We start from the raw sequence: 220,466 nt of genomic DNA on the forward strand, positions 1-220,466 counted from the left end.
TGTTAATTTTGTATGTTATGAATAACTTTCTTGAAAATGTTATTTGGGGAAAGGGGAGAAAGGAATGTGCTGCATGATCAAACTATGAGTGGTAGAAATGAAACGTTTCCACTTCAGAATTCCAACACTGAACAACTACTCTAGAGATCAGTCAATTCAGGCCAAGTTATTGCAAAGGATGGTTCATCTGCCAGAATCCATGTGGGCTTTTTGAGATGTGTGCATTCTGGGTAGCCCAGCTATCAAGAAGAGGAAATTGAAAAGAGAAGTCATGTTGGATCAGGCCAACGACCCATCCAGTCCAACACTCTGTATCACACAGTGGCCAATCATTTATATATATAAATATACATATATACACACACTGTGGCTAATAGCCACTGATGGACCTCTGCTCCATATTTTTATCTAAAACCCTCTTGAAGCTGGCTGTGCCTGTAGCCGCCGCCATCTCCTGTGGCAGTGAATTCCACATGTTAATCACCCTTTGGGTGAAGAAGTACCTCCTTTTATCCGTTCTAACCCGACTGCTCAGCAATTTCATTGAATGCCCACGAGTTCTTGTATTGTGAGAAAGGGAGAAAAGTACTTCTTTCTCTACCTTCTCCATCCCATGCATAATCTTGTAAACCTCTATCATGTCACCCCGTAGTTGACGTTTCTCCAAGCTAAAGAGCCCCAAGCGTTTTAACCTTTCTTCATAGGGAAAGTGTTCCAAGCCTGTAATCATTCTAGTAATCATTCAGTTTTTGATCCACAAGAGGACCTGTCCTTTTATTCCATGACTCTCGAGCTTACTAAGGAGCCTTTGATGAGGAACTTTATCAAAAGCTTTCTGGAAGTCAAGCATAACTTTTATGGCAGTGGACTCAACCTAAGGTTGCCAGTGTGAGTGAAGGGTTGAAAAAGCCATAAGTCCGGCACCAAGGAAAAATGACTGAATAGATTCTGTATTGTATTTAATGTCATTTTTGCCCTGTAGGTTTAGTTACCGGACTGTAATAGGAACTTTGTCTGGCAGCCAGATTATTTTTGGTATTTCTTAGGATCTGTGAACAATGAGAATTCCAGCAATTAGAGAAGACGACTGCAGATTTATACCCCACCCTTCTCTCTAAATCAGTCTGAGTGGCTTACAGTCTCCTTTATCTCCTTCCCCCACAACAGATACCCTGTGAGATGGGTGGGACAGAGAGAGCTCTCACGGTAGCTGCCCTTTCAAGAACAACCTCTGCAAGAGCTATGGCTGACTCAAGGCCATTCCAGCAGCTGCAAGTGGAGGAATGGGGAATCAAACCCAGTTCTCCCAGATAAGAAGCTGCGCACTTAACCACTACACCAAACTGACTCATGTAATAACAAGCTAAATTTAATGTACTCTACAATGTCCAAGGAAATGCCATGACATTAAATGCAAAAAAAAAAATGGGAAAAATAACTTTATTTGAGGTAGCTGATCTATATTCATGTGGGAAGATTTCTGGATCATGCTGAAGGAGAACAGGGCAGCATATGAAAGTATAAACACTAATTGCTTGACAGTTTGGAAATTAAGATTCACAGAGTTACGTTTCTGAGGAAGGAATTGAAGTTGAGGGGCTCATACGTGGTCCTGGCATACCATGTAACAAACTGCCAAATGAAAGGCATACTTGTTGGTATTGAGGTGGCTTCTAATTTGACCTGTAAACATCTTTGTGTAACAGAAAGCAGCCTTAAGTTGATTCACTAAAAGAGATACTTGAGAAGATTTCAGGAAATACCTATATTTACAAGGATAACCAAGGTAGCAGCACTTGCCTCTGGAAGATGTTCGGCCCGAAACCACTGTGTTTTGTGATTAGCTTTACCTCTGTATAGTATAGTTGCTATTTTATAGGTGCACCTGCTACTACTTTTTAAAAATGCTTGCAGACTTAAGATTGGGAGCATCCAGCAACAAAATGTGAGAGCCACCTGGTAAATAGTCTTAAGTCTGCAAAAGATTCAGCATTTTTTTACTGTTTTCCAGCTTTCCCAAAGAGCTGGCTTTTACTGATATATATTCACATTTTGTGTGCAAGCTATGTGGCTATGCCACTTGAAAAGGGCAAGAGTAACATTCATCCCCTGAAAGCTGTGGACATGGAAACAACACATCCCAACCCAGAATCTGATATTGTGTTCTGACTCCATATTTATTATTGTCAGTTAGAATCCTAACTATTAAGGACTACAGAAACATTTTTCTAGGGTTTTTTTTTCTCACTACATGTTCTCTACAAGTAAAGGGATTTCAATTATAGAGTTAATTCCATTTGCTCACATCAGAAGACAAGACTCCCTGGAAATGACTAATGCTAGGAAACGAGGAAGACGCAACAGTAGCTATGGTCTTCAGTTTGTAAAATCAGGCTGTTAATAATAGGATGTTTTGAAGGTCATTAATTCACAGGGTCCTGGAAAGAGCGTTGAAGACACATAGCACACACAGTCCCTACAATGTGTGAGAAGGCAAGATGGTTGTTATATCACTGTGGGTCCCTATTGAGGAGCAAAGTGGGTATGTATCAATAAAACTGCTTGCTTGCTCTTTGGAGGGTTTCACAGGAGTGGGATTCATTGGTCCTTGGTTCTAGAGAGTGTAGGAAGAAAAGCTGATGTAATTCAGATTTACTGGACTGTTAAATACTGAGTCTGAACAAATTACTTTAAAAGTGGTACAGCAACTGATATTAATTTAAGAAGTGAAGGCAGTCTACATGACTACTGCTTTAAAGTGCAAACTATTTTAAAGTGCATGTTAACTGTCTTGTACTTAGGGAAACAAAACATTGGACTCACCTGAAAGTTTCTTCTCTTCATTGGGGCAAAGTCATTCAAGCTGGTCAGTTCACTCCTCTTACTCCAGGCAGGGCTATGTGAATTTTCATACAGCTGTCCTGGGGCAGAGTGAGACCACCTCTCCAGTCATCCCATAACCTAGCTCCTTGTGTGCTTTTAGTCCTTTATTAACGGCCATAGTCTACTTTGCCTTTGGGGGAGGGGGGAGTGGATAACTTTGCCGCACTGGAGAGAAGAAACTAGGTAAGTCCAATGTTTTGTTCTCCTTCAGTAGGGGATGTCATCCAAGCTGGTTAAATGCCAAAGCTAGCCGACAGGGTAGAATGTATTTGCTGCAGCATACTTTGCTCCTGTATCATCCTAGTACTTGCTGTAACACTCTTCTCCCAAAGGCCACCCCAATAAAGTCCTGTTGGTCAATCCTATAATGCTTGACAAAGTTAGAAAAGGATGTTGCTGCCAGGGAGCATGAGGGTCGAGAGGGAACAGGGCACCGTGCTGAGGATAAGGGGAATGCGCCATCAGAAGGGACCTCTTCTTCAGCTGGTGAGCGGGTATCCTTTCGCACCAAGGAACCATCCCTGGGCAGTTGGAGAGAGGGGGTCTTGGTAGTTGGTGATTCGATCCTTAAGCAAGTAGACAGGTGGGTGGCAAAACCGCATACTGACTGTATGGTGACTTGTTTGCCTGGTGCGAAGGTAGTGGACGTTACGCATGTTGTAGATAGGCTGATAGACAGTGCTGGGGAGGAGCCAGTGGTTGTGGTGCATGTTGGCACCCACAATGTGGGGAAACACAGTCGTGAGATCCTGGAGGAAAAATTTAGGCTGCTAGACAGGAGACTTAAGGCAGGACCTCCAAAATAGCCTTCTCAGAAGTGCTACTTGTTCCACGTGCAGGGCTGGAGAGACAGGCATAAATTAGAAGTGTGAATGAGATGATGGTGTTAGGGAGGAAGGGTTTAAGTTTGTTATGCACTGGGATACTTTCTGGAACAAGCGGGAGCTGTACAAAAGAGACTGTCTCCACTTGTCCCCAGATGGAACCAGGCTGCTGGGTGACATGATAGGGGTTTATAAGATTATGCATGGGATGGAGAAGGTAGAGAAAGGAGTACTTTTCTCCCTTTCTCACAATACAAGAACTCGTGGGCTTTCAATGAAATTGCTGAGCAGTCAGGTTAAAACGGATAAAAGTACTTCTTCACTCAAAGGGTGATTAACATGTGGAATTCACTGCCACAGGAGGTGGTGGCAGCTACAAGCATAGCCAGCTTCAAGAGGGGATTGGATAAAAATATGGAGCAGAGGTCCATTAGTGACTATTAGCCACAGTATGTATGTGTGTATACATGTATATATATTTTGGCCACTGTGTGACAGAGTGTTGGACTGGATAGGCCATTGGCCCGATCCAACATGGCTTCTCTTATGTTCTTATGATGACCAGGTGACTGCCCTACAGATCTCATCTTAGGATGCTCTGGTGGAGAAAGCTGCTGAAGTGACTGCCACCCTGATGGAATGGGAGATAACATCCTGTAGTGTTTGTCAGCCCATGATCTCATAGACTTTTGGGTTACAGAGTTTTACCCAAAGAGCAATGGTGGCTTTTGAAACTTTCCCAGGTTGGTTGTGCTGTATGATACAAATAAACTGTAAGTCTCAATCGGGCTGAGTTCTCTTTTGGAGCCATGGATGGGTCTGTTTTGAGCACCACAGAATGCTTGTGGAACACACACAGTTCCCTTCTAACTGATAACACCCTCCGATATTCTAGAGAAGTCACTGCCACTCGAAATGTAATCTTCCTTGACAAAATCTTTAATTCCATGGATTTTAGTAGCTTGAAAGGCATTTTGTTGGGACTTTTGTTAGACTCAAGGTAGGGAATGTATGTCTCACTGGGGATGCTAACTTGACTGTTGCCTTATGGAATCCCCTAATGTACTTACTGTTGGTTGATAACTTGCCAGCAATGTTCCCTCTAAGTTGCAGAGTCCTGTGAGCAAAAATTCTACTTTGTGAGCTACTGGCCTTAAAGTTGTGAGCTACTGCATAAATTAATGTGCTCTGGGGTCATCCTTCCTGAGCTAAGACAAAGATGTGTGAGCTAGAGGCTAAAACTCTGTGAGCTAGCTCACGCTAATTCAGCTTAGAGGGAACACAGCTTGTCAAAGCAGCTACCTGTCTCTTTAGCATAATCAGTCTTAGTTCTTGCTTCCAACCCTGCTGCAAGAAGAGAACATTCTTGTAAAACAACTTTAAAGGATCTTTGTTTTGTCACTGGCTCACTTATTGAATAGCAGCCCCGTGGCGCAGAGTGGTAAAGCAGCAGTACTGCAGTACTGTGGTCTGAACTCTCTGCTCATGACCTGAGTTCGATTCTGGCAGAAGCTGGATTCAGGTAGCCGGCCCAAGGTTAACTCAGTCTTCCATCCTTCCGAGGTCGGTAAAATGAGTACCCAGCTTTTTTTGGGGGGGGGGAGTGTAAAAGACTGGAGAAGGCAATGGCAAACCACCCCGTAAAAAGTCTGCCATGAAAACATTGTGAAACAACGTCACCCCAGAGTCAGAAACGACTGGTGCTTGCACAGGGGACCTTTCCTTTTCCTTTCCACTTATTGAATGAGGGCCAAGTATATAAATCCGTCTCATTGCTGGCCTCCTTGCCTGGACCATGACATCCACCACCTCCATTGGGAACCCTTTCTGCCGGCCCTTGACGGGGTGCCACTGATACCGGTCCCCAAGGTCAAGAGCTTAGGCGTGCTCCTTGAGTCCTCCCTTACAATGGAGGCTCAGGTGGCAGCCACTGTTAGATCTGCCTTTTTCCATCTTCAGCAAGCACGGCAGCTGGCCCCTTACCTGGAGCGCAGCGACCTAGCGACGGTAATCCATGCTACGGTCACCTCAAGAATAGATCACTGTAATGCTCTCTACATGGGGCTACCCCTGATGCTAACCCGGAGACTACAACTAGTGCAGAACGCTGCGGCACGGCTGTTAATGGGGCTACCACGACGGGAGCACATTCAGCCAGTGCTGAGAGAGCTGCACTGGTTGCCTGTTGTGTTCCGAGTTCGCTTCAAGGTGTTGGTACTAACCTTTAAAGCCCTTTATGGTCAGGGACCTGCCTATCTACGGGACCGCCTTTCCCCATATATCCCCCAGAGAGCACTGCGACCAGGGACAAAAAATCTGCTGTCTGCCCCTGGCCCAAAAGAAGCCAGGCTATGCGCAACAAGATCTAGGGCTTTTTCAGTGGCAGCACCAGAACTTTGGAACACCCTCCCAGAAGCTATAAAGGCCTGCGGGATTTGTCGGCGTTCCGCAGGGCCTGTAAGACCGAACTGTTTAGACAGGCTTTTCTGGTTGATTGAAAATGGGCTGCCACCGGACATCCTACAGAAGCTGGCGATCATAGTCAGAACCCAATACCGCCAGACTGGATTGAGACAGCGCAAATAGTTTTAAACTGATAAGTGTATTATGGTTTTATATGTTTTATGGAATTGATTGTTTTTATGATATTGTAAGCCGCCCTGAGTCCGCTTGCGGAAAGGGCGGGATATAAATGTAAGTAATAAATAAATAAATAAAAATAAATAGTTCCTACCACTCAAGCTTCATGCCATTAGCCACAGCCAAGCTGGGTCTGGATGTAGGACAGGTCCCTGTGACAGATCTCCCCTCTCTGGGAGGTGCCACAGAGCATCCAATGGACATCTTGACTGTGGGTGCCTTGGTCAAAAAAGATTTATGAAGGTCACCTTCACTCCCACTCATTTAGAACCTTGCTGATCATGGGGGTTGGGGGGCATACAGTAAGCTTTTTGACCACTGATGTAGCATTATATCCTCACCCTCTGCTTGTAGATCCAGGAATCTTGATAGGAACTGGGAACCTGGCAGTTGTGCTGCAATGCTAGCAGGTCCATTATTGGGGTCCTGAACTGGGCAGAGATCTGTTGAGGTTTAGCACCCCTTCTTCTGGGTCCAGATCCTCTCTACTCAGCCAGTCTGCTTGCACATTTTACAAGCTGTGCTGGGCCTTCAGACCTGTTAAGTGTTTTTTTGCCCATAGGAAGCGGAGCTCTGCTTGGGTTGCAAGTGCAGTGAATTCTGCTGCCTTCTTAATCTTTAGAAGCGATCTCTTAAATGTCAGTGGATCAGGTTCCATATTCTGAAGCAGCTTGTTGGCCCAGATAATTATAGTTCTGGTAGAGTTTGACAAGACGGCTGATGCCGATTGTAAGGGAGGATGCCTCATCCAAGTACTTGAGTGACATCTCATTTTTCCTGTCCACTGAGTTTTTCCTGGCATTGTCTCTGTCATTTGAAAGGACAGCACTCAAATGGAGAGCAACTAATGGAACATTCACTAGGGGAACCTGCAGGTCCTCCATGTTTGCCTCCACCATGGCATAGAATTGTTAACAAAGAACAATATCTGAGGCAGCCCATTCTGCCTTAAGTCTTTGTCAAAAAAAACCCTCCACAAATGGGTAGACAGATGTCCTCTTCATTGATCTCTTAAATCCTCTCCCCCCCTCCCCCATCAAGCTTGGCCAATGCAGATGATCTGGGTTTTTCTGGGCAGTCCATCTGGTAATTCAGAGTGAATATGACTTTCTTCAGGAGTATCTGAAAATGCTTGGCTTGGAACAACCTAGTTCTAGATGAACTATCTTGGATCTCAGATTCCTTTTGTAACCGCTCTCCTCCCTCTCTGCTGGACACTATACTTTTGCAGAGTGGCACTCCTTGATTTCAGAGTCCGATTCCCTCTCACATCTGGGCTGGTGCCTCCTTTTATGAGTGGTAGGCATCAACACCCCACCCCACTCCACCTGCGATGACTGTTGTGCCTGTTCTTTCTAGGGTATTTGTGCTAATGGGAGGGAGGGCTCGCTCTCCATTAGAGGATCTGGGAGAGGGGGACCTCCTTCTGCATTCTCACCTCCATGGATGTTTCTCAGCTGCCTGTTCCTGTGCCATCCCCCGGCCTGGGTGGCTGCTTCCTGAGGAGCCCTGATGATGGGAGAGTGGGCTGTAAGGAGGGCACCCAGGCCGATCTCCAGGACTGCATGTGCAACTCTGCTGAGGTCAGATTTTAAAATGTGGGTATAAATGGTGCAGCTGCCATGTTGAGGTTTCTTGTGCTTGCCAGTGGACCCAGGTAGGCCTGGGGAAGCTCCCACCATTGCCCCTCACATCTGGGCTGATTCTTAAGGGGACCTCCCTCCTGGATGAGCGTGCTGCCTGCCAACCTGGAAGCCTTCGGGTTCCATTGGACATGGCCTGTTCCACATGGGCCACAGTTCATTTGGAGTCCTTCTGTGGTCTGCTCTGTGGCAGGACAGGGCAATCCAAAGATTTGGAACATCCTGCCCATAGTAATGGCTGCTAGCGCTGGCTCTCTTTCCCATTTCTCTTCCATGCCCAGAGCTAAGGGCTGAAGCTTTTCCCTCATCGCAGTCTGCATTGGGGGTCCTTTTGGAGGTTCTTTTTTCTTCCATGGTTGTATCTCCACTAGTGTAATGGCAGGAGGTTTTTTTGTTTGTTTTAGGCGTGGAACCTAGGCTGACACATCCTGCTTGGAGCTGCAGGGCTATCAAAACCAGAAAGGTGGTCTCACTCTGCCCCAGGACAGTTGTATGAAAACTTGCACAGCCATCCCTGGAGCAAGAGGGGGTGTGACCTACCAGCTTGGATGACTCCCCCACCCCGAGAAGCAAAGATTATACATTTCAATTTTAAAACTAAATATAAATCAGTACCTGAGCAAGCTCACCATTTTGTTTTAAACTTTAGTTCTCTAACTAAGTTGAATATGTTGGCAAAAGGATAGGTGAAAGTAATTTGAAAATTAGACTGTTCCTGTGCAGGCAAAATACATGCCTTCAGTGTGGGCTATAACCAGGGCTTCTCAAGCACAGGACCTTGGGAAGGTTCCAAGTCCAGCAGTCTGCATAGGAGGCAGCTTCTTCCAAATGTGTGCTCCCTGCGGACACAAAGACAATGCTTCCTAGGTTCTTTTAAGGAACCTCCTGTCCCATAGAGGTAGAGAAAAGCCAGCATCAGAATTCTCTGCCTTGGGAAAGAAATACTCTGTTGTTCCCAGAGAAAAGCACAAAGCCAGATGGAAAAAAGTTGTAACATATGAAAGCTTGTACAGCCAATGCCACATAGCTCTGACACCCTTGCAGAATAGTTTAGTCAGTCCTGTAGGGAATGACCCAAGGTTTCCTACTTTTATTTTCCTGTTTTATTCCAGGTGCTTTTGATTTTATCCTCAAGTAGTGGGTAGGTTACTAGTATAGCAATAGAGCAGGGTTGGTCAAACTGGCTCAGGAGCCACATATGGCCCTTTCACACATACTGTGCGGCTCTCGAAGCTCCTGTCGGCCAGTTTGGAGAATGCATTTAAAATTGTTTTCTTTTCCATTATTCCTCCATCTATTTGCCTTCCTTCCAGGTCTCAGTCATCTGATGTTCATGTCTTGTGGCTCTCAAACATCTGTTTATTCTGTGTGGCTCTTATATTAAGCAAGTTTGGCCACTCATGCAATAGAGTCAACAGTTCCAGAAATCTGCTATCTCCCATTCAAGGTAAAGGTAGTCCTGTGTGCAAGCACGTCGTTTCCAACTCTAGGGTGACGCTGCTTTCACGACATTTTCACAGCAGACTTTTTTTTACAGGGTGGTTTGCCATTGCCTTCCCCAGTCCTCTACACTTTTCCCCCAGCAAGCTGGGTACTCATTTTACTGACCTCGGAAGGATGAAAGGCTGAGTTGACCTGGCGCTGGCTACCTGAACCCAGCTTCTGCCGGGATCAAACTCAGGTTGTGAGCAGAGAGTTTGACTGCAGTACTGCAGCTTTACCACTCTGCACCACACGGCTCTCCCATTACAGCACCCTGAAAGCAAAGTCTCACCCAGTGTATTGTTCTTGTTGCAGCTACAATGCCATCTCACCCACCTGGCTGAAGGGGGTCCCCCATCTTTTTAAATAAATTATGCACAGGCTGGTGCTTAAACCTCAAAGATTGGAAAGATGAGCACAAACCCAAATAGTAACTACTACTTATATGGATCTGTATTTCCAATGAACACCAAATTCATGGGTGGGGGTGTGTGAGATGAAATTCTCGCTACTTGATTAATCATTACAGCCAATTCACTTATGAAGTGCTCAAGCAACAACTGCACTGCTAAATTAGACATAAAATCCATTGAATCTAGCATTCTGTTCTTCAGTGGACAAAGATATTGCATGAAAGCTACACTCCTCTACTCCCCAGATCAGTGTAGCGCCTTACTGCCTCTAACACATTCCCCCTGCAAGACATCCTCTAATACATGGGTGGCCAAACTTGCTTAACATAAAGCCATATAGAATAAATGTCTGAGACACGCAAAACAAGGTAGGAAGGAAGGAGAGGTGGAAATAAAGCAACTTTAAATCCATTTCCCAAGCTACCAGCTGGCTTGAAGAAGTGATTTAAAGAGAGAGATGCCTTCTCCAAGCTGGCCAATAGGGTGGTGGGGGCTTCGAGAGCCACACAATGTGTGAAAGAGCCATATGTGGCTCCTGAGCCACAGCTTGTTCACCCCTGCTCTAATAAATAGTGGTCCATTCAATGCTACTATGAACTGCACCATATAAAGACACGTACAGATGTCCAGGATTGTGTGTATTCATTATACCAGATCAAAGCTAATTTAAAGAAACTCCCCTTTTTTAGGTTCTATGTTAGTTCTACAGGCACTTCCAAATAATGGATCAAAAAATGTGTAGAGATTTCAAAAATTACACATCCAAAAGCATCAATTCAAATTCAGTTAGCAAATTTGAGAGGGGGAAGAGAAGTAATTTAAGTGCTAAGGAAGAAGTCCTGTACCACAGTACAAAAGGCCCTTATTGTCAAAATTGCCTGTGTATAATTAGTGGTCATATATGAAATGTATACAAAAACATTTGTTTAATCAGGAAAAAAGTAGCAGGTAAGATAGCAGAATTTTATATACAAAGATGCTACTTGCAGGTTCTATCCAAAACATCAGCGTCAACATTTACCAGACTCCAAAACAGCAGTCTAAAAAAAATCAAAATAAAAAACCCCCACCAAGGATACTGGTTGGTTCCAACATTTTTTTTCATTGACATGGACCTTCCAGCGATGGACTGCACATTTGGCAGTACAGGCCCGTATTTCCCCCTGCCACAGAAGCAGATGTGCATCTAACTGAGATTATAAAGTTCTGAAGATGAGCATTGGTGAAAAGCAGAGTCAGAAGCAGTCCTCCAGCACTGTAGACTAATACATCATTAATAGGAGGACCTTCTCTCTTCTGCTGGCATTCAGTCCATCTTGTTTCTTCAAATAAGATCAGCAACTAGACAGAGAAACAGAAGGCAGTTATGGCTACAACGTCCATCTTCCACTAGACATTAAAACAAGATGGGCCCTTTTCCTCACAGGACTTATAATTAATCTGTTCTCTCATGCAAATAATAAAAAGGATAAAACCCTAAATTACTATTAGTGTACATTTTACACATTTGCTGGAAAGTCACACAGGTGTAGTATATACAGTTTTGAGAACAGAACATCGAGGCCTAGGCACAAATCACTGAGAATGAAGCTTGATGCCTCCACCTTAAGCCTGTCATGTGCTCTTGGCTTAACCTAGCTCACAAGATTGTTGTGAGGATAAAGACAGTGGGACAAAGGTCAACTTTCATTTTAAAAATACACCCACCCCCAGAGCTGCAGAAATATGAAGTACTGGGGAAATTTCAGAAGTTAAATGGGGACTTTTCAGGACTTCCAAGCACTGTGTATAGTTCTGTGTTCTATCATGTAGCAGAAGTAAAACATTTCTATCTCTGCAGGATTTGAATGTTAAACAAACATAGAAGATCCAGAGCTGGATCAATGCAATGCTCTGGGGTAAAGTGCAATCAGCTCTGCCTCATTCTACCCTCTCACAAATTATTCTGTCCCATCTCAAAGAGCCCCACCCATCTACCATAAACAGGATTCCACCAGCCAGCTGACATATCCAAGTTAACAAGTCTATACAGCAGAACAACATTCACCACCGTGAGCGTCTTGAAGGAAGAGTAGGATAAAAGTGTAGTAACTAAACAGATCGATCAGTCCTGCAATCCTATAACCGGCTGTGAACTGCCATTCTCATCTAGAAAATATAGCTGCCCAGTGATCAATTTTACCAGCTGTCTTCTTTTGACTACCAGGCAAAGAATTACATATTTACCATTCATGGGCATTTCATCAATCTGGGTAGAATAGTACTGTTCAATGTCTCGCAGAATACGAATGTCGTCGTTCTTTACAAAGTTGATGGCAACACCTTTCCGGCCATAGCGACCTGATCTACCAATCCTGGAGAGACAAAAGAACAACACAGGGTCTGTGAGCACAGCAGAAATCAACACTGAAGGCACTCAGTCATACAAAGCTGAATTCTTCCACTCTCTTCTGTAACAGTGGCAGCACCAGCTATTGATAAGGCACATTATATACTTTTTAAAAACTAAAACACTGCATTTTAAGTGCTCAAAGTCTGACCTAAACAATGGCTTAACACCCACTCACCCCCCTTGCACTATTAAATATTTCTCACCAGGTGTTCAGGTTTGGGATGGATTTCTTTCTTTTCATCACAGGTGAAAAATACATCTCAGGAAAAAATATTTTCAGTATTTCCCTTTCCCACTCACTTTCTAATCTTACCTGTGTATATACAATTCTCTGTTGTTGGGTAGATCATAGTTAATAATTAAGGACACCTGAGGTACATCCAAGCCTCTGGCCCAAACATCTGTAGAAATAAGGACTCGGCTGCAAAAAGAAAAAAATGAAACCTTGTGCTAAATTGCAGTAAGACTGAAATCTCCTGGAGTTAAGTGAGAAGTTGTGCGGCTATGCAAGGCTTCCCTTTATATGACACAGAAACAGGACAGACACCATAGTTTCACATTTTTGTCTGCATAAGTTTATCACAGGCATAGGGCTTGAAATACAGGTGAACTGAGCATTTTGGTGATGGTGCTTAACCTTTCCAGTCTAAACAGCACAACCCACACTATACATGATTCTGAAACAGCAACAATTTGTTTCATGAAATTATGGACTTGAAGGATGAGGGGGTCACACAGCTTCTGGATTACAATGCCCTAAAAAAGACTGTCTCAAAAGCACAAGATTTACCAGCCTCAGGCCTACCCATGAGAAATTTTTATGGGCTTAATATGATCTCAAAAACATTCCAGCCTCTTCTTCACCTCTTACATAATGCCAGAATAAGCTGCATGATGCAACAAAAATATGGTGGTGTGTTTTGAACAAGACCAGGAGACCTGCCTTTTGTGCAGCACTGTGCTCCAATGCAGACAACTGTCCACTGAGGAGTGTGTACCTCTAGTGCAGGGATGGCCAAACTGTGGCTCAGGGAGCCACATATGGCTCTTTCACACATATTGTGTGGCTCTCGAAGCCCCCACAGCCCCATTGGCTGACTTGGAGAAGGCATTTAAAGTTGCTTTCTTTTCACTACTCCCTCCCCCCCAATCTATTTTCTGTCCCTCCTTCCTGTCTGACATTTATTGTGTGGCTCTTGCATTAAGCAAGTTTGGCCACCCCTGCTCTAGTGTGAGGCATTTTTCACACAAACAAAACTAGAAGACCACATAAATAAAAAGTGCCTGTTGCCAGAGGAATGCACTCCAATGAAAGACTGCTTCCGCAGCAGAAGATGGTACTGTGCCAGTGGAAGGAAGGTACAGGATCTAAAGCCCTGGTCAGTACTTCCTCTGTCATGACTCACAAGAAGACCAAACCACAAATGCAGTATCAGAGGGAAAAAAGCAGTGACTTACCTAGCCCCTGATCTGAATTCTTTCATAATGGATTCCCTCTCCTTTTGAGGCATGTCACCATGCATTGATGAAACAGTGAAGTTAGCTTCTCTCATCTTCTCAGTTAGCCAGTCAACCTGAGCCAAAAAGAAGCCAGGCTTAGTTTTATACAGCAACTAAAGCAATGCAGAAAAACTTAATGCTTTTTTCTAATGAGCCTGGCATCTAATGCTACCCTCTTTAGCTCTGGAAATGATTCACAGCTTTACAGGACTACATACTGCAACTTGCTGACATACCTTCCTTTTGGTGTTACAGAAGATGACTGCCTGTGTGATAGTGAGGGTGTCATATAGGTCACACAAGGTATCAAATTTCCATTCCTCTCTTTCCACAGCCACAAAAAACTGTTTGATCCCTTCAAGAGTCAACTCATCACTGAAAAGGGAAGGGCAAAAATCACATTTTGAAGCAGACTTTTCTGTTATTTGTAAAATAGTGCTTTTGTAGCTATTTATTATTGAAGAGGTTTTTCTCCACAACTGTCTATTCAGATTTAACATTTAAACCAACACAGTTGACCATTTAAACCAAAGTGTTTCATTTGAAAATTCTAACATGAAAGAAGACTATGACCAGTGAATCAGGAAACTGCTGGGTAAAATCCCACCTTGAACTCATTTAGCTATCTCTGGAAAGCCAGTGTTCTCTGTCCCCATCTGCAAAATGGGGATAATAATAATCTATTTTACAATGAGAGAATGGTATTACTGAGAAAACTATATTAGTAGGTCAAAGAAAGTAAATGAGACAAGAATGCAGACATGCTTTGTTTTAACTCAGGTAAGCCATAACAACAGATGCCACTGAAGTTGAAACTCTAGAAATCACTAACCGTTTCACCAGGATGCGGATGGGGTCAGTCATGAATTTGTTGGTCATCTCTAAGATCTCATGTGGCAGAGTGGCACTGATCAGAACCACCTGTGTTGCTGGAGGAAGGTATCTGTACACATCATAGATCTGTTCTTTAAAACCTAGCCAAAGCAAAGAAACAGCATCATAGGATGAGCCTCTACAGAACAGAACCAATCTTGTATCTTGCTGATTTGAAATCACAGAAAGATGTCATACAAAGAACTCACTACAAAAACTGTTCCAAATTTGTGTCAACCATGTTTAAAGCAATTTGTACTGAAAATTTAACAATGCTTCATGCCAGTCTGAGGCATCTGGAGATGCAGCTGGCCTGCCCAGTCTGCTCTTATAACTGGCAACACATTTGGGCATAGTACATCTTACAGAAAACCATACTGGTTTTAGAAACTGCAGGCTTTCCCACTTCAGAATGTGAGTATAGAAAGTTAAAAGGGGTCAATTATCACCTGTGATCATCTCTTCTCACCAATGTACCCAAATCCATTATTAATTTATTTATTTTATTTTAGTATATTTCTATTCTGCCCATTCCCTGTAGGGCTCAGGGCGGAGTACAACATATGATAAAACAATAAAATACAATAAAATCATTCAATAAACAGACAACTCAACAGCACTCAGATTACCATGTCATTACATATTGCCCAGCCTAGTTGTCTCACATCATGATATCTCATAGAGATGGCAGTTTTTATTCCATTAAAAACTTTCAGCATGGAGCTTCACAGGGTGAGTGGGACTACAGCTGAAGATAACTCTTACCTTCTTGAAACACTTCCAGCATCCCCACTGAATATGTATTTGCGACCCTGTCCAGTCCTCATAACTAAAAAGTCACTTGGACTGCCATACTACATTCATCATGCAATCTATTTTACAATTTTGTGTAAATTAGTCCTCATCCAACACTCTAGATGCACTCTGGAGAAGTTTCCAGGTATTTTGCAGGAGTACAGATGTCTATGTACACATGTACATACAATGTCCACTTTTGGAAAGCACATTTCTGTAAATCCAAATTATGAGGGAAGCTGACCAACATGCCTACATTTATCTGCAGATCACAACATAACTTGAACAGAGAATTGGACAAGTTATTGAAGCAAAAGGAATGGTCCATTTGCCCTGGACAGGTGTTTAAATGCAGAAGTGACATATACTGCTTCAGCAACTAAACAACGTATTTTAGAGGCTCCTCATTATAAATAAAGTCTTAACTGGCAACATAGTATGATAAAGTATGTGGGTAAAAACATTTACCTTTATTCAACATCTCATCAGCTTCATCCAGAACTAACATTTTGATAGCACGAGTTCTTAGACTTCTCCGACGAATCATATCTGAAAGATTTTTAGGTTTTGTCAAGAAACAGAAACATAAAAGAATGGCTGAAAGTCTCTTCTTGATTTCCATGATGGTCCAAAAGAACAAGAGTTACATCTCAAAATGGGACCACACCAGAAAGACTGGGGATGCTGACTGGTTTCCCAGACACAAAAATGACAGCAGTCTGACTGTTTAATATTTATTTTCCAAAGGCTTGTTCAACATCATCTGTTTTATGGCACAAGTACAGAAATATAAAGATCTGGGTAAAATACTGATGAGTCTTCATGTCAGAATTTTTTTGCAAAAGACAAATATGTAACATTGATTCATATAATTTTTCAAAAAGATAGCTGAAAAGGGAAAGGAACTGCACATTTTCTTCACTTTTCCTGGGAATGTACTCAGAATAACTTTTTTTAAAAAACACACATGGATTTCCCTCCCTCTGAAGCAAAATGATTAGACACCTAAGAGGTCTACTTGATATTAACAAAGACCACACAGGCATCCTCTCTTTTGTATGGGGTGTCTATCTGACAAGAAGCAGTAAGTTATACACTTCAAGCCTCTGTACAAGGAGTCACCTTGGACCTGCTAAGCTCCCTGAATGAAAAGTGTTCACTGGGTCAGAAACAGAACCCCAAGGAAAGAGTGAGACAACAGAGAGGTTTTTAGGGCATCTTATTATAACAGAGTATACTGAAAAGTACAGGTGGCTGGTAGGGGACTAGCTGGGAGGGAAGCTAAGACCAGTGCTGGAAAGGCCAAAAGCAATGACATTGTTAAGCTCTTTTCTTAGCTGGATGGCATGTGAGATACAGAAAACTATGTGGCTTCTAGACTATCAGTTGTTCATCTCCATAAAAGAAATGGTCTTCCAACATGTAATTTTAAACTACCAACAAATGCAGAATAAAAGAAGAGATGACTGAAGTAAAAGGACTGTTGCTGTAGTTCCCTGTCTAGCAGCAAAACTGAGGATAAAATGTATCTTAAATATGAAGCAGACAGAATCCTAAACTAATTGTCAAAACGAATTATATGTAATAGGTTATTTTGCATAACAGTCTTCTTACCAAATACTCGCCCAGGTGTGCCAGCAACTACATGCTGTCCATAATCCAGTTTTCGGATGTCCTCACCAACATTTGTTCCCCCAATACAAGCATGACACTGGACATTCATGTAGTCACCAAGAGCAAGAAGCCCCTGCAAGAATAAGTGAGCAACTTAAAATATAACCATACCAGGATGTTTAACAGAACTGTCAACCTTCAACATGTCTGAAGGTGTGTGAGACAGCAGAGACAGACCCCACTGTGTGCAAATATATCCTTCCTCCTCCGTCTGATACAGCTGCCTCTATACCTTTGACACAATGACAACTAGTTATGTACTGGATTGTTGTATAGGCAGGCAATGAACTGTCAGAGTTAAAGTCAGAGAAAACCACTGGCACTGCCCTAAATATGCTTACACACAAACCACTTTGTTGGAATTAATGCATGACACATCTGCAATAGCCTTATAGGATCCCTAGGACACAAAAGCCTTACTTTTAATTATGTAGCTTGGGAGCTAGACAACAGCCTGATTTGACTGAGCTGCTGCTTTCATGCAAATCAAGATGAAAACTCTTGTCACAGGGAATCTGTGTACTATACCACCCCACTTCTACAAAGAAGAGCTTTGTAGTTCAAATTTCTAGGTGCTGCAACAAATATCCTATATTCTTTCACACCTCATAAGGTTTGTCTTTGATGAGAGAAAATCAAGCATGGTATCGGGTAGAATGAGGCATCAACAGTTCTAGAAATACAGAAGCATCAAGAAAATGGCAAGATGGCAAATCATTTCATAAACACAGCTGTTTCACTTTTTGGAACAGGAAAGGAAGCTAGACACCTACCTTCTGAATTTGTACTGCCAATTCCCTAGTAGGTGCCAAAATCAATGCTTGGGTTTCACGAACCTGATTAAAATAACAAGGTACAGTGAACAGGCCATTCATCATTCTCTCCATATGGATTCTAAACCTAAAGTGTTCAGGATTAACAACAGCTTGGTCCCCAGATATTTGGAAAGAAATCAAGTATCTGAAGAACAGGGTTCATAAAGAAAATATCTGGTATTTATATTCAAAAGTTACCTGAATGTCCAGACACTGTAGAACAGATATGGAAAATGTTGCTGTTTTGCCTGTTCCAGACTGTGATCTAGAAAGAAAACACAATATTTTAAGAACTGTACCTGAATAAACAGCTGAGCACACAATACATATCATCTAAGCAGGGCAGAAGTTCATGCAGAAAGGTTTGATCTCTAGTGTCTCAGGTGTTACCAAACACAGATGGCAACTACAAACAAGACAGATCAACAGTTTGACTTGGTATAAGCAGAGATGTGGCACAGAGCTTTTTTTGGGTCTGCTAAAATTAGTTTGTCAACAACTTTTTTTCTTAAGTACAGACTACATTATGTTTAGTTTTTAAAATATCCCAATAGTTTCCTCCTAAAGATTTGAACATAATGTTGAAACCATGTTTAATTTTATACTCTAAAATATCGTAGAAATGAAATATTTGATTAGGAAAAAACATAGAATGCTTAAAAATTACTAATGTGTCAATATAAATATACTAAGTTAGATCATGATCTATTTAGAGCACTAAATCATTTTCCAGACATTTTTCCAAATCCAAAGTTTTCCAGAAAACCCTGGTAATTTGACATAAGGCAGTATAATGTGCCCATATTGACAGGAATAAGACTGTATAATGTAATGGTATTTATTCTAAAGACAATAAAATTGTCAATGTATCCTGTTTTCATTTACTGACAAGTGTACACCACTGACCTCTAACATTTTCAAACAGTGTTCAAAAATAATTTAAGCTTAAGATCACATATGGATAGTGTACATCATTCTGCTTCCCGGGTGTCAGTGTGCGCTTACTTAACGTCCCTCCAATTTATCTCAAAGCACATTTTCACTTACTGTGCAATCACATCTCTCCCTTTAATGATCTGTTTGATTGCTCTTTGCTGGATAGCTGAAGGCTTCTCAAAACCTGGAATATTAATACAAATACAGATTTGTTACAGGTACTGCAACATATCAAAAACTTAAAAACAGAAGCCGTTGTTGATTAATAAGCAGGTACTCTACTACACAGGAAGTACTCTGAGGTAGAAAGCAGCGTACCACCCACCCTTGGTTAGATAATCCCACATGACCTCCCCACATGCAGCTCATGTAGCGCTTCTCCCCTCCCTCACCCAGCCCACAACCGCGCCGTACCGTAGGCGTAGATGCCCCGTAGCAGGTCCTCGCGCAGGCCCATAGTGTCGAAGGTGGGGGTGACGTCCACCTCTTCGCTCGTCTCGAACTCCACCTTGGTCATGTCCTCCTCCTTCAGTAGCCGTTTTCGGGCTGAACCCGTCGCGCCTCCCGTAGCCCCCGACATCCTGCTAAACCGACCCTCGACTTCGCCACCGGACCACCCGAATCCCACCTCTCCTCAAGATAGTCCCTGCTCAAACGTGCTGAAAAGACAAGGGCCTGCAACACGCTCCGCGCCCGGCGACGAACGGAGTACGCATGCGCATTAGTCCTAGTCCCGACGATTCTCCGTGACGTATCTGCTGACGCATCAACGTGCAACGTTAGTTCCTTCTCCCATAGGGCGGTGCCGTGATGGAAGGACGCGTGTGCGCTGTTGTCAGCGCGCTCGGTTCTTCATCTGTTTGGGGTGGTTTAGGGTCGTTAGGCTGCGTGATGCGCCTGTTATAATTATTAGGCCGATGGTGGGGAAATTAGGGATTCCAGCCTCCAGGTGGGACCTGGGAATCACACAAACTACAGAGATCAGTTCCCCTGGAGAAAATGGATGCTTTGGACTCAGGATGGACGTTATGGCATGTACCCTAGTGACGCTCCTCCTGCCCAGGCTCCATCCTTAAATTGCCAAGAGTTTCCTAACCAGCAGCCCTACCGCCCGTTCTGCCGGTAGCCAAGGGGGACCTGGCAACGCTAGGTGGGTTGGAGTTTAGCTGCTAAGCCTGTTGACCGGGAAGGCTGTAACTCTGTTTAAGGTAGCACTGCCAATGGCATAGCATCACAGAGAAAAAGGGCCGGCCTTGCCACTAGGCAATTGGCTAGGGTGCCAGCCTTCTGAAGGCACTGAATTAGGTGCCCACTGTATGACTCGGTGAAGTTTTCAGTGCAGGGAGAGTGCCAGAAGTTAGCCTTGCATAGGGTGCCAGACGGTCTAGGGCCTGCCCTGCAGAGAAAAATTGGAAAAGCGTTCCCACATAGTTTTATTGTATGACCCACCTCACTTAAACAATGTTTGTAAAGCCTTCGTCTTGGAAGCTTCCTCAGGAGAAATGAGATCTGCAGGTGTTAACCTCAATAGACATTTTCTTGAGAGCACATTCACTAAACTAAGTGTAGCCCTTTCAGACTGCAATCCTAAAACCTGCTAGTGTCAGGCTTAACTGCCACAATCCAATACATGCCCAACTTACTCTCAGGTACCTTAACTTGGAAATGGATTTCATTTTTGTTAAGGGAGCATTTCATAAATAAACATATACCGGATTGTAGAAAATGGTGGGATTTATTTATGATAGGGCCGAGATTTGTAAGTTTACAATAAGGTGAAGGAATGTTTGCAGATATTCTGGTAGGAATTTGTACTGCCTTGTGCATAACATGTACATTGGGGTTCTGTATTCAAAAGTCATTCCTGTTTGTTTTAAAAATTCATTCAGGAATAGGGAAGCAGATTGCGATTTTACAGCCCTGCTTGTGTGCAGAGGCAGGCATGCCTAAACCAATTGAAATCAGTGGGATGAAACATCCTGAATAGGATTGTGCTATTATTTGAAATAAGAGTACATTGAAATCAAAGTGTTTTGATAGCTGTTTTAAAACCTGATCTTATGCAATGTTAGCTATATCTATTTTTGTGGAAGGTTGCAGCTGTAGAAACTTGGATCAGCTTTTATTTAGGATATTGGTTTTATGCTAAAGATGTTTCTCACCCACAATCTTTTCCTCAGTGTGATAATATCCCATCCACTGCTGCATTTGGGATTGTGTGAATATAATATGTGAACAGGTATTACGATTATACCTGTTGCAATTTTCTGTCATTGTATTTTAATTTTTTTAGAGTTGTTGGGGGATAATGGAAATTGCCTTAGGTAGCTCTATCAAACAGCAGGAAAATCTTTCCTATGAGGAAATGTTAATGTATGTGGTACTGTTAGTTGTTATAGTGCCAGACTCCTTTTGCCACAACAGACTAATAAAGCTAACTTTGTAACTGAGGACTAAATAGTTTAATGAATGCTGCTGTGGAGCCCTTACTGGAGTTGGAAGAGATGTTTGTGTGAGCAGGAAATGGGAAGGTGAAGCTGTGCATGGGATATAGGAGCCAGATTGGTATATCCAAAGAGAAGATTATCTGTCTGAACACTTCAAGGGATTGGATAGTCTTCCATAAGAAGAAAAGCTAAGATTTATGGGGTCTGATTTATGAATTATTAAAATGCTTGCTATGTTAAAGCTTCCCCACAGAGAGCAAACAAGCACAACAGGCAAAGAGAGGTGGCAGAGGTCTTCTCCCTGTTGAACTAGCATTACTAGCATTCTGTCTGCATTCAAGATGTAATCCATCCTCTGCAATATTATTCTACTACATAATACTGACAAGGCAAAAAGCTTTGCTTTGGAACTTATCAGATCTTGTTTAAACTGTTCAACCTGTGGAAAGCAGCAACACATGCTTAATTTGCATGCCAGAGCTCTGTAGGTCTTGTGAATACTGTGCCTCTGGGCATGCAGTTTGCCCAGGTTGCAGCATAGTTTAAATGAGACCTCTGAGTCCTTTGAATTGAATCACATTTTGATTTGTCCATTCTTTGTAACATTCCCCCATTTTCTGTTGTGTGTATTGTTTACCTGATGGATGTACACTCCTGTGCATCTAGAGAGGTGAGCACTTGCTCAGGAAAACTTATACTGGAATAAATTTTGCAAGTGTTTTAAGGTACCTTTGGAATCCTGCCTTCTTATGTTGAACAAAGCAGGAGCCAAGTTGCACCTTTAAGACCAACCAATTTTTATTTAGAACGTAAGTTTTCGTGTGCTGTTAAACACACGTCATCAGAAAAGGGATCCGGCACAGTGAGCAAAGCCATACATAGCTGAGCAGAGCCATACATAGCTGGTAGGCAGTGGCCCAGAATGCAAAATGGTACAGATTTAAGAACCAATGACAGTGAAGTAAAATTATCTGGTAGACAGTGGTTTAGAATGTAAAATGGTACAATGACAGAACAGTAAAATTAACAAATTGAGCAAACCTTTGATCTGAGTAGCATGAGCATGCCATTTTGCATTCTGGGCCACTGCCTACCAGCTATGTATGGCTCTGCTCAGCTATGTATGGCTTTGCTCACTGTGCCGGATCCCTTGTCTGATGAAGTGTGCTTAAGAGCATATGAAAGCTTACGTTCTAAATAAAAATTGGTTGGCCTTAAAGGTGCAACTTGACTCCTGCTTCAGACCAACATGGCTGCCCACTTGGAGCTTTCTTATGTTGAGACACTTTCGCTTTGCCAGTTTCTCATTTATTGTTGATGTGGAACTGGGTTTGATATTCTTTCAAACTTAGGTATACATGGTCATATATGGTCTCATAGACTGGACTCAAAGGTTTGCTATTGGAATTCAGTTAAGGTATTCTACAAGGTACAATTGTATCACTCATGGTTTTCAATATCTATGTAAAGCCCTGGGGACAAATCATTTGGGACTGGTTGTCATCCATATGCAGGTGATACTCTGTGCTATATATCCTTATCCAAATCTCCTGGTGATGTGGTAGTGGTCCTCAATCACTGCTTGGCTGTTGTGGCAAATTGGCTGAGTGAATAAATCAAAACTAAACCTTGAAAAGACAGAGGTCATGCTGGTTGGGAAGTGGAAATCTTGAAGGCCATTGTACTCCCTACTGTTGATGAAGTTCAGCTGATCCTTGCTGACTCAGTTAATAGTTTTGGGGTTATACTGGACCCAGCATTATTGCTGGGGAAGCAAGTTAATGGAGCTGCAAAAAAAGGCTTTCTCCCAGCTTTCATATGCATGCATACTTCTTCAGATGATGGTACGGTCCAGTGGGCTGAAATATGTGTAGTTGGTGGGTTAAGAGTGTAAACTGATACAAAGGATCAAATGGCAAAATAGTGTAATAACTTGGAAGACCTTTGATCTGGATAGCAATAAAAAGTAATAAAAGTTGCCTGTTAATTGCTGTTGCTAAAAGTGTAAGTAAAACAAAAGGACATGTATTTTCTAGTTTTTGTCCACCTAGTTTAATTTTTAACATCATTCTATAGATTATAAACATCATTCTAGTTTGCGATTAGAAAAAAAGAATACATAAAATGAAAATGGGTTAAGTATATGTAATGAGATAAACAGCCAATATCTCTTATTTGAGTATGCCAATACAAAAAATTATTCTGATACACTATTATTAAAGAGACATACATTGGAATACCGTGGATGTATTGCCATACTCAGTGAGAGTGGGTTTAGCATATGTAATGAGATAAAAAACCAATATCCCTGTTCAGTCCTGGGGAGGTGTTTGTTCCAAGTTTCATAATAATTTGTAATTCAGCAATTTCCCTCTCCATTCTGTTCTTGAAGTTCCTTTGCAGTAAAACAGCTACTTTGAGGTCACCCATTGAATGCTCTGGAAGATTAAAGTGTTCTCACACAGGTTTCTCTGTTCTGTAATTCCTTGTCAGATTTGTGTCCATTTATCCTCTGGCGGAAGATTTGTCCTGTTTGCCCTATGTAGAGAACTGAATGGCATTGTTGGCATTTAATGGCTTATATAATGTTGGAAGATGAACAAATGAATGAGCCTGAGATGGTGCAACTTGCCTCCTACTTCCTTTCCATATGTTTAGGATGTCACTGCACAATGCCAAAAGGCAGCTGTGCTTATTAGGCGGTGTTCGATTCAGCCAGAGTTTTTTGTTTGGTCTCTCTTTCCCTACCCTGCAGGCACCTGGCTGCGATCCCGCTGACTCCTCCAAACCAGCAGAGGATGCCAGCAGCCGCCGGAGACGGACTTGAAAGGAGCCACGGAGGAGAGAGAGCCGTGCGATGAGCTCAGCTCGCCCCTTGTGGTGCAGTCCCGCCGAGAGCGAGGTGCCTAACTGGGCGGGGAGGGGGGGGCGGCGGACTCGTCTGCTCCTGGAGCGGGAAAGGGGAAGCCGGGCGAGGGGTTGCAAGGCAGAGCCGTCTGCGAGTCTGATTGCGCGGAGCTCGTCCGGGGGGGAAGCAGCCGCCGCTGGAGAGGAGAATCCGGGCACGCGGGTATTGGCTGGGGGGGCACAAAGGGAGTTCAGGACGGGAGGAAAGTTTTCCCAGAGGTGCCTTCGAAGGAAAGATGCGGCTGCGGCTGTTCTGGGAGCAGAAGAAACACCAGTAGAAACAGGCGAGAGGAGAGAAAGAAAGAGAGGTGGGTCCTGCTGAGGTTGGGTTTAGCGCTTCCGAAGGGGCCCTTTAATGTAGCTCTCTTTAGTTACCTATGTAGCGTTTTCAGGAACAGCAGACTTGATGGGCGTTTGGTTTTGGTGCTAGTGTAGGAATCCTCTCTCTCTGCAGCCGCAGGGTGACCGAAACCTGCGTTTGTCTTTTTAAGTAGGAAAACTGCTCTTGTTTATCTTTGTTTCGGCTTAAATCAAACAAAACCTTGCATTGCCTTCACACCTGGTTCTTCATGTCTTCTATCAAAGCTTAATTGGCCTAGTAGACCTCAACTCTAGTTTCTTATTTTATTTTGCTTGCGGCATTAACTTTTTCCTTTTCAGCTTTCCAAACTGGCTGTATCTTTTCTTACACATTGTATTATTTCCCATCTATCTTTGTAGCGTTGTGATATTTGGATGCCTGTTCTTAGAAACAACCAGACAAAGGCAGTGCTTATCGGTTCTATAAATCTTTTGAAACACATGTACTACCAATTAATGTGTTTGCAGTGCAGGAAGTGCTGGTAGTTGCCTGTCCAGTTTCTTTTGTTGAAAAAAGTTCACCTCTCACATCAGTTCTAATTTAAAATTGGATTGGTCTGCCTACCCCCATAGGGCCCAAACTTAACAAACTCTAACCCATAAACCTTTTACTTTGGAGTTCTTGAAACTTAAGTATCTGTTTAGTCCTTTAAAAAAACACCCTGAGTTCCTACCTAAAGATGCATATTTAGCTTCCACACCCATTTTTCAAAGATGGAAAGAGATTACTCTAAGAGATCTAAGAGACAGCTGCTAACTATTAATATTGATGAATATATGCTATTTCTTTACTTATCCAGTCTGCCCCATTAATTGGGAATGAAGTAATTTCTTTGCTACGTTTATGTCTTATTGTTCCTCCAAAAAGCTTTTAGTAGGACTTTAGCCTTGCAATTGAAGTTAAGAAACAAATGGTCACAATCTCCTTAAATGTAATATTAAAAATGAAAGGTAAAGTGAGTGGTAGAGCCCAACCTTGTCTGAGGCAGAAAGCCAGGCTTGTTACTCAAGATATAAGAGAATAATGGAAAGCTTAATGTTTTAAGATTTTTTAGAAAGACAACTGGAATACCAGAAAAGCTTGAGGAGACAGTAACTAGGTGCCCTACAATCATGCTTTGAGGAGATGTTACTCTTTCTTTCAGCATCTTTTAAAATTATACTGCAGTTGATGATGTTTGCATGCTTAGCTTTCACAATCATCTTCGTTTGCATTTTCAAAATCATTCAAGCATCTTTGAGACTTTTATTTGTTGAGAAACAGGATAAAAATGCATTAAACATAGGACTTGAGAACATTCTATCAGGACAGGTATGGAGCTGGCTGAGTTTGTTAATGAGATAGGACAGCTGCATTTGAAACCTAATGTGGAGGTTCAGCAGGAAGTTAGTGCTTTCCTTGCTCTTTTGTAAGGAGGCTTGTACAGTTTTAGCATCCACTTCTAAAATTTTGTGATCATCAAAATCCGTGGGAAGCAGCTAGCAAGGAGGTATCACAGTGCTTCTTATCATCGTGGTCTGCCAATCCTGGAGGGCATGCAGAACATTGGGGAGTTTAGGCAGCACTCTTCCCTTGATTGTAGTGGCTTCTGACAACCAATGAAAAAGATTTGTTTCATACTGCTTACCCTACCCTGAGGGCAAAATCCCAGGTTCCAGATTTCACTATCAGGCCCTTAAAATGGCACACAACAAGTAATCAAACCTAACATTGAGCAGTCAAGGGTCCTCAGATGCAAGGGCCTAATTGAATGTATGCTTGAAATCTGTGCTTTGAATTATTAGCAAATTTTTATGTGGGAGCTAATTTTTTTCTCTTATTAATTGTGGTGGTTGGGAAGTTTGCTAAGTCTTCAGCTGGTCAATGACTATATTAATAAAGATTGTAAACTTTGATCTGTGTATCATATGCGTGTAATAAATATACCAATATGATTAAATACAGCTGCCTTTTTTCAGAGTGTTGTTTTATAAGCTTTTAAAAAAATTGCTATGAGCTTGTTTGCCACCTGTGATCCTCCTAGTCAAATTTTTTGTCCAGCCATAGCATGGATGTAAGGGCATTCTTTTTTAGATAGGTGTTTTGTGGCTAATTCATCTGGAAGGGGGCATTTTGTGGGAAAATGGTATAGCTGTATGCTTTTTGTATGTTGTCATGGTTTACAGAGCCCCATGGCACAGAGTGTTAAAGTTGCAGTACTGCGGTCCTAAGTTCTGCTCATGACCTGAGTTTGATCCTCGGCGGTAGCTGGGTTTTCAGGTAGCCGGCTCGAGGTTGACTCAGCCTTCCATCCTTCCGAGGTTGGTAAAATGATTACCCAGCTGGAAGGGGGAAAAGTGTAGATGACTGGGGAAGGCAATGGCAAACCACCCTGTAAAAAGTCTGCCGTGAAAACGTGAAAGCAACATCACCCCAGAGTCGGAAACAACTGGTGCTTGCACAGGGGACCTTTCTTTTCCATGGTTTTTTGAAAGCAGCCTTGAGCCACCATGTTCAGTTGAAAAGGTGTGTAACATTTTTGCTTTTTTCCTGTGAGACTCCTTTATGTGTAATCGATGTCAAGGCACATCTCTATAGTGTTCTGAGGTGGCTTGTGTTATGTTGCTTCCTTACCTTCCTTATTTTTGCTGCCACCAAAGACAATTCTTGGCTGGACTCAAAGAACAGGGTGGCTTAGTTGTATATGGTAGAATGACAGAATGGTCAGTGCATGGGGGTAGCTCTGAGATAAAAGAGGATCTTATTCTCTAAAATAAACATAGATTCAGGTGGGTAGCCATGTAGGTCTGAAGCAATAGAATATAGTTTGAATCCAGGGGCATCTTTAACACCAATATAGTTTAATTCTGGGTATAAACTTTCATGTGCATGCAGACTTCATCAGATACTTGAAAACTTATAACCAGAATTAAACTTTGCTGGTCTTAAAGGTGCCACTGGACTCAGACTTTGTTCTAAAATATGGTTGTTTTTATTAAATCTAAATAGTTTATTTATAGGTAAAACAGTGTAACAGTTTCTGTATGGTTAATAAGCATAATGGTTTCAGATAGAAACATAAGTGTAATGTTTCCTTAAATAGACCTAGCCACACAAGCTTATTTTTTCACTATGCATTTAGGCCAATAACTTCCACAAAACTTAACTTCCCAACTTGCCACCTAGCTCTTTGTTTGGTCAGATTATAAATGCTGGTTCATTTTGTAATAGTGTTGTCTTTTCAGAGTGTACAGAAGCTTGTGGGAGAACTGATAATGCTTGCTAATATCCTAATTCCTCTTACTGTGACTGAAACAAAGCAGGATAAAGTGGTATTTTGCAAGGCAACTGAATCTCTCTGCAAGGAGGAATTGACCCTTCCTGATAAAACAGATCTGGGTAAAAGTCTCTCAGGAGCAGCACAGAAGCTTTTGTACAAGATGAACTAATATGTCAAGATAGTTATTGTTGCTGACCTCTTAAATGTGGCTGTCTGTAATACAAAGATAATAAACAACTGAGTATTAAAACTGCACTCTATATACTTACTAAGAAGCAAGCTTTGTTAAACTTGGACTTGTCAAGGAAGCAGGTTGTAAAATTCACGTAGTATATCCCACACTCTTATCCATAAAACTAATTATTTAGATTGTGACTGTTTGCAGGCTGAAATTTAGCTGGAAAAAAAGGATGCGAGTTGCACAGAACCCATGGGATGCAGGGAGACGTCAATGTAATTAAGTATAGAAGCCCTGAAATATGTAGTGTTTTGATGGAGCATAACACTCTTATGTTGTCATAAATTATAACCGTTTTGTGATAAGTTCTTTTGGACTGGGCCCTACTTTATCACCTCAGTGGGTTTAGAAAAAAAAATAGTTGAAGCAGTAGGGCCAAAGAGAGTGGTACTGACCTTTTGTATGCAAAGCTGATAGGTGTAAAAATAAGTACAACCATTCACGACAATGGTTATCAACAATAATACAATAGTTCTAGTTTTACTGTGTTAACACCTATCAAGAGACAGAATTCATGGTCCCAAAAGAGTAACGCAGGGTGAGAGAGTTAAATTTTATAATTTATTTCACAAGAATAAAGTAAAAATGTAGTTAATAAACAGTGTAAAAATTATAAATGAAAAAGCTGTGTATTTGAGAGCATTTAATTGTTGAATGCTTTTACACAACGTATTTAACAAATGTTTAAACCAAAGTGGCAATTATCTCCATTGGTGAGAAAATGTAGTAGTGCCAAATTACAGGCAAAAAAAAAGTTTAGCGCAAAGCTGGAGAAGTAGCCCAAATTCCTCAGCACCAGCATCTAATTTCAGTACATCAGGGCAGGTAGACATCTGCATTGTTCTAGCCCTGCCTGTGCGTCAGCAGTGAGATTTTTTTGGAAAATCCCTAGGGATAACACAAACACTCTGTTTACTTTTGAATTCAGATAAAAAATGAGTATGCCAACAAATTTGCATAGCTCTTCTTTGGCAAACAACTTAATTTTTGAAGCTTAGAGTTTTTACATCTTTATAGGCCCTGCTTTGTCCCTTGTGACAAGAGAGCCTGCAGTCAGAAGCAGGGCCTTTTTAGTTGTGATGCCTCAGTTCAGGACTGGTTCCAGGATTCAGGGGGCCCTGGGCAGAGAGTGTCTTGGGCCATGTCTTCTGCTCTGACCCCCACCAGGACCCCCATTCATGTATTACTTCCTGCCTATCCACATTCCCCCACCTACCTGTGTGTCCTTCCTTCCTTCACCCATTTATGAGCATTTCTACTGATTATGTGTCATTTCCCGAATGGTGTTGCATGGTGTGTGCAGACAGGAACACCAACACAGTGCCTGTCAAAAGTTCTTCCTTGCAGTGTGTGCTTGTAGGATTGCCAGCTCCAGGTTGGGTAAATGTGCCTGAAAGCAGTGTATTTTTTAATTTGGATTCTCCATACTGCAGTTCATTGTTTTGACTACCATCTGGAGGCTGAGGAAACAAAAAGCCCCACGTGAACCAGCTTCTATATCCAATTACATAACAAGAAAAGCCATTCAAATATAAATAATTGTATTTAACCCACATATATTGCTTTCATCAAAACAACCATAATACTCAGTCCTTTGAACAAAAGGAAGCATTTACACCAAGAGTTCTTTTCCTTTATATGGCAAAATTGTCCAGCTTTTCCATGTAATCCTGGTGTAATATTCCAAATGATGAATGTCTCTCAGTGGATGCAGCCAAATTTTCAAAGAGGAAAGGACAAGGTTGTACCCTTGTTTTGCAAAAGCTTTTTCAAGCTGTAACAGATCTCTTAGCAGATACGGTACTTCTTCAAGCTGCAATACACCTCTTAGCAAAGGTGTTCAGTTAGAAAACATTTGGGCTATGATTGCCTTTGCTTTAAGAATTTGCTAAGAGGTGTATTGCAGCTTGAAGAATATCTTTGCTAAGATGTCTATTACAGCTTGAATATGCTCTCTACCAAGAGGTTTATTGCAGCTTGAAGAAGTCTCTGCTAAGAGGTCTTTAATAACTTTAAAAAGCTTTTGCAAAACAAGGGTATTAGTACAACCTTGTCCTTTCCTCTTTGAAAATTTGGCTGCATCCATTGAGAGACATTCATCATTTGGAATATCACACCAGGATTACATGGAAAAGCTGGACAATTTTGCCATATAAAGGAAAAGAACTCTTGGTGTAAATGCTTCCTTTTGTTCAAAGGACTGAGTATTATGGTTGTTTTGATGAAAGCAATATATGTGGGTTAAATACAATTATTTATATTTGAATGGCTTTTCTTGTTATGTAATTGGATATAGAAGCTGGTTCACGTGGGGCTTTTTGTTTCCTTGTTCTTTTTTGCCGTGATACTTTGTATATTGTACTACCATCTGGAGGTTGGCAACCCTAGCTTGGGCCTCTGCAGCAACGGGCCTTGCCAAAAACCCTGGGCCCTGGCAACTGCCCTACCTCAGGGTATGCTGATGTCAGCCCTGCCCCAGTTAGGCAGAGGCCCCCCCCCACTATTTTTGTAATGCCAAGTTTCTTGAATTTTCAGCATCCTAACAAGACCTAGGCTTGCCAGCCCCCAGATTTGGACAGGGAATCCTCAGTTTTGCAGGCTCCTCCCCACCACTGGCCAGCTGGCTGGTAAGGGAAAACCTCACCCCAACAGACCTGATGTGTCTTTAAATTTTGGTAGAACATTTTAGAAGAAGCTTGCAAACTTTCTGTTTGGGAATATGTGTGTGTGCCTTTAAATCTCTGCAGACAAAAGCTGCATGGGGGGGGCAAGCAGGCAGAGCCAGGTGGCTCTTCCTGGTGAGTGTGTGAAGTGTGTGAGAGAGGAAGAAAGCACAGTCTCTTTGTTCTGCATTTGTTTCAGAAGTTGTATGTATCGTAAAAGATGGATAGTAAAGAGTTAACTGGAACCTGATTATGGGATGCAGGAAAACCCTAGATTGCTATCTTTCTTACATTAGTTTTCCTGTATTAGTCTGAAGAAGTTGGTTGAAATAAAGATGATTGTTACATTCAGCAACTCCCGTGAGTAAAGTGATTTATACCTTTGCCCCAGTGAGATCACAGAAGTGTGGGCTTGCAAACTGTTTTTATTTTGGCTTCTACCAAAGCCTGACAAGGGATTTGTGGGGGTATGACAAGTTACACTTTCATGCAGTGGAAGTGCAGCTGCTGAGGAACCTTTGAAGGCAAAAAAGAGAATTAGGAAATGAAGACTGTATTCAGGGGAACTGCACTGCTGTATTTTTAGTTAATGAATGGGAAAGTCTCCAGGCTCCATCTCCAAAGTCTCCAGGTATTTCCCTAGTTGGACCTGGCAACCCTAGCAAGACCTGTTTATTATCTGAAGCAATTTTCTGATATGTGTTTCAGGATTTTGCTGGTTTTTATGTTGCCAATATGAATTAATATTTGCTTTTGTTACTCATTTTAAGGAGCATTGTGCTGTTCTACATTCTGTTGTCCTTTGAATGCTTTTTTATAGCTTATGTTGGTTCAAAGTTCAAAAACTTCATTGAAAGTATTTATAAGTTGCTGCTTTATTATTATGTATTTAGTCTAAGCTGTTTGTGAACTAGTTGCTTGGGAGCTGCCAATTAAATATTTCAAATATCTTAATCTAGATCTAGGGGAAAACAGGGCAGTGAAAGGGGCAGCTATAATGATCAAGAGTAGGGTTGCCAAGTCTAACTCAGAAAATATTTGGAGACTTTGGGGGTGGAGCCAGGAGACTTTTACGTCCCCTAAAATAAATAAAAACATAGCAGTGCAGTTCCCCTGAATACAGTCTTCATTCCTCATTCCCCAGCAGCTGCAGGTTATCGCTCTGTCCCTCTCCCAAAACAAAGAGTTCGTAAGTACACACTTTTGTAATCTTACTAGGGCAATTTACTCAGAGTTGTTGAATGTAACATTTGCTGTATATTCAATCAAGTTCTTCAGACTAACACAGGGAAACCAAAGGTTCTAGTTTACTCTTTACTCTCTATTTTACTGTGCAAATGACTTCTGAATGTAATGTAAAACAAACCCTCTGTTGTGCTGGTTTCCCTTCCTTTCTTGTACTTCACTGGGAGCAGCCATGTTGTTCTGTCGGGTTGCCCCACCTCCATTCAGCCTGGCTCCTACAGATTTAAAGGCGCACACACACCTTCTGAAAAAGCAAGCCATTTCTAAGTTTCTTCTGGCCTAAAGTGGAAAGACACATGGTGGCTGTTGGGGCAGGGCTTCCCCATGCTAGCCAACTGACTGGGGGCAGGAAGGAGCCTGAAAACTGGGGGATCCCTTGCTGGGACCTGGGGATTGGGAAGCCTAAAGTGACTGAAATAGCTAATTATTTTGTTATGATAATATATTATTATGTTAATATATTTGGACCAAACTATTCTTACATAATATTTGTACATTGAATAAGAATTATCCTCAGTATTCATGTTATGCCCATAGATTATATGTTTTTCCCCATTCCCCTCCTTCCTTCTGTATCCCTAATTGAAAATTCATAATAAAAAATTTAGTAACTAAAGAGAGAGAGAGAGAGAGAGAGAGAGAGAGAGAGAGAGAGAGAGAGAGACTGAAATAGCTGGCTTGTGAGTGAAGCTATATTTGGCTTTTGAGGTTTAGAAAAAAGTCAAGAGAAAAGGGACCTAATGAAAGTTCATCAAACTACACACAGTGGTGAGAGAGCAGCAAGAGACTTCCATACTTTTCTTTAATGTTTTGGTTTGGGGCTCTCCTATTAAACTGATGACATTAGGTTCAGGACACACAAGAGAGAACATCTTTTTACTCAATGTTATATATGCAGTTCACTGCTAACAGTTGTAGAGATGATCAGTGGCTTGGATAGCTCTAGGGTGACTGAGTACATTCATAGCCCAGCCATGATGGCTAAATGGAATTCCTCAGAGGCACTATGAGTTGCCTGGGAGACAGCAGTAGTGGAGGACTATTGCTAGCTGCACATCCTATTACTGGGCTTCCTAAAGACTCTGGCTGGCCTTTGCATGAAACTGGATTCTGGTCTAGATTGACTCAGGCGTGATCCAATTGGGCTTTTCTTGCATTCTCTTGTCTTTTACCTTTTGGACTATAGCTTAACCAAAGAGCCTTAAGTTTTCCAAATTTGTGGAATCTGTTTCATTGATTTCTTTAAAATGGAGACCTGTTCTAGCAGAATCAAATCTCTCAAAAGTTTTGTTCCCTAGGTGTGTGTAAGAGTTTTTAAAAACCCTTTTAAAATTATTTTATTGCACCAGTATAACATTGTATTTCATTCTAGAGTACTGTGTCTAGTTTTAGTTACCAGACTTCAAGAAAAATGAAGACAAATTAAAATAAGTTCAGAGAAAAGCCACAAAGACCATCAGAGGTGTGGAAAACAAGTTATGAGGAAAGTTTGAAAGAACTGCATATATTTTGCCTAGAGAAAGGGAGAGGGAGACATGATCCTGTTCTTCAGATTCCTGAAGGGCTGTCACATGGAAGTGGGCAGGCATTCTTCTGCTCTAGAAAGCAAGACTGGATCCAAAGAAGGTTAGATTTCAGTTAAACATCAGGAAAGTTCATAAAGGTGAGGTTTGAAATTCTGAACCAGTTAACTAAAGGGGGGGCTGTTTCACTTGGGGGTTCAAGTTGACACAGTCATTGTTGGATGTTCTACCTTTTGGATTTCCTGTATTGTGTAGGAGTTTGACTAGGTATCCCTATAAGGCCCCTTCTCACTCCGGGTTCAGATGTAGTGATTTAAGTTACTGGCATCACCCAAGTTCATATTGGGATGAGAGGAAGACAAATTTGTAAAGCTGGATCATCTGGCAGGGAGATGACTTAAACCTTTACATCTGTTTGTAGAAAGGCTATGTACTAACTAGGAATCAGTCTTCAGTACATTCTGACTATGTATTTCAAGATTTGTAAGTGAAAAATATGAAGCAGTAATCAACTGTCCCATGTAATGCTAACGAAAATGACATTTCTCAGTGTTCTGGGCTAAGTGGCGTGGCAACTGAAATTATAAGTAGAATCAAAGAATCATAGAGTTGGAAGGGGCCTCTAGGGTCATCTAGTCCAACCCCCTGCACAATGCAGGAAACTCACAAACACCTCCCCCTAATTTCACAGGATCTTCATTGCCATCTAGCCTTTGTTTAAAAACCTCCAAGGAAGGAGAGCCCATCACCTCCCGAGAAAGCCTGTTCCACTGAGGAATTGCTCTAACAGTCAGGAAGTTCTTCCTAATGTTGAGCCGGAAACTCTTTTGATTTAATTTCAACCCACTGGTTCTGGTCCTACCTTCTGGGGCCACAGAAAACAATTCTGCAACATCCTCTATATGACAGCCCTTCATATCATATCACCTCTTAGCCACCTCCTCTCCAGGCTAAACATCCTCAGCTTCTTCAACCTTTCGTCATAGAACTTGATCTCCAGACCCCTCACCATCTTCGTCACCCTTCTCTAGACCCATTCCAGCTTGTCTATATTCTTCTTAAATTGTGGTGCCCAAAACTGAACACAATACTCCAGATGAGGTCTTACCAGAGCAGAGTAAAGTGATACCATCACATCATGTGATCTGGACACTATACTTCTGTTGATACAGCACAAAATTGCATTTGCCTTTTTAGCCACCGCATCACACTGTTGACTCATGTTCAGCATATGATCCACTAAGACCCCTAGATCCTTTTCACGCATACTACTGCTAAGACAAGTCTCCCATTCTATAACCATGCATTGGATTTTTCATACCTAAATGCACAGCTTTACATTTATCCCTGTTAAACTTCATTTTATTGGTTTTAGCCCAGTTTTCCAACTTGTCAAGGTCATCCTGTATCCTGTTTCTGTCGTCTTCTGCAAACTTAATAAGCATTCCCTCTATTCCTTCATCCAAATCATTGATAAAGATGTTGAACAAAACAGGTCCCTGGACAGATCCCTGAGGCACTCCACTTGTCACTGAATGAGGAACCATTCACAAACACTCTTTGGGTGCGATCTGTAAACCAGTTACAGATCCACCTAACGGTAACAGAATCCAAACCTTATTAAAAGCCTTACTGAAATCAAGATAAACGATGTCTACAGCATTCCCCTGATCCAGCAAGGTAGTGATTTTCTCAAAAAAAGAGATCAGGTTACTCTGACATGACTTGTTCTTGAGAAAACCATGCTGGCTCTTAGTAATCACATCCATTCTTTCTAAATGTTCCAGGACCGACTGTTTAATGTTTTGTTCTAAAACTTTTCCAGGTATAGATGTCAAGCTGACGGGTCGGTAGTTACCCGGATTGTCTTTTTCCCCCTTCTTGAAGATGGGTACAACATTTGCCTGCCTCCAGTCTTCTGGCACCTCTCCTGTTCTCCAAGAATTTTCAAAAATAATAGCCAGAGGCTCAGAAATTATATCCGCAAACTCTTTTAGAATCCTTGGATGCAATTCATCTGGCCCTGAGGTCTTAGTTTCATTTAAAGAAACTAGGTGTTTATGTACTACCCCTACGCTGATCCTAGGTTGGAACTTCATACCTTCCTTTTATGTTCTGTTTTTGCCATTTTGAGCACCGTTCCCCTCAGATGAGAAGACTGAGGAAAAGTAGGAACTGGGCAGTTCCGCCCTCTCTTCATTACCTGTTACAATTTCATTTTCTTGCCCTCGCAATGGGCCTACAGTGTCCTTGCTCTTTTTCTTACATAAGAAAATAACCCTTTTTTGTTGTTTTTAGCATCTTTGGCCAGCCTAAGCTCATACTGAGCTTTAGCTTTCCTAACTTTTTCTCTACAAGCACTGGTGATTTGTTTATATTCATCCTTGGTTATAAGGCCCTCCTTCCAATTCCAAAAGGAATCTTTTTTATTACTCAAGTCTTTAGAGAGCTGTTTATGGAGCCACTTTGACTTCTTTAGGCTTTTTCCATTTTTTCTTCTCATAGGAATCGTCTGTGATTGCGCTTTCAGTATTTCGCTTTTAAGAAACTCCCACCCCTCCTGAACCCTCTTCCTCCTAAGTATTTCTGACCATGGGATTTTACCCAGCATAGTTCTAAGTTTATCAAAGTTTGCCTTTCTGAAGTCCAACCTATAAGTCTGACTATGTATAGCTTTTCCCTTCCCTAAGACTGTAAATTCCAAAATCACATGGTCACTACTGCCCAGGCTGCCCACTATTTCTACTTCTTCAATCAATTCTTCCTTGTTGGTGAGAATCAGATCCAAGATAGCAGATCCCCTTGTTTCCTTCTTCACTTTCTGGGAAAAGAAGTCAGGAATCTATTTGACTTTTCATTTTTAGCAGAGTTGGACTTCCAACAGATGTCTCCCATGATCACTGTATCCCTCCTCTTGGAGAACTTTGCAGTCTGCTGTAGAAGTATCTCATCCAAGTTATCTGCCTGACTTGGTGGTCTATAGCAGACCCCCACAATAATATCACTGTTGTTTCTTACTCCTTTTATTTTTACCCAGAGACTCTCAATTGAGCTGCCATGCTCCGATTCACATATTTCCTCACAAGTATATACCTCCTTCACATATACTGCTATGCCTCCGCCCTTTCTCATCTGCCTGTCTCTTTTAAATAAGTTGTACCCCTGAATCCTAATATTCCAGTTGTGAGTGTTATCCCACCATGTTTCAGTAAGGCCTATTATGTCATAGTCTCCTTCCTTTATTAGGACTTTCAGTTCCTCCCGTTTGTTTCCCATACTCTGTGCATTAGTGTAGAGACATTGGAATCCACGTTTTATGCATCCCGAGGGTTTGGTTTTCATACAAGCCTGCAAGTTAACATTACCTAGCATATGCGCCACTCTCTACAGATCTTTAACATTCTTATCCCCAGTTTCTGGCATCATACGAGGCTTTGAATTATTGTCTCGCTCCCCCATACAATTTAGTTTAAAGCCCTCCTTATTAGGTTAGCAAGGCTGTTACCAAACACCCTTTTCCCTACTGCCGTAAGGTGCAAACCATCTCCCGATAGAAGACCACCATCTCGAGAGCGTAAGCCATGGTCCAAAAACCCGAATCTTTCCTGACGACACCATCGACATAGCCAGTCGTTTATTTGAAGTATTCTTCTTTCTCGTCCTAAGCCACGGCCTTCAACAGGAAGCACTGATGAGAACACAACCTTGTACACCCAGCTCCTTCACCTTCTGACCCAGAGCCACATAGTCTTTTCTAATACGTTCAGGGTTATGTTGGGCAGTATCATTCGTTCCCACGTACTGCCTGAGTAGTCAGCCTTTGGCGGGGGAGGGCGGGATATAAGAATAAATTTATTATTATTATTATTATTATTATTATTATTATTATTATTATTATTATGCTATTTGCATGTAGTATAACTGAAATGGTTTTTGTTATGTTGATACCTACTTTTCCCCCACTGGAGGTTTTTAAAAAAATATTCTAGTTGTGAGGAATGTTCGCTTTAAAATGCAAGTGAGTGAGAAGGGGCTTGTCTAAAATCCCCATTGCCCCTAAAATTTGTAGACTATAGTAAGCTGTCCTCGGGGTTACCGGTCACTGGGTAATGGTAGACATAGGCACAAGACAGAGCTATAAAACAACAATGTGGGGAGGGAAACTGGCTCTCCTGGCAGGCAGGGCTTTTTTTGAGCAGGAAGCACAGGGATGCAGTTCTGGCTGGCTTGGTGTCAGGGAGTGTGGCCTAATATGCAAATGAATTCCAGTTGGGCTTTTTCTGTAAAAAAAAAAAAAAAAAAGCACTGACAGAGAACATTCCAAAATGGGCAGATGGGTTATACCCAGGGATTTTTTTTGAGCAGGAACTCACAGGAACGCAATTCCGGCTGGTTTAACAGCAGGGGGTGTGGCCTGATATTCAAATATGTTCCTGCTGGGCTTTTTCTAAAAAAAAAAAAAAAGAAGCCCTGCTGGCAGGTAATTCCCCAAACTACTAGTTGGTGGCAGTGTACCAAAGAAGAGGTGACTCAGAACTGTTTCTGTGCACTAGGCATCTTGGAGAGCCAAGCCGAGCAGCACTCATGGATTAGCAGGGCTGTTCCAACACAGGTGATCTTAAGTGGGATGCACTGGGAAGAAGAGAGAAAGTTCTGTCCTGCAAAAGTTGTTCTGCTCATAGAATTTTGGGTCCAACCTGCATCTTTAAAGTAGTGAATAGCTGACTGGCGGTTATTTAAAATTTAAATCTGTATGTAGTGTTATACAGATCAAATGGTACAAAGCAGGGCTATTTGGGTAGGAAAAGCCCAACAGGAACTTATTTGCATATTAGACCACACCTCCTGACACCAAGCCAGCTGGAACTGTGTTCCTGTGCATTCCTGCTCAAGAAAAGCCCTGGTACAAGGAGACATTAAAGCTGCTGGATCTCATCATGTGCTTGGTTGTGGTGGCTTTGATCTGTTTTAATACTTGGGTTGTTTAAAAAATCAACTCAAGCCACTTTGAAAATTACATAGTGACAGTGGGCGGTAAATTGCTTAAATAATTATAAATGACAGTTGAGAGACTGAGAACACTTGATAGCAGGTTGCTGTGCTCTGGCCATGTAGAAAGGAAAGATGACAAGCATGGGTGCGGTCAGACGTCCAAAAAACCCCGCTACGGGCATGAGTTGAGCCCGCAAGCATGTCGGATTTTACCCTGACGTTCACACATCCACATCTGTGAAGCGTGCTTAGCCCGTGCCCGTTCCACGCTGATGCGCCTTGCTCGCGGATTAATTTGCTACTGCATTTAATCCGGAACAAGACGCTTCCTGAGCGCTTCCTGAGCGCTTCCTGAGCGCTCTGGAGCATCTGAACGGGCAATCGTTGCTGAGTCGCAGCAGCGCTTCCCGCTTCCAGCTTCCCACCACAAACAAAATGCATATCACTGCGCCATCGAGGGAAGGAACTCGAAAAAATTGCTTATTAGCGGCTGTATTCCTAAACTTAATAAGGGGGGGGGCCTTCCGAAACGTGCGTGCCCTGCCTTTTTTTTTTAATATTTTAGTTTATTGCGTAATAGCGATATATTGAAATCTCGATATGTGAGCATCGAGATTTCCAGTATGTGAGGCGATCTTTTCCGAAAAGTAGTGCAAACGGAGAAACACATCTCTAGTCTCCGCTGCTGCATTTGTAAGGCGACAGAATTGGGCTTTAAGGAGCTCGGATGGGAAGGAGAGGAACGGATCCATCGCAGCAGCGCAGCAGCTAACAGCAGCTAACCCCCCCCCCGCCGCCACGAGAAAGGACGGGGCGCACGCAGAACTCTCTCCCTCCCCGCTTTCTCGAGGATTCGCCATCCCCAATGCGCCACCTAAAAAAAACCCCCAGACAAGCGGAATCCCCGACGGCAAAAAAACCCCTCAAGTTGACATCCTATGGACCGGATCGGGATGGAGCGGGGGGGGGGGGTAAAGACAAACAAAGCCTCTTCTCTCCCCCCCCCTCAAATCACACACACAAACACCTCAAGCACCAAAGCGAAACCACGCTAATGTGACAAGGCTATCAGATTCCATTTCGACACAACGATATATCGATATATCGATAGAGCAGCGGGGGAAACAAAAAAAAAAGGTTTAAATAGCCGGAAACCCCTCTACTGCAAACGCGCATGCGCTCAGCAGAAACACACCCTCTGCAGCACGCAAACCCTCCTGTTAGCACCCAGCACTGCGCCTGCGCTAATGCAGATTGCCGCCATCTGAAAGAAGTTCCGGCGGGCACTGTGTGATCGAGCAGGGGACGGGATCAACACGGCATGCCATAGGAACAGCATCTGTCTGATCGGGAAACAGGATGCGGCGGATTATCTGACATACGAAATAACGGCGCTTTAAAGATGGGTTGCTGATGGATTTAATGTAAGTGTGACCGCACCCCATGTGTTTAAAAAGTAGAATTCAAAGAGGGCAAACTGTAGCTTAAAAAGACAGATAGGACTGGGAGCAGGCAAAGCCCAATGAACTGGGGCATAACCAAAGAGCTTACAAGAAAGACTGGTGGAAAACAACAGGAAAGACTGATTTGGTCACCAAGGGATGAAGCCTAAGAAGAGAAGATCCTCTTAGTCTCTACTAAAGGCCATACAACTGAGAAAGCCTCTCTGCTTCCTTTTCCCCATCTCCCAATTCATCTTGTACCAATTAGAGTGTACTTTGTTGGTTTCCTTATTATGGAGTGGCATATGTCTTGGGGTTGCTTCACCATATGTTGCGTTCACTGTATCATCTTGCTAAATAAACAGTTTTTAATACTTCCCAAAATATTTGATATGGGTACATACTCCACGGAGTCCCAACTGATCGTGGTTCCCTTCAACATGTACCTGCATTGGGATTCAAGCTGTACTGTAGGAAATGGCCTTCAAGTTTTATTTTCTGAAAGAGTGTACATAACCTAATATGCCATCCTACTGTCGTTGGGTGTCTTGATCTTGCTGGCTTAAGCATGTGAAAATCACATTGAACCAATGTACTTGGAGAGGTGGAACATCAGTTTTCCAAGAAATACTGGACTGATGCACATCTGAGAATACAGGAGGTGCCATCAAAGAAAGAACAGTGCTGGGTCTTCATGGCTCTGTTGCTTCTTTTTGTGGGAGGTGCAGTCTCCAGGGTGCCCGGGTGGCATGCTAAATAAAGGGCGGGGGGAGGATGTGTGCGTGTGTATATGTTTTAAAACAGCCTTAAAGAACCTCAATGGTGAAACTTCCCCCTTAAAGATATTATACACTCAAAGAATTATTAAACATTATTGTAACTTGTATGCAAATGACCCCTTCTTTTTAGGATGGGAAAACTTAGTCTTGCATTTTAATAAATATTGTTTCTACCATCCCATGCACTTATTGTTTTTTACATTGTATATTTAGTTTCTAAAAAACTACTAGGGTTTCTTTGTATGTAAATATCTAATTTCATGCTGTTTTCTTGGTTAACTCTTTGTCCTGCTCATAATACTAATACGTTGTCCCCTCCCAACCCAACTGACTTGTAGCAAGAGTGAAAGATTCACAAGAGCAGGTGGCTGCATGCTTGGCTGCTGGAGGATAGTACAGCAGCAGCTGCTGCAAAATTTTGCATATAAATAGTGCTGTAGTGCTAAATGCAGGATATATGTCTCTTTGATAACTTTTATAAGGCACCCCAAAACATTCTTTGTCTTTAAGATGGGAAGAAAGCTCTGGATGCTTTGTTGTCTGGATAATATTGCATGAACTACTGTCAGAAATAAATGAATTTTTGTGTTATAGAAATGTTGAAGCCAAGGACAATTGTACTTAGTCAGGCCAGTGATCTATCCACCCTGGTCCTGTGTCTTAAACAGAAGATGAACTCAAGTGTTTCCAAAGATGCTTGATGGTATGGATGCTACTAGTAGCATACCTTCCTTTTCCTTCTGTCTATTCCAAAGCAAGGGTTTACTAGACTCTTTTTTTTGGGGGGGGGGGGGCGGGGCTCAAGTCACAGCTGACTTACGGTGACACCTGGTCAGGTTTTCAAGGCAAGAGACATTCAGAGGTGGTTTGCCATTGCCTGCCTTTGCCATGTGACTCTGGTATTCGTTGGTAGTCTCCCATCCAAATACTGACCAAAGCCAGCCCTGCTTAGCTTTTGAGATCTGATGAGATCAGGCTAATCCAGGATATCCAGGTCAGGGCAGTAAACTAAGTGCATGCAATTTGCTTTTGTTTTGTGTGCGTCTTATTTGGCTCTGTCTATTTCTCAAAGAACATGTACAACCCACAAGCAAAGGGCATGATGAAGGAGTAAGAAACAAGTCAAAATAATGTAGCCACGTTACATGTCTAATTTGCTACTTCAACTGGCAGACTGGCATATCTACTTAAAAGTAAATCTATTTGCAAAAAAAAAAGTCCTTTAGTGTGTCTTATTGAGCAGCAAACAATGTCTGGCCAGATCTTGCAGAAAAAAATAGTAGGAAAGTTGGTATTCCTTTTAGCTAGGACTCGTCTTTCAGAAAATATTTTATCAGTGAAAATAATAGATATGTGAGTTGTTGTTCTATTTCCTTTTAGTTATCTGGGGAGGTGAAAGCTTATGCCAAAATTATTTTAGAGCAGGAGAGGGGATATAGTATGTGGTCATCAGCCATTGGGATTGAACATAAGAACATAAGAGAAGCCATGTTGGATCAGGCCAACGGCCCATCAAGTCCAACACTCTGTGTCACACAGTGGCAAAAAATGTTATATACACACATACACTGTGGCTAATAGCCACTGGTGGACCTGTGCTCCATACACTGTGGCTAATAGCCACTGATGGACCTGTGCTCCATATTTTTATCTAAACCCCTCTTGAAGGTGGCTATACTTGTGGCCGCCACCACCTCCTGTGGCAGTGAATTCCACATGTTAATCACCCTTTGGGTGAAGAAGTACTTCCTTTTATCCGTCTTAACCTGTCTGCTCAGCAATTTCATCGAATGCCCACGAGTTCTTGTATTGTGAGAAAGGGAGAAAAGTACTTCTTTCTCTACTTTCTCCATTCCATGCATTATCTTGTAAACCTCTATCATGTCACCCCGCAGTCGACGTTTCTCCAAGCTAAAGAGTCCCAAGCGTTTCAACCTTTCTTCATAGGGAAAGTGCTCCAGCCCTTTAATCATTCTAGTTGCCCTTCTCTGCACCTTCTCTAAAGCTATAATATCCTTTTTGAGGTGCGGCGACCAGAACTGCACACAGTACTCCAAATGAGACCGCACCATCGATTTATACAGGGGCATTATGATACTGGCTGATTTGTTTTCAATTCCCTTCCTAATAATTCCCAGCATGGCATTGGCCTTTTTTATTGCAAACGCACACTGTCTTGACACTTTCAGTGAGTTATCTATCATGACCCCAAGATCTCTCTCTTGATCAGTCTCTGCCAGTTCACACCCCATCAACTTGTATTTGTAGCTGGGATTCTTAGCCCCAATGTGCATTACTTTGCACTTGGCCACATTGAACCGCATCTGCCACGTTGACGCCCACTCACCCAGCCTCAACAGATCCCTTTGGAGTTCCTCACAATCCTCTCTGGTTCTCACCACCCTGAACAATTTAGTGTCATCCGCAAACTTGGCCACTTCACTGCTCACTCCGAACTCTAAATCATTTATGAACAAGTTAAAAAGCATGGGACCCAGTACCGAGCCCTGCGGCACCCCACTGCTTACCGTCCTCCACTGCGAAGACTGCCCATTTATACTCACTCTCTGCTTCCTATTACTCAGCCAGTTTTTGATCCACAAGAGGACCTGTCCTTTTACTCCATGATTCTCAAGCTTTCTAAGGAGCCTTTGATGAGGAACTTTATCAAAAGCTTTCTGGAAGTCAAGGTAAACAACATCTATCGGGTCTCCTTTGTCCACATGTTTGTTCACCCCCTCAAAGAAATGCAACAGGTTAGTGAGGCAAGATCTTCCCTTGCAGAACCCATGCTGAGTCTTCCTCAATAACCCGTGTTCATCAATGTGCCTACTCATTCTGTCCTTGATAATGGTTTCTACCAACTTTCCCGGTATTGAAGTCAGACTGACTGGCCTGTAGTTTCCCGGATCTCCTCTGGAACCTTTTTTAAAGATGGGGGTGACATTTGCTACCTTCCAGTCCTCAGGAATGGAGGCAGATTTCAATGAAAGATTACAGATTTTTGTTAGAAGATCCACAAGTTCAACTTTGAGTTCCTTCAGAACTCTCGGATGTATGCCATCCGGACCCGGTGACTTATTAGTTTTTAATTTGTCTATCAGTTGTAGGACCTCCTCATTTGTCACCTCAATCTGACTCAGGTCTTTCAACACCCCTTCCAAAATTAGTGGTTCTGGGGCGGGCAAAAAGTTCTCGTCTTCTACAGTGAAGACGGAGGCAAAAAATTCATTTAGCTTTTCAGCCATTTCCCTATCCTCCTTCAGTAATCCTTTTACCCCATGGTCATCCAAGGGCCCCACTGCCTCCCTGGCTGGTTTCCTACTTCTAATATATTTGAAGAAAGTTTTATTGTTGGTCTTTATGTTTTTTGCAATATGCTCCTCATAGTCCCTTTTTGCCTGCCTGATCACAGTCTTGCATTTGATTTGCCACAGCCTGTGTTCCCTTTTACTAATCTCACTTGGACTGGTTTTCCACCGCTTAAAGGAGTCCTTCTTACCTTTTACAGCTTCCATTGCCAGCTCTGGGTTGGGAAACACTTGGAGACTTTGGGGGTGGAGGCTGAGGAGACCAGGTTTGAGAAGGGGCTTCAATGAGTCCACCTTCCACAGTGGCTGTTTTCTCCCATTCTCTGCCTCTTGGGATCATGTTGCAGATACAAGACCTCAGCATAGGAGAATTCTTGCATAGCAATCAGGTAGCTTTCAATTATCCCAAATGTTAGAGAAGGGACCCTATTTTCCCATGCACTGTCATTCAGTTTTATTAGATTGCAGTTATAGGTACTGAAAGTTGCTTATGTCTGTATGTCTATTTATTGGCTTCTGCTTGAAGGTCTGTTTACCATGGCAGCCCAGTATGAGGCATGTTGGTTGCTTGCAGGGCTTTTTTTGAGCAGGTATGCACAGGAACGCAGTTCCGACTGCCTTGGTGCCAAGGGGTGTGGCATAATATGCAAATTAGTTCCTGCTGGTCGTCTCCTACAAAAAAACTCCTGTGTGAAACAATGGTGATGTCAGGGGTTGTGGCTTAATATGCAAATGAGTTCCTGCTGGGCTTCTACAAAAAAAAAACTCTGGTTGCTTGATATGCAAGAGGATCTGAGAGTAAGATGGCGGTTGGTCATAAGTTGTAACACTGTCATAAGCTCTGATGACTTCCATAAATCAGGAGACAGAAGTATTTGTGACACTTCTTTTTTGGATGCAAGTTTATAAATTTATTCTCTTTCCCTCAGCTTTCCAATAGTGCCGTATTTGCCTGCCTGTATCAAATCAGAACAGACCTACTTACTTATCTTGCTATTCTTTTGACTCAAAGGTCTTCAACAGATATTGGGGTAGAACTAGAAGCACTGGTCAGATTAGTTTGTACAGTTTTGAAAAGGGCTATGGCTCAGAGGTTTCTTTTCTCAGATTTCTTTACTAATTTTTTTGCTGACACTCAAGGCAGATTATAACAAAAAAAATGCAATAAACAAACTTGTACTTCTCATCATACTTTCCTTTTCAGCCTCCCAAAGCAAAGGGCCTCTCATCCACCACTTCTAATTACTCCCATGCTGAAAAAGTTCACTGATTCTTTTCTATTTTTGTTGTTTTGGGTGCTTGTTTCAATAGCCCCATATGTTCCTGTTTCACAGTGAAGCACAAATCATTACATATCTCAAGGCAGATTTTAAAATATAAAAATGATGCAATAAAAACTCTGTAAGACATAAAAATAAAACATATGCTTTGTGTTCAGAAAGTTCCAGCTTCAGTCCGTGACATTTCTAGCTACAGTTTCTCCAGTAGCTGAAATTGCAAAAGACATTTATTTGCTTGATATCCTGGGAAGCTGCTGCTAAGTTTAGTGGTCTGACTCCAGTATAAGGCTGTTTCATGAACTCAATATGAAAACACTTTAGAAATAGTTAATATTATTGTTTAAATGACAGGACAACTGATGCAGGTTAAACTTTAGAGAAAGCTTAACTGCAGGAGGGGCTTAACATTAGCTAAAGCTGTATATGGAGATTTTAGTTTGTCTTCTCAAAATATGCTAAGTTTATAACTAAAATGTGTCAAAACCTTGCTCACAGCTTAGAACTTGGTTAAGTTCTTCTTACATAGGTCATACTAAGTTTGCTGTTTTCATCATGCTTTGGGCTACTGAGTCCCTAAGGATTGTCTGATATGCATTTTTGGCATAGACGAGCACCCTGTTGGTTAGTTTAAAGGCAGAATTAATCCTCATCTTCTCAAATTAGTGCCAGCTGTTGTATAGACAGGAATACTTGCGGGAAGGAAATTCTTGGCTATACCACACTAAAACATGTCTTGGCTGTGCTTCAGGGAGTTCAGTGACTGTGGAAAAATGATTTCCATTTTGTAACTAGCTTTTCCAGTTACCATTCTGAACAGTAATAGCCATATCATGCTTGACTCCTTAGAAGAACTGGGGTGGGGGGGAGAGAAGTAGGTAGTCATGTTCATAGCAAAGCCTGAAACCACAAGATATGCAATAACTTTGAATCCAGTTTTAGAAGAACTAAGAAGCTTGTTTGGTAAAATGAAGGAGAATTGAAGGGGATAAAATAACATCCCCAAACTTGGAAAAATTTGCTCTTTAGCTGCATTCCACTCTTATGTAATGATTTGTGCCTCACTGTGAAACAGGAACATGCAGAGCTATTGAAACAAGCACCTAAAACAACACAAATAGAAAAGAATCAGCAAACTTTTTAACCGTGGGAGGAATTAGGAGTGGTGGATGAGAGGCCCTTTGCTTTTGGAGCCTGAAAAGGAAAATATGATGAAGAGTACAAGGTTGTTTATATAAATGATGGAGTTTTACTTCTCCCTACTCTTCTTCTCTTATCTGTGGCTTTCTTTCATATCCTCAAAATACTAATATAAATTCAAGATGACTTCTTAAAATTATACTGTTGTATCTAGTCAAAAACATTTGCTTGGTTCACGTGCTGCAAGTAGCTTTATTTCAAGGGGAAAGAGGAAGAACTGATGAAGAAGTATAGATTCTAGAACAGGGGAGGCCAAACTGAGGCTTAGGAGCTACATGTGGCTTTTCCACATATATTCTGTGGCTCTCAAAGTCCCCACTGCCCCCTCGGCCAGCTTGGAGAAGGCATTTCTTTCTTTAAATCGCTTCTCCAAGTCAAGCCAGCCAGCAGCTTGGAGAATGCATTTTAAACTAAAGTTGCTTTCTTTCCACCTCTCTCTCCCTATCTATTAGCCTCCCTCCCTCCTTTCTCTCAAACATCTGACATTCATGTCTTGTGGCTCTCAAACATTTATTCTATGTGGCTCTTACATTAAGCAAGTTTGACCACCCCTGTTCTAGAAAGTTCATCAATAAGAAAATTAAGTTGTGTTCCTGGGCTTGCTAGTCCCCAGGACCTGGCGGATGATACCCCAGTTTTGTAGGCTCCTCTCTGCTGTCAGCTGGCTGGCCAGTGGAGGGAAGCCCTACCCCAACAGCCAGGATGTGCCTTTCCACCTTGGAAGGCTTAGAAGAAGCTTGGAAACTTGGAAGGTGTGTGTGCAAGGCTGAATGGGGGTGGGGTGAGTCAGCAGAGCCATGTGGTTGTTTACATGGAGTTTGTGAAGCTGTGAGAAAGAAAGAGAAGCCAGCACAAGTCCCTCAGTTTGTTTTACATTCCTTTCGGAAGGTGTTTGCATAGTAAAGAGTACACTAGAACCTTTCATTTCCTGTGTTAATCTGAAGATGTTGGTGGAAATACTGCAGATGGTTACATTCAGCAGCTCCTGTGAGTAAATTGCCCTGGTGAGATCACAAAAGAGTGTGCTTGCAAATTGCATTTATTTTGGCTGCTTTGTGAGTGTGTGTGGGTTCACTTTCATTGTGTGGAAGCGCAGCCAGCTGCTGGAGGATGAGGAAATGAAAACTGCATCCAGGGGAACTGCACTGCTATATTTTATTTATTTTAGGGAATGAGAAGGTCTCCTGGCTCCACCTCCAAAGTCTCTAGGTATTTTGTGAATTGGACCTGGCAACCCTATTTGTTCCATACCGTGTTTATCTTGGTTGGATGAAATTTCTTCACAGCTCATTCACAGCTTCACATTTCTTCACAGCTCATTCATTTTAAAACTGACAGCAGTGTGCTTTTTCTAGTAAATGTGGGCAGAAGATGAACTGAAATCCATCAGTGGTACGGTATCAGTTAATTTCTGGCAGGCTACCTAGTATGTGAGGGTGGTTGAATTTCAAAGATTACTGGATTATATAGACCTTGGTATGATTCAGCAAGTACTATTTATGTTCTTTTACAGTTTATGCTCCAGATCACTTGACTCACTAAAGAGTTTTAGTAATAATGATGCAACTCCACAAGATTCTAACAAGGAAGTCTTGCTAAACAGAGGTGGGCTGACTTCAGTTGTTGCTTTTTAAAGGGCTGATTTCTCCCTTAGAGTGCATTTTAACTTGTGTGCAAATAAGTACTTATCTTGTGCTCATTTTTGGTAGTGCACACTATTTAAAAGAACCCATGGCTGCTTTTCTCTGTTCTGTTAGTCAGAATTGGGTTCTTTAGCTATTAGTTTATGTACATAAAACAAAACCCTTAACTTTGTCATGTCTGAAACTGCCCTTAGTTATGATTGAAAAGGCTCAGAGCATTGTAGTTTCTAGAACCATGCACAATAAATGTTAAACTGTAGAAATGTTGTATGTAAGGTTCATAAAGAAAAACAAGTGGTGGAACAAAAAGGAAAATTGGACTGTGCTACCATTTCTGTGATCTGAAATGGGCACTGGGAATCTGATTCTTTCCTCTGAGGAACAACATTTTCTGAGAAAGACCAACCTGGCCAGAGAAAGAACAGGAAGCTTGCTCATGGCAGAAAGAACACTCTATTTAAGTGCAGATGCCCGTATATCTGCAGTCCCTGGGCAGAGACAGTCTGGCTTCTTCCACAGGCTCATTACAGGATGAATTTTTAAAAGTTGATTGTGTAAGCCATCTTGAGAATTATATGATTGATAGGCAGGGCATGGATCTTTCAAATACATACATTGAAGGGGGTTTTTTCCCTCATTTCACTGTTCATGAAAAATTAATGGATGTAATCATTGGTGTTGAAAAGAATAAATTGGGTTTATTCTTGAAATAATTATTGATTACAGATAGAGCCAAGGCTGAGAGGCTTGCCTTAAGTGGAGAAAATTCACAACTGAGGTGAGATATGAACCAATGATTTTCTGGTTCATGCTTGTTATCACTATGCTATAGCAGCTATTTGTCTTTGACTTTAGGAGAACTCTTACATTAACACCACATTTTAAGGAATGCTGTTATTTTTAGAAATATCTCATTCAGAGAGAGAATAGATGTGTATGGGAGCTGATCGTGTTGAAAATAGGGTTGAAGTAGATTAAATTTGAAAGAGCATTAGGGCAGAAGATTTTTATAAAGGTTATTTTTAATGCAAATACTTTATGAAACTGCAGATGGCAAGCCCAGTTCCTCTTTTAATCTCTGATGCAGAAGGGAATACTTCTGAGATGCTTGCTATGCTGCAGGGCACACCATTGGTCACCATTGATCCATTGGAAACAAGTGTGGTTTTTGTTTCAAAATTGAGGTTTTTATGCATGTACAAATTAATTGACAATGTGGCCCCCAGTGCAGTGAGCTTTGGGTTGCACTCATGCAGTCAGGCATAATTATGTGACAGCCTTATCTGGATGATGTCTTTTCCCCTTCTCTTAGGCTGAGTTCTGTATAATATGGGATGGAAGAGGAAGAGAACAAATATGAGTCCCAACTCAAGGATATGTATAACAGCTGTGATACCACAGGCACTGGGTATTTGGATAAAGAGGAGCTGACAGAGCTGTGTCATAAACTGCATCTGGAGAGACAGCTACCCTTGCTCTTGGAAACACTCTTAGGAAATAACCACTTGACTAGAGTAAGTAGCATCAATGCTTCTGCACATGAATGCTGGGAGAAATATTTCTGTAAATCATTGTAACGCCATCTTCCTCCCCTTCCATTCATGAAATAGTTCAGCAGCCCCTCCTCATCCTCCCTTTAGCTCTGTCAAACATTCAGATATTTTGAACCAAATCAGTTGACACTTTTGAATTGTCAGTTGTTAATGCATAATTCAGAAATCAGTGCAAGCAACTTAAATTTAATCTGTCTAATATTCCCAGCATCTCTGGGTGTTTTTTTTAAAGGCAGTTATTTGGGCAAAGTTAAAATGGTGGGATATTGTCAACTGTGAAATCTTGCTTGCCTTCAGATGACTTCTGTTTTGAATTACCGCAGTCTATCCTGCTTGTTTTGAAAGCAAGAATTATAAATTGTTTGAATGGGTATTAGAAGACAGGTTTGAATGTTTGTGGGATGTACTACAAACAAATTTTGTTAAAATACAACTTTCCTTCATATTCTAACTTGTTACAGTAAGACCCCTCCCCACTTTTTATTTGAAGAGAAAACAAAATGGCATTGCACAGAGATCCTGTCAATCATAGATATAATAAAAACCTTACAGGTGGCTTGATCCTCAATTTTTATTGGAAGTTGTGTCTACCACAGGAGTGGCCTTGCGCTCTGTCTGTCACCACTCCTCCTGTCATTAGGTAGCCTTGCTATGACCCTCCTACTGCCAGCCCTGTCAGGCCAGAACCCCATCAGAGGGCCACTGACCTTTGAAAGAGACAGTTCTCTGCTGACAGGTTCTCTTGGAGCCTTAATGATTTCTCCTGCCTCTCCTCAGTCCATCTCTTCCCCCCCCCAAAAAAAACCCCACTGCCACCGTTTTGCTGCCTCCAACTAACACTCCCCATCAAAGTTGCACTCACCCTCTACCGTTCAAGGGGTGGGGGGAGTTCAGCCGCAGCCATCACAAGGGGAGGGGGAGTTCAGCCGCAGCAGAATCAGACTATATACTGACTCTGTATCACCTTTCCACGTGCAAATAGTATAGGGTTGCCAAGTCCAATTCAAGAAATATCTGGGGACTTTGGGGGTGGAGCCAGGAGACTTTGGAGGTGGAGCCAGGAGACATTGGGGGTGGAGCCAAGAGCAAGGGTGTGACAAGCATAATTGAACTCCAAGGGCGTTCTGGCCATCACATTTAAAGGGACTGCACATCTTTTTAAATGCCTTCCTTCCATAGGAAATAATGCTGGATAGGGGCACCTTCTTTTGGGGCTCATAGAATTGGATCCCCCGGTCCAATCTTTTTGAAACTTGGGAGGTATTTTGGGGAGAGGCACTAGATGCTATACTGAAAATTTGGTGCCTCTATCTAAAAAAAAAAACAGCCCCCCCAGAGCCCCCGATACCCGCAGATCAATTCCCCATCATTCCCTATGGGAATTGTTCATGGAGGTGCATGATGGCTGTGGGGGCAGGGCTTCCCCCGCCGGCCAGCTGGCTAGGAGAGGGGGGAAGCCTGTAAAACTGGGGGATCCCCCTCTGGGACCTGGGGATTGGGAAGCCTAAAATAGTATTAACTCTTTCTAATCAGATTAGACTACAGTGGGCTGCTTGCTTTAAGAGGCAGGAAGCCATTTGAAGGCTCCCTTTCGCGCCCCCCTGCCATTTGCAAGTGGGAGGGGGTGAAAGGCAGGCTTCTAATGACTGCCTGCCTGCCTGTCATTTCTCAGTCTCTCCGTCTTCCTTCTCCTTCCTTTCCCTTTATTTTATTTCTTTCTCCCGAACTTTAACATAACTCTCACTTCATTCATTCCTCTCATTCTGTCTTTGGCTTTTTCTTTCATTCTGTCTATCTTCCTTCTTCTTTTTATTTCTCTCGCAAGGCCTTATTTTGGGCAGAAGCTAACAGGAGTGGAGTTCCAGAGCCTCTAAATTTTATTGCACTCTTTCTTTCTTAACCCCCACCTCTCAGTACTTGCTTCTGAGCTCCATTGTTCAAACCCCCTGTGAGAATTTTGCTGAACTCTTAAGGTTTGACAACCTTTCTAATATTTTCCCACACAAAAAATGGGGAAATCACCAAAACATATGAAGGAGACAGATGGAAATCTTCATCATGCTACCGTGGCCACATAGGAGAAAGTAATTTTAAAAGTATGGTGGGAGTAAGATGACAATTATAATTCAAGAAACATGTTAAAGTAGATGCTTTAAGATGTTTAATTTAGTACACCTTCTGGTATAATTTAGTACACCTTCTGGTGATGTCAGGGGGGTGTAGCATATGCAAAGAGTTATGCAAATAACTTGTGCTAATGAGCTCTGGAACCTCTCCTTCTACAAAATTACCCCTGCTCTCACTGCTTCCCCTCACATTTTTCTACCTCCCTTCTGTTCTTTCTCTCATTCTTTCTTTGTAGGTCTGTCTTTCTGTCTTTTTATTTCATTCTGGCTGTGATCACACTAAATAATGCACTTTCATTTAGGGTTGCCAGGTCCAATTCAAGAAATATCTAGTGACTTTGGCCATGGAGCCAGGAGATTTTGGAGGTGGAGCCAGAAGGCATTGGAAATAATGTGCTCAGTAGATTTGGAGCAAAGCTGAATGGAGAAAGAGCCTTTATCTCATTCTTTTCTCCCTATCTTTTCCATACCATTCTTTCTCTGTCTCACCATTTCATTCTGTTTGTCTGTCTTCCTTCCTGCCAACTACACATTCATCACACCCCTCCTGAATATTATGTCTAGGTCCTATTGTATTTCTTCCTGCAATGGGTTTTACTGCTAGTTTAATTAATATTTAGTGAGAAGAAATGAACTGATTCCACCATTGCAGTTCTGCATTTACAGTAATTATGCTGAGGTTCTAAAAGATATAAGGAAGACTTCATTGTGCTTCAGTTATTGGAGGCTAAAGTTACTGCTGTGTTCCACATCCTTCTTAATGGGGGAGAGGACAAAGAGGCTTCCCTTACCTATCCTCAGAAGATCTTTTTTTGAAACCAGGTGTCTGAGGCTGTGTACATATGTACTTGCCATAATCCCCAAAAGCCAATGAGTATCTAACCAGTTCCCATCAAGTGAATGAAATTGGTCCTTACGAGATCTCACTACATATTAGCAAAATATTGAGAACCTGACTTGGATCTCCAGGCAGCACATATAATTTTAACTGGATTGGATGAGTTCTAATACACACCAGCTATTCTCCTTTCTCTGTTGCCTTCCATTTTTCACTCACAAGAAGTGTAAATGGGCTCTTCCATGTTTCCTACTTACGGTAATTTTCTAAGTATTTTTGGAGTGACAGACTGAAAGGGGGATTCTGCCAGGGGATGTGGCATCATCCTGTTTCCTGTCTGCCCATTTTAGTTTTTCCTGCAGGAAGGAAAAGGATAGCTGAGGTTTCATCCCACACTGAAACAAACTTGTTATGGTACTTTTCACTGCCTATCATCCTCCCAGGTTAACTTTGAAGAATTTAAGGAAGGCTTTGTGACCATATTGTCTTCAAGCATCGATCTTGGTGTTTCTGATGATGAGAGCAGCTACCTGGAGCCAGGTAGGTTTTTTAAAGGGTGAGGTGGTAGAAGTTACTTTGTTGGGTTGCCTGTTTAAGACCTTTAATTAAGATGTGGGTTGACCACTAAGCTAAAAATGTTATGGAATGGGGCCACTGTTCAACTGGTGCTTCAATGTGAAATTGTCAATATTTACCTGCCCTTCCCTTCCCATTTAGGAATATCACTGCTGTTCCTTCAGATGGCCCATGGCAGCCATGTTCCCACATGCAAAGCAATCTGGAATGTTGGGTGATCTTTCCAGTACTATCTCGGCCTTGTATAGATAGGTGCACAATTTATGTTAAGTGAATAAAACAATCTGATAAGGATTGGTGGCATGCCCTGTCAAAATGGCATTAATATCAAAATGCCCCCCTTTTTTTACTTAAGAGGCAGTGGGCTTGAATGTTTGACCAAGACACAGAGGAGAGAACTTCCCTGGGTTACTTGGAGGTAGTATGGGACAAAAAATGTAACAGATAGAATGGGTACTCCTTTGTTGTGCCTTCTGTAGCTCCTGCTCTAGTGCAGGAGATATCAGAGAAGAATGTTAGGGTATCTTGGAAAAACCAAGGAAGATGCAGCATAGGAATCAACCTAATGTCATTGCCAGCACTAAGTCTTGAGTATCCTGTGATAGCAATGTGGGGGGGGGGGGTGAGGAGAAGTCGTGCCATGTACATACGTGCTATTTTCTGTAACTTTTATTGTTCCTTTTCCCCTGAGGAGAGTAGGGTGGTATGCAGTTCCCCCCTCCATTTTGCCTTAACTTCAAGGTAGGTTAGGCTAGGCTGAAAGTGATTAGCCCTGCCAAACTTCATGGCTGGATGGGAATTTGAGCCTAGCTCTCCCCACTCCTAGTCTTCTACATTAATTGCTTTGCCACACTGGTTCCCAGTGGATTTCCTCGTACTGTGAACCAGATTGCACCACACTTAGTGGTCTTGCAACTTAGAAGTTAGCTAAGATTATTAAATGGTGGGTCCAGGCTTATCAGTTGATTGTGGATGGCATGTTGGGCTGATGACTGAAGGTCTTTGAGGTCATCGGGATCAGATGCTGATATGATACAAGAAACTATTGACCTTCAATTAAATAAGATTAATGTAAAAATACTATGCAGGTTCTGAAGTTCTCTTTGTATGTTAACTTTGATATAAAAATAAGCAGTATAGATAGCCCTTGATTTATTCATGGTTTAAGATAGCTTGTTAGCTGGTTAAAAACAACAACAGAATGCACTGGGAATGGGAAGAGAGAAACAACATAACATGTTCAATCCCTGTATCAATTGTAGAAACTTTTTTAAACTTAGCTGTTCCAGAAGAAGTGAAGCCCAAGTATATCAATGGAGCCAAGTGCTATGGCCGCCGAACAAGACCGGAATTCCAGGGCACCAAGTTGGAACCCTCCAAGTATTTACAAAAACAGCAAGCAAAAGCAAATATTAGAAGCCAGTTGAGACGCTCAGCATCCTTGGAGAGTGTGGAGGTAAGTCTGACTCATCCACCAACTATTCACCAACTGTCTAAGTTTTACTGAACCTCTTTGGCTTTTACCAAGTGTCATTTTTAACAAGAGGGGGGGAGGGAACTTAAGCTGTGTGGAAAGGCAGGGTAGAAACTTAATTTTAAAAAGTTCAGTGGCTTGGAAGAGCAGCCTGTTTAAATATCTGGGGCTCTTCTAACCATTCCAGTCTTTACTGGTTAAGCTTGAAATTATAGAAGCTTAGTCAGCATTGAGTAGCCCATTTTCAGAGTTTCAAATTCAGCTGCTTAATCCTGCTTCTAAGTGAGTGTCATAAAGTGGTAATGAATCCAGTTATATAATTTTGAAAATCTTATTTAACAAAAAAAGTATAGTAATAAATAATCAAAACCTGTTTGTCGGAAACATTAATTGACTATAAAGTTCTTTCTAGGCAGGTGGTGGGGAGAAATGTGGGAACTTAGCAGCTTTCCACCTTTGCTTTGGTCCAAATGTTTTTTTTTCCATTTTCCCTGAAAGCTATACTTTGTACCCTGGATAAAAAAACTCAATCCTTCACTTTGCAGAGTCTTAAATCAGATGAAGATGCTGAAAGCACTAAAGAACCACTGCGTGAGCTGTTTGAAAGTCAAGGTAAGAAAAATTCAAATTTATTTTAGACAAATATTTGGACAGAACTCTTATTTTAAAGAGTCCTTTAAAACAAAAACCAAGTGAACTGCTTGAGTTGCAGAAGCTCAGTGGACTTTCTCAGGATGCAGAAGCTTCAGGCCTTTCTCCTGTGGTCCTGATAATGGGCCAGTCCTTACTGCTGGGAATGTAGCTCCTCCCCTTTAAGGACTGGGCTGGCTTAAACTTGATCAGTGGTAGAGCATCTTCTTGGTAAGCAGAAGGTCCCAGGTTCAATCTCTGGCATCTCCAACTAAAAAGGCAAGTAGGCGTGAAAAACCTCAGCTTGAGACCCTGGAGAGCTGCTGCCAGTCTGAGTAGACAATACTGACTTTGATGGACCGAGGGTCTAATTCAGTATAAGGCAGCTTCATGTGTTCATATGTTCAAGGCAGCTTCATACTTCCATTATGTGGTCATGTGATGAGAATGGAAGGTGAACCTTAGCATATCGATAGTTCTCTGATACTTAAACTTATAAAATTGAAGCCATTCTCTTTCCTTAAATTGGGTATGGGATCTGGGCTTAAATTACAGCCTGAGGAACTGGGTAGCTTATTGTGTTTGAAAATTGCATAATGTGAAGATAGAGAGGAGAGGTAAAGCTGTCTTCTGAATAACTGCTTCTCCGAGTAGATAGTCTGGGTCTACACCCAAAAAGACTGGTTTCCCATCAGATCCCCCAACTAGCTTATCTGGCTGTCATACTTGCTGAGCTAATTCTAGAGATGAGCAACATCAGTCCTTGTAATTATCTCCCCCCCTTTCTTTCCTGTTTTTAGTTAAAGCTGCCTGGAGGTAATGAGGTTTAGCAGCCAAAACCCTGAGACTGGGGTGAGTAGGCAGAAGGGGCCTGTTCCTGTAGTGGTGGACTTCCTCATACCTAGGGTTCTTTCCCACAGTCCTTCCCCTCCCAAAGTGAGGAGAAGGCTTGATGCATCACCTGGAGAGCTGACTCTCCCAGGTCTAGCCTCTCTTCCCCATCCCTAGGTAGGAGGGAAGCTTGGCTTTAGTGACTCACTTTTTTTTTTTTGTGTTCAAAAACTTTTTTTATTGAATTTAATAAACATACAAATAAAGCAATCAATGACTGTATCTGCAATCATTCTTTGTGTATAAGTATAGCATACCAACAGAAAACAAAATATAAATATATATACAAAATACAAACAAAACAAAACATACATACATTCACACACACATACATAATTGGCAGCTGAATTAAAAAATAAGTACTCTGTCCATATATTAATTACATCAAATTAATAATGTCATAATATCTACCAGGTATACATGTACGCATCTGATCTACAGGACCAAAAGAAAATTTAAGAAATGGAAGCCACTTGTACATCAGAGATTCGTTACTTTCTGAATTGTTTATATTGCATAAACTACCTGCTATCTTGTCCATAGCATAGACCTCCCAGATTTTAGCATACCAGGTTTTAACTGGAGGAATATTGGGAGATTTCCAAAATTGGGCTAACACCATTTTAGCAGCAGCTAGTAAAAGGGATATCAGGGATTTATTGAGAGAAGTAATAGAAAAATCTTTCCAACAGTCAAGCAAAATGAGTTCCAATCTTAAGGGTAAACTATAGCCCGTGATATCCTTGATTTTCGCCACAATTACTGCCCAAAACGACTGCACCCTCGGGCAAGACCACCAGCAGTGTATAAATGTGCCCACCTCTCCACAATTTTTCCAACATTTGGAGGATTGATTTATCGCCATATGGCTTAATCTCTGAGGTGTTAAATACCACCGAAACAAATTTTTTTGAGTTTGTAATTGTATATTCAATGATTTTGAAACAAACGAAGGAGATGACCAGATTTGTTGCCAAACATCCTCCTGAAAATTAATTGAACTATTCCTTTGCCAAATTTCTTGATAGGATAACAAATCAACAGCATCAATGTCTAGCAAACCCTTAAAAATAAATGAAATCAGTCCCTTCCGCTTTAAAAAAGGAGAATATAGCAAGTGTTCAAAGAAAGTAAGAGGTCGATTGAAATTGTATTTCTTTAAGAGTGATGTCACCAAGTTGTTAGTTTGCAAGTATTCAAACCATGGGATTTTTGTCCCACCAGTTTTCTCTTCCAAAGATTTTTTGTCGAGCATTTTTCCATTGGACAAAATATCCACAAACCTATAAAGGTTATATTTTTTCCAAATTGGAAAAGACTTGTAAAAAAAACCCGGTTGAAACCAAGAAACATCCACAAAATGAGATAGTGGAGATATTGGAGGGGCTAAAGAGAGGCAACGTTTGTCCCAAATCTGAAAAATAGCTTTAAGAAAAAGGTTGGAGGAGATAATAGGAGGTCTATTCTTCGGAAATTCCCATAATATAGAGTGAAACGATTTGTTATTTAGATAGGTATCTTCTAGGGCCTTCCAACTTGAATTCAAGTCAGCATCATGGTATCTAATAAGGCCACCTAAAATGGCAGCTTCATAAAATTTATGCAGATCCGGAAGAGCCAGACCCCCTGAGGATTTAGAACGAATAAGAGTTGCATACCCTATTCTAGACAAGGCCTTGTTCCAAATATATCTTAAGAACGAACGACGCCAACCCTCAAATAAATCATCAGGAATAAGAATAGGAATGGTTCGAAATAAAAACAGAAATTTGGGGAAAATAAAAGATTTAATAATCTGAATTTTTTCATTCCAGGGAATGCGTGAAGAATTTTTATTCTTTTGCAGGGTAAGAATGTCCTTAATCAATAAATGATGATTAAAAATATCTCCCAATTTCAAAGGTATATTGATCCCCAAATATGTCCAATATCTATCAATTTTTTTAAAGTGATAATTAGAGTAGATGGAGTCTTGGAGAGCATCCGAAATTGTGATGGGATAAAAAATGGTTTTGGATGGGTTTACTCGAAGGCCTGATATAGAAGAAAATACAGATAATAAATCAAAGACAGCCGGTAAAGAAGACTTAGGTTTTGTAACAAAAAGCACTAGGTCATCTGCAAACAAAGACACCTTAATTTGTTTCTTTCTAATAGGGATACCAGCGATAATATTGGTATCACGGATAGCATTAGCAAGAGGCTCTATTGCGATCGCAAAAAGCAGAGGAGACAATGGGCAACCTTGCCTCGTCCCTCTGAAAAGATTAAATTCTTCAGAATCCAAATTATTAATAGAAAGAATAGCAGAAGGCGATTTATATAAAGAATGGATTATCTTCAGAAAATGCGGGCCAAAGTTCATTTTCTGCAGTAAGGTTGTAAGATAAGGAACTTCAACGGAGTCAAAGGCTTTTTCAAAATCAATAGACAAGATAAAAGAAGACTCAATATTAAATTTCCGGCAGTATTGAATAACATCAAGTACCATACTAGTATTGTCCGTTAACTCACGGTGTGGGATAAAGCCCGATTGGTCAGGATGAATGTAGTTCCCTATAAAGGTATTAAGCCTAGCCACCAGAGCTGCTGTAAAAATCTTATAATCACAATTAAGGAGCGATATCGGCCTGTATGAACTAGGGTCTAGTAAGTCTTTGTCCTTCTTTGGAAGAAGTATGATTTTTGCCTGTGACCAAGTAACAGGGAAAGAACCAGACTGTACAAACTGATTACAGGCGTCTGCCAAGATGGGAGCCAACAAAATGTTAAAAAATTTATAAAATTCTGGTATAAAGCCATCTCGGCCTGGAGATTTATTGGATTTCATAGACTTGATAGTCTCCTGTATTTCAAGTGCAGTAAAAGGTTTGTCCAAAAAGGATTTAACCTCAGGAGAGACAGGCTTAATAACTGAGTGAGTGTCTAAGAAAGATGAAATAAGGTCTGCTGATGGATGCTGGGAGGAATATAGAGATGAATAGTACTTTTTAAACACTCCTACAATATCCTTAGTGGAATGTTTCAAGGTACCAGATTTAGAACGAATGGAAGAAATAGCCATTGAGGATACTCTCTTTTTAACCTTCCATGATAGGAGTTTAAGAGATTGAGGAGTTCGAAACCAATATTTTTGTTTTATAAAAGCCATTTGTTTTTGAATCTTGGAGACGTCAAGAGATTCTAATTTTTTTCTTTCTATAAGAAGTTTTGAATAAGTTTTTTTGCTACCAAATTTTTTAAATTTCTCTTCCAATTTGGTAATGTTGGCAACCAAATCAGATCTAATTTTTTCTTTTTCTTTTTTATACGAAGAGGCAATAGCCATAAATCTGCCACGAATTACAGCTTTAAAAGAATCCCAAACTATATGCTGGGGTACTCCACACTCCATATTGAATTGAAAAAATTCTTTAATGTCTTTTTCAATGGAATCTGTAACCGATTTCATAGACAGAAGTTTACTATCCAATCTCCAATTAAAAGAAAAAGATCTGTCAGTAACGCCTGACATATACCCTTCCAACCATGCATGATCAGACCAAATCATTGGGCCAATTTCTACTTTAGAAAAAAGATTAGAAATAGAATCTGAAACTAAAAGAAAATCTATTCTGGAATAAGTTTGATGACGAGAAGAAAAAAAGGTATAATCTCTTTCTTTTGGATGTCTGCTTCTCCAAATGTCTGACAGATTATAGGATTGAAAAACTTGAGCTAAATCATTTTGGCCATTCAAATCTTTTGAGACCGTTTATTGGCAGATATAGGTAGCAGGCTTTTTTGAGATCTATCTAAAGAAGGATTAACAACATAGTTGAGATCTCCTCCCAAGATAATGGGCCCTGTATGAAAGGTTTGAAGTTGTGACAACGTATCTTTAATAAATGCAATTTGCCCATCATTTGGAGCATACACCGATGCCAGAGTATAAGGGCTACCATTAAAGACCCCATTGATAAAAATATACCGACCCCTAGGGTCAATTGAGGAATTTTCAAAAGTGAATTGGACTGATTTACCTATTAGGATGGCCACACCTCTTGCTTTGGAAGACCCATAAGCTTGAAATTGATGAGCAAAAAATTTGGACTGGAAGACCCTGGGCTGGTTACCCTTAAGGTGAGTTTCTTGCAAAAAAATTATATCTGGTTTCTGACGAGAGATGGCAGAGGCAACCCGTTTTTTCTTAATTAAATGATTTAGCCCGTTACAGTTTAGAGAAAGAAATTTCAAGTGGCACTCTGCCATAATTGAAAGAGGAAAAAACCAAGGTTATCAAAATTATTACAATTTATAGCATTTAACCCAGGTGCCACCAGGATAGCTCGAGATGAATCCTGTAGATCAAATTTCAAAGGTATGAGGACAGATTTCAAATCAAAGGCTTTAAAAAACTTCCAGCTAAAACCATAATAATTCAATACAGTTATGCTGCCCATAACAAAAACAAAAAACCATAACCAACACCAGTGGTCTAGCATTAACAGACACTAGCCACTAACTCACCCTCCAACTCTGTTAACCCAAACTTGGGAAAACAACAACTACTTACTTAAAAGGTTAAATTTGAAGCGGAAGTCTTCCTTGCTGAAGACACCACACAACTAGCAACAACTACCAAATGGAGCTATTTAAAAAAACCCTGAAGTTCTCCATTCTCCCTCTCTGCCAAAAATGCTTATATTTAACAATATCAACCCAGCAAAATTAAAATTTATAAACAGAATAACAAAGCCGAATGTATAGAGAGTTTTATAATGAAAGGCCTCACAAAGCTGATTGAATCAAGGCTAAAATGCCTAGAAAGCTACATATAATAAAATCTGTGCCTTTTATCAACTCAGATTAGTGAATTAAAGATAAGTACAGGCAAACTAATATACCATGTGTAACAGCATCGGATCTCGATCACAAAGTTATAGTGAGACTTAAGACACTATGATAAAAATACAATGAAACTTTAAACAGAATTATGAACACTATTAAATACTGATCTCCCCAAACACTCCCCACCAACTATCCTTCAGCCACTTATAAGCCTATATAGGGAGATGTGATAGTAAGGGAAACAAATTTCCAAACCTTCATAATATCATACGGCACAAACTGACACACACATACATTCCCTACCAACCCTCTGTCTCACACACTCATTTCCATTCAAGAATTCACAAAGGAAGGGAAAAGGACCTGACACTTCATTAACTCACAGTAGAAAGAAATATATTGATATAAAGCCCTGATCATACTATTCAAGTTTCTCACTCAGATCTACCCCCCCCCTCACTCTCTCTCACTCTCTCACTCACTCCCACACCCTCTCTCGTCACCCAGCCTCCCCATTCAAACACCTACTTCCACTTACTTTTTAAACCATATATTCCAAGTCACTCCACTCTTCCAATCATGCATACCCAATCAACCAAGAAGATTTCCTTTAATGAGTTGATTTAAATTAATAACTCCCTCACATTCATAACATTGCTTTCAAAAAAATATAAATAACAAGGGGAAAAAAGGGGGGGACCCCCCAATTTCATATATAAACACTGCTTCATAAGCACCACGTAGGCAAAGCTTATAAGTCAGCAGTTCAGTAGGCAAAGCTTATATGTCAGGGGGAAAAGGACTCCAGGAATCCTCAACAAAAAAAAAAGGGGGGGGGGAGATTTCTGCATAGCAACAGTTCCAGCATTTAGCTTCTAGAAGAAACAGGCCGATCAGGACGGTTCAAAGGCACACGATGCCATCTAGTGTCTGAAGTTATTGAGTGAGCATGGGAGGCTGCTTCCAGAAGGCCGGTGGGAACAGGAAGATTCATATCGCGGAGCATGCATAGGCCTGAGTCGAGGTCTGCAGCTACAAATGACTGATCCTGCACTGTAACTTGCAGCTTGTACGAAGCAACCCATCGATATCTGATGTTTTCCCTGTTCAGGATTTCTATAATTGGCTTCAGACTTTTCCGCCTTTGCAAGGTTTCAGAAGACAAATCCTGTAGAATTTGGACGTTGTAATCTCCTAGCAGAAGAGGATTTATAGCCCGGGCTTTTTGCAGCAACTTGGATTTCACTGAGGCAGAAGAGAAACGGACTAAAATGTCCCTAGGCAACGAAGTTTTCTGTCTGCGCAATGGGCCAATTCTATATACTGTCTCCAGGGCACAGAGATCAGAGTCAGAAAAACCCAATGCCTTCGATAGCCAGGAGGCTATAAGAGTTTTTAGATCAGAGGGGGAGGCAGAATTCTCAGGGAGCCCACGAATTTTAACATTCCCCATTTTCAGTTGGTTCTCAAGTGCAATAATTTTATCAGTGGCCCATTCATCTCTTTTATAAAAATACTGAGTGTCCTGCTGCACAGCACTTGCCATGTTAAAAGCATAATCTGCAATCTCTGCTACCTTCTCTAAGGACGTTTTGAAACCCTCCAATTGAGCAGAAAGGGGCTGGATCATGGCAGATATTTTGTCAGTCATATTTTGTTCCAGTTTTTGAAAAGCCTCCATTACCTCAGAACAAAATGAAGCTAGGTCTGCTGCTGTGTTTTCTCCTCCTTCCGACGCCATCTTGCTTGCAGGGCTGCTTGCTTTTCCTGAGGCCTTGGCCTTGGGCTTTTTTGGAAAATAGTCTTTAACAGAGTTCCTTGAATTTCTTTTTGATCTGGGTTTTTGACCATCTACTGTTCCCATACTAATTAAAGAAAAAAAAGAAAACAAACAACAACGCTGGGCGCTTGCTTAAGTGGATTTGGCAGGGGTAAGTAAGGAGCTCTGCTTTCAGGCGTCCATTCCCTATGCGTGCGACCAGTAACTCACCTTGATGAATTGTTTGACCTCTTAGGGCTTTGGACTTGTGGTGTCTGCTTCTGTTTTGAAACCTAGAGTCAAAATTCATAGGATGTGGTAAATTCATAGGAAGTGGTAAGACTTCCCTTTGTTTTTCATCTCATAATGTTTCCTTCTGCAACTGAGACCATTCAGATGTTGTTGGATACCTGGAGAATAAAGTGTACTTGGCATACCTGTCCAAAAAATAATTCCCAGATCAGTGGCAGTGAGATTCGTGTCACATGGGCTACACTTAGGAATGGTAAATAATGGATTAATCAGTTTGAAAAATTAACACTTAGAAAAGGAATGAAAAATGGTTTTAGGGGTATTCAAGCTTCTAGTGAAATTTTTGGATGTTTGCACATGTAGTTCTTTTTGATGACTTGTGGGCTAATTAGTGCAAAAATAGTGTTTAACTAGTAGAAGTCTTAATACTACAGGCCCATTGTGCCCCTGGGATGATGATGGCCCGCAAAAGGCATCTGGCTCTTACTTTGACATGACAGAGAATCAAGTTCGGGACATCTGGGAGGACCTTGGAATAGGAAACAGTGGCTACCTTGACAAGCAAGAGCTGGCTATTGTTTGTAAGAACATTGGACACAAAGAGCTGGAAAAAGAGGTGAGTTAAGCATGGCTCCTGGAAACTACCCTCTCCCAAAATCTGCAGGGCCCATGAATGTGAAAATGGTGGTTATGCACAGAAGATTTACTATGTCATTAGCACATTTCAAGTGTTCACGGTACTTGCGCATAATTATCTTGGCAATCTTCACAGCACCCCTGTATTCTGTGCCAGCATCCCTGTATTCTGTACTGTATTCTGCAAGTAAATCCTGAGAGCCCACTCTCATTAATTGTCTTCCATCCCACCTCCTCTTTCCCTTTGCCCATTTATGCAGGGAAAGTAGTGCCACAATACCCTTTGCTTAGTCAGGAGGACCAGAGTGCATTTCCTGAACTTTCAATAGTGGGAGAAGAAACAGTGATGCTAGTGTTGGAGCAATTGTTCTCTTGTTGGAAATAACAGGATTGTACTGTCAGTACATCTTCACAGCTGGTGTAGCATAGTGGCTGACATGGAACTTTGGATCAGAAAGTTTGCAAGTCAGATCTTGCATCTGTCTCAAACTTCCTATCTTCAATATACTCGGTCTTTCATCAGTCACGGACTAGTGGGCAGGGGGGAGGGGTGGCCCTAAACATACTTACTCCTTCCAGGATCTCCCGGCCCCGGAGGTCAAAGGTATTGAATGTGCCGGTCTGGCGTGGGACGTGGGTTGGCGATCTGGCTGGTGTACCAACCACCTAACACACCGGCTGGAGTACGTGAACTTGAGGCTCCGTGCCTGTCTTCCAGTTGCGTTTTGGATTGTTTCAGTACTCTCAGCCTAGAGGAAGTTGACAGGATCCTCTTGTCTGCATGCCCTACAGCTTGTGTTTTGGACCCTTGCCCCTCCTGGCTTATTAAAACTTGCCAGAGGGAACTCAGATATCCTGTATGGGATATCGTGAATAGGTCCCTTATGGAAGGGCGCTTTCCAGCACCTCTTAAAGAGGTGGTGGTCCGCCCTCTCCTGAAAAAATCGATGCTAGACCCGGCCGAAATGGCATATTATCGGCCGGTCTCGAATTTACCCTTTTTGGGTAAAATTATTGAGAGGGCAGTGGCGTTGCAGTTACAGAGCTTCCTGGAGGATGCTTCCGTTCTCGATCCCCACCTGTCCGGCTTCCACCCTGGCCATGGGACGAAGACAGTGCTGGTCGCCCTGGTGGATGACCTTCAGCGGCACCTGGATCGAGGCAGCTCGGCGGTACTGATGCTGTAAGACCTATCGGCAGCGTTCGATACGGTCGACCATCAGTTGCTGACTTGCTGTCTCGCCGACGCAGGGATTCAGGGGTTGGCCTTACAATGGCTTTCCTCTTTCCTTGATGGTCGGGGACAAAGGGTGGCAATTGGGGGTGAACTGTCCCGCAGACACACGCTTGATTGCGGGGTGCCTCAGGGGGCAGTGCTCTCACCAATGTTGTTCAACATCTACATGCGTCCCCTTGCCCAGATTGCCAGAAGTTATGGGTTGGGTTGTTATCAATATGCCAATGACACCCAGCTCTATCTACTGATGGACGGCCGTCCTGACTGTGTTCCAGAAAATCTGGACCTGGCATTGCAAGCCGTGGCTGGATGGCTAAGTAGACTGAAACTAAATCCAGCAAAGACAGAGGTCCTTTGCTTGGGTTGGTGGGGTCCAGGAAGGGAAATTCCCCTACTGGCCTTTGACGGTGCACCATTGACAATGGCGTGCAGGGTCAGGAGCCTGGGGGTACTACTGGAGCCTGCTCTGACAATGGAGGCTCAGATAGCAGCCACGGCTAAGTCTGCATTCTTTCATCTGAGGCGGGCGAGGCAGTTGGCTCCTTTCCTGGAGCACGGCAACCTGGCAACAGTGATCCATGCAATGGTCACCTCGAGGTTGGACTACTGTAATGCCCTCTACATGGGGCTGCCCCTGTGCCGACCCTGGAAGTTGCAGCTAGTGCAGAATGCTGCTGCCTGGCTATTGTTAGGGCTCCCTAGGTGGGAGCATATTCAGCCGGAGCTCTGGGGACTGCACTGGCTGCCAATAATATACCGAGTTCGGTACAAGGTGCTGGTTCTTACCTTTAAAGCCCTATGTGGCCTAGGACCTACCTACCTTAGGGACCGTCTCTCCCCATATGTTCCCCAGAGAGTGCTTGTCAAGTCGGTGGATTCAATAACGAGGCTTTGTTGATAACAAAGTAGCTAGTTTATTGATATCATAGTTCTCGACTACAAGGAGATTGAAAGACTAAAGATCATACAGTAGAATGCAATCATATAAGGTACACTTCAAAGGGATTCTTGAGGGAGGGGTACTATGCAGGGCACATTCACACTTCGTTCTCAGGCCTGCTTTGGCCTTGTTACAACTTCGTTCTCAGGCCTGCTTTGGCCTTGAGCATCTCCTCCTCTGATGCCCGGCCTGAGAAGGCTCTATAATCTCTTTCACATATTCCCATTTCAAAGCACAACTACATAACAAAGGAAAGGAGGGGGGTGAGGAGAGTTCAAGCTAGCAGCATTGGCATACAATATGGCTTTACCCAGGATACTTCTCTCCTGAACCAAAGATTGAGTTCAGGCTTGACCAGAGTTAGATGTGGTTCTCAAAATCTGCTAACAATTCTTGGGCTGAAGGAGGTCCGCCTGAAGTCAACCAGGGATAGGGCCTTTTCAATTACAGCCCCTGGATGGTGGAACCAGCTACCGGAAGAGGTGAGGGCCTTGCGGAACCTAGGGCAGTTCTGCAAGGCCTGTAAGACGGTCCTCTTCCGGCTGGCATTTAACTGATTGGGATTTAAAAATTGTGAAGGAAGGTTGTAAGAATAGCACCAAACTGATTGACTGTTTCTCTGTGTTACTGTTTTAATTCTTGTAAATTATTTAATGTATTTTACTATTTATTAAGCCGATTGTTGAATTTTATGTTGTGAGCCTCCCTGAGGATATAAATCAAATAAATGAATAAATATGGATAATGCTGACCTTATCATACACTGCTGTAGGGATTACAGCAAGCTTATTTGTGAAGTGCTTTGAACACTTGAAAGAGCTATTAAAATATATTTTAAGTGTTTTGTCAACTTACTGGGCTTGAATCAGCACAACCTGATGGTCCCATCATGAACTAGCTGCTGGTTCCATTGGGCTAAAAATCATTTCTTACTTTAGAAGATGGAACACTCAGGTTATATATTTAAGAAGCGAGAATTATCTAATAAGAGCTGCCTTCCTTCCAAGGGTGTCTGATAGTTACGCCAGATACTGAATACTGAATAAACTGGCCTTGAGTGCAGAAAAGGGCAACTAGAATGATTAAAAGGTTGGAACACTTTCCCTATGAAGATAGGTTAAAAACACTTGAGGCTCTTCAGCTTGGAGAAACGTCGACTGAGGGGTGACATGATAGAGGTTTACAAGATTACGCATGGGATAAAGAAGGTAGAATGAAATTGCTGAGCAGTCGAGTTAGAATTGATAAAAGGAAGTGTTTCTTCACCCAAAGGGTGATTAACACATGGAATTCACTGCCACAGGAGGTGGTGGTGGCTGCAAGCATAGACAGCTTCAAGAGGGGATTGGATAACCATATGGAGCAAAGGTCCATCAGTGGCTATTATCCATAAGGTACAGATGGAACTCTCTGTCTGGGGCAGTGATGTTCTGTATTCTTGGTGCTTGGGGGGCACAGTGGGAGGGCTTTTAGTGTCCTGGCCCCACTGATTGATCTCCTGATGAAGCGTGGGTTTTTTGGCCATTGTGTGACACAGAGTGTTGGACTGGATGGGCCATTGACCTGATCCAGCATGGCTTCTCTTAAATGTTCTTATGTTCTCTTAGTGTTAACCTTTGTTCCTTGAAGTGAAATGTTTTAGTTGTGATGTTTTACTTTTAATGGTGTTCTACAGGAACTTGAAGAATTATTTAATAAATTGGATAGTGACGGAGATGGCAGAGTAAGTTTTAAGGAATTCCATCTTGGCTTGTTCAGCCACAGTCCCATTCCTTGTCCAGTGTCTTCTACACCTCTCAAACCCAAATGGCAAAGGTCACAAAGCTATCAGGTAAGCTGAAGCCCTGTTCTTGAATGGCACTTTCTCATTTTTAGAAATGTATTTATTTATTATTTATTATTGGTTTGACTTTTATCCTGCTCTTCCTGCAAATGGACTCAGGGCAGCTTACAAGATTAGTTATATAATATAAAAACAGCTTTTAAAACTATAACATAACTGTAAAAGATGGTGTCCAATAATTTCATACTGTTTACATGGCGTCCATCACTTTCATACAAGTTGTCCTCACTATCTCCAAGAGTTTGGAGTCTTCATCATTGATAAAAGAGTACATAGTAACAGCTGGTAATAGTTGGTGACCATTGATGACAGTTGATGACAGGAGACAGATGATATTTTGGCATCTACTGCCTCACCCAAAAATTTACAATCGAAAGCTGTCAAATGAAGAGGAGATTGGATTTATACCATGCCTTTCACCCGGAGTCTCAGAGCAGTTTATAATCTCCTTTTCCTTCCCCTCCCCACAACAGACACCCTGTGAAGTAGGTGGGGCTGAGAGAGCTCTTTGAGAACTGCTCTTGAGAGAACTGCTTTAAGAGATCTGTGACTGACCCAGGGGCACACCAGCAGCTGCATGTGGAGGAGTGGGGGATCAAGCCTGGTTCTCCCAGATTAGAGTCTGCATGCTTAACCACTGCACCAAACTGGCCCTCTAAAGCAGATGTATTTTGGTTAGTTTAGCTTAAATACAAAGAAACTTTGGGCGTTTTCCCACAGAGCTTACCGCGGAGCGACGTCCCTCTTCACTGCGCAGCGTCTGCGCGGATTTCCCACCAACTGATCCACATAACCAGGAAGAGCCGTGGCTTTTGCGTCGCTAATGTAAACTGGTTTTTAGTGGTTTACATCTGCGACGCAAAAAGTCCGGCACTTCCTGGTTCTGTGGAGCAGTTGGTGGGAAATCCGCGCAGACGCTGCGCGGTGAAGAGGGACGTCGCTCCGCGGTAAGCTCTGTGGGAAAATGCCCTTTGTTGATCCAGTTTCATCCTGCTCTTTCTTTAAAGGTGAGGGTGGTATTCATGATTCTCCCTTCATCCATATAACTCCCATGAACCCCTTGACATAAGCTAGAGAGGATGAATGACCTAAGGTCTCTCGATGAGCTTTGTGACTGTGGGCCAAAGTAAACATGCAGTATTTCCACAGGTTGGATGTGGATTCCCTCAACCTGCCTCTCGTACATTGAAATGGTAGTTGCGGGGAACTAAGTTCCCAGATGCCATGGGGGCCTGACTTGGGCTGGAACTGTGGTATACAGGAAGTAGGGGCTTCAGCCTTCCCCCATGCCATTTTCCTTACTTGAAATTATGTGGAGGGACTATTTGCCCTGTTAGGGGTCTGCAGTATTCAGACCCAGTTTATAAAAAATATTGTTTCTATCTTAACCCTAAGTGTGCATTTAATCCAGATCTCCCAAGTTCTGGTTCACCATCCTAACCACAACGCCATGTGATTGTTTTTAGCTGCCTACAATATTAGTCTACGGACAAAGCAGTTTTGTAACCTGTAATCTTGAGGTGCCTTGTGTATTAATATGTAGATCTGGCCTTTAAATAGTTTGAAAGATTCCCAAAAGCTTGGAATTGCTCTGATTTTGCACTATGATGTAGCACAATAGTGAATGGATTGAATGGTGAACCAGAAAACCCTGGATTGAATCTTGCCTCCATCATGAAGTTGCCAGGTGAACCATCCTAAGCTTCACCCCCCCTCCATCTGCAATCTGATAATAGTTATACAAACCTGCCTTACAGGTGGTTGTAAATATTACCACAAAGTAAAATATGTGAATGTTTTGAATGATTGTAAGTGCTATACAAACACTTTACTATTTATATTGCTTTACTATTTATGATTCCTAGAAAGGAAGGACAATACGGAGTGTCCCTCAGAATATACAAGTGATTTGTGGGATCTGAATCCTCTTCTTCCATTACAGTCCAGAAGCATGTGTGCTTCTGTAGAGATGAAGATGGAAAGTGCTGCCAACAGTTTCAAGTCACAGCTGACTTGTGGTGATCCTGATAGGGTTTTCAAGGCAAGAAGTCAACAGAGGTGGTGTGCTGTTGCCTACATCTGCATAGGAACCCTAGAATTCCTTGCAGGTCTCCTATCTGAATACTAGCATAATATTGTACAATATTGAGCTTGCTTTCCAGTAAGGATCCCAGAAATAGAACCCTAATCAGTGATACCAACTGGTCTGTGTCCTGGGCATATCCTAGGAAAAATAGCTGGTTCAGGAACATCCGAAGTGCCTATGTAGCCAAGGAGAAACATTTGAGAATAAGTAGCTTCCAAAAGCAAGGGTAAAAAAGAATGCTGCTGAGTTCAAATGGACCATCTGCAACTGGAGTTGGATTATTAGAGAATCCTGTTCTTCCCAGCTTGATTTGGGTGGAGGGTAAGGGGATGAGTTTAACTGTGGTGAACCTTGACATACTTCTGTTTTCCTCTGGGCAGGTTTGCAAACCCCACCCCAGGTACAATTGTTTCAGCTCCTGTAGGACACATCCAATGTTGGAATACAGGTGCTTGAAGCCATGAACATGCTGTGTACTTTCTGGATATGAAGATTTTCTCCAGTAGATAAAATTACATTGGTTTTTAAACTTCACTTAAACTTATATATGCTGTTTGTCCCCACTAACTCCTCCAGATTTTCAAAGACGGGCGTAGGAGCACAACTCCATCTTTCTTATCTGGCTTTGTGGGCCTGAATCTTTTCTCCAGCATTGATGATGGCAGTGGCTTTGCAAGTCCTGAACAGATTGTCTCCATCTGGGCCCAGGAAGGTGTTGAAAACTGCAAAGAGATTCTTAAGGTTTCTATCATTGTGTAATTTCTTACCTAAAGAATTGTGTTTTGGTTTCCATAACCAGGACTTTAAATGTCCCAATTATAGGGGGATTTTAAAGTCAACTGTATCTGAGATTTTTTTCATCAGACGTGCAAGAAGATGAAATACAAGCAACTGAACTGACAGATCTTCCCAGCATTAGTCTGACTAAAGTGGTTTTTACAGAAAATAGGTTTTTGGAGCTTGTTATGGAAGATATTCTATTCCCTTTTCACCCTTCCAAATAAGCCTTCATTATCCCAGGCAATAAAAATCCAGTTAGTGAACTGCTGCTCAGACAAATCTGAGCAACATCCATATTACACATTTTAAGTAGCTTAATCACTGTGGCAACTTTCTGCATAAGCTCATTTGCTTTTGACTTTCTTTGTCATCCTCTCCCTTTTGTGTCTTAGTCAAAGCCCTTCTTTTAAACACCAGTTCTTCTGTAAAGTCTTTGCTAGAACATCATTGGCTTAACTAATAGCAAAAAGTACAGAAAAATCAACACACATATCTATGTGTATATCTGACTAACTACCTCATACCACACATCAATTAAACCTGCCATTTCCTTGTATTATATCCTGCCTGTCTTGGAACTATAAATCCCTGTGACCAATTGCGTATAGTGTGCCTATATAAATAAGTGGTTATCTGACTATGTAGTGATAGAAAGGACTGAGATGCTTGCTTAAATTCCCTTTGTTGAGGACAGTGACCACCCTGTAAAAGTCTGCCAAGCAAACATCCTGATGTGATGTCATGTCATGGGTTGGTAATGATCCAGTACTTACTCCTTTACCTTTACACAACCCTGAGCCCTGCTCCACAAGGGAGGGTAGTTTAAAAATCTAAGATGACGATGATAGTAAGTTTTGAATAGTTCTTCTGAATTTTTGTAGAGTCTGGGTTTCAATACAGAGGAGAAGGTGAATGTACTGGAACTGTCTCTGGTCCTTGATGATGAACTAATGACTTCCAAGAGTGGAATTCAACAAGCAGCTGTTGCCTCCTGTAGACATGAACTTCATTATCTAGGGTAAGTAGTAGTTTTTCCTTTGGCATTGCAGGATAGGTAGGGAAACACACCTGATGCCCTGGTGGCATTAGTTTCCTGTGGCACAACCCCCAATGCTGCTGTAAATGTATAACTATCACAGATCTATTGCACTTCTTCCAAGTGGTTCAGTTCTAGCATCCCCTTTCTCGCAGTGGTCAACCATATGCAGAAGCATGGGGGCCAAAGTATCACCCCTGTACCTAATGTTGGGAGAGGTTATATCTCTCTGAATATGCAGGTTCTGTCCTCTGTATATTTGTCTGATACCCTTTAAAATTTTCTACTTGATGGCCATCAGTGCATAATATGAGTTCATTACGTATCGCATGGCAGTTGCATGGTAAAATCCACATAATTGGTTCCACCCCTGTGGCTGAAGTGTTCCATTCTGCACACACACATCCATATCAAAACTATGTGGGATTGTGCTACAGAGAAGTGGCTTCTGTGCTGCAGTGGTTATGTATGAAGGAGGCCTGGGTTCCTTTTGTATTTATAACATGGTTATATTTGATGGTTGGACCACCACTTGTGTTTGTGATGGCTCTACAAGATTGATATAGAGATGCTGAGCTGTGGCAATGTTTGTGTCTGAATCCTTTTACTCTGTAATAGGTATTGTAAAGGATTTATCACACACCAGGTGACCATATAGAGTCAAAACCTGATTTATTGTGTTGCCACTTAGAATTCCTCTGAGTGGGATTGGCCACTATATTCTGTGATTATGCAGACACTAGATGTAGACTGAAATATTTTTCACTGACTAGCACTCTGTAAAACCAAAACAAAAGGAATCGTGAGTACCACAAACAGATGATAACTCTGCAGGGGAGAGGATGAAACTCCTAGATCACATGCCAGGGTGTTGATCTTTGCTTTCAGTATGGAATAGGTGTATTAGGATGGGGAGAACACTGTAATAGTTATTCTTTTGATTTAGAACAAATTCATTCTTCTGCATGAATGCTGAAATGTTACATGAATTGATGAAGTTGGATTAACTTTTATGTACAGTCTATTTTCCGCAGCATCTTCTGAGTAAAAGCATCCTTTATTTAGTCAAAATCCATGCAGATACAGAGCATCTTTCATAAGTGCATATTATTTTGAATTACCACTTTTTCTTTTAACCTGTTGTAATGTACTGAGTGATGAGACGTGTTGAAGGCAACATGCTTTATTAGCGAGTACATCACAAGGCAAGGCAACGCAGGCCAGGTCCCAATTATATACATACCCCAGAACAACCCTCAGTCTGGCCAGGTCCAATCCTGGCCAGTTAAACTTCCCGCCACAGATCTTGATTGGCGGAGTGTATTTGCAGAGCTACATCCGGGGACCAATGGACTTCCACCGATCACTTCCATAGCATCCACTGTGTTGTAATTTCGGGACTGAAATGCAAGACACAACACTCCTCCCCCCCTAGTTCAAGACACGAAGTCTTTCAAGTAGGCTGGCACCCTTTCATTCCTGGGTCGACCTCAGGGTTATTTGGGGAGTTGGAGCGGCCACCGTGGCTGGCGGAGTGGCTGGTTCCTCGTGGTGGGGTGACGCCGGAAAAGGGCTGGTGTTGCCTGTTGCTGTTCCAGAATCTCCTCTCTGGGGGGGGGGGTGCTCTCTCCGCTGTGATGCTCTTCTGCCCGCATAGTCGGTACGGCCGGCATAGGCTGGGCAGCTTCCGGGGGTTTCAATACAGAGGAGAAGGTGAATGTACTGGAACTGTTAGTACTCCCCTGCTTCCCGCTCCCCCGATCACTGTCGGTTCTTTTGGCAATGTGTGACGGCGCAGCTGGTCAATATACCTCCTTAGGCTCTGGCCCTCCTCCGACGAGACCTTGTAGAGGCGGGACCGGGTGACCCGCAGCACCCGGGCGGCTAACCACTCCATCCTGCTTTCAGAATTCCTTGCGTATACCGGATCCCCTGGAAAGAATCCCCTAGCGGCTTCCCTGGTTTTGGGGGAACTGTGGAGGTCCGTAGCCTGGTCAGGATGCAACCTGTTTAGCCTCATGATCAACTTCCTCCCCATTAGTAACTTGGCAGGGCTTAACCTGGTGACAGGATTGGGGATGATTCTGTTATCAAACAGGAAGGCTGCCAGGCGGTGATCCCAATCTCCCTGTACAATGCGACCCAGGGCCTCTTTAGTGGTGCGCACCATGTGCTCTGCTTGGCCATTGGTGGCTGGATGGAAAGGGGCGGACCAAATGTGCTGGATGAGGTACCGATTCAAGAACTCCTGGAATTCCCGGGAGCTGAAAGCAGTCCCATTGTATGTGACGAGGGTCTCGGGAATCCCATGAGTGCAAAAGACCCTTCGCAAGGCTCTGACCGCGCCGCGGTGGAGGTAGATAAAGAATATTTGGTCCTGGTATGGCCCCGCAGAGTCTAGGTGTAACCGGGACCATGGCCTCCTGTTGGACTCCCAGCGGTGGACAGGGGCACTGGGCGGATCAGGTCGGGACTCTTGGCACCTTCGAACCCACCCTTCTATCTCCTCGTCCATCCCTGGCCACCATACATAGCTACGTGCCAGGACCTTCATGCGCACTATCCCCGGGTTTGTTTCGTGTAGGGCTTCCAGCATTTGCTTCCGCAATTTGGGGGGGGGGGACCACCACCTTGCTACCCCAGAGAAGGCACCCCTTGTGCATGGACAGTTCTTCTCTGCGTGATGCGAATGCCCTGAATTCTGTGTCCAGTTTGCCCATGGGCCACCCCCTTCTCACCAAGTCTAAAACGCGTGCGAGGATGCAGTCTCTACCCGTGGCCCTAGCTACCTCGGCGGCGTGGAGGGGCCTCTCTGGTAGAGTCTCTATAAGCATCACATGGTGGGCGGGGGCGGGATCCGGGTCTATAGAGGGCAGCGGCAGGTGGCTGAGGGCGTCCGCGGGTCCCATAGCTTTGCCGGGGCGGTGGATCAGGGCATATGTTTATGAGTTGAGGAACTGGTTCCACCGCAGGACGCGTTGTGACAGAATTTGCGGTGTCTGGCTGTCTGGGGCGAGGAGGCCCAGTAGTGGCTTATGGTCCATGGCGGTCGTGAAACGCCTACCATACAGGTAGTCGTTGAATTTATGCACACCCGCCATTATTGCCAAGGCCTCCTTGTCTATCTGGGCATAGTTGCGCTCCACGGGGGTCAGGGTCCTCGAATAATAGGCCACGGGAACCTCCCTCCTGTCCGGGAGTTGGTGCCCCAGAACGGCGCCCACCCTATATGGGGAAGCATCGCGAGCCAGAATCACTGGTAAGAATTTGTCAAAATTGTGGAGCACATCATTGGAAACTAGGAGGTGCTTGACTGCCTGAAAAGCGACGGCCTGCTTCTTTTCCCAGACCAACGGGGCGTTTTTATCGAGGAGCCTATGAAGGGGTTCTGCGATGGCCGCTTTGTGAGGCAAAAATGAATGATAAAAATGTAATAATCCCAAGGAACTTTGTAACTCCATCTTGCACTTGGGGGCCGGGGCGTGGACAACAGCCCTGGTCTTGTTGGCTGTCGGGTGGATTCCTGCAGCGTCTACTGCAAACCCCAAGAACTCTACCCTCGACACCCTGAGGGAACACTTCTCCCGCTTTACTTGAAGTCCCGCCGCCTGGAAACAGCGGAGTACCTCATGAACTCCTCAGCGTCTGGGGTGGCGATCAAAACATCAAAAAACGGTTGCACTCCGGGGATCTCTTTGAGAAGAGCATCCATTATGCTCTGAAAAATCCCCGGAGCCACACTAACCCCAAATTGCAACCGCCACACCCAAAAAGCTCCCCTGTGAGTCACAATGGTCTGGGCTTCTGCTGTCTCGGCGTCCACTGGGAGTTGCTGGTACGCCTGGGCCAAGTTCAGTTTCCCAAAAACCTTAGAGCCTGCTAGGGCTGCCAGTATGTGGCTGACCACCGGAACAGGGTATGGGTTCCTGAAGTGCCTTATTTATTGTGCACTTGTAATCAGCGCATATGCGCACATCTCCATTCGGCTTCACTGGAGTGACTATGGGTGTTTCCCATGCAGCATAGGATACCAGTTCTAGCACTCCCTGGGCCGTGAGGTGGTCCAGCTCCGCTTCTGTTTTTGGTTTAGGAGCGAACGGAACTCGCCTGGCCTTTAGCCTTATCGGTCTCACGTGGGGATCGAGAGGTAAGGTGAGGGGAGGCCCCTTGTAGCACCCCAGGGACCCATCAAACACTTCCAGGAATTCCCGGCACATGGGCTCAAAATTTTGCGTTCGCATCTGCTGCACCCTCACTATTTGAATACCCAGCGGTCGAAACCAGGCCAGACCCAGTAATGTGGTGAGCTGGCGTTTGACCATGAGAATGTCCAGCTTGCCCTTAAAATTCTTAAACTCTACCCTTACAGTGGCCCAACCCAAAATCCGTACAGGGTTTTTTTGGAAGTCCCGCAGTATGAAGTTCGCCGGTCGCAGCCGGGGCCGGCCACAGGGACAAAGTTTTCTTAGAGACTCCTCCGAAATTATGGAGATGGAGGAGCCCGAGTCCAGCTCCATTAGGCATGGAGCGCCCTCAATTAGGACCGACGCCCTGACCTTATCTGGGGTGGTGAGGGGCAAGTTCATTACCTACAGGCTAGTCGATGCGGTCGAGTAGGCATCGGTCGAGTCGTGGACTGGTGTCTGCGGGTGGCCTTGGCCCGGCAAGCCCGCGCTATGTGGCCCACTCTTCCGCAGTTCCTGCAGTCCACGTTGCAGTAGGGGCAGTCCCGGCGCTCGTGTGGATCCCCACAGCTGGCGCACTTGGTGTTGGCTGGTCTCTCTGTCGCTTGTGGCTGCGTGGGCACTCTCGGCCCCATTTCTGGTTGGCGACATAGCTGGTTTGCCTTCTTTTCCTCCGGGTTGCCCGGTGCCATCTCCTCCTGGTGGACAGCTTCCGCTCACGGGTTGTTGTAAGCTTTGGTTGCTCTCTCGAACATGGTGGCTTCGTTGAAGGTGAGTTGGAGGGTGAGCTCTTCCTTTACGAAGAGCTTTTGCTGCAGTCTTTAGTCACGGAGGCCCCAGATGAAGCGATCCCTCAGGGCTTCATCTAGCTTGTCGAAGCTGCAGTTCCCTGCGATTTGGCGGAGGGCGGCCAGGTAGATGGCAGCTGTCTCTCCCGCCCCTTGATCCCTCTTGTGGAAGAGGAATCGGCGGGCAATGATGGAAGGCTGGGGCAAGAAGTGCCTGGTCAGCTGTCTGACTATCTCCTCGTACATTTTCTCCATGATCTTCGCAGGGGCCGAGACATCCTTTGCGATCTCGAATGTGGCCTCCCCGCAGACACTCAGGAGCATGTCTCTCTTATGGCTGTCGTCTGTAATCATGTTGGCTCGTAGGTAGCAGTCGACCCGCTCCGTGTAGGTCTCCCACCTATCGGGGTTGGCGGGGTCGAACTGCAAGGTGGCCTGTCGTCCCACTTGGGTTAGCCATGGTGGTGGCGGCAGGTGCTTCCGTCTCCCTCTAATGCGTGCCTTCCTCGTCTCCGGCCAGGTCAGCAAAATCCCGCTTGGGGAGTTACCTGGCTAGAATCCCATCCTCGTCGCCACTGTAATGTACTGAGTGACGAGACGTGTTGTAGGCAACATGCTTTATTAGCGAGTACATCACAAGGCAAGGCAACGCGGGCTGGGTCCCGATTATATACATACCCCGGAACAACCCTCAGTCTGGCCAGGTCCAATCCTGACCAGTTAAACTTCCCGCCACAGATCTTGATTGGCGGAGTGTATTTGTGGAGCTACATCTGGGGACCAGTGGACTTCCACTGGTCACCTCTGTAGTGTCCGCTGCGTTGTAATTTTGGGACTGAAATGCAAGACACAACACCTGTTATATGCTGTGTCTGAATTGCCTGGAAAGAGAGTGGCTACAGAAGTGAACAGCTGGATAAAGTGAATGTTGCTGCTAATGCTTCTAGATCATGAGCAATACCTTGTGCTGTTTTGTAGAGCTCAAGTGGAACAGATTTCCTTGGAGCGAGACAAAGCAAGAATTCATTTGGAAAAGGTGGAGAAGCGAAACATGCAGCTTTTTAAGGAAGTGGATGATCACCACAGTGCTATGGAGTACCAGAATGAGAGTAAACTCAAGTATGTGAATCAGCCTTTTTGTAGGAAGTGGTGGCCCTTTTCTCTTGCCATATGACACTCGTGCAAGGTCAGGTATAAATAGGAGCATTGCCATGCAGTCCAGTAGAATTTGGCATGAAGCATTGCTGTACAGGAAGCATTTTAAGGCTCCAGTGAGAGTCTTGTGTGTCCAACACCTTTATAAAAATCCTTTTAGAACTGTGAACAATACTGGCATGCTCTTTCCCCCCATCTGTTCACTTTGCCCTGCCAATTGTGATGGCAAATGAAGGTGAATGTTTTAGATGTAATCTGCTGTAAATTTGTTGGACAAAAGTTCATGTTGGTGCTGCCTCTTTTGAGTGATTTCTGCTAGTTTCTTTGAAACAACTGCAGTTCACTTAAAGAATGATATGGCCTGGAATCACTTCAGTAAACCTTGGTATCTTCATAGGAGTTGCTTACTTGTTTTTTTACGTTGAGTGCACCATGAGTGCTTTCAGAAGTAATGTGGGGTTATATTGCTAACAAAAATGTGTGGTGTGGGTTTTTTGTTCTCCATCCAAATTACAGATAATGGTAGTTGCCATGCATAATGCAGAAAAAAAACTCCACTCTGAATTTTAACAAGGCTTACTGGAAATGTGGTTATTTGAGGGGTGGATCTGATGACTATGCATCTTCCTGTGGTCTTAAAAATCAGACTAGCTGCCAGGTTTTGCCATAAGAAAACACATCAACCTGGACTATAGTCCTTTGTGTATGGTTTTGTTCAGCCTGGAAAAGCAAAGGGCAAAGCTTAATGGTTTAATAGGCCTGCTATGGGCAGTACGTTGACAAAATTAAAACAAATCAAAACATTCTGTAATAATCTTAAAGAACACTCTATTACCTTTCAAATATCACTTCTATGGAAAATATTTTTTAAAGTGTTTTCTTTTACCTATTTTTATTGGCAAACATGATAGATTATATACCGAGGACCAAACCAGATATGACATGCAATATCCATGTTTGGATAAGCCTGGCATCTTTAATGTTGTTTAAAAGTAGCTATGCTCTCCTCTCTCAATTGGATTAGGACACTAATGCTGGGGGAAGACTTTATAACCCCACTCTGTTCTTTTCCCAGTGGATGGTGTGAGGTGATAAGAAAAATAGCATGGAGGGAGGAAGGTTAAGTTCTTTTTCCCAGCATCTTTGCCCTGATTCAGTTGGGGTGGGGCAGTGCTGCTCTAAATTAAAATTAGAGGTGCTGGGAGATTTGATTCCATATCTCCTGCTGTGTCTTGTGTGGCTTACAAATAGGAGCAATTGTATCTGTTATTTGATATAGAGATCTTGAACAAGATTACAGAGAAAAACTGACTGTTATGAAGTCTGAAGTAGAGATGGAGAGGGAGTTGTTTTTGGATCAAGTGAACCATCAGAGATCCAAGTTGGAAGCAGATATAAAATCTCTTCAAGGGGAAGAGTCTATCCTGAGGGAAAAGCTGACTTTGGTGATAAAGGTAGGGAATTTCAGTAATCTGTTCTTTCATCAAAATGGCAGAGGTGTGACCTGCAGTGAGAACAAGTGTACACTCTGATTTAAAAAATAAAGCAAAGTACTGTGTTGGAAGACTGAATTTTGCAAAATGTATAAATTTTGTTAATGTGTTCAGCTTTTTCTTTGTTTAATTCTACTTTGCTAGGGATATGAAGTTAATCCAAATCAATGTGCCTCTAACTACACCGAGAATCCTGTCGAGCAATTCCTTCTGCTTCTACAATGTCACCGGGCATATTCATCGCTTCTGTAGATTTATCTTAGGTTCTTAGGAAGCTACATTTTATTGCCAGTAGCACTTTTGTTGGAATAGCAGCATTCTCTCACAGTTATTCACAAGGCTTCTGTATGGTCTTGTTCATTAGAATAAGGGCTGATACGCATTCTAAGCAAAGATCTTCCTTGGGATTCTACTACTCCAGCATACAGGTGGACATGTAATAGTCATTGCCCACAACAAGAGTTCCCTGCCAGTGGAATAATTTATCATGGAGAACAGTAGCCTTGTCTTCCTCCCTCAAGTGCCAGGTTCTTCATGCAGGAAATCTTTTGCTAACAATCAAAACCGATCACTCACCTGCGTTCTGAATCACTATTGTTCAGGAGGGCTGTTCTTGATCACTTCGTTGATGGTATGGTTTGTGTGAACCTGCTGCATCTTTTGTAACTTGTTTGCTGAAAAGTAGCAAAACAAAGAACCACATGATCACAGTATGAATTCTCAAAGGTTTTCTAATTTTTTTCTTGTTCAACAAGGAAAACAGTCGCTTACAAAGTGAAGTTGCAGAAGCAGCCCAAAAGCTCTCTGAATCTGAGAAACAAGTACTGAAACTTCAGAAGGATCTTGATTTCATGTTGAAAGACAAGGTAACTTGTTTAATAATGTGATTGCATAGTCAGGGCTTACAAAAGGCTGCTGGCAAATGAGTGCAGTGTATTATCTTGGTTTTGGATCTTGCATGTAAGAGGCCAAGATCATGTTTAAATAATTGCTATATGCATATGCAATAGGAGCATAAGATTATAGCCTTCCTTAATAGTTTCAACATGTGTAAGTATATATCTTATACAAAGTCTATTAGTCCATTAGCTCCAAATTGTGTGATTGATAGCATTTATTCAAAGATTTGGGCAGAGAAAGGCCTTCTGGAATTCTGTTCACAGAAGATGCCAGGGAAAGTATCTGAGACTTTCTGCATGAAGGCATATGTTCTTTTATTGAACCATAGCCCCTGCCCATCTGTCTTTCAATTCCTTGAAAAATATAGCCACACTTCAAAAAACAACAGAAGCATTCAGTCTTTTTTCTAGTTCCATTGTCCCATTTTCATTGTCTCTGCCGTCAGTTCTCCTGTTCTATATCCTGTGTTGTCACTATTCTGCATTAACACACACTATCTTGATCAGGTTTTTTTGCATTCTGGCCTCAGAATTTTGTTGACTGATACTCAAACAGAGGTATAAAACATGAAGCCCATCTAGAAGAGGTGAGCGGATATGTGCCTGACCCTGGTCAGGCTTGTACCTGATCCAGTCTGCCTGGATGTCTGTTGACTTTGCTTCTGAGGGTCTGACTTCTGAAGGCAAAGGACCAGTAGCTGGAGACCTCTTAGGCCTTTTACTGGGCTAACTGATGACTCTCAGATATATGTGTTGGAGCTTTGTAGACTTCTACTTCTGTAGTGTTTCTCCTGGAGTTTGGTCCCTCCACTTCTGTTTCTCTAGAGCCATTTAGACCATATTGCAGTTCTGTTTTCTGTGCATGAAGCAGTCTGAAGATTCCAGCCATTTCAGTATTCCTTGTCTTGACTTGGTCTCACGCATTTCACTCAGGCTTCAAAACAGATAATCAAAAAAAGCTCCCACTCTTTCAATCTGGTGACTAGGTCTTAAATATTTGGAGTTCAATGCTAATATGTGAGTTGAAATGCCCAGATAAGAGTGGATAGGCTTCTGTTGACGGAAAGGTGATTCAACATTTGATTCTCCTGGGCTGCTGCCAAATCCTGCATAGAACATTAGCTTTTTTCTGTTGTCTTCCCATTGTGTCCTCCTGTGGCTACTGATTACAAAATAGAGATGCCTTGCTCAATTCATTTGCTTGAAAGTATATTTTGGTGAAGTCCATGTAGCTTCCAGTGTGCCTGGATTCAAGCTGTGAGTTTAGCCTGCCATTTCTGAACATCTTGGCTAAGTATTTTACTCAACAGCCATTAATGCATACTTAAAATTTCCTTCTCTTACTTTAGCTGGGTATGTTGGAGCCACACAGTATAGAGGTTTTTGATCAAGAAGAACGCTTTGCTGAAATCATTAAAGAATATGAGCGACAGTGTCTGGTAGGTGGCCTTTTTTTGGCATTATAAACAGCGCAGTATGTACATGGGGCAGCCCCTGAAGGGAAAGCCCAGGATTCAGGTAAAGGGCAGCCTTCCTTCAGGACTTGTGAAACTGAGACCTGGTGCATCTCATCTCAGTTAAATAGCTGAGATTTCTTCTGCAAGTTCATGGTACCATTTAGTGATATTATTTCCAATTTCAACTAAAACTGAAGGCCCTTCCCTTCTAACACTGTGCTAAACCAGTTTTAAAAGCTTAGCTATGATTTGGCATGAAGTCTTAATTGCCATTCCATAGTTATGGTCCTTGCTCAGCTTCCAGATGCTGCTAAAGGCAAGAAATAAAAGCCCCTCTAAACCATAGCTTTCATGCTGCATGTTTGGAATCTCAAACCATGATTAGGTTCTAAACTGTATTTCATACAAACTATGTGCTGTCATTCAGACAACAAAGTTTTATACAGTGAAACTGTATCTGTAGAAGTGTGCTTCAACATGAAAGGTTATACGTTGAATAAAACTTTGAAGACTTAAAGATGCCACTGAATTCAAACTTCATTCTACTGATTCAGACCAACATGGCCTGGATCTCTGTGTTATCATGTCTGAATTGAGCTTCTTTTCTCTCTTGGTTCTGGGCCTTTTGGTGTTGATTTTATCACATATGTACCATCCAGGGCTTTTTTTTGGGGGGGGGGGGGAGTGGAAGCATGGCAGAACAGAGTTCTGGAACCTCTTCATGGAAACAAAATCCTCAAAAGTGTTTAAAAGTTCATGAGGGCCACCCGTGTGTTTCTCCTTCATTTCCCTCTTGAGAGTGCTGACATGTCTCCCCCTCCCCCCCAAAGAAACACCCTGATACCATCTATCCTTTTTTTTGTAACTTCCTATGAGACACTGGTCCAGACAACACAAAGAAATGCAAAGCTGTGAAGTGTTAAGCCTCCTCAAGGCAGAAGCCCTTTGTAGGCCTGATATTCTAGAACAAAATGTGGAAAAGCCCAGATAAGTCCTGAGCTAACTCCAGTTTTGAAAATAAATGTGCAAAATTCACTCCAGAAAATAGAATGTCTGCTTATGAGTGTTTGTTCACAAGATTTTTCAACATGGAGTCCTTTTGCTCTGTGCTGAAGAAGGATTGGGATAAGCAGCTGTGGAAATTAGGGCGCTAAGAATGAGGAGAGTGTTTGAAGAAGCCCCATAGCCAGGGACTTTTTCTAGAGGGAACACCAATTTAATTAAATAGAAGTAAAATTAACAAATGGTGTGGAAATGCCTTTGCAGAGCCTTGCTGCTGTGCTCCCGGCCCTGTCAAACTGGGCTCTCTCCAGCCTGTGCTCCTCTCCCCAAGTCTCGACTTTTTGAACAGCAGCCTTGCAGGAGCTGCAACCAGCTGAGGGAGGCTCAACAAATCAGCGGGGTGGAGCTCAGCCTTGGCTTGTTGGTTTGCTCACTCAGGGCTGGGCTGGACATGGACAAGCAAGCCAGAGTGCCTCCCACTTGCAAGCCACTGCGTGGGGTTCACCTGGGAGAGATCTACACCCCAAACCAACAGGAGGAGGAAGTAGCAGAGGTTGACCACTGTAGGCCCCCGGCTGCAGCAGTGGTGGGCTGGCATGCAGGGAAGCCAGTGCAAGCAGGCTGCCCTTTGGGTTCTAGGTGCACAGCAGGTGGAAGAAGCTAGAAGCACCATGGCACCTTCAGATGTGCATCCCAGTCCTTGGAAGGCACATCTGCCACTGCTGATGTGGGAACACTGCAGAATCAAAAGGGGGCAGAACTAGTGCTGGGCTATGGCCCTGGTTTGAAGAAATTCACCTTCTAATGACTGAGAAATTCACTAAATATCCTGAGCATATTGTAGTACATTCCATGAACTACAGATCCTTGGGCAGCTATGCAACTTTTTCTGAACTAAGAAACAGGAAATTATAACTATATATTAAAAACTGTCAAATTTTAATGCAAATACCTGGTTTTGTTAAACCAGGAATGATAGCCCAACATATGTCATGTGATGATCATGTTAAATCTAGTTTTTGCTTGAGTAAAATCATAGCACTGAAGAGAACAGCTATTGGAGAGCAATTCTCTGTAGCTCTGAAAGAGAACTTCTCTAGTTGCATTTTCATTTACACCACATGTTCTGGTGCCAACTCAGTTCTTTCTGTTCTTCTAAACTAACAACATTGGCTGGTGCTACATGTTCATAGAGAGTGAAGGTGAGCGCTTCTGTGTTCCCAAGCTTGCATGGTTTGGATGTTCATAGAGATGAGTGCTTGCATGGCATCTTGTTGCAGCTTGGGTGTTGACAAGCATCATTGTTCCTTGAAATACTTGTGTTAGCACTGTAGAATGATTTGTATATCACAACTCCTCCCTTATGCTTTTTATATTAGGCCCCACCCTCACCAGTATTTTTATGTCTATAATGTTAGCATATGTCTCCAGCCTTCAATAGACGTTTACCAATAGCTCCACTGTCCTTTTCTCTGAACCATCCTTTGTGGTTCCAGCTAGCTCAGGTGGTTTAAATACTGAGCAGTACATTTTAACTTGAGTAAATATTTCATTCCACATGGTACACCAGCTATGCTACAAAACTTGTTAGCATTTGATGAATTGGGTACATTGTACTTGTAATTGTAAGCTGGGTACATTGGGTACATTGTACTTGTAAGCTGAATCCAATGAAGACAGAGGTCCTTTGCCTGGGTCGTGGCAGTCTGAGAAGGGAAATCCCCCTTCCAGTTTTTGACGGTGCGCCATTGAAAGTGGCGCACAAGGTCAAGAGCTTGGGGGTTCTACTGTAGCCTTCCTTGTCAATGGAGGTCCAGATAGCAGCCACTGCCAAATTCGCTTTTTTCCATCTTAGGCGGGTGAGGCAGTTGGCCCCCTTCCTAGAGCGTCATGACTTGGCAACAGTGATTCATGCAATGGTCACCTCGAGACTGGATTACTGTAATGCCCTCTACATGGGGCTGCCCTTGTGCCGAACCTGGAAGTTGCAGCTGGTGCAGAATGCGGCGACTAGGCTGTTATTAGGGCTCCTGAAGTGGGAGCACATACAGCTGGGGCTGCGTGAGCTGCACTGGCTGCCAGTTGTATACCGGATTTGTTACAAAGTGCTGTTCATTAAAGCCCTATATGGTCGAGGACCTGCCTACTATAGGGACGGTCTCTCCCCATATGTGCCCCAGAGAGTACTGAGATCAGATGCACAGAATCAGTTGACAATCCCTGGGCCAAAGGAAGCCAAACCGAACAGTACGCATGAAAGGGCCTTTTCGATCGGAGCTCCACATTGGTGGAACCAACTACCGGCTAAAGTGTGGGCCCTGCGGAGTCTTGATCAATTCCGTAGGGCCTGCAAGACTACCCTTTTCTAAATGGCCTTCACTTAATGTGGATTTAGTCTACTATATCCGGCCATCATAAACTACTGAGGAGAAGATCTAGAATATAGCACTCTAAATGTTAGTTTTAATTGTAATTTTGATGGTTTTAATTATAATGGTTTTAATTAGCAAATTATATATATCATACTGAGATAATGTTTTTAGATTGTAAATTGTAATTCCTATATGTTGTGAGCCGCCCTGAGCCTGCTTCGGCGGGGAGGGCAGGATATAAATAAAATATTATTATTATTATTAATTCTGAAACTCTCTCAGAACCAAAGATGGGCTGCAAGGAGCGTGGCTGGCAAGTGATAGTGAAGGGATAGTGAAATAGCATGCTGTTGCTTTTTTGCCTTTTTCTTCGTGAAACACAATGATTTTTGTAGGTTAAAAAGAAGTGAAGCAAGAAAGATTTGGCTAACAGAGTACTATGTCAACCTCTTTTTCAAGCCTTCATAAATAAGACTGCTTCCTCTGGTATCATGTACGCCTACCTCCATATGGCAGTCTTCTTGTGCATGCATGCTTTTGTTTCTGTTTTTCTGTTGCAATAAGACATGTTTTGCTTTTCTGTTGCAATAAGACATGTTGGTGCATTATAATCCTATACTTAGGTTGTAAGTACTGTCTGTTTGCAAAACTTGCTTCCAAGTTAATGACCAGGATCGAGAAGTCTGCACTGATTCAAATACATTCTTTTCTCAGAGAACAGGTCTTGAATGTTACATGTACTTTATTATCAAGTTGTTTTGGGACTGTTTAGGTCTGAGTAACCTTCATCAGCACTGGTCAGACCACCCTCTGCACTATTTTGGGTGAATAAAGTATAAAAGAGCCCTGCTGGATCAGGCCAGTGGTCCATCTAGTCCAGCATTTTGTTTCACATAGTGGCCAGCCAGTTGCTCTGGTGAGTCAGCAAATGGGGCATAGAGGCTCAGGCTTTCCTCAGATGCTAAAGTTAGGAGTGGGATTCCACAAGAATCGTTGTTAGGAGTGTGCTATTTAATTTGTTCAGACGTTATCTGGAACTGGGGGTAAGCAGTGTAGTGGACAAATTTACAGATTTTCTGGATGGTGAAAACCAAGGCTGACTGTGAAGAGCTAAAGAAGTATCTCCACGTATTGGGAGAGTGGCAATAATGTGGCAAATGAAGTCTGATGTAGGTAAGTGTAATGCAGTGCTGAGGGGGGGGGGGAATCCCAACTTCAAAGCAGCATCATGAGGAGGCCTTAGCTTCTATGTCCTGTTGTAACTGGTTGGCCACTGTATGAAACAGGATACTGGACTAGATGGACCACTGGTCTAATCAAGCAGGGCTGCTCTTGCATTTTTCTGCTGACTTCTTAGCACTTAGTTTTGCTGCCTCTGACTATAGAGTTTTCCTTAAGTCACCATGGTTAGCATCCATTAATAGATCCAACTTCACAAATCTGTCTAATCCCCTTTTAAAGTCATCTGTGCTCATGGCCTTCACTGCATCTACTGGCAGTGAATTCCAGAGTTTAATTATCTGTTGAGAAAAGTACTTCCTTTTGTCAATTTTGAATCTATTGTCCTTGAATTTCATTGGATGCCCTCGAGTTCTAATATTCTGGGAAAGGAAAAATAAGTTCTTTCTGTCTACTCTCTCCATCCCAAGCATAATTTTATAAGCCTCTGCCATGTCATCCATTGGTTATCTTTTTTTCCTAAACTAGAAAGTCCCATACATTTCAGCTTTTCCTCATGGGGAAGGTGCTCCAAGATCTTGGTTGCCCTCTTCTGTTCCCCACTCAAAAAGCTGTCTTGGTGGCCCTCAGGAGGTAGAAATTTTGTAAAGAAAGATCAGAGGCTTGCTTTAATTAAAAGCTAAGCATATGATATTTCAGTGGGTAAGCAGTTAGGAGAAATATCAACAAAAATTTCTTCTGGAAAGTAGGATCTCTCACTGGGCTCCCACAGGATTGCTCCTAGTTTTGTTTCAATGAGCATTTCTAGAGTGGCTTATTCCATCCTCAAGATAGGGTTGTTGTTATTATCATTTATTCAATTTATTCCATTGAAAGCTGTCTATCATAGAGGAGGACATGCTTCCATAGGTTGAGATTCCTTGTAATGTTAGGGTCAAACAAGTGCCAAGAGCTGGTCATGGTTAGGATCAAGATGACTAGTGTTTGCTCATGGGAAACAAAAAGCAAAGTAGGGCAGATCTGGGATACATAGTCAAAGTACAAAGAAAATGGCCTTGGGAAAGAGTTGAAGATAACTTTGCATGACATGTTTAGTCAAATCTAAATTGGTTTAACGTTTAAAGGCTTTTCCACAACAAACTCTGGGAATCGTTATGTAAAGGTGATGAGAATGTCAGGAATCCCTAGCACTTTCATAGTAGTATTGCTGTCCAGATTCCTTTGTCCACACACCTGTATATTGTGGTGTAAGTTTTCATGGGGTTAAAACCCATTTAGTCAGATGCCTTTAAAACACTGATACTACTCTGAGGAAAGTGATGAAAATATAAGATCATAGATCAGATCCTCAATTATCTCAGTCATGCTAGATTCTGTCCAGCCACCTTTTTGAAAATTTCCAATAAAAGATGGCTTCTACACCCTTCCAAGATAGCTTTTTGCAATTCTGTGAATTGCTGTATTTGTTTCTTACCACTGGATGGGACGAACAATGGTTGCATCCATTGCTGAGGACCATCACGTTCTTCCATGTGTTACAGATAATTGTATCAGGTGTTCTTGGCTATTCTGCAGAAGTCTGTTGGTGCTACCCTCAGACTGAGAAGAGACACCTATGCATTTGAGTTTTAATGTTGTTGCTTGTACTGATTGCAGGCGTTGCGTGATGCTAATGATGAATTGCAAATGGAGGTGGAAAAACTGCATTCCCAACTTCAGGAAAATGATAGGAATCATCTGGCATGGCATAAAATGAAGGCCAACAAACCAGGAGCAATGCTTCTCCCTGACAATGTGAGAAGCAGAGTAACAAGTAGGTTACTGCAAGGCTTGCAAAAATTGCTTTTTTAAAAAACAGAAACATTAACTTTTAAAGTAAAGGAACTAGGTGGATGATGTCTTTTTAGCCATTATGGGAAGGAACACAACTATGTTTTTGTGGTATGGGATTCTTGTAATTTTTGACTACCAGATGCTATGGTTAAAAGAATGTGGCTGTTCCCATTTCACTTGTATCTAGATAGCCATTGTTTCAGATGGGATTCTAGATTGTCTGAGATGCAGTCTAGGTAGGATGTTCTGTCTAACTGATAAATGGTTTAATGCGAACATTAGGATTGAAGATTATTTCTTTATTCATGATAGAATGAGCAAATTGTTTCTGTGTTTAAAACAGGGCCCTCAGACCATAAAACACATACATTACTACTAGAATTCAAAAACCTTGCTGCAATTGCCTTTTTGGGCTTTCCACAGGGTGTTCAAATATGTCTGTGAGCCAGTGTAGCTAGAGAATGTTGGACAAGATCAGGGGAGGTCTGGATTCTAATCCTTGCTCAGCTGTGAAGTTTACTGTACAACCCTGGGCCAGTCCCCCTCTCAGCCTGATCTACCTCATGGGGTGGTTGGAAGGATAAAACAAAGAAGGGGTAACCATGTATACTGCTTGAAGTCTCTGTATGAAGTGTGGGATAGAATGTAAAATGCTCTTCCTCTACCTCTTTCATGAGGTTTCAGTTGCATTTATTACTCCAGAAATCATTTGGCATACACATCTGATGCTTCAATAATAATAATAATAATAATAAGTTTTATTTATACTCCGCCCTCCCCGCCAGGGCAGGCTCAGGGCGGCTTCAACCTGCTGTTTTTTTCCTTTCTTTAGTTGTCAATGGAGTGGGGTCCTTGGCAGTGTCTGAGAGCGTTAGTGGTGATAGTCCATTGTCTATCATATGGTGGCTGCTGGCACTTGGATACTTATGCTTGTGTTTCATGATCTCCAGTGTTATACTAGTGCCATAAGATATCTGGGTCCTGCCACCATGGTTTGGAATTGCCTGTTAAGTGGTTCCCCATTAAGTCCCACATAACTTTGTGCCAAGCTGTAAACTGTCCTTGTTCAGAATGTATAGCACTCTTGGGTGACTTGTGGTCCTAGGGGCCCAGGAGAGGACTTGTTACGTTGTTCTGCCACTAATGATCCTTGCATCGGTTCCGAGCCATAGGAATGAGCTGTGAGCTCAAGATGCAGTAAAGTCCTGAGTAAGAAACAGTAAAGAGCTGTTAATAATCATATAACTTTTTACTTTAAGACAATGTGGAAAGAGAAGGTCAGCTTCCTGGAAATGAGCATATGCTGGTCTCAGACCCAAATGGTAAGTGATGTAAATGCATTTCTGTGCACTTACATGCATGGATTTGAGCACGTTACTAAAAGGGTGGTTGTAAGTGGTCCACTAGGAGCCTTGGGGGTACATTCAAGGTCTAAGAGTACTTTGTATTGGCCATTAGCTTGAGAGTACAATTCCAGTACTGAAAAGCACTTGTGCCCAATAACCCATCCTGCTCATTCTTTATTACGGCCAAATAGCTTCCCCAAGCAGCATGTTCTGGGGCTGAAATGCTTATGTGAATACATTTTCCAATGTTTTTGTTAAAGATGTAACAATATGGACAAGGCTAACTCCTGCCTCTACTTTTAAAAAGAGAATGAAATAGCCTTTCCCCCTGAACAAGATGTTTATATTTATTTCGAAGCTCAAATAAAGTTTTTGGGAAACTATTTTATTTTATTTATTTTATTCGATTTATATCCCGCCCTCCCCACCGAGGCGGGCTCAGGGTGGCTCACAACATGAAATTCTAACACTAAGGTTAATAAATATTAAAATACATTAAATAATTTACAACAGTTAAAACAATAAAACAAAAAAATGATCTAACAGTGTGCTCTTCTACAACCTTCCTTCGCACTCTTTAGGTACCAGTCAGTTATATGCCAACTGGAAGAGGACTGTCTTACAGGTCTTGCTGAACTGCCCAAAGTTCCGCAAGGCCCTCACCTCTTCTGGTAGCTGGTTCCACCAGCAGGGGGCTGTAATCGAAAAGGCCCCATCCCTGGTTGACTTCAGACGAGCCTCCTTTGGCCCGGGGATTACTAGCAGTTTTTGAGAACCAGATCTAAGCACTCTCTGGGGAACATGTGGGGAGAGACGGTCCCTAAGGTAGGCAGGTCCTAGGCCATATAGGGCTTTAAAGGTGATAACCAGCACCTTGTACCGAACCCGGTATATTATTGGCAGCCAGTGCAGTCCCCGGAGCCTTGGCTGAATGTGCTCCCACCTGGGGAGCCCTAATAACAGCTGGGCGGCGACATTCTGCACTAGCTGCAACTTCCGGGTTTGGCACAGGGGTAGCCCCAATTGGGCTGGGCCTTCTTATAGAGTCTAACTTTGTGTCTTAGCTGTGTTTTCATATTCAGACATTATTTCTTGGTCTCATGCACTAAATAAATAAAAGAAAGTATTTCTCAGTACTCTTTTTATTTGTAGGTGTATCTGATGCCCATTCTGTAAGTATAGAAATGGAGCTCATGGTAGAAGAACTGAAAGAACAGCATAGAGATCTGAAAATACAGCTGGAAACCAAGGTGAGTAAAGGAAAAGATGTTCTGAAAGACTCAGGTGCTGGAATGTTGTGATGGAATAACTATGGGTGTTTGATGTGGCAGGAAATTTTGAAATTAGCACCAGATTTATAACATTCTGCTTCCAATAATCTGATTTGCTTGCTCAAACTGAGTTGGAACCAGGCTACGTTTTCTGCTAATAGAAGGCATTTCTGAACACAAGTGGAACAGAGCTTTCCTGCCACCTTTCTCCCATGGTAGCCTGTTGATGCTGTTTCTGGGAGACAGGTGACCTTCCCACCTCCATTTGCCCCTCATATCAACTTCCTTTGAGGCAGACTAGGCTGAGAGTGAGTGACTGGCCTAAAGACACCCAACAAGCTTCTGTGGCAGAGTTGGGATTGGAATCCGGGTCTTCCAGATTCTAGTCTGATGCTCAAACCACTACTCCACGTTATGCCATTGTGTTATTCAGATTTTGCAGCCTTTCATAATCTTTTCACAAGAACTGTTTCTCTAATCCAGATCAATTTCTTTGTGTAAACTAAGTTAAACCTTCAGTGTGTATGGTATATGTATAAAGTGTGACTGTGTTTTTGATGCCTGGTGCCCTTGCAAATAGTGGCAGTATGATAGACAATGGGATAACTATGCTATCTCAGTCATACATGATCAATATTTTAACTGTTCTAGGTCAATTACTATGAAAGGGAAATAGAGTTAATGAAAATAAACTTTGAAAAAGAAAGGAAAGACATTGAACAAGGCTTCAAGATGGAGATTAGTGAACTGGAGGAACAGAAAAGTGATTTGGAAGAGCTGAATGTGAAATGCCAAGAAGTTATTGATGGCTTGAAAGAGCAGCTCCAGAAACTAGCACCAGTCCAAGAACTTGAGAAGCGGTTTGAGAAGGAGATGCTGGAAATGGAACAGTACTATGCCAAAGAAATTTCCAATTTAGGACAGAGGCTGGCCCAGGAAACAGACCGATTGCAAGACGAAATGAAAAGGAAGCATGAGACTGAGATACATCTGATGAGGTTTGATGGCATTGTCTCTGAACTTATGTGTGTACATGCCAACACAATTGGTATTTGATTACTTGTATACATAGATTTCAGCTGCATTGTTCTGTGGCTGAACACTTGGTACCTGTGGAGGTATCTGACATGGAAGTGTCTGACAAAATAACTTGGGTGGGAAAGGATTCCTTCAGCTAATGAAGACTACAGTACCGTTTTGTGTTTAGTGTGTTTCTCTTTCCCATGCCCTAGGTATACCAATGATGGGGCAGATTTAGTGGCTCTTGATCCAAAACCAACTCCTGTGGTATTTGTTTGTTGTTAAAATCTGCCATTCTGATCCTACTACACTCTCAAATTCACTTTCAATTTTCTGCTCTGCAACACAGAATTGAGCTCCACAGGGTGTTAGAAGACAATTGTTTCCTAAAGAACAAACTGGGAAGACTTCAGCAACAAGTAGAGGATGCTAATGAAGCAAATAAAAAGCACCGGTAGGTTGGGTATCTGAGATTTTGGTTTTTTTGCAAGCTTGCAGAGGGAGTGCCTTCTGCTTGGTGGTGGAAAGTACACAGCTGACTTATGGTGACCCCATAATGGTTTTCAAGGCAAGAGATGTTCAGAGGTGATTTGCCATTGCCTGACTCACAACCCTGGTATTCCATGGAGTTGTCCCATCCAAATGCTTGCCACGGGTGACCCTGCTTCGCTTCCAAGATCTGATGAAATCAGGCTAGTTTGAGCTATACATATCAGGGTGCTTTCTGCTTAAGAGAAGGAATATAGGACTAAAAATTTCCTACAAACAAAAAGGCAACCAGTGGAATAAAATGATCATTAGACAGCAAATGCAACGCCCAGAATACAGTAATGCAGTACAGTATAGTAGTATAGTAATGCAGCATTTTGTGTGTATGTGCATGATGCTATGGCGTGACTTGTAGGATTCACAGTTATGCATAAGTAGTGCACATATACAATGCAAACATGTTCAGTCCCTGTATTGGCTGGCCATATAACCATCTTTGTTTTTTACAGTTTAACTTTTGGTGATATTTCAAAGACTACCTTCTCAAATCACTTTACAGTTGGGAACAATTACAGCTACATTTCTTTTGATGGCCATTTGCACGGCCATTGGCAACAGGAAAGCTAAAAGTCCTATTTAGGTGTTTTTCTACACAGGGACATGCATGTGTGGTTTTCCCATTGCTGCAGCAGATGCAGGGCTCCCCCATGGCAGGTATCCCCACTCCAGTCCCCCAGCAAGAGCCTTCTCTTATTTCCATAGTCACTGAATATTAATTTTAAAAATTGGTGGCTTTTGTGTCCTAGAACATTCTAAGATCTAGATTTGCTCTTCCAGGTGAGAGTAGTACTTCTATCACAACCATAATGTCCAAAGCCAAAGAAGTCATAAAGTTTAACCCAGCCACCTGTCTGGAGTTTATCTCTACACAGACGTATGTTTTAAAAATAAATCATAATATTGAGAACAAAAGCTATAACAGATTCCCTAAATTCCCTTTCTTTTTTAAAAGTCCCTTTTGTTTCAGAGATCTGCCTTTTCCCTTATATCTCTGCAACAAAACTAGAGACTTTTTTTTTTTAAAAAAGGCTTTAAAAAAATAAATTTAGGGCTTATTATATAAATATTTATTTATAACAACAAAACAAAAAGCCCCTAGTGTCAGGGTGTGTGTGTGGAAATGGCAGCCATCTCAGTTTACTGCAATCTTTCTCATACCTTTTCAGTAAAGCACTGATTTCAGTGGGGACTAAGTTTAGCTTGATTGATTGGGGCTAATGACTTCAGGATCCACTGCAGTTTTTCATCTCATCTCCTTCATTCAAAAGAGCAAGTGGATTTATACTAACAGCCCTCTGCTGACTTTGCTGAAACCTAATATTGCTGAGCTCCTAGCTGTTTCTGTAGTGGGTTTTTTGAGCTCTGACTACATCTGTGTCCTAGAACATTCTAAGATCAAGATTTGCTCTTTCAGGTGAGAGCAGTACTTCTGTCACAACCATAATGTCCAAAGCCAAAGAAGTCATAAAGTTTAACCCAGCCACCTGTCTGGAGTTTATCTCTACACAGAAGTATGTTTTAAAAAAATTTTTCTTAGACTTTGTATTTTGTTTAACTTCATCAGAAAACACATTGATGAACTGAAGACAGAAAAAGAGAAGGCCAGGAGTGAAATGGAAGAATTAAATCAATTGGTAAACGTTTTAAACGTAATAAGAATACATTTAGGCTTTCTTTTCCTTACATAGGGCCTAACTAGATGAGCCTGTGAATGCAGGTTTTAGCTGACCCACTGGGAAGCCACTGGAAGCAGGGTTCAGCTCCCGTTCCCTCCTTCTCACACCAGCTACTTTCCCCCCCGGAATGCAGGAAATGTGCTTCAGGAACCCTGGAAGGGATGCGGGTGAGAAGAATTATAGGGAGAACTGGGAGTAGGGAAAGATCGACCCTCTCCACCTAAGCTGTTGTGCAGCTAATTGCAGATTTGCCACATTGCAGTTAATCAGCACTGTACTAGCTTTTCAGACCTAGATATATGAGTGAATATTTAGTTCATCCTATGCTAGCCAGACACACCCACAGGTAGATAAAGAGCTTTTTAAAAACAGGTTTCTACAGTACTTGCTGATAGTTTATATCTAAGTGGTCCAAACTTCTGCAGTTGAATGGAGGTCTCTAATACCTTTCCTTCCTCCCTCTTCCAATGAGAATGCTTCTGTCAATGTGTCACTGGAAGGGGTGTGTGGACACCCTTGATGTGTGGTTAAAACTTTACTGTGTTGCCCTCTCCCACACAAGGCGTAACATCCTATTTTTTCTGGTGATGAACACCACAGTTCTGAACATCTGCACCTTTTGTCTTTAGAACAAGCAGTACAGAGAAGAGATCTGCCAGTTAAGTGCCAGGACTGGTCAGCTGAACCACAAACTCTCTGAAATAAGCAGCAATAGTAAGGCTGATCAGAGTACAATCTATTTACTGAATCAGAGGTTTGCTGAGCTGGAGAGTGAAAAAGAGCATGAAGCTGCAGTTGCCAAGCAACTTCAAGAGGCCTCTGCTGAATTGGCAAAGGAGCATCTCCAGCAACAGTTGGCATGGCAGGGAGAGAAGGCCCTGCTGGAACAAGAGCTAAAGGTCTCTAGGGAAAAGGTAAGGTTGATCTAAACAGGAGGCTTGCCATGTTAGGAATGGCATGTCACTTCAGTTACCATGATGTCCCACTGTGGAAAGGTGACTAGAAACACATAAACCAAATTTGGGTAGTACTTTGGGTGTTATTTCTAATGCCCAGAATGTGGATTAAGGGCTGTATTGACTAAGGGAATGGTAAATTGTTGCTCTTCAGTTGCACAGTTGTGTCTGACTCTTTGCGACCCCATGGACAAAGTCACGCCAGGTTCTCCTGTCTTCCACCATCCTCCGAAATCTGCTCAAATTCGTGTGTGTTACATCAGTAACGCTGTCCAGCCATCTCATCTTTTGCCGTCTCCTTCTTCTTTTGCCTTCTGTCTTTCCCAGCACCAGGGGCAATTGCTATGTTTGGGAAAGGAGGGATGTGATGGATGGCACAACAGTTTTATATTCACTTCACTCCTGTACCTAAGTTGGGAGAAACTTATGAGAATGTGGAGATATAAGTTTTCTCCAAAGTTTGAAGCCATGGGGGCAAGCAACAGAAATATGGTTGGGGTGTGGGGACTGAAATATATGCAGTACTTTTCTGTCAAATAGAAACTTTTAAACAACATGATAATTTAAAAGAACAGATCTTCATTTTTTGTAATAAAAATTGCAAGCATTCCCAGTTTAAGTACTGGGAATTGCATACTCTGGCACCTTGTGCTACCTTAGCATATACATTTTAAAAAAATTTTCCACTTGAGATGCAGAAAAAATAAAAGATTAATGTAGAAAATAAATTCTGTCATAAGCATATTTTGATAATAAGCTTAACTTTATAATATTGAAAATACTGAACTCTAAGAAGAATTAATAATAATAAATTATTAAACACATTGTAGCATGGTCAAAGTCATTTACTTTTTTAAAGTTGACAATATTGTATGTCGATAGGAAGTTTTTTCACTGCTCTCCCAAATTTTTCAGTTTTTCTGTGGGAAAATATAGATAACCCTCTGATTCTTTTTATGCTATTACATTTGAAAAACCTTGCCTTGAAAGAGAAAATATTTTATAGGAGTTTATTTCAGTGTTCCCCCAAATTTCCAATATTTGTCAGAAAAACTGAAAAAAAGACCTGAGAGAGGAGGAAAAGGTAACCATTTTTCTGGGGCCTCAGTTCTGTGTGTGTCTGAGGGTGTGGGAGGAGATAATAGCGTTGGTCTCAGTAGGAACCTGCTAACAATCAGTTCTTGATTACTTCCATGGTATTTCCACTTAGCCCTTTTTATTTGGCACCTTATTAGGTTGCCAGCTCTTTGGTCATTTTTTCCTCCTGGACAGCATGTCCTAGAACCCTGCTAATGCTAACTATTTTGTGGCGGCAATAAAAGGAGAGTTGTGCTGCTTGGGCAGTCCAAGATTGTGCCTGTAGGTATCACAGTAGAAGAGGACTGGTGCTTACCAAATAAGCAGGGCTTTTTTTGTAGCAGGAACTCCTTTGCATATTAGGCCACACACCCCTGATGTAGCCAATCCTCCAAGAGCTTACAGGGCTCTTAGTACAGGACTTACTGTAAGCTCCAAGAGGATTAGCTACATCAGGGGTGTATGGCTTAATATGCAAAGGAGCTCCTGCTACAAAAAAAGCCCTGCAAATGAACTTTTGTTAAACTTTCTGTGAAATAGAATTTGGGCTTCATGTTGGATGTAGTGGAGGATGGGGTGGGGGGGAGTGCAGCTATGGCAAAATTGTCACCAACATGGCATGGTTTGAAGAACATAATACTGAAGGATGTTGCTTCCTCCTCTTTCCTCTTGCTACCCCTTTCAAAAGGCCAGCCAATCTCAGGAACTGGAGGCTGAACTGGAGCATTTGACCCAGGAATGTCGGATGCTACGACTGACAAAGGCGCAGCTGAGTGAGGAGCTGGAAGAATGCCGGGATCAGGTAGGCAGGCAATGCTCTTGGCATGAAATCTGACAGTTCTGCCGCTCACTGTAGACATCTTGGCCTATGGATTAGTGACTTGACATTATTAAAAGTTAGCAGCAGAGAAATTAGGACAGCAAGAATAAGTTCAGAACCTTCTTTAATAGTCAATAAAATGCCCAACAAAATGCCCTGGGTCAAACGCTGTTACTAGGGGGAAGAGGGCATTGCAGTGGGTAGTTGTGTTGGTGCCTGCAGTTTTAAATAACAATAATGTAGAACTGGAATGAATTTTTCAGAACTGGTTTGCAAACTAACATCATGCATTTGCTATTAGGGGCTTTTATTATTGTAAACCATACTCTAATCATTCAATGAATTCCTTAACAAACTAACTATGTTTTCTCTCAGCTTTGGCTTTCGGATTCCCTACAAGATGTGCTACTAGTATGAACATAAGCTTTATATTTCAAATGCATTAATCATGGGAGATTTCAATTACCCGGACATGTGTTGAAAGTCCAACTCTGCTAAAAATGAAAAGTCAAATAGATTCCTGATTTGTCTTGCTGCCAACTTCCTTTTCCAGAAAGTGAAGGAAACAAGGGGATCTGCTATCTTGGATTAGATTCTCACCAACAAGGAAGAATTGATTGAAGAAGTGGAAATAGTGGGCAGCCTGGGCAGTAGTGACCATGTGATTTTGAAATTTACAGTCTTAGGGAAGGGAAAAGCTATACGTAGTCAGACTTATAGGTTGGACTTCAGAAAGGCAAACTTTGATAAACTTAGAACTATGCTGGGTAAAATCCCATGGTCAGAGATACTTAGGAGGAAAGGGGTTCAGGAGGGGTTGGAGTTTCTTAAAAGCAAAATACTGAAAGCGCAATCACAGACGATTCCTATGAGAAGAAAAAATGGAAAAAGCCTAAAGAAGCCGAAGTGGCTCCATAAACAGCTCTCTAAAGACTTGAGAAATAAAAAAGACTCCTTTAGGAAGGAAGGCTTTATAACCAAGGATGCATATAAACAAATTACCAGTGCTTGTAGAGAAAAAGTTAGGAAAGCTAAAGCTCAGTATGAGCTTAGGCTGGCCAAAGATGCTAAAAACAACAAAAAAGGGTTCTTTTCTTATGTTCAGAGTAAGAAAAAGAGCAAGGACACTGCAGGCCCATTGCAAGGGCAAGAAAGTGAAATTGTAACAGGTAATGAAGAGGGGGCGGAACTACTCAGTTCCTACTTTTCCTCAGTCTTCTCTTCTGAGGGGAACGGTGCTCAAAATGGCAAAAACAGAACATATAAGGAGGGTATGAAGTTCCAACCTAGGATCAGCATAGGGGTAGTACATAAACACCTAGTTTCTTTAAATGAAACTAGGCCCTCAGGGCCAGATGAATTGAATCCAAGGGTTCTAAAAGAGCTTGCGGATGTAATTTCTGAGCCTCTGGCTATTATTTTTGAGAATTCTTGGAGAACAGGAGAGGTGCCAGAAGACTGGAGGCAGGCAAATGTTGTCCCCATCTTCAAGAAGGGGAAAAAAGAGGATCCGGGTAATTACCGACCCGTCAGCTTGATGTCTATACCTGGAAAAGTTTTAGAACAAATAGTCAGTCAGTCCTGGAACATTTAGAAAGAATAGATGTGATTACTAAGAGCCAGCATGGTTTTCTCAAGAACAAGTCATGTCAGACTAACCTGATCTCTTCTTTTGAGAAAGTGACTACTTTGCTGGATCAGGGGAATGCTGTCGACATCATTTATCTTGACTTCAGTAAGGCTTTAGATAAGGTTCCACATACTATCCTTGTTGACAAGTTGGTAAAATGTGGTTTGAATTCTGTTACCGTTAGGTGGGTCTGTAACTGGTTGACCCAAAGAGTGCTTGTGAATGGTTCCTCATCTTCTTGGAGAGGAGTGACAAGTGGAGTGTTTCAAGGATCTGTCCTGGGACCTGTTTTGTTCAACATCTTTATCAATGATTTGGATGAAGGAATAGAGGGAATGCTTATTAAATTTGCAGATGATACAAAATTGGGAGGGGCTGCAAACACAGAAGACAGAAACAGGATACAGGATAACCTTGACAGGCTGGAAAACTGGGTTAAAATCAATAAAATGAGTTTTAACAGGGATAAATGTAAAGTTCTGCATTTAGGTAGGAAAAATCCAATGCATGGTTATAGGATGGGAGAGACTTGTCTTAGCAGTAGTATGTGTGAAAAAGTTCTAGGGGTCTTAGTGGTTCATACGCTGAACATGAGTCAACAGTGTGATGAGGTGGCTAAAAAGACAAATGCTATTTTGGGCTGTATCAACAGAAGTATAGTGTCCAGATCACGTGATATGATGGTATCGCTTTAATCTGCTCTGGTAAGACCTCACCTGGAGTATTGTGTTCAGTTTTGGGCACCACATTTTAAGGACTGGGTTGTCACCAGTATGCTTCCCTTCCCCTGAACTCTCTTGCTAAGTGGGTGAGGCTTTTTGTCTCACAATGCAGCTGTTGGAGGCCAATACGAGCTTAAGCCTGGCACAATCACAGTATGTACAGGAGCTACAGACATTAAGAAGCCAAGTGGAAAGTTCTGTGCCGAAAGCCTGCCTTGCTGAGCTACAAAACGTGCTGGCAGGAGAAAAGGAAATAGTCAGGCAGTTGCAAGGAGAGCTGAACTTCCAGGCAGAGCAGATGAGACGCCAGTTGGCCACATATCAGGTAAGAAGGAGGTATACCTTGTTCCCCCTAATCCTAGATGGGGTGTAGAGCAGAATGGTAGTTGCTCGTCTGTGCTACATGGGACAGATTAGATGTCGGTGGTTCCAAGAATGAGATCCTAAAACAGCGGTGATTCTCTCCCCCTACTCTCTAGAAAGGTTTGGATGTGGACTGCAGTGCAACGGTGTGGATGGGTGTGTTGAGCTTTTTCCTCACATCATTTTCCTGACTTAGAAGAGGCCTGCAGGGCTGTTTTTTTTTTGCCATGGTGAAACTGGGGGGGCGAGCTACAGTGAAACTTTGCGGGGGGGGGGGGAGAGAGTTGGAAGTCTCTACTGAATCCATATGGTATCTCCTTCCATGTAAGGGTTCTGTGAACTTCATATGCAGAAAAATATGGGTTGCTCCCCGTATGTATTTCTAGGGGTAGAATGTGGTTTCAGGCACACTGGTGGAAAATAGAGTTGGGGAAAATACAGGGAGTCTTTTAGTTACATTATATTTACGTTATATTTTTAGTACAGTGATCCTTTCCTCAGTCCTAGGATCAGTGGGAAGGTCCTAGCAGACAGGTTCCATTTTACTTAAACACATTTCATTGAGGTCACCCAACTTCATCTCACCAAGTAATGGCCATCCAAATATAATTGTAAAATGTATATGATTTTTATTCCACTTTTCCTTGAAGTCAAAGGATTTTGGTGCCATCTTCATCTTTTGTCCCAAGTGAGTTCCATGGTAATTACAGACCCAATTTGCCTTAGCCTTTGTAGCCTGTCCCTTCTCAGAACAAGATGATAAAATACATCTGGTGCTGTTGAAACTGAACATCATTTTCAGGGACACAAAACGTTAAAATTTAAGTCCTGCCAAAATAGGATTCCTATAATGAAAGTGGATTGTTCATAAAAGCTGAGAAAAATTCCTCATACAGAATATTGATTTGGGTGGACAAACTCTGCAAGTGCTGAAATATGCATATCACTATTGGGTCTGTAATTACCATGGAGCTCACTTGGGACAAAAGATGAAGATGGCTCCAAAATCCTTGGACTTCAAGGAAAAGTGGAATAAAAATCATATACATTTTACAATTATATTTGGATGGCCATTACTTGGTGAGCTACAAAAATGACCAGACATAGCTTCAGAAGTTGGCATCCTTGTTTATTTGTTGACTGTCTACCACCCTGAGCAGCGTAAGGATTTATGCCCCCCCCCTTCTGGCCTGGCAAACTGCTGTCCCCCGTAGGGAGAAAGAATGGGTGGAAGGTCTTGCATGACCCTGACCCTGTTGAGTGGCAGTGTGGCTCCTTCTCCCTGCCTGCCATCCTGCAAGTCAAGTGGCTGTTATTGGGGAGGAGCTGGGCATGTGCACTGCCCCTGGTGTCTTTGACAGCAGCAGTTGCCTAGAAATGTGGGAAGGCCTAAGTTAGTGGTGGTACTTGAAACCAGCTCTTGAAGTTACTTACAGAGCAATGGAGGCTCCTAATTATATTTCTTAAATTACTAAAGCATAAGTCAACAAACAAAACAAAGCCCTTTTGATGCTGGTGACAGTTCTAAAATATGATTAAAAGGTCCATGCTTTAACTAATTATTGGAATGAAGATGCCACTCTTGATAACTGGCTTCTTCATAAGACAATTACAGCACACCATGAACTTGCATGTGATTTAACCTGCTTTATGTCTGTCTTCCGGCAAAAACAAGTTGATGAGACAAAAGTGTGGGTGTTCTGAAATGCATTCTGCTGAAGCAAAAAAACCAAACCTAGATTTGGGATTACTAGGGCTAACAACATGCTAACAAATAGATATGATGTTCCTGGTGCTCTGGTTCTCCCCTTTGCAGGAAGACCATGCAAAATCCTGTAGGTTAATGGAGGAAAAGATGGAGGAGCTGGAGATGAACTTGAGGAATGTACAGATAATGCTTCAGGAAAAAGTGTCCCAACTCAAGGATCAGGTTAGTGCAAGGGGTATGTGTGTGCACACATGTAACATAATATAATCCTTTACCCTGGTTAATTCACAGATGTTTGCCAGCAGTCAGATCTACTTCAGCCACTCCAGCTGGGCACCCTGGGACTTTCCCCAGCTTTGTTTTGATCCTAGCATTCCAAGAATGAAGTTCTGTACAATGTGGGTAACTCAGGCCCAGTGTAAACATGGCACTGGCTGAAGCAAAAGCTCCTTTCTGTAGCACTTTGTATTCACTCAGCTGCTGAGTTAAAAATGGGAAAACACTTTTGCATCTGCCATGTTTGCATAATGCTTGCCTTAATTCTGGTAATTGTAATTAAGTAGGCATGGTAGCAACCGATTTGCCTTTAAACCACACACTCCAGGTAATTAAAGGGCTAAACCGATCAAAATTTTAGGATTAAAGCCCCGTGGCGCAGAGTGGTAAAGCAGCAATACTGTGATTTGAACTCTCTGCTCACAAGCTGAGTTTGATTCCGGTGGAAGCTGGATTCAGGAAGCCGGCCCAAAGTTGACTCAGCCTTCCGTCCTTCCGAGGTCGGTAAAATGAGTACCCAGCTTGCTGGGGGGGAAAGTGTAAAAGACTTGGGAAGGCAACGGCAAAATCACCCTGTAAAAAAGTCTGCCGTGAAAACGTTGTGAGAGCGACGTCACCCCAGAGTCAGAAACGACTGGTGCTTGCACAGGGGACCTTTCCTTTCCTTTTCCTTACATACAAAGGATGTACAGTAAAAATAAAATCTACTTTAGCGCTGATCTCAGCTTACTTATATTGATGTCGTCATGTTTGTGTTTAAACCAGTTAAGAAATTACAACTGTCTGCCTTTCCTTAACTTTTCCCCCAGTCAACCATATTCACTCTTATAGCAGAGTTGCATAACATTATATTTAGGAGTGGGGCTTTAAAACCCCTCCCCAAATTCATCTTTATGCTAAAGCAGGGATCAACTCCTTTAAGGAGCAATTCCTGTCACCTTCTGGTTCTGACTATGGGGAGACAGGCCCGTAGCTACGAGGGGGCCTGTGGGGGCACAGCCCCCTGACTGCTAGGCAGGGGCCCCTAGCCAGCCTCCAGTGCCTTGGCTGCATCCTTCTCCATTCTGCCCTCATCATACACCATTGCTTCTGCTTGCTTAGGGGACGTGCTCATACACAGTTGCTTCTGCTTGCTTAGGGCCGGAAGAATTCTCTGACCTCTCAGCAAGCAGAAACAATGGGGCACTTTCGGAGCCCAGGACTAAAACTTAAGCTCTGTGTTGCTTCTGCTTGCTTAGGGGCTGGAAGAAATCTCTGACCCCCCAGCAAGCAGAAAGAATGGGGCACTTTCAGCACCCAGGACTGAAAGTTAAGCTCCACGTTGGGCTAGAGGGCGCCTGCAAGAAGAGGCCATTCTGGCCCTCAAGTGGGTGGCAGGGGTAGGGGGTAGGCTGGCACACACAAGTGGAGGTCCTGGCTGCAGTCCAAGGCTGGGGATCAGTGGAGAGGTGATGTTCCCCTGCAGGGGTTTTCTGGCCTGGTCTCACTGGTCACCCGAGCGAGGGTGGGAGCTGCGCTTGGGTGGCCTCAGCTTGCCCTCCAACAGGAAGAAATCCAAATTGGAGGTCTTGTAGCCCCAGAAGTCAGTTGCAACTTGGTGGCGCCTTCCATCCCCCTCCCCCTTTGTCCCGTCGGGCTTGTCTAGCTGGATCATGCTACAGGTAAGGGCAGGAGACGGTGCGACATGTATCTAAACCTCTGAGTGGCTCCCCATCAGAGCTGCTGGAAGAGGGGTGGAAAGGGATCACCTTGGGGCAGCGGGGGAGGCTGTATGGCAGCGAGTTGGCAGCTTTCCTCCTTGGCAATGGTAGGAGAGAAGGCCATGGAGGTTGGGGCCACTATGTGCCCCCTGAAAAAAATCAGGGCCCCCCAATTCTTCAAATCCTGGCTACGGGGCTGTGGGGAGAACTAGTGAATGTTGATAGACCAACAATCTAACTCAGTGTTAGGCAGCTTTTAAGTATTCACTTTAAATCTGGGAAAGGCATAGCAACTCTCCTTTCCCATATCCTGTAACTGCAGTTGCAAGTGCTATTGTGCTTGACTGAGGGTGGAAATGTATGGGGGTGGGGGGGAGGCAGAGCAATGTTGTATTTTTTAAGTAGAGACTGTTGGATTATTCTGTGCAGCCCAGTGTGCCATGAGCAGAAAACACCAAGCATCCAGAAGACTCTGATCTGCAAGAGGGGCGTATATATGATTATTCAAGTCATTTGTGGAAATTATTATTTTTATAGTGAAAGAGTGACATTATCTGACTGTTTGGAGATCTGTGACTCAGTGGTCATTAACGGAGGTCTTTTCCTTGTACCTTCCAGCTTGAAAAAAATGCTAAGTCTAATTTGATGCTGAAAGACCTCTATGTGGAAAATGCCCAGCTGATGAAAGCTTTACAGGTTCTGGAGCAGAAGCAGAAGAGCACAGAAAAGAAGAACTCCATCCTGGAGGAAAAAATCTCATCCCTGAACAAATTAATTGGAGAAATCACTCTGGCATCACAATGAACGAAGGAAACTGCTGTTCAGTTCTGTTTATTTCAACTGGAAAGGACAATCAATAGAAGAGAGATGACTTAATCCCATGGCCAATTTTGTTATGTATTTCAAATCTTGCCAAAATGAATTATATTGGAGTCATTCATAGGTCTCAAAGTCCATGCCATGTGGGTAGTATCCTAGCACTAGATCTGGAATGCCCCTACACCAAAAGGAATGACAACAAACAGAAGAGAAATATTCTCAGGGAGAAAGATGGAGATGCTCTCCAAGCAGTGCTGGTGGCAATAAAATGCATATGCCCTAAAGGTTTTGGTGCCTATTGGATCAAATCCTAGAAGCATACTTTTTGGCCCCAATTCTGTCTCAGGACTGCATATTTATTATGATGGCAACATTTTTGCCTCTCTTCCTTCCTCACTTGTCTATACACTGGCTTGTATTATTTGTACAGTTTTCTACAAATATATAATCACTCCTTTAATCACATCGTATATTGTTTGGGCAGATATGCTATAAAAGGGAAAGAACCTGTTGTACTTGTTTTGTTTTGGGTAAAGCCTGGCATTTTTAAATTAAATTCTATTTATACTGCTAACTTGGATTTCATTTGTGTGTGAATGGCTGACTTGAACATCAATTTATTTTATGGTGATGGCAAAAAAAACCAATTACTGTATGCAGGGGAAGATGGTCAGGACAAAACACTGCATTTAAAAAGTTTACCACATCTTCATTTTAGATCCAGCTGATGTGAAGATGAACTCGTCGAAAAAGATAAAGGAAAATCTTTTAAATTATCTTCCCCTACCCCCAAATAGCGCACCGATCTTAATGTATAGAAGGGAGTTAGAAGAGAGCAATTGATTTGACCATTGATCTTGTGCTAGGGATAGCTGAGTCCTGTTTGCATAGTTTGTTCTACTCTCTAGTGCTCCTGAGGCTAGAAATCTTGTTACATAATGCCCTGAGCCACCCGTGGGAAGGGCGGGATATAAATTCTAAATAAATAAATAACCTAATCCCCTCTAGACGGACAGGCATTTACTAATTTAGGGTTATTGTGACTTGATTACTGCATTCTCATTCTCTGGAGTTTGCATGCAAGTTTGGAAATATTTAATTTCCTTACAAAATACTGCCTGTACTTCTATTTGTTTAATAAAATGAGGGTCATTGCTGACAATTTGCTTTACATGATAGGTGTGGTTAGTGTAGTAAAAATTTTTTGCCGTGCATCTAAGATTCAACCCTTTACTAGGATATGCTTTGATGGTTCAATTTTGTGAAGCATTAGTTTCCACCTTTGTAATAGGATCCATACTCCTACTATAGTATCATACACATCCTATTATCCAGCCCTGCAACTTTACAGATGAGCTGCCTCAGTGGTTCATATAGAACAATCAAGAAGGGAGATGACTGAGAATATTAATCTAACCAAAATATTGACCAAGAGCTCTGGGGTGAAAGGTGGTATGTTAAGGTTCTCTGTTGCTTAAGCAGCAGTACATATCCTTAGTTAAACAAGGTGTCATAGGTCATTTACAAAGAGGAATTCCTCCAACTTGTTTATTTAATTTACACCTTGCATTTTTGCCATAGGAGATTTAAAGCAGCTTATACTGTTCTTTCTGTGAGAGCCAGTTTGGTGTAGTGGTTAAGTGTGTGGACTCTTATCTGGGAGAACTGGGTTTGATTCCCCACTCCTCCACTTGCACTGCTAGAATGGCCTTTGGTTAGCCATAGCTATCACAGAGGTTGTCCTTGAAAGGGCAGCTGCTGTGAGAGCCCTCTCAGCCCCACCCACCTCACAGGGTGTCTGTTGTGGGGGGAGAAGATATAGGAGATTGTAAGCTGCTCTGAGTCTCTGATTCAGAGAACGGCGGGGTATAGATCTGCAATCCTCCTTCTTATCACAACAGCTTTGTGAGATAGGTCAAGCTACCTGTCTGGTTCAAGGTCACCCAGGAAGATTCCATGGCAGTGTGGGTGTCTCAGATCCTATCTAGCACTGTAACTACTACACACTGGAGCTGGTTTATTGGTTACACAATGTTGTTTTATTTATTTTATTATTTATATTCCGCCCTCCCTTAATGGGCTCAGGGCAGCTAACAACAGTTAAAAGAGCATAATATTAAAATCATGGTACAATAAAATCATTAGAACATTTCAACAGTTCATACAGTTCAAAATATGTAATATAGTTTCAGGTTCACTCACTAGGATCCAGATGGCAGATTTTAATTCTTATTGAGCACTGCATATAATGATGTTACAAGATGTTATTTGGCGCTCTGGATTAGTGCTGGGATGGTTCAGGTGTCAGTGCTGTGGGACGGTGCAATAGTGGTTGCCTACCTGTTATTTATTAAATGCTAGTTTAAACAATTCTGTCTTACAGGCCCTGCAGAATTGTGGCAACAGTTAAAGGTTGTGTGATTTTCCTTAAAGTGGTGGACTAAGGAAGAGCAATCCTTCACTCCCTGCATGTTTTTGTAGATGGAATTCTTTCCTCTACCCGGCTGGTATTGGGCACAGTAGAGGGGGGAAATAGAGGGGAAAATACAATTGTATCTGAAGCTGGCTCGGTAAGAGAGATGAAAAATAGTGTCGTACCTTGTCTGAGTTTTGAGCTCCTGGCCCGTTTGGTGCTGTGACATATATTTGCCTTCCTTGGTGATCAGCAGCTAGTTGTTATGGCTCCTCTTAAGGCAGAGGTCTCTTGGACAGCAACTAGGGCCCTGGAAGACCCATTTCTAATTTTTGAAATTAATATGGATAGTATTGGGAAGCAGGTTTTCTTGGAAATTACATCAGCACATCCAAGAAGCTTTTAAAAGCATACTGTGTGCATAACCAACTCTAGGATATGGATGGGCACAAACCGGGAAAATGTGGCTTGGTTCATGGCTTGCTTGGTTCGTGAACCACAAACCATCACAAACTTTGACACTAAACAAACCAGTGAGGTTCATGGCATGGTAAAAGCCCCCTGCTCCCAGGGCAGAGACATCAAATTTGCAGGGAATTTCCTGCTGATTGTCCTTTACCTGTCCTCCAAGTTTGATAAGGATTAGATTTACAGCGTCTTAGGTTATGCCCCCCCAAAGAAGGTGCTCCCATCCTCCATTGTTTCCAGTGGAGAACACCCCCTCCCCACCAGCAAAAATAGCAAAGGCATTAGAAGTTCAGCAGAATAGAATCAAAGTCCCAGAGAATCTCTGCAATAGAAAGTAGATTGGAGTGGCCTTTTTTGCAAGCCCAGCAGCAGAAGACTGCAGATTTATACCCCGCCCTTCTCTCTGAATCAGAGTCTCAGAGCGGCTTACAATCTCCTTTATCTCCTTCCCTCACAACAGACACCCTGTGAGGTGGGTGGAGCTGAGAGAGCACTCACATCAGCTGCCCTTTCAAGGACAACTCCTACGAGAGTTATGGCTGACCCAAGGCCCTTCCAGCAGCTGCAAGTGGGGAATCAAACCCGATTCTCCCAGATAAGAGTCCGTGCACTTAACCACTACACCAAACTGGCTCTCATGTCAATGAGGCAGTGCAAACCCAACAGGAATAAGGTCAAGCCAGGAAAGTGGTTTCAGAAGAAACGTCAGGCGCAGGTTCAAAGTGTATAGAATGGACTCCCTGCAAGCTACACACACCAAATATACAGGGAACTTCACCCTGCCACATACTTCTCTAAAATTTCTCCTAGTTGGGGGTGGATTACATTTCTGGGGTCCAGTTATGGCCCCCCCAAACGTCTCCGACATTTACACCCTCTCCCTTTCCTGAGAATGAACACCTCTGTGTGAAAGTGGGTGCAGAGGATGCTTGTTGCAGGGGGATGAAGTCCTCCAGCCCGTGTACCACAGGTCCCCACCCCCAGGCACCAAACCCATCCTGCCAGCCTTAGCAGGGCATCACCAGGGTCTCAGTCGGTGCCTCCTTCCTCTGATCTGTTCATGAGGCTCTCCACTGAGGAAAAAGAGTAGTTAGCAACTGCTGGTGTCTCTGGGCAGTGCTAACACTCTTTGGAGAGAAGGACTCAGAGCAGCTTATAATCTCCTTTCCCTTCCCCTCCCCACAAAATATACCCTTTGAGGTAGGTAGAGCTGAGAGAGCTCTTGAGCAGAACACCTCTGAGAGAGTTATGACAAAGGTCATTCCAGCAGTGGCATGTGAAGGAGTGGGGAATCAAACCTGGAGGAAGAGGTCCACTTCCTCTCAGTGGGGAAAAGCAGAGAGGGAGCAGGAGTTCCCTCCAAGAAAGACTCCACACACTCAGGGTGCCATGGGTGGGACATCAAGGTGAGCCACCCTCCAAAAGGTCAAAAGGGCTATGTGGAAGGCTCAGGAAACAGTCACTTGCTTCGTCAGCAAAACGACTGCTGCGGATGGCCAACCCTTCCCCCTTGTGGAGGACGTAGTCTTTTGGTAGCTGCGTGATGGTCCAGTCTCAACTCTCCAGAGCACAAGGCACAACTGTGCACTTCATGGCAGACTTCTGGAGAAGCCAGCAGGACTTTCAGGGTATGACGCAGGCCCCAGTCCTGCCACTGGGCTGCTAAGTGGTTCTGCTCCATGTACAGGGGACCAGTGCAGATCACATGGTGTAAAACATCACTGATACAGAGCGGCCTGAGGGAGGGATTGGATGGTGGCAACATTATCCATGGCTACAGTCACAGACACTGGTGCCAACATGCTGGCAGAGGTGAAGCATGTGCACTTCAAGGGCATCATCTGCCTGGTGCACACCCTTCATCTGGTGGTGAGGGATGCTCTGGGGCTGCTTGGGGAGCACTGTCAAAGCCACCTGGGATGCTGCTTACTTGAGATGTAGTCCTCACTTGAGTTGGTACCTGGCTGCCCACTTCTTGTACAGCATCAAGCCTACCTGTCTGCTGTGTGAGAGGCAGGGGGAGGGGGATAGGGAACTCCATCTACACCATGATTGCCTGTTTGGCAGAGTAGAAGAGTATGTTGTAGAATGTCATCTCCTCCATGACTGTTCTGCATGGGAAAGAGACAATTAGCATCAGCTCTAACAACTGGCTGAGCCTCTCCCAAATGGATCACCTCCTCGTGCTCTTCTAGGACACCACCAACATGCTCTGGGCTCATACAGCCAGCTGGGGCAAGTCATCCCCGATTTGAAGGCTGGACCAGGTGCTAGCCTCAACAATGGAGCCAGGCCCCAAGGGGATGACTATTCTCCCATAGGTCAGGGCCTTGGCAGAGAGGTTGAAGTTGGGCATTACCACTGGGTGGCATTCTCTCTGCAATAATGGGAAATACAAGCTGGCTTGTATCTGTGACCCACTGAAACATTTACATTGTGGGGCCACAGGTTTAGCAGCTCATAATCCAAGTTTCTGACACAGTTTCTGACACAGCTGCTTTCCAGACTGATTACAGAGAATGTTGTCTATACAAGCAAGTGGGCAACTTGAATTCTAAATGCCTCAAAAAGAACCAACTTTACAGTCACTTGAAATTGCATAGGAATCCAGGGAACAAGGCAGATAGTGCACAGCAATTTTTCACTAAACGGAATCTTCCTGAAGTCACATTTGCCATCTGTTGCCTAAGGTTAAACAGCATCTAAATATACTGGAGCTACTTTAGCAATAAGTTTCAGCATCTAGCTCCAAAGCAGTTACAAGAACAGTGAATTTAAGATGAGAATTTTCATCATCTTTTCTATGTTGACCCTGTCCTAAGGGAGAGAAAAAAGTGAGTAAAGTTAGGGGCTGTGAAAGTGCAAGGGAATCTTCTTTTCATATGTTCACTGTCCCCAACACCTTGCAGCTTATGCTTCGCAAAAGAAAAATAGCCTCATCATGCCTTCACACTGTTAATATACTGATATTCCTACAGAATAAAAACAACTAAAGTAATTTAATACCAGATGGCATAAAAATAATATACTTACATATGTTAATCCGTTTCACACACACTCTTCCCCTGTTGAACTGGGATTGTGCTATTTTTCTGTTTACTAGAATGAACTATCTTAGCAAACTGGTAGCTGGACTTAGCAAACTGGTAATTTTTCTTGATGAGATTGGAATTTCACATATTTACATTTCACCTTTTTTCTAAGTGCTCTTCATGCCCTCTTTATTCTGTTTTTTTTCTCCCCATACTAAATTAAATGACAGCACTCATTCCATCCGAAGAAAAAGATTCTTCTCCAAGAAAGGTTATACTGGAATAAAATATGGTTAGTCTTTAAGGTAAGAACATAAGAGAAGCCATGTTAGATCAGGCCAATGGCCCATCCAGTCCAACATTCTGTGTCACACAGCGGCCAAATATATACACACACACACACACTGTGGCTAATAGCCACTGATGGACCTCTGCTCCATATTTTTATCTAACCTCCTCTTGAAGGTGGCTATGCTTGTGGCCGCCACCACCTCCTGTGGCAGTGAATTCCACATGTTAATCACCCTTTGGGTGAAGAAGGACTTCCTTTTATCCGTTTTAACCTTTCTGCTCAGCAATTTCATCGAATGCCCACGAGTTCTTGTATTGTGAGAAAGGGAGAAAAGTATTTCTTTCTCTACTTTCTCCATCCCATACATTATCTTGTAAACCTCTATCATGTCACCCCGCAGTCGACGTTTCTCCAAGCTAAAGAGCCCTAAGCGTTTCAACCTTTCTTCATAGGGAAAGTGTTCCAGCCCTTTAATCATTCTAGTTGCCCTTTTCTGGACTTTCTCCAATGCTATAATATCCTTTTTGAGGTGCGGCGACCAGAACTGCACACAGTACTCCAAATGAGACCGCACCATCAATTTATACAGGGGCATTATGATACTGGCTGATTTGTTTTCAATTCCCTTCCTAATAATTCCCAGCATGGCGTTGGCCTTTTTTATTGCAAACGCACACTGTCTTGACATTTTCAGTGAATTATCTACCACGACCCCAAGATCTCTCTCTTGGTCAGTCTCTGCCAGTTCACACCCCATCAACTTGTATTTGTAGCTGGGATTCTTGGCCCCAATGTGCATTACTTTGCACTTGGCCACATTGAACCGCATCTGCCACGTTGACGCCCACTCACCCAGCCTCAACAGATCCCTTTGGAGTTCCTCACAATCCTCTCTGGTTCTCACCACCCTGAACAATTTTGTGTCATCCGCAAACTTGGCCACTTCACTGTTCACTCTCAACTCTAAATCATTTATGAACAAGTTAAAGAGCATGGGACCCAGTACCGAGCCCTGCGGCACCCCACTGCTTACCGTCCTCCACTGCGAAGACTGCCCATTTATACTCACTCTCTGCTTCCTATTACTCAGCCAGTTTTTGATCTACAAGAGGACCTGTCCTTTTACTCCATGACTCTCAAGCTTTCTAAGGAGCCTTTGATGAGGAACTTTATCAAAAGCTTTCTGGAAGTCAAGGTAAACAACATCTATCGGGTCTCCTTTGTCCACAGGTTTGTTCACCCCCTCAAAGAAATGTAGCAGGTTAGTGAGGTGTTCGAAGACTCCTGTTTATTTAGGCATATAAGTTATTTTAAGGATTACAAAGGTCATGTACATAAGATCACATATATAATAGGACTACCAATTAAACATTATACTAGCATAACATCATGAGATTAAGTTTTGCATACGTTCATAATGTTCCCTTTTCCATTACAGAAGTAGGTGAGTGACACTCTAAAAGTTACCCAGAAGGAACAATTTAAAGTTACATACACAAAGAAATCCACTTGTTTCAGGGCAAGGCTATAAGTATTAGTCATGCCTTTCGTGACTGTAACTTGAAATCCTCAGCCTTGAAAGCATTGTGGTAGCCTGCTTGCACCAATTATAAACCTTCAAAGAGGCCTGCAAACTCTTGCTCATGGTTACTTTATGACAGAACATGCTCCAAAATTCCTTGCCTGATTAATTGCTCACATTTCCACCTGGGTAAAAAATGCTGGGGTGGGGGGGAGGAGAGGGAGAGAGAAAAAAAAGAGTAATCATTTTAAAATCTGATACAAATGTTTAAGTTCTTTGTTCAATCCACAGACAAACTAATGCAAAGTGAATTCAACAGTATGACAACCTGAAAGGATTTCACAATTGTCTCCAAACCTTCAGTCTAGTTCAGTATTAATTCTAAAGTGGAGAAAAGTATATAAAATAGACACAGATTTTGTAGGAAAGCTATATAAGCTGAAAAAATATTTTCCTGTTATAGGTGACTATATCCCAATGCTGGAAGTCTCTAAGCCAAGATGGGGCAGCTGAAGTTCTTGGTGTTCAATGACAATTTAGATATAGTAGGTATCTCAGAAATATAGTAGGGTTGGGAAAATCTATGGAACATGGATGTTCTTGGGTATAAGACATAGGTAGGATAGGGAGGGACGTTGGGAGAGGTGTTGCACTGTACATCAAAGATAGCATAGAATCAAATAAGTTAGAAAACAGGGGAATTAACTCCCTAACAGAAACAATAATGGGTGGAAATACTGGGTCCCAAGGGTTACTTTCAAGTGGGGGTGAACTATTGCCCACCTGATCAAACCCTAGAGGCTGAACTTGAGATGGAAAAGGAAATAAGGGAGATGACTAAGCCAAATAATGTTACTTATGATACCCTAACACTGACTGGGTAAGCATGTGCTAGAGTTATGTTGCAGAAATGAGATTCTGAAACATCATAAATGACTGTGCACTAGAACAGTTGATCACAGAGCCAACCAGAAGGGTAGTGATCTTGGACTTGGTTCTAAGCGGGTCTCAAGACCTGGTGAGAGCTGTTGCATCAGCTGGGAACAGTGACCACAATACTATTGAGTTCAGCATTCAGGTCAAAGGAAAGTTACCCCAAAAGACCAAAACTGTCACATTTGATTTCAAAACAGGGAATTTTACAAAATGAAGGGAACAGTAAAAAGGAACCTGAAGGGGAAATACAAGACAGCCAAATCCCTAGAGGATACTTGGAAACTATGTAAAACCACATTAATTGAAGCCCAAACAGAATGCATTTCACAGGTTAGGAAAGGCACTGCCAAGTCTAAAAGAAGGCCTGTGTGGTTAACAACGCAAATCAAGGAAGCTATAAAAAGAGGTATATCCTGTCAGGACCTGGAGCTCTTTGCTGTCAGCCTTGGTTTTCACCAACCTGAATAATTTTGTGTCATCTGCATGCTTGTTCATTTTCTCACCAAAACATTGGTGAGGCAGGATTTCCCTTTGTAGAAGTCATAACGTTCAATGTTTGTAAGTCTGCAGTGATGCACATTGTGTCCAGAGTAATTGGCTGGCCACCACTGGACTAGATAGACCATTGGTCTGATCCAGTAGGACTCTGCTTATGTTCAGAACTCTACCTGTAGTGCTTTTTTGTGGATGTGGCCTCTATGAAAAAGTAACTTTCTTTTTTTAGTATGTCTAGACTGAAAGCTATATAATGGTGCTGGGGTTCCTTCCAAACAAAAGGCACTAAGGTGACTCTACCTTAGGTTATAAGCATAAAGAGAAGCAACTATTTATCAAAGATTTCAGGTTTTCACGGCTAGTAACATCATTAGGGTTTGTAGAATCTTTCGGGATCAAGGAACAGAGAAGCTATTGAGATTTACAAACACCAGCACAATTTTAACAGAAAGGAAGAAGGCATTTTCATCCACCAATCTTGGTACCCAGCTCTGCAAAACACCCTACAGACTATAAATTGCAGAAAGTCTCAGAACAACCAGCAAATTCCACAGAACAATCAGCACAGTAAACAACCATCTTCCTTATCTTCAAACCCCTTCCAACCCTCCCAGCAATTAACACAGAACAATGGTCACATTCAACAGCCAGTTTCCTTATCACTACCCTTCCAGGAAGCCCCACCAAACAATGGGCACATCCACAAACTAATTGCCCTTTCATCACACCCCCTCCAGCCTAGAAATAGCAGCTCTCCAGCAGCCCTGGCTCCACTCAATGCACAGCAGCCAAGAAGGTCTGAGCGCCTGCTCCGGCTGCAACTCCACTGAGGATGTTCTCCGCAGCTGAGAACGAAACGTCTGGAAGGAAAACTTTCTCCAGTAGAACACGGCACTTGATCCCGAAAGATTCTACAAACCCTAACTATTTATTAACTGGCTAGCATGACTGGAGTCCTGAGTCGCCTTGCTGTCATAAATACCTGGCTATTCTTCTTCAGCAGTACTGTCGTGCCGTCATCAATCTCAAATTCTCCGTAGTCTTTTAAACATCGAACCTTAGAAAGGAGGAATGGTTATCACACCATCAGCCAGTAAAAGTCCATATGATATCAACATGAGTGAGAAAATCAGCACCTACCTATGCCATATTATTTATGAATCCTTTGAACTTAAAACAAGGATTTTATTAAACATAAAAGGATTTACAGTTCCTCAGTATATTAACAATCCAAGATCCTGCATCTGAATTTAGTTTTGAATTATCTTTTATAAGCTGAATTGTGATAACAAAATATACCAGCCATGCAAAGAATTAAACAATTGTACTTAAGCCTAGGCAAACCACTTAACTTCTGTAACTAGAACCTCAGATCACTCTGAACCCACTCTAAACGAATTAAGCATTTAATAATTCTCAGGTTTACTTACTTCAATATACAAACTTTTGGGGGGCTTAATATCCTGTGTAAGGTCCAGCCCTTCTCCTCCTCCTAATGATCTCATATAGGTAGCCAAAGACTTCTTATACTGGTTGAACCATTCCATCTGGAGACACAAAATGCCACAGTAATTAATCTTCTATTTAAATACTATTTTCAAATAGTAAAGCAAAAAACATGCCACAACCAAAGACACCAGAATGAAGACAAATGATGGGATAAAACTTGAACTCTCAAAAAGATACCCAAACTATACAAAGATGATGTTAACTCTCAAATGCTTGCAGCACATATGGAGATAGTATGCTACTGGAAAGCAGTTAATCTCCCAAGCAGAGATAAATGCTTCCAAATGGTCTGCAACAGAGCATAGATTTTAAAAAATGTGTACACTATGTGAGACTATCCAAAGGACTCGTCATCAGTGTTCCCTCTAAGCTGAGTTAGTGTGAGCTAGCTCACAGTTTTTTAGCCTTCAGCTCACACATTTTGTCTTAGCTCAGGAAGGATGACCCAAGAGCACACTAATTTATGCAGCAGCCAAATTGCTTGCTCACAACTTTAATGCCACTAGCTCAGGAATTAGACTTTTTGCTCACAAGAGTCTACAGCTTAGAGGGAGCATTGCTGGTCATACCAGACCCATTGCAAATGTCATTCTCTAATTTCTTTGCAAAATTGTTAAAAGTACACCCCCACCCCATTTTACAAGGGTAACAAAAATCTTCAGTACATACATATTAATGTTCTGAGGAACCTTAGACTTTTCTGGAACACAGTCTGAAAGTCAAGGCTATAGTAATTTGAACAGTGAGCATCTCACTGTAGGATACTTCTTAAAATTAGAAGTGTATATTACTATGTGCAATTTAGGGGAATTCTGTGTGTTCAGAAAATGCATGTGGGACAGGTCGCAGGGCATTGTACACTTTCAGTATACATGGAGAGGACACACATATCCCCAGCCCAAGAGATTTTAATTATTTATTTCTCAGATTTATATCCTGCCCTCCCCACCGAAGCAGGCTCAGGGCGGCTCACAACAGTCAAACTAAAACAATAAAACAGTAAATAAACAATTAAAGTTTTAACAATTAATAAATACAAATTAGATAATTTTAAAACAGTTTAAAACGATTTAAAACAATTTTGGTGCTAGTGTTGATTTCATTTTCAGCGATGTTGGGCATCTACTTATACTATAATTCAGCTAAAGGCAAGTTGAAATAGGACTGTTTTACAGGCCTTGAGGAACTGAGCAAGGTCCCGCAAGGCCCTTACTTCTTCTGGAAGTTGATTCCACCAGTGGGGGGCTGCAATTGAGAAGGCTCTTTCTCTGGTAGCCCTCAGTCTCGCCTCCCTTGGCCCGGGAATTGACAGTAAGTTCTGCGTTCCAGATCTGAGTACCCTCTGGGGAACATGTGGGGAGAGACGGTCCCTAAGGTAGACAGGTCCTCGGCCATATAGGGCTTTAAAGGTGATAACCAGCACCTTGAAGCGATTCCGGAATACTATTGGTAGCCAGTACAGCTCCCACAGGCTTGGCTGTATGTGCTCCCGTATAGAGAGACCCAATAACAGCCTGGCTGCTGCATTCTGCACCAACTTCAGTTTCCGGATATTTAGAAATATACTAAAATAAATAAATATCTGAGTGCTGCTCCATTTAGTTTTGGACCTTCTTGCATATGGAAAGCCAGCATGTCAAGGCATTGGAGGTTACATTTCCCTGAAGGAACTAAAACACTATTTCTTGATAGGTCATTAAATTGCCCCATAAAGGTAAATTGCCAGGAAAGTTGCAATCAATACAGGGCTCATAGTTTTCAGCGTAAGAGATGAGCAAAGAGATGAGTTATTGCCTTTCTCTGCATAGTGGTCCTGGTTTTCCTTGGTGGTCTCCCATCCAAGCACTCACCCCTGCTTAGCTTCTGAGCTCTAATGAGACTGGGCTAGGCTGGTCAATTAAGGTTGCTACTAAATTTCTCATACATTATGGAATATTTGATAACAACGTATTATTTATAGCTTCCAACAGGTTAAGCCCGTTTTCTGCCAGCAGAAGGGCATTTTTGGAAAAGGGGTGTGTGACCAGTCTTCAATGATTCTCCCCTTTCACTACAGACCCCTGTCTGTGCCCAGCACTCCTGAGTTTCAAGCATTTTATGGGGCACAATGGGCTGCATTGTAAGAAGGGAGCTCTGTTTTGACAACACCACTCTGCCTGTGCTACTTAGGATGCAACTGTGCATTTCTAGAGTGTTTACTTATCCTCTGAAACAATTAGGCAACAGACTGGCTTACTTCTTCAGCTGACATGTGAAATCGGACAACATTTGGTAAGACACTACCATATTCCCACCTAAGTGCTCGGATACGAAGTAAACGGTCATACCTGGGAAAACAAAAATGGTAACATAATAAATGTATTAATAATCCAAAACAGGATCAATTTAACCCCATTATACTTACTGAGGGAAGATCAGAACTTTGTTATAACTTGAAAGTTATAATAAACCTTAGTGGATTCTGTGCGGAAGAAAACTGTTTTTGTTGGTGTTGGGAGACTGCAAAACCCAGCTGCTGTGCAACAAGCTGTCAGTACAGCTGCTGCCATTGGTTGGAGCACTTGCAATGATTCCCTGACTTAAAAATATAATAATAATAATAATAATAATAATAATAATAATAATAATAATAATAATAATAATAATAATAATAATAATATTTAATTTGTATCCCGCCCTCCCCGCCGAAGCAGGCTCAGGGCAGCTCACATAGCATAACATAATATACAAACATTACAATAGTTACAAAATGAACTGTTTACACAACATATTACAACTCACTTATATATACTATTATCATACATTACAGCCATCTAATTAAAACCATCAAATTTAGTTCCATCAAATTAGTTTGGTGCTACAGTCTTGATGTTACCCATCTTACAATTTTTCCGTGACGACGGTACAATACATTCCACATTAAGAAAAAGCCAGCTGAAAGAGGGTAGTCTTGCAGTCCTTGCGGAACTGGGCAAGGCTCCGCAAGGCCTGCACCTCCTCTGGCAATTGGTTCCACCAGTGGGGAGCTGTAATCGAGAAGGCCCTTTCTCTTGTAGCTTTCAGTTTGGCCTCCTTTGGCTCAGGGATTGTCAACAGATTTTGCAAACCAGATCTCAGTACCCTCTGGGGAATATATGGGGAGAGACAGTTCCTAAGGTAGGCAGGTCCTCAGCCATATAGGGCTTTAAAGGTAATAACCAGCATCTTGTAACAAATCCAGAACACTATTGGCAGCCAGTGCAGTTTCCGCAGTTTCTGTATGTTCTCCCACTTTAGGAAGCCCCAAAAACAGTCTGGCTGCTGCGTCTGCACTAGCTGCAGTTTACAGGTTTGGCACAGGGGCAGCCCCATGCAGAAGGCATTACAGTAGTCCAACCTCGAGGTGACCGTTGCATGGATCACTGTTGCCAAGTCATTGCACTCCAGGAAGGGGCCAACCGCCTCACCCGCCTAAGATGAAAAAAGGCGGATTTAGCAGTGGCTGCTATCTGGGCCTCCACTGACAAGGAAGGCTCCAGCAGCACCCCAAGCTCTTGACCTTGTGCGCCATTTCCAATGGCGCACCATCAAAAGCTGGTGGAGGGATTTCCCTTCCCAGGCAGCCATGGCTCAGGCAAAGGACCTCTGTCTTCGCTGGGTTCAACATCAACCTACTCAGCCTGAGCCATCCTGCCACAGCTTGCAATGCCAGGTCCAAATTTTCTGGGAGGCAGTCAGGCCGTCCATCCATCAGTAGATAGAGCTGGGTGTCATCAGCATATTGTGTCACCAGCCCATACCTCCGGGCAATCTGGGCAAGGGGGCGCATGTAGATGTTAAACAACATCAGGGAGAGCACCGCCCTCTGTGGCACCCCACAATTAAGTGGGTGCCTCTGGGACAGTTCACCCCCAATCGCCACCCTTTGTCCCCGACCATCAAGGAAAGAGGAAAGCCATTGCAAGGCCAACCCCTGAATCCCCGCGTCGGTGAGGTGGCGGGTCGGTAACCAATGGTCGACTGTATCAAACGCAGTCCATAGGTCTAACAACATCAGCACTGCTGAGCCGCCTCGATCCAGATGCTGCTGGAGGTCATCCACCAGGGCAACCAGCACTGTCTCCATCCCATGACCCTGATGAAAGCTGGACTGGTGAGGATCTAGGATGGAAGCGTCATCCAGAAAACTCTGCAACTGTAACGCTACTGCCTTCTCAATAATTTTGCCCAAAAAAGGCAAATTTGAGACCGGCCGGTAATGTGCCAATTCGGCCGGATCTGATGTAGCCTTTTTCAGAAGAGGGCAGACCACAGCCTCTTTAACAGGCGTTGGAAAGAGCCCCTCCGAGAAGGATCTATTTACAATGTCCCGTATAGGACATTGAAGCTCCCTCTGGCAAGGAGCTATAGGCTTGCTCCTCCTCCCCTAACAATTTCAACTGCTCCCTCGATGGGCTATGTGGTCTTCTGACCCCAGAGAGGTCCTGGTTTGGGGGCGGGGGTGCTGAGGAGATGTCACGGCTTCTTGTACTACATGGTGCATCTTCCAGCACAGTCTCCAATCAATTATCTACAGTTTAGTGTGTCTGTTCACTTCAATAATCACCAATGGTAACAATAAAAATGCAGCAAAGCACATTAAGCTAATTTTTAAAAACAAATTATGAGAATTGTTTACATAGTATGATCTAACAAGTTGCCTTAAGACTCACAGCTGTTGTGCAAGTCCACCCACCCAGAAAAATCACTTTGAAATACAACTCCAGAACTGGAGGAACCAGGAATTGCTTCAGAAAGACTTTGGTCTCACTTTCCAAGTTACAGAAACAATTAAAAACTTACAGGTATGCAACTATACAGCGCCGATTTCTGAGCAGAGAACAATGACGAAATTTGATTGTTGGAATCAACTCGCTGTGTCCTGACTTAGCTTCATTTCTAGTAATATTGGAAAGACATGTGGTGTTAACTTGCACTTTAATACCACAAAACTTTACAAAAAGGCTCCCCAACCAAAAACTAAGGAACAAAACAAAGGCATTAAAGTCCAACACATTGTTTTGTACAGAAAAAGTATAAAAAAGAATCCATAGCTCCTGAGAACCTTCTAACACTGAAGACTGTTTTCTGTACAAAGATGTCCTGATCATTCTAGTAGCTATACTCTAAACAGTTCTTTTATCACAAAATAAATGTATCTTTAAGTGTCATTTTGCATTTAATTTTCATTACTTACACATCAGTCTGGTTCTGTTCATATAAAGCTTTCATCTCTTCAAGTACTTGTCTGATCCCATCTTCCTGCAACAAAAAGAATTACAAATGTCATCAAACTTTTTGAACTATTTTCATGCCTAATTAAAGTAAAAAGCTTCAACAGAGACACAACAATTTTTTCATAAGCACTTAAGGTTTAAAAGGAAATCACTATGTGTGATTTGATTCAGTGAACAAAATCCACTGTATAAACTACAGTGTATTGCAGGGGTCCCCAACCCCTGGTCCGTAGACTGGTACCAGTCCAGGCAACCGGGACCCACCCCTTTTCACCTGCCTGGGACCTGGGCGGACGAAAGAGGCAACGTGGCCTCACTTCAAGGCTGCCTCCCCTTGCAGATGGACAAAAGAGGCAGCACGACCTCGCTCTGAAGTGCCACCTCTTTCATCTACCTGGGTCCCACTGCAGCGACCTTTGCCTACTCCTCATTTAAAGACCCCCATGGGGGGCAGGGACGGGGCGTGGGCAGGGGGGTAGCCAGCACCCCCCCCCCCCACACACACACACCAGTCTGTGGAAAAATTGTCTTCCATGAAACTGGTCACTGATGCCAAAAAGGTTGGGAGTCACTGGTGTATTGCCATAGGTGTGTTGCCACTGGTGTATTACTATAAGCAAGATTCATATTTATGTCCATTTATTATCTGTACTACATTGAGGGTTATCCCCATCTCCACCTAAGACATAAGTGGAGATAAAACTAAGCTCAAAGTACATAATCAACTCAATCATTTCCAGCTTTCACGGTCATACGTTAAAGAACAAATGCAATATGGTGGTTAAGTGATTGGACTACAAGGCCCAGGTTCAAATCCCCACTCTGCCATGGACTTTTGCTGGGTGACTTTGGGTCAATCACACACTCTCAGCCTAACCTACCTCATAGGTTTGTTCTGAGAACAATGCAGGTTTTTTTTAAAATCTTTATGGGGTGAAAGGCAGGGTACAAATAAATTTTAAAAGTGATTGATTCACTTTGGTAGGCAGTAGTCAACAAATCCCCAATCTTTGTCTCATAAGAACATAAGAGAAACCATATTGGATCAGGCCAAAGGCCCATCCAGTCCACCACTGTGTCACGCAGTGGCTAAAAAAAATTGATGCCATGAGGAGGTCCATCAGTGGGGCCAGGGCACTAGAAGCCCTCACACTGTTGCCTCTCCCAAGCACCAAGAATACAGAGCATCACTTGCCCCAGACAGAGAGTTCCAACATCTTAATTCTCCATCATCTTAATTCATTCTTTTGGCAACCAATACATGTTAGCAAACGTTTTAGAATCATAAATATATGTTAACAAACTTATATCCACAACACTATGCTATTTCCAGTTTCAGAAACAATGGAAACTTCTTTGGGTCCCCACTGGGGAGAAAGATGGGGTACAATGAAATAAATGTAAATAAAGTAAATAAGGCATTGATTCATGAAGTGTGTTATTAGAGGGGGTGCTATGTCTGACCCTAAGCCAACCAAAAGACATCTTCAAAAGACCTTGCAAAAAATCAGCGAGATGCATAGGAAGCTTCTATGCTTCACGAAGAATATCAATGCAATACAGCAAATACAACAATGTTGCCTATGGCGTGAATTACTAACTAGCACAAGGGGCTAGCTGAAATTCCCTAAGGCTTCAAGTCAGGACAGGCAGGGGAGGAGGGGAAGAGCTGAGAGTAGGAATGTCAACCTCCAGGTGGGACCTGGAAATTTCCAGGAACACCAACTAATTTCTGGATGACAGAGATCAGTTCCCCAGGTGAAAATAACCGATTTGGAGGCTGGACTTCATGGTATTATACCTCCTTGAGGCCCCTTCCCAGACCACACTCTCTCCAGGCTCCACCCTCAAAATCTCTAGAAATTTTCCAACTTGGAATTGGCAGCTCTAGCTGAGGGAAGCAGAATCGCCGGCTGCCAGAATTGTCTTTCACAAGCTTCCGCTCAGGTCAGCTTAACAAAAGAGTGAAGTCAGAAAAGCTAAGGAAAAAATGGGCTGGACGCGGTCAAAGGCTTACATTGAAGGCTGGGAGCTGCCCGTCGCTAGCGCGGTGGAGCTCCCGGATGAGTTCGATTGCTTTCCCACAAAACATGATAAGGACTCAAACGACTCCTTCGGACTCCGCACAGCACAGATCCACCCCCCCCCCCGTTGCCCCTGGAGAGCGCAAGTGAAACCCGCGCCTCCGCACCACACAGCCAATAGGAGCTAATCTGCAGCTTCGCTCCGTACGGAACGGGAGAAGGGACACTCTTAACCCTTGAGGCTGTTCTGGCAATGCTGATACTGCGTCTGGACTATTAAGGGAGGTGTTGGCGCAACCCAACCGAGCGGAAGTAGTGTTGGGTTTAGTTCAGAGTTCGCCGTCTGCAAGAGATGGTTGGGCTGACACAGGAAGGGACCGACACTGTAATCTTAAAAACACTTTCCTGTCTGGGAATAAGCCCCATTAAATAGACCTGAGCAGAACTCTTGAGTCAACCTGAAGAATATTGTTGTATAAAGTGTGAGGGGCTTCCGGGGCGGGAGAACGGTTTTGTGATTTCTGCCTTCCGCAGCAGTAGAAAATTCAAGCTGTTTTAATTTCAAGTTAAATGACGCATCTATGTCATTTACACGCACATGTCATTTGCTTATTTACAGTTTTATTCACAGATAGTCCTATGCCGATGAATTTGGTTCTTCTATCATAGGAGTCCTATGAAATCATGCCTTAATATGTTCCCCAACATTGCTGTTCTGATTTCAGTGTCAGTGCCTTGTGAGGAGAGAGTTCTAGCAACTTGTGATTCTTCTGGAATTTATGTTTGTTTATGACCATAAAAACTGAGCAGCAGGAACTGGGAAGTAAGCAGGTAGATAGCGTCGATTCTAAACCTGCTAGGGTTGCCAGTTCTGGGCTGGAAAATACTTGGAAATTTTGGAGGTGGAGCCTGAGGAGGGAGGGGTTTGGAGAGGGGCCTCAGCATGGTCTAATGCCATAAAGTCCACCCTCCAAAGCAGCCGTTTTCTGCAGGAGAACTGATCTTGGTCATCTGGAGATCAGCTGTAATCACAGAAAGACTGAGAGGTGATATGATAGAGCAGGGGTGTCAAACATGCGGCCTGGGGGCTGAATCAGGCCCCTGGAGGGCTCCTATCAGGCCCTTGAGCAACTGGCTCTTGTCTGCTTCCTTCTCCCTCTCTCTTGCTTCTTTTTGCATCTCAGCTTGCTTTGCAAGGCTTGCTCAATTGCACAGGAGCTACAGAGCAAAACCACAATTTTCTCCATTGGTTGAGGCTCCTCCCCTTTCTGGGGAAGGAAGGAAAGAGCCAGAGCTTCCTTTGCCCAGTTCCTTGAATCCCATGGGAGAAATACTAAGAAATCACCTTCAAGAAGTACTAATGTTTTAAGCATGTTTTATTTAAAGTTTTTTTTAGTTATGTTTGTCTGTGTCCTTTTAAAAGTTTATATCTCTGCTACCTAATATTAAATAGGTACACACATGGCCCAGCCAGACATGGCCCAGTCCGACAAGGTCTCATTTATATCAGATCTGCCCTCATAACAAATGAGTTCGACACCCCCATGATAGAGGTTTACAAGCTTATGCACAGGATAGAGAAGGTAGAGAAAGAAGTACTTTTCTCGCTTTTCACAAGAACTCGTGGGCACTCAATGAAATTGCTGAGCAGTCGGGTTAGAACAGGTAAAAGGAAGTACCTCTTCACCCAAAGGGTGATTAACATATGGAATTCACTGCCATAGGAGGTGGTGGCAGCTACAAGCATAGAGGGAATTGGATAAACATGTGGAGCAAAGGTCCATCAGTGACTATTATCCATAAGGTACAGATGGAACTCTCTGTCTGGGGCAGTGATGTTCTGTATTCTTGCTGCTTGGGGTGGGGAGGCAACTGTGGGGGAGCTTCTAGTGTCCTGGCTCCATTGATGGACCTCCTGATGGCATCTGGTTTTTTGACCTCTGTGTGAGAGTGCTGGACAGGATGGGCCATTGGCCTGATCCAACATGGCATCTCTTATATTCTTATCAGATCTCTAGGTACTACCTGGAGGTTGGCAATGCTGAAACCTGTATCAGCCTCCCAAAGCAACATCACACAGCAATGCAACAAAGTCTGAATCCAGTGGCATCTTTAAGACCAGCAAAGTTTTATTCTGGGTATAAATACTGGTGTACATGCAGGAATGCTTGTTTTGCAGCTTCAGACCAACAATGGGTACTCACTTAAATCACAAAGCAATGTAAATTCTTTCCCCCAAATTATGAGTTTAGGTGCACTTAACTTTTTAGGCTTGGCTTTCTCAACATGTTTGTGCATTCCAGAGAATACGTTATTCCATTCACAAGAGCATTCACTTTTCACACCCCACCATAACATGATTTAAAGTACAATTTGCTGTTTCTCATGTCATTCTTCAGACTACAATAAATCCTGGATATGGCAAACCTAACTTAAAAATTGAATCCAGTATTTTATCAGGGAGTGTGCAAAAAGGAGAATAAGGTACCAATGCAGCTCAAGGTACCAAGTTTACCCGGTAATAAATCCCACTGAAATTACATGGGTAAAACAGATCCAGGTGGGCAGCCATGTCAGTCTGAAGCAGCAGAACGAAGTAGGAGTCAAATAGCACCTTTAAGACCAACAAAGATTTAGTCAGAAAGTAAGCTTTTGTATGCATGCATACTTCTTCAGACAAGGGAATGGGGTACAGTGAGCAGAAATACATATAGCTGGTGGGTTAAGAGTGTAAACTGATACAAAATTAGGATCAAATGGCAGAATAGTATAATAAATTGGAAGACCATTTGGTCTGAATAGCATTTGCTTGGGAAACCAATAAAAGGAAAAACAGGTTTAAGATTGCAGCCTTAACATAGGGGTGTCAAACTCATTTGTTATGAGGGCTGGATCTGACAAAATGAGACCTTGTTGGGGTGGGCCATGTGTGTACTTATTTAAGATTAGGTAGCAGAGATATAAACTTTATAAAGGACACAAATACAAAGTTTAAAAAAACCCCTTAAAACATGCTTAAAACATTAGCACTCAGTCTTAAAGGTGCTTTCTTTATATTTCTCCCATGTGATCCAGCGAACTGGGCTAAGAAAGCTCTGGCTCTTTCCTTCCTTCCCCAGGGGACCAGTAGTGGGAGGAGCCTCAGCCAATAGAAGGAAGAGAGGCTTGGCTCAGTAGCTCTGCTGTGTGATTGAGACAGCCCAGAAAAGCGAGCTCTGCCTCCCCCCTTCCTCCCCAAGAGAGGAGCCTCAATCAATGGAGAAAATAAAGGTTTTGCTCTGTAGCTCCTGTGCAATTGAGTAAGCCTTGCAGAGCAAGCTGTTATGCAGAAGCAAGCAATAGAGTGGGAGAAGGAAGCAGATGACAGCCAGTTACTTGGGAGCCTGATAGGATTCAGCCCCCAAGGCCGCATGTTTGACACCCCTGCCTTATATTTAATGAGGCACAGCTCTCTATGGTGGCCAACATTACATTGACTACACATCTAAAATTAAAACACAGCTATTTGGATATGTTGTAACACATTTGTATTGTAAACAACTGTAAAAGCTTTGTGTGATGTCAAGTTCCAGGTAAGGTCGGCAAGCACTTGTCTTTGCTAACCCTCATTTAAGATGTAAAACAAATTTCGAGGCAGGTGGCACCTTTAAAACCAACAAAAGTACTCAAGGTATGAACTTCAGTCATTGCACATGTCGAAATATCTTTATTAAGTTGTACGCTAATTTGCTGCTCACCTACGTAGAGGCATCTGCCTATATATATACATACACACACATACATATTTGAATGAAACGTTAGCTTCCATTTCTATGTATCTGAAGAAGTGTGCGTGCACAAGAAAGCTCATACCTTGAATAAACTTTTGTCTGTCTTAAAGGTGACACTGGACTGAAAATTTGTTCTACTTCTTCAGACCAACACGGCTGCCCATCTGTATCTATCCTCATTTAACATGGCCACAGGTGCTACCGTGCCCGAGCTTAGATGACTGCCTGCTTAAGTTTACGTAGAGGGAGGCAAATGTTGTTATCCATTGGCGAGGAAAAGACTGGGCGGAGCAAAACATTTGTTTCCTTCATAGCTATAAGGCGATATCCGACGACGCGGTAGCCATCTTTGTCGTGGTCAAAACAAACACAAAAATGGCCCTTCCCTGGCTGTCCTCGCGTAAAAGGTCACATGGCTGAGGCCGCTCCTGATTGGTGATGGGCGGGAGGTGCTGCTAGACCTCTGGTTGCCGGGCTGTGGCCGATATAATGTAGGGAAAGGTAGTGCCGGTGGCGGGACTAGGGCGTCTTCCCTCGAGCAAGCCGAGATAGCATTGCCGGGATGAGAAAGAGGAACGAGTCCGTCACCTTGGAACATGAGCGCTTCGCCACTTCGGCGCCGGCTGCCGCTTCTTCTCCTTCCCAATCCACGCAGTTTGACAAAGGCTTCAGCCTGAGACCGAGCCTGCGTCTGCCTGGCAGCGCCTGCCCCGCCGGAGATTCCGGCATGAAGCGACCGCTTGGCAGGTGAGGGTCCCCTTCACAAGACTGCGTTGCTATAGCAGCCCGGCCTCGCTCTCCTCCCTCTCTGCCAGCCTCCCTGGCAGAGCCAGCCTGACCTCGGCCTTGTCGTTTCCAAGGTGACGGGCGGCTAAATCGAAGTCACCACTCCAGCCTTCTTTCCTTTCCCACCCACCCATTCGGACCTTGGCATCGCTATAGCAACCCTTCCCAGAGCTCCGTAATAGTTGCCTTTCGTCTAACCCCGTTAGGGTGTCTTTATGTCATCCTCCTCTTCCTCTCGTCTCGACAGAGGGTAACTCTGGACGGTATGGGGTGTGTGTGAGGCCACCCCCAATTGCGCAGTGAGGCCTGGTCTGAGGATAATACAGTTTCTGAACAGAGCGGCCTTGGCGACTTCCTTGTGTATCTTTCCCACAATGCTGCATTTGGTTTACAGGCTGCACCTGCAGACCCAGAATGGGGTGTGCAAACCTGTGGTATCATGTAAGAGCTTTCGTTTTAGTTTCTCCAAGAGGGAGAAAGCAGGTCAAATATATATGGTTCTGTGTGTATGTATGTATATATATCGAGAGCCAGTTTGGTGTAGTGGTTAAATGCGTGGACTCTTATCTGGGAGAACCGGGTTTGATTCCCCACTCCTCCACTTGCACCTGCTGGAATGGCCTTGGGCTAACCATAGCTCTGGCAGAGGTTGTCCTTGAAAGGCAGCTGCTGTGAGAGCCCTCACAGGGTGTCTGTTGTGGGGGGAGAAGATATAGGAGATTGTAAGCAGCTCTGAGTCTCTGATTCAGGGAGAAGGGCAGGGTATAAATCTGCAATTCTTCTTCTCCTTTTTAGGTGTGTTTATGTGGATTTTGACATGGCTTCTGAACTCTGAAGCATCTAGAAATACCCAAATATAAACAGATAAAAGGGTGTTTTCAGATTGGAAAAAAATCCTAAATAAAGCCTTTATTGTCATTATTCCAAAGGAGTAATTGCTAGTTTGCTGTAGCAAAAATGAGTCTTGTGACACCTTAAATACTAACAACGTTTTTCAGAATAACTTCATTTTCACTGCTAAGGTTTGTTTGAGTATTGTAGCCTTTCATTATGGGTCATAAACCTCCTGAACCAGAGTTATGGAAGGGACAGTGGCTCAGTGGTAGAGCATCTGCTTGGTAAGCAGAAGGTCCCAGGTTCAATCCCTGGCATCTCCAAAAAAGGGTCCAGGCAAATAGGTGTGAAAAGCCTCAGCTTGAGACCCTGGAGAGCTGCTGCCAGTCTGAGTAGACAATACTGACTTTAATGGACCAAGGGTCTGATTCAGTATAAGGCAGCTTCATATGTTCAATGCAGTTCTTAGATTAGAGTAATGACTTAGAGCAGGGGTAGCCAAACTGGCTTGGGAGCCACATGTGGCTCTTTCACACATATTATGTGGCTCTCCAAGCCTGCATCACCCTGCCGACTGGCTTGGAGAAGGCATTTGTCTCTTTAAATCACTTCTCCAAGCCAAGCTAGCCAGCAGTTTGGAGCACACATTTAAAGTTAAAGTTGTTTTCTTTGCACCTTTCGTTTTCCCAATCTATTTTCCTGCTAGCCTGCCTGCCTTCTGACTCTCAAAAAATCTGACGTTCATGTCTTGTGGCTCTCAAACATCTGACATTTATTCTATGTGGCTCTTGCGTTAAGAAGGTTTGGCCACCCCTGTGCTTAGAGCAGTGGTGGCGAACCTATGGCACGGGTGCCAGAGGCGGCATTTGGAGCTCTCTCTGTGGGCACATGCACTCTTCCCCCCCCCCACCCCGTGCATAAGGCTCTGGAGTAATATCTCATTGAAGCTCCTCCTCTCCCCAAACTCAGGCTCCTTCCCCCAAATCTCCAGGTATTTCCCAACCCAAACCTGGCAACCCTAACTGGGCCTTCTTCAGAGAGACAACAAGGCACTCCAACCATTTGAGCTCATGGGCACCTTTGGAATTCTGACGTGGGGGGGGGTGGGTGCAACCACAATACAGCCCCCAAGCACAACACACAGAGGAAAATTCCTTGCAGGTGTTCCTGCAGTTTCAGGGAAGGGGTTAGATGCGGTTTCAGGGAGAGACCCACTAGGGCAGGGGTGGCCAAATTTGCTTAACATAAGAGCCACAAAGAATAAATGTCAGATGTGTGTGAGAGCCCACCAGACATGAACGTCAGATGTCTGAGAGAAGGAAGGAAGGAAAATAGGGAGGGAGAGCGAGAGGTGGAAAGAAAGCAACTTGAACTTTAAATACGTTCTCCAAGCCACTGGCTGGCATGCTTGAAGAAGTGGTTTAAAGAGACAAATGCCTTCTCTAGTAGGGGCTTCAAGAGCTGCACAATGTGTGTGAAAAAGCCACAGTTTGGCCACCCCTGCACTAGAGAGATGCGTATAAGGCAGCTTCACGTTTTCATGTGGCCAAGACCTGGTTGCGTTTCATTTTTCAAAACTGTTGTGGCACGGTCCAAGCCAAAGGGAAGAAGAGAGCATGGGTGTGGGGATGGGGTGGGTGGAGAAGAGAGATTAGGACTTTGAATCAAGCACTTTTTTTGAAGGTATTTGGGTTTATTATAGGAAATGTTGGATCCCACTAATCTGGCAGAAACAGCGGCCGGGATTGCCTCTGGTTTAGGAGTGGAAAGAGAGGAACTGCAGGCTTTCTTGCTTTCAAATATGATGCTTCTGATAGCAGTATCTGAGCAGAGCTCTTTCAAGCTACAGGGACCATAAGGCAAATTGTTGATAAGCTGTTTTGAATGGTTGCACTGCTGTTCTGGTTTTCCAGAGCATCCCTGACAAGTGTTTGTCCAGCCGCTGCTTAACGACTGCCAGAGAGGGGGTCGATTGCACTGTTGAGAAACACTTCTGTTAAAAAGTTTTTCCTATGCCAGTCCTCTCCTCTGTAGCCAGCAGGAACAGCTCCCTGCCCTCCTCTTAAGTCGCAGCCCTTCTAATACTTCAAAAAAGCAATCATGTCTCCCCCCTTAACCTCCTCTTCTCCAGACTGAATATCCCCGAGTCCCTTAGCCTTTCCTCATTGGGCTTGCTCTCCATGGTTTCTTGGAAGTAATCTACAGTGAGCACTGTGGCACCTACTCTCTACACATGCACAGAACTGCAGTTTTAGTTTAAAGAAAAAAGATATTGGATTTATATCCCGCCCTTCACTCTGAATCTCAGGGTCTCAGAGCAGCTCACAATCTCCTTTATTTCCTCCCCCACAACAGACACCCTGTGAGGTAGGTGGGGTGAGAGAAGCTCTCCCAGAAGCTGCCCTTTCAAGGACAACTCCTACATGAGCTATGGCTAACCCAAGGCCATTCCAACAGCTGAAAGTGGAAGAGTGGGGAATCAAACTCGGTTCCACGCACTTAACCTCTACACCAAACTTGCCCTCCTTTCTCACATCAGACTTTCTAGTTCATACAATTCAGACTATCCCTGAGGTTTCCAAGGGTAGCCATGCTGATCCATAGTAGAACAACTAGATTCAAGCCCAGGAGCACCTTAGAGACCAACAAGATTTGGGGGGAGGACACAAGCTTTCCAGCATTAGAGCTCCCTTGATTAGATAAAAGGAACTTTGGCTCTCAAAAAACTTGTTCTCTTAGGTGCTGCTGAACTCGGATTTAGCCATATAAATCAGTTGACTCCTTTCATCAACTTAATTTATTAACTAACATCATGTATCCCCTGCCTTCCTCCGCAAAAGGACACTGAAGTGGTTTGACACACTCTCCCCTTCTCTTCTATCCTCACAATGAACCTATGAGGCGGGTTAACTTAGAGTATATTACTGTTTCAAAGTTTCCCAGCAAGCTGCCAGGGCAGAGTGGGCATATGAATCAGGACCTCCCAGATCTAATTTGGACACCCTAACCACCAGCTTCTACTAAACACACTATATTTTAATTATTCTTTCTTCCTAATGGCAAACTAGAATGATGTTTATAATGTATGTTACATGATCAAAAGTAAATTATATGGACAGGAGCACCTCTGGGAAAGGCATGTTCTCAGTTTAACCCAGACCTGCAAGCAACAGAGCAATGAACAGCCTCCATTTATTGCCTTATGACACTCTCACCATCATTCTCCCATTCTGACTTGTTACTATTTTGTTGATTTCCTAAGCAAATGCTATCCAGACCAAATGTTCTTTCAGTTCGTTAATTTCACTATGAGTTGTTTTTTCTAAACTAAAACCTCAGTATTCAGGTTAAAGTGCCGTGTTGGCACTTTGCGATAAATAAGTGGGTTTTGGGTTGCAGTTTGGGCACTTGGTTGCTAAATGGTTCGCCATCACTGGACTAGAGTAATGCTGCATAGGATTGCACTCTTATCTGTAGTTAAGTCATTTAAGTCTCTTCTCAGCATTGTATTTAATTATTCTTTTTTCCTAATGGCAAACTAGAATGATGTTTATAATATATGTTATATGAATTTAAAATGTATGTTACATTGGTTAAAATTTTCCTCTGCTTATTCGTCAGTTCTTTACCACTTCTCTCCTCCATTTTTCCTTGTTCATTTGTTTCTTGTTCCTTGTTCATTTTTCTTTGCTTGTTCATCAGTTCTGTACTATTTCTCTTCCCTATTTTCTGTTTTTCTATAACATAATAGTTTACAAAGTTGCTTGCAATTTACAAATTCCTGTTCTAATAAGAGCCTGTGAGTAAGAATAAAGATAGTGACCTGTCCAGACCACTTAGCTAAGCGGGGATTTGAGTCTAGCTCTGTCTATGATTGTGTACCAGGTTAATTGGACGTACTTCCAAGTAAGTACATACAGAATCATGGTCATAATGTACTCAAATATTCTCAGTAACTGAGCTGTTTCATATAATTTCCTAGCAAACTGCTTTCTTAACACTTGCTTGTCTTGCAATTTGAACAGAAATCGTCATAGTATACCATTTATAGTATTAATTCTCCTGCCATTACTTTTCTGTTCAGTTTCTGACCTCTTTAGAGACAGTCATAAGCATGTTTACTCAGAGTCTTTTTTGGGTATGTTCATTGGATCTTACTCCCAGGGAAGTGAAGATTGCACTTTTAGCCTTTCAGAGCATTTTTGTGTACTTGGTGATTGTCTGACAGCAAAGTGTAGAGGGTGTAAAAAAACAACACAGTGTGCAATTAGAAACATCTTTGTACACAAACCGCTGCCTTATTGTAGCCAGCTCTGTTGCTAGTGAAACAGGCCACAGTTTGTGTTCATAATGGCAAGATCATTGAAGTTTTTTTTTTAAATACAGATAATAATAATCTTGTATATTTTTAGAATTTCCTAGTTCTTATGTTTGATTAATTTTACATGATATAAGGCCTTCAGTTGTTATTGCAGCTGTTTCACCCTCCAACTCTCGGTCTCTCTTCTGAAACAAAAGAGCTGTTTGGAAATTGCATTGTTGGTAGGAAAAGGGACTCTTTGGATTTCCATGCTGGACCCCTCCTCCCCAGTTTGATGGCTTTCTGTAGTTGAATGGTCAATTAAGGGTCACATCAGAAGGCCACAGCTCCTGTGTTGTAGAACTTGCATGTCATCACAGTCTTGGATACAAAAGTACAATTGGCACAGGTGTTGCATTTCACAGAACTAATGTTCAGAAGTGTGCATTGGTTATCAAAACAAACTTGAACCAACTTTTGAAATACCAGCGGGCTTTAAAAGTTATGGGTTATAAAACTGTGGAGCTTTGTGGTTGCCTCCTTGTTCTTCCGTTATGTTTGTTATGGCACTTTTCTACCAACTTTTTATGAAATAAAAGCTGGAATTCTTTGGACAGAATAGGTGCCTTATCATGTAATCCTAAACAGAGTTACACCATTATAAATTCATTTAGGTCAGTGGGCTTGGAGACATGCATTTTAAGCTTTTAAAAGGTATAGACAAATGGACTGGTAGCTAGGTTCTTAATCTGTCCATTTTTATTCCTATTTGAACAAGTGGTTCAGCTACTAAGACAGCTTTTGTTCTTGAGTTGGTATTTGCTTTGGTTAAAACAAAATTACTGTTTTCCGTGTCCTTCAGAAATGCTTGTGTCCTTCAGAAATGCTTGAGAAGATGACCTTCAAGTCTGTTGTCTGTGTTCAATTAGCTGGCAATGCAGCTTGTTCAGCTTTATGGTTCAGACAGTTAGATATTATGCTTGAGGTGAGGTCACATTGAGCTCCATTTTTTGAATTGCTACAGGTGCTTGGAATGAAATTGTTTCCATAATGTAACTAGAAATATTTTTAAATGATATTGAAGGCTTATATATTTTGTTACTAGATTTCTGTGTACTGTCTGACTTGATTATCCTTTTTGTGCCTGATAAAGTGTTCGGTGTCAGTGCTATCTAATGCACTTTCTCCCTTCGTTACCTATGGCTATAAAAGAACAGCTTGTCCTACATCAAGAATTGCACAATGACTTGCAAGAAATAACTAGGATAAAACAGACCTTGTAACAGTAATGACTGACCCTAATTGCTGACTTTCCAAGTAAGATGCTGATCCCCAATATAACTCAGAGAGCCTCATGAACAGATTGGAGACAATCATTGTACCACTATCAGGGTGCTCAAAAAGTCTCTTGGCTTTAAAAACAAAACCCATTCTCTCTAGTTTTTCTGTTTTATATTTTTGCCTTTTCAAAACTTTGTTCCAAACTCACCTTTTCTGTGAAACAAGAAAATCACTTTCATCTTCATCCCAAAGTAAAGTTTTTGCATGTGTAGTTATATTTGGTTACACTTACCTTGCTGCCAAACTATCATATGCTAAAGTGACCCAGGTACATGCTGCAAAGCTTAAACTTTTGCATAAAATGTGGAAGTTGCTGCCAGAGGACATAGTGATGACAATAGGTATAGATGCTTTAAAAGGGATTAGACAGATTCATGGAAGATAGGTTAGTGGCTGCTAAGTGGAACCTCCACATTCAAAGGCAGTAAACCTGTGAATACCAGTGCTAGGAGACAGCTTTGGAGAAGACCTCAGTCTCTATGCTCTGTAGTCAGACCTTTAGCTATGGGGGGAGCCTTGGGGGACCAGGCCCATTTGTTCAACACCCCCCTTCCATCTGTATGGCCCCTCCATTGGAGGGCAGCCAACAAGATCCTTCTCTCCTGACCGCTGAGCAGCTGCTTCCGATCTTCTCACCAGGAAGAGCGTTCAGGCTGCTTCCTGTCCCTGGCTGGGTTTGCCATTGCTGCTGCACTTTGCTTTCCACCAAGCTGGATAGCTGGCTGGAGGAGGCTCCCGTGGGAATGGGAGGAAAAGCGGGAAAGGCACCCTGGCTTGGTTTGCACCAGTTACTGGCGGGAAGAGACTAGCCTTGACGCTGCAGCGGCAGTGGAGCCCTTGAAGCCCTGCGTGGTGATGATGCTGGCTAAGTAGCCCAGGGCAGGCAGAGCTGGCAGCTGAGTGAGCTTCCTGAGGGTGGCTGTGGGGTGGTGGGTGAGTGGTCCAGGCAGGTGACACAACTGTGTTGTGGTGTGGCTGGCATTCTGGGCTCTTTCCTCCCTCCTTCCTTCCTTCCTCTTCCTCTCTGCATCTTGCTGGCTGCAGGTGCCCAGGGGGCTGGGAGCCCTGGAGGAATTTCCAGCAGGAAGAGGAGGAGGAGCGACTTCCAGAGCACTGCCTCCATCGTCCACTCCCTTTACGGCATTCCCCCAAGCTCCTCTTCCCCAAACAGAACCACCTTGGCTTGCTCTGGGCTCTTGCTTCCCAGTTGTCCCATCCAATGATGGGGGGGCAAGCAAAAGCCTCTGGGATGCCGCCAGCCAGGAAAGAGCTTTGTTGCTGGAGGAAGGGGATTGTTTTGCTGTGGGGAGGGGGTTAATGGTGGCCCCAACCCCCAAACAAAAATTGTGTCCCAGTCCCCCCCCCCCCAAAAAAAAAACAAAAAAAAAACACTTTATATCCTGGCTATGGCCCTGTCTGTAGTTGGACCTCCAAAGGAACTGGTTGGCTGCTTTGTGAAACAGGATACTGCACTAGATGGACCACTGGTCTGATCTAGCAGGGTCGTTTTATGTGGCATATAAATAATTTATTTTAATAAAATCTTTATTTCCTTCATTCTCAGCTGAAACTTCACAAGGCAGTTTATATAATTTAAGCAGTCAAGCAATAAGAGAAAAGGAATCAATGAAATAAGCCACAAACTTTTGGTAAAAAGCCACAGCAAAACCCAAAGTAATAAAAAATGAAAACAAAAACAGAAAGGAAACAAATGTCAAAGGAGTAGCAGAGCAATTAAAAATAATAACATCAGTACAAACATAAAAACAAAACCAACCAGGGTAGATAATATGCAGTCAGGCACTAACAGTACAAAAAAGTTTGAGCAAATCAGTTTCATCTGATGCTAAAGCTTGATGCTAGCTGAAAAGCTACAGGAAAGGAGTTTCAGAGATGAGATGCCAGAAGCAGGAAAGCCCTCTCTATGGTAGTTACCAACTTTACCTCTAAAGCTGGAGGCACACAGAGTAGGGTTTGCAAGGAAGTTCATAATTGTCAAGGTTCATAAATGTCAAGGTTCACAGATTCTACACTCTTGTTTTATTTTTGTAATTTCTTTGGGTAGATATTCTTTCATGGATGAGGAAAAGTCATTTTGTATTTGAGAATTTTTACCTTATAGGCGTAAGTAGAGCCGGTGTGGTATGGTGGTTAAGAGCACTAACCTGGAGAACTGAGTTTGATTCTCTGCTACTCCATATGAAGCCTGCTGAGTGACCTTGGGCCAGCCACAGTCCTTTTAGAATTCTCTCAGACTCACAAGGTGACTGTTGTAGGAAGAGGAAGGGAATGTGATTATAAGCCACTTAGGGCAAAGAAAAATCAGGGTATAAAAACCCACTCTTCTTCTTTTAAGCAACCAAGAGGTCTTTGGAGAAGAGGAAGGAGAAAATGTAATATAACATGAGCCAAGCCAAGGAACTAGAATCCTAAAACCAATCCCCATAGCTGTTCTTTTCATCCCGAAAGTGCAGAAGTTGCAATATCCATTGGGAGTAATTATTTAGTGTTTGCACAAAGAGAAGTAAATAGCTTCATCAGCTGCTCTGTTCTGCCTAGAGACTATTGCTCAGTGGGAGACTGTGCTTTGTGTTATTTGTCGATAAAAATCCTAGGTACAAGTGTAGAGGAGAATAGGAGATGTCTCCTGAGGTGCCACTTCCAGTAAGTAGTAAGAACTGGATGGTCTGATTTGGCAACTCTTTAAAATATATGTACATGCATACGACTTCACAGGGGGAGGCCAGTTTTGTTTTATGTTGTGGAAATATGGCACTAATATGGGGCCATTTTTATTTAGATCACTTCTGTTCCAGTTTCTCTACCAGTGGGTGATCAACACAGCTTATAGAAAATTAAAATTCAATATAAAAGACTAATACTAACAGACAATAATGGCAGATTCACATTTTTAAAAAATACACTGCCCGTATTAGTAAACAGGTTTTTTTTAGCTGGCACTGGAAACCTTTGGCACTAACCAGATATTGGGGGGAGGTGGAGAATGTGCTCCATTATCAAGGCATCACCATAGGAAAAAGCCCTATGTTGCGTGGCCACTCACCTTATTTCAGAAAACAGTGGCACATGAAGTACTACTTTAGATGTTGTCCTTAGTAATATGGCAGTTGCTTATGGGAGACATAAAAATCCTTTAGTCCTGGATATTGTGTGACATTGAAGATCTTTAACCAGCACTTTGAACTGATCAAAGAAGCAAATTGTGAGGGGGGGGCGGAGCGTCGCTGGTAGATGGTGGACGCGTTTTGAAGGAGCTCCTGATCTACCCCCTTTATGTCGGCTATTTAACATCTCCAGACTCCGTAGCTGGAAACTCTCCCAATGGGACAGCAAACAAAAAGCAAGAAGAAATTAACTTCAAAAGGTGGAAAGTCAGTAGCTGAATTCTTTAAGGTGGACAGAGTGGAAAAGGTCAGTCAACCCCTTACAAGATCGAGTGCGATCATGGCCGCTAGCAATCCTCCCTCCCCGGGTCCGGTGTCAGAGGACGAGGAAGCGCCCTTATGTAAACGAGATCTAGATGGCTTAAAAGCTGATATACATCGGTTTTTTACAGAATCTTTGGAAACTTTCTTAAAGCCCATCCAATCTAGAGTTCAAGAACTCTCTGATGAGCTGTCAGTAACCGCCAAATTGGCAGAACAGTCGGCAGAGGCTGCAATGGGGCTTAAGGAAGACGTTAAATCCATGAAAAAATATGAATCGTTGCTTGAAAGCAGAATTTCGACACTGGAAAATCGTTACAGAGCGGCAAACCTAAAATTTAGAGGCATAGAGGAGGGGGAGGAGGAAACCACAGAATTATCAGTATTTATGAACAAGTGGTTGACGAAAGCTTTAAAAATGGAGGAGGGGGCATCGATCGCGATAGCGAAGGCTCTAAGACTTGGAGCACCGGCGGCAGCGAGAAGAGGGAGGCCACGAGACATTTTAGTGAGCTTTGTTTTCCCCAAAACAAGAGATGCGATTTTACGGGAGGTGAGGCTGAATGGGGCACTCTCCTTTAAAGGCAAAAAAGTCCTAGCTCTACTTGTTCTACCCCCTGAAGCCTTAATGAAACGGAGGAAGCTCAAGCTCTTTGTATCGAAATTACACTCGGCTAACGTGCGCTTTAGATGGAGCCCTTCGTCCAACATCTTAGTTTTTAAAAACGGAGCAATGTACAAGGCATCCGATATAGAGACAGGGAAAGCGCTTTTGAACGCTCTAGCCTTAAAGCTGACACCTGCAGAGGAAGAAGATTTATCAAAAGAAGACAGTATCGGAGAAACTACATTGACTGGAATTTGACTGGTCTTAATTCTACTTATGGAGACGTCCCGATTTGTTTTTCGTCTTTGGCGCCACAACCGTTAGCTTCAGAACTATGGTGGAAAACATTTTGGCGCGCTTTAAGACTACTCAGTTCATTCTTGGAATCGTTAAAGTTTAAAGTTAATGAAATGCCTGGTTTTAAGGAATGAGTAGTATAGTGGTGGTTGGTGTGATTGATGGGTGATTAATCTAGAAAGGAAGGGGAGATGAACTTTATATGGAAGAGGGGTGAACATTTATTTTAGAGTGATGTATGAGTGTATTAGCAGGGAATAAGAGCGTGTGTTTCGATTAATGAATTTGGGTGGCTGAGGGTTGAGTGGTTTAAGGTTCTTTAAGTGCGGTATTGAAGGTATGGAGCTGCGTAATTTTCGGATATATTATTGCCAGTAATAGCTAGAGTGAGTGATGAGTGCTTTGGTTAAGTGCGTGATGAGGGACGCATGCTGTAGGATAGAGGGACGGGAGTGCTTGTTTGAATGGCGTATGAATGTGGGAGAAAAGAAGGGGGGTGGGTTAAAGGGGTAAAAGGCGATGGCGTTTGTTGAAAGGAATATCAGAAATAGTAGGGGTTAGCATTCCATTCACACCTGCAGTGGTTCTGCTTAATTTATGGCCTGACTCGGGGCTCTCAACCCTGAAACAGGAATTAGTCGCGTTACTCTTGCTAGCAGGTAAGATCACTATAGCCACTTATTGGAAACAAGTCAATAGCATTCCCCTTCAGAAGTGGTGTAACAAAGTTTGGGAGGTATTAGTCCAAGATAAGTTAACAACCAGTATTATTTTGCTAGATAATGTAAAGGCGGGAGACTGGTTCCTACAAAAATGGCTTTGTTTTCTTGATTACGTGAATAGCAATGACACTATATTCAGCAAATTACCAGCAAAGTATATGAATTTCACGATTTACTAATTTTTGATTTGGTATAGTTTAATGCGGATGGGTGTATTGATATGTATGATGTATAAGATATATGCCTGTATAAACGCTGACGGAACATGTTTATTCTAAATGGAAGTGGCGGGGTTTTCGTTTGGTTCCCTATGTTGGGGTTTGTTATTTATTTGTAAACTCTTAATAAAATTTAAATTATAAAAAAAGAAGCAAATTGTTAACCATTTTTAAATTTTGCCTCGTTTTCCCCATGAACTTCATGTTCCCTATTTACGTTACGTGGCAATGAGCTTATGGTTTAAAACAGGGTTTCCCAAACTTTTCTTTCCTGTGGCCTTGTTATTTTTACACTTCTCCTTCATGGCCCACTAAAATTTGGGGGTGGAGCCAGGAGACTTTGGGGGTGGAGCCGGGAGACAGGAATTATGTCATTTCCTGTGGTGTCAAGGACCAAGTGATGTCCCTTCTGGGGCACACTGAACCAAAATTCCACCTTTTCCTGTGATGTCACTTCCAGGGCACTCCCCCAAACCTGCCTCTTCTTCGGAAGTAAATTCATTTTCAGAAAAATCTCTCTGAAACTCATGCTGAGCCAAAATGGGGGTGGAAAGTGGGTGGTCCTCTCTTTTCACCCCCACAGCTGCATGCACCTATCTGTTTGTGTATTCTTCTCCAGCTTGCAAGCACTCCTAATGCCCATGTTCAATTGCCTGCACCACCTACACATCCCTTCCTCAACAGCACTGGCCAGTGTATGCAGTTGGGAGTGCTGTTGCCATTGCCATCAGGAATGCCAGCACTATGTACCACTCACACTGGGCCCTGGCAGCTGCTCTACCTCAAAATATGCTGACACATTTAGTAGGCCCTTCCTTCAGCTGCTACTACTGGAACCCTGCCTCAAGCTACAACCAAGCTTGCTTGGTTTCAAGAAAATCTTTTGACAGCTATTTTTCATACTTTTCTTTGGTTGAAACATGGGGAAATTGCTGTGAAAGGTAGCAAAGAATTGTACTGCAATTAATGAATTAATTTCAAGTTATATGTTTATACAAGCTTTTCTGCAGTTATCCCAAAAAGGATATTTATGAGCTTGCAGCTTTTTACTGGCTGTGTTTCCCATGCTGTGCAGATATTTAGCCAGTGAACTACTTTATCTTTTTTAATATCTACAGGAGGAGTTTAATTTTGGTGTCATACAGCTGTTAAAAGCAGGACCGGTAAAATGGTGCCAAGTTCATAGTACCATCTCTTCCAGTGCTGTTGAGATATACCGCAGTAATCTCCAATAATCTCTTTCTGCCCCACACCTCTTACTCTCACTCACTCACACAGAAATCTCATAAAAAGGCCACCTGGCTACAACTGGGGGTGCGAGCTTTTCATTGGCAGAGCTCCTATGTATGCAACAACAGTATGATGAACAGAAAAGTTTCATTCAGTAAAAATGGAAGGAAAGAAAGAAAGAAAGAAAGAGAGAGAGAAAGAGAGAAAGAGAGAAAGAGAGAAAGAAAGAAAGAGAGAAAGAGAAAGAAAGAAAGGGAAAGAAAGAAAGAAAGAAAGAAAGGGAAAGAATGAAATGGAAGGAAATGATATTGGATTTATATCCCACCCTCCACTCCGAAGAATCTCAGAGCGGCTCACAATCTCCTTTACCTTCCTCCCCCACAACAGACACCCTGTGAGGTGGGTGGGGCTGGAGAGGGCACACAGCAGCTGCCCTTTCAAGGACAACCTCTGCCAGAGCTATGGCTGACCCAAGGTCATGCTAACAGGTGCCAGTGGAGGAGTGGAGAATCAAACCCGGTTCTCCCAGATAAGAGTCCACACACTTAACCACTACACCAAACTGGATCTCCAATTTGAACAAGAAAGACTGACTGACAGAAAGAAAGAATGAATAAAAGGGAGGGAGCGGGAGAGAGTTGGAAACAAAAAGACAGAAAAAAAGAAAAAGGAAATAGGAAGAAAATGGGAGGGAAGAAGTGAAAGAAAGGAAGCGAAAAGAAAGATAAAAGAAAGGAAAAGAAAAGAAAAATGGAAACAAAGGGGATGGAAGCAACTCACCTTTAAAACTACTGACTTTCTGCACCGTGCAGCTTGACCCGCCGAGCCTCTCCCGACATCGGGAAGCCTGGAGGCCATCGCGCCGACGTGGCAGGCCCCGCCGAGCTCTGCCTGCAAGCGGGAAGCCCTGAGGCTGCTGCACAGTCACAGCAGGCCTCGCCGACCTTCTGGGAGCCCGCCACAGATGCAGCAGACCCTGCCGAGCTCTGCCCGGCATTGGGAAGCCCGGAGGCCGTCGCGTGGACGTGGCAGGCCCCGCCGAGCTCCTCCTGGCAGCCAGAAGCCCGGAGGCCGCCGTGCGGACGTGGCAGGCCCCACCAAGCTCCACCCAGCATCAGGAAGCCTGGAGCCTACCTTGCAGATGCGGCAGGCCCTGCTGAGCTCCACTCAGCAGTCAGGAGCCCGGAGGCCACCACACAGATGCAGCAGGCCCTGCAGAGCTCCTCCCAGCATCAGGAAGTCCGGAGGCCGCCACACAGATGCGGCAGGTCCCGCTGAGCTCCACCCAGCATCGGGAAGCCCGGAGGCCACCACGCAGATGTGGCAGGCCCCGTTGAGCTCCACCCAGCATCGGGAAGCCCGGAGGCCACCACGCAGATGTGGCAGGCCCCGTTGAGCTCCACCCGGCAGGCAGGAGCCTGGAGGCCGCCACGCAGACGCGGCATGCCCCGCTGAACTCCGTCTGGCATCAGGAAGCACGAAGGCCACTGCGCAGACACAACAGGCCCCGCTGAGCTCTGCCCAGCATCAGGAAGCCCGGAGGCCGCCACGCAGACATGGCAGGCCCCGCTGAGCTCCACCTGGCAGCCTGGAGGCCGCTGCGCAGATGCAGCAGGCCCCGCTGAGCTCCACCTGGCATCAGGAAGCCTGGAGGCCGCCATGTGGACACGGTAGGCTTCATTGAACTCTGCCCTGCAGCGGGACATCGACGGAAGGCCCTCGCAACCTGGCATAGAGCCTTCTGTGGCCCAGTGCTGAGTTGCACCCCTGCAGATGGGAAACACCGTTCTATATGACAGCTCTTGAAGATGGTGATCATATCGCCTCTCCTCTGCCTCCTCTCCAGGCTGAATATGCCCAGCTCTTTCAACCTTTCTTCATAGGACTTGGTCTCCAGACCCCTCACCATCTTCGTCACCCTCTTCTGGACCTGTTCCAGCTTGTCTATATCCTTCTTAAAATGTGGTGCCCAAAACTGAACACAATGCTCCAGGTGAGACTTTACCAGAACAGAGTAAAGCAGTACCATTACTTCAATATATCAGGTGTTTCAGTTAGATTGAAGTGCATAGGAATGCTTGCTTATCTTACAGAAGATTACCTGACTATTTCACAGAGCAATTTAATCAGCCCCAGATAATTCTTGAATTGTTTCTTTTTGATCATTTTCTAAAACAGGTCTGTGTTCAGTTTTAATTCCTTGATTTTTAATTCCTTGATTTTTATATCATATCCTGTTTCCATAATGTCTTTCAGTGAATCACTGAAACTCAATATAAGGTGATCAGTAAATACTACTTGCTTCTCTTGGTCCCAAGATTACTCCTCCATATAATTTGTAGCTGCATTTAAAGCTTTCAATAAATATATAGGGCAAGTGTCAAGAGACAACTGTGCCAGGTACCACACACAAACGGTAGATTCTGTTAATGTACAACTTAACCTTAATATTCTTATAACAACTAACAAATTTGTGTTGCCTCAGGACCCAAATAAAGACACGAGACCATAGCATGGGTTTAACTAGTTTATTAACATTAGTTGATCTACATGATCAGTTATTAACTATGCTAATACTTAATGCGGTGGGCTGCATCAGGCAGCCTAGCCGTGGCTTCCTTTGTTTTGGCAAGTCCACCCTGAAGTGTGTTTCTGTTCACCAAGTAGCAGGAGTGGCCCCATGTCCAGAAAATGTTCTTAGGTGAGCTTCTAACAAATCATCTCCTTTACTGGATAGGGTGGCAGCATTAGAGCTGCCTACCTTCTCTGCATTGTTTAGTTTTTCAAAATGTAGATGTAGCCCCGCGGGTGTCAAACTCATTGGTTACGAGGGCCAGATTTGACACAAATAGGACTTTGTGGGGCTGAGCCATGCATGCCATTAAATGTAATGCCAGGTAGCAGAGATATAACCTTTATAAAGGATACAAATATATTATTATTATTAACACAAAGATATTATTTCTTACTTAAAATACAAACATGCTTAAGACTCCTATAATACTTTGTTTAAAATGGAAAGGTGGGGGAATAGTGGGATTTGGCAATGCAATTTTTAAAATAAAACATCAAGAAAAAGCACAAAGATCACAGCAGAAACTAAAAATATAAACTAAAAATATAAAATGTTCTGAGCCTAGGGAAACATGAAATGGCTGAGCATTGCAAGCTTCTCCCCCCACTCCACCCCCATCTATTCAGATTGGCAATGGCTCTCCAGTGTAATATCCCACTTTGGCTGTGGGTTCCCAGGTTAGAGTACTCACTAGGCACCAGTTCTCAGGTCCATTCAGCAGACAAGCTGGCTCAAAGCATCCACCCTTTATTTGCAAGCAGCTTCAACTGGCCACAAACGCTGCAAAAGTGAAACTACTTGATCTCCACCCCATTTAAATGCATTGCAGCACAGACAAAGGTGCAAGGAAAACATGGAATAGATTTTCCATTAAAGTCTCTGGGCCCAGATAGATCAGTCTATCTGAGCACAGAGACCTAAATGGAAAATACATTCTGCTTTTTATTTGCAGTTTTGCAATCCTAGAAGAGCTTCCAGCTGAATCAAGCAAAGACAAGTCAGAAGGAGCTGGAAACATCATTGGCAGCCTCAGAGCTTCAAAGGGTGAGGGCGGGGGGGGGGGAGAAAATTGCCACAGATCTGATTGAAGCCCTTGGTGGGCTGGGTGTGGTCTGCGGGCTGGGAGTTTGCCAGCCCTGATGTTGCCATTCTGGATCCATGTGGCAAGAAAACAACTCAACAGGTCCCTCCACACCCTACAATGGAGCTGAACCTTTTAAATGAGCAGGAATTCATTTGCCTATTAGGCCACACCCCTGATGGCCACACCCACATTGTTTCACACGGCTTTTTTGTGGAAATGGCTAAGCAGGAGCTCATTTGCATATTAGGCCACACCCCCGACACCAAGCTAGCTGGAACTGCATTCCTGTGCATTCCTGCTCAAAAAAAGCCCTGCATGCAACTATATTCATTCTTCACTGCACAGAATTAAAGGAAACAAAAAAACTTGTACTCCACTCAGCCACTCAATTCATCACTCAGTCACTAAGACCTAAGAAAGCTCATCCTTGCAGCTCTAAAGCTCCAGCATGCTCCTCTCTTGCTTTTGGCAGCAGACAGCAAAAGCCTGCAAAGAACAGGTGAGGTTTACTTATATAGCCCTTTCAATGTGACTTCCCATTGGATGGCTGCTATTCAGCTGACCAGTCACTGGGGCAGATCGAGCCACAGTTTTACAGTTGTGAAAGCTACTTTTCCTGTACCTATTTTGTCAGGCATTGCATCAAGATATCTTCGCTCCACACTACCAAAAGCCTTTTCAGCATCAAGAAACATTTAAGACTAGTAGTATTTTTTCTTCATTTCCCTTATAAAATTTAAAGATCTTAGCGGGTAGCCTTTGATAAATCCTGTTTGGTGTATGGAAATGTGTACAAAATTGAATTAATACTTCTGGACATAATAGAAGTCATAATTTAGAATTTTTGATTCAACTGTGCAATTGTTTTGTGTGCACAGAATTTCTTAGACTCTTCAATAGGCTTTAGATGCTTGTAGTAATTTCCAAGTTCTTCAACTGCATGAAGGGAAACAACAGATGGCCTTATCATTTCGGGGTGGGGTTTGTTTTTTTAAACTTTTCAGATTTGTAAGCTATCATTTTCTGGGGTTATTTGCAAATTTAAAATATTTGTACTAGAAAACAGTGTCTTAATCTGGGTCGTATATTTTGAGCTGTGTATATGTATTAATATATTATTCCAAGAACTGTTTTATATTGTATATGCTCCAGTTTTGTCTTCAGTATTCTCCTTAACTGTGTGTATGTGTGTTCTTACTAAGTGATATATAGCATTTTAAATAAATCTCTTAACAGCAGATATCTGCTATCCTGTTAATCTGGCTTCACTTGTTAGCATTTATTTAGCTTTAGTAACCATATTTTTCACTATAAATTTATTTCTGTGGGGGAACACATCTTCCCTTACCAATCTGTGCCTTCTTCTCTCTAGACCAGGGGTGTCGAACTCATTTGTTATGAGGGCCGGATCTGACATAAATGAGACCTTGTCAGGTCGAGCCATGTCGGGTCGGGCTAGGCCATGTGTACCTATTTAAGATTAGGTAGCAGAGATATAAACTTTATAAAGGACACAGATAAACACAGTTAAAGATTTTTTTAAAAACATATCTTAAAACATGCTTAAAGAAGCACTTGGTCTTAAAGGTGTTTTCTTTGTACCTCTCCTGTGCAATCCAGGGAACTGGCAAAGGAAGCTTTAGCTCTTTCCTTCCTTCCCCAAGGAACCAGGAGGGGGAGGAGCCTCAGCCAATAGAAGAAAGAGAGGCTTGGCTCTCTTTCTTCTATTGAATTGAGAGAGCCTGGCAAAGCAAGTTGTGATGCAGAAGGAAGCAAGAAATAGGGAGAAGAAAGCAGATGACAGCCAGTTGCTGGGGGGCCTGATAGGAGCCATCCGGGGGCCTGATTTGGCCCCTGGGTCACATATTTGACACCCCTGCTCTAGACATTAAAACTTCTACTGAGAACTCAAGAATGGTATATGTCAGGGGTAGCCAAACTGTGGCTCTGGAGACAAATATGGGTCTTTCACACATATTGTGTAGCTCTTGAAGCCCTCACCTCCCCATCAGTCAGTTTGGAGAAAGCATTTCTCTCTTTAAATCACTTCTGCAAGATGCATTTCTTTCTTTAAATCACTTCTCCAAGCCAAGTCAACTGGTGGCTTGGAGAATGCATTTGAAGTTAGTTGCTTTTTTTCCCATTTCTCTCCCTCAAACATCTAATGCTCATGGCTTGTGGCTCTCAAACATCTGATGTTTATTCTATGTGGCTCTTACATTAAGCAAGTTTGACCACCCCTGGTATATGTAGAAGGGGGGAAAATGTGTCTCTGTCGTAGAGCATCAAAGAATCCCATGCCTAGTCCCCAGCTTTTCCAGCTAAAATGATCAGGTTGTAGGTGATATGAAAGATCTCTGCTTGGCAACCAAGAGAGCCAGTACTAATCTCAGCTGACAATACTGATTTTGATAGACTAACCATTGGGATTAGTGTAAAGCAGTTTCATGTGAGGTAAATCAGGAAATGCTAGATTGCAAAATGATTATCTACAAAAGGCTTTCTATCACTGAATATGGCCATCACAATCTCTCATAGCACTGTTTCAAAATGCCTTAGTAATTTGTTATCTTTGGCATATTTAGGTGGTAGCATGAAACTGAGTAGAATAGAATGCTTTTATGTACACTCAAAACACCTTTATGAAGTTTGATCCAGGAGTAGAAACCAGCTTCTCTTCTAAGGAGAGAACTAGATTATCTTCCTCTATTTTTTCATTTAATGAACTTATTTTGCAGTTCGTTAATTCAGTTTCTGTATAACCTAATTAATTTGTCCTTTTTCTGTGGATTTTAAGCAGTTGTGTCGCCGTGGTCTTGGCATTGTGAGACCTGACGTTTCGCTAGCAGCTGTGACTGGCATCCTCAGAGGTGTAACCCAGAAAACTGGAGTTCTCTCTGAGTCAGATTGAGAAGAAGTTGGTAGGCAGGTAATTTATATCTACTCAGGCAGGTGGGGTAGGGCTGAGTCATTATCTTGTGGGTGCTTCCTGGGCTGACTCAGCCCTACCCTACCTATCTGAGTAGATATAAATTACCTGCCTACCAACTTCTTCTCAATTTGACCCATAGAGAACTCCAGTTATCTGGGTTACACTTTTGAGGATGCCAGTCACAGTTGCTGGCGAAACGTCAGGTCTCACAATGCCAAGACCACGGCCACATAACTTGGAAAATCTACAACAACCAATGGACTCTGGCTGTGAAAGCCTTTGACAACATATAGTTCATTAATTGTTCTTATGCCTTTAACATGGACTTCTATGTTATGCAGTATTAGTTGATGTGAGGTCTCATAGGCTAAATAAAAATGTAATAAAATAAACAGCTTTCTCCTTGATTAGAACCCTCGAAGTGGCAAACACCTAAAACACTTTTTTTTTTTAAAGTAAAACCTATGTGTTTACAAAACAGTTGTCAAAACATAAACAGGAGAAAGTGTCATTATGGGAAGGCAAAAGGAGGAAAAATCTTAGCCTGCTGATGGAAGACGATGGAGGGAATAGGTGAACCTACCTATGGATGGAATTTTTAGTGCTGCATCTGAGAGTGGTTGAATAGGTTCATATGGGAGTAGACATCTTTTAAGGTGTATGGTGGTTCCAAGTCATATGGGGTTTTAATCCTCAATACCTTTAATTGGGCCCAGAACCAAATTGGGAGTGTAGATGTTACAAGACTGAGTGATATGATGCCCGTGGCCCACTCTAGTAAGCATTCTTGCTGCATCATTCAGCATCTGCTGTGGTTTCCATTTTGGTCGCTCTTAAAGAGCAGTCTTTTTAAATCTTTGTTTTGACTTCTCTTCCATTTGCTTCAGTTTATGTAATCTTGTCTTCCATAACCCTAATTATCGCCCCACCCCAATTTTTGTTCAGGTATATACAATCCCTTTTACAAATTTTCCTCCACGTGTTCCTATCCAGCTACTAATAAACCCTAACATTTCCTGCAGCAATAATTTCTTCTAGTTTACCATCTGGGTGTGGAGCAGGTATCACTGTGTGTGTGGAAGTGGTGAGGGTATTTGTGAATTTCCTGCATTATGCAGGGGGTTGCACTAAATGACCCTGGATAATACTTCCAACTCTATGGTTCTATGATTCCTGATAATGCTTATGAGTGCCTTTATTCATGTTGGTTTCCATTATCAAAGTGTAGCAAAATTTTTGTCTTTAGGCCTGTTTTGTTTGTATATTATATATATAATGACCTGTGTCACCTGCTTGCTTCTCACATGACTAGTCAAACTGTGTTTGCAAAGGCTTTTTAATGTATTTAAGCCTGTGGAGGCCAAAGGCATAAGACATATTCTCAGACTGTCTCGAAATTCTGCAAAGTCAGTATTTGTGGTCTGCCTGCCCTGGAAGAGGAAGCAAAACCTGTAGATTCCAGACTAGAGTCAGTAGTTTTTAGAAAAAAGGTAAAGGTAGTCCCCTGTGCAAGCTACCTGAACCAGTTTCCACTGGGATCGAGCTCAGGTTGTGAGCAGAGGGCTCCAACTGCAGTATTGCAGCTTTACCACTCTGCGCCATGGGGCTCTTATTAGTTTTTAAAAGAAATATGCAATTTTTACAGTAGAGTTTCAAAACATTTAGATTGGGAATGAGAAGCTGTTCTGAGTATCTACCTGCCTGAGTTTTTTATGGTGTTTTGAAGGGCTTTTTTTTTGTAGAAAAAGCCCAGCAGGAACCTCTTTGCATATTAGGCCACACCCCATTGCACCAAACGAGCGGGAACTGTATTCCTGTGCGTTCCTGCTTTAAAAAGCCCTGCAAAACACCTTAAAACCTCCCTTGTTTTGTTTAAAAACTGTCTTGAGCCTCTTTAGGAGTAGCAGGTCTTATAGGAAAACATTCTAAGCTAAGTTCTCGTTCAACAGAAATTAGTAGTGTCTAGTTATGATTAATAACCATGTGTTCTTGTCTGAACTGTTTGAATAACAAAGTTGTCTGGTAGTCATATGTCTGTTAATTAAGTCTTTTCTTGTTGATGTTTTACTCTTCTGTGAATTATTCTAGCAGCTATTTGGTTTCAGATTTTTCTAACCAACTGTACATAAACTTGTCCACACCCTATCCTCTGATTGCATGGATTCGTCTGGTATAAACCTCAGTTTGAAAACTCTGCATTAAATGAACCTGATAAAGTGTGGTGGGGTTATGATAAGTGTTCCCTCTAAGCTGAGTTAGTGTGAGCTAGTTCACAGATATTTAGCCTCCAGCTCACACATATTTTTGTCTTAGCTCAGGAAGGATGACCCCAGAACACACTAATCTATTCAGTAGCTCACAACTTTAATGCCAGCTGCTCACAAAGTAGAATTTTTGCTCACAAGACTTTGCAGCTTAGAAGGAACATTGTTTGTGATGTGGAATTTTCCCATCCTGCATTACTACCACTACTGGAGAATAGATTGAAAGACAGTAGATTTATACCCTGTCCTTCTCTTTGAATCAGAGACTCAGAGCGGCTCACAATCTCCTTTATCTTCTCCCCCCACAACAGACACCCTGTGAGGTGGATGGGGTGGAGAGAGCTCTCCCAGAAGCTCCTTTCAAGGACAACTGCTGCAGGAGCTGTGGCTAACCCAAGACCATTTCAGCAGCTGCAAGTGGAGGAGTGGGGAATCAAACCCAGTTCTCCCAGATAAGAGTCCACACACTTAACCACTACGGCAGACTGGCTCTCTAAGAAGTTTCAGTAGTAATAAATTTCATTGGTCCCTTTGAATTGGTCCCTTTGGAGGAGAGGGCACTGGAGGCTTACAGTATTTTGTAATATTTTCTTTATCTACAATATTTACTTTATTTTCCGCACAGGCTTGTGTAGCTTTTGTGTTGCTGCTGTGGCTGTTAAGACAGAGCAACAGTGATTGGGCTTCCATGTAGCATATTTCTCTGGTATTTGTTGTTGTTGTTGTTGTTATTTCTATCCTGCTGTCCCTGCAAGTGGCTTGGGGCGGGCAGCAACATAATTGAAAACATTAAAAACAAATTAGCATACATTCTAAAACAATTACACAATTTAAAACAATTTAAAAGATGTTGAGGTATAAATCACAGCATACTATTAGCCCATAAACCAAACAAAATGAAATGGAGTCAAGTAGAAATGGTGTCAGCGCTCCATACAGGCAGATGGATGAGCTGACATTGGCAGGGAGACCGGATACTTGAGCGTCCACTGCCTTAACTGAAAGTCTGGCGGAGCATCTCCATTTTGCAGGCTGTGTGGAACTGCAACAAGCTTAGCAGGGCCCTGATAGTGGCTTCAGGATTCTCTGGTAGTGTTTAAAAATATATATATCAGTGATTTATGGTATTATATCAATATACCGTTCTACAAAATATGCATCAGCGTCTCTGGTTTCCTTGCTTTTATTTTTTTTTTAAATGATGTTTCTAGCACATTTTGTGTCTGCAAAGAAAGGGGCTAGAAACTTTTTTTAAAAGGAGGTGGGAACTCAGCAAACCTGATGCATATTTCAGTGTAATGATATATTGACATTAAATTGCTGTCATAAAAAAGGGGTGTGTGTGAAATGGCTACTGTTGGTGGGATTAGGAAAATCTGGACCTTTTCACCCACATGGCAGCCACTCAGGTTTTGCTATGATATTTCTCAAAACTTCAGAGCAAAGCAGGTTTGAGAAAGACTGGTGAAAAGCCAAGGAGGTGCATGTTGCTAGCCACCTTGAGTCTTCATAGAATGGGCGGGATATAAATCTAACGTAATAAAATAAATAAATAAAGATTGTACACAATGTTGGTAAAGCAGGAAATATCCCATTATTTCAAAAGTCTCAAACTCAGGGCAAATAACTCATGTAGAAACGCCCATAGAACACAGGTGAAAGATAAACAGATCTGCTACCCTGGAGCAGAGGCAGCTTGTACCCCACAGTCTACCAGAAACTCAAACTGTTATTTTCAGAGATATATGCATCTGGACTTTCCCCTCATATGTAGGGGGGTGGGAGTGACGCCTCACCAAATCCAGAAGGGTACTTGGACAAAGCAATTTCCTAACAGTTGACCCAACAGGGTTAGGTACTATTAAGAGTTGTTTAGAAATGTAACCATTGTTAACTGAGCCAACTATGAAAAGTTTAATTGTAACATTTTTGTTCCAAAGAACAGGAGCTTAAGATAATTTTGCTGTTAAAAGTGCTACAAATGTAATGATTGTTCTTTTTGTTATTATTTAAGAATACAGGTTGATTGTTTGTAAACCAGGCCTGTGACATTTTGTTCACTTTAATTTTGCAAATCACAAGACACTGGGATTAAACCATGGTTAAGAATCTCATTTTATTATGAAGTGCTAAATGCAGTTTGAACAGATGCATGCATTTGGATTTTACAGCATATTTAAGTTTAAGAACTTCCCAAACCTGGAAGCTTTTGGTTAATCCATACAGGAAGGGAGAGATAGGATGGGAATGTGTGAGCACAAACTTTGTTTGTGCCCACCAGAGACAAACAGATGTTTGTCATTATTTCTGAGTTTAGCCATTATTAATAATGAATTGTTGTAATTTAATGGTAGAATATGGACTAAATCTAAAGGTATCTTCTAGGATCAATTGCCCATAATATGTTAATAAAAACAGGAAGTTGTATACCAGAATTTTAACCAAATAGGTAAATGTAGTTAATCTTCATAGCTTCTGTGCAGTCCCACATGGGCCTGTGTTGCGCAGGCCTGCCATGGAGATCTCTTACCAAAGCTCTCCAGAAGGTTTGGAGTGCTCAGCCTGCTTCCCCTCATAGGCTGGCTCCTTCCCATCCAGCCAGCACATGGCAGGGTGGGGTGAGCGCTCCTTCCCTCAATCCTTTCTTTGCCACCTTGGATACCAGATGTCTTTGCTCTCTTCTGATCCTTGCAGGTTTTTCTCTAGTGATTTTGTTCCTTTGTTCAGTTTTCTTCCCTTTGTCTAGTCACGCTGCTTCATTCCTACAGAAAAAGGGGATTGGAAGGAACATTTTATTATCAGACTATGGCTCTTTTTTAAAAAGTGCATTGATTGTGGCCTAAAAATGGCTCAGTTGGATGGCTGTGACCATTGTCTCCCATGTCTGGATGAGGCCCACAATGTCTCTGCCTGCTCTGTTTGTAAATAGTTAACTTCAAAGGCTCACTTGGACTGAGCTTCCAGCCTGAAAGCTGTTGTTTGGAAGAAGGCTTTAGCAGCTCTGGGCAAGATCAGATCCCTTCTAAGGAGTTGGAACCAGACCACCAGACCTATACTCCCCTCCCCCGGGTCAGTGCTATTGGAATTTGTATTGGAACCAGGCCCACTATCAGTTACAAAGGAATTCTTGGCTGACGGCATGTAGTACCTCAGAACCACTGCCATAAAAGAAATAAAATCAAAGTTGAAGTCCTCCTCCACCCAACTGGGAGTGGATCTGTCCCCTATCTGATGACCCCGGACCTCTTCTCCAGTTCACAGACACTCACTATCTCCTTTGTCCAACAACAAAGTTTTTGAGGTTGCTCCCCAGTCTCCCACTGAAGTTTGAAGCTCCTGTGGCTAAATGGAATCACAGATCTTTGGGAGACTCCCCAGCCCAGCAATATTGGGGACTGCTACCTCTGCAGTGGTTCCAGTAAACACTGCCCATATACTGACCTATGCTGTGTGAACAACAGCTCCCACCTTCTGTGGAATTGAGCTCCCAGCCATGTCATGCTCCCCCATCAGGCCCGTTTGCTATGGATCCGAGTCCCTTGGAATCGGACAAGGAAAAGCCCCCATCTTAGGTGGTTCCGACGCCTCCTTGGAACTGTCACTGGACATATATTGCAGACTTGTCACCTGTTTCCCCAACAGAAGATTTCTCTCTCTCTACTGCAAACAGCTGGCCCAAATGACTAAGTGTTTTAATATCAGAATGATCTGCTGAGAACCAGCTACGTCTGACCTAATTTTGAATGTTCTTTACCCACCCAACATGAGCTTAACCGCTTTCCCAGTGCTACAGGGATTGCCAGACATATTCAAAACTATCTGGACTAAGTCAGCATCGGTCCCCCCCACTGCCAAGAAAATTGATCTTATGTACAAGGTTTTAAGAGAGAACTGTGATTTTCTTTTTACCCACGCTATTGTCAACTCCTTTGTGACAGAGGAAGTCCCATCAAAGTAGTGCTTTGGGCCTTACTCCTCACTGTTTGACCAGGAGGGACGTAAATTTGACAGCCTTGGCTGCAAGATCTATACTTTATCAGCCCTAACTGTATGCATGAAAAACTTTAATGCCATTAAGGGGCTCTACCAAATGTTCCTATGGGAAAGAATGGCTACATTCATTGATTCGCTTCCAGAAGAACAAAAAGCTGTGCCAAAGTCCTACAGACAGAGGGCTTCAAACTGGGAAATCAGCAACTAAATGCCAAATGACATATCATAGAATCACTTTCATCATAGTCCTACAGCACCACTCCTAGCTCCACTGCACCCTTCCCAGTGAATAGAGGACTTCCCAACTGACATGGTGAGGAGTCCTGTTCTATGTCTTCCCCCCAATCCTCTTGCTAGGGAGGCTTCTCACCAAGTTTCGAGAAGACAGATCCAGGTCTACATAAGTAAGCAGGGAGATACTGGTTCCCTCTCTGTCTGTTCAGAAGCTTCTCTCCTTTGACACTGGGGCATCCAGTATGGTGTCTGTTTGGAGGCTATTCACATCACTTAGGTGGCAAATGGGACAGCTGATGCTCACAGGAGAGGCAACACATCTACCCATGAATGGTCTCTCAAGGACAATTACCTCGCTGTTGTGTTCTGCCAGTGTGGGCAGCCCCAGGTCAACCTGTTTACCTCTTCTTCAAATGCCAAGTGCCCCCAGTTCTGCTTGCTGGCAGGGGCAGATAACCATTCCATGGGCAATACCTTCCAACTGACATGGTGAGGAACCTTGTTCTACATCTTCCCCCCAATCCCCTTGCTAGGGAGGCTTCTCCCCAAGTTTCAAGAAGACAGATCCAGTTACATTCCAGATTGCACCTTTCTTGCCCAAATGAGTATGGTTCTCAACACTGTGGATTTTGTTCCAAGGTCAATGCACCTCTCTCTGTGATGTCAGACCAATTCCATTATAGGTCCTTGCTTTCACCACAATGCCCAGTCTCTGCATCTAACAGCCTGGTTGATGTTTACCAGAGTGGTTAGATAGAGTGGCAGAGGTGTTACTATCCTCTGGATGCTCCTCCACAAGGAAATCATATGTTGCAAAATGGTCCAGGTTTCTTTCCTGGGTGACTGCCCACAACCTTTCCCCAAGTCCTGCCTACTGACATGTTTTTGAATGCATACTTCACTTGAAAGTCTGGCTGTCAACCTCAGTTAAGATCCATCTGTCAGCTGTTTCAGCCTTTCACAACCCTGTTGTAGGTTTTTCAGTTTTCTCAGCTGTGGTTTTCAAAAAAATTCCTCAAGGGTTTATTTAACTTACACCTTCCAGCACCCCCTCCCATTCCCCAGTGGAGTCTCTCATTAGTATTCTCTGCAGTAATGTTTTAAGCCTTTTGAGCCCTTTGCCACATGTGACTTGTGCTGTCTTTCCTATAAGGTAGACTTCTTTCTGGCAATTACCTCCGTCCAAAGGGTAGGGGAGCCCAGGGCTCTGTGAGCTTCCCAGCCCTTTACCAGGTTTCACCAGGTTAAGGTTGTTCTCTGCCCTAGTCTGGACTTCCTCCTGAAGATTTTGTTCACCTTCCATGTTTCCCAGGGCATAGTTTTGCCAGTGTTTTACCTTTTCCACATCAGACAAAGAATGGACCCTACAAATGTTAGATGTTTGGTCACTATTTAGACTTGTACCGCATTCCTGCAGAGGGAGGACAACCTGTTGGTCTGCTTTGCTGACCCCACGAAGGCCAGGCAGCCTCTTTCCAAACCACCTCACACTGGGTTGTCAAAGCCACCCAACTGATACAGTTTGCCTCCATCTCAGGGCTCACTTAGCCAGGTCTCAGTCTTCTCAGAAATGTCCCCTTGGTCAGTATCTGCAAGTTAGCCTCCTGGTCCTCCCCATCAATGTTCATCAAGCACGATGCAGTCAATGTTGATTCTGGATGGGATGCAGCTGTGGGGAAAGTGGTTCTTATTTCACTGAGGATCCTATTCCCACCTTTTGCTTGTAAGTCAGCTTGGTATTCAGCCATGTGGGAGTGCACAGAAGCCATGAAGATGAAAACAAGGCTGCACTTATCTGTAACTGTTGCTCATTTAGTAGTCTTCTGTGCAGGCACACATTCCTCCCTCCATTCCCTGTTGTGGGATCCTTGCACTCTTGAGTTCCTTGAGGTCCTTGCATGGTGATGAAAAGGGACTGAGTGAAGGAGCGTTTGCCCCACCCCATCACATGTTGGCTGGGCAGGAAGAAGTTGTCCTATGAGGGGAGGAGGCTAAGCACTCTGAATGTTCTAGGGAGCTTTGCTAAGAGATCTCCATAGCAGGCCTGCACAAATGTGGTCCCATTTGTGTCTGCACAGAAGACCACTCAATGAAAAACAGGTACAGGTAAGTGCAACCTTGTTTTCTATATGTAAACTGTTGAAACAACAATCTGATTTTTCACAGACAATACTACTCTCTTGACTCTATAAGAGCACTTGGTCAAAGTTTTATTGAATATAGTGTGATCTTTATTTTTTTTTCCATTCTCTTTTACAGGAGACATGGAATGTGGTTTCGATTGCGGAAGCTAGTAATCTGGTTGTTGGGAGTGTACATAGCCATTCCATTTATAGTAAAACTTTGTCCTGGTATTCAGGCAAAGCTCATCTTCCTAAATTTTGGTAAGATTCATGTTTTTTGTTTTGCTTTGCCTTGAAATCATGTGGAAACTTAATAAATGGGTTATAAAGAACAAAGGGCACCTCTGTTAATTTTTCCTCCTCCGCAAAAAGATTATTCTTTGGTGTTCAGCAGGATTTTATAAATCTTTCATGTATTGAATTCTATCAGAAAGATTCAAAGGTGTTCTCAGTTCTTTTGATAAAGGTTAGTTTTGGTGTGCATGGCATTTCCACGAAATGTAAGCTCTAAATGAGAGGTTTGGCAAAGATTTTAAATGTAGCGCAGAAATGGGCAAGGGTTCCTTCTGAAGAACATAAACATTCTACAAAATACATTGCTGGGGTCCCTTATCCCATGTGAAAGGAGATCCTCCAAGCATTGTACGTACCTCCTGTGTTCTGATCCAAATAATCACACCTAATCGTTAGAACTGGAATTACAGTCTGGCTCCAAAGTGATTGTATCAATACCTTTTCCACCATTCTTCCAACCACAGTAGTAATGCCTCAAAATATATTTTTCCATGTAAACCTTTCTTTGATTTTCTTTCATCCTTTAGGAATTAAAATTTTAAAAGATTACCAGAATTTCATAAAATTTTTGTCTAAGGTAGTGTCACATTAGTATATATCACAGCATTGAATTCATTGCTTTACTTTCACCTATTTTAGTGTAACATTTGCTGACTTTTATGACCTTTGGCTGAGTTATATCAAGATGATGTGTACACATTTCAGTTTTTTGTTTGCTAAAAAACCTGTCAGGGTATCCAGGAATTCTTACTGATATGCATCATGTTCTTATTTAATTGCAGAAACAATTTGCCACATTGCTTTTTGAGTCATACAGAAAATCTTAACTATCTTTCTCCTCTCCTCTTCTCATCATCATCATCATCATTATTATTAGGGTTTGTAGAATCTTTCGGGCTCAAGTGCTGTGTTCTACTGGAGAAAGTTTTTCTTCCAGACGTTTCGTTCTCAGCTGCGGAGAACATCCTCAGTGGCGTTGCAGCCAGAGCAGGCGCTCAGACCTTCTTGGCTGCTGTGCATTGAGTGAGGCCAGGGCTGCTGGAGAGCTGCTATTTCTAGGCTGGAAATTGTGTTAATTGCTGGGAGGGTTGGAAGGGGTGTGAAGATAAGGAAGATGGTTGATGACTGTGCTGATTGTTCTGTGAATTTCTGCAATTTATAGTCTGTGTTTTGCAGAGCTGGATACCAAGATAGGTGGATGGAAATGCCTTCTTCCTTTCTGTTAAAGGACAGCACAGTCAACAACCATCTTCCTTATCTTCACACCCCTTCCAACCCTCCCAGCAATTAACACAGAACAATGGTCACATTCAACAGCCAGTTTCTTTATCACTACCCTTCCAGGAAGCCCCACCAAACAACGGGCACATCCACAAACCTATTGCCCTTTAACCACACCCCCTCCAGCCTAGAAATAGCAGCTCTCCAGCAGCCCTGGCCTCACTCAATGCACAGCAGCCAAGAAGGTCAGAGCGCCTGCTCCGGCTGCAACTCCACTGAGGATGTTCTCCGCAGCTGAGAACGAAACGTCTGGAAGAAAAACTTTCTCCAGTAGAACACGGCACTTGAGCCCGAAAGATTCTACAAACCCTAGTGATGTTACCAGCCGTGAAAACCTGAAATCTTTGATCATTATTATTATTATTATTATTATTATTATTATTATTATTATTATTATTATTATTATTATTATTATTATTATTATTATTATTATTAATATTGTTTTGACTTCATGAATCACTTCATCCCAGCTGAAGCTAAGCTCTAGGCAATGTACAACCATAAAATACATACAATAATAATTAAAATCAATTAGCTAAAAACAAATTACAAACTCAGTGATGTCTGCTATAAAGTGCTACCAATTCCTGCTTCCTAGACACTGCATCAGGGACAGGGGGCCCCGTTGGAGGGGGGAGGGAGAGGGTGCCAGTCTGGCAACCATTGCTGTCCTCAAACAGAAGCCTGGTGGAACATCTCCGCCTTTACAGGCGCTGCGAAATTGTAAAAGATCCCATAGGGCCCTAGTCTCTTCCAGCAGACTGTTCCACAAAGTTGGGGCCAGGACTGAAAAGTTCCTGGCCCTTGTTGAGGACAGCCAGATCTCTTTAGGGCCAGAGATCACCAGCAGATTTCGATCTGTGGAGCTTAATGTTCTTCCAGGAACATAGTGGAGGAGGCAGTCCTGTAGATACGTTGGTCCCAGACCGCTCAGACCATAACCAAAACCTTTACTGTTTCCAATTGCTGATCTGTAATTTCATGTTGCTACTCATGACTGCTTAAGAACCACTTCTTAATGTATTTTCAGATGTTTTCAAAGTATTTGTTGACCTGCTATATATCCAAGAGTTGATTTTATTGAAATAGTCTGCATCTCTTCTAGAATACCTGTATTGTTCTGTCATTATGCCAAGGGCTTTTTTTCTGGGGGAACATGGTGGAATGGAGTTCCAGAACTTCTTCATGGAAACAGTTCTCAAAAAATGTTTAAAAGTTCATGAGGGGGTGTCCATGTATTTCTCCTTCATTTCCCTTTTGAGAGTTCTGGCACCTCTTTTTCCAGAAAAAAAACCCCTGATTATGCCTCTACTAATATTCTTCATAGCTGAGCTCATGTATGTCTTGTTTGACATTCCCTTGCCTTAGCATATTTTAGCAGTGATATGCAACCTACAAGATACTGGGTTTTTTACGTCTTCTCTCCTCCCACCCCCTCCTTAGTATGATGAATAAACACAGAACTTCTGATTATGAGATTTGTCAGTAACTGATGCTGTATGAATCTTTTTATGTGTATAGTTTTCAGGACTGGTTTCTATACTGCCTGCTGGACCTCTGAGCAGTAACAAAATACATAGTCAATAGTCTTGTCAAATTGTGGCATGAACTTGATTAGAATGACAGATGTAATATCTGAGCTAATTCAAAAATGAATTGACTGTCTCTGTTAAAGCAATGAAATTCCCTTTTAAAATATTAAATCATTTACATAGTCTTACCTATGCTTCCTGTTGAGAAATGCTTTCCGTAATAGCAGGTGACAAATAGCAAAGCTTTTCCTGTGCTGCTAGGTTTGGAGTGAGCATCTAACTAATGATACTGCAATGAAGTTTTTTCAAAAAAGGAGAGATAAGCCACCATCTACATCAAGGCATTTTTGACTTCATGGTAATATTTGAAATTTTTACTGTGGTCAAAGAGTAGGCAGTTAATTGAGTGGCATATCAACCTTAGTGCATCTTAAAATCATTTCATACAACCACTGAGATTGGCGCTGTCAGGTGTGTGTATCGTAATTAGTGCAATATCCTGTATACTGGAATTTGGTTAAGCCAAGTGTGTATATCATAATCCTGTATAATGACTTCAGTGCTGTTTTTCTCCATAGTCTGACTGCAGTGTCTTGTGTTGAATCTTGTGCCTGTATTTATTTGTTTGGTCTTGGTTCTCAGGCAGATTCCACTTCTGTTATTTCCTGTTGAAGTGTCTTCTCTGTACTGTCCATTGTAGGCTTTCTGAGAAGGTGATGACCAAGCCTTACAAGTACTGCAATAGAGAAGGTGACTTTAGATGTCATAGAATATGTTCAGGGCTTGTGTGACAGCTCCACAGAGCTTGATAGGAGCAGCTGCATTCCTGTATCAAGTAGGGCATTTTGATGTTTTGTTTTGTTTCTAACATTAAAAGATTCGTACTACCATTTCTGGCTGAGAAGAAAATAGTTTGAAGCTATGGGAAGTGTTCATTTCCCGTAACCCATGCACTCCTTTTGAGGTGGAATCAAACATCCTCCCTTGTGTTATACATGTCCATGGATGTGTCATCTGTATCAAATTGACCCTGATAAACATGTATGGAATCTGAGACCTTTAAAAACCAGCCACAGAACTACTTCCTCATATTACTGAAGAGCTTCTCTGAACACAACTCATGTGGCATGCTTTTCAACTGTTTTATGTGTCATTGCCATCCCCTCATCCATGCCCTCAACAACCTTGCCGCTGCCCTGAATGTACTCAGATGGTAGCTACTCTTCCACTCTCTCTTACCCCATATATGCACTTCCTTTTGTCTTGACATAGTCAAGGCCTCAGGGCTTTTTTTGTGGGAAAAGCCCAGTAGGAACTCATTTGAATATTAGGCCATGCCCCCTGACACCAAGCCAGCAGGAACAACGTTCCTGTGCATTCTTGCTCAAAAAAAGCCCTGAAAGGTACAAAGTGTATAGCATCTAGATATATACACAATAAATAATTTGTAAAAATTCTGTGAGAATGCATCCTAGTATAAAAGCAACTACAATCAGCCTGGTCACAAACCAAACCCAGCTATAAAACTTCAAATAGATCTCATCATAAAACCCCCGTGCTTCTCCAGAGGCCTTTTTAAACAGTTCTGTTTTGCAGCCTCACTAAAGATCAGGAGACTTTCTTCCCCTTTTCAGGGTGGCTAGAACATCTATAAGTAGAAAATTATTGTGTGATCAGTTTACAAAAGAACTTAGGCTGAAACTCCAGTGTCATGAAGAATCTGTCAGCAGTGTCCAGTATTTTTTTTTAATTTTGTGGAGTGCTGATAGAAAGAAGACATGATGCTATCTGGAATTTGTTTTGTTTGTGTCTACACGGAATGTTCTAGTACCAGCTAGTGAAAAAAAAACTGTTGTTCTAGCTGTCCTGTCCTGTCTCACCTTATATGCTGTGCTAAATGCTATTCCTGCTGTTATACAGAAAGTTCCCTGTTGGCTTTCATAGATCTGCGAATACAGTAATGAAAAATAGCATTTAGTGGGACTATCTTAAAAGTTCCCTCACCCCATCCTGCTAACATATTTAGTAACCACAGAAAGATAAAGGTAGTCCTCTGTGCAAGCACCAGTCGTTTCCGACACTGGGGTAACATTGCTTTCACAACATTTTCATGGCAGATTTTTTTATGGGGTGGTTTGCTATTGCCTTCCCCAGTCATCTACACTTTCCCCCCAGCAAGCTGGGTACTTATTTTACCAACCCCGGAAGGATGGAAGGCTGAGTCAACCCCAGGCCGGCTACCTGAACCCAACTTCCGCCGGGATCGAACTCAGTACTGCAGTACTGCAGCTTTATCACTCACTCTATTTGTGTTTGGAGGAGAGAACAATTTGTAATAGTGTGATTTATAGAAAATGTAATAACTGTATATGGATAAAGTACTTGTGTCTCAAATAAGAATATTCTGGTTGACTGTAATCCCTGTACTTCTTAGACTGGAGGCTGTGGTATTGTTAGGATTTTGTTAGCAGACTTATGCAGATTAAACCACAAAGCAGCCAGGCACACACATTTAGCTTTAACAAAGTAATCTTTATTTGTCTAGTGAGGAAAAAGGGTAACTTGGAGTCCTACAAAACAAGAAAAGGATTTAACATCCTATGGGTCTTCTCTGACTACATGTTGACACTCTGAGATCTAGACAGCAACTGGTGAGGAAGACTAGAGAAGACAAAGGACCATAAACTGAAACCCAATGCTTTCTCCCTAGTCCACCCCCAGTGTATTGATTACCCAATTAGAGTTTACCAACACAGATTAATATGCATATTGACACCTAGCTTCTGGCAGGAAGTACATTGACTGGCTAAGTATCAGCAAGTGTAAACAAACAATTATCACATGACTCCAGGAAGTAAAGTTGCCAAAAACCCAACAGGTATCCCCAAGAATACACTTGCATATGTACACACTTTAGTTTTAATTACATTATGGAACATGGCTTGCATTGTTGGCTCTGCTACTGTTATTGTCTGACTGAATTGCTCAGCAATATGCCTTTAGGTCAAGCCGAGAGAGAGACGTATGTGGTTGATTAAGAAACCCACACCTCATAAGTCTTACGCATGACAGAGCTTTAAAAACAAACACATGACTGTTCATTTTTTCCATGTATGAAAACTTTTGCCTGCTCATACATCAGTAATAAATATTCAAGCAATGTATTCAGCTAAATAATACCTTTATTTATGTACAGTATGTCTTTCTCACTGAGATGCCAAGCGTATGCAGCCCTAGGGATAAAGTTCAAGACTCTGGTCTTGCTGCCCACATACTCAGCAGAATTAAATCTTAGTGACTGAAACAATTCATTAGCTATCTGTATACATTGAAATATACTGGGCAAGATCACTTAAGACCAACCTAGATAGCAAAACGCTAGCCGCATTTGTTTAATTGAATTTCTGCCTTGGAGTTTCAGGGTCTGATGTTGATGTTAAAAAAGCATGCAGATGAAGAGGAGCTGACCTGTCTCCCATATCCCCTCTTGATGCTCAGTTGACCTGGGTTCTTTTATTTATGTCTCTTGCATAATCTCATCTGCTAAGTATATGAAATAATGTCAATGAGAATTAAAATATAACATTTTGAATTCATACATTATTTACACTGTGTAATAAAATAGATACTTCTAAAAAAATTCATCCTGCTCTGAATTTCAGGAACAGGAAATGCATTTAATAAGTATCTGTTTTGACATACTGAGTTGGCAGAAACTATTATTATTTAATGAGTTCATTATTTAAGTATCATTGTAGCTGCAGTCTTTGTTTTGTAACAGATTGCTTAAAGGATTAAAGTAACCATGCATATTCTCTGGTTTGTCCAGTCTCTGTATCATTGGGTAATCTTTCCGCACATAATTACTTTCACAACACCTCTGTGATAGGAAAAGCAACTTGCCAAGAAAAGCAGTGTGCCAAAGGACTTACAGTGAGTCCAGTGGGGTTTGGATATAGATCTCCTGTTCTCTTCTCTTGATCATGGAATGGAAGTACATATTGCATGTGATATGGTCATATGGCCAAAAATGGCTCCCATGTTTTGGGCCCTCTCCTGTGATATGTAGGACAGGGGTCTGCAACCTATGGCTCTAGGTTCAGTACAGAACAATGTGGCTCTTTCAATAAAGAAACTGAAATCCCTAAAGTATATTGATAAGGTAGGTGGGATGCTAGGATAACCAATATATAAAGAGAATGGCAGACAAAGATTCTTAGAGATGGTCTACAGAAAATGTAATGGTGAAAGTGAATACTTGTCAGTAATCCAAGTGAGAATTTATTTGTTATGGGATTTCTAGGCCACCTCTCCAAAGTCTGGCTCTAAGAACCATGCACAGATTGTTTACTACTGGTACGGAATCTTGGAATGTAATGATGTCACATCATGAAATAAGTGATTCTACAGATCACAAGTGAGAGCAGATGTTGACATATGATGCCAGATGTTTTCACGTAATGTGTAGTGTTGTTCTTAATTATATGGGAATTCATTTACTTCATTTTCTTAAACGCGAGGAACATTTTATGACCATAAATTGTACACTCATAGTCCCAAACTGTATGGAATTAAATGCTGTCTGTGGGTTGGACAACTTGAGTTGGATAACAAGATCTGCTTTTGTTTGACTTAATAGTTATCTAAGCATACAATGCAAGTTGTGTGTTTTTAGAGCCATTACATTGGCCGTATCATGTGAAACTGAACGTAAAGATTTTCCAGTATTTCAGAAACAATGTTAAAAAAAAAAAACTGCTGGTGATCCAGAATTAATGAATCTCCCCTGTGCAAGCACCAGTTGTTTCCGACTCTGGGGTGACATTGCTTTCACAATGTTTTCCCAGCAGAGTTTTTACAGGGTGGTTTGCCATTGCCTTCCCCAGTGATCTACACTTTCCCCCAGCAAGCTACAGGCTGCCTTATGACAGTTTCAGTGGTTGCCACAATACAGAAGTATCTAGCCAGGAATGCTGTCAGTTCAAAAATAATAAAATTATCTGTACCCAAATCACAATATATTAAATTTATGTCAACAGCCAAAGCTGGTTTAAATCTTAAAAGGAGCACACAGGTGCACAAGCACTTTTCATTCTGTTTGAAAACAATATACATAAGCAGTTGGCGGCAGCAGCCAAACCACTGAGATGTGCATGCAGGTGCACAAAAACGTGTAATGCCACTTGGATATAGTAATATAAACCAATAGTATTTTGTAACAGGAGGTTCAAAATAACATATTTCCAGGAAACAATTAAGTCTCAGAGATGAACCTCATGAATAATGAAGTCTGGAAGTCGTAACATTTGTCCTGATGCGCTTTGTGTTTTGGTGTCTCCTTTGTCAAGGATGAAGGCTTTCTTTTTGGAACCACATGGTTTAAATCAAAGTTTGGACTATTTTTGTAAAAATGTATAAATATAGACCTATAAAATATATTACTGTAAGATAAGTAACAGCTGCAAATAATTAGTGTATGGTCCCTTTAAAGAGGGAAGGACTTTTGAGAACCTTTCCATCAAGTAAAGACTGAGCAGCTAACCGGGATATTGTTGACAGGATTTGAGGGTATGACTCACTCTGTTTATAATAGGATGTGATGTTGTTTTGTGGATATTATTATATTGTGTATTATCTTTGCAGTTCCAAAAAGAAAGCCTGCAATCTTGACAAAGGAGACACTGAAACATGGATTACACTAGGACAAGTGTTGTTACAACGTATAGGCTTCATTATTCATGAGGTTCATCTCTGAGACTGAATTGTTTGCTGGGACTATGTTATTTTGAACCTGTTGTTACAAAATACTGTTGGTTTATGTTACTACATCCAAGTGGCATTGCATGTTTCTGTGTGCCTGCATGCACATCTCAGTGGTTTGGCCACTACCATCAGCTGCTTAGGTATATTGTTTTCAAATGGAATGAAAAGCATTTGTGCACTTTTTAAGATTTAAACCAGCTTTGGCTGTTGACTTAAATTTAATACATTGTGGTCTGTCATTATTAAAGGTGGTAATTTTTATCATTACTGAATTGATGACATTCCTGGCTAGATATTTTTGTATTGTGGTTACGCATATACCAGAAGTCTTTTTGTTTAGTATCGTTTCAGTGGTTGAGCTGGTGCTGGTGTACCATACACACACAATGGGCTGGATCCTACAATTGCTGTAGTAGAAGGAGATTCTACAAGAGGATCTTCCCTTTCTTCCAGCAACTCCTTTCCAACTATTCTCTGAAAACTCTCTGCTTGTAAATCCCCTGTAAATTCACCATGGCATGCAAGCTGCAGTGGAGGAGCTGGAGCATAATGCTCCCCCAATTGTCCACTAACAGAGCAAGCATTGAACACTTGCAAGATGTTATACTTTTTTATAGTGCTGAGGAATATGTTACTACTATTAGATGTATCTGAAGGGCATGAGAACTGCCCACTAAGAAACAAAATCTTGGCACAGCCGCTGCCTTGTTTTGCCTGAAGAATGTGTGGACATCACTTTTTAAGGGGTTGTATCTTTCTGGCAGCTGGATAGCGGAGGAAGAAGATAAGCATGGGCTCTTTCATGAAGTCTGAGGTTTAATGCAGAGGCTTTTTATAGACAGTATTACATTTTTACTGTTTCAGGACACCATATGTAAGAAACTTACACACTGTGTTCTTGGGGTACTTGTTTTCTTTCAACATATACATATTAACAATTGGAGCATTTTTAATGTGAACAAAGATACAATTGTTCATCAGACATTTCTGGATATGCAGAATATATCTTGATGATAGCTATGCACTAAGGAAAGCAGCTTCATACTAGATAAAATTGTGGGGGGGGGGGTTTAGTTCAATTAGTTATACATAATAAACAATTCCTCCTGGCCTTATCACTTAATTATTGAGTACTTCATTGCTTTATCGTGGTAGCCATTTATGTGTTTTGTATATTTAAATAGTAGCTGTGAGACTAATCAGCTGGTAAGCAGAACGTAAATTTAGTTTCTTCTGATTTTTCTATTTCAGTGAGGGCACCCTACTTCATTGACTTGAAAAGGCCTCAGGACCAAGGTTTAAATCACACCTTTAACTACTACCTACAGCCAGAGGAGGGTGTAACAATTGGAGTCTGGTAAGGAAGGCTTTGTCTGGCTGACCATCTCTGGAGTCTTATCATCATCATGCATATTAGGGTTACCAGGCATGTCTCTTTTTTTTGTTTAATGCTTGTCCTATTTTGGACTCTTTTTAAAAAAACTGATGAAAACATCCTCTTGGATTGGAATGTTGGGAATATTTCTAGTTAGTAGCAATTATCACAGTTTAAATAGTTGGGGTTTTTAAAATGAGATTTGTCATAGTGATCACTTGTAAACAGTAGTGAGTTGGGAAATGTGTTGTTTTTTCTTTTTAAAATATGCTAACATATGGAGGTCATGCTTTTGATCTAATCACTAGGAAAATCTTGAGCCTCTACAAGAGCACTCCTGCAAATGTTGCTTTTTCTTGCATTGGTTTATTATCTGTGACTGCAAACACAATGACCTTTAAAAAGATACACTGTTTTCTGGGCTTAGTTAGGTAGCACAGCGTTTCCCATTTGCAGGGTCGCGACCTGGTACCAGACCATGCAAGCCTCAGTGCCGGGTCAGAAGGGGTGGCCTGACTGGCTCCACGCCCCCTCCCCTCTCTATTTATCTTCGGCACTGCATGCGGTGCTGCACTTCAGCCCCCCTCCCCCAATGCTGCTGCTGACTCTAGCACACTCTGACCGTCCTCCACCTGGAGGACGCTCAAAAAGCGCTACAGAGACTGTGCTCTGGCCAGAAGCCCTCCTCCGTCCATCTCTGATATTCGGAAACATCAGAGAGGGTGGGGAAAGCTCCTGGCTAGTGCACAGTCTCTGTATAGCTCCCTGAGTGTCTTCCACTTTGAATATTTTTACCATTAATTTTTAGGTTCTGTATTAAAGTAACAAAGACCTAATAAGTCAGGACTGCTTCTCATGTTAGGATGAAAAACATGCCAACCTTTTTGACACTGCAGGCACTTTTGGCATTTTGAGAAAAGATTGGTTCCATTTGAACACGTTTGTGAGGACAGGGCCAATCACAAAACATGAGAGGTTCTAAGCCTAGTATCTTCCTACAACAGAAGTAGCTGCTACTGAGTAGGTTATGCCCACAGGTTGAAGTCAACTGAAATTTGGTGGAAAAGAGGTGTAGAAATGTTTTACATAAATAAATCCTTCCTGGGCTGAAGCACCTCCTGAAACCAAGAAGGCAGAGGAAAACTGGGATTGACCCTTTGCTTTGGCAAAAAAACACAGTTTGGTTTCAGTTTCCAAGGAGAGGGGAGGCCAAACAGAAAGATTTCCAATCCCAGACATACAGGAAGAGAGTCTCTGTCTGCGGCAAAACAAAGCTACATGGTTGTGACACACCTGTCTGGGATGAGCTTGGCATTACTGCTTAGATAGATTGGGGAAGGTGACCCAGTATTCCCAGATTTTTTTTCCCCATTCAGGACTCTCTGGATTTTATTCTGCTTCCTTGAAGTATCAGGAAACACATTGGTGAATATCATGCTAGGATCTCTCCAGCAAGTCACTGTGTTCTATGGAACATAATATAGGAAGGATGAGGACTTACTTAAACAGGTCAGAGTTCACGGATTACTGTTAAGTAGTGATTAGAGATGCCTCTGCTTAGAGATGTCAGTGTTCATAATTATGCCTCGGATAATTACGAACTCTGACTTGTCCAATGTGTAATACTTAGCAGCATTATGAATTATATGTTGGTTCCCCCAAAATGTTTTCTGTGTCTCAAAAGTATTTCTATGCATTCTGAACTGCAATAGGTGGCTAAACATATGACAGGGCCTTTTTCAACAGTGGCACAGAAATGCTGACTCTCTAGCCTCAGAGGAGTTTGTGTGGCCCTTTCTTAAAATGTGTTCAGGCACCGAACAGGCATCTTTGTTCCAGAGAATGCTTGAGGTCGGGGGTGGGTTTGGTTTTTTCTTTCTTTCTTTTTGTTCCATTATTTCTATTTTAATCTGTTGTTTTTCAGTTGTATTTATTGGCTGTATCTGGAGACTATGGGCGTTTTCGCACTGACCTTAATCGGCAGCGACGTCCCTCTTCACCACGCAGGATCTGTGCGGATTTCGCACCAATTGCTGCGGAGCACCCGGAAGAGCCGCAAAGTCCCGCGGCTTTTGCGGCGCAAATGGAAACTGCCAAAAACCAGTTTCCATTTGCGCCACAAAAGTCGCGGGACTTTGCGGCTCTTCTGGGTGCTCCACAGCAATTGGTGCGAAATCCGCACAGATCCTGCGCGGTGAAGAAGGACGTCGCTGCCGATTAAGGTCAGTGCGAAAATACCTTATATTTTTATAAACTTTTAAGCTACTTTGAAATGTGCCTTAAACAGATTTTTATGTAATCAACCTGAGTTGGATCCCGGCGGAAGCTGGGTTCAGGTAGCTGACTCGAAGTTGACTCAGCCTTCCATCCTCCCGAGGTCGGTAAAATGAGTACACAGCTTGCTGAGGGTAAAGTGTAGATGACTGGGGAAGGCAATGTCAAACCATCCCGTAAAAAAGTCTGCCATGAAAACGTTGTGAAACCAACATCACCCTAGAGTTGGAAACAACTGGTGCTTGCACAGGGGTTTACCTTTACCTTTTTAATCAACAGTCAGGCTGACCAAACCACTTTGTTGGTGCATGTACAGCAGTTTTTTTATGTTAACCACTTTATCTTAGTGAACCCTAGGTTCTTTCATGTATATTACAGGTCTTACAACCAAATTAGTTTCTTGGAAACATTTTTATTCAGTTACTGTTTGATGTTGAGATCTAAAACCTGCTTTTGTTTGGCATGTGTTTGGAGTATGTGAATGTTGCTCCGCCTCAACTGGTGATGCAAGCTACATTTCTGTGAAAGCCTGTTGTCAGTGTTACAGGCTGAGAGAGAGACCAAGAAACATTTTTTCAAATACTCACAGATCATAAATATGCAGGCCTCAGATTCAGTGGAAGCTCATAGGAGCACAGCTCCTGAACCTTTCTGAGAGTTCCACCTCCTCCTGAGAGTTCCACCTCCTTGTTCATTGAATAGTATGTGCGGCTGCATAACAATCCTTGGATGAGCTCCACCACCTATTTTTTTACAAAATAACCCCTGTAAATATGAAACCAATTTTGAATTGCACCAAGGAGAACTTACCAATCACTAGTCACAATGTATGTTAGAGCTGGTGTCACACAATGGCTAAAAGACTGAGTTGCAGCCCAAGAAGTCTCTCTGCCCCTCCCCAGTCAATTCCCCCATCTGCTGTATAGGAACAATCATCTATTTTGCCAAAAGCTATGCCATTCCCCCTCTTTTATCCAGAGAGCTCAGGGAGGCATATATGGTTCTTCCTTTTTTATCCTTGCAATCAACCTTGGAAGACTGGTTAGACTGAAAGAGGGAAATTGGTACAAAGTCACCAAGTGAGTTTCTTGACAGATTGAAAATTTGAACTTGAGTCTCCCAGATCCTAAGTCTGATGCTCAACACTACATCTTACTGGCTTGCAGGCATGGTGTACAGATTATTGTGATAATAATATGTGCAACTCTTTAAAGAGCAATTGCACTAAATACTATGTTTTTATGTATAAAAGTGACATAGAAGCACTCTCGTGTGACTGATTTGAGGTGGCAGGAAAAGATCCTTCAAGTCACCAACTGTACAAATTCTTATTAATGATCCTCTGTGTCCTCAGCAGAACAAATGGGCTGATTTTGTGTTGTCCTGGGGCTCATGCTATATGTGTGTCATTCACATTAATGGGGCTAAAGAGCAAGTGGGTGCTGGACCAGAGTCTTGAGCTAGCCTCAGGTATAAAATATAAGGTCTAAAAGGTGAAGAAACTTTGCCTTATATGTTCCAAACTGTGGTTGTGTGATGTAGCAACATAACTTGCATGATAGTTTTACTGTGTTTTTTCTAAACAATGGTAGTGACTCAGGTGAGCATTTGAGAAGATGGGTAAGGTGTGTTAATACTGGGGGGGGGGGGACCTTGAAAGAAATATATAATTTTTGGATCCACATATCAGGAAACTGGGGTGGGGGTGGGGAAGTATTCCTGATTATCCAGGTTCCAAATACTGGTTTGGTATTCAGATCCAGGTGTCTTTGGAAATTCTGATATTATTTGGCTCCATTATTCCTTACATGGAATCTTTCCAGAGGGCTGGAGGAGCTGTTGGCAAATGGCACCAAAATTGCAGTGGAGCTGCTGGTGTCTGTCCATTAAATAATTCTCAGGTTTCAAATAAATTGGAACAAGAAGTCCAATTCTATGTGCCCCCAGACATCCTTCATTGTTTCTTATGAGGGGGAATGTTTTCTCCAGGGTAAAGAATACAAATACAAAAGAGCAAGCAAAGCAAGAACTGGCCAAAAGCGTCTCCAAGCAGATAGAATCAAGAAGCCCAAAGAACCAATACAGAACTGGGGGATCCCAGCAGAAGCACAAGACAATGGAAGCCTAACAGAACAAATATGCAACCTGAGAATCCAAGCCAATACCAAACTAAGGAATCTTCCAAGCCAAACCTTATAGGATACAAACAACAGATAAAGCACGTAACACATTCCATATAGCCTTTGCCTTAAATGCAATGACTGGTCCTTTAACAAAGCCAGGGTTCTCATATAATGTCCTCAAAATATGATTAACTGGGCTACATATGCCTCCACAACAGTATATTGACTTGTGTCAAACCCTTGAAGATCCAAAAAAAATGTTAAAGGAGTCCAGAGTTTCCGAAAGAGAGAATATGGGACCGCACTTCTAGAACTTTCCATGGTTTCGATCCTTCTTCAGCCTGATCTCTCATTAAAGCTGCTTCATGGATCCACAGTTTTTAAGTTCAGATCAACACAAGTAATGCACAGGCCTCAGATTCAGCGAGAGCTCACAGGAGCACAGCTCCTGAACCTTTCTGAGAGTTCCTCCTCCTCCTTCTGAGAGTTCCACCTCCTTGTCCATTGAATAGTATGTGCAGCTGCATAACAATCCCTGGATGAGCTCCACCACCTATTTTTCGGCAAAATGACCCCTGGTAATGCATAACTTCTGTTTCCAGAAATTTTGCTTGAGAACTGGAACTTAATGGCTGGAAGAGTAATACAATGTAATTAAGGCAAAGAATTTCCAGTAGTTAGCTCATTTTTTTCTTTGCAAATTTCTATCAATCAAGTAATTCTGTTTGGCTTTCCAGGCCTCTGCTGTTTTGGAATTACTATGCAATTTGGTGCTTGCTCAGGATAAGTATACTGAGCCATATCTGTGCTTTATAAGCTGCTTACTTAATGTAATTAAATGGGATATAATACTTTGAAGGATAATCTTGGATTAAAAAAGGAAGTGAGAAGTTGCTGGCACTAATGGGTTAATATAGTATGATCTGGAAGTTCTGGTGAGTAAAGAGAAACTTGCTCTGAAATGTCCAGTAATGTTCTGCCATAGGTTTTTGCTGATAATCTTTTATGTTTTTAGGTCTCTGATTGGCATAGTCTCTGCAGTTATCTGAATATTAGAGACAGCTAATTTCCTTCAGCTTCTGTCTGTCAGCAGAATTACGTATTGACTTGGATCCAGTAGAGAGCAAGTGGAAACATAAATAGTGCAGCTCTGCTTGTGCAAGATTTTGTGCAGCACCTAGTACTTTCCTCGCTGTATAGTAACAGTGCCCACAAATTGATTGCACAATGTTTTGTGCAGGCAGAAACACATATGGGGATACAGTAAGTATGGTTTAGCACAGGTAACTCTGGCATTCTGCAAGAGCACTAACACCAGCAAAAATTTTGCAATAGATCCAACACACTGTGTGTAGTTCCATTATTATTTAATGTCTTTGTTTCTTTCCAAAGTGCAGTGGCTTGGGCTGCTACTCTTAAGGAGAAGGAAGTCACAGAGGTTGGAGGGAGGAGTACTTTAACTGTTTCCTCCTGTTTACTTTCCTCTGATAAGTATTTCCCCCTCCCACGGGCTGCGTTTGGGAGGGGAATTTTTTAATCACAGAACTATACAACAGATACTCCACAGCTGGGATTTTTCCAGTCGGCGGTGGGGTCACTGGGGGGGCCCTGACAAAATTAAAAATTAAAATTAGAGGAGGAGGAGGCATGAGATCAGGGTGGGCAAGTTGCTGGCAGGCAGAACATGGAGGGCAGAGGCAGGGCATGAAAAACAAAAAAAACAAGTCCTTCCAAGAATGAACATGCACCTTGGCTCCCAGCATTGCTTGTGGAAGCTGTTGGGGAGCCGGGCAGCTGCCTGGTTTCCTTGATCCCAAGTTCCAGCATCCCTTTGCTGGGCAGCTTGGCATGGCGAGAAGTAGATGTGGCACTGCTGAGGAGCCAGCCTGTGTGGCAAGTTGATGCAGCACACGGACAGCACAATTGCTGTGGGCTATTGAGCGACTGGCTGGTAGGCATGGTGAGGCGAGGTGGTGCATGGACAGTGCAGCTGCAGTGGGCTGGCAGGCTGGGATGGTGGCAGTTTAAGGCGAGGAGGAGGAGGAGGAGGTGGTGCCCTTGCCATGCGGAAACATGCTGTCTCAGGGCTGCCACAGCAAGCAACAAAAGGTTTTTTAATAGGCAGACGAGCATGGGAATGGAGGCACAAAAATAAATATGCAAAGTTGGGGGGCCTGGGCTGGATGGGAAGTCAGGAGTGTTAACAGTAAGTTTGGGGGTGGGGCCAAGGGTAGCTGCTCCATAGGCTTAAACTGTTTTGCCATTCATTTGCTCTAGGAGCTATAGATTCAGGAGATGGTGTTCTGATATGAATCTCTAACAGAATTCTTTACCTTCATTTGACTACAATTCTCAGTATCGTTCTGGAGAATATTGATTTGCGCTTATATTATAGCTGTAACCTATTGTGCTGCTTTAATTTTTTTAACACCATTCAGACATCAAGGCTGGCTGTTTCTCCACAGCTGATTGACTGTTGTAAAATGAAGCTTTCAAAATGCAGTGTATACTATCAAGCATGAAAACTAATGGTATGCATATTCTCCATACTGAGAGAGGATATAGCTCAGTGGTAGAATTCATGCTTTAATAGCAGTATGTTCTGACTTCAATCTCTGGCATCTTTTGTTCAGAGGATATCAGGTTGAAGGTCTGGGAAAGTCCTGTGTCTGAGACCTTGGAGAACTATAACATATATAATTCATTCATTCATTCTTGTAAGTGCTTTGGCTGTAGAAGATCTAGCCTAGAAGAGCTGGCATGTATCCTGAGTTCTCATAGAAACTGAGAACACATTACAAAGAGTGAGCAGAAGATGGCAGTCCCAAAGCTATCTAATACCCATCCCATAGCTTGCCATCTCAGTGCTGTTAAAAATAGCATTTCTATCCCCTCGCTCCGCTGCCACTAGCAGCAAATGGTAGGTAAATGCATCTTGTAATGATCAAGAAAAAAACTTTATGTTACAGAGAGGGCATAAATTTGACACAGGGCTCCCTTTTTTGTTCATAGCCCTGTATTCATTGTTAAAATGAAATTGCTGCTTAAAACACTAGTCCATGCAGTGCACACAAGCGCATAGCTATGGAACTCTTCGAAGTTGTAGTATAGATAGCAATAGAATTCTGTTTAGGTGGTGCTTTGTACATAACTGTGGTTTGTGTTGTTGAAATCTATAGATGGGATGTACAGAGAAGAGATGAAATTCCTGATTTGCTGATTTACTTTTAGGCACACAGTTCCTGCAAGTTTATGGAAGGATGCTCAAGGAAAGGACCAACCGTGGTATGAGGATGCATTGGGTTCTAGTAGCCCTGTAATCCTGTACTTGCATGGAAATGGAGGTACAAGGTAAAAAATTTTAAAATGCACCAACTTCACAAAGGATAGCATTTTATTTTAATTCTAAGCTTAAATCAGGTTTGGGTCAGGGTAACTTCAGATGGCAGATTTAATATGTCATAAAGTCAACAAATCATCAGGTATTAGCTGCTTATTTTTACCACATTTGGGGGGCATCTTTTACCATTTGTGCCACAGACATCAACATATCTCAAACTTATCTCTGCATTAGATTAAAACATTGAAGGGGGAAAATGAAGCAGGAAAGTTACAGTCTGTTTTCCTAGACAGTTTTCAGTTGAACAAGTCAGGGTATTTCTTGAGAAACAACAGAATGTACCAAAGCTGACTTTTAAAAAATCGCAAACTAATGTGTACTTTTCCAAATTCTTTTAATAGAGGAGGAGAACACCGGGTAGAACTTTACAAGGTGAGAATTGCCTTATTGTTAGTGTTTGTAGCCTAAACACTACTATGTTTACAGTTCTGATAATACTTCAACTATCCAGGCTTATTATGAGTAGTCTACTAGTCTTCTCAGGAAAACTTCTAAAGCCCAGGTACTATTGTACTGTCATATCCTTCATATTTGATTTGCAGTCTCTTAATTTTTTATCCTGCCCACTTTCTTCCCTTTCCACTTTATTTTCTCAACAACCCTGTAAGCTGCCTTAAGTCTTTGTAGAATGGGTGGGATATAAATCGAATGTAATAAATAATAAATAAATCTGTCAGACTGAGTGTGATAGATCCAAGGTCACCCCTTGAGCTTCATGACTTGAGTGGGAGTTTGGACCCATGTCTTCCACACTGTAGTCAGAGGTATTAGCTACTATACCACACTTCTTTCCCAGGATTATCTGAATGTTTAAAATGGAAACATTTCCTGAACTTACAGGTGAGGAGATTTAGTCATCAATGCTTCCCCGCTATCACTACAAAAAACCCTCAAACACAACCGCCCAACTCCCTGTATATAGAAAGTTAGCACGTAAGGGAAAAGGGCTGTGTTAAAATGTGTTTTATTCTTTATATAATAAAAGCCCAGTGGTGAGGCCAAATCGGGGTCTCTCATTGGCTTAGAGGTGCGCTCCAGAAACCATTGGCCCATCATGCGTCAGTCACTACTCCTGGGTTTCTATTGGCTAACTCCCCTGTCCCCCTCCTACTGCAGTCCTGGAAATGTTCACCAAAACAGTCTGTCTTAGAGACAGACACATCTCTGACACTTCTCTGTGTCCTCTCTGTCAACCGGCTACAGAAAGGGCTGCCGCTCTACTATGGCCTCATGAAGCATTTCCTCAGAGGCCATGGCGGCCACCTCTTTCCTGTCTCTCCCTTCTCCCCTCAGCCTCACCCCAGGATAGACAAGGATTGGGCCATTGGGGAAGCTGCAGCCAGAGGCTGTTGCTAGGCAACCAAGGTCAGTAAAGAGAGAGGCCTCAGCTGAATATAATACCATAAAATCTACCCTCCAAAGCAGTTATTTTCTCCGGGGGAGAGAGATCTGTTTTCTGGAGTTCAGTTGTGATCCCAAGAGATCTTCCATCTAGAGGTTGGCTACCCTTGGCCTGGCAGCACACTCTGACCTGATGCTATCTCATTGGCATAACTAGACCTGTCTGCTTGCTCCTGTTCAGCAGCAACCCCCCTGTGACAGCCAGTGTGACTTAGCAGTCACTAACTCCAGGTTGGGAAATTCCTGGAGATTTGAGAGGTGGAACCTGGAGATGGTGGGTTTGAGGAGGGGTGAGACCTCAGACAGATACAATGCCATAGACTCCATCTTCCAAATCAGCTATTTCCTCCTGGAGAACCATTGTTGCCAGTCTCTAGATGATGACTGGAGATTACTCAGAATTACAACTTCTCTCCAGATGGCAGAGATCAGCTGTCCTTGAAGGAAGGGGGAATGAATGCCTTCCCTTGGATGGGTGGGAAGACAGCAGACACTTGCGCAGAGCCTCTTTCTAGAGCCTGTTGTATTTTTCTCCACAACAGATCTTATTTATAGTTTTGAAATAAATCATGTGGAACCTTTTGTAATCTTATATTTGTCTTGTGTTTGTTCAGGTTCTGAGTTCTTTTGGTTGCCATGTAGTCACATTTGATTATCGAGGTAAGATCCATCTAGCCTGGGTTTGTGTTTTTTGGTTTTGTTTTACATTAGCATCTGCAACACATCCAGTTGTTCACTGCTATGTAACTGATGATTAGGAAATTCCTTCAATTTAATTAACAGTTTAAAATCTTGGTAAAATTGTTCAGATTACATTTTTAAAAGTATGTTTTCCCCTATTGCTAAGGTAATATAATAAATAATAATAATAATAAATTTATTTTTGTATCCCGCCCTCGCCCACCAAAGGCAGGTAATTTTTTGCCTGATACTTACTTAGCTTGGTTAGCCATTTGAGGAACAGTAATTACTGCAAAAGTGTGTCCCTTCCCAATACCATTTTTAAGAGAGAGCATATTAATTTTCCATCTTTTCCTTGCTGTTTTTATCTGGTACAAATTTCTATCACCCCATTCATTGATCCTCCCATTAATATCTTCTGAACTTTGCTCATGCAAATTCTACTGTGTTTCTGAGACTGGGAGTTGGTATTGTGCATATGTAGGGCTGCAGAAAAGAAGCTATACTAGCATAGCATGTATTGATATCTAACCTCATAGTATCCTTTCACCTATGATTTCTTACGCTTCAGATTGGATTTTTAAAAGTGTTCTGCTTTTCTCATACTTTTAGCAGCCAACAGACTTCTATAATAAAACAGCAAAATGTATCCTAAAACCCTTCAAATAAAATACTAAATGTACAGATACAAACCTGTGTCCTTAGGTGTTTCTTAATTATAATACAAAGTGAAGAATGTGTCTAAAATGTTTTGGACTTCCCCCAAACTTATGTGCTGAAGCTTGGGTGGACTTAAATGACTATAACATTGTACAGAGATGGAGCCAGGTTTGTGAAGGCCCTGTTCAGAATCCTAAAAAGTGTATTTTTTTAGTAAAGGGAATATGAAACAGGGCTTTGTTGCAGATCTTAATAGGAAGGCTACTGTGGAGAGAATGCTTTCTTTGGCATGCAGGACCCAAGCCAAATGGGGTCATAATAGTCTGCTGTTCCTTCGAGGCACTTTCACTGATTGATGCCTAAACTTATTTTAGTATCTTTGTTGCAGCTTCTTGGGTTAGCTTCTCAGTGTTCTAAAATACATGCTTGTATTTGTAGTGTGCTGATGGTGTAATTCTTGAAGGATCCACACATATTACTAATACTGGTTTGGATCCAGTGTATTTCTATGTACACTACAGCCCAAGTGGAAACATACTAAAAAGATCACAATGGGATTTTGTCTTACGTTGTTCAAGTAAATATTTTAAACTAAATTTGGTATTATATTCTCCACTGTCAAAACCAGGTCCCCCCCAAATCCATTTTGAAACTAAACTTCCCAAAGTTTCAGCAGCTGTTTACCTCTTCAGTGTTTGCTCCAGGCTGGCCTGCTATGAACTGGGCTTGATGGATCTTCTTCTTCATCCTTTTTATCTTCTTTGAACTGTTTTTCTACAGCTAAGACCTGTTCTGTATTTTTAAGAAAGCAAGGAGTTGGATTTCTTTTCTTTTTATTATCTATATTCTGCTGTTCAGTTTGGTTGCAAGCAGGTAGTTTAGAAAGAAGCTCCTTAAACATAGTTATTTTCTATGGCTAATATTTCTGTTTGCTAATCCAATATTGATGGTAGAATAAATTATTTGCCATTTCTGCATGAAATATTGTCAGGTTTTGTTCTGTTAACTAGCAAAGTACATTTGGTTTGAGATCTTTTTCTCTTCCTTACCTTCAGGTAACTCCATGTTATCATGTATAGATTTGTGGTCTTCTAGTACAGTGTCGTGGGGGAGGGGGAATCCTCTTGAGAGCAATTAGCTTGTTTTATGCCACTAAGAACTCTGTGTGAGGTAGGGGGAGGAAGACATAGCACTTCTGAATTCTTCCCTGAGTTAATTGCCTAGAATTAGGAAGTCAGCACAGAAAGCAAAGGGGTGGATTGTAATATTTGGATGTTCAGCTTTTCTACCTCTGTTTTTTCCCAAGTGGGAGTGTTAGCCATAAATAGGAAATATCATTTTTTAGTGGTACCATCCATTTTATAGTTGTAGTCCCACCTCTGTGTAGACCACATTACTCTTAGCCTTATGAATGTTACATTTGAGTCTTGTGACACCCTAGGATTTTCAAGGTATACTCTGAAGCCCTTGGAACAAAGTTTGAGTCCAGTGGCACCTTTAAGACCAGCAGAGTTTTATTCAAGGTATATACTTTCGTGTGCATTCATGCTTCTTCAGATACAATGAAATGGAAGATCCCAGTCCATATGTATATGTAGAAGGTGGGCAGTAGATTAGCATACAACATAATGAAGATGTTTAACAGATTCAAGGTCCGACTAGGAATAGCAAGTTTAGTTTATATGGTAACCATTTGTTTTGGTTTAATTCTGGGGGGAAACATAATTAAAAATAGAAATATATCCAAATTGGAGACTGATGGACTGATGTATCCTTAATTGTGGGATTCTGAGAGTACTTAACTGAGAATGTGCCATTATGCTCTATGCATCTCTTCTCAAGCACAGAGGCAACCTTACAGTGTCGTCGTCTTTGAAGTGGGGTGACTGGCTGTGTAGAGTTATCTCCCCTGTCCTCAGATCCGAGAAATACATTCCAGTCTAATCATCCCAAACAACATTACAGTCTACTATTCATTACATTACATTACTATATGTATGGACTGGTAACTTCCTTTTCATTGTATCTGAAGTCTGTGTGCGTATACAAAAGCTTATACCTTGAATAAAAACTCTGTTGATCTTAGGGTGCCACTGGACTCAAACTTAGTTCTGTTGCTTCAGGCCAACATGGCCGTTCACCTGAACCTGAAACTCTTGTTGGCATCTAAGGTGCTACTGGACCTGAATCTAACTGTTCTGCTATAGACCAACATGGCCACCCTCTGGAACTGCCTTATGAATGAGGCTCCCTTTCCACCTCAAAACACTGAGACTGTCGGTGAACTAAACTGAATGAAAGATGCTGGAATATTTATTTGGATGGTTTGTCATTTCATTTTAATGAACATCTTAGCAAAATCTAAACTGTTAAGAGGCAATTTAAAAGCTGCTATATTGAGTTAGATTCCTGAGCCACTATTATTTCTTTGGCTTAATGCTTTTGAATATGATTCCTGGAATAAAATTATTTTCTCTTTCAGGCTGGGGAGACTCAGTGGGCAGTCCTTCAGAAAGTGGACTGACTTACGATGCTCTTCATGTTTTTGACTGGATAAAAGCACGAAGTGGAGACAATCCAGTTTATATATGGGGGCATTCCTTGGGCACTGGGTAAGCCTTCAGATTCCATATGGCCTTTGGAATAGAACAAGGGACTAATGCATAGTGTGGTAATGATGGTGGTCTAATCTACTTTCTTATGGGTAGCACTGAATAAAATGTGGTTTGTTACACCATGCTTTTGCCTTCTTAGAAAACCAAGAAATGCCAAAATGGATCCTATATTATGATTTATGATAGATTGTGATAGGTCTTAAAATTCTAAAACAACATGCATTGGAAAATAGACAAAAATAGATATGTTCATGAGATAGATGTACTTTTAAGATATTTACTTAAGATAGATGTACTTTTAAGATATTTACTTTTAAGAAAAAAAGCAGTTTTTTTCTTAAAGTTAGTGGAGTTGTGCCCAGCTATCTTAGGTATTTTTCTTTGTGCTATGTTAACATGCTTTTTACAGCATACCTAGACTACAAATTAAAACTTGTTTTAAATCTGTTTAATTATGATGGTTTCCCAAGAACTGCAAGGGATATGTTTCTCAGAAGTATAGGTTCTCAGAACTCAACAGGGATATGGGTTGCAAGCTGGTAATTCACAAACTACCAGTAGCTTGCTGGCTGCCAAAGGGTAGCTCATGACATGATGGCCATACCTGACCGATTCTTGCTCCCTGTCAGTGCCTAAAAGCTGATGCATCCAAATTGTACCTGGACAGTCATGCCCTGTACCAATACTCCCTTTAAAGTATGGAGTCTTGTGAACAAAAATTCTACTTTGTGAACTACTTGTATTAAAGGCAGGCCTTGAATTCACAGGAGCTCCTTGAATTCAGCAGGAGCTCACAGAGGTCCATCAGAGGCCCACCTACCTACCTTGTTCATTGAATAGTAGGTGCAGCTGCATAACAATTGGTGGATTAGGAGAGCAGGCAGCCAGTCAGCCACCAGGAGCTTTGCCACACCCCCAGCAGCCCTCATTAGCCACTGGAGAAGCTTGCACCACCACTTCTTATGTGATTTTGGGCAGTGGGTGGCTTGCTGGCCTTTTGACTGGGGGAGGGGCGGCCAAGGAGAGCCCCAGGTGAGCAAGGCCTGCTTGGGCTGGCTGGATCTCAAACTGCCCAAGCAGGGCTCGCTCACCTGGGGGCTCTCCTTTCTTATGTCAGGTTGCTTTTTGCTGGGGGGGCATATGCTAATGAGTTATGCTAATAAGCTCCACCACCTATTTTCTACAAAATGACCCCTGATTAAAGGTATGAGCTACTGCATAAATTACCTTGCTCTGGGGCCATTTTTCCTGAGCTAAGACAAAATTATGTGAGCTGGAAGCTAAAAAACTATGAGCTAGTTCACACTAACTCAGCTTAGAGGGAACATTGTGGCTGTACCACCAGCTGTACTGACCTTGGCCAGTTCCGCAGGGCCTGTAAGACTGCCCTCTTCCGGCTGGCTTATAATTAACTGGCATTGGAAGCTGAGTGTAGTTTTGATAGACCGCCATTATATGTTTTATTATTTTACTGTTTTAACTCTGTAAGATGTTTTAAATTCAAAAATTATGTTAGATTTTTATGTGTTGTGAGCCGCCCTGAGCCACTTTGGTGGGAAGGGCGGATATAAATTTAAATAAACTTGAAACTTGAAGCTGTTTGGTAGTGATGGGGAGCAGGCTTCCTACACTGCCTATTAGCAGTCAGCAGCTGATGTTGCGAAAGCTTACCTGGCTGACTTGAGATGACCAGTCGTGTCCTGATCCCATGAAATGTTGAGCTTCTGGCTGGTTCAAGTTGGCCAGGTATACTTTAGCTACATCAGCTGATTGTTGGCAGAGTCTTACTCTCATTACCCTGATCAGTTGACTCTAGAAGTGTTTGACTGGGGAGTAGCTTGGGACATTGTAAATGAATAAAAGGTTTGCAAATTCTTGTTTATGGTGAGCAGCCCTGTATTGCATCCAGTGAACCACTAGTGGAAGGCTTTAGTAGGCATGAGTTTTAAAATTTTTTATTGAGTTTGGGTATGAGAAAAAAAAATAATGTGGGGATACAAAAGCAAAAAAAGGGGGAAGGGCAAAATAGAAAGACAAAAGACAAGCAGCAAATATATCAGTTACATTTCCACAGAACAAAATACCAAATTCCTTCTACCTGCAAGTTTTAACCAAATATTATCATTAAATTCTACAGTCTTTTTATATAAATTTAAACTTTTATACAATTCTAATACTTATGGTATAAATCTGAGCTATGTATCTTTGATACAAATGAGAAAAGCAAAGAAACAAACCAAAGAACAAAACTTACTGGTTGGTTTTGGTAATATTAAGAATAAGCATAAACAGGAAAGATGAATATATACTCTTTATCCTTAATGCTAACTTATTTGCTTCCAGCAGAGGAGAAAAACAAAACAAAAAAATTACTTAGTCTGTTTCAATATAAACAGATTATAAAGTTAGAAATCAGGAGCAGATCTTTAAAATTGTAAAATACCTGTGTTGTCTACATTATTGCAAGTTGACCCAAACAAAGTATTTATCTAAGTTGAATATTTAAAAATTATTTAGTAACTTTTGGAGACTATATCTCCAGCTTTTGTATTATTCTAAGAAGAGGAAGTTTTATAAACACTAACTGCCTCAGCTCCCATACTTATTTATTTTTTGCCTAAGGAGAAAATCATACAATTGCTATACCACAGTCTCTACTAGATTACTCTATTTAGATTGGAAAATATAGGATCCATAGATAAAAATAACAAAAGAAAGAAAAAACATTTGATTTCTAAATATCCCACTTTCCATTTCAAAGTCACATATCAGTTCCCTTTTATTATATTGATGTTAACCAAATGTGAAAAACACAGTTTATAATCCCTTCTTCTTAAAAGCCTTCCAAGTTTTGATTTTCTTGGTATAGTCTGCATCTGCTCCTGATTTCTAACTTTATAATCTGTTTATATTGAAACAGACTAAGTAATTTTTTTGTTTTGTTTTTCTCCTCTGCTGGAAGCAAATAAGTTAGCATTAAGGATAAAGAGTATATATTCATCTTTCCTGTTTATGCTTATTCTTAATATTACCAAAACCAACCAGTAAGTTTTGTTCTTTGGTTTGTTTCTTTGCTTTTCTCGTTTGTATCAAAGATACATAGCTCAGATTTATACCATAAGTATTAGAATTGTATAAAAGTTTAAATTTATATAAAAAGACTGTAGAATTTAATGATAATATTTGGTTAAAACTTGCAGGTAGAAGGAATTTGGTATTTTGTTCTGTGGAAATGTAACTGATATATTTGCTGCTTGTCTTTTGTCTTTCTATTTTGCCCTTCCCCCTTTTTTTGCTTTTGTATCCCCACATTATTTTTTTTTTCTCATACCCAAACTCAATAAAAAATTTTAAAACTCATGCCTACTAAAGCCTTCCACTAGTGGTTCACTGGATGCAATACAGGGCTGCTGATAGTGGAGATGGAAGCAAACAAGGAGCACTAGGTAACACTTTAGTGGCATGGCACCTCAAAGGAGTTTCACTGGGGATCACTTATGTAGGGTAGAGGAATCCTTCAGTTGCAGAGCAACCATTAAAAATGTCCCTTGTTGTATGAACTTGGTACAGAGGTAGCAACCTCAGGATGGTGCTCTTGATTGGTGTTAAAGGTTGTACTGTGTGCAAAGTAATCCTCTAGTCCTAGTCCAGTGGACCTCCAAAGAGAATAAGGGAATTTGGGCAGATGCTAGAAGTGGGGTGGGTGGGTGGTGGCACCCTTTTCCTAACAAGGCTGTCAGGCAGCAGCCAAAATCTAATCATAAGGGGCAGCCCAACAGTTTGCACGTTTTATCTGTCCTCCATTTAAAGATAACCTCGGTTTAAAATAATCAGGCAGCAGCCAAAATCTAATCATAAGGGGCAGCCCAACAGTTTGCACGTTTTATCTGTCCTCCATTTAAAGAACCTCGGTTTAAAATAATTAGGCTTTATGCAGCATTTCTAGATTTACCAGTTCTACAAGGTTTATATCGAATAAAGTTTCATATAGATAGCAGAATGCCTTACGCAGAAGAACACAGGGCTTTGGAGGTATCTTTCTCAGTTTTCGTTGGTTTAAAAAAACAAGCTAGCCGTGGACCGTTCTCAGATGTTGAATATGTTCTCCTGACAATTGTGGAAAATGTTGCTGCTAATTTACTTAAATTACTTAAGGTATTCTCCTTTTCTCTGCTTTTATTATCTGCCTTCTTGGTCTCTGCTTCTTGTACTGGGTCAGCTTGAAAGACTCGCTATGTCATGTGAATGTTCTCAGAACCTTTCCCAGTGAACTAAAATTTGCATACAGTGAAGCTATTTGTTCCATGGTGCATATTGTATTGTATGTGTGAACCCACTGATAGCATGGTTCACCCAGAATGCTGCCAAACACACTAGCATCAAAACAGAGGAGCTTTGTTTGTGGTCAGAGTAGTTCAGGAAGCCTGAGGCTGCTTGGTGTTTTGAATTGGAGTGATGGCAGAAGAGAGAAAAAGGGAAATCCTGCTTGAATCGAAGCACAATAATTAAATACTAAGGAGGGGGGAAAGACTTCAGATTTGGTTTAGATTTTTTTTCCTAGCACAAGAAATGATTGAACAAGACCTCAAGTTGATAACTAGTCATGCTGTGTACTCGCTTTAACATAACTAAATAGGCAAGGTCCATCCTGAATTTCACCCCTATTGAAAAGTAAAACCCAGTGAACGAAGTAGGACTTAGTTCTTATGCTTACTCAAAACTGGACAGTTAAGGGTAGATGTTATAATTTTATAATAATTCTTAACTGTAGGTTAATGTTTTCTATCTTTTTAGAGTTGCAACCAACCTAGTAAGGCGTCTCTGTGAAAGAGGTAAGAAATTTGTTTTGCATAATCAAGAGTATTTCATTTGTTAGCATTTTTCAAAACAGTGGCAAGAGTTTACAGTGATACCTCTTTGGCTTTTCAGTTGTGAAGTTTTCCAAAAGAAATATTATATGTGTTAGGCTTGTAGGCCTTTATAAGCTTTATATGAGGAGTAACCTCTGAGGAGAGGTGAGCTGCTTACAAGCTCAAAATAAATGGGAAAGTGCTATCAACTATTTTGTGCTAGGTTCTAAAAAAAAAACAAAAAACTTTCAAGTGATCCAGCTTTGATAGCAACTCAAACCTACATAATCAAACCCAGATGACTAGAGTATGCACTTTTATAGTGCTCTACTGCAAAAACTTTGTGGTAGGCTAAATCTCATTGATTACAGTTGGGCGATTGCATACCTGATCTTTAAGGTGTAGTCTATTCCATACTTTTATTCATTTATTGTACGTAGTCCACTTTCTCACTGAGACTCAAGGTGGATTGTGCAGTGAAGTTGGTGTAATCAATAGGATGAATCATCTAACAAGCAGTGGACTAAGGTTCAGATGTCTGTAAACAAACTTTTTCCTGCAGTGAGTGTCTGTCCTGTTTGGTCAGGTGAACTAGTTCTCTTAACCTTTGCCAAATGTTTGTATAAGTCTGGTTTCTTATTCAGAGTTGTGCAAATATAATTGAGTTTGGGTGCAACACACCAAGCACTGATGGTTTGAAACATCCATCCATTTTAGTAGGACTTGCACAGAAACCTCTACCTGTCACAGATAGCATTATTGTGCTCTTTCTTTCTCCTGCACCCCCCCCCAAAAAAAAAAAATTGCTTCTGGGCTCCGGTGTGATAATTTTGTTGAATTCTAAGATTTGGCAAACTTTCTAATATTTTCCCCACAAAAAAAGGGACAATAACCAAAGCATCTAAAACAGACAGATGGAAATCTTCATCATGCTACTGTGGCCACACAGGAAAAAGTCATTTTAAAAAAATGTGATGGGACTAACATTTTATTATGACCATTATAATTCCAGAAGCATTTTAAGGTAGATGCTGAGCTGAGGGATGGTGATGGACGGTGGCTTGGGGAGGGATGGTGGCTCAGTGGTAGATCATCTGCTTGGGAAGCAGAAGGTCCCAGGTTCAATCCCTGGCATCTCCAAAAAAGGGTCCAGGCAAATAGGTGTGAAAAGCCTCAGCTTGAGACCCTGGAGAGCTGCTGCCAGTCTGAGAAGACAGTACTGACTTTGATGGACCAAAGGTCTGATTCAGTATAAGGCAGCTTCATATGTTCATATATGTTCATTATAATCTGCTTAATTTTGTTTTTCAGAAACTCCACCAGATGCTCTGATACTAGAGTCCCCTTTTACAAATATACGTGAGGAAGCAAGAAGCCATCCCTTTTCAGTGGCAAGTAGATATTCGTTTGCTAGAACTTCTGTTTTCTGTCTGACTTCAATGAATGACTCATATTCACATGCTGAATCAAGAATTCTAGTGCATCCAGAGTTGTTAGCCCATGACCAAGCTGTTCAGCCAGACTTTTGAAATGTTGTATTTTCCAGATCTGTGTAGTATTCTTTTCCTAGTAGAGTTAGCTGGTCCTCATTTTCAAGGAATACTATTTATAAGGGACATTCTGCAGAAGTATTGGTGTCTACTATTTCTAATAGCTCAAGAAAAGATAATTCAAAATTATTTCCCATTTACAAGCTATTAAGGAAGGCATTTACAAATAAATGATAAGTATTAGTGGTGAAGATGAGCAGAGGTAGCTTCTTACATTTACCACATAGCCCAGTTGAAGTGTTAAAGCACAGTAAATGTGTCCTGCACAGTAAATGTGCCTTCTCATTGTAGGCAAGCAGGATAATAATTCTGATGTATTGGGTAGTGGCTGGAATTCTTAGGAAGTTGAGTTGCACCTTGGATTCCTGCCAAGTAGGTGGTTCCTGTCCATGCCAAGGAGACCAGAGTGTTAAGTTATCAGTGTTGGTATGTCCTGAGAAGAGCCAATCCCATTCACACTAAATCTTGTGTGGAGTTGCTGTCTGCTCGACTTCTGGTCTGATTGTGGGAAAGGTAAGCCAGCTTGTTGGTCTTGCTTTCCCCGTAGTACATTGCCCTTTCTCACTGGAAAGAAATCAGGGAAGTGAAGCAGGAAACAGGATTCAGCCCCTAATTGCAAACAAAATCCATTTGTCCTACCTTAGAAATAGACTAAAACAACAAGCTGTCATTCTCCTCCATTGTGAAATGAGCCCACGTAAAGAGGACGGTGGTTTGGCTTTGATACAGTGGCCTTTCTTGTCAGAAATTAAACCATTGGAGGAAAATCCATGAGGATCAGTGAGTCATTTCAGTCCTCTGTCCAACTGCCCCTTCCTTCCTTCATCAGTGGAGCTAGTTTGTGCGTAATTGGTGGGGGTGAGGGGCTTTCACACAATTCCTTTACTTTTATTGTGTTATAAACTGCTGAGATGCACTAAGCAGGACGAGAAATTGTTGGAGTAAAGGAGGTGATCTTGAGAACTCCCCCCTGTAAATAAGTAGGCTACTGCTCACACACATGCTTGTTTTAGAGAATCCAGTTATCATTCACAAATAAGCAATGAAGTTTTAGATTTATATTTGCAAAACAGACCCTGCAAAGCTAAGTCTGGCAGTGGATGTTTCTTCTGAACTCCTATGTGGCTGCAACTCACTTTCCAATAATATCTATTTCAAAATAGAGTATGACTCTTTTTCTAGATGATTATACTTATTGCTCACATACCTGTAAATCTTTTTCTTCAGATATATAGATACTTCCCAGGATTTGATTGGTTTTTCCTTGACCCGATCACCTCTAGTGGAATTAAATTTGCAAATGATGAAAAGTAAGTAAACATGCTTTCTCTTGAATGCCTCCCCTGCCCCTGCTATTTATGTGTGACAGAAATGTGAGTGACTAGAATTTGTGCCCAGGAAGTGTACATAAAATGGGCCATCTGACCGTGTGCCCTGGGTTGCACTTGGCTTTTGGTGGTTAGGGTGTTCAAAGAAGAAAGAGGTTTATGTCTGAGAAATCCAGAGAAAGTAAATATTTCTTCCTTTTTGCCAGAGAAAATACTATTAAGGAAACAACTATCCATTTATCTTGCCAAAAATATTATAAAACCAACAAAACACCCAAATGGAGATGTACCTCCTCTCATGCTAATCTATATGATGTGACAGGAGTCCCCCAACATTTTTGAGCCTGTTGGGGACCTTTGGAATTTTGAAGCAGGGTGGTGTGCACTATTGCAAAATGGCTGCCATGGGAGGCAGAGCCAAGCACACGTACACAGAAAAGAGAAAGGAGCTGGGGAATATGCACACAAAGAAGATGCTTGGAGACGTACGACACGTGTGTGTGCACACACACAGAAGATGATGATCAGTCAGAGAAAGGGAGGATAAAACAAACAGAGAGAAGACTACCAGGGGTGGATTGGGAAACAGAGGTCCTCTTGTTTTCCCCTGCACCTCACAGCTGCTCCATGAGTCTTGTTTACAGGGTCCTTCTCCAGTGAGCAATGGAGAGGAAAAGGTTCTTTATTTTTACAAAGGCAAGCAGTCATTGATTCTGCCTACTTTCCTAAAGCACATGGCAGGTGCCCACATTGGGAAACCCTACCAAGTGATAGGCAACCAAGAAATCAGAAGGACATTGAGAATGGGAAAGTGTAGCCATGAAGGAGCTAGAAAAGATCCATAAGTTTAAGGATGTGCTGCTGGTGATCAAGATAATTCATACTATAGTGTTCCTTATTACTATGTATGGGTGTGGGGGTTGGACAGTGAAGAAAGCTGAAAGGAAAAAGGTTGATTAATTTGAAATGCAGTGTTGGAGGAGGATTTTTACAAACTACAGCACACCAAAAAAACAAATAAGTGGGTTCTAGATTTAAATGAAGTCTGAACTCTCCCTGGAAGCTAAAATGACTGAACTTAGGCAATTGTATTTTGGTCACATTATGAGAAGACAGAGTCACTGGAAAAGACAGTTATGCTAGGAAAAGCTGAAGGCAGCAGGAAAAGAGGAAACCCAGCATGAGATGGATTGACTTTGTTAAGGAAGCCACGGTAGCAAGGTAGCAAGACCTGAGCAAAGCTGGTAATGTTAGGACATTATGGAGGTCATTAATTTGTAGGGTCGCTATAAAGTCGGAAGCAACTTGACAGCCATTAACATACACCATGTGATATGGCTATGCCTGCTTTTCCCTTCTTCCTAGATGTGGTTAAATATATTATGTCTTGGGCATGGGTTGCATGACTTTTCTCTGCCTATTTCTCACTGGATCATTTGCCAAAAAATGTGTGTGCTTATCAGTGAAAATTGGATTTTGGAGCTGTGATGTTTGCTCTCTGATGCCTGTGTCAGATATCTCTGGAGTAAGACATAGTTCCCTTTTGTATTACTGGGCAGAAAGAATTTGCTCATGTGTCTTTTCACAGAGGGAGTCTATTCTGTGCTCTCTGCTTCGTTGCAGTGGAGCTATGGGATACCTGCTGTTCTCAACAAAAGAAAAAGCGAGGTGTGCTCCATTCTGCAGTACTAGTGCTTGATGGTACAGAAATCAGTGTGGGGGAGTAAACTGCTGAAGAACATGCCTTCTTTTCTGTGTAGATGATTATATGGTTAACCTCTAGTAAAATGCCAGTCCATAAGACTGACAAGTTATGTACAGGAGAACTCAAGAGCGCACACAGTGCATTCATGTACAGCAGGATCCTTGTCAGTGGCATAATGCAAATTTTGCTCCCATTGCAGTCCTTTTATTTTTCTTCATCTAATTCAATGGTAACTGTTCTCTTGCACTGGAGAAAAATGAGAGCACATAGGGATGCCATTGGGAAGGGCCGATCATGCCTCCGGCTCCTGATGCGGAGCCAGCTATTACTAGCAGGTCTCCACCCACAGGCAAAGTGCTGGGACTACCACCTTCTCTCAGCAACTCCTTTTGTGAATCAGAGTCTGAACATACTAGCCCATGTTACTGCCAGAGGAGAACAAATGGAAGGGTGATCCTGAGTACTCAGGCCAGACTGAAGATTCCAGTTTAATCTCTTCCCACCCCTTACCCAAGAGAGCACAGTTTCTACCAGTGAATTGGAGACAGAGTCTCTGAATATGTCTCCACTTCAGGGCAAGGTTGCTGTAATAGCATTGCAAAATAGGATCAGTTACATGAGCATTGTATGATCTGGTGACAGTAATGGCTATTTATTGGTGTAATTTATTGTTGATAAAATATGTTGTTTTTATTATAGAATGGGCCATGAGATCTCCGATATATCAGCATTTGAGGACTTTTAAAGTTCTTGAATTAACCAATTTTATGAAGTCATTAAGCCTTGTCATGGTGAACTGTACTGTAAAAATAGTAGCACAGCCAGAAACACAAATTATACACAAATTACTAAGTAAGTGACTTTAGGGATCTAATAACTACAATTTATTGATCCATATAAGCATAGTTTGTAAGATAATAACCAGTAATAGAGCCAGTTAAGTGCCCAGATTCTAATCTGGGAGAACCAGATTTGATTTCCCACTCCCTCACATGTGATTGCTGGGTGACCTTGGGTTAGTCATGGTTCTCTCAGAGCTGTTCCTTTCAAGAGCAGTTCTCTGAGAGCTCTCTCAGCCCCACCTACCTCACAGGATGTCTGTTGTGGGGAGAGAAAGGGAAAGGAGATCGTAAACCACTCTGAGTGAAGGGCGGGGTATAAATCCAATCTCCTCCTCTATCAAAGTCCTGGGATTCTGCTCCTCAGGAGTAACATAAAACATGGCATTCCACTTCTTCTTTTCAGTAGGAGAGAACCCTAAAGTTATAACAAGTCCCATATACAGTTCTTTTTTCAGATAGAGTGAATGAAGCAATCCTAAACTCTTTCAAACATTCTCCTGTCAGATAAGATGAATGAAGAGTATTCAGTGATGCACTTGATCGGGAATTCTAAGATAAGTGAAATCCTGAGGAAGGTTGTTTTGAAATGAGAGTGAAGCTGACAACCTTTCTCAGCTACTGCTTCATTCATCTTATCTGACAGGAGAATGTTTGAAAGAGCTGAGGACTGGAATTGTTATTTAGGGTTCTCTCCTACTGAAAAGAAAAAGCGGAATGCCATGTTTTATATGTTACACTTGTGGAGAAGAATCCCAGGACTTTGATATATGTTTATTACTGGTTATTATCATAGACTATGCTTATATGGATCAATAAATTACAGTTATTCGTTTTGTAATGCTGAACTTTACACCATTTGCTCTCATAAAAGCAGCTCAAATGGCACTGTCCATTTAGCTACCAGCATAAATTTGTTTACCCATTCTTTTCGTATTCTCTAATTTAGTGGCATTAATATGCTTCCTATTTTATGTTCCCTTTAATTGATTGACTTTCCTTTAATTTTGTGACTTCAGTTTGTTTTTAATGCTGATTAGTTTGTGTTGCAAAATAGCCCTGCTCCAGTCCTCTAAGGTGATAAGGCATTCACTGGTCATCCTGAGTCTCCAGCTGGTGAGGTACTGCTCTCCCAAGTTCACTGACTTTTGGAGGGGTTTTCTCATGCTTCTCCTTCATCACACTGCCATCAGCACACCGCCATCAGCTGGTTAATTTTTGGAAATTTCCACCAAGAAGGCCAGTACTGTTAGCTTCCCTTCTGTGTTGCAGTTTAAAGGCTCTGCCTAGTGCCCACATCTCCTACTGCTCAACAAATAGTTACCAGTCAGACAGCTTACCACATGTGTGCACTGCTAGGGAAATAGTAATCTAGCAACTAACCCCCCTCCCTTCTCCTGGCACCCATTTTAGGTACCTTTTTTATTATTTGTATTTGTGCACATGTGCCTAGATGTCATGACTGGCTTCTGGCTGGACTAGTAGGGCTGGGAGGTAAGGATGTTCAGAGAGGTGGTTTGCTGCCTTCCTCTATGTCCTGGCCCTGGTATTCCTTGGAAGTCTCCCATCCAATTACTTGCCAGGGTCTGCTCTGCTAAGCTTCTGAGATCTGATGAGATTGGCTTTCCCAGGCCAGGGCTTTCAGGTACCATGTTTGAATGGTGGAGGCCTGTGTGGGTATGAAGAGCAAATACCAGCATTTAAAATAGAAGAGGGTTTATTGAAAAAGAAAAGCCCAAAATATACTCTGCACAGCAGTGGATCAAACAACAAATACAAAGAAAAGTGCAACTGTGCAGTTCTCTGTCCTTGAGCCCTATACAAGTCTTAGGACCTAGCTGGTCCTGTTTTAAGGCAGTCTCTTTAAACTTAAAAATGGCACTGAAGTCTTTCCCTGGGCTGTGGACTGCTTTTTAGTCTCACATGGCAGCGTTGGCCATCAAGATGGAACTCCAGTGTAAAAGCTCCTTCCTTCAGAAGAAATCAGCCCAAGCCTTGAATTCAGCAGGAGCTCAGCTCCTGAACCTTTCTGGGGCTTCCCCCTCTTCTTCCCCACCTACCTTGTCCATTAAATAGTACGTGCAGTTGCATAACAATCCCTGAATTAGGAGAGTGGGCAGCCAGCCAGCCACCTCAGCAGCCTTCATTAGCCCCTGGAGAAACCCATGCCATTTTTTCTCCACTTCTTATGTGATTTTGGATGGTGGGTTGCTTGCTGGGCCTTTTGACTGGAGGGGGCAGCCAAGGAGAGCCCCAGATGTGCCAGGGCTGCTTGGGCTGGCTAGATCTCAAACAGCCCAATCAGGCCTCACTCGTTCAGGGCTCTCCTTTCTTGCATCAGGTTGCTTTTGTCTGGTGGGGGGGGGTGGCATATGCTGAAGAGTTATGCTAATGAGCTCCACCACCTAGTTTTCCACAAAACAACCCCTGAATCAGCCAAACTACACACCGTTCCCTCCCTCCCTCCAGAATAGGAATTTATCTTTTCTGTCTACCCGTCTGCCTGTGGGTCGGATCTTCCCTTCTTGAGGTCTCCAAGAAGATAACAGTCTAGGTTCTTGTACAGCAAATATAAGCTTGCCATTTCATTGTTTTCTGCTGGGAGAGCCATTTGCTTTCATCCACACCTGTCCTCTGCCAATGGGAAATAAAAGTGTTTTAAACCAATTGTAGGGTTTTTGCAAACCCCCAAACCTTAGAATATTGGGATATATCCCCTGAAGCAAAGGTCATTTCTCCACCTCTCTTTTAAACTTGTAAGTTGCCTTGAAGGTAATATTTAGCTGAAAGTCAAGGTAAAAACATCTTTAAGAAAATGGGCATCAGCTTTGCAATTACATAATGTATTTGATAGTACATTTATAGTGAGGCTCAAGGGTATGTGCTCCACTTGCTTGCAGACTGTGTAGATGCTTCATTCATCATATTCAAATTGTCACTCGGGACTCACAGAACAGCCTTCAGCTGTATTATTGGGCTAAATAGGAAAATCTTTCCCCTTCAGTGTCTTCTATTTGCATGAGAAGTGTCATCGTTCTCATCGTTCGGGACAAGCACTAATAGGCATTTATCTTGCATTCCACCTGCTGCTGGTCTGAGCTAAGGGCTAGGAGCTCAACTTTTTATTTAAAAATTTATAACTAACCCCCCCCCCCCCCCTATTTTTCAAGTTGAGTGAAAGGAAATCGTTGGTGACTAATCCATGCTACTTTGTTTTAGCAATTTAATCCTGCTTCAGAATCTTGGCATAGGTAAGAAATAAATCCCAGTTTGTCACAGTGCCAGAATGTAAATGTTACAGATAATGGTCAAATTGAAGACTTTCTGGTTTAAGAGGTTCTACATCTCTGCTCCGCACATGGTGAATGGAGAAAGGAAGCACATCAGATAGACAGCAGTTCAGATTCATTCTCATTGTAAGCATTGTGTTGATTTGGTTAGCAGATCTCAGTAAATAATGCAAACACTTGCTTTGGTTTTTTGATAGTGTGAAGCATATTTCATGCTCTCTGCTTATTCTTCATGCTGAAGATGATCCAGTTGTGCCGTTTCATCTCGGAAAGAAGGTACTTCTGCCTACGTTCCCCATTTCTACCCACATGAATGAACTACAAAGGATTCATTGTAGGGATAGGGCTGCCTGAAAAATCAGTATTTGAGTGCCAAATTATATATAACCTTGGACTTAACAAAGTTCTGATACCTGTTGCTTGTAGGAAAATGCTTCTGAAGGGACAAATCAGTGCAACTCCCTTCATTATGCTGCTTAAAGCAGTAGAAGAGCAACAGGCAAGAAAAGTGCTAAGTGTCACTTTTTTCTCTTCACCGACTTCTCTGAAAATTGCTCCTTTTATTTTCAGGTGTCAGGGTTTTGTTTACACCTACTTGCATGTAGGAAAAACAGTATTAGGTCAGGGACAGCACCATGGACAGGGTCTGGCTTTATGCAGTGTTCGCGCTCTCTCTCTCTCCCCCCCCATCCCCCCTTTCCCCTGATGATTTACTTAAAGTGGCTGCAAAACAGATTTCTTAACAAACCTGGAGGAGAATACTTTAGCCTTCCAGGACATTCATAGGGGACTTCAAAATAGCTGTACTTCAGAAACAGACTAGAATGGGAGATTGCTGAATTCAGGTCAATGAAACCCCTAGACTTAACTGAGACACTGGTTTCTTATCTCATTACACATGCTAATATTCTGTTCTGATGAGTGTGTAAACTCCTTTATTACACTGTATGCTAATTTGCTGCTGCTCACAGGTCTTACCAATCACCTTACCAATTACCAATCACAGGTCTTACCAACTCACAGGTCTTACCAATACAGAAACTGTATTTACTGCTAAGTTTCTTTTTCATTTTGACTCTAATTGGCCCTTCTTGGCAACAGCGTCCTCAGCTTCTACCTATATTATAGGTTGGTGACCTGTTTCAGTGTATCTGAAGAAGTGTGTGCATGCACACCAAAGCTTATACCCAGAATAAAACTTTGTTGGTCTTAAAGGTGCCATTAGACTCAAACTTTGTTCTACTGCTTCAGACCAACATGGCTACGCATCCAAAAGAATTCTAAACTATCAAAATTGTCTCTTGCTGGAGAACTTCCTGCTTGTTTTAAAGTTAGCATGTATCAGAAAAAAGGAGCTGCCTCATAGGCATTTGTAATTAGTAAGGGTGAGATGAGATGGGCCTTTTCCCTGGGAGAACAGTAAATATTGCAGGGATTAACTTTGCCCATCCAAGAGGCCTGTATTACAAAGAGTTCTGCATGCAGATTATGCTTAACTGTAGGCTTTTATATGTTCATTTTAACATAATTTTAACAGGTTTTTGCTGTGACAATAATTAGATGTCTTTTTGTAGCATAAATTTTGCTGGATCCTGGAACGCAGAGCCATTTCATCTATGAAATTTTAGTGTTTAATAAGTTGAAACTATTTTAATTCCAGAAAAATGTGGCTGTGGGTTGGGTTCCCTGTTTTAATTCATAACTATTCATTGGATTAGTAGGAGAAAATTGTATGTTTTTACTGTTCACTAACTGATTCCAGCTGTGAGAATAGTGGTCAAAGGGTGGTTAAAGGATATTAACTGATGCTGTGTGATATGTGCCTTTGTAGGTAAAATTAGTGTAATTGCTTCAAGTGAAGAGAGAAACTCCTATGGCTAAAATTTTTACTTAATTAAATCAAAGACAGTTGTAGCAATAAGCAACTTCTATGTGTAGGATTTCTGATTGCTTAGGCTACCGTTCTGTATTTCATTGGCTTACATTTGTTTTTTATATTTACTTACAGCTCTACAACATTGCCGCCCCGTCTCGGAGTTTCCGTGATCACAAAGTGCAGTTCATTCCATTTCATACAGACTTAGGCTACAGACATAAATATATCTACAAGAGCCCTGAACTACCTCGAATATTACGGTAATTAAATTTAGGTTCTCATTTTAATAGTGGAGCTCTCAGATTTGCACCTTAAAGTCTGAACATCACTCACATCATTAAGGACTTGTACTTATATTGCATTTAGAGATGGGGCAGAGTTTCCACTAGAGTTTGAGCTGGAACCACAACACTGGATAGGAAGGGTGTGTTTCCAAAACAGATCCAGTAATCACTTTTTTGGCAGATTCTAGGCAAATATATAAAAAAATAGAGAGACCTGCAGGGAAGGTATTATGTGTTTGCCTTATCCTTCACTGCCTTGGGACATGTGATGCTTTGAGAAGACTAGAACTACTCAGCTAAAAAGAAAGGTTTTTTACTCATACCATTCCTATTCCTGCATCCAAGGCTTAGATGGGAGAGGATCTAAAACAGCTAGATGAATATATTGGACACACACATCCCCATCTGACAATCGCTAGAATGGGCAGGCAAGTGGCAGTTTTATTCCACCTTTATCTTTGTCAGAGCATTTCTCCAATGAAAAGAGAGAGTAAAACAAACCAAAAACACCCCCTGTCTCCATCTCAGATGTCAGGGCAGGGTGAGGTGGAGTAAAGTTCTGGTACAAGCAGAGAGATCATTCTGGAGTGAATTTCAGAAACCATTCCATATTTGATTATTGATATTAAGAGTTTTAGCTGGTCAGCATAAGTTAATTATTATCATCTGACAAAATGTAGTGAGGCAGAACCAGCTGGTTAAATTTTATAGGGTTTTTTTCCTGGAGTAGTTGGCTGTTTCTTCAAATTACTCTGGATGATTGATTGAGAACTTACCCAAGGTAACAATATTTAGTTCAAAAACTTTGTAACAATGTACAATAACTCAATTTTCCCCAAAATTATTCATCAATAATTATAAACCAATATAAAAGCTCATTTTTAAAAAATGCCAGATAAAGGAATCCTAAACGTAGCTTCTGTATGGAGTGGTTAATAGAAAGGTGTACTACTGGGCAATGTTCCCTCTAAACTGCAAAGCTTTGTAAGCAAAAATTCTACTTTGTGAGCTGCTGGCATTAAAGTTGTGAGCTGCTGCATAAATTAGCGTACTCTGGGGTCATTTTTCCTGAGCTAAGACAAAAATGTGTGAGCTGGACGCTAAAAATCTGTGAGCTCACGCTAACTCAGGTTAGTGGGAACACTGCTACTGGGTACCTATGAGAAACTCCTCTTCTTTCATGCTGCTTGCCCACCTTTTCCTGCCAGTGTGGGCTGGGAGAGCAGTTGGGAAAGGAAGAAAGGAGAAAACATTCACAGCAGTACCTGTTCATTTTCTCAGCTGTTGGTGCTTCCCTGAGACAGGAGCTGAGGGAAGGGGACTGTCATGACCCAGATGGGGGTGCCACCTTACACTGCCACCACTCTGGAATTAGGGTCCCTTGGGAAGGCCCGGAGTGCCCTCCCAAGCCTTTCAGATCCCATGCTTTGGCCAAGAAAATAGGTGTGTAGACAGGGCCAGCGTGTGGAAGTAGGCGGGGTAGGCAGCAGCCTGGGGCGCTACCCTGCCTGGGGGTGCTACGAGGTGCCTCCTTACTCCCCTACACTCTTTGGAGGCTTCCTCCGAAGAGCATAGTTATTAAAAGAGAGCCAGTTTGGTGTAGTGGTTAAGTGTGCGGTCTCTTATCTGGGAGAACCGGGTTTGATTCCACACTCCTCCACTTGCACCTGCTGGCATGGCCTTGGGTCAGCCATAGCTCTGGCAGGGGTTGTCCTTGAAAGGGCAGCTGCTGTGAGAGTCCTCTCCAGCCTCACCCACCTCGCAGGGTGTCTGTTGTGGGGAAGGAAGGTAAAGGAGATTGTGAGCCGCTCTGAGACTCTTCGGAGTGGAGGGTGGGATATAAATCCAATATCTTCTTCGTGGTCTCTGTGCAGTCCCACACATGGGTCTTGCCGCAGGCAACGGATCCATACCTCGGAGCTCCAGTAGCTAGCCTATAGGGATTTTTGGCGCGCTTTCCTCCCGCCCTGGGGAGCAGGCACCGACCGCGCATGCCTGGAGCGGGGGGGGAGCGGCCATCCCACTCAGTTTCTTCCCTTCCGCCGCCCGGACAACACCTACCTCGCTGCGTTCCTCCTTCCTTCACCTCATCTTGGTATCGTACTACTCTCTTTTTGCCCTTTCCTACCTTTTCTCATTACCTTTTCTTTCTGATTTCGTCCAGAAAAAGAAAAAAAAAAAGAAGAAGAAGCCTTCTCTGCGCTGTACTTTTTTCTACCCCCCCCCTCCACCCCTTCCCTTCCATCTTCCCTCCCCGTCCGGAGCGCATGGAAGGGAAAATATCGTTTAAAAAGTGTACGAGGTGCGGGGCGAAGTTCCCTTCCTCGGACGGCCACTCTCAGTGCCTATTTTGCTTGGGGGAATCCCATCGTGTCGACTACTGTGCTCATTGCGCCAGTTTCTGTAAGCAGGCACGGAAAAACAGAGCGGCCCGCCTCCATAGTTTCCTCATAGAAAGGTCCCTTCGGGCGATGCCCGCTTCGGATTCGCCGCCTCCCCCAGAAAGAGCGGGAGATTCGGCTGGGTCGGCCCTTCTGAATATTCCTAAGAAGCATAAGTCCGACAAAAGTTCATCTAAACACTCTGAGGGCAAGGTACCGAAGAAACTGCATCATTCGGGATCGCCCTCTGGGTCCGACGGCAAGGCGCATAAAAAACTGCGTCACTCCGCACCGTCTTCGGCATCAAAGTCCCGTCACTCTAGCCCTACGGCCTCCAGTCCGACATCGTCGGTTCCAAAATCATCGGTTCCTAAGCGAACCCGAGACCAGCTTGCTTCTGCTGCCGTTCTCGCCATGTCTTCCCAATCCACCTCGTCTGGGACTGGACGCTCGGTTCCCATTGTGCCTCAGGAACTCTCGGCACCGTCCGATGTCATTACAGACATGCCGTTGCTGACTCCTCAGTCCCCAAGGATCGAGATTATCCCGATAGGGTCCAGGTCACCCTCTGTCCACAGTGAAGTTCCAGCGGACTTTCTCCAACCCGAAAAGTCCAACGTTCGTCCCGAGCTGTTTCGAGACATTCCAGTTTCGGTGCAGGTCAAGGACTCTTCTACTCAGGTCGGCACCCAGCGATTCCGCTCACGCTCTCCGGTCCGTGGCGAACGTATTCGCTCTACTTCCCCGTACCGTGATGACTCTAGGGATCGCTATCGGAACCGCTACTACGACCGCTCCCAGTCTAGATCTCCGTCTCTTAGGACCCGTACATCGGATCGAAGACGTTTTCGATCCCCCTCTGAACAGTATTCTGAGCAGTATTCTGACTTCGAACCCGAACCAGACGTTCGAGACGTTTCTACTCCTCGGATCCGTGATACTTTCTCTCCCCGATACCATCCTCGGGATGATGACTTTCGCCAGTTTCGTCACATGTCTCCCTACTATTCTAGAGACCGATCGTATCGGACCCGAGACGTTCGGACCCGGGAGACTCTCGAATCCGTTAAGGGTCAACAGCACTATACCCATCGCTTCGATACTCCTTCGCGCTCTCGAACCCGAGATCCTTCGAGACCAGCTCCTAAATCTGCAGCGGTTTCGAAACCACCTCCATCGGGGTCTCCTCGCTCTTCCGGGTCCCCTCGCGCTGGTCCGTCTCGGGACCGGTCTCCTCTGCCTGGGCCGTCTCGGGACCGTTCACCGCGCAGGTCCATGACACCTCAACGACAGGATTCACTCTCGGATGTCGACTCCTCGGACCATTCAGACTCTGAGGGACCTCCAGCCTCACCTAATTCGGACGTTCCTGCTCGGCTTTCACCATCGGATAGTTCAAAGGCATATCTCAACCTAATAACCACCATGGCCACAGCCCTTAATATTCCTATGCCTTCGGATTCTCCTAGAGTATCAGATGTAGTACATGACCTCGTCCAATCCGACCTACCTGAGGGTTCAACACTGCCTATGCTCCCGGTCCATCTGGAGGCCCTCCGTGAATCGTGGGAAAAGCCTGCCACCATACCACCTATTTCTAAACGCCTTGACTCTCTCTACAGGGTGCATGCTACTGACTGTAAGTTCCTAGCTTCCCATCCGGCTCCCAATTCTATCATAGTGCATTCGGCCACCAAGGCCAAGCAATCTTGTCACCCTGCCCCTCCTGACCGCGAGGGTAGGAAATTGGATACTTTGGCGAGGAAAATGTATGGCTTCGCTTGCACTAACTCCAAATTAAACAACTATCTCGCTTATTTTGCGGCATACACATTCAATCTTGCAAACCAGATAACACCTCATCTGGCCTCTATGCCTGACTCCTCACAGAAGACTGTTTCTGGCTTGGTTTCGGAGTTGTCACTTGTCTCTAAGCAGCAGATTAATTCCCTCAGACACGCCGTCTCTTGTTCCTCCAGAGTGTTTGCCACCTCTGTAGCTCTGCGGCGCCATGCCTGGCTCCGTTCGACTAACCGGCAGCCAGATATTAAACAAAAGATAGAAGATCTTCCGTTTGACGGCCTGGGGCTGTTCCACGCCTCGACTGACGAAGTTCTCACCTCTGTGGATGATGGGTGGAAACGAGCCAAACGCCTGGGGGTTTTGCAGTCGACCTCTCAGACCTTTGTCAAACAACGACCATGGAAACCTTCTTTTCAGCGCCGTCAACGCTCTCCCAGACAGGATCTTTGGAGAAAAAAGCCTCAACAACAGAAACAACCGTTCCAACAACGGCCTCGTGTACAATCGTCCAAAAAGCCATCTCAACCAACTAAGCATGTCTCTTTGACTTTCCTTCAACCCTACCGCTGAGTCCTCTCTACCAAACCAGGCTACTCCCATTTTACCCGACATGGCAGTCCATCACCACAGATTCTTGGGTTCTCACCATCGTGCGTCTAGGTTACGCAATAGAGTTCGCTTCACCTCCTCGCCTCCGTTACTTTATAGTTACTCCACCCTCTCCCCACCTCCAACAGGAAATCCTGGACTTACTCCAAAAGAACGCAATAGAACCAGTTCCTCCTCTCCACCGCGGGACGGGTTTCTATTCGAGGTACTTCCTAGTCCCAAAGAGGGACGGGGGCAGGCACCCTATCCTGGATCTCCGGAAGCTAAACGAACACATAATTTACAAGAAATTCAGAATGATTTCCCTTCAGTCCATCCTCCCTCTCATTCCCCAGGGCTCCTGGATGGCTTCCCTGGATCTTCAGGACGCCTACTTCCATATATCAATCCGCCCCCACCACCGCAGGTACCTTCGTTTTGCAATAGGCCACCAACACTTCCAATACCGTTCCCTTCCCTTCGGACTATCCACTGCACCCAGAGTGTTTACCAAGTGCATGGCAGCTGCCCTTCGTCTTCACAATATTCCAGTATTCCCGTACATAGACGACTGGCTCCTGGTTGCACTGACTCAGCACCAACTGCAGAGGAATCTCGACACAACTCTCTCTCTTCTGGCCTCCCTGGGCCTATGTGTGAATACCACCAAATCACACCTCACGCCAACCCAAGACCTCCAGTTTATAGGTGCTCGTCTATGTACGTCCCCTCACCTGGCGTTCCTTCCGCAGGATCGCGCCCAGTCCATCATATCACTGGCCAAGCTTTTTCTTCTCAACCCGTGCCAGTCTGCGTTCAACATTCAGAGACTCTTGGGCCTCATGGCTGCGACCACTTCAGTACTTTGTTTTGCTCGTCTGAGAATGCGGCGTCTTCAACTCTGGTTCGTCAGGGCTTACCGTCCGCATGCGCAACCACAAAGCACTCTCCTCACCGTTCCCCCAACAGCTCTACAATCTCTTCGTTGGTGGACAATACGGGAGAATCTCTCCTCCGGAATGCCCTTCCTTCTTCCTCCCCCATCAGTCGTTCTAACCACAGACGCCTCGATGTCGGGATGGGGGGCCCACTTAGACGGCAAGACCGTCAGAGGCCTTTGGTCAGGGGCCGAGCGGGCAAATCACATCAATTGCCTAGAACTGATCGCAGTCCATCGGGCCCTTCATTCGTTCCTGCCTATAGTGGCGGGTCGTCATGTTCAGGTCTCCACCGACAATATGGCGACTGTATTTTATGTCAACAAACAGGGGGGCACAAGATCTCTTCGGCTGTCCCGCATTGCTATACGTCTTTGGGAATGGTGTGTGAAACACAACATCTATTTGACTGCGATTCACCTTCCCGGTGTGGAGAATGTGTTGGCCGACTCCCTCAGCAGGATTCGGATAGACGATCACGAGTGGTCCCTCAATCAGGTTTACCTCCGGCGCATCTTCCGCTGCTTCGGGACACCCAGGATAGACGTTTTCGCCTCAAGAGACAATGCGAAATGTCCTCGCTTTTACACCAGAAGGAGCAACGATGCATTCCTACACACCTGGAGGGGCCCACTACATTACCTGTTTCCACCGTCCCCCCTCATCACTCGGGTGTTAATCAAGATTGCTCGAGACGGCACAGACTGTATCCTCATTGCTCCATGGTGGCCACGGCAACCATGGTTCACGAGACTACTCCAAATGTCCAGTCACACCTATCGCCGACTTCCTTTGGCGGGCGATCTCCTGACTCAAGCGAACGGCAGGGTGCTCCATCACAACCCACGCACCCTGGCCCTGACAGCATGGAGGATCCGCCCTCCTTCCTCTCTACGGGGGTAGCGAATGTTATCCTGAATGCTAGGAAACCTTCCACCAGACTCTCGTATAAACACAAGTGGAACCGTTTCTGTTCTTTCGCTGCCTCCTATCATCTTCGAGCAGAATCTGTGCCTCTCAATCTGATCCTAGACTATATGCTGTCGCTGCAGGCGTCAGGCCTCTGTTACTCCTCCTTGAGGGTTCATCTGTCGGCTATCTCCGCGTTCCATGACCTTATTGAGGGTCAAACAGTTTTTTCCCATAAGTTGACAAAAGCTTTTCTTAGGGGCATGTTGCACTTGCATCCGCCTACCAAACCCTCTGCACCCTCTTGGAGCTTATCCTTAGTTCTCTCCTGCCTAATGACAACCCCATTTGAACCTATGGCTACCATAGACTTTAATCTACTATCCTGGAAAACAGCATTACTGGTAGCCCTTACCTCAGGCAAGCGGGCAAGTGACTTGTGCGCTTTCCGTCATGATCCTCCCTACACCATTTTCCATAAGGATAAGGTTGTTCTGAGGCCGGATCCTACGTTCCTTCCTAAAGTTGTCTCCCAGTTCCATCTGTCGACTACAACCTCTCTGCCAACGTTTTTCCCCAATCCATCCGACCAGGGACAACGAGCCCTTCATTCGCTGGACGTTAGAAGGGCTTTATCTTTCTACCTTGCTCGTACACAACCTTTCCGTAAGGACCCTAACCTGTTCGTGGCCTACGGAAATCCTCACAAGGGACACAAAATCTCTACCCAGAGACTATCTAAATGGGTAGTTAGTGCCATCAGGTTGTGTTACGAACTGGCTAAACAGCCTCTGCCCGAAGGCCTTAAGGCCCACTCTACTAGAGCGGTCTCGACGTCTTCGGCTTTTCTACAGGGCGTCTCCCTAGAGGACATCTGTGCAGCTGCATCGTGGTCCTCACCTTCCACGTTCGTCTCCCACTACGCATTAGACGTCCGTGCGAGACGTGACGCCTCCTTCGGTCAAGCGGTCCTCAGATCCATCTTCCACTGAAGTCAGGGGTGAGTGCATCCGCTTCCATCTCTATGTTGCATACTAGGTTATGCTTTGGTTACGTGACTATTTTCTTTCTTTACCAGCACCCTCCACCAGGACATTTAGCTGGCTAGTCACCCATGTGTGGGACTGCACAGAGACCACGAAGAAGATAAACAGGTTGCTTACCTGTAACTTATGATCTTCGAGTGGTCATCTGTGCAGTCACACACGCCCACCCAGCCTTCCCCGCTGCTGGCTTTTTCTTATTATTCCTTATCTTATACTCTTAGTTACCTTATACTGCTAGTGTCAGTGGCGGCTGGAAGAAACTGAGTGGGATGGCCGCTCCCCCCCCGCTCCAGGCATGCGCGGTCGGTGCCTGCTCCCCAGGGCGGGAGGGAAGCGCGCCAAAAATCCCTATAGGCTAGCTATTGGAGCTCCGAGGTATGGATCCGTTGCCTGCGGCAAGACCCATGTGTGTGACTGCACAGATGACCACTCGAAGATCATAAGTTACAGGTAAGCAACCTGTTTTTCTTCTAAAAGGCAGCCGGCCACTTTTGGATTGAAAGCTGACAAGCAGCGCCTTTCCATGAAAGCACCACTCTGCCGCTTTCAACCCCAAAGCAGCTGGCCACCTTTAAAACACTGCGCTCTTCGGAGAGCGCAGTGTTTTAAAGGTTCCCGTCTGCTTTCGGCTTGAAGGCGGTTGGGTGTCTTTAAAACACAGCACTCTTTGGAGAGCGCAGTGTTTTAAAGGCACCCGTCTGCTTTCGGCTTGAAGGCGGTTGGGTGTCTTTAAAACACTGCACTCTTTGGAGAGCGCAGTATTTTAAAGGCTCCCGTCTGCTTTCGGCTTGAAGGCGGATGGGTGTCTTTAAAACACTGCACTCTTTGGAGAGCGCAGTGTTTTAAAGGCTCCCGTCTGCTTTCGGCTTGAAGGCGGTTGGGTGTCTTTAAAACACTGCACTCTTTGGAGAGCGCAGTGTTTTAAAGGCACCCGTCTGCTTTCGGCTTGAAGGCGGTTGGGTGTCTTTAAAACACTGCACTCTTTGGAGAGCGCAGTATTTTAAAGGCTCCCGTCTGCTTTCGGCTTGAAGGCGGTTGGGTGTCTTTAAAACACAGCACTCTTTGGAGAGCGCAGTGTTTTAAAGGGACCCGTCTGCTTTCAGCTTGAAGGCGGTTGGGTGTCTTTAAAACACTGCACTCTTTGGAGAGCGCAGTGTTTTAAAGGCTCCCGTCTGCTTTCGGCTTGAAGGCGGTTGGGTGTCTTTAAAACACTGCACTCTTTGGAGAGCGCAGTGTTTTAAAGGGACCCGTCTGCTTTCGGCTTGAAGGCGGTTGGGTGTCTTTAAAACACTGCACTCTTTGGAGAGCGCAGTATTTTAAAGGCTCCCGTCTGCTTTCGGCTTGAAGGCGGTTGGGTGTCTTTAAAACACTGCACTCTTTGGAGAGCGCAGTATTTTAAAGGCTCCCGTCTGCTTTCGGCTTGAAGGCGGTTGGGTGTCTTTAAAACACTGCACTCTTTGGAGAGCGCAGTATTTTAAAGGCTCCCGTCTGCTTTCGGCTTGAAGGCGGTTGGGTGTCTTTAAAACACTGCACTCTTTGGAGAGCGCAGTATTTTAAAGGCTCCCGTCTGCTTTCGGCTTGAAGGCGGTTGGGTGTCTTTAAAACACTGCACTCTTTGGAGAGCGCAGTGTTTTAAAGGCACCCGTCTGCTTTCGGCTTGAAGGCGGTTGGGTGTCTTTAAAACACAGCACTCTTTGGAGAGCGCAGTGTTTTAAAGGCTCCCGTCTGCTTTCGGCTTGAAGGCGGTTGGGTGTCTTTAAAACACTGCACTCTTTGGAGAGCGCAGTGTTTTAAAGGCTCCCGTCTGCTTTCGGCTTGAAGGCGGTTGGGTGTCTTTAAAACACAGCACTCTTTGGAGAGCGCAGTATTTTAAAGGCTCCCGTCTGCTTTCGGCTTGAAGGCGGCTGGGTGTCTTTAAAACACAGCACTCTTTGGAGAGCGCAGTATTTTAAAGGCTCCCGTCTGCTTTCGGCTTGAAGGCGGTTGGGTGTCTTTAAAACACAGCACTCTTTGGAGAGCGCAGTATTTTAAAGGCTCCCGTCTGCTTTCGGCTTGAAGGCGGTTGGGTGTCTTTAAAACACAGCACTCTTTGGAGAGCGCAGTATTTTAAAGGCTCCCGTCTGCTTTCGGCTTGAAGGCGGTTGGGTGTCTTTAAAACACAGCACTCTTTGGAGAGCGCAGTATTTTAAAGGCTCCCGTCTGCTTTCGGCTTGAAGGCGGTTGGGTGTCTTTAAAACACAGCACTCTTTGGAGAGCGCAGTATTTTAAAGGCTCCCGTCTGCTTTCGGCTTGAAGGCGGTTGGGTGTCTTTAAAACACAGCACTCTTTGGAGAGCGCAGTATTTTAAAGGCTCCCGTCTGCTTTCGGCTTGAAGGCGGTTGGGTGTCTTTAAAACACAGCACTCTTTGGAGAGCGCAGTATTTTAAAGGCTCCCGTCTGCTTTCGGCTTGAAGGCGGTTGGGTGTCTTTAAAACACAGCACTCTTTGGAGAGCGCAGTATTTTAAAGGCTCCCGTCTGCTTTCGGCTTGAAGGCGGTTGGGTGTCTTTAAAACACAGCACTCTTTGGAGAGCGCAGTATTTTAAAGGCTCCCGTCTGCTTTCGGCTTGAAGGCGGTCGGGTGTCTTTAAAACACTGCACTCTTTGGAGAGCGCAGTATTTTAAAGGCTCCCGTCTGCTTTCGGTTTGAAGGCGGTCGGGTGTCTTTAAAACACTGCACTCTTTGGAGAGCGCAGTATTTTAAAGGCTCCCGTCTGCTTTCGGCTTGAAGGCGGTCGGGTGTCTTTAAAACACTGCACTCTTTGGAGAGCGCAGTATTTTAAAGGCTCCCGTCTGCTTTCGGCTTGAAGGCGGTCGGGTGTCTTTAAAACACTGCACTCTTTGGAGAGCGCAGTATTTTAAAGGCTCCCGTCTGCTTTCGGCTTGAAGGCGGTCGGGTGTCTTTAAAACACTGCACTCTTTGGAGAGCGCAGTATTTTAAAGGCTCCCGTCTGCTTTCGGCTTGAAGGCGGTCGGGTGTCTTTAAAACACTGCACTCTTTGGAGAGCGCAGTATTTTAAAGGCTCCCGTCTGCTTTCGGCTTGAAGGCGGTCGGGTGTCTTTAAAACACTGCACTCTTTGGAGAGCGCAGTATTTTAAAGGCTCCCGTCTGCTTTCGGCTTGAAGGCGGTCGGGTGTCTTTAAAACACTGCACTCTTTGGAGAGCGCAGTATTTTAAAGGCTCCCGTCTGCTTTCGGCTTGAAGGCGGTCGGGTGTCTTTAAAACACTGCACTCTTTGGAGAGCGCAGTATTTTAAAGGCTCCCGTCTGCTTTCGGCTTGAAGGCGGTCGGGTGTCTTTAAAACACTGCACTCTTTGGAGAGCGCAGTATTTTAAAGGCTCCCGTCTGCTTTCGGCTTGAAGGCGGTCGGGTGTCTTTAAAACACTGCACTCTTTGGAGAGCGCAGTGTTTTAAAGGCTCCCGTCTGCTTTCGGCTTGAAGGCGGTTGGGTGTCTTTAAAACACTGCACTCTTTGGAGAGCGCAGTGTTTTAAAGGCTCCCGTCTGCTTTCGGCTTGAAGGCGGTTGGGTGTCTTTAAAACACTGCACTCTTTGGAGAGCGCAGTGTTTTAAAGGCTCCCGTCTGCTTTCGGCTTGAAGGCGGTTGGGTGTCTTTAAAACACTGCACTCTTTGGAGAGCGCAGTGTTTTAAAGGCACCCGTCTGCTTTCGGCTTGAAGGCGGTTGGGTGTCTTTAAAACACAGCACTCTTTGGAGAGCGCAGTGTTTTAAAGGCACCCGTCTGCTTTCGGCTTGAAGGCGGTTGGGTGTCTTTAAAACACAGCACTCTTTGGAGAGCGCAGTGTTTTAAAGGCTCCCGTCTGCTTTCGGCTTGAAGGCGGTTGGGTGTCTTTAAAACACTGCACTCTTTGGAGAGCGCAGTATTTTAAAGGCTCCCGTCTGCTTTCGGCTTGAAGGCGGTTGGGTGTCTTTAAAACACTGCACTCTTTGGAGAGCGCAGTATTTTAAAGGCTCCCGTCTGCTTTCGGCTTGAAGGCGGTTGGGTGTCTTTAAAACACTGCACTCTTTGGAGAGCGCAGTATTTTTAAGGCTCCCGTCCGCTTTCGGCTTGAAGGCGGTTGGGTGTCTTTAAAACACTGCACTCTTTGGAGAGCGCAGTGTTTTAAACGCACCTGTCCGCTTTTGGCTTGAAGGCGGTTGGGTGTCTTTAAAACACTGCACTATTTGGAGAGCGCAGTGTTTTAAACGCACCTGTTCGCTTTCGGCTTGAAGGCGGTTGGGTGTCTTTAAAACACAGCACTCTTCGGAGAGCGCAGTGTTTTAAAGGTTCTCGTCTGCTTTCGGCTTGAAGGCAGTTGGATGTCTTTAAAACACTGCACTATTTGGAGAGCGCAGTATTTTAAAGGCTCCCGTCTGCTTTCGGCTTGAAGGCGGTTGGGTGTCTTTAAAACACTGCACTCTTTGGAGAGCGCAGTATTTTAAAGGCTCCCGTCTGCTTTCGGCTTGAAGGCGGTTGGGTGTCTTTAAAACACTGCACTCTTTGGAGAGCGCAGTATTTTAAAGGCTCCCGTCTGCTTTCGGCTTGAAGGCGGTTGGGTGTCCTTAAAACACTGCACTCTTTGGAGAGCGCAGTATTTTAAAGGCTCCCGTCTGCTTTCGGCTTGAAGGCGGTTGGGTGTCTTTAAAACACAGCACTCTTTGGAGAGTGCAGTGTTTTAAAGGCACCCGTCTGCTTTCAGCTTGAAGGCGGTTGGGTGTCTTTAAAACACAGCACTCTTTGGAGAGCGCAGTGTTTTAAACGCACCTGTCCGCTTTTGGGTTGAAGGCGGTTGGGTGTCTTTAAAACACAGCACTCTTTGGAAAGCGCCGTGTTGTAAACGCACCTGTCCGCTTTTGGCTTGAAGGCGGTTGGGTGTCTTTAAAACACAGCACTCTTTGGAAAGCGCAGTGTTTTAAAGGTTCTCGTCTGCTTTCGGCTTGAAGGCGGTTGGGTGTCTTTAAAACACAGCACTCTTTGGAGAGCGCAGTGTTTTAAACGCACCTGTCCGCTTTTGGGTTGAAGGCGGTTGGGTGTCTTTAAAACACAGCACTCTTTGGAAAGCGCCGTGTTTTAAACGCACCTGTCCGCTTTTGGCTTGAAGGCGGTTGGGTGTCTTTAAAACACAGCACTCTTTGGAAAGCGCAGTGTTTTAAAGGTTCTCGTCTGCTTTCGGCTTGAAGGCGGGTGGGTGTCTTTAAAACACAGCACTCTTTGGAGAGTGCAGTGTTTTAAAGGTTCCCGTCTGCTTTCGGCTTGAAGGCGGTTGGGTGTCTTTAAAACACTGCACTCTTTGGAGAGCACATTGTTTTAAAGGCACCCGTCTGCTTTCAGTTTGAAGGCGGTTGGGTGTCTTTAAAACACAGCACTCTTTGGAGAGCGCAGTATTTTAAAGGCTCCCGTCTGCTTTCGGCTTGAAGGCGGTTGGGTGTCTTTAAAACACTGCACTCTTCGGAAAGCGCAGTGTTTTAAAGGCACCCGTCTGCTTTAGGCTTGAAGGCGGTTGGGTGTCTTTAAAACACAGCACTCTTCGGAAAGCGCAGTGTTTTAAACGCACCTATCCGCTTTTGGCTTGAAGGCGGTTGGGTGTCTTTAAAACACAGCACTCTTCGGAGAGCGCAGTGTTTTAAAGGTTCTCGTCTGCTTTCGGCTTGAAGGCAGTTGGATGTCTTTAAAACACTGCACTATTTGGAGAGCGCAGTGTTTTAAAGGCTCCCGTCTGCTTTCGGCTTGAAGGCGGTTGGGTGTCTTTAAAACACTGCACTCTTTGGAGAGTGCAGTGTTTTAAAGGCACCCGTCTGCTTTCAGCTTGAAGGCGATTGGGTGTCTTTAAAACACAGCACTCTTCGGAAAGCGCAGTGTTTTAAACGCACCTGTTCGCTTTCGGCTTGAAGGCTGTTGGGTGTCTTTAAAACACAGCACTCTTTGGAAAGCGCAGTGTTTTAAACGCACCGGTCCGCTTTTGGCTTGAAGGCGGTTGGGTGTCTTTAAAACACAGCACTCTTTGGAAAGCGCAGTGTTTTAAAGGTTCTCGTCTGCTTTCGGCTTGAAGGCGGGTGGGTGTCTTCAAAACACAGCACTCTTTGGAGAGCGCAGTGTTTTAAAGGTTCTCGTCTGTTTTCGGCTTGAAGGCGGTTGGGTGTCTTTAAAACACAGCACTCTTTGGAGAGCGCAGTGTTTTAAAGGTTCTCGTCTGCTTTCGGCTTGAAGGTGGTTTGGTGTCTTTAAAACACAGCACTCTTCGGAAAGCGCAGTGTTTTAAAGGCACCCATCTGCTTTCAACTTGAAAGTGGTCAGGCGCCTTTAAAACACTGCACTCTCCGAGGAGCGCGGTGTTTTAAAGGGAGCCAGCCACTTTCAATCCGAAAGCGGCCTGCCACCTTTTAGAAACTAAGCTCTTTGCAGGCTTCCAAGGAAGCCTCCCAAGAGTGTAGTGCAGGGGGAAAGTGGCGACGCGGCAGCACTCTTGTGCGCCACCCGCCGTTCCCTAGTCCCTTCATGATGATGTCGCTTTTAGTGATGTTATTGTGGTGCATGTGTTATGTGCGTGCAAAAAAACCAACCAAGGGAGCTGGAGGGGGGGCACGGCGCGGGGGTCTGCCTCTAGCGGCAAAACCCTTCGTGCTGGCCCTGCGTGTAGACCAGGCAGAGTAACAAAGAACAACAAAAATGTTTATTTTAAACAGGAAAATCAATTAAGGGCAAGTGAACAGATAAGGTGCTTTAAAGCTATAGTAATGTGGGTGAAGGAAGATAAACATAAAGTCCCTAACGCAAAACTAAACTTAACTGTTCGGTTAGACCCCAGGCCTTGGCCTGCTCACTCTCTCCCTCAGAGTGAGGGTCTTCCTCCTAACAGCAGCCTTCCTGTCTGCTTGACCTCTCAGGAGGAAAGAACAGCATCTGTCTCCTGAGAGAACTTTTTAACAATTCCCCTCAGAGCCAATTAGCTGAAACCAGCTGCCAGTAGGCTGTCTCTTCCTACTGAAACACAGGCCTCACAGGCTCCCTAGGCCCACCAGGCCTCTGTCTCACATCGCAGCACACATCATGACAGGAACAAAGGCAGGTATTTTGGAGAGAGTTGTTTTAAGGATTGTACAGAGTCTTAAAACTTACTACTCAAGCCAAGACTGTTTTGCACCGCCCTAAAATAATGATATCTGGAAGGTTTTGCTCAAAGTGCTGCATATGTTCGTATAAGTATTTTTCTTTTATTTAGCGATAGAAAAGAGGAATTGCCTTGTATGTAATTGTTCATCTTTATATTAAGTAATAGCTCACCCAAAGTCATCCAGTGAACTTCTTGACAACACGGGGATTTGATCTCAGGTCTCCCCAGTCCAAATTCATTACTACAGACAACACCAAGTATTGTGGACCTATCAGAGAAAGTGGGATATGAGAGAATACAAGTGTGAAGATGCTAATTGATGCCAGTGTTTGAAAACACAGAGCACAAAATGCCATGTTGGAAGACTGTGGATGAAGCTAAAGGACCAAAGTATTTGGCCCTCTAAAAACTGCTGAGGCTTTGCTCTTTTTTTCCTGTTTCTTAGGGAATTCCTGGGAAAAATTGAACATGAGCATCATCGTCACTGAAGAGATACCTGCATGGTAGAGTTAAAATTGTGTCACTTTAAAAAAATTGCCATTTTTAAAAAAATCAGGTGTGGGATAAATCCCAGATTCTTGCTTCAGTCCCATTGCATACCCTTGGATACCCAGCCCTTGGAATAATAGATATGAAAAGAGAGAGAATATAGTTAGCTTTTGCCTTTTTTCAGTTTTTATTTTAAAGAACAAGGACAAGACAACCAAATGCATCTGAATAATTCAAGCACAGGGAAAAAAAGGCAAAATCCATGAAAGTTGTGAACTTTCCTAGAAAAATGTGTTATACTGTTCAGAAGAAACCTTCTGGAATGCAAATAGGGTGTGATTTATCTTTTACCAGAATATAACTCTTAATCTTTCAGTGGTGCATCTATTGTACCTGTACTACAAGCTCTTTCAGTATAAATTAGTTCTATGAGTTTTTTGTTCGTTGTGGAAGCATTGAATTGCGGAATTCCTGAAAATGACAGGTAGTACTGGTTCTTAAATAGGCTTGAGAAATTTTTGTTATCAGGAGAGTTGCAAGAAAACATTTCAAAATGAAATGAAGGATGTTTAAAACGAAGGCAACTATGTAAAAGGGATGATTTGTGATAAAGCATCCCTTTCTTCATTGCCTTGGTTTCAAGTTTCAAAACACTTTCCCCTGTACTGATGATCATAAACATCTTAATTATACCTCATAAGTAGACACATCCTTGTAGAGATTGTTTTTCCTCATCTCTGCACAGTTTTTGTGAGATATACAGGCCTCAAGTGATGTAAAATGTGTTGACTGCGAGTTACAGAGTCAGTTATTTTAAAGGGCAGTTTATTTTGTTTTGCTTCTTGCAAAAAGGAAGGGTAGAATGATAAGAGAATTCATTTTTCCACTGTGGTGAAGATGTCTTCCAGTCTCCTCTAATCAGAGACACATGTAAGCACTTTGGGAGTGAGAAAATTGGTATCTTTCCTTAGTAATCATGTTTCTTTGCCCACAAACAGACATACCATTTGCTAAAAAAAAAAAAAAAACTCAGGTCCATTAGTGGTGATCAAAAGTTTTCAGCTACTCTAAATACAAGAGATTCAACATAAAAATGAAACCACCTAACTTGAGATTCCCCCCCTAATAAACAGGTTTTCTCCTTCAGTACATTCTAAATAGTGCAAATACCAATTAAAGAAAAAATATATGGATCTCCAAACTTTATCCAAATCAACCAAAGGTACTGAAAGCTAAACAATTTTTACTAACAAAGCCTTATCCTTGTTCCTTAACACGATTTTATTTCTGCTTAAAAGTTGATCTTTGGCTTTGTTTTTGTCTCTTATATTGTATAAGAGCTGAAGATATATGAAGATTTCTGACCAGCCTTGAATGTGTTCCTCCATTGGCATAGGTCAGGCATAAAGAAAGGCAACTATTACTTTAGAAAACCATCTTTGCTGTCCTCAAAATTAGTAGGCAGCTAATATAACTACTGATCAATAATCTACTTTTCTTGCTCCCCACCTTGATATGCCTTGGCCAGACTTTGCCCATACCTCATAAGATTGATCATGAGTCAGTTTCATTGGGACTGCTGAAGACTGCTTTTGACAATTGTAAAAGGGATACTTTTGTGACAAGAGTCTCCAGGCACTGGGTAGATGGTGTTATTACTAAAGCAATATCTGTAACTTCTAGCTTGTCCGATGCACTACATTTACTGATTATTTTTTAATAAAAATACATGTGTCCCTATACATTGGAAAGCTGTAGATCACTTAATGATGTGTGGAGGTAGTTGAAGATGATGCAAAGCTTGTCCTTGATTCACCCGCCATATGGCTTTCAGGTTCTGCCATCCTCCTGTCTGCCACAGTTCCCACAAAGCCAGACAATACCCTTCCAGTGCTGCTTTCAGGGTTCTAAGTCAGCATTCAGGCACGCATGGAATGGCAGCCAGTTGGAGGCATTGTGAGTAGGAGTGAGTGATATTAATGAATTACAGCTATTGTATCTGTTGGGCCCAAGCAGGTGACTTTCATTAGTCCTAGATTCGCTGTAGAATTGGCCCTGAATTGTGCTGTTCCCCAAATGTACAATATCAAGCATAGTAGTCTTAGACACTTGTGTACAGAAGTGAAGTCTCCAGCCTTAAGTACCTGGAGGGTGCTGTTTGCTAATAGTGTCTGTATACGAAATACTTGGTTTCGCATGCATCAAAGTCTTAACTTACAGATTTGTTGTAATTGCAAAGCAGACAGTAGCTTGTTCTTTGCTTTGGGGTTTCCTGCTGTAGTGAAGTCAACTAAGATTTTAATTCATGATAACCTCTGAGCTGGTAGTGCTACTTAAAATTTTGTCTCCTCCCTCCCTCTCCCTTTGCGCTTGTTTACTGCATTGACAAGGATAGAAATTCTTGACTTTTCGCTGAAACAATTGGTACATTCCGTCTTAATGCTGCTGCTGCTGTCACCTTGGTGATGATAAAAGTACAAACTGATGTGGAAATGTTAACTCCTCCTGTGCAGAAACAAAAAAACCCAAAGCATGCACCAATGCTGTTTATTTCAACACACTCCAATTATTAAGCCAGTAACATGCATTGAAATGGAAATGTTTACTTAAAAGTGTGTCGTTTTATTAAAACAAATGACTTCTGTCTTTCTGCTGGCTTTTTGTGTGCGAAGTTTTATGGGCTATAGGCAGGCCTCAAAGGTTCGGATTTGAAGATGCATAGAAAAATAAAGCATTTGTAGGCCTGTTGTGACTTGCTGCGGGGAAATCAAGGTATAAGTTCATCATCATGGCTTCTGTGCAGGCACGCATGGGACTGCATTTCTAAAGGTCAGCCACCAAGAGGTTCTAGCAAGAATCTTTAAAGAATTTTCCAGATTCCCAAGAGTGTTTCCCCCCCCTCCCATCACCACTCAGTGTATTTTCCAGCTCAAAGTCACATGGTGTGGGAAGGGGTGAGTACTTTTAACTCAGTTCTCTTGGTGCTGCCAGCAATGAAATGCATCTCAGCAAGTTTCTTTGTTAGATGTCCTTCACATATTCTGTTTTAAAAAGTTACTTCAGAATGGCATATCACATATTCTGTCCAGAAAAAAAATGGAGTTACTTCAGAATGGTGCTTTTTAAGAAATGCAGATAATGTGGGGCCGAAATTACCCAAAACGATGAACACTCCTCCTGACTACTTTGTCTTGAAGAAGGCCTGTTGTCAAACCTGCCAGCACCGCATGCCTAAGGCAAGGGAGGGTAGAGTGGGCATTACTGAGGCACAACAGAGAGCAGATGAGCAGAACTCCGTTGGTAAGCTCTATGCCAGCTCCTGTTTCACTGTTCACGGCCAAAAAAATGTGGTAGCTGTTTGGCTTCTGAACCACCAGCTATTTTTAAAAAAAATCTAAACATAATCAGTGTGACTCATAAAACTGTTCCCATTCTCCTGACTGACAGTCTCTCAGCCTTCCTCTTCCCCCCACCCCCCGACATCAATTATCTCCTTTGGTTTTGGACCATCAGGAATTGCCTTGACATCATCACCTGATATCAGAGACTCAGAAACATACAGCACTATCACCCGCCAATACTTTTTCATCACCTTGAAATTTATTGCTGTCACTTCCAATTGGATGGCATCGACAGTGATCGGAGTCTCAGAACTGTGAGGCAACATCAACAGAACGCATGTCTCTGTCCCCTTGGCATCAGTTATCACTGATTCTGAGGGGCTTTGAAATGACTGGTGGACATAAAACACCCTCTCCCTCAAGTGGTCACCTTCAATGTCCAACATCCTCTGCTATCAAAATTCTCGAACTCCCAGCACTGAGACTAAAGATAGGGAAGACAGAACTTCTGCTCAAGATCAGTCAAGATCTATGCCATGGTTCCCATTCCCCATTATATTCCCCCCTCTGTAGGGCTCCTGGGATCATTGTCAACCTCTAGATTGGTATGTGCCATCTCAGTCATCAAGATGCAGCACTCAGAGATGAGATAATTATACTCTCCATTCTACCGTTGGTGCTGGATCACCTTACTCTGATTCTGAAGACAGCATCGACAAAGGGTCTGACCAAGAATCAGAGCTTTCCTGTAATCATAGAATCCCCAAAAGCTTGGAAAACAACAGCTGAATGCCTCATGGCATGACACTAATTGTTATAGCAAGATGATAGTGTCAGGCTTAGTAATATGGAGGCACTCATGGTTATAATCCTCAGTTCTGCTACTTGACACCAGGACAAATATTGAAGACCTCCCATTTGAAGGGAAATTCAGTGTGGAAATATAAACTTACTGCAAAATCTTTGGGCATCATCTCAGGGTCTAACCCACAATCCAAACAGAGGGTATTGGCCTCACAGAAGTTCCAATATCTAGACCATTTAGATATTCAGAATATAGGTATCAAACTCAGCCTTCTCAATCTCTCTCAAGACCACCCTATCACGAGCAGGGCCAGGGTAGGAGACGAAGTAGGGCTAGAAACAAGCATCCCTCTCAGTCTCCCAGGGATCAACAACCCAAAGGTTCTCGTCTCCCCTGGCTAACTGGGCTAAAGTTGTTCTTGAAGATTGCCTCCATTCTGTGAGCTCTGATTGTCCATTACAGAGAACATTTGGGGTTTTATCTATAATAAATCATGTTGTTTTGGAGTTTCAACCATTACCTTCTTGCCGCTTTTCTGCCTTCTCTACACCACATATTGCACAGATCCTCAGTCAAGAGATCAGCACCTTACTTCAAAAGTGTGCCATTGCAGAGGTGCCCACAAATGCAGATGCTGCGGGTTTCTTCTTCAGATATTTTACAATCAATAAGAAAGGATGCAGAAAGAGGCTCATCTTGCATCTTAGAGAACTGAACAGATATTTAAGTGTACCTAAATTCTGAGTGTTCTTACAAGATGATGATGAAGAAGATGATGATATTGGATTTATATCCCGCACTCCACTCCGAAGAGTCTCAGAGCGCTTCACAATCTCCTTTTCCTTCCTCCCCCACAACAGAAACCCTGTGAGGTGGGTGGGGCCGGAGAGGGCTCTCACAGCAGCTGCCCTTTCAAGGACAATCTCTGCCAGAGCTATGGCTGACCCAAGGCCATTCCAGCAGGTGCAAGTGGAGGAGTGGGGAATCAAACCCGGTTCTCCCAGATAAGAGACCGCACACTTAACCACTACACCAAACTGGCTCTCTATTGCCTGGGATGGGCCTCTGGTTTGCTGTTATTGACCTAAATGATGCTTACTTCCACATTTCAGTTCATACATCATGTAGGTTTATATATGATAAGATTTACAAATATACAGTTCTGCATTTACTATTGACTTCTGCACCAAGAAATATTTACAAAATATATCAGTAGTGGTCTCCTATGTGAGACTGCAGGGCTGTACACTTTACCCTTCTTTAGACAACTGGCTTTTTGTTGCCAACTCCCCTGAAGTCCTTTCCAAGGACCTGGCATATGCACTGCACATGCTTAATAACCTTGGATTCTTGATCAGTGTTGAAAAGTCATACTTTGTTCAAGCTCAAATCATACAATGTATTGGAGCAATCTTGAACTTTGAGAAGGGTAAAGCATTCTTACCATTACAGAGAGCTGAATGCATTAAAGTGCTGATTCAGAGATTCCTGCACTGCAGATTCCAGTCAGTTAAAACATCCAAAAGATTAAATGACCTTCACTACTGCAGTCATGCGCCCCTTCCAATATGGGTTCCTTAGACACTGTCATCCTGTCTCTCATACACCATGGATGTGACTTGCCATTCCTAGATAAGTTCAAAAATCTCTGACGTATTGGTCCATTACCACGCACTTTTGTTTGGGAACCCATTGAGTACAGAAACCTATGATGTACAAATCTTCACTGATGCCTCCCTAATGGGTTGGGATGCACATTGAGGACCCTGCATAGCACGGGCAATGGTCTGAGAGGGAAACTAAACTCCACATTAATACCTTGGAATTTAGAGCTGTAGGATATGCTCTTTATCCTTTTGCAGACTTCCTGCAAGGGTGACGAGTACTCCTGGCTACAGACAACCCAATAGCCATAAACAGTGTATGACTGTGCACAGAGGTGGGCCACATCTGGCACTGGGCTATAAAGCACAAAATGCACCTGTCACAACCAGGGGACCAAGGAGGACCTGTACAGAATACCACCACTCTGCTACAAGTCTGTCTGGGAGGGCCCAGAGCACCCGCCCAACCCCTGTCTTCCTTCTCAGCAAATACCTTCCTCTGTGATCAAAGAGGCATGAGGACTCAGGCATTATAACAATAATAAGTTTATTGTAAGTGCTCAAGAACAAACAAGTGGGTTTTAATTATTAGCACAACAATGAAAAAGGGAAAAACAGTAAAGGTGGTACAAAGAAAATAAAAGCCCTGACACAACTAACTACACGCCTCCATCTGATTTCAAACCAACTCACCCCTCTGGATAAGGGAACCCTCTCTCCAGTTCAGCCTTTCCAGAAAGAACACCCTACCCTCTCTAGCTAGCCTTTTTAATTCTTTCCTCCCAGGTCCCACCCCTCTGGTTTCCACTGGGCAAGTTTTCCATCCAAAATTTCTGCCCACAGAAGAGATCCTGGGAAATGTAGGCCTGGTTGCTAGTCTAATACAGGTTTCCTGGAGCCTGTAGGCCACACTAGGCCTAGGATCATGACAGCCCCTCAGCCATTTGCTGGACTTCAAAACACTGTAGCAGACATCCTCAGCAGGGATGTGCTCAGTTTCCATGAATGGTCTATCACAGGTTATTGTCTTCAACCAATTTTACAGGATTGGGGTTTCCAGAAGCAGACCTCTTTGCTACAGCAGACAGGAAGGGCTCATGTTTCTGCTCCAGAGCAGTGGTGGATCAAGACTCCCTAGGGGATGCCATCCAGTTCGTGTAACATGAGCACCAGTTTTATGTCTTTTCCCTGTTGGGCCTCCTTCGCAAGGTGGTAGCCAAATTGAATATAGACAGGACTACCTGCATACTAATAGCCCCTCATTGGCCAGAGGACCTGGTTTCCAATGCTTTGGTATGTTCAGGAACTCCCAGTAAAGGAAGACCTCCTCCACATAGGCCCGATTCAACATCCTGATCTCAGATCCTTAATCTGACAGCTTGGTGGATTAGCCCAGAATCCAAATAATTCCCAGGATGGTTGAGGTTATGACAGCAGCATGTAAGCCTTCTACTAGGAAATGGTCTAACTTTTGCCTATGGGCAATAGACCACAGGCTCCATCCAGAGTCCTGTTCTATATTTAAAATATTTGAATACCTCCTTCAATTGAAGGATCAGGGTCTATTGACTTGGTTAATTAAGGTTTATTTGACTGCCATTTCAGCATTAATGAATTAGTGAGTGGTTCCGCTGTATTCTCCCTCCAGAATCTAAAGGTTTTCTTAAAGGTTTATCAAATCTATATCCTCCTGTTGCACATCCCACCCCTCAATGGTGTTTATTCTTAGTACTTTCAAATCTGTATAAACCATTTCAACCAATGGGTACCTCTGATTTGTCTTTCCTTTAAGATGGTATTTTTAGTAGCCATTGCATTAGCCGAAAGGGTTGGAGAATTTAGCTCCCTTTTATTTTGACCTCCCCTTTCTGAAATTTCATACCAACAAAGTCATTGAGACCTTGTCTGGAGCTCCTCCCTAAGGAAGTCTCAAGGTACCATATGGGTCAGGACATTACTGTCCCAATTTTATTTCCTTCACTGGTATCTTTGTTTGAAAGGGATTGTGCATACACTAGCTGTCAGGTGTACTGTCCTATTTTATTTAAAACACACACAGGATTTCAGAATAGACAGGAATCTACTCATATGTTTCCAAGGGTGCAATATAGGTAAATCTTCCTCTGCACAGATTCTTATTTCAGAGGATAGTTTCAGCAATTAAAATAGTTTACACTGAGTAAGGGAAGCAATGTCCCTTCACTGTGTCAGCACACTCCACCAGAATTCAAGTCTCTTCAGCAGCCTTCTCAGCTGGTCTGCCTCTCGAGGACATGTGCAATGAGGTGATGTGGTCAACACCCTTGATATCTGTGAATCATTATCCAATGGATGTCAACTCTAGGAGTGAGGGGGCTGTGGGAAAAGTGATGCTGCAGGGGGAGGGCCGAAACAGTTGAAGCTGGGTCACCATAGAAATATAACAGCCCTACTGGATCAAGCTAGTGGCCTACCTAGTCCAGAATCCTTTCTCACACTGGCCAGCCAGTTCCTCTAGTGTTCCAACAACAGGGCATAGAGGCTGAGGCCTTCTCCTGATTTTACCTCCTGGCACTGGGACTCAAAGCTCTCTATGCCTGTGGCAGCAAATTCCACATTGTAATATCTGTGTGTAAAGTATTCTTTTTGTCCATCCTGAATCTACTGCCCCTCAGCTTCATTGGATATCCTCAAGTTCTAGTATTTGAAGAGAGGAAGAAAAAATTCTATCAACTCTCTCCACTCTGTGCAAAATTTTATAAATCTAATTTCCCTCCTGTAATTTTCAAAAATTGTCTCTTTTCTAATTGGAGAGATCCGACTTTTCAGCCTTTCCTCCTAAGGCAATGTTATAATCATCTTGGCTGCCCTCTTCTGTACTTTTTTCAGCTCTGCAATGTCTTTTTTGAGTTATGATGATCGAACTGCACAGTATTTCATATATAAAGCCCCATTGCAGGGGCTTCATAATATTGTCTGTTTTTAAGTTCAGTCCCTTTCCTAATAATCCCCAACATAGAATTTGACCCTCCCGGGTCTTCGGGACCAGTTATGGATTGCTTTGATGTGCTCAGCCTGGAGGAAGTTGACAGAATCCTCCTCACTACACCCAACAACTTGTGATTTGGACCCTTGCCCTTCCTGGCTAATTAAAGCTTGCCAGAAGGAGCTTAGATGTCCTATTCGGGACATTGTAAATAGATCCCTCTTGGACGGGCTTTTTCCAACGCCTCTTAAAGAGGCTGTGGTCCGTCCCCTCTTGAAAAAAGTTACATAAGATATGGCCGAATTGGCAAATTACTGGCTGGTCTTGAATTTACCCTTTTTGGGTAAAATTACTGAGAGGACAGTGGCGCTACAGTTACAGGGGTTTCTGGATGATGCTTCCGTTCTAGACACCCACCAATCCAGCTTTTGCCCAGGTCATGGGATGGAGACAGTACTGGTTGCCCTGGTGGATGACCTCGGCGGTGCTGATGTTGTTAGATCTATCAGCTGTGTTTGATCCGGTCGACCATTGGCTACTGACCCGCTGCCTTGCCGATGCGGGGATTCAGGAATCAGCCTTGCAATGGCTTTTCTCTTTCCTTGACAGGGACAAAGGGTGGCAATTGAGGGAGGCCTGTCCAGGAGGCACCCGTTTAATTGTGGGGTGCCACAGGGGGCGGTGCTCTCCCTGATGTTGTTCAACATCTACACGCGCCCCCTTGCCCAGATTGCCTGGGGGTATGGGTTGTCACCAATATGCTGATGACACCCAAGTCTATCTACTAATGGACGGATGGCCTGTGTCCCAGAAAATCTAGATCTGGCGCTGCAGGCTGTGGCGCAGTGGCTCAGGCTGAGTAGGTTGAAGCTGAATCCAGTGAAGACAGAGGTCCTTTGCCTGAGTTGGGGCAGTCTGGGAAAGGAAATCCCCCTACCAGCATTTGATGATGCGCCATTGAAAATGCCCTCTACATGGGGCTGCCCCTGTGCCGAACCTGGAAAGTTCAGCTAGCGCAGAATGCAGCAGCCAGGCTGTTACTGGGGGCTCCCTAGATGGGAGCTCAAACAGCCGGGGCTGTGGGAACTGCACTGGCTGCCAGTAGTGTACCGGATTCGTTACAAGGTGCTGGTAAAGCCCTATATAGCCAAGGACCTGCCTACCTTAGGCACCGTCTCTCCCCATATATTCCCCAGAGGGTACTGCGATACGGCTCACAAAATCTATTGGTAATCCCCAGGCTGAGGGAGGCCAAACTGAAAGTCACCAGAGAAAGGGCCTTCTCGATTGTAGCCCCCCACTGGTGGAACCAATCGCCAGAGGAGGTGTGGGCCTTGTGGAGCCTTGGCCAGTTCTGCAGGGCCTGCAAGACTACTCTTTTCCAGCTGGCTTATACTTATAAACAGGCCTCGGATTCAGCGGGAGCTTACAGGAACATAGCTCCTGAACCTTTCTGACAGTTCCACCTCCTCCTTCCCACCTTGTCCATTGAATAGTAGGTGCAGCTGCATAACAATCCCTGGATGAGCTCCACCTTTTTTTCTACAAAACGACCCCTGTAATGAAACATTGAATTTCATGTCAAGTTGTTGCCCAGTCACCTGATTTGTGGAGCTCTTCACAGTTATATTTGGTTTTCAGCATCCTGAACAATGTTGTGTCATTTGCAAACTTGGGTCACTTTTTTATTAGTGCCTAAGCAGAATAAAGAACGGATTTTTGCACCCAATCAGCCTTGCCCTACCACAAAACAGCCTTTTCTTAAATTCTGTATTAGACCTACTTACCTGTATTTTGGGAAAGCGTGTTTTCCCATTATTCAGCCTGCAGGAATTTAGATTAGACCCCAAACATAAAAGCAACAGAAGACATCTAGCAAAAGAAATCCAGTTTTTCTCATGAGGTGGGGGGACCTAATTGTCTGAAATAAGGCTGGCTGCGATAAGTTAATGGCATCACATAACTGATAGGGATTAAGGGGACAAAGGGGAAAATAGATCCAACTTCCCATTTTCAGATCTAACTCCAAAATGTTGAAAGGTAAGGATAGCCCAGGCAAGCCTGATCTCGTAAGCAGGGCTGACCCTGGCAAGTACTTGGATGGGAGACCTCCAAGGAATATCAGGGCCAGGATGCAGAGGCAGGCAATAGCAAGCCACTTCTCAGAACATCCAAGCCCCACTAGAGGTCACCAGAAATCAACCATGACTTCCAAGCATGCAGCACATACAAATATTCACTCCCCCCAAGAAAGGTAAGGAATTCCTTGGTACAAATATATCATAAATTCATCAGATATGCTGATGAGTTGCTTTTTCAGGGGGGAGAGGATTCACCTAAATTTGAATGATGGAGCACTAGATCTGGATTTTTTGTACTCCTCCATCATCTTTGAAGGTGTTGCAGGAGTTAGGATTTCCAAAGTCTCTTTTACTTGACCCACAGTGTTCCACCAATCTGGGGCCAGAGCAGAGAATGCCCTGACCCTGCTCAAGGCCAAGATGTTTTTCAGGCTAGAACTAGCAGCAGATGTTCCTTGACAGAGCGCAAAGCTCTTCAGGGCACATGGGGGAGAGGCAGTCCAGCAAATATGTTGGTCTAAGGCTGCATAGGGCTTTGAAGGTTAATATCATAACCTTGAGCTGGATCCAGTATTTAATTGGCAGCCAGGGCAATTGGTGTAGCA

At 42.9% G+C, this 220,466-nt stretch overlaps 4 protein-coding genes across 7 annotated transcripts; 2 read left to right on the forward strand and 2 right to left on the reverse strand.

The window, feature by feature from the left end:
- Positions 1 to 10,787: 10,787 nt before the first annotated feature.
- On the reverse strand, positions 10,788 to 19,657 carry EIF4A3 (eukaryotic translation initiation factor 4A3). Its single transcript, XM_060248710.1, has 12 exons — positions 19,285 to 19,657; positions 18,982 to 19,054; positions 18,133 to 18,199; positions 17,893 to 17,955; positions 17,060 to 17,192; positions 15,914 to 15,994; positions 14,610 to 14,751; positions 14,014 to 14,152; positions 13,736 to 13,851; positions 12,591 to 12,698; positions 12,112 to 12,239; positions 10,788 to 11,226 (listed from the first exon to the last, which is right to left on the reverse strand). Exons 1-12 carry the CDS (start codon positions 19,448 to 19,450, stop codon positions 11,210 to 11,212), a joined length of 1,233 nt encoding a protein of 410 aa, XP_060104693.1. The 5' UTR covers positions 19,451 to 19,657; the 3' UTR covers positions 10,788 to 11,209.
- A 22-nt stretch (positions 19,658 to 19,679) lies between these two features.
- NINL (ninein like) lies at positions 19,680 to 104,513 on the forward strand. Of its 3 annotated transcripts, XM_060248730.1 has the most exons (26): positions 19,680 to 20,020; positions 24,073 to 24,219; positions 48,884 to 48,935; positions 49,470 to 49,671; positions 53,118 to 53,214; positions 54,531 to 54,706; positions 55,270 to 55,336; positions 63,521 to 63,702; positions 67,575 to 67,730; positions 70,405 to 70,569; positions 71,490 to 71,626; positions 77,595 to 77,735; positions 79,051 to 79,225; positions 80,020 to 80,130; positions 81,513 to 81,602; positions 87,830 to 87,986; positions 89,266 to 89,328; positions 90,505 to 90,602; positions 91,275 to 91,621; positions 91,993 to 92,097; positions 93,757 to 93,826; positions 94,498 to 94,782; positions 96,590 to 96,703; positions 99,186 to 99,398; positions 101,253 to 101,366; positions 103,739 to 104,513. In XM_060248730.1, exons 4-26 carry the CDS (start codon positions 49,492 to 49,494, stop codon positions 103,922 to 103,924), a joined length of 3,429 nt encoding a protein of 1,142 aa, XP_060104713.1. In that variant the 5' UTR covers positions 19,680 to 20,020; positions 24,073 to 24,219; positions 48,884 to 48,935; positions 49,470 to 49,491; the 3' UTR covers positions 103,925 to 104,513. The 3 variants fall into 3 exon arrangements, with proteins under 3 accessions (XP_060104713.1, XP_060104705.1, XP_060104723.1); XM_060248722.1 differs by lacking the exons at positions 19,680 to 20,020; positions 48,884 to 48,935 and having other exon boundaries at positions 24,176 to 24,532; XM_060248740.1 differs by lacking the exons at positions 19,680 to 20,020; positions 48,884 to 48,935; positions 89,266 to 89,328 and having other exon boundaries at positions 24,176 to 24,532.
- A 6,897-nt stretch (positions 104,514 to 111,410) lies between these two features.
- On the reverse strand, positions 111,411 to 122,137 carry GINS1 (GINS complex subunit 1). Its single transcript, XM_060248755.1, has 7 exons — positions 121,879 to 122,137; positions 119,822 to 119,886; positions 119,428 to 119,523; positions 116,843 to 116,933; positions 114,528 to 114,644; positions 114,080 to 114,154; positions 111,411 to 111,865 (listed from the first exon to the last, which is right to left on the reverse strand). Exons 1-7 carry the CDS (start codon positions 121,951 to 121,953, stop codon positions 111,797 to 111,799), a joined length of 588 nt encoding a protein of 195 aa, XP_060104738.1. The 5' UTR covers positions 121,954 to 122,137; the 3' UTR covers positions 111,411 to 111,796.
- Positions 122,138 to 126,000: 3,863 nt separating this feature from the next.
- ABHD12 (abhydrolase domain containing 12, lysophospholipase) lies at positions 126,001 to 211,709 on the forward strand. 2 transcript variants are annotated; one of them, XM_060248804.1, is made up of 14 exons: positions 126,059 to 126,402; positions 154,778 to 154,902; positions 164,763 to 164,868; positions 172,515 to 172,634; positions 173,025 to 173,055; positions 174,699 to 174,744; positions 177,908 to 178,037; positions 182,835 to 182,872; positions 184,202 to 184,281; positions 185,668 to 185,750; positions 191,800 to 191,878; positions 193,611 to 193,738; positions 209,022 to 209,079; positions 209,250 to 209,371. In XM_060248804.1, exons 1-13 carry the CDS (start codon positions 126,218 to 126,220, stop codon positions 209,062 to 209,064), a joined length of 1,194 nt encoding a protein of 397 aa, XP_060104787.1. In that variant the 5' UTR covers positions 126,059 to 126,217; the 3' UTR covers positions 209,065 to 209,079; positions 209,250 to 209,371. The 2 variants fall into 2 exon arrangements, with proteins under 2 accessions (XP_060104778.1, XP_060104787.1); XM_060248795.1 differs by having other exon boundaries at positions 126,001 to 126,402; positions 209,022 to 211,709.
- Positions 211,710 to 220,466: the final 8,757 nt, after the last annotated feature.

Source organism: Heteronotia binoei, chromosome 1, assembly GCF_032191835.1.
Source record: "Heteronotia binoei isolate CCM8104 ecotype False Entrance Well chromosome 1, APGP_CSIRO_Hbin_v1, whole genome shotgun sequence".
NCBI classification, from domain to species: Eukaryota; Metazoa; Chordata; class Lepidosauria; order Squamata; family Gekkonidae; genus Heteronotia; species Heteronotia binoei.

Excerpts from the sequence above, each read along its gene's own strand:
- ABHD12 (XM_060248795.1), top strand. The coding sequence starts at position 126,218 with ATGAGAAAGAGGAACGAGTCCGTCACCTTGGAACATGAGCGCTTCGCC. Across the intron at positions 173,056-174,698 it reads ACCGGGTAGAACTTTACAAG|GTTCTGAGTTCTTTTGGTTG; the intron begins GTGAGAATTGCC and ends GTGTTTGTTCAG. Across the intron at positions 182,873-184,201 it reads AAGGCGTCTCTGTGAAAGAG|AAACTCCACCAGATGCTCTG; the intron begins GTAAGAAATTTG and ends TTTGTTTTTCAG.
- EIF4A3 (XM_060248710.1), bottom strand. The coding sequence starts at position 19,450 with ATGTCGGGGGCTACGGGAGGCGCGACGGGTTCAGCCCGAAAACGGCTA. Across the intron at positions 15,995-17,059 it reads CACACCTGGGCGAGTATTTG|ATATGATTCGTCGGAGAAGT; the intron begins GTAAGAAGACTG and ends AAAATCTTTCAG. Across the intron at positions 13,852-14,013 it reads TCTGTAACACCAAAAGGAAG|GTTGACTGGCTAACTGAGAA; the intron begins GTATGTCAGCAA and ends TTTTTGGCTCAG.
- GINS1 (XM_060248755.1), bottom strand. The coding sequence starts at position 121,953 with ATGTTTTGTGGGAAAGCAATCGAACTCATCCGGGAGCTCCACCGCGCT. Across the intron at positions 114,155-114,527 it reads CCAAAAGTTTGTATATTGAA|GTTCGATGTTTAAAAGACTA; the intron begins GTAAGTAAACCT and ends CTCCTTTCTAAG. Across the intron at positions 111,866-114,079 it reads TGCTGAAGAAGAATAGCCAG|CATTTTTTACCCAGGTGGAA; the intron begins GTATTTATGACA and ends CCCCCACCCCAG.
- NINL (XM_060248730.1), top strand. The coding sequence starts at position 49,492 with ATGGAAGAGGAAGAGAACAAATATGAGTCCCAACTCAAGGATATGTAT. Across the intron at positions 91,622-91,992 it reads ACTGAGATACATCTGATGAG|AATTGAGCTCCACAGGGTGT; the intron begins GTTTGATGGCAT and ends TCTGCAACACAG. Across the intron at positions 99,399-101,252 it reads GCCAGTTGGCCACATATCAG|GAAGACCATGCAAAATCCTG; the intron begins GTAAGAAGGAGG and ends TCCCCTTTGCAG.